General features: G+C 34.9%; 1 protein-coding gene, 1 long non-coding RNA gene and 1 pseudogene across 5 annotated transcripts; 2 read left to right on the forward strand and 1 right to left on the reverse strand.

Annotated features, from left to right (window-relative positions):
- The first annotated feature begins 441 nt into the window (after positions 1-441).
- On the forward strand, positions 442-36,247 carry LOC306661420. 2 transcript variants are annotated; one of them, XR_013763871.1, is made up of 3 exons: positions 442-626; positions 2,397-2,750; positions 35,690-36,247. It is a non-coding gene; the product is annotated as an uncharacterized lncRNA (long non-coding RNA). The 2 variants fall into 2 exon arrangements; XR_013763872.1 differs by lacking the exon at positions 35,690-36,247 and adding an exon at positions 11,240-13,778.
- Positions 36,248-50,832: 14,585 nt separating this feature from the next.
- Positions 50,833-53,048, reverse strand: LOC306661481 (histone-binding protein RBBP4-like; annotated as a pseudogene). The gene has a single exon. The product of its transcript is annotated as a histone-binding protein RBBP4-like (transcript).
- Positions 53,049-56,721: 3,673 nt separating this feature from the next.
- LRRK2 (leucine rich repeat kinase 2) lies at positions 56,722-197,663 on the forward strand. Of its 2 annotated transcripts, XM_079139252.1 has the most exons (51): positions 56,723-57,025; positions 57,289-57,374; positions 61,948-62,057; positions 64,402-64,490; positions 67,421-67,555; positions 72,096-72,230; positions 74,820-74,951; positions 81,923-82,042; positions 83,039-83,175; positions 83,269-83,348; positions 84,559-84,665; positions 88,421-88,550; positions 90,756-90,880; positions 98,161-98,267; positions 107,500-107,644; positions 107,777-107,916; positions 110,484-110,612; positions 110,688-110,858; positions 114,270-114,528; positions 117,376-117,564; positions 122,682-122,803; positions 123,968-124,037; positions 124,557-124,774; positions 126,394-126,644; positions 126,926-127,074; positions 131,059-131,152; positions 133,522-133,708; positions 134,814-134,995; positions 137,312-137,541; positions 137,968-138,095; positions 139,493-139,711; positions 142,701-142,902; positions 143,860-143,948; positions 149,302-149,489; positions 150,332-150,486; positions 151,535-151,681; positions 152,106-152,297; positions 152,923-153,069; positions 157,674-157,774; positions 163,995-164,185; positions 169,386-169,546; positions 178,626-178,796; positions 179,991-180,091; positions 181,535-181,729; positions 182,615-182,808; positions 184,046-184,118; positions 185,010-185,194; positions 192,667-192,819; positions 194,489-194,697; positions 196,421-196,492; positions 197,040-197,663. In XM_079139252.1, exons 1-51 carry the CDS (start codon positions 56,875-56,877, stop codon positions 197,159-197,161), a joined length of 7,575 nt encoding a protein of 2,524 aa, XP_078995378.1. In that variant the 5' UTR covers positions 56,723-56,874; the 3' UTR covers positions 197,162-197,663. The 2 variants fall into 2 exon arrangements, with proteins under 2 accessions (XP_078995379.1, XP_078995378.1); XM_079139253.1 differs by lacking the exons at positions 178,626-178,796; positions 179,991-180,091; positions 181,535-181,729; ... (5 more) ...; positions 196,421-196,492; positions 197,040-197,663 and adding an exon at positions 171,161-171,196 and having other exon boundaries at positions 56,722-57,025.
- The last annotated feature ends 90,695 nt before the right edge of the window (positions 197,664-288,358 follow it).

The following is a 288,358-nucleotide window of genomic DNA, read 5'->3' on the forward strand; positions in this document are numbered from 1 at the left end:
AGAAAACAAAATCTCAACTCTCAAAGCTTAGATTGTAAGTGACCTTACAAAATAGTAATTGTAAGTGACATCAAAATATTAATATATCCTGCCACCACGGTATTGGTGGTGTAAGCAGGAAATAGCCTTACATAGTATGTTGCAAAGAACAAAGTTATGTGAAACAGTTATCAGGATTTAGAGGATTTTAGGTAAGAATATTGGAAAAGTTTGGAAAATACTTGAAAGTGAGATAAATCACCTATTATTAGAATTTTAGGTTCATGTACTTCTTTTCTTTATAATAAGTAAAGGATAAAGTAAGTAAGTAATACTCTAGTGGTTTAAAAACATGTCTGCACATTAATACCCTCCCTTCAAAGGTGGAGCTTAATTTCCCTTGCTTGGAATGTGAGTTGGAATTGGTGACTGGCTCCTGCCTAACTAGACTGGGCAGGAAGCAATGGTGTGGGACTTCCCAGGTGAGGTTGTAAATGACATTGCTGATACTATGTTGTTCTTTCTTGGATTGCTTACTTGAGAGGAAGTCAGTCACCAGCTATGGCATGAAGATACTCAGGCAGCCTGTCTCACCTGGGAGGCACTGAAGTCTCCTGCCCCCAAGCCAGCAACAACTTGATGGCCAGGTGAGTCAGCCACCCTGAGAGGGAGACTTCCGGTCCAGTCAAGCCTTCAGAGCATTGGAGTCTCTGTGGCTTCTGACTGCAGCCTTGTGAAAGACCCCAACCCAGAATTGCCTGGCTGATCACCTCCCACATTTGCTGAACTTCAGAAACTGTGAGGATGAAAATGCTTGTTTTCTTAAGTCACTAAATTTTGGGATAATTCATTACACTGTAATAGATAACTGTCTACAAATTAAGGTTTATTAAATTAGGAGTGGAGGGGAAAATAAAACCAAAATTCTATTATGTAGACAGTATCTTCTAAAAGTTCATATTACTTGTTATTTCTCACATCATAATAAAATTGCTTCTTTTTTCTTTCTGAGCAAAATTGGTTAAGGAAAACCAAATTCAACTGCTAGTGAAATAAAAATATAATTTTCGCTTAAAAAGGGAAGTGTCTTATTTAGTCCTTTGTGTAAACAGGTTATATAATCTCTTCTGAGCACCTCTCCCCCACTTTTGTTAGTTTATGCTAACTTCTTTCTTTACAACTGTGAACAAATGGTACTTCTGAAAAGATTACCTTAAAAGCAATCAGAACTTGTTGCACAATGGAGAGACACTTGCCCCTTGTATGCTATACCTAATATGAAATATAATTGTCTACATGATTTGGATTTCTGTAAGCTTTCTTGCAAATAATTTTATAGGAAAAGGTAGAAGCTTGACTCAAATATCAGACTCCCCCTAAGTTACCTCCTTCCAGCTAAGAAAACTGCCTATCATAACTTGGCACATGAGGAAATATGGGAATAGGGACCCTTGCTAGCATGTGTGGTTTCCTAAAGGACTTGAGCAATGACCAGCTTCAGTTTTGCAATAAAGTGCATAAGTTTTTCTTTTAGAAGGACATTTGAAGAAGAAAGCAGTTTAAAATTTCTTTGATCTTAGAAATAGCACATACCTTTGTACGCTGTTATTTATTTATTTTCTTCAATAGACTACAGGACAAATACACTTTCCTAATTTGGATTCCCAAAAATTAAAAATGAAAAAAGTGTTCTCTGAAGAGGTTTAGGCACATACAAAAAAATTCATTGAAAGAAGCATACAAAGTCAAAAGACCAATTGCCTGAAATATTTGCAGTTAAAAAATACAAAGCAATGTTGCTTAATATTGATGGAATTTTTATCTGATTATTATTCCTTTAGCTATTTTACATGATGGTTTATATAAACACATAAGTACGTGTGTATCTCATGGGAAAAAACAAAGACAAATCAGATAGGCAAGAAAAGTACTCCTCCCAAATAAAGTGGCAACACACACACACACACACACACACACACACAAATAAAATAAAGGAAGGCTTGTTAATAGAAGCAAAAGAAACACAGGGGTGGGGGTGTAGCTCAGTGGTAGAAGCACTTGCCTAACGTAAGGCCCTGCATTCAAGCCACTCACATACACATATTTAGGAGAAATGTTGAGAGCTTAGGTGTCAAGCTAGGAGAGTAGAGAAGAAAAAGATAATGAGATATACCCATGTGCAACTGTTAGGATGGTACTCAGAAAAAGAGAACAAATTTATTTGTTCCTGGATCCAAACATATGACCAGGTCCCCCTAAAATAAGACAAGGTCTGTAAGGTAATTTTGTGCAGTGGTTACAACTATGGCTTTTAGAGCCACAATGCTTGGGCTTGAAACTTAATTCTTACTTTTATTGTTATTATTATTAATTATTATTATTATTTTGTCTCTGTGTCATTGTTTTTTCACTTGTAGAACAGAAATAATAAGAATTGGATTATCAAGGAAATGCAAATCAAAACCAGAATGAAATACTACCTCATCTTCTTTGTAAGACTGTTGTGAAAAGGACTGCAGATAATAAGTGCCAGTGAGGAAGTGGAGGAAAGGGACCCTTTGCACACTGTTGGTGAAATGTAAATTAGCACAGCCATGATGGCAACAATGGAGGCACCTCCAAAAATTAAAAACAGAGCTGCCATTTGATCCAGCAATCCCACTGAGGGTTATATATCCAAAAGAATGTGGAAGAGACACCGGCTCTCCCATGTTCATTGCAGCACCACTCACAACAGCCAAGAAATGGAAAGAACCTGTGTCCATGAACTGGTGAGTGGATGAAGAAGCTGTGGCACCTACGCACACAATGAAACAGTATCGAGACATAAAAAGGGATGACATCCTGTCATTTATAACATGGGTGGAACTGGAGATCATTATGCTTAGTGAAATAGGCCAGGCACAGAAAGTGCAGTTACACCTATGATCTCACTCATATATAGAATCTCAAAAAACTGATCTCCTAGAGGATAAGTGTGGAATAACAGTTACCAGAGGCTGGGAGAGGAAGGCGGTGGTGGAGGGGATGGGGAAGGGTTGATCAACGGGTACTAAGTTACAGTAGGAAAGAGCAAGAAGTTCTTGTGTGCTGTACACTGTAGGTTTAAATACAGGAAACAATAGCATACTGTACATTTTGAAAAGCTAGAAAAAATAATTTTGAATATTTTCACCACAAATAAATGATGAATGTTTGAGGAGATAGATATGTAGAGCCTGGTTCAAACATTACTCAATGGAGACATGTATCAAAATAACATTACCCCAATGATATGTACAATTTTAGTGTTTTTACACGTCAGTTAAAATCTTTTTTTAAAAAAGTGAATCTTCTAACATTGTCAAAAGGATGAAATGAGAGAAAATGCATAAAAGTGAACACATTGTATCTTAATATATAAGCTGTTATTTGTATGATAATATAATGATTATTAGTGTTAACACTAATAATGGTGATGATGATAATGATATTAATAATAATAACACAAGAGAAAGAGCAAAAGGAACAAAGTAGACTGCTTTTCCTGAAATAACCCATACTTGAAAACCTTGAGAGTTGTTCTCTTACAGACATGAGACTCATTGTTCAATTAAGTCTCCCTCTGGGAATTGAAGGCACAAAGACATTCCAGGGGAAGAAAAAACAGGCAAAGGCACCAGATAGACCCCTGTACTGAGAAAGAAATGGAATTAGAAAAAGAAAATAAAAGAATATTGAACTTTAATTTCTTTGATCTTAAATTCACAAACTGAAGAAGACTTTATTTTTGGATTTGCACTTCTTTCTGGGAATTTCATAATGGAGCAAGAGGTTTATTTTCAAAATTAAAGCTAAGGAAATTAGAACTCATAATGAATCTCTGGTGAGCATTTTATTTTATTTTTTTATGTTTTTTTAATTGTAAACAAATGGGGTACAACTTGTTTCTCTGGTTGTACATGAAGTAGAGGCGTACCACTTGTGTAATTATACATTTACATAGAGTAATGGTGTTTGATTCATTCTGTTATTTTTTTCCTCCCCCCACCACTCCCACCCCTCTTTTCCCTCTATACAGTCCCTCCTTCCTCCATTCTTGCCTCCCTCCCACCCCCCATAATATATCATCATCCGCTTATTAGCAAGATCATTCGTCCTTTGGTTTTTTGAGATTGACTTTTTTCACTTAGCATGATATTCTTCAATTTCATCCATTTGCCTACAAATGCCATAATTTTATTATTCTTTATGGCTGAGTAATATTCCATTGTACATATATTCATTCATCAATTGAAGGGCATCTAGGTTGGTTCCACAGAACAGTGGTTGAGTGTATTTTGAAATAGGAAATAGAAAATAAAATTTTGGCTTTGAGGGTCTCCCCTCTATAGAGTTAAATTTCAGCTCATTCTGATACATTTCAAAGTTCACTGGGGTCCACTAATGAGCTCTCCAGGGAAACACAGGGGAGAAAACATAAGTTTTGGGTAAGAAGCCAGCTCATGAGGCTCAGCTGAGGCTCAGCTGGTCTTCTGGCCTGTCACTCAGGGATAGACTTGGCTATCCGGACCGGCAAAATAAGTTAGAATAAAGTATTAGAGAGTGTCTGTTTCTGCCAACAAGCTAGATAAAACTTCCATAGAAGCTTCTTTCCCCCATTGAGGGGGAATTCAAAGGGAAGAAACACTTCTGGATTTTTTTTCCTTCTAGCCCATTCCTTAATCCTTCCTCTGTTAGTTCCTTAATGCTGAAGTGACAAAGTACCACAAACTAGGTGCCTTAAAACAGAAGTTATTATTTCACAGTTCTGGAGGCTAGAATTCCCAACTCTGGGTCTGGGTAGGGTCATGCTCTCTCGAGAAGACAGGGGAGAAATCCTTCTGTCTAGCTTTGCAATCCTAGCTATTTGTAGCTTCTGGTGCCTCCTGGCAATTGGCGTTCTTGGCTTGCAGCTACATCACACCAATCTCTGCCTCTATCTTCACATGACCTTCTGCCCTCCAAGTCTCTGTGTCCAAGTTTCTGGCTTCTCATAAGGACATAGTCATTGCATAAAGGCCATCCTGACTCAGGATGATCTCTTCTTAAACTGATTATTTCTAAATAAGATAACATTTACAGGGTTAGGACTTGAATGTAAATTTTGGAGGAATAAAATTCAACCCTCAATGCTCTTCTCTAAGCAAGAAAATGGGACTTCTGGTTATGTAGAATTTGACATTCACAATGGGTATGCATTTAATATCAGGTAGATTCTTTATGCCCTGTTTTTGAGTTTGAAGATATATCACCTTCATCATTATGGTTAGGATATGTGGTGTCCTCAAAAAGTTCATGTGTGAGGCAAAGAAAGAAGGTTTAGAGGTGAAATTATTAGATTATGAGAGCTTTAACCTAATCAGTAAATTAATCTGATGGACTAACTGGGTGGTAACTATAGGCGGGTAGAGTGTGGAGGCGGTAGGTCACTGGGGTTGTACCTTTGTGATTCATATTTTTGTCTCTGGTGATCAGAGATCTATATCTCTCTCTCCTTCCTGTTGCCATGTCCTGAGCTGCTTTCCTCCACTGTGACCTTCTTCCATGGCCTTCTGCCATGTTATTCTGCCTTACCTTGAGCCCAGAGCTATAAAGTTGGCCAGCCATGAACTGCATACTGAATTCATGAGCCAAAACAAACTTTCCCTCCTCTATGTTGTTCGTGTCAGGTATTTTGGTCAGAGCAATGAAAACGTGGACTAGAACATTCATACTTCCCACATCAGGCACAAGGGGCTCTATTGTATCACTCATTTGGCTGAGTGGCATTTATACCTGTAGGCCTACCCACTCAAGAGGAAGAACTACTATTCTGTGACTCAGTTACAATTTCTCCTGCAACTGGGTGAACAATTCAGTTTGACCTTACAGTGTAGGATCAGCTGCCTCAGTACAGAGGGAAGAGACTAGGAAGCCTCACTTTATCTTCAGATCTCACTGCATCTCCTAACACCTTTTACCAGAATGAGCAGATTTAGAGGGGTGGAAGCATGCTGGCTTAGTTTAATCAGGTGGTCCTTCCTTTCCCTGTAAGTTGCAGGACTGTGAACACCTCAGTATTCAATGCTCATAACTCACTGAAAGGAAGCGAGGGTGAATAAGGTGAAGAGTGGTTAGAAATGAAACTGGTGGGTGACCCAGGGTCCAGACATAAAAGGTGTACAACCTGGTGAGGTCGTTGTAGTTCTTTCTACATGTGATGAGAAGTTCCTGACAGATTTTGAATAAAGGGGTCATATTCTGTGATTGTGGATTTGGAGGTTCATCCTAGCATGGTGTAGAAGAGAGAATGTAAAGAGACAAGGACAAAGACAAGGAGACAGGTAGGAGGCTCTGCAAGAGTCTTGAGGAAGAGGTGAAGGTGGGAAAAAGTCAGATTCTGAAGATATGGTATTTTAAATGTAGAACAATAAGTTTGCTAATGATCAGATGGGGTGTGAGAAAGAGGCATTTTATTGACTCCATCTGTTGGATATGCTACTAAGTAAAATTGTTGCAAGTTGTCCTGGGTTGAATAGTGTCTCCCCAAATTCATGCCATGCTAGAACGTCAGAATGTGACTATTTGGGAATAGGATCTTTGTCAATGCAATCAAGTTATGATGAGGTCATTCCGGATTAGGGTGGGCCTTAATCCAGTGGCCCATGTTCTTTTAAGAGAGAAATCTGAACACAAAGATACACATGAGGGGAAGAAGATGTGAAGACAGAGACAGAGACTGAAGTGTTATGCAGCTAAAAGCCAAGAAACTATGAGAAGCAGGAAGACTGAAGGAAGGAGGCTCCCCTACAACATTTGGACAGAGCAAGGCCCTATGGATGCCTTGATATTGAACATCCAACTTCCAGAACTGAAAGAGAATATAATATATATATATATATTTTTTTTGTTTGTTTGTTTGTTTTGTTTGTTTTAAGCCACCCAGTTTGTGGTTCCTAGGATACTAAAACACTAGTTAAGGTATAGGTATTTTGTTTTAACTTTCTTTGAGTGTTATTAATATACTCTCATAACTCTCCTAAACAGTAGTTCCTCATTTTAGTTTTCTATTCATACTGTTAGAAATACCAGCGTTCTACAAAGAATCAAACACGTGCTCAGAAGTAGCTCAGCAAAGCAAACTTGACTTTAGCAGTAGAATGTGCTACTAAACAAAGTCTGGCAAGCAAGCACACTTGGTGAGCGGGTAAGCAGGGGAGGGAGTCCCCCTGTTTTTATCCCTAAAGCAGCACTGTCCCTTGCTCTGATAGGAGGAACTTGAGGTTACAATCTATGGAATTGGCTAATTTTAAAATTGGGGAGGGTAAAGGCAAGGGCTATGGTTAAAATGGTTATGATTGGATATATTCAGACCATCCTCTGAAGATTGGAACTAGGAATTTAAATAGGCCACAGGTTGTCTTTCTTACATCCGAATTTTACATTTAAGGCTAAATACTATATTCTGAAAATGGACCACTGGACTTTCTACTTCTAACAATACTTTTAATTTTTACCTGGGTCCAAATTCTGCAAAGTTAGATGTAATTTTCTCAAAGATTGTTAAATTACCCGTGACTTTGGTCTAGTATGAAAGCAAATATTATCTTTGTAATAGGAGAGATCACCCTGGAAGTTATGGTTCTATTGCTCTGAAAACCATGAACCAGGGTTTCACATTCCGTTAGGTACCCATCTTGCCCATCACCCTTGCTTCCACTGGCTTACATGTACTGGTCTTTGTTTTCATTCTTTGAACTAGCTTCATCATTTTGTTTCCCTCATGAAGCAATTGAATATTTTTAACAAATGCTCATTGTATATTTGTAGGAATCTTGTTTGTAACTTTTGGAAATTTATATTTTGATAAATATAAATTAACTAATTGCTATAAACCCTAATTTATTTTCAAACCCTAAAATATTTTCAAAAGTGTTAAGTATAAATTATAGGGAGCCATTATTTTGGACTAAAATCCTGCACCAGGCCCCAATAGACTAGGTTAAAAAGCAAAAGGAGTCACTGACATTAAGGTTTCCCATTACCAAACTGAAACTAAATTGTTTATCTGACCTTCTGAGAAATCAGGATTAGAGTGCTAGCAGCCAAATTTCCCAAATAGGCCCGTTCCATTTGGCACAATAATGAAGTTCCCCATCTTAATCCTCACATACACACACACACACACACACACACACACACACACACACACACACACAAAGGTAACCTAGTGTTAGCCAATCGATTATTTTTCTACTGTTTTTTCTTACAAGGAAAGTGACTTTGAAATGGTCCAACTGCTTTTTGTTCCGTATTTTCCCTGCCTTCATTCTTTGTCTATGAAACCAACATTTTTTTAGTTAGCCTAGCTGAGCATCTCTTTCTGAATAGAACTTGAAGCCAATGAAGAACATTAAACTAAACTGTTTTAATTTTTTCACTTAACACTAGAAATAATATACTGGGATGGAGCTCCAACTGTGCCCCAATTAAGTTCATGATACACCACACATAATATATACAGTTTACATTTTAGAAAATTAGGCTGCTCTAATGACAGGAATTTTTAAAAATGTTTAGGAACTTAGTGGATAAACAGGTAGATGACAGGTAGATTTGATTGGAGATAGTCATGGCTATCTATTCAGATAGGACGTTTTACGTGTGTCCAGTATTTTCAGACACTTGATCTCGTTGGTTCTTTATTGTCCACACTTTTGAATTCTGGAATTTGTTTTCATTTCCTGGGGGCAATCCCAGAGTCATATTTTTCAGACACAGGCAGTGTTTTTGGTCATAAATATTAACTAAACATTAGGAGGCAACTACTCTTATTAACACACTTGCTTTACAAGTAAGGAAACTGAGATATGAAAAGTTAAGTAACTCACAGCTATCAACAAGTAGTTGAGAAGCAGAAATATGAACTCAGGCCGGCTGAGGTCAGAATCACCTATGAAATCTCATCTAAACCCAGTTGATCCTCAGTGTTGGAAATAGAGTTCACTTATCCTAGATCACCAGGAGGGAAAGTTGAGGTAAAGGGGCCTTCAGTCAATTTTTCCAAGGTTAACTAGCTGCTTAGTAGTGATTTGGATAATTTTGTTAGTTCATAATAAAAAAGAAAAGCAAAAGAGAAAGGCTAAGATGTAAAGAGAGTGAGATATTTTTGTGATAATTGAGCAAAGTCTGGTAGAGAGGCAATTCAAGGGAGAGCAGAATTCTTAACTATGTTGAGTTTGCATATTGAAAAGTTGCCTCTGGTAGAGTTAAATGAGAAGTGCATCAGTAAAAGTAGAAGAAAGGGTTAACAAAGATGGAGATAAAACGAAGTGGAAAGAATAATATTGTGACAGTGCCTTTCTGGGTTGGATGGATGTTGTTTGGCAGTCCTCCATGAGCACAGCTGAGTTATTTCTGGAGAAGCTTCAGAGCAGAGACAAGGGAAAAGTCAGCTGTGTGTAATGTAATTTGGAAAACTGGGATTCATCTGTGTCTTCATAAGTTAGTTATATCTTTGCACAGCTATTTTACTATGTTAGAGGGTACATGTTTCCATGAATGGTATCGCTGATGATAAAATGCTAATTTATATAAAATTGGTAGTTTCAAAACTGCTTATTGCATAAAACATTTTACTTTGTAAGGCTAGGATTTTATTATTTTACAGATATTGCCATTAATTTTCATAAAAATCCTATAGAGTAAATATTATTGTCTCCATTTTTCAGACAAGAAAAGAAGTCAAAATACATTTTATGCCCTTAGTCATAGGAACTAGAAATGTTAGGGCTGTGATTTGTGTCCAAGTGTGTCAGAATCCAACCTCTTGTTCTTTGCATTTTATCACTATTATGGTTTGGATATGAGGTGTTCCCCAAACGCTCCTGTGTTAATGCAGAAATAGTCATAGGTTAAACAATTAGATTATGAGACCTGAAGTCTTATCAGTCCATCTTAGTTTGAAAAGACTGGGTGGTGACTGAGGAGGTGGGTCGCTGGGGACATGCCCTGGAAGGTTCATCTTTCCTATAGTCCCTTTCCCTTTCCTTTCTGACTGCTATGAATTCAGTAACTTTTCTCTGGCAGATCCTCCCACCATGATGTTCTGCTTCATCTTGGGCTCAAAGCAATGAAGTCAGTTGACCATAGACTAAACCTTTGAAATCATGAGCCAAAATAAACTTTGCTCCTCTAAGTTGTTCTTGTCAGGCATTTTGGTTAGAATGATGAAAAACTGACTAATACAATCACTTGATTCCCTTGTTAAGAAATTTTATTGTAGGTAGACGGGTAAGTAGTCCTTTGAAGGACTATAAACTTATGTTTATTAAAATCTGTGAAAAACTATACTCTTACACTGTGTGAGGAGAATAAACTAGTTCTGCTGCTTTTATCTGTTTGTTTCTCAAAGTCATAAAAACAAAGTTATTGAAATCTGAAAGCATGTCCAAAAACTTAATACAGGTTCATTGCCTTCTTTAATTGGCTTATCAAAAGCAAGAATAAAAGCCAGGTGTGGTGGTGCAGGCCTGTAATCCCAGTGACTCAGGAGGTTGAGGCAGGAGAATGGCAAGTTTGAGGGCAGCTCAGCAACTTATAGAGGCCCTAAGCAACTTAGCCAGACCCTGTCTCAGAATGAAAAATAGAAAGGGCTGGGGATGTGGCTCAGTGGTTAAGTGCCCCCTAATTCAATTCCCAGTACAAAAAACAAAAACCAAAACAAAATAAAAGAAAACAAAATTAAACAAAACCCAAGCAAGAATAACATGCCCACTGCATGTTACAGCACTATTTCAAAATATGTTGACATTTGACTGTTTCTTCAAGTTCCTGAAATTTTGTACTTTCAAACATGCATATTCTTCTCATTAAGTGGCACTTTGTTCCCATAAGGCAAATATAGAATCATTTGTTCAACAAATATTTATTGTGCACTTTTTAAGTGCTTAGCATACCATGTGTGCAATTTACTGAAAATCCTCTTACATCTTAACCATAGTTTTCTCCTGTTCAAAAGAACAATATCATGTGATTTTCAGTCTCTCATGATTGTATAGCCTTCTAGCCTCAGAATAACTTTTATGGGACGATGGTTATCTGTTAGACTATTTTTAACATGAACTTTCCTTATGAACTCCAAGCTAAATGAGTAAGAGCTTATGTGTGAAAATTTAAAAACATTTATACTCTTCAAGGTTACTTATGAAGTCCACAGAATTTTTTAAATTTTTTATTTCATTTTATTTTATTTTTACAGACTGCATTTTGATTCATTGTACATATATTTTTGACCTTGGGATGATTTCTAAAAGAAAGGATAGATGAGCTAATTTTCAGGAGTCACCTCCAATATGTAATGTTTAGACATCTAGTGAGTGATGGTGAGTGAGAAGATCTTTGTTTCAGTTTTAAAAGAAGAAAAACATATTTTCTTGAACCCTTGTTCATAAAACTTGGCTACATGATTGCAATCAAGGCAGAGAAACTTACCTTCTCCTTAACAATAGCCCAGGAATTGTTGAACTAATTTCTCTATAAGCTTCTATTCCTTTAAATATAACAGTAGATTCAATTACTAAATATACTTTAATTTTTGTTTGCTTATACTTGTCTTTTTTCCCTTTAAAATATGAATTGTTAACTCAGCTTTAGAAGTGATAAGTCTTGTCTACCCTTTTATCATTCCATTCAGCCTGGAACATGTGAGAATATTCTTACAGGGTGAATCTATGGAGGAAAACTTCCTTTTCTTCTTTTTCTTTTGGAGAGGGGTCTCTCTATGTTGCGTGGGCTGGCCTTGAACTGGTGTCCAGCTTTAGCCTCTGAATAGCTGGGGCTGCAGGTACTCACTACCACTCCCATCTTGTGAAGGGAAATTTAAAGACAAGCATGCACTCCAGGAAGGGACAGATCTACCACTTCGGTTACTTTGGAGGCTGCTATGGCTTTGCCAATAGTGAGAAGAACCTCAGAGATCCAGCAAAATTTGGAATGAAGGCTATTTCTCTTGAGGCATGTCCTTGCCACCTTTCTCTTTAGCTGTGAAGCCACCTTTTCCCATTGTTCTAGTGGCCCAAAGGTCTAATTAAGAATAAAATTTTCAGTTGAAAAGCAAAGTTATTTTGTTAATTTTTCATAGATATTTGTGTTTTTTTAAAAGTGGATATGAGAGCATGGCAAAGGAATAGTAATGGGGCAGTTTGAAGAGTAGCGTGCTTCCGGTGAAAACACATAACTTTCTACCTGATATATTGCTATACTATTTGAAGTCATCACTAATCATTAAGAACAGATGAATGGTTGAATGCACCACCAAACTGGATTGCTTCTGGCCATATGGTGGGGACTTGTTTGGTATCTAAGTTGTGCAATTTTAGGCCGTCCCTGGCTCTCATGATCTCCCACAGCAGAGAGCAGGTATAAAGGCTTTTGATTCTTCAGTTTAGAACTCTTTGTCTTTCAGAGTTTTGGATAAAAATCTAAACAATATGTATATAGTAGGGCATATAGTTATTGCTCTTTTCACCTTAGACTAAATTTCTTCATCTTTGTCTGAACTTAGTGTTGCCAATGAGAATTAATTGAATAGGCCTGAAAGGAGCTATTTATCATTTAGCAAGGGTGTCCTTGGGAAGTCACTTCCCTTTTCAGGATCTCAGTTCCCTAATTTTTAACAAGGGCATTGGGTTAGAATAATCTCTCAGTTCCTATAGGTTGCTGATGTTCCATCAAGTCTGTCCTCTCTTATCCTAGAACTTAGTGATCTGGTGAAGAAGTCTACATGTATTCTGTACATACCTGTCAATATCTTACGAACTTTATTTTTAACTTATTTCATTTTTTTCAAGCTACAGAGTCACAGATATTTGCTCATACCGAGCTACTTTACCTCCTATGTTACTTTAGTTATGAATTCTTCAACACTTTACATATTTGTTGACTCATCTTTTAAATTTATTGACCCCAAACTTCTTTTCACTGTCTTAGAGACAGGGCGCATGTTAGAGAAACGAAACAGGACTCAGTTTCACAATTTGCTTCCTTCCTGAAAAATGACTGGCATTTTATTGATTGATTTCACCAAGTAACACCCTGCATTATGTTTTCAAGACCCAGTGAAGATTCTGTCTTTGCTGAGGGATGAGTCACAGTCATTGTCTTATTAATGGAGTTTGGATTATTTTTGCCTCAATAAGTTATGCTACTTTTGTCACTAATGAACCTGACCTGGTACTTTAAGGCCTGGTTGCAGTGCCCAACCCACAAAGATTGTTCTGCTAACTCTTTAGCTCCAGTGTGCATTCTCAAGAAGAAGACAGGAGAACCAGAACTTCTTCCTCATAGTAAATGGTGCCTTTTCATTTTTCTTCTTTCTTCATGGGTGGAATATAAATCTCAGAAGGGTGCTCATGTTCTGGGATGGGACTAGGGATTTTGTGTGACCAAGCTATATCAAATTCATGATCACAGATGATCCCTATCCCTGTGATGGATTGACACTGTCATAGAAGTAAAAACAACTCACACCAGAGAGCAGGAGGGAGTACACGCATGCCCAAGTTGCTTTCACTCCTGTGCAGAGATACTTGTTGCTACCTGATGTGTATTCTGTGGTTACCCAAGCATTCCGTGGTTGTTTTGTTTGTAACTGTTTCCTCTAACTCTCTTTCAACATCATTTTGTAAGGTTTGGAAAAACAAGATGCATTTCTGTAACCTAATTTATATCCATAAAGATAACCCCCTTTTTTTTTTTGAGTAAGTGGGACATGAATTCAGAGAAAAATGTGCAAGAATAAATGCTCAATTTGGTTGGTCACATTTAGCAAAAATAATTTGGCCAAGCATTGGTTGTGAACTTTCATTAATTTAATAAATATTTATTGATCATTTAATGAATTCCATTTTTCCATTTGAACAGGCCAGTGTATTCTTTGGGGAGCTTGCAATTTATCAAGAAGAACTAATAGTAAACAAGTAAATTTTTAAAAATATTTTTGTAGTTGTGATGAAACTTTATTTTTATTTATTTATATGTGGTGTTGAGAATCAAACCCAGTGCCTCACACATTGCTAGGCCAGTACTCTACCACTGAGCCATAACCCCATCCCATAAACAAGTAAATTTCATTACATGTAAGAATATAAGAAGGAAGAGAGCTTTAAGGATTCAACATACAGAGAAAGTGGCCAGGTGTGATGGCATATGCCTGTACTCCCAGCGATTCTGGCTGAGGCAGGAGGATCTCAAGTTTGAGGCCAGCCTAGATGACTCAGCAAGACCCTCTCTCAAAATAGAAAAAATAAAAAGGGCCGGGGTTGTTTCTCAGTGGTAAAGCACCCCTAGGTTAAATCCCCAGTACTGCCAAAAATTCACAAAACCAAACAACAGAACACCACAGAAATAGAACTTTGAGGGAAGCAGCAATGGGAAACCCCTACTTACCAGGCACTTTATATGTATTTACTTCTAACATTCATGGCGACCTTGGGTTAGTTTGCTGGGGTCTTCATAACTAAATACTACTAATTGGGCAGCTTATCAATGGGGGTTTATTGTCTTTTGGTTCTGAAAGCTCAAAAAATACGTTGGCCGGTTTGGTTCCTCCCAGGGACTCTCTCCTTGTCTTGTCCTTGTCTTGTCCATGGCTGCCTCCCTGTTGTGTCCTCACATGGTCTCTCCACTGCACTTGAACATATCTGGTTCTCTCCTTGAGTCCTAATTTCCTCTTCTGATAGGCACAGCAGTCACATTAGATTAAGGCCTACCCTACCACCGTACTGATCCCATTTTAACTTAATTATCTCTTCAAGGTTTCTTTCCAAACATGGTCACACTCTGAAATATGGGGAGTGGGTTGGGCATGGGGTCAGGTAGGCATTTAACACATAAATTTTAGGGAAACAAAACTTAGCCCATAACAAATCCCAAAGGTTAAGTAGGGTTATTATCCCCACAGATAAGCTATAAGGTGGCAAAATAATTTCCCTAGGATTTGAATTCCAAGATCTATGCATTTAGCCACTATGCTCATGTTCAAGAAAACTATCAACTGAGGAAATGAGCAAAATATGGCATGAGTTCAGATGCTCTGAATTCAAGTCCCTACTTTCTAACTTATGAGTTTTCTGAAGTTAAGACTGTTAGCCACATTGAGATTTCTTTATCCTCCCCTTTCTCCAAAAAACAATTGCACTCTGAAATTTTCTGTTCTTTTCAATCTCATTTTTAAAAACCTTAATCATAGCCTATTAAGTTGGGATTTTTTGATTGTGGGCTACACTAATAGATTGTAGCCCATATTTTTTGAAACACTTCTTCAATGTAACTGTTAGAAAGAAATGTGAACTCTTCTCCATCAAAGATCCTAGCTCAGTTTTAGTATCCTACAATCTTCAGGGACCTAAAGGCACCTTATAAGAAGGAAACTACATTCTCTTAATGAAAGTAAACATAAGTAATGCAACATTTTTCTTTAATTTTTGCTCTGATTCATGCTACTTACCTGGTTTCTCCTCAAATGCCATCACACAAAGAATTAAGAGCAAAGAGGTTGAAGAGATTGTATGAAGTAAAACTGAAGACTGGAGATGTTAAATAACTTGTTTTAAGTCTATAGGAGATGGAGGTCTGTATGAACCCAGAGCCTACCCTAGTTCCATGCTGTTCTGTGAGGTTGTTGGGTCTTGCGGGGAGTGGGTTTGGTAGAATATTGGGTATGGGGTTGCCATGGTTAATGAGATGTAAGGAAAGACAGGCATTGAGACAGTTTAACTGTGACAAAAAATTGGAGAGATGGAACCAGAGGGAGTAAATGGAGTTCAGCTCATGATGTTTTTTGTTTTTAAGATGCAATTTTGTATAGCAATTAGGATCACATTCTCTTCATCCAGATGGCACTGGTTGGAATCCCAGACTACTCATTAGGTGCATGTTACATAATGTCATGATCCTTTTTCCTTTTTTACTGCTGGAGATTGAACCCAAGGCCTTTCACGTGCTAAGCACATGCTCTACCAGTGAGCTGCACCCCCACCTACCTTGTGTTGCCTTTGAGTGCTTATCTTGCAGAACATTGGTGAGGACAGAAGGGAAAAGTACTTAGTAGTAATTATTATAAAAATTCATGTGCTGAGATAAAGGAAAAGTGAAGAGGAAAATGTTGACTCTACAGGAAAAGAAATGAATCTCTTGTGCTTTCAGTAATTCCTTTCAGCCAAAGACCACCAAGAACATCCCTGTAACTAAAAATTTGGGATTTATTACTTTGACAGCAAAGGAGAATGTAAGCCTTTAAACAAGCTAAGGAATATGTCAATAAGATTCTGTTAGAAAATACTTGTAGAATTTTTACTTGTGTTAGGCAAAATTTTGGATGCGTTTTGGAGAAGGGGTCTTTGTTTTAGATTGGGTATTGTTAGGCAGTAGGTGTCATTCTCTGGTTGGATATCTAAATGGACCTTATATACTTACATAGTAGAAGAGGCTAGATCCAGGCTAATGATATACTTTGTGAAGATGCAGCAATCATTCCTATGAGCTAGGAGAAGGGAAGTTTTGGTCATTTTTGTGAACTGGACATGGTTCATGTGTTTGTTTTTAAACATAACTGTAGAGTCCTCTTCTCTGACGGTAATGTTCTGTGAAATGTTAGTTTCAACAGGAGAACACCACATCTAGCTGTGAGTCCTTGTCCAGCTCCTAACCTCACCAAGGCTTAGTTGTTTTAAGCTAGCATTTGGCTTCTCCTCTTTCTGGGCTTCTTACTCCACAAGGTTCTTGACATTCATTAATAAGTTAAAGGTTGACATATTGTAAAATGTCGAGAAGAATTTAAAATTTCAAGACATTTTTGATAGAATGCATTTTCAAATATTATAAATGTTTAATGTACTATTTTACTTGTGCTTACCAAAGCATTAATTTGGTTTTCTCAATGTAGGTTTTTGTTTTTACTTTTTTTTTTTTTTTAGATTCTTTATTAACTTTATGTAAATGTGAAGTCACATTATAACAACAATAAGTTTTTTTTCAAGTTTAGTATGCTAAGTTCACTCCTGCATATCAAAAGCTCAGTCCTGAATAAAATGAAGCCTGGACTTCAGAATTTGAGAGACTGTATAAACCCTTAAAATGTGCATGCTCTTTTTTAAGAGTTATTGGCTGAAAACAATGACAAAATCCTTCCTTTCCTTTGAAGTTGACTTCATTGGAGAGGTTCTGGATGCACATGTGAAATTTTGTGAAATAAAAGGAGCATAAAATAAGTAAATTTGTAGAAACCATTTAGTAGATGAGAGTTAAAGAGTAGGAAGATGGTACAAATTGACCTCTTCAAAAATTTAGCTTGAGCCAGGTATGGTGGTATAGGCCTGTAATCCCAGCAACTCAGGAGAACAGAGGCAGGAAGATTGCAAGTTTGAGGCCAGCCTCAGAAACTTGGTGAGATCCTGTCTCAAAATTAAAAAAAAAAAAAAAAAAGAAAAGAAAAGGGCTGGGGATGTAGCTCAGTGGTTAAGCATCCCTGGGTTCAATTCCCAGTACCACACCACACACACACACACACACACACACACACACACACACAAATTAACTTGAATATTTTGTATTCATTTCAAAAACTGAAAAATCTTGTACATTGTTTTCACTTTAAAACAATTTTCCCAGAAAATTTCATTTTTAATTTTATTTAGATTACTTATAATGAGAAAAATTCTTAGAGAAAATGTCCATATAAAATTGACATGGTTTGCACTAAGTAAAAAAAAAAAAAAAAAATGAACAAAACAGGTCATGATGGTTATTGGAGTTCAGACATAGAAGCAGTTCAAATACTGAAGCCATAATTGCCTTTAACTTGAATGTCTACTTAATAAGATCAGGCATAATAATCTGTAGGATGTTTAAGAGCTTCTATATACTTTTTAGGCTTTTTCCCAAGTCTTAGAAATAACTACTTGATATAGGCTGTCTTAGTTTGTTTGTGTTGCTCTAACATAGTACCACAGACTAAGTCATTCATGAAGTATAGAAATTTATTACTTATGGATCTGGAAACTGGAACATCCAAGATCAAGGCACCAGCAGGATTGTTAGCCAGTAAGGATTGTTCTCTACTTCCAAGATAGAGCCTCGTTGTAGCATCCTCTGGAGGGAGGAGATCTGAAGGGAAGGGAAGGCAAGAGGGGATAACTCCCTCTTATCAAGCCCTCTTATAAGGACACCTGATTCTATTCATGAGGGCAGATCCATGTGACTCAGTTACCTTCTAAAGGCCACATCTATTATTACTGTTGCATCGGGGATTAAGTTTCAGCATGAATTTTCAAGGTGTTAAAAACATTAAAATCATTGAATAGGCTTATGTTTTCTCCTGTATCTTTACAAAATACATCTTTCACACTGCTAAATTGCTAAGATTACTTATTTTGGAAAATTTATTCACTTATATCCTACATATATTTTTTGATCATTTCCTATAGGAAAAACATTGTGACAGATACTGATGGCAAATTTCATGTTTCATATTTAAAGCTTATTTATTTTGAATCTCTTGCTTCAGTTGTAGAGATAAGAAAGGAAACATACAGATGTTATTTGAAAATATTTCCTTGACAACAAAGAAGTAAATCTTTCACTGCTGTTCATGGGCAACCATATATCAGAATGATATAGTTTTTATCCTTAGATGCTTATGAGTTTATAAAAGTTTATTTTAAAATATTGCAATGCTCATACTTTATATTCTTAACTTTTCCTCCAAAGATCTTAAAATAAAACAAAAACATCACAGAAATTTTCATGCCTGAAAAGGTCTTCTGACAATGTGATGTGGAATGTTCAGGAGAGAATACGGGCCATCAGCTGCAACATAAGAAGCCTGTCAGTGCATGAGCTCACAGGGAGGTTCTAGCCAGCAAAAACTGATCTTAAAGGAGAAATGGACAGGAATCCAATAGTACTGAGGAACATCAGTACCCCATTTTCAATAATGGATATAGATCACCCAGACATAAAAACAATAAGGAAACACTGCACTTGAAGTACACCAGACCAAATGAACTGAAAGATATGTATAGAACTTTTTATTCAGTAACAGGATACAGACAAGTGCATAGAAACATTTTCAAGGATATAGCATATATAGGCCACAAAACAAGCTTTAAAAATCATTTCAAGCATATTTTCCAATGGCAGTAGTATAAAACTAGAAATCAATGACTGGAAGAAAACTGAAAACTTCACAAATATATGCAAATTAAACAACATACTTCCAAATAACCAATGGGTCACAGAATAAATCAAAAGAGAAATTTAAAACAAATTAAGACAAATAAAAATGGAAAAACAACATATAAAAATTAATGGGATCAAAAAAAGCAGCTCTAAAATGAAACTTTATAGTAATAAACATCTACATGAAGGAAAAAGAAATATCTCAATAGACAATCTAACTTTACTCCTTAAGCAACTGGAAAATGAACAAACTGATCCCAAAATTAGTAGAGTGAAGAAAACTTGCAAAGATTGGAGAAGAAATAATGAAGTAGAATCTAGAAAAACAATACAAAATATCAGTGATGCTCAACTGCTTTTTCTAAAAAAAAAAAAAAAGCAAAATTTCAAACCTTTATCTAGTTAAAAAGAGCAAACAAAACAAAAAATCAGAAAAAGAAGACTCAAATAATATCTGAAATGAGAGCTGAAACCACAGAAACATAAAAGATTATAAATGACTTTTAAGAATAATTACACACTAAGAAATTGGGTAACCTAGAACAAGAGACAAATTCCTAGAAACATGCAATCTATCAATTCTGAATCACAAAGAAGTGGAAAAATCTAAAGAGACTACTAATAAGATAGGAGATGAAAACAGTAATCAAAAATATCCTGTGGAAGAAAAGCCCAGTGCCTGATGGCAACTACACATGAGTAGTGGTCAGAGGTTTAAAAAAATACTAAGTGCAGAATAAATCCGTTAAACGAACAGCCCTGCCCCAGTGGCACCACAGGTCTGACAAGATAGCTATCATTACCCTCTCCTAGGTTGTTAGTCAGTTTTCTGCCACTGCAACTGAGATACCTAACAAGAACAACTTGGAGGAGGAAAAGTTTATTTTGGGCTCAGGGTTTCAGTGGTTCAGTTCATGGTCAGCCGACTCCATTGCTTTGGGCCTGAGATGAGGTGGAGCATTATGGCTGAAAGATGTGGTGGAGGAAGCTGTCAGCTCACAGCAGCTGGGAAGCAAAGAGAGAGAGAAGGAGGAGCCAGGGAGGTCAAGAAATATAATCCCCAAGTCATGCTCCAGTGACCCACCTCCTTCTGCCACTCCCCACCTGCCTGCAATTCATACCCAGTCATTCAAATTTAATCCAGCAAATGGATCAATCCACTGATTAGATTATGGCTATCAAAATATAATCATTTCAACTCCTGCTTCAATGCAGGAGCTTTTGGGGAACACCTCATATCCAAAACAAAACATCTGGTCTCAACTCTATCAACAATTCCTCTTAAAACACGAGAAAGATAAACTCAAGAGGTAAGAAACAAAGAGCAAGGGCAAGTGCAAGGACAAGGTTGTTCTAAGGGCCTGATTGAATTGAAATAGCTATATCCTTACCCTCACCAAGCAAGATCCTGCACAAAAAATAGAGGAGAAATTCCCAGACCTAGGAAAGTAGGACAATTAAGACCAGAGCCCACCAACCTTAAATTCTGTAAGACCAGTTCCAGTTAGGACCTGTCAACTCAGACCAAGATGACTAAGAGTTTCCCTTTGGCTATTAACTAATGTAGCCTGTCAATTCAGAACTGAGGGTGATACTTGGGCAGAACCTTCCTACAATCTCCCTCCTACTCCAATTAAAGCTGGCGATGTCTCTCTCCTCTCTAAGAAAACCCATTCTGTCCCTTGAGAGTGGCTTTTTCTCCTTCATCTTTCCTTTCTAATAAACTTGGCTATACTTTTACTTTGTTTCATGCCTTGCTTAAAATCCTGTCCTGCAAGAACACAAGAGCTGAGAACATAATGCAAATCTCCTGTAATAGCTCTACTGGTGAATTCTGTCAAACAATTAAAGAAAAATTAGTACCAATCCTTCTCGAACTCTTCCAAAAAAATCGAAGAGGAAGGAATTTCCAAACTCATTTTATGAAGCCAACATTCCTTATACCAAAGTGAGGCAAGGATACCACAAGAAAAGAAAATTACAGTCTAATATTCCTGATGTACATGGATGCAAATACTTCAGTAAAATACCAGCAAAGTGAATTCAACAGTACATTAAAGGATCATATGCCATGATCAAGTGTGGTTTCTCCTTGGTATGCAAGGATGTTTCAATATATGCAAATCAATAAATGTGAGATACTCCATTAACAGAATAAAAGACAAAAATCATTGGATCACATTAATAGAGGCAGAAAAATCATTAATAATTTAACTTCTTTTCATGATAATAATGTAGCAAATTATGTACAAGGAACATATGCACTTCAACACCACAGAGACCGTATGTTTCACAAGTCCACAACTAACATCGTACTAAATAATGAAGTGGAAAGCATTTTGCCTAAGATCAGAAACCAGTAATTTATAATATCTTGGGACACTCTTAGGACCTACTCTAATTTGAAAGTGGTTTTTTCCCCCCACATAGTTTACTACTGTTCAGAAGCACAACATTAAATATAAGTATTTTGAGCATATTTACATTAACTAAGATTTGTAAGCTTCCTCTATGCTTCATGTAATTTAGTCATCCCTTCATTTAGGTTATTTTGATACTCTCTAAGAAAATAAGAGCGATCCAAGATGGTGGACTAGAGGGCGGCTGCATTCCTTGTCACTCTGTGATTTTGGATTCAAGTAGAAGAAATACTGTTTTTCTTTGAGGCAGTTGTTGCTGCCCACCAATTCCCTATGGTTTCATCCACTGCGATCCCCTGCCCTCTGCCAGCAAATTGCCTGCATTTTGAGTGCAGATTGCTCACTGACCACCACCTATCATCCGACCTTTGGTCATTTGTCCACGTCTTGCTTGCCAACCACTGGCCTTTCACCTACCCATTGCCCACCGCACCGACTGACATCCACCCACTTATCATTTGCCATTGGCCTGCAGACTTCCGCAGGCCACCATCAGATTGCCTGCTGCCCTCTGTTGCCTGGAAGTTCATTGTAACAGTTTTAGTTTGGTTTGGTTACACATGACCACTGCCATCTTGGGACACCGGCCAGGGCCTGCAGGTTTGCTGCTGCCACCACCACCATCTGGGGGCATGGCCACCTCAGTCTGGGGACACAGGCCAGGTCCTGGAGATATATTGGGGTACCTGCAGGTCTGGTTGCACCTGAGGTCTTTCTGCTTAGTGTGGTAGTGGCTGCCATCTGGTTGCCTCTATGCAGGATCACTCCTTTGTGTGAGTACATCCCTGGTGGTCTCTCTGCAAGTTGAAAGGGCAATGAGATCTTGGGACTGTTGCAAGGCAGGGCCTGGGAAAGCTGAAGCCCAGGTTCATTGGATCACACCTGGATTTGTGTGGGCCAGTTGGGTCTGGCAAGCCTGTGGAAAGCTGGAGAGTAGGGGCAGTTCCCTGGGGGAGCACAGGTTGAAGAAAGTGGAGAAAACAGGGCTCTTTCCAATTCAGTGAGTTCTGAAGTGTGCAGGGATGGAAGGGGCCAGCTACAATGGGTGGGAAGGCTGGAAGAGGGTGCGAGGCATCTTGCTATCATTTCACCCACCCAATTGGTCCAGCAGCCACTGGACTAGAGCCAACATCAAACTTCAGACAACCCCACCTATCCACAGAGAGAGAAAACAGAAAAATTTTGAAGGTCAGCAGCAGCAATCATTCAATTTTCTGTTGAGACTTTCCTCCCTTTTTTTTTTTCCACCCTCTCTCACACATCTACCATCTTTGAACCCAAATATTTTTTGATGCATCAATTTGTTAAGGAATGGGATGTCTGAATAGTATATCACAGTTCTGTTGTATATTCTTATATTTTTACTTTTTTTTTCTTCTTTAGGTTGATATATATTTTTTTTCTCTCACCTGTCTCCCTGGATTCTCTTTCTTCTCTCATACTAATAGCCAACCTCTATTAATTCCTTCCTTGCTCTTACTATAAATTTTATCTCTCTATCATCTGTCCTTCTCCCTCATAAACATCACATCTTACATTATTTCTGTTCCCTCATTGCCCATCATTTGAAATAGTAAATCCTTTTAGCAAACTTACTGTTTATATTGTAGACAATAATTGAACACTTCTTTTCTATTTATTGCAACAAAACTGTAAATGCCTTAACAGGCATTTGGTTTAAGGTGGTATATCGCTTGCATTGGGTGCTGTTAATATTGGTCTCCCCCTTAAAGGTGAGGTACTGGAAGCCATCAGGGATAGTATGAGACTATAGCTGTTCTGCTTCAGCTCCGTACTGCTAGATGAGTAGACACACAAACAACATGAAAAACAAGGGAACAAAGTGCTTCAAACAAACCAAAATGTTCCAACAATAGAATCCATAGACAACAGTAGAATAGATGTCAGAGGAGTTTAGAAAATACATAGATTGATCTTTGAAATAAAGGATGGTATTGATGAGAAAATATAGGAAGTGAAAGATTACTTTAATAAAGAGGAAGAGATTATAAAAAGGAATCAAGCAGAAATTCACGAAATGAAGGAAGCAATAAACCAAATTAAAAATTCAATGTAAATGAATTGACCACTTGGAAGACAAAACCTCAGACAATGAGGAAAAATATATTCTCTTGAAAATAAAGTCAACCCCACAGAGATGATGGTAAGAAATCATGGATAGAACTTCCAAGAAATGTGGGATAACATGAAAAGAACAAATTAAAGCTTTATCATAATAGATGAAGGCATGGAGATACAAACCAAATGAATGAACAATCTTTTCAATGACATAATATCAGAAAACTTTCCAAATCTAAAGAAGGAAATGGAAAATCAACTACAAGAGGCTTACAGGATCACAAATGTACAAAATTACAGCAGACCCACACCAAGGCACATTATATTGAGAATTACTAACAAACAGGATAATGATAGAATCTTAAAGGTTGTGAGAAAAAAAAAAAATCAAATTACATATAGTGGAACCAATTTGGATTTCACAACCCAGACCCTCAATTCCAGGAGGTCCTGGAATAACATATAACAAGATCTGAAGGAAAATGGATGCCAACCAAGACTTTTATAGCCAGCAAAATTAAACTTCGGATTTGAAGATGAAATAAAAATCTTCTATGATAAACAAAAGTTAAAAGAATTCACAACTAGAGAGCCTGCACTGTAGAACATTCTTAGCAAAATATTCCATGAGGAGGAAATGAAAAAAAAAAGAGAGAGAAAAGAAAAGAAAATCAGCAAAGAGAGGAACCACACTAAAGGAAAGGTCAAAGGAGAAACTAAGTCAAATTAAAAGCCAAAAATAAACCAAAATTGGAATACAAATCATATTTCAATAATAACCCTGAATGTTAATGGTCTAAACTCATCAATCAAAATACATAGACTAGCAGATGGGATTAAATAAAGGCCCAACATTATGCTGTCTTCAAGAGACTCATCTCCTAGGAGGAAACACAGAAAGATGGTGAAAGGATGGGGAAAAACATATCACTCATAAGGACTGTGTAAACAAGCAGGGGTTTCCATCCTCATAATCAGACAAAGTGAACTTCAAACCATAGTTAGAAGGGACCGAGAAGGACATTTCATACTCCTTAAGGAAATCATACATCAACAAGACATAACAGTAGTAAATATATATGCCCCAAACAATGGAGTATCAAGGTACATCAAACAAACCCTTCTCAATTTTCAAGACTCAAATACCATAACAAAATAATACTGGATGACTTTAACATACCTCTCTCACCACTGGATAGATCTTCCAAACAAAAATGGAACAAAGAAACTATAGAATTAAATAATACAATCAATAATTTAGACTTAATGAACATATGTAGAGTATTATATTTAAATAATAATCAATGATTAGACTTAATGGATATATATATAGAGTATTTTATCCATCATCGAGCAAATACACTTTCTCCTCTGCAGCACATGGATCCTTCTCTAAAATAGACCATATGTTACAAAAAACACTTGGCATATACAAAAACACAAAATAGAAATACTCCCTTGCATTCTGTCATATCATAATGGAATGAAACTAGAAATCAATGATAAAATAAAAATAGAAGCTACTACAACACCTGGAAAAATAGCATGCTACTGAATGATGAATGGATAAAAGAAGAAATCAGGGAGGAAATAAAAAAATATTTAGAGGTAAATAAGAACACTAATACAACATATCAAAATCTCTGGGATACCATGAAGGCAATGCTAAGAGGAAAGTTTGTTGCATTGAGCTCATACATTTAAAGAATAAAAAAATCAACAAATAAATGACCTAACATTACATCTCAAAGCCCTTTCAAAGGACAAATCAACACCAAATCAGCAAAAGACAGGAAATAATTAAAATCAGAGCTGAAATCAATGAAATAAAAGAAACAATTGAAAAAACTGATAAAACAAAAAGTTGGTTCTTTGAAAAAATAAATAAAATTGATAAACCCTTAGCCACACTAACAAAGAGAGAGAAAACTCAAATTTGTGATGAAAAGGAAATATGACAGACACTACTGAAATACAGAAGATAATTAGAAAATATTTTGAAAATTTATACTCAAATAAAATAGAAAATCTCAAAGACATTGACAAATTTCTAGAGAAAATCTCAAAGATATCCACAAATTTCTTGAGACCTATGATCTACCCAAACTGAAGCAGGAGGACACACACAATCTAAATAGATCAATTTTAAGCAATGAAAGGGAAGATGACATCAAAAGCCTACAAACCGAGAAAAGCCTAGGACCAAATGGATTCTCGGCTGAGTTTGTAAGATCTCCAAAGAAGAATTAACACCAGTACTCCTCAAATTATTCCATGAAATAGAAAAAGAGAGAATCCTTCAAAACTCATTCTATGAAGCTATTATCACCCTGATACCAAAGCCAGACAAAGACACATCAAGAAAAGAAAATTTCAGACCAATATCCCTAATGAACTTAGATGCAAAAATTCACAATAAAATTCTAGGAAACTGCATACAAAAACATATTAAAAAGATAGTGTACCATGATCAAGTGGGGCTCATCCCTGGGATGCAAGTTGGTTCAACATACAGAAATCAATAAATGTAATTTATTTCATCGATAGACTTAAAGAATCATATGATTATCTCAATAGATGCAGAAAAAGCATTTGACAAATATAGCACCCTTCATATTCAAAACATTAGAAAAGCTAGGTATAGTAGAAACATACCTCAACATTGTAAAAGCTATCTATGCTAAGCCCAAGACCAACATCATTCTAAATGGAGAAAAATTGAAAGCATTCCCTCTAAAAATTGGAATATGACAGAGATACCTTCTTTCACCACTTCTATTCAATGTCATCCTTGAAACTTTGACCAAAGTAATCAGGCAAAAGAAATTAAAGGGATACAAATAGAAAAAGAAGGACAAACTAATCACTATTTGCTGATGACATGAGTCTATAATTAAAAGATCCAAAAAATTCCACCAGAAAACTTCTAGAACTCATAAATGAATTCAGCAAAGCAGCAGGGTATAAAATCAATACTTATAAGTCAAATATAGTTCTATCCATAAGTGATGAATCTACTGCAAAAGAAAACTACCCCATTCACAATAGCCTCAAAAAAAAAAAAAAAAAAAACCCTTCAGAATCAATCTAACAAAAGAGATGAAAGGCCTCTGTAATAAAACTACAGAACACTAAAGAAAAGACATCAAAAAAAACTTAGAGGATGGAAAGATCTCCCTTGTTCTTGGAGAGGCAGAATTAATATTATCAAAATGGCCATACTACCAAAAGTGCTATACAGATTCAATGCAATTCCAATTTATGAAACTAGAAAAAGCAATCATGAAATTCATTTGGAAAAATAAGAGACCCAGAATAACCAAGGCAATCCTTAGCAAGAAGAGTGAAGTAGGAGGTATCACAAACTAGACCTTGAACTCTACTACAGAGCAATAGTGACAAAAATAGTATGGTATTGGCACCAAAATAGACATGTAGACCAATGGTACAAAATAGAAGACACAGAGACAAATCCACATAAATACAGTTATCTCATGCTAGACAAAGGTGCCAAAAACATACATCAGAGAAAATATGCCTATTCAACAAATGGTGCTGGGAAAACTGGAAATCCATATATATCAAAATGAAATTAAACCTCTATCTCTCACCCTGCACAAAAATCAACCTAAAGTGGATCAAAGACTTAGTCACTAGAACAGAGATTCTGTGCCTAAAAAAAGAAAAAGTAGGCCCAAATCTTCATCATGTTGGCTTAGGACCTGACTTCCTTAAAAAGACTCCTAATCCACAAGAAGTAAAATTAAGAATCAATAAATGAGATGGATTTAAAGTAAGAAACTTCTTCTCAGCAAAGAGAACAATCAATAATGTGAAGGGAGAGCCTACAGATGGGAGAAAATCTTTACTACACCCACACCTCCGGAGGAGCACTAATCTCCAGGATATATAAAGAACTCAGAAAACTTAACACCAAAAAAACCACCCCCAAATAACCCAAACAATAAATGGGCTAAGGAATTGAACAGGCACTTCATGGAAGAAATGCAATTGATCAATAAACATATGAAAAATTGTTCATCATCTCTTGCAATTAGAGAAATACAAGTCACTGTTCTAAGATTTCATCTCACTCCAGTCAGAATGGCAATTATCAAAAATACAAGCAATAATAAATGTTGGTGAGGATGTGGGGGAAGATACACCCATACATCATTGGTGGAACTGCAAATTGTTGTAACACTTTGGAAAGCAGTATGGAGATTCCTCAGAAAACTTGGAATGGACCCACCATTTGACCCAGCTATCCCATTCCTCAGTTTGTACCCAAAGGACTTAAAACCAGCATACTACAGTGATGCAGCCACATCAAGGTTTATAGCAGTTCAATTCACAATAGCTAAAATATGGAACCAACCTAGATGCCCTTCAACAGATGAATGGTTAAATAAAATGTCATACATATACACAAGGAATATTACTCAACCTTAAAGAAGAATGAAATTATGGCATTTGCAGGTAAATGGATATAACTAGAGAATTTCATGCTAAGTGAAATAAGCAAATCCCAAAACACCGAAGGCTGAATGTTTTCTCTGATAAGTGGATGCTGATCCACAGTGTGGGGTGGGTAGGGAACAATGAAGGAACCTTGGATTGTGCAGAGGAGAGGGAGGAGAGAAGTGGAGCAGTGGGTAGGGAAAGATGGTAGAATGATATTCTTACCTTATATACATTTATGATTACACTACTGGTGTGACTCTGCACCATATAGGGTCAGAGGAATGAGAACTTATGCTCCATTTGTGTACAATGTGTGAAAATATGTTCTACTGTCATGTATAACCAATTAAAATAAATTTAAAATTTTTAAAGAATATATAAATATTTTGTTTAAACTAAAAATAAATGTGGATAAATAAAAAAAAAAAAAAAAAAAAGAAAACCAAAGAAAAGAAAAGCTGGGAGGTATAGCTTGTGGTAGAGCACTTGCCTCACAGATGTAAGGCCAGCTCCCTCATTACCTCCTGAAAAGGAAATTTAAAATATTCTTTTTTCTCAAAATTATTTTATTATTAAAACTTAATTAAAACTTAAAACTTATTAAAACTTAAAAAAAACCTCAATAAGCCTACCTATACCAATAACCCCAAATTAACCATTATTTAACCTTTGCCACATCTGCCTCATCCATGCCTTTTTTTCTTTTCATTCCTTGTGCTGGCGTGTAGAGCAAATAATAGGCATGCGGTCCCACCCCTATATGTGAATTTCTAAAATTACAGCTATTTCCATACACCACAGTAAGTTCTCTCCATTTTGAAAAGGCACAGATTATTTTAGAAAAGATTGCTTCAAATCTGTTTAAACTCCACACTTGGGAACAAAGTTCAGCTTAAATAATTCTTAAAGTATCATGGTTTCAAGAATCTTCCTAGTAGTTGTTAAACTATTTTTCATTTTTAGTGAATCATCAGCTTAGTAAACTTCTCTCCTTGACACGTATCACAGAGTACTTATTGAATCACTGCTTTTTGTTTTTATGTTCAAATCGCAAGCAGAAAATAGGACTTTTTGAACTGAATATCATTTGTGCTCAGCTTTTTCTTCTGAATGACTAACATGAGGAAAGATGGTTTTAAATAGCTCTTTTTGGCTCACCACAGGAAGTGTAAGGCAAAAAGTTAATTGGGTAAATAATTACAAAAAGGAAATAAAAATGGAAGTCAATGAACTACTAAGTTCTAGTATTTTAACTTGCAGAACCTATATTTTTCTCCTAAAAATTAATCTTTAGGTGTTTTCTTAATTTTACAAATTTGAAATTTACATAATTTCTTTTATGGTAAAAATTATCAGATGCACATGCTGTAGAAGAGATTTAATGAATAAAAACATGAAGGAGAGAGAAAATCAACCACAAAGGCCAATAAACCCAAATGGATAATCAATGTAAATGTTGTATAGTTACATATAGATATAAGTAATATAGTTTTATACTTTAAAATCACATATGCGGTGTTACACATACACTATCCTAACTTATATCATGATATTGGCTAACCATTTGCCATTTTTTTGGTATAATCCAATATAGTCTTTTTCTTTCTATTTACATTTTGCTAACAATATCACATATATCATTTTCAAAAATAGATTTATTAAAATATAAGTCACATATCAGACAATTTGCCTATTTAAAATGTGCAAGTCAATGATTTTTAATATACATATGAATATGTGCTACCAACATCAAGTTAATTTTAGGTCATTTTCATCACCTCAAAAAGAAACTCTGTACTCTTTAGAGACCATCACTCTGTCCACCCATTTTACTCACTCCCTACCCACTCTCCCAGCCCAACATTTTCTATTTGTTTTTTTGTGACCAGCTTCTTTCATTTAGCATGTTTTCAAGGATCATCCATTGTGCACCATACATCAGAACTTCATTCTCTTCATGAGTGAGAAGTATGCTCTTTATTACATGGATAGTCAACATTGTGTTCTTCTATTCATCAGTGATGGTGTACATGAGGTTTGATCATGAATGCCCTTCTTTTATATCTTTGTATTTCTATTACTAGTTCTTATTTGATATTAAAGTTTTAAAAGTGAAATTCCTTGAACAAAGGGTGTGAATTTTTTCAAGACTTTTAACATGAATTATTATGTATTATAAATTCTATAGAAGATGATTACCATTGCCATTGCCAGTTGCATTTGTATTTATTTATTACTTTGGAGGAGAAGGAATTTTTTCATGTTTTCAGTCAATGTTTTATGGATTTCAGTGTATTTTGCCTTGTTTTATTTTGTGAAGTCAATTTTATTCTTTACTGTTTGTAAAAAGCTCTTTGCAGAATGAGGATCTTGCCTTTTGCACTCATACTGTTGTGTCTCCACTTCTAAGCCTTGGTTCTTCTTTCATTCTTTCATTCTCAGCATAATTGCCACTTCTCCCAGCTACCCCTCCCCAGCTCCTCAGTCCAGGTTGAATGAATCCTGCTCTGGGCTGCCCTGAATCCTTAAAGTAATTGTTTAACTGACCTGCTTGCCTTCCAGGCAGGAGGACTGGAATGTCCCCCAGTGGGGTTGTGCTTTTGTGGGGACTGAATTTATATTGCTTGTCTTTAAACCTTCAATTCCTGCTTGGTGTTGGTTAAAACATAATATATTTTTTGTTGAAGAAAAGCAAGAAGGAGAAAAGGAAAGAACAGATATGAACCTTTTACCCACCGTATATTTTGCAAATATGCTTTCTCTGTCCTTTGCAAAATAAAGTTTTATTGTTTTGTTATGTATAGAATTTTTAGTTTTTAATTCGGTTAGGTATAATAATACCTTCTCCCTCTCCTTTTATTTTTTATTGTTTGCAGTGCTGGGGATTGAACACAGGGCCTCATATTTATTAGGAAAATACTCTGCTACGGAGCTATATCACTAGCCCATAATAATATCCTTTATGGTAAACTTTAACAAAATTATGCTCAGAAAACAATTCCATATTTTAATATTTTACATATATTCATCTGGAATTTATTGTGAGGTTTATTCTAATTTGAAAAATAGATAATACCATCCAGTAATTTGTTTCTTCAGAAATATTTATTTAATAATCTGTTTCTCTTCCTTTCATTCATGGTGTTCCCCGATCACTACCAACTTGTCATGTACACTGCACTCTGCCTTAGATCTGTCATATCTATTTCATTGTCTAGTAATATTTGCAACAATTGTTGATGCTTCCATCATTTTTGATTTTTCATATATTTTAATGTCAAATAGGTCTACTCTTGCATAATTTTCTTTTTAAAATTTTTTATTAGATTTACTTACAAACTTGCTTTTCTACATGAACTTTTAGAAACATCATGTTTAATTCCGCAAAAATAATGATATTTTTGTTGAAATTAAGTTAAACTTTGAAGTTAATTTGAAATGAATTATTTATTTTTATAGAGTTTTATTATATTTAATGCTTTTGTCCAGAAACCTGGAATATCCACCTATTCAAATCTCAGCATATATTACTAATTTGAAGGGTATTTTCTATCTGTATGGATGTGCATATGTGTGTTTAATAGATCCTGCACACATTTCTTGTTAGGGCAATCCCTAGGAACTCTTGTGTTTTTTTTTCCCTTATTTTTGGTATTTATTTTTGTTATTTATGCAAACTTTTTTTTCACAAACTTTTGTTATATTGCAAACTATTTTTTTCAAATATAAAGCCTATATTACAACTTTAGTGAACTCCTACTGATTCTAAAATTTTTGTAATCAGTCTCAAAAAACATCAGTTGAAAATAATAAAACTCAAATAGTTACTTTTAAAAATCTCTGTTGATCTTATGCCCTACCCAGAATTTCCAAAAGAATGCTAAGTACCAATGATTGTGCTCTTTAGACTCTGAAGTATGTCCTTGATGGTGAATTATGAGTCTCTGTGTTGCTTTAGAGCAGAGCTAAAAAGGAGGAGTCCTCAGCTCTACCACCACATCTAGAATAAGAGGTGCACAATAACAGTATATTGCATCACAAACTTGTTTAAATGAATAAGACTAATTTCTAAGCTTTCCCCATTGATTATATTCCTTGCAAATACTTTATTTTTTGTTCACAAAATTAGTTTTAAAATAATGTTCACCAGAATGTTTCATGACTATAAAAGTGGTACAGATTAGTTAAATGTTTCTAGAGTACTATGTCCACTAAAATTTAGGTAATCAGTGTTTTTTAGGATAAACTTTACAGTAAAAATATGCTATAATTGGATCTGAAATATCCCCCAATGGCTGCTCATGTGATGAAGACTCGCTCCGCAAAGCCGCAATAGTTAGAGGCAGAGCTTTGGGGAATTGATGGGATCATGAGGACTTTGACCTCATGAGTGGATGAATTCATTGAGTACTTCATAATCTGGTGGCATTACTGGGACGTGGTGTAAACTTTAGGAGACGGGACCTAATTGGAAGAAGTAGGTCACCAGAGGTGTGTGTCTTTGAAAGGGACCCATGCCCCTGTCCCCTTTCTCTCCATGTCTGTCTTTCTGCGTGTCTGTCTCTACTTCCTGACTCCATGAGGTGAGCCACTTGCTCTGCTATGAGCTTCCTGCCAAGATCTTTTGCCTTGCCACAAGCCCATAGCACTAGGGCCAAGTGACTGTGGATTGAAACCTCTGAAACCATCATCCAAAATAAGTCTTTCCTCTTCTAAAGTGATTTTCCTCAGGTATTTTTCATAACATCCCCAGAAAAACTGTGAACTTACTGGTTTTGTAGGTCTATGAATTGAAACACAGAAAACATTTACAACCATGCAGGTCTTTCCCACTGGCTGCCAAGTCACTTCACAGAAGACCATACCATGCAGTCGCTGGTAGGAGAACTACAGTGTAGTATCAATTATGTTATGAGGACCTGGTAGACAGCACCACCGGAGATTACAGAGCAGGAAATTAGACTGTATTGCACTCCGTATTATGAATCCCCAGTAGAATTCACTCAAGCTGAGAAAATTCAAATATAGTAAAGGATTAGATAAATTATTAAGCTAAATGAACACAAAAACATAGCAAATGCTACTTTCTAGATGACTATGAAATTTTTGGTAGGTAGACTTTTTAATTTTTTCCAATTTGCTTCATGCCTCTTAGGAATACAAAATTCTCCCAAATATTTGTAACTTTCTTTAAATTTTAAGTTTTAATCCAGTTGCTTGCTTTGACTGTGTATTCTACTAAATTAAAATGGGTCATTCTCCTCATTACTTTGAACATGTAGAGCATTTGTTGGAATCTTTCCAGCCCTTAGAATGGAAATTTTTAGCCATTAGTAAGGCAACACTCCTAGCATTTTAACTAGTGATCCCAAAGTTAATGTTTAGGCTGTTTTAAATGTTCCACAAGCTGATGACATGATTGGGAGAAGCCATTTAAAATATGGCCATGTCAGATTTTTCCTTTCAGGGGGCTTCATTTTTCCTAGCCTTGAGCAAACCACTAGACTGAGCTGAGCCCCACTTGCCAGGCCCTGTGCAGTTAAGCATTCTTCCTAGTCTAGTAAAGCAGTCCAACTGGTTGGTTTTTGAACACAGGCTCATTTTCAGAATTAAAATAGTAAATGCTACTGCTATAATCCTAAACTGAAAGTAGAAGTAAGTTTCCCCTTCCTCATTTCACACAGAAGTGGACCCTGGGCTGCTACAATTATGGGGATGTTTGATGTTGCGATACAAGAAGCCAATTCCTTCCAGGTGTGACTAAGAAGGCGGGGTTCTAGATGGGGACTCCCCTGGAGCAGCTCAGATTCCCAGATCTCTGCATAGCTCTGGAACAACGACTGACAGATTTCCTGAGGTTTGGACAAAGAGCAGGGCCAGAAGGACAGTGGAGCCCTTTGAACTATTTCCTTGATCCAACCTAAACCTTCCTGATTCTGTGTGATTCCAGGCAAGAATCAGTCCCAAAAGGACCAAGATTGAATTTCTTGCCATCCTGATGGAGTGGTAGTTGGAGTTAGAATTTGGTCGACTTAAAGAGCCCAAAGGACTTAAAATTAGCATACTTTACTAATGCAGCCACATCAATGTTTATAGCCACTCAATTCACAATAACTAGATTGTGGATCCAACCTAGATGCCCTTCAATTGATGAATGGATAAAGAAACTTTGTATATGTACACAATGGAATATTATTCAGCCATAAAGAAGAATAAAATTATGGCATTTGCAGGTAAATGGATGGAATTGGAGAATATCATGCTAAGTGAAATAAGCCAATCCCCAAAAACCAGACTGAATGTTTTCCCTGATAAGTGAATGATGATACATAATGGGGGTGAGGGGGTGGAGGGGTAAGAGAAGAATGGAGGAAGTTTAGATTATGAAGAGGGAAATGAAAGGGGGAGATGGTGGGGGTATGAGAGATGGTAGAATGAGACAGACATCATTACTCTATGTACATGTATGATTATATGAATGGTATGAATCTACATCGTGTACAACCATAGAAGCGAAAAGTCATACCCCATTTGTATACAATGAATCAAAATGCAGTCCATAAAAATAAAAAAAAAATTTAAAAAAAGAACATAAAGGTAGTGATAATGTTGGCTTAATTGCATGTGCCATCTGAGATTTGATGTTGCTACTAAGACTTTTCTTAGTGTCATATAAGTGTAGTGCTCATGCAATGAACTCATTCACTTAGCAAATACTTTTTGAAGGATATCTAAGAGCCAAGAATTTAGGACAGATCTGCCAGAGCTATCAGCCTAGAAGCAGAGTACAAAATCAACAGGGAATTAAATACAGTATGCCAAGGATGGTGGCAGTGAAGATAAGTGGATCAGGGGAGGTACAGGAGACATTTAACCAGACCAGAGAATGTTGCTCTAGGAGAGGACACTATACCTGGAGTACACAGGGAGTTCAAGGTGGGGAGTGGAGAAGAATTAATACAGAAAGGTCAAGAAGGTCCAGGTCACTGATGTCCTTGAAAGCAATGTTAACAGACAGGCTTTTAAGTGATTGCTCAAACTTCCATTTCTAGTATACATTTTCATCAGGTGTCTAAGGAGATTTTTTTCCTTCATTATATTTTGCCTACAAGTTGGCTATAACTATTGATTGATCAGAAAAAGCATCTTTGATTTGTAAATTTACTGAATTGTATCTTTATTTTCTCTCAGAGATGTGCTCTGCAATAAGCAGGAGGAAGAGGCTTCATGAGTTGCAAATGTTTTTAACCAGAAGAGAGCAGTTCCTAGTCTGGTCCCCACCTGAAAAGGCCTCCGTGTTGCACAGGCTTCATTTAGTTTTGTTTTGCTTCCTTTGTTGCAATATCAAACATTCCTAATTACAACAGCTCGGGTCCACTTCTGTGCGAAATGAGGAAGGGGAAACTTACTTCTACTTTCAATCTAGGTTTATATCAGTAACCTTTCATATTTTTTTTCTTGAAATGAGCGTGCCCTCAAAAACTAATCAAGTTGTCTATTTTTTCTAGATGAGGCAGGAGACTTACATCCCAGCCAGAACTACATAGGCCCAGGCAAGTTGGAGTTCAGCACTGCCAGATGGTTTGCTCAAGGGGAAGAGAAATTAAATGCTCCTAAAGTAAATATCTGATATGGTCATATTAAAAAAAGAACTTTCATCTTTGTCATCAGAGTTTGGAAAATTAAAGACAGTTTAAAGAGTAACCATGTAGTCACTACTTCAAATGCAAGAAGTCTCACCAACAGATAAATATTTTCATTTCCAAGGGTCATTCTTCATTCATTCCATATCTGCATGAATTAAGGAATCTGATTAAACTCTAGACAGACAGGAGTGAGAAAGAGTCTGGTATCATGTTTTATAATCTAGTCAATGAGGAGAGGAATAAATTGTTCCTAATGGTAGCCACAGAATACTTTGGGGGCACATATGTTATGCATTCTGGGGACTCTGGGCATGCTCAGAATAATATTAAGACCTGATGTTATCAGAGCAAGGGTGAGTGCTCCAGTGAATTGCTCTGGAGAATAGAAAAATGACTCTATGTGGATTCCTAGTCTGGTGTGGTCCACAAAATAGGGACAACATTTTGTAACATAAAATTAGCTTTTTAATAATTCAAATTTAGTAACCAATTTTTAGAATAAATCTTTTCATTATGATGTCTCTAAGTCATGAGTCAAAGACTCTTGACTGGGTTCTGATTTGCTCAGGTCCCCAAAACTATTGCATTTATAATTTGGTCCCTAGAAGCACCATATGTGGGAAGGTTCATTTTGCCTGTCTCTCTGTGATGACTTCACATGTCCCAGTCCTGGATTTCAGCTCTACTACTTACTAACATTCTAAAAATACTAAAAACAGGACAAATAGTTGCCTCATTAGGTTGTTAAAGCTTAAGCAGATTATAGTTATGTGTCACTTAACAACAGGGATACAGTCTAAGAAATCTGTCATTGGGTGATTTTTATCTCTGTGTGAGCAACACAGAGGACGAAGGGTGCATAGATTAGTGTACCTACACAGACCTAGATGGTACTACAAAGCTAGGCTATGTGGAAAAGTCCATTGCTTCAAGGCTACAAACCTATATAGAATGTTTCCATATCGAATACCATAGGCAATCATAACATGAAGACAAGTATTTGTATATCAAAACACATCTAAATATAGAAAAGCTACAGGAAAAATACAGTATAAAAGATAAGAATTGGTACACCTGTATAAGGTGATTGCCAAGAATGGAGTTTGGAGAACTAAAAGTTGCAGAAATTTGCCCTGGGTGAGAAAGTGAGTGGCAAGTAAATGACAACATTACTGTGTTGTACTGTAAACTTCATGAACACTTGGGTTGCACTAATTAATATTTTGTCTTTGATAATCCTTTAGTCTTAGTTTACCATAATTTTTTTACTTTGAAAACTTTAAAAGTTTTTTTTTTGTTCTGTTTTGTTTTGATTTGTGATACTGGGGTTGAACCCAGGGGTACTCTACCACTGAGATACAGCTCACAGCCATTTTTTTTTTTTTTTTAATTTTGAGACAGGATCTCACTGAGTTGCTGAGGTTGGACTCAATCTTACCATCCTCCTGTCTCAGCCTCCAGAGTAGGTGGGATTATAGGAATATGCCACCCTGCCTAGTGAATTTTAATTTAAAAAATTTTTGACTTTTATAATAACACTTAGCTTAAAACACAAATAAATGATACAACTGTACAAAAGTGTTTTCCTTTCTTCATGTCCATATTTTTATGCTTTATTTCTATTTTATAAATTATTAATTTTTTACTTTTAAACTTCTTTTGTTAAAAACTAAGAAACAAGGGCTGAGGGTGTGTGGCTTAGTGGTAGAGCACATGCTTAACACAGATGAGATCCTGGGTTCCATCCCGAGTACCCAGGAAACCACACAAAATTAAGAGACAGAAATCAAGATGGTGGCTTAGAGAAAAGAACCATCTTACAGCAATCCCTCAGCATTGGACCCACAAAGCAAGAGGAGAATTTCTCAGCAAGGTGGCAGTTCATGTTACAGATGTCAAAGTAGGCTCTGGACATTTATCTTTATACATCAGTTACTGACAGTAGCACTACTTCTAACTCCTCCCTCTAATAGGGACTGGAAAGTGGCTGGGATACTCCAAGATTACAGAGTAGAGCCCTTGCTGCTGAGAAATTCTTACAACTTAGCCAAACAGAAATGAATCTCACCCCACACAAAATCTAACCTCACCTGAGCCTAAACATTAACTTCAACTCATAGAAGTGGGGAGACAAAATCCCCAAAACAAAAACCAGGCTCCAAGGAGGAACAAACAGAGGGGAACTTCAGGTCCCCATTCCTTGACATCTCACATACATCAGAAACAGAGAAAATCCAGAATGAAAACAAAACTACACAATTAAGCACACACATACAAAAGAGGAAGGAGAGTTCACTTCAACTGATGCACAAGTCTAGGACTTCTGAAAACAGGAGGAAACAGGCACACAAATCTCCTCCCAAAACTCAACCCTTCAACAAAGGATGCCATAGATACAGAAGTGTATGGGATTGCAGGAAAGATTATAAAAAATGTTCAACAAACTAAAAGACATCTAAGGAATGAATTAAGAGAGCAAATGCAGCAGGTAAAAGACCACTTCAATAAGGAAATAGAAATAGTAAAAAAGAAACCAATCAGAATGGAAATGAAAGACACAATGAATCAAATTAAAAATTCAGTTGAAGCATCACCAACAGATTAGATTGCAGAGAAAAGAGAACTTCAGCCCTTGAAGATAGAACCTCAGGCCTTGAAGACAGGATATATGAATTTGAGTATATGGAATACAATAAAGGGGAAAATAATAGAATGTGATCAGAATGCACAAGAAATCTGGGACAACCTTAAGAGACTAAACCTGAGAATCACTGGGATAGAAGAGAATATGGAGATACAAGCTAAAGGTATTAAGAACAATTTCAGTGATATTGTCACAGAAAAAATTTCCCATCTCAGAAATGAGGTAGACATACACATAAATGAGGCATATAGAACCCAAAATAGACCTGACCAAAAGAGAAGTTCTCCAAGACACATCATAATCAAAATGCCTAACATAGAAAATAAGGAAAAAATATTAAAAACTGCAAGGGAGACACATTAGGTCAAAATTAGAGGCAAACCAATAAGATTTACTTCTGGTTTCTCAACACAGACACTAAAATTAAGGAGATTCTGGAATGAGATATCCCAAGCTCTAAAAACAAAACAAAAACAAACAAACAAACCCCTGCCAATTAAGATTGCTATACCTAGCAAAAAACTTTTTCATATTTGATGGGGAAATTAAAACTTTCCATGACAAAGATAAACTAGAAGAATAGAAGACAACTAAGCCAGCACTACAAAGACTCCACACACTGCACACAGAGGAACTCAAAAACAAAATGCAAAACTCTCAAATAAGTGAAGATCAATAGAAGACTAATCAGCTAAATGAGAACCAAGACAGAATTTAAATGAGAACCAAGACAGAATTAAACATAAAAAAACTCCACATGGCAGTAAACCACAAACATATCTATAATAACACTGAATATAAATGATCTCAATTCTCCAATTAAAAAACATGGACTAGAAGAATGGATCAAAAAACAAGATCCAACTATGTGGGGTTTACAAGAGACTCAGCTGAAAGGCAAATACAGAGGCTGAAGGTAAAAGGATGAAAAAAAATTATTCCAGGTAAATGAAAATTGAAAGCAAGCAAGGGTAGCTGTCCTCTTATCTGACAAAGCTGGTTTCAAGCAAAAATTAATCAGAAGAAACAAATGAAGCCATTACATCCTGGCAAAGGGAACAATCCATCAAGAAGACATAATAATACTGAATATATATGCCCCAAATGTCAATGAACCAAATGACATTAAAAAAACACTCCTTGACATTAAGTCCCAGACAGATACCAATACATTAATAGGGGGTGATTTCCACATACCTTTATCACTAATGGACAGGTCATCAAAGCATACAATCAATAAAGACATATCCAACCTAAATAATACTTTAAGTAAAATGGACTTAATAGACATTTACAAAATATTTCATCCCACAACTGCTGAATTCACTTTCTTCTCAGCAGGTCATGGAACCTTTTCCAAAATAGACCATATTCTAGTTTACAATACCAGTCTTAGCAAATAGAAAAAAAGATGATAAAATACCATGCATTCTATTGGGTTATAGTGGAATGAAACAAGAAATAAACAGCAAGAAAAATAATAGAAATCACATAAACACATGAAAATTAAAAAATACTCTTTTTACTTGTTTTTTTTTTTATTTATACAGACTGCATTTTGATTCATTGTACATAAATGGGATACAACTTTTCATTTCTATGGTTGTGCATGATGTAGATTCATACCATTCATGTAATCATACATGTACCTTGTCTTATTCCACCATCTTTCATACCCCTACCCCTTCCCCTCTCTCATTTCCCTCTACATAATCTAAAGTCCCTCCATTCTTCTCTTACCCCCCTACCCTCCCACGCCCATTAGGTATCATCACGCACTTATCATGGAAAACATTCAGCCTTTGGTTTGGGGGGCTTGGCTTTATTACTTAGCATGATATTCTCCAATTCCATTCATTTAGTTGCAAATGCCATAATTTTTTCTTCTTTATGGCTGAATAATATTCCTCTTTTAAATTAAGAACAGATCAAAGGAGAAATGAGAGAAGAAATCAAGAAATTCACAGAAGCAAATGAAAACAAAGATACAATGTATCAAAATCTTTGAGAAAGAATGAAAGCAGTAGTGAAAGGAAAACTTATTGCTTTGAGTTGAAAAGATGGGGGGATCCCAAATAAATAAGCTTTTGGTCCACTGCAAAGTCTTAGAAAAAATGAAGAAAAAAAAATGACTCCAACGTCAGTAGAAAACAAGCAATAATAGGAATCAGAGTTGAAATTAATAAAATTGAAAATAAAAAAGAACAATACACAAGATCAATGCAACAAAGAGTTGGTTCTTCAAAGAGGCATATAAGATGGATAAACCTTTAGCCAAACTAATGAAAAGAAAGAGAGAAAAGACCCAAATCAACATGATTAGAGATGAAAAAGGATATATTATCAGACATGTCAGAAATCCAAAGGATCATCGGGAACCATTTTGAAAATTAATATTCAAATAAACTACAAAATCTAGAAGACATTGACAGATTTCTAGACACAAATGACTCATCCAAACTGAAACAGGAAAATATAGAAAAACTAAACAGACCAATATCAAGTAATGTAAGTGAAACAGCAATTAAAAACTACTAACAAAGAAAAGCCCAGGACCTATGCTGTTGAGGACGTGGAGAAATAGTAACACTCTCACTCTTACATTGTTGGTGAGACTGCAGACTAGTACAATCACTCTGGAAAGCAGTGTGGAGGTTGCTCAAAAACTAGAAATGGAACCACCATATGACTCAGCTATTCTACCCCTCGATGTTTATCCAAAAGATCTAAAATTAGCATCTACAACAATAGAACTACTACAATGTTTATAGCAGCATAAATCACAATTGCCAAATTATGTAATCAATCCAGATGCCTGTCATAAATGAGTGAGTTAAAAAATGTGATATATATACACAATGGAATTTTACTCAGTCATAAAGAAGAATACAGTTATTGAATTTGCCAGTACATGGATGGAAATGGAGAAAATCATGCTATGTGAAATAAGCCAGACTCAAAAAGTCCAGGATCAAGTGTTTCTCTCATGTGTGGAAGCTATAGTAAAATAAGCAAAAGTGGGTTTGAGTTGTGTCTCAGCGATGGAGCGCTCGCCTCGCACGTGAGAGGCACCACATAAAAATAAATAAGTAAAATAAAGGTGTTGTGTCCAACTAAAATTTAAAAAAAAGAATGTCCTCATCATTCTACTTCTGAGAATTTATACAAAAGAAATAAAAGCATTTATTCAAAAAATAAGCAAAAGTTAGCAGTGGAGGAGGAGATCAGCTATCATAAAAATATAGGGAAGATGAGTAGAGTGGAAGTAGGAGAGCTAGAAAGAGGGAGGAAGGAAGAGAAAGGGAAAGAAATATGGAATAAATCCAACAGACTAGATAAGATATACCGAAGGGGATCTCACTTTTATGTATATGGAGGAGAAAAAGAAATGTAAGAGAGTAGAGGAGGGAGCATAGGGGAAGGAGGAGGGAAGGAAAAGGTGGGAATGGATTTTGAAATGGAATTCCGTGCATGTATGATTTTGTTGAAATGAACCCGATTACTATGAACAATTATGATGCTCAAATAAAATAAAAAAGTAAGAAAAACTCAAATACAAAACACACACATTAGCCCAGGCCTGCACTTGATCAGGATTGTCAGTGTAACCATCTTCCACCTCCACATCCTGTTCCACTGGAAGGTCTTCAGGGGCAATAACACACTTGGAACTCTCTACTTTGGGAATATCTCCTGAAGGACCTGCCTGAGACTGTTTTACAGTTAACTTTTAAAAAAAAGTAAGTAGAAGGAGTGCACACTAGAATACTGATAAGAAGTATTATAAATACATAAGACAGTACCACAGTTATTTTTACTATCAAGTATTACGTAGTGTACATAATTGTTTGTGTTATGCTTTTATACAACTGGCAGCACAGTAGGTTTGTTTACCATTATCAGTACAAATATATGAATAATGTTTTTATTATTATTATTATTATTATTATTTTCTGTAGAATGGGGATTGGACCCAGGGGCTCTCTACCACTGAGCTATATCCCAGCCCTTTTTATTTTTTATTTTGAGACAGGGTCTCACTAAATTGCTCAGGCTGGCTTTGAACTTGTGACCCTCCAGGCTCTGCCTCCTGAATCACTGGGATTATTAGGTATTCATCAACTACCTAATATCGAAAAAATATTAGGAATTTTCATGCTCCATTATAATCTTATTGGACCATTTGTAAATGTGGTCTGACATTGACCAAAATGTCATTATGCAGTGCAAGGCTGTATTTGTTTAAAATGTCTTGCATAAACTAGGGTCCATATGTGCTCAATGATTTTTGTCTCCCTTCAATTCCAATTGCTCATCCCCCCTTATATCTCTGACATAGTCATCTAAACTGTGCCAAGAAATCCTTATTGTCTGACAGAATTATTGCCAAAGCATGAGGGAGGTGGCTTTAAATGCTACCTAGGGTGTTTCCCTCACATCCTCAGACAAAATACAAAGAAATATCTTACCAGAGATGCAAGGTCTCTATCTTAGGGTTAGCACTCTACTTCTAAGCTCTGGTATCTCTTTGTTCTTTCTGCTATAGCAAGTGCTCTAGGCATCCAGATCTCAGTCTTTTAAGGAATTTTAACCTCTCTTTGGGATTGTTTATAGACAGTTTGTGTGTGTGTGTGTGTGTGTGTGTGTGTGTGTGTGTATGTAGAAAACATAACAATAATAAAAAAAAGGTTTAGCTTTTGTTGCCAGCAGAATTTCTCCTGCCTCTTTCATCTTTATTTCTCTTATTCTTGCCAGAGCTTTACTGTGGACATATAGTGAAGCATTTTTGTATTGTAATGATCCTCTTTGACTTGTTTTTTTAGTATTCTTTTTAGCCTTCCATCTAGAGACCTTGCTATACCATTTTTAAAGGTGCTAATTATTTCATTGAAAAAAATCCACTCTAGAGGGTTTCTACCAATTCATTATTTAAAAAAAAAATTTAACAGAGATTTGTATTTCATTTGTACTGACCTATTGGATAAATATATCCCCTGTCATTCTTTTCTGTTTATCTACATCTCAGAAAAATACAGTAATTCTGTGATGCATTACTTCTTTCTTTTAAGCAACATGATTTCACTTTAAAGGACCCTTTACCATTTATAATATTATTTCTTATAGAAAAAGTTCAATGTTTTTTGTTTACCTGTCAATTGTTCAACGATTGGATTGAGTCAGAAGAAAACCATCAACAGGCGACTGGAATAGCTGAGTATTTTTTCTATTCTGTTCCATTCTATCTCCCCTTTAAACTTTGCATGTTGGCATTTCTCATCAGAATCTGCAAGGAGAGAGGCTAATCCCACATTTTTATCACTGTCTTCCTTCTAGGTGGTGGGCAGTCATAAATATTTACTAAGTGAGAAATGAAGAAAAGAATTGGTATATAGAGAAGATGATTCTTGACTTGCCAACATATCAGGAGTTTTATGCTATTATATGTTACCAAAATTCTCCTTTTATTGCCCCTTTCTTTTGGGATTGATCTTAATGGTTGCCTATATATTATCGTGAGATTTCCCGTTCTTTTACTCTAGTTTGACTCTGATTTTGAGGATGTCCTATAACTAATACTGTACTGATTTACAATAAGAAATACAACTGCCACTTAGATTAGAATACACGTTACCCTGTATGGTTCACTTCTTTCCTGTTATGATAACAAATACAATTACCTTTTGGTACATGAAAGAATTGGTTATAGGATCCCCTGTGGATACCAAAATCTGTGGATACCTAAGATGCTTATACACAATGGCAGAGTATTTGTGTATAACCTATGCACATCCTCCTGTATACTTTAAATCATTTTTACATTACTTATAATACCTAATTCAATGTAAATACAATAAAAATAGTTGTTATACTGTCTTGTTTAGGGAACAGCAAGAAAACTAAGTCAGTATAGCATATTCAGCACAAATGTATTTTTTCTGAATATTTCTGATCCATGGTTGATCCAATGGATGCAGAACACGTGGATTTGGAGAACTGGCTACATAGTAATAATAATTAAAATTTATTATGAAAATTACAATGACGTCAACTTGTAGTTACTAGCTGCTTGGTGAACATGAAATCAGAAAAATAATTAGTCAATTTAGATGATTAGAAATCACAAGCTACCCATCATTTTCTTGCACTAATCACAAATTCAAAATTTTCTTTTTCCTAATTGTCAGCTCCAATACCACTTCCTTTCCTTAGCTCTCACTTGAATGTGCTACAGACACATAGCACCCCCAATCATAAAACTGGACTTGTTCCTTGTCTCCCTTTGCCACCCCCAGCCTTTCTCCACCTCTGGTGGTCCTTGGCTTGGTGCATGGTGCCGCCATCACTGGGTTATAAGTTTTCAGCACTGCTTTGTGTCCTCTCATCAAGTCAGTATCTAAGTTCAAACCGTCTGTGATCAAAACTCTCAAATTCATCGACTCTTTTCCAATCCTATCACCATTGCCCCTTTCAGACTCTAACATCTCTCTCCTGGATTCCTTTAGTAGCCTTCAGACACACCTTCTTTTTTTTTCTTTTTCAATTTTGTCCTTTCAGTCTTTTCCCCCACCTTATAGGAATAACCATTGTCAGAGACAGGGATTTGATCTTCTCACATCACTGTCTTAGCAAAACTCTACGGTAGCTAATCTGTCGTTCTTCAGGAAAGGCCAACATGACCCCTAACGTGACTCAGAATGCCCTTCCTGATGTGCCATGGCTCACCTTCCTGACTCCTACCCCTTTTCCAATCACTCTGAACTTCAGCTACCAGATCTACATTCCAGATCAGAGACTTTGTTATGCTATCTCTTAATACCACTGTTGGCAGTCACCCCCCAGCTGTCATCCCTTTTCAGAACTGCCTGTATTCAACGACATTCATGTGGAGTTATAAAGACCTGGTCCGGGACTCAGTCATCTCAGGACAGCTCCAAAATGCCATCTCAGCTTTCCAGCAGGGATTGATAGAGGCCTCCCATGAGACTGCCTCGCAGCCTAGCTTTTCTCTCTGTTCAACCTTGCTTCCTTTTCTTTTCTTTCATACTACCTCATAAACAGCACATAACTAAAAGCAAGAATGTATGTGCCTAATAAACCTCCTGCACACTAATCTCTGTCTCAAAATCTGCCTCCTGGAGAACCCAACTCGAAATAACTTTCTGGTTTGTATTTCTGGCTCTAGCCATTCTAAATATTGTTGAGTTTTTAGAATGTCCATCTTTCTTTCATCTTCAGACTTGTGCCAGGAACTTAGGAACATAGGAACATTTTATATTCCTTTTTAAAAAGGTCTCCTTTTCATGCATTCTTATAGTAACCTGTACTTATTCCATTGCAACACTGATTACTCAGCCCTATAACATTCCTAGATTATAAATTCTGTTAACTTTTGTTCCTCCAGTGCTTTGCACATAACACATTCTCAATAAACAATTATAAGATTCATTTGTTCATTCATTCACTCGTCTTGGTAATAGGATAGTTTTGCCAGATGATTCAAAATCCAATGATGACATACTCTCATGTCTTTTTCTACCAAAATTTATATTAATGAATGAATTCCTAGATGAGCATTCCTCAAGTTTGTCTATTGCTGTTTTTCCATTTTCATGGTTCAATATCCTTTAGATGAATACATTTGTTCTTCAGATATATGCTATTTTATTTTACCAAAATTCTCCTTTTCTTGTTCCTTTCTTTTGGACTTGAATTAAACAGTTGCCTATATTTAATCATTAAATATCGTGTCATCAGGCTTGGTACAGTTGTCTCTCTGCTAGTGACTTCAACTTATTATTTTTGGTCTTATCTGCTTTTTAAATTTTGTTCTTCAAATTTCTCAAGTTCCTATGGAGGTTGGGAGCTGCCCTCTGTAGTTCCCAGGTTCTTGCTGCCAATGACAACATGACTAGGGTGGAGGGAACAATGTCTTTTTTTTTTTTTTTTTTGCTGTGAGTTTCATGTTCATTGTTTGTTGTGAAGTAAAGTAAATACATTTTCCCCACTGTTGGTAGCAACTTATGTTGCTTTTTTAGCAGGATAGTTGCTATCACTTGGGGAAAACAACAACAACAACAACAACACTAATTCAGGGAAAAGTTGACATAATAATAAGACACAAAAACACTCTTCCCAAAGTTACTCAACATGTGAGAAACAATACCTCTTCAATGTCTGAAAAATACCTGAATCCTCTTGAAAAACACTGTCCATCCCATTCACAGCTCAGTAAGTGTGCTACAGTTGGACTCCAGAGCTCACCACTGTGCTGAATTGTTCTCAGGGGGGCTCATCTCTGTTACCCAATCTCAAGGGCACTTTTCAGTCCTTCCTGCTCTTGATGTTACCGGTAAACACTCCCCTTTCCAGTGCTTGTCTCCATTCTCTCCTTTGCCTCCTTCCACCCCTTATTAAACCTCCAAGTCTTCTCTCCCTCTTTCACCCCTTCATTCCTGGGTTCCCTCTGTTCCATCCTTCATATGCACAGTGATTCTATAAACATTTTTAGAAGAACTTTCCCTTTCTTCCATCACAGCAATTTTGTTATATTTTTTCATAATTGTGTGAATATCCATATCGCTAGGCTGTGAGTAACTTCAGGGAAGAGATTGGACTTTTAGGCCCCCCCTCACACAGAGCAGAGCCCACACCCAGTAGATCCAAGTAGTTGTTGACCCAGAAACTAAATACCCAGGAAGAGCGAGTTGTTATAGTACAAGTTTGTCTTCTTATTAATCTAAAAATTTCTCTAAACTAATTAAACTATCAAAAATTTAAATATTCTGGAAAGAAGTATGCTTCTAATAATAGGTTTAATTAAACTATCCACTTATGATAATAGAAAATAGAAGGCCAAATGTTTTCCCTGATAAGTGGATGATGATATATAATGGGAGTGGGGGGGTGGGGGGTGAGAGAAGAATGGAGGAACTTTAGATTATGTAGAGGGAAATGAGAGGGAGGGGCTATGAAAAATGGTGGAATGAGACAGACATCATTACCCATGTACATGTATGATTACACAAATGGTGTGAATCTACATCGTGTACAATCATAGAAATGAAATGATGTATCCCATTTGTGTACAATGAATCAAAATGCAGTCTGTAAAAAATTGAAAAAGTACTAAAAAAGAAAATACACCTGAATTTTCCAGAAACTCTAGTAACAGTGGCAAAAGATGATTGATAGGTATATGTTCATTTAGAAAGTAAGCATATATCTGCCTTTATTTTATAACTACATTTGATAGGGATAAGGAACTATGTCCTAAAGATATCATTTAGTTTAATAAGCCAATCTCAGGGAAGGAAATTGAGGCAAAAACAGGGAAACCATTAAGAGAAGGAAATTGAGAGGAAATGGGGTCTCATTTCCTTAAAAAGTACTCTGTGAGCACCACACCACCCTCTTTTGGAGGTGGTCCATGCGTATGCTGTCAGTTAAAAGTAAAAAGGTGGGCTTGGGTGGGACTCTAGAAACTTTCCTGGGACTTCCAAAAATACTAGAGGGTAGAAGGGGCAGGCTATTCTCTTTTCTGAGAGGAACCATCGTCTCCCTTGAGGGTATCCTCTTTTCCCCTTTCCTATTCTTCTAATAAATTCAAGACTGCTACTCTGAAAAAGAAAAGACTATCATTTAATATTGACTAGTTAAAACGATGTTTCTCAAAATGTTACTTTTTCCCTATAAAGGAATATAATAAATATTTCACCATTAATCTTATTCTTAATGTTTTACCAGTAAAGATTGAAAACCATGACTAATAATTTTATTTTATTTAATCAAAGAAATATCTCCTGATCACCTATAATGTGTCCAGAAACATCAAAGCAATGCACTATTTTGGGTGAAATAAGGATTTATTTCAGCACCAGTCTGTTTCTGATACTCTCAATCTTTACGTCCACTTTAGAAATTTTTAACTGGAGCATAAGATTGACACATAATTATGGAAGCCTTCTTTCCCAAGGAAACCAAGCATGAAGACTGCAGATACTCTGTGGTTCTAATCTCAGAGTGACTCATATTTGACTTTAATGAGAGATTATTTAAATTGATACAGGGAAAATATCATACAAGTGCAGTTATCATTTTCATCTCTAGCTCAGAAACAAGTTGCTCTCAGCATATATGAGGTGCAGATGATAAAAGGTAAGTACTGGATCTGTGTTTAGATAGCTTCACTCTGGTTTAATGAAACTCACCTAACAAAGACAAAATGATGGAAAAAGGCTGGGAGTCTGAGAATCTGCTGTCATCCAGTTCTGTTCTGCCTCTTAGGGATGACTTTGAGGAGATCATTTTTACTCCTCTAATCTTCCTTTTCCATTCATTCATTTATTTATTCATGTTAACTTTTTTAAATGGCTACTCTGTGCCCGGGACTGTTTTGGACAGTGAGAATAGAATGAAACCCAAGATGTCTTCATGGAATTTTCAGTCATCAGGGAAGTATTTCTGAGAATCAGGCTCTGTTACCTGGGTTATTGTTAGTAGGAAATGTAGACTTTTGAACTATAGTCTATGTCCGGTGGGTCCATGAGAATTCAGTTTGAATTTTTTTTAATGCCATAACATAATTTTTTTTGTACTTTTTGGCATACATTAATGTTAATGTCATTTTCAAAATACATTGTCTAATATTAAAGATTATATAATGTTCTTTACATTATTATTATTTTTTTCCTGATGCTGGGGGTCCAACTCAGGGTCTTGCACACGTTAGGCAAGTGCTCTACCACGGAGATACATGCTTATTTTTTACTATGATATAGTACATATTTTCTATGGAAAACTTAATAATACAGGAAAGTATAAATACCATGAAAATTACTTCTATCACTGAACAAGAACCATACTTACATGAGGATGTGTTATATCTTTTTAATAGTTTATTTTGTGTATATTCTTTCTTGTTGTTTTGGATCAAAATTCTGGAATCTCATGACATGCTTTTTTCTCACATATTATGAATAATTTATTATTACCTCAAAAATTTGCATATAAATTGCAAAGACTGTTAATTTATTAAGTGATTTTCAAGAGTTAATTTAATGTTTTATTTTATTATTTTAAGCACTAATGAACATAAGTTTGATCACTTTTATTATGAGCTAAGTTAGAGAAAGAATATGGATAATAATATAATGAATAATAAACAATGAACTTTAGGGAAAACGTTATAGATCCAATTGGAGCTTCCAATATATTTTTCCTAGATGCATTTTTACTTTCCTCTCACCTAACTACTAGCTAGGATTAGGTAGATATTATTCCCATGTATAATTTTTATATTTTACTGCATACATATATTCCCCTAAAGTGTATGTAACCTTGAAAATTTTATAGTTTTAGAGTGTTGGTATTATGCTGTATGTATCTCATTATAACTTTTTAAAAGCCCTGTTTTATACATCTTATTACATAATTGTGGTGGCATATAGAGTTCCAGTTCAATTTCTTTCACAGATAATGAAAGTCCATTTTATGAATATATGCAATTTCAACATTGATTGACCTATAAATGGTTTGTGTTTTCATTGTAAGAAAATAAATGATGCATTGAACATTCTTTTACAAATCTCCTATGCACATTATGAGAACTTCTCCAAGAATATCAGAGTAAAAGTATCAGGTCATGGGATACATATATCTCCAACTTTACTAGATATTGCCAAAGTGATTTTTCTGATTTATGCTTTTATCAGTACAGTAAACGTAGTAGTATAATTGCTTTACATCCCAGTTAATAATTGATATCATCAAACTTTAACTTTGAGGTTAATTTGAGGGGTGTGGAATGATACCTCACTTTGTTTTAGTTTATTTCCTTGATTACAAGAGGAGTTGAGCATCTTTTGACAGGTTTATTAGACAATCAATATTTCTTCTTCTGTAAATTACCTTTTATTTCTTTTGCTCATATGGAAACTTATGCTCTTTTCCTTTATGATTTGTGATAGTTCTCTTTATATATTCTCCTATTAATTTTTCATTTCTTGTATGCATTGCAAACTCTTTTTCCAGTCTGTGGTCATCTTTTAACCTTGTTGATGGAATCTTTTGTTTACCTAGTTCTAACTTTTTTTTTTTTTTAATGTAGAAAGGCAATTTATTCCATTATACGCACTTACACAGGCCTGCTGTTTGAAACAGGTCACCCAAAATGCAGATGGTATCAAACTAGTAGTCGAGGACCAACTCCTAAAAATAAAAGCAACTCATATCAAGGATTAATTTAATTTTAAAACATACGAGCTATCAATTCACTCTTCTCAACTTGACAGTATACCTGTGGTACAACTGTCAGGTAAAAACATACATCTTTACAGGTTGGTGGTCCCAAGTTTAAAAAAAAAAGCACAAAAACCATTTCACAGAAAGGAAAGGAATAATATGAAAAGAGCTTAAGAAATACACTAACAAGCAAAAATATATGGGGAAGGAGGTATAAGGTCATCCCCCCCCCCCCCCCCCTTTAGGTGTCAACATGGCGCTGGCCGAGCTTCTCTTCCTGATTTTACTCCTCATAACTTCTTCCCGCTGGCAAACTCGCACCCAATCTGCACTGGACACCCCGCCCAGACCCCTAGCAACAAGGCTCACCCAATCAGCCATCGCCCCGCCCCCCAGTAACAAGGCTCTTCCAATCAACTCTCACCCCGTTTCATGCCCCAACCAATTAGCCTCTTCCTGGCCCTATATAAGTGTGTGCATTTTTAAAATAAAATGGAACTTCTCCGGTGATTAGCTTTGGACTGTGGTTCTGTGCGCTTCTTTCAGGAGGAACGTGTAGTTTTGACTTAACTGTAGAAATCAAGAGGAGACTGGTCTACGTAGGAAAATGTGCATCCCGGAAAGTCAGGTGTGAAGATTTTTAGAGTAGGAATCTACATGACTTGAATTTCCCGTAATTCCTGAATTAAAATGACATCTTGATGTATTTATACTTCATGACTCAGACACTGACCTCACTTGGCTCTATTCCTTACTCGCTCTTTTACTTAAATGAGTCTGAAAAACTTGGGGATATAGCTTAAGAAGAAAAATAACCACACATAATATTCCCCTTTCTGTAGCTACTTTAGACCTGGGTTTGTTACTAGAAAACTCCTGAAGAAAATTTAAATAAGTCTGGCTTTGCTGAATAAAGTACCCCAGTTAATATTTAGAAAATATTTAGCCACTGTTTGGGCTAATAGCAATTGTTGGTGGCAGCTATAATAGAGGGATAGTTTAACAAAGTCTGTGTCTCAAAACCAGTGCTAAATCAATCTCAGGGTTGAGTCTAAAATCACAAGTGCAGACATCTAGGATCCTTGTCCTTCAGGATCCACACTTCCTTCAGGATCTTCATCATTATAGATGTTCTCTGCCATCTGCCACACTTGCATGATATTGTCTTCTGATACAGAACAAATCACCCAAAGTTCATTGGGATTCTAGGAGAAATCAGATATCTTGGCAGTGTGACCATCATGTATAACTCTGGTGGGTCATTTTCTACATCTTCTGGGGATTGTTCTCCAATTTTACTTAAATCCCAGACATTCAATCTGCGATCAGTACCACTAGAAGCAAAAATAGTCTCATTGTGAGATGACCACTGAACCTGGAATAGTTCATCCTTATGTGATTCAAAGCAATGCAACTTAAGTTTCAGATTTCTCAGATCCCACAGGGCAACAGTCTTGTCAGCTGATTCTGTGGCAAGTATAAACTCACTATAAGGGTTGAAAGAGAAGCAGTTCACTTCAGCATTGTGAGCATCTACTGAGTGGTTTGATTTGCAAGCATTGTTTGAAGGAGTATCCCAAATCATAAGTTTCTGATCATCAGCAACTGACCCAAATAGAGACTCTTTGAGCAGATGCCAGGAAACATCGTCTTCTATTGCTGTATACCCTGTAAAGATAGTCTTCACATCAACCACTTTCCTTCCTTTGGGACGGCACTGATATCCCATAGGCAGATGGCATGGTCATCTGAAGCACTAAATAAGTGTCTACTGAGATTTGGGTTCCAAGAAAGCCCATACCCTTCCTTCTGATGTCCACGGAGACGCAAGTCTGAGTTGCACTCTCCAGAAGGGTCTGGTTTAGAAGGATGTTTCATATAGTCAAAAGCAAGAACATCACTAGATGGAGTCTTTGTTGCAATGGTGCAAGGTTTCTTGGGCATATAATGGGCCCTATTTACTTCTCCTTCATTACTGATCTTGATTTCTATTTCAATTTTCCTACTAGCTGAGCCCAAACCTCCAAATTCTCCTTTCTCACTGTCATAGTGTGATGCAACAAACAGAGCATCATCATTACGGAGCTGTACGCTGCTATCACAAGGTGGTTTTGCTCATCTGATATGTGTGTCCCCAGGATAAGTCAATGAATGCTGAAATCTTTTCCTTCTGGTCTGGTTATATCTGGAAGCCACTGTACTATTAGGCTGGGCCACTCCAGAGCATGGGTCATCACAAATCATAAAGAAAAGGGGTGTTCTTTTTCCATATTTGTACTCCTCATTGATCACACGTTCTTCCACTGTGTTGTCAAAGGCTGCTTCCTTGTTGGCCATGGAGGCGGAAGAGCTGGGGCTATCCTGGGGTCTGGTGTTGTGGGAGGGGCAGGGAGCCTGCCTAGTTCTAACATTCAATGTCTCTGTATTTGAAAGTCTTTTTCTTTATGAGGTATGATTTTGGTCTTGTGTTTCCCTACCTTGAGATCAGAAAGAGAGTATCATTTTCATACAAAATGCTCAATCGATGTGGAATTTATTTTTGAATATGATATAAGGTATAATATGATTTAATGCTTTTCCCACAATCAACGGTATCAGATTCATTTATCCAGTTATCCTTTTTCTTCTCATTGATGCAAAGTGCAACACTTCTGTATGTTTAAGGGCGTGTTTCTAATCTCCCTATATCCTTTTATTAGTCATTTTGTGTAGCTGTGTCAATAATATACTGATTAATTTCTATTGTTTCATAATAAGACAATGCTTCATATGTTGTGCAAGTTGTGTCCTTTATAAGGGTACTGGGATGAAGGGATGGGTGGAGTCTGAAAGTCAAAGTCTGCTTGGTGTACCCTGGCATGGGGCTGTGTCTGCCTGGAAGGAAGGGCACTTTTTTTTTTTTTTTTTTTTTTTAATTCATACTGTACTACCCTTTATTGAACTTGATAGATAAAGGTTACTATAGGCCCCAAATTGATATCTTCTTGGACAATTCTCTCATCTTGTCTTGCTTCAAAATTGTCTGGGCCATTCTAGGCCATTTGGTCCTGTTTAAAGAAAAAGATATATGAACATTGTTGAGAATTTTATTAGTGTTGCACTTTTTTTTTAATTAGTGGAAAATTGGCATCCTTTTAATATTTAATCTGCCTGTTTATATATGTACTTATTTATGCTTCTTTACTTCTTTTTAATGTGGTTCAGTGATTTCTTCATAAAGGTTTTATAAAAATTTTGTTTGAGTTTTTTTTCTCCTTTTTGTTATTGAACTCACATACACACACAATTACTCTTTATAACTGTCTCATTGATACTTATGAGCACAGGTTTTGTGTTAAAATGAACATATTTATCTTTTACTATTCAATCACAGTGAATTTCCTGTTCAAAACCTTAATTCATTTTTTTCCTAGCATATCTGAGGAGTAATTTGTAAGAACTGTTAAATCAAGGTTACTTGTTCTTTTGTCATTTGCACTGATTCCCCCAGCCTCCCTTTATTTATTTATTTTTTAATATATTTCTAGTTGTAAATGCACACAATACTTTTATTTATTTATTTATTTGTTTGTTTGTTTTTATGCAGTGCTGAGGACTGAACCCAATGCCTCACACATACTAGGCTCTACCACTGAGCTACAACCCCAGACACTGTGATTTCACTTTTTAATTCTTGTTTCCTCATACCAAGATTAAATAACTGGTAATCTATGTGTTCTCCTTCAGGTCATTTTTATTTAACTTTTGAGGTCATCTGCAGTTTGATTTGGTGTTTGCTGTAATTAGTAATATCAGTTTTATATTTTTCTTTCCAGGAACTTAGTCGAATGTTTCAGTACTATTTTATTTCCCACTGAACACTGCCTTAATCTTGAATTTCTACCTGTAGCCTTCATTTTCATCCTTAAATACTTGAAGAGTTGATAAGCCTTGAGATTTTGATCAATTAATTAAACATTTTTGAAAGCTCAGAGGATTTCTTTGCCCTACCACTGCAGGAATTCATGGGAGGATGTTCCCAGCAGAGAAGTCACATCCCCACATTGCCTACTCACAGTGTGGCCAAGGTAGAATAGACAATAAATAGGCAACAGATGGATGAATGAATTGAAGAAAATAGGAGGCACCTTTCTACTTTGATTTATTTTACTTTGGAAGAGAGGTTTCAATTTCTTTCCAAGTAGTAACCCAGTAGACTGGGAAGGGAGAAACCGATGCAGAATAGGAAGAAAGGCATGAAAGAGAGAATTTCTAGGAATGTTTGAAATACAGATTCAATAGTCAGAAGTTGAAGCAAGTTCAGAAACCACTTAGAAAATAATATACCTTAGGTCTGATAAAGGTAATAAAGTTGAGTTTTTTCTTTTAATTATATACAGAGGAGACAATTTAATAGACTACATGAACTCATTGCTTGCTTATCTTCAACAATTATCAACTCAAAAGTCATTATTTATCCTATTTGTACCCATCTTGCCCCTTTCCCCAACACTCGATTACCTGAAAGCAAATTTTAACCATTCTGTCATTTCAAATTAACTATATTAATATGTCTCTGTAAAAGGTAAAAACTCTTTGCAACAACAAACATATTCATAATATCCAGGTTGAGTTTGAATTGGATATCTTACTAGTGTAACATATAGCTCACTCTGATTAAACTGGTAGAGTGTGAGGAACCCTCAGTCAGAAGTAAAGTGATCTTCCTGGGTTCAAGCCTGACTCTCAAAGTCCCACCTGTGTAACTCTAGTGACGCTCTTCACTTATCAACTTCAGATCTGTTTCCTCCTTAATAACAGAAGGTTACTTAGGAAAGACTTATCAATTTCAGAATTGTCATCAGCTCCAGGCTAAAGTTAACAGATATGGGGTGGGGAATCAAAAGTTTGGAAGTGCTTACTTCCAGTCTAATCCTCTTCTTTGTAAATAACCTTGAGGATAGATCATCTGAAGGAAATAGATAGATATCTTTGCCTAAGCCTTGTCTGCACTGTTCTTCCTCAGGTTTCTCTTCCTGAAAAATACATCACTCAGAGCTGGTGGGGATGTGCGCGCGCGCGCGCGCGTGTGTGTGTTGGGGATGAAGAAGCCAGGTCCTCTGGCATACTAGACAAACCATCTACCACTGAGCTCTACCCCTGGCTCCGCTTTACCTGTAGGGATCTAGATATCCTTACTCATAAGTAATTCTGATTACCAGATGAGTATTGCTTCTTCCACTTTCTCTTGGTTCGAATGGCGCTGAGAACGGATTGCTATTTGGTGTGCTCCAACTCTCAGCATCCTGCTTAGTGCAAACTAAAATTTTCAAAAGTCAATTTAGTGACCTTTTGGCAACCATAGCTTTTCGATAACAGAAACAAATTTTACTTCTTCCCTACAAATGCCACAACAATTCCAGAGAAGAATGTAGCTAGGTAAATTTCGATTGCTAAACTCTCCATCCTTTGGGGGAAATTACTCATCTCCCTATAGGGGGAGAGAATGTTTTCCTAAAAGGGGCCCGCTGGGTGGTGTCCTCTTTTCCCAACGCCCTGATTTCTATTCTTAGATCTGGAGATAGGCGGCTTTCAGTTTTTTCCTTTCCTAGTTCCTAGCCCTTAGGAGGGGCTGCAGAGGACAGACTGGCGGGTCTCTGCGGGTGGGCCCAGGGCAGGCCGCGCGCTTCCTTCCCGCCGCTGCAGGGCTCTGGGCCTGGGAATTGGCAGAGTTCGCTTAGTCAGTTTCTTTCTGCACGACTACTGGCCGCGCCGCCGCAGCTAGTGGGATCCTGTCGGAGGAGGAGGCGCGGGCCCGGGTCTGGTCCCGGCGGGCGTGGGGGTCCACGGTCACGGTCACCGTCACGGTCACCGCCGCCCGCGGGCCCACACTCCATCCGCGCCTAGGTCGCCGCCACGGTTCTGCGCGGCGCGTCACCTCGGCCGACTGGCAGGCCACTCTGCTCGTTTTGGGGCCTGGGTGGGGGAGGAGGAAGCCAGGGAGGAGGGCTCGGGAAGAGGGAGGGCAGTGCGGGGCGGGGAGCCGCTGCCTTCCTCATAAACAGGCGGGTTGGGTGCCGATGGGGCCGGCGGGTAACTCTGGCCGCGGGCAGTGAGCGGCTCTCTCCCGGGAGCAGTGGGCATTCGTGCTGGGAGGGGCGGCGGGTTTGCAGCAGGGGCCACCATGGCTAGTGGCAGCTGTCAGGGCTGCGAGGAGGACGAGGAAACTCTGAAGAAGTTGATAGTTAGGCTGAACAATGTCCAAGAAGGCAAACAGATAGAAACGCTGGTCCAAATCCTGGAAGATATGCTGGTGTTCACCTACTCCGACCATGGTAATCGTTTGCAAGGAAACTGCTCTTTTATTCTCCCCTCCACTCCACTTTTGCGAACTTTCTCCCCAAGCCTTTGGAACTGCCCAAACCTGAACTTTCCAGAGTCCCTCAATCTCCCTGCTCTTTTCCTTAGGGCAGAAAGGACCTGGGAAATCCAGGAAAATCTTGAAATCATCTGTGTTGCTTTTTTCCCCTTGTAAAAATTTAATGGGATGGTGCGGATTGTGACTTTGCCTCTTTCCCCCCACCCCCTTATTTTCCAGCCTCCAAGTTGTTTGAAGGCAAAAATTTCCACGTGCCTTTGTTGATCGTCCTGGACTCCTATATGAGAGTTGCCAGCGTGCAGCAGGTAAAAGGAGTTGTTTTCACTTTGCTCATCCCGCTTCTGTTGGGAAGACACATTTTTCTATCAATGTTTTGTATCCGGAGTTCTTTGGCATGATAAACCGCTGACAGTGATTTTAAGGTGGAAACATTGTCAAATCATTAGCCAATATTAACAGAGTTAAAGGGCCCACTACAGGTTCCCTGTCTTTCAGAGTTAACTTTGTAAAAACGACGACAGAATATGGATGGTAGTGGGAGCAGAATAAAACTAGGTTGTGGATTAGTTCTTTTATTGGCAAGATATAGTTCGTTAGTGGTTGGATCACACTATTTTAAGAATCTTCCCAATTGTAACGTGTCCTAGATATGGCACCATTGTGCATAGTTTGTAAAAGATAAATAATGAACAGTAATACAGTATAATAAGTAACTGACAAACTCATAGTTTCAGCTTGTTTTGTTTTTTCACTTGAAGACAGATTTCTAGCCTTCAGTCACAGTATACCTTGTAGTACATAAAGAAAATGATGTTTTCTAGTTCCCCTATGTGTTTAAATACATGCTTTGCAACTGTTGTCATGTAAAATGAATGTAAAAGCACAACTTTTAGAATCTGTACTATAGGATGTGCAGAAATATGCTAAATAACTTGAATATATTTTTTAAAGCAGCCCTAAGATGATAATTAAGAATGATTTACAGTTAAGACAAAATTTCTGCCTAAGGTGATAACTTCCTCTGGAGCATTTTGAGATTTGGGGAACTGAAATCGGTTTTGTCATCTGCATACTAAGTCATGCAGAGGAAGAGAAGTGGCCTTTAAACTTTGTGGAGGTGCAGTTAAAAAACCAATGTTTTTTACTATTTGTTTGAGAGGCTAAACAGATGTAAGAATTATCTCATTCTCTACATTGGTGTTTGTCCCTCTTTATTTTTATGTTGTTTATCTAGCTATATCTAGTCTGGGTGAATAATATGTTTAGCTTCTTTTATATAAGGATATTTATATGTGGAATAAATATTTTTATTTTTCTTCAACTGAAAAATATTCCCATCTATTGATTTTTCAGGCTGTTATCAAACAAAACCAAGAAAAGTTGAAGGCATGATAAGATACTTTTCTTTTTAGCACTTTAAGTCTGAATTTTGTCCATGGAATGTGAGTCACTTCTTAGGCACTGGCCTATTGTGCTTGCTGATCTCCACCCACATCATCCTTCTTACTTTGTGTTCAAGAATGTTTGATTCTGGCTGCCTCCTTTCCCAGACTTTGTGCTTGGTAGACTCACCCTTGCTTGGTACCACTAGCTCCTGGTAGGCTTTGATCTGTAAAGTCCAGAGGAGACAGTGAGAACAGACTTGAGAGGAGACAGACTTGAGAATCCCAGGGAAGCAGGAGCATACTCACTACCTAATTGTTTTCTTTTTATGGTGGAAGGAGGGGTGCTAGCTATTAACCCCAGGGCTTCCCACATGCTAAGTGTGCGTTCTACCATCAGCAACATTCCCAGCCTCCCCTAATTCCTAATTTTAGAAAATGTCCAAGACTAGGCACATTTGTCTGGAATAGTTATGAACATTACTCAAAATCCTTGCCTAGAAAGGAACAGAGGCCACACAGAAAATAAGCAACAGTCTTTCAATTTGATAATTTTAATGGAATAGAATTATGAATGAATTTCAGCATCATACATGTATACATCTGCAAAGGGCATTGTGTATATGACATCCACTTGATTCTCACTATAATGTCCCTGGAAGTCTTACTGGATATTTCACACTCATGGTGGCTCACGTGAAAGCAGGTAGCCCTTTGAAGCTTAGACAGCTTCTAACAGAGTCAGGATTCAAGTGTTTTCACTCCTTCAGAATCTCTTTCCATCCAACAGTGTACTAGGCACTGAATTCACAATCCTTTTGTGTAAACAAGTAAAAAGTACAATGTATGGTATAAGAACTGTGGTCTTGCTAGGTACAATGGCACCAATTATCATTTAATTATCACTGGTCTTCTTAAAGGGATACAGAGTGGGGTCTCTGTTTATATTTTAATACTCCCCTTGAAAGTAGTTGGTTTCCTTTAAATTGCTTCAAAATATTGGTGTAATTCGTGTAGATATCCTTTACTGCTTTATGTTTCAAAATAGCTGGATGGGCCAAATTAAAAACTCTTGATGAATATGAAGAGTTAAGTAAATTACTCTTTGGAAATAAATATTAAGATTTGTTTCCAGAAGTCATTACCAATGATATTCCAGACTCTGAATTTTTATTCTCAAGGTCTTATATTCTATTAATGTTTCTTAGTAAATGACAGTCTTTAGAGAATTGGTGGTTAGACTAGCAGCTGTGTACTTTTTTCTACCTGCTAGTCATTTTCTTTCTGCTTCTCAGTTTTACTTTTTTTGTCTACAGAGTTTCAACCTCTGAAGGAGAGCAAAATAAATGAAAGTGGCTAAACTTTTCTTTAACCCCTCAACCCTTTCCCATTGTACATAATCAGATGCTTGAGTTTATAGAATGATTATAATAAAGCAAAGCTACCAATTTAATTATATTGTAAACTATGCAGGATGGAAATCTCTCTTTGAAAGAGAAGCTCTTAGTTGAATAGATTAATGGATCTATTGTTACCTCTGCTTTGCTGCTGGAGGTTCTGTTTAATCAAAGAAGCTCGACTTAGTGATTGCAAGATCAGTTGCCTGACTCTTCTTGCTGTTGATGCCACAGCTTTACCAACCCAAACAAAACAGGTTTTCTTCTTGAGTCAGCCATACAGGTACAGACATGAGAGCATCCCTATGTGATTTTTTTTTTCCCCACTAGAAGCTCTTCAGAATGTTATTTAAAAAAAAAATTTTTTTTGAGGAGAAAAGTCTCCATGTATTTTATGAAAGCTCAAAATAGCCAGTTTCTATGACAGCTGGATTGTCAATGTCTGTTCAGCTTAGGTGGAGGAGGATGTCCTATTTAAACATAGGTAAAAATAGCTGTTAGAAATTTCTGCCTTTTAAACTAATTTGAAATTTTATAAAAGGAAAAAGTGGCAAAGTAAAGCAAATTCATGCTTAATCTGAAAAATAATATTGTGAAAAGATCTTATAAATAATATTATAGTATTGTAAAAAAATTAAGAGAATTTTTATCTCCGTGTTTATTCCTATAAGCAAGTAAGAAACTTGTGCTGCTATTTCTGATTGAATGTGTATGAATTTCTCACTTTGTCATTCAACTGGATCATTCAACTCCAGTTGTACATCCAGTCTTATCCCGTGACAGTGTCCTTCCCTGTAGCAGTCTTTTTACCACTTTGCTTCCTGCTCTCATGTCTCAACAGTTTTGGGATGTTCTTTTAAAACCTGGCTCAAGTTCTGCGTCCTCTATGTTATGTCTTTGAACAGTCCTAGCTCATAACAAGGTACTTTCAGGACTCATTATATTGGTGTTTATAACATAGCATACTTAGGTACTTTTTCTTTAATCTTAGATACTACATTTATATGCATTTTCTGGTTCTTTCCTGACCATATAAAGTACAGTTTTCTGATATAATAGAAAGAATTGAAGATAGTTTCATTTACATACAGTAGGAAGTGTGGGTTAAATTTGGGGGGCACTAGGGATTGAACCCAAGGATGCTTAACCACTTAGCCACATCCAAGCCCTTTTTAAAATTTTATTTAGAGGTAGAGTTGCTTAGGACCTTGCTAAGTTGCCAAGGCTGGCTTTAAACTCAGGATCCTCCTGCCTCAGCCTCCCTAGTCATTGGGATTACAAGCATGCACCACCGCAACTGGTTAAATATAATCTCGTTTGGAATTAATATTTTATTTTTTTCCCCAGAGGTAAAGAGCACCTTATTCAAATTGTCATATGTAAATGGACTGAGTATAAATGTATTTACAATATAACAATGAGTTCTAGTGTCATCTGGGAAGATAAAAGAGCCTTTGGCATTTGTGATATCCAGACCACTTCATAGTTTTAGACATTGTAGAAAAATGTAAAGGGGATCTGAGCAATTCTGCCTCTGCCCTGTATTACAGTCCCCTGCTTTTTTTCCCTACTGTATCAGATGTAGATTTAGTCATAGGCTAAGCCATTTCATTTTCTTCTGTTAGTCTAGCCCCATTACTTGAGAAACAGTCATTTCTGATAACCTATACTTTGCTACTAAACTTTCCAGCTATTCCTAAATCTCCATTCCAAGTCACATTATTTACCCATATAATTAAAATCCTAAATACCTGGAAGAGTTTCTGTCAGGGAGATATGTGTTAGGAACATTGCAGGATGTGAGTATAGTCATTCTTGCACTTAATTTTGATATGCCCTTTTAAGCTCTTTGCTGGTTATTTTAGTTTATTTTGTTATAATATAATGGTTGTTTGTATGCCCTTCTGGTATGACTCTTTGAATAATATGTATTCTAAATGTATGGCTTGCATTTATTTCTCAGTAAGCATTTCAAGGTGTTGTTTTAAATAGTTATTTTAAAATGATAGAATCACTATCCCACTGAGAATGAAGATTCATGTTTGAATATGTTACATTAGCATCTTTTTAAAATGTGAATATTTGTTTTTTGCTTTCAGGTGGGTTGGTCACTTCTATGCAAATTAATAGAAGTCTGTCCAGAAACAATGCAGAGCTTAATGGGACCTCAGGATATTGGAAATGATTGGGAAGTCCTTGGTGTTCACCAGTGAGTATGACAGATGCATCTATATCTTTGGCAGTCTTTTCCTAAAAATAACATTTGCAATCCAAGGCCATTCTTATAAAATCCTTCAAAATATAGGCATTTTCCTTGACTCAATGATTTGCAATTATAGAGAGCTTGAATCTCAAATCATATTGGTGGCAAAATTATAAAGTGACTATTATTTTAATAATGTAATCTACAATTATATAATCGGATGAGTTGTAGATTTTTGATGGGTATTTAAGAATTCAAACCAAAAAGAGTCTTTTACTTTTTTAATAGTGCAACTAACACAAACTACTAGTTCTTAAAAATAGGGGAACTGAAAAGTTAGTTCTATAAGTAGTAATTTGAATGTTTATGCTTTACTGTCTTTAAATAGTATATGTATATTCACATATACATACTTGGTGGGTTTAAACTATGGTTTTCAAAAGAAGAAGAAAAATCTCCTTTAGTACATGTACAGTCAAATCTTGATAGCTGTTTAACTACCTTTCTGTAGCTTTCAGCATAATCACTTATTAGTGAGACTGCTTTCTTTGCCATGATTACTTAAGAAAGAATTTTCTGAGGAAAAATTTATTTCCAGGAAAATTCTTTTTTGAAAACTTAGTTTCTCCAACATTTAAAAAGCATCTTCTGCTATTTACTTTGTTTTCTCTATACCTAATGTCACTTATCTTTACTTTAGAGAGGCAATTGTGAATATATTTTGCTTCCAAAGGTATATTGCTTGAGAAAAATATAACTTATGCAAAACTAAATTTTACACTTGTATTGTTTATCAGCATCAACAATAGATCAACACCAGATTTAAACCAATTACTGCTATGTGTTTGTTCATAGGTGAGCATATCTTATATCTAAGTACTAAGATATGAATATAGCCAGTATTGCATTTAATAATTTTTTATGCCCTCTAAAACCATATGTAAATACTTAGAGCTTATACATTTTTCCATTTTTGGTAAATATTTGTTGCTGATCTTCAGTTTCTAACATACCAGTGTGTGTTTCAGAAAAAGCATATTTATAATTAATTCATGATCTCATCTTCAAACTCATCTCTGAAATTCTGAGTCCATTATATGGCATTTAATAAGGGGTTATCCAAAATTACTATAATTAGTAATTATAACTTTAAGGGAAGATTCCCAAAGACTGGACATATTAGAAACTCATCTAGTCATATTTCAGTCAGAACAACTGTTAAGTTAAATTATATAGACTTTCTATAGGAAATATCATTGATTTACTCACTAACTCACTTGTTCATTCATTCATTTCCCTTCTTTTCATTGAGTGTTTTTAAGTCCCAACTCCAAGCCAGAAGTAAGCCAGAAAAAGATAGACACAGTGCTCCTTACAGTGGAGCCTATTTGATGATTCTCATCCAAAACTTACTATAAAACATATTTCCCCATTCGGGAGCCTTTTCCCACAAAAGATCTACAAATACTAAAGAGAAATGATTTCGATAGTGTTGAATTCAGTAATAGTGGGAATGGGACAGGGAAAGGTTGGGTGCGGAGGATAGGAGGAGTGTTGGCTGAAAATTAAAGAAAAGGATCTCTCAGTTCCTCACCTTGCTGATTGGAAATCATATGACAAGTCTTCTGAATTTCAATAAAGCTTTGAATACCACCAGCTGGGTTTCCTCCCAACAAAAGCAAAATAACACCAGGCAGATTTTATTTTGGAATTGATAATGTGGGGATTAAAATCTCATAAAATTGAACTAATTAAATACTGTTGAGAGTCTGGATTGAAATAAATTCTTTATACACACTCTAGCATCTCTTAGATCTTTCTGTATTAATGTATTAATATACTCAAGGGAATTCACACGTTTTCATCACATATAAAAATGGGCTGACCTTTTGATGTATGCAGCTTTTCATGATAGTTTGGATATGGAGTTGGCTGAAAATAGTAAACTGAATTTGAATTTTTAAAAGAAAGAAAATGAGCAGTACTTATAACTTTTCTGAGGAGACTCATAATATTTCCTGTCAAGTTTCTTTGTTTTTGTTTTTTTTTTCCCACTTTATTGAGATATAGTGGGTAGTTAAAAATTGTATGTATTTAAGGTGTACAACTTGTTGATTTATGTATGTATTGTGAAATATTCACCACAATCAAGCTAATTACATTCCTGTTTATTTGTATAAGCCTGGTTCAGGTTTGTAGGAAGAAAAAAACCAAATAAAACTTATGAACTTCACTATGGGGAATTAAATACAATGAGAATAGCAAAAATATGTGAGTAAAAAATAATACTTAAATAAGCAAACCTCTGAGTATAACCTTTCATTGTTACTGGATTTGCTTTTAATTCCAGACTGATTCTTAAAATGCTAACAGTTCATAATGCCAGTGTAAACCTGTCAACAATTGGACTGAAGGCCTTAGATCTCCTCCTAACTTCAGGTAACAGACTTACATATTTTATGTATAAAAATATTTGAAGCCATTTATTAAATGTATTTAAGTCATTAGGATCATCATATAACCTAAATATCAGTTCTTTCTAAAATTTTTGTTTCTATTTTCTCTCCTCATCTCTTTTCTTTATACAATTTTTTTTCTCAAAAATCTCATGTAGTACCTTGATTTTAAATAATACTTGATATGTCACTCCAAAATCTCTATTCCAAGCCCCAATTTGCTCTGTAAATCTGGTTCCACATTTCACATTCCCACTGGCTTGGTGGCCATTCATGCCCTGGTCATTTTTATACCCTTCTCCATACATATCTTTTATTATTTTTCTTTGGTACTGGGGATTGAACGCAGGACCTCAAGCAAGCACTATACCCTGAACTACATCCTCAGTTCTTTTATTATTTTATTTTGGGACAGAATCTCACCAAGTTGCCCAGGCTGGACTCAAACTCTCGATCCTTCTGCCTTAGGCTCCCAAGTAGCTGGGATAATAGGTGTGTGTCACACACCCAGCTTCGTATTTATCTTTCATATGTTTTCTATAATATGTTCTATGGTATACTATAAAAGCAATATTTAAAAATTATATAACGTTTCTTCTTAAGTGCTTGCTAGATGCTGGGCTCCACATATAAAGTGCTTCACTCTTTTTTAAAAACATAACCCTGGAGGTTGGTATTTTATCTCCATTTTCTAGGTGAGAAACTCTGAAGCTATGAGAGGAGAGATTGCTTTTTCCACTAAGTGGTAGAACCAGGGTCTGATTTCACATGTCAGTTTCTCTACCTGGGAAAACTTCTGCATGGAGGATAATGAACCCGAACAAAGACTTTTGATATGATGCAATTCTTGTGGTCACTGCTGTGAGGTCATTTAAATGACCTTACATGACATTTGAGGTCATGTAAGTTTCTGAGAAGAAAGTCTGCTCACAGGGACCTAATCTTTAAGCTTTGCTTAAAGTAGAGGAGAGTGTTTTAGGTCAGGAGAACCATTCCTGCAGAGTGGCAGAGGCCTGGGAGGGCAACATGAGAACCTGGTCATGTAGGTGGGGAGATGTAATGTCCTCATTAGCCCTTCTCTCAAGAAAGAGGGTAAAGACAAGGGTATGAAGGAGGAGCAATAGGAAAAGCCAGAAGATCCTTGTCATTTCACTGTAACCTTTTATTAGAATATTTAATGACATGAGCTAGCTAGTTTTAACCTTGATTTATTTTAAACTTTGTGCTTGGGAACTTAATTTTTTTGGTTCATTCTCCATTTGGTGATGGACAGGAAAATGAGGATTTATGAATGAAAAAAAATCTCCCAATGCTGGAATATATAGAAGTCAGCAGCATGCAGACAGAAAATAAGACATGTGTTTTGAAAAGATTAGTTAATTTAATTTCTCCCCTATAACATTTTGAGCTATTAGGAAATTTTATATGGGTTTTAAAGTTTATTTCAAATACTTATTAGAAGCTGATTTGTAAGTCATTTTTATTGTCTGGCCAGTAATTAATTGATTTAATAGTTATTGGGTATTTACTGTTCTTCTGTGTGCTAGATAATTTTAAGACAGATGAGGCAAAATTCCTACAACTTAGAAGTTCATGATCCATCACTGCTGTCCAATATTATATTCTGCAATGACAGAAATGTCTGCATTTTCCAATACCATAGCTATTGGCTCTATCTGGCTGGTGAACATTTGAAATAGCAGAAACTGAATCTTAATCTTATTTAACAGAAATTAATTTAAATTTGAGTTTAAATAGATATGTGTGATAGTGGCTACAGAATTGGACATCCCAGGCATATAGATTAAAGGATTTATAATAATAATTAAAGTTTAGTTGAGGAAAGTACTATAAAAAGAAATATGAAGAAAACCACCATTGAGGAGAGAGTAGCTAAACTCACTTGTAGAAGTTAAGAACGTGGACATGACCTGCCTAAATTTTAATCCATCTGTGCCTCTTATTTGTTGTTGGACCTTGGGCAGAGTTCTTGGGTTGCTTAACCTTTATGTGCCTTGGTTTTCTGATCTTTCAAATGGCCATTGATTGCACCTACCTGATGGGGTTGCAGTAGTGATTAAGTATGTATATTGAAGTGCTTCGACCAGTGACTGACATATTTGCACTGTAAAAGTGTTTACTACTGCTACTCCTATTCTAGTACTATTATTTTTACTGCCAGTATGGGTGTTATTTGTGTTATTTCTTGAATTATGGCAATAATAGTTTTGGTATAGAAGAGGACAAGAACATTTCATGCAACATGAGCAAGTGCAAAGGGATATTAAAAAGAAGCTTAGTTAAGCTTAGATAAGCAAGCAATTCAGCATATTTGGAGTTGAGACAAGGCATGGAAGGAAATGAGACTGATGAGATCCATGTAGTTGTTTTTGGGAAGGATCTTGTTTGTCATGCCAAGGAGTAAGAGAAAGCCTTAGAAAATTTCAGCAAGGAATTTGCAGAATCACATTTGTTTTAGAAATATAATGCGGGGAATAAATTAATTAGGTAGAGTTTTGGGCAGGGCAGAGCAATTAAGCAAATGTTTTTGCATTTTAGGTGAGATATGATGAGGTGTGGCACATGATAGGAGCGATGGGGTCTTGTTCAAAAAAGAGTTTTCCAGATATTTAGGAGATCACACTTGAAGGACTTAGTAATGATTTGATTAGTTGGTTAGAGAATGAAAGCAAGATATAGGATGAAAAATGGGAGTTTTCTTCCTTCGTAACTACTCCATGATGATATCACTGATGAAGACAGGGTATAGGAGTAGGCTAGGTTTGGGGTGCCCATGACAGTTCAGACAGTTAAGTGGTCTATGAAAAGGAAACATTCATGTTCCTCATGTAAAAATTAGCACCACTGTTGAAGCAGCTCTTTACTTAACGGCATTTCCTTTTCTTCAAATAGGTAAAATCACTTTGCTGATATTGGATGAAGAAAGCGATATCTTCTTGTTGATTTTTGATGCCATGCGCACATTTTCAGCCAATGATGAAGTCCAGAAACTTGGATGCAAAGCTTTACATGTGCTGTTTGAAAGAGGTATTTAAAAATGTCAAAATCTTTATTTTGAACTATATATAACTTTGTGAACCCTGGTTTATTATCCAGAGTCTTTATCAGTTTTTAAGAACTTGAGTGATGACTCATCAAAAACCCAAGTTAACCTATGTTTGATTTCATGGTTTATTTTTTTCTTTATTAGCACCCACACAATCGGTTTTTTAAAGTGAACATCCTGCCTTGCTAAACAATGAAAGAATGTCTACTATAGGAAAAGTGGGATATATTTATGATAAGAAAAGGGTACCTAAGTCATACTATTTATTAATAAATGAGTTGTCTGTCAAGGGTAAATTCTGGGGGTCTCTCAGCCACATCCCACGTGGATGAGAAAAGGGTTAACTGCTGGAGGACGATGTTGGCTATAAATTAATCAATTACCCATAAACTTATCTAATCAATAAACACACAAGAGCCAGTACTCTTTTAAAAGAGGGGGGCTTGACAGGTCTGGCCATATCAGTTCTGGCCTCTAACAACATGGAGTAGCCCAACTCTCTTTTATTTATAATCACACATGTAAAGGGCCTGGACCAGGAGGGGCTTCTTCTGTGATGAACAGGATGGGGTGGAATTAGGGAAGCCATTTTCTCAGGGAAATTAGACAGGGAACCACTTCCACATAGTGTTGTATACTTCCTGGCAATCTGGGATAGATCTCATGGCTGCTAGTTCCCAGAAGCCAGACCTCTGTATCCCATTGCTCAATCTCATCTATTCTGTTACATAAGGATGACTCCCACAATTCCCCTTTTTAAATATTTTTTTAAAATGCAAATGATGGGCAGATATTTTGAGGTCCCAGATCTTGGTTCTGAGAGCTGCTTTGAGGTCCTGGATCTTGGTTCTAAGGGTATGGCAACCTATTATCATGAGACAAAAAGAATTAGTAGCAAATGTATCATTTTAATAATATACCATTCAATTTAGGAAATATTTGATCAACCAGAAATGCACAGTCCATGAGATCAATTTTGCTTTTTGAATATCCTGAATGTGGTGATGTGATAAACTCCAGGTTATTATTATTGTTATGTCAGTTGTCCATTCGATGATTCTTAATTATCTCTTAGTCCCATTGGGAAGTATGATATTTAGTTGTAGCAACAGACATGATTACGGTCATTATGGCATTTAAGCCTTCGTTTAAATTGGAGAGCAAAAGGCTCATTATTGATATTTGTAATAGTAGTTGTTGAAGCATTTAATTTAATCTCAATCATTTTATTAATATTTAACTTTCAGGGGCCATAGTATCTTAACAGAAGGAATCATGCCTCTAGATATAATGAAATGTGGTAACAGATAGAAACCTAAAATAATACATTAAATATATAGGAACCAAATTATCATCAAATAAGAAATAACTGTTAGAATATAAATGTGAATTATTCATCTTTCTAGTGTAATATCAATCAGTTTGTTGGATTCTAATTTGGTCTTTATTAAGTTGTTACCAGCAGTGCAAAGTAATAGCCAAACAATAAGGAATGGCCCAAATTACATGGAATTTCAAAAATAAGAATGATTATATATCTAATCTTATTTTGTATTCTGAAAATAGTTTTAAATAACTAAATTATTTGCCTAGTTTCTTAGATCTTCCATTGTATTAAAAATTTAGATTAAACATGGTTGCTTGTAAATTCTTTTCAAGAAGAATTAAAAGTGAAACATATTTAGTGGCAATGTTGCCACGTTGGCCTTTCTGGCTTTGGATCTTCTAGAGAAAGATATTTTGATAAAACTGTCTTTTATCAATTTTTGAAGATCAATCCAATAACATATCCACCACTTTTAGAAATATTATGTAGTATTGGCAAGACATTTGTATATTTTATCCATTTAGGAAAGGAGCCAGATTCTACTGGAGAACAATTAAGGCAGTAAGATATTGGCAGATATTTTATAGAAATGATTGACTTTTTATGAGAAAGTCCCATTCTAATAACTGTTTGAACATATAATCCTAAGTTCCAAGGGCCAGTATGAGTGGTTGGCCTAGCTATTCCTTATGCTGTCTTTTCCTGAAGGTTACCTCTAGACAGCCAGTGTCTGTCATGGGACCAGCATATAGATAAGTTTCCATTGCAGCCAGTATAGTCAAATCCAGTCACATGGATGGATGTAATATGAATAAAACCTCCCATCCTATGAATATCATCAGTAAATATTGGGATTGATTCCCCAGACCACATCATTGGGTGTATTAGTGCCAAATGTGGGGGTTCCTCAACCATGTCCCACGAGGATGAGAAAAGAGTTAACTGCCAGAGGATGATGTTGGCTATAAATCAATTAATTACCCATAAACTTATCTGCTCAATAAACACACAAGAGATCTCCATGGCTGCTAGTTCCTGGAAGCCAGGCCTCTGTTTCCCACAGCTTAACCTGGTCTGAGTCTGCTAAATAAGGATGGCTCCCCACAGTAAATAATGGGGTTAATCAGAAATACTGCTTGTTTCTATGGTGTGAATTTAATTCCTGGACCATAAATCATACAATACTAGTAGAATTTCTTTCATTGTTTGGCAAGGCAGAATGTTCACTTTAAAAACCCAATTGTGTGGGTGTTAATAAAGAAAAAAAAAGTAAAACCATGAAACCAAGTATTGGTTAACTTGGGTTCATGATGAGTCATCACCCAAGTTCTTAAAAATTGATAAAAACTCTGGATAATAAATCAGGGTTCACAAATTGTCCCTTAGGACACAGAGCAAGGTGTATTTTATAGCGTGGCACTGAGATTGAAAACAGAGATTGTCATGCAATTTCAGAGTTGGTTGGAACTGTCCTTTAGTCCTTCCTCTGGCTTGATGAAGAAATGGGTCAGAGAAGTGAGCAACTTGCCTGAGGACACATAACTAGTTACGGCAGGGTTCAGCTATTACTGTCTTGTGAGAGTCCCTTTTGCATCATTACTGGAACCCACTGTGCCAGGGGTTCAGATTAGAATACTTTATGCAGGTCCTACTGTTAGTATCAGTTTGCCAATATCTGAATCTCTGGCAGCTCCAGAAATGGGATAGGGTGCCTGATACCGTTTACTTCCTTGTCTTATTCCAGGGGTTAAACAGCTTGTAAATAATTATAATTCAATAGAGGGGGGAAAAAGGATAAAAAATTGATTAAGGGGGAAATTATACAAAAATAAGTTTATTATTTTTCTCATAGGAGACGTGGGAAAAATTTGCCCCCCATGGGTGTCTCTGGATGAGACAATAAAGTATACACATTTTGCAAAGAACGTAAAGTGTATTTCAGTGACTTTGTCAAGAGTCAGAACAATCTGAACCTGGGACCCAGCTCTTCAGTGAGCAAACCTAGTAGAGAAGATAGTTTACTGTGAACAAGGACTGAAAGAACTTCTGTCTTCCAGGCAATCTACTATACACGTTACATCTTGCAACTATACTTTTGATAGGAACTGGAAGGATAAAGTTTGAGGTTCTGTGGTCCTACAGGGCTTGTAATCTTCAGTGCTGCAGTTTAGGAACATGTTCTTATTCACAGAGGAAGGGCTGTCATCACTCTCCCGAGTGTTAGGGGCCCTTCCATGACACGTGGAGATGGACCAGGGAATGCTAAAAAGAAAAATCAGCAATGCCACGAGTATTATGATTGTATATGTAGTGAAGAAAAATTTCAGAATTTTTCACCAAGACTCAATTAATTTAGCTAATAAAGGTAATTTTTTAAAAATTAGTTAATAAATTTAATTTTCAAAGTTTGAAAAAAAATGCTGTGGAAACTACTCAGCGAAATGAAAAGTTCCATGCTGTCTTTAATTTATTAAAAGAACCTAAGCAATTTCACATTATATTATAGGAACATATAAGAATAAAACTGAAAGAGTGTTGATCACAGAGAGCTACATTTTATAACATTTTTGTTGTGTAAATCTCAAGCTCAACAAATCAGATTTTTATACATGTTTTTGAGGTTCTGAGCTAATAGCATGACTCCAAATGGAACTCACTGACTTGATCTAAAGACTTAAATTATGAAAATTAATGATGACAATTTTTGATTTCTGATGGAAAACCATTAAGATAGAATATTTAGAAGTTTAATTACTTGTCATTTGCTTAAGTTCACATCTTTTGAACTGATGCACTTAGCTGAGCTGCCCTTCAAGAGACTACCATTAACCCCTCACTTTTAAGTAGCATAAAAATGTTCATTTCTAGTTGGCATCTTTATTGGTACTGGTTGTTTTCTCTATAGACTCTCCCAGATGAAATTGAAAATGATTTGAATTTTCTGAGAACTGATGACTATCACCCTTTGCAATTCAAAGCTTGATATAACTAATACAGGTCAAAAATAAAATTATTTTTATGCAAATAATTCTCCCATTATAAAATTCTTAGGGAGGCATCTTGCAGAAATACATTTTTACTTAAGTATATTGTATTTGTCATGCCTCATACAACTATTATGAATGTATTTTTGAGTAATTAAACTTTTATATCATCTTAAAGCTTATTCAGTATTTTTGTCCTTCATTTTTTAGTTTCTGAGGAACAACTCACTGAATTTGTTGAGAACAAAGAGTATATGATATTGTTAAATGCATTAAAAAACTTTAAGGATGAAGAGGAAATTGTGCTTCATGTACTACATTGTTTACATTCCCTAGCAATTCCTTGTAAGTAGTGTATATACATGATTTCTTTTTTGCATGTGAAAATTAATTACAGTATCTCTCCTTTCTGAATGTGTTTTGAGAATATTTTTGTTATTTAGAGTGTTGTGGATACTCAACTCATTCATTCGTTTACTCATTTAATTAGTTTTTATTTATTGAGGCTGTATTGCAGCTGGCTCTGGGCTTGGTATTGGGGAAACAGTAGTGGAAAATATGAATATACTCCTTGCCTTTTCAGGATTTAGGGTACAATGCGGGATACAGGTAAGTACCTAGGTGATTGCAGCATTATAAGGGAAGTGGTGGCAGAAGTATATAGAGTTATGAGAATAAATAGGGAGTGAGGCAAGATCTCCTGGAAGAGTCTTGAATGATGAGAGTTTTGTTAATAGGGAGGAGTGAGGTGAGGTGGGAATGCAGGCCAAGTGTCCAGGCAGTGAGCATTGTGAGTGTAAAGATTCTGGAGCAAGAGCAAGCAGACAGCATTTGAAAAGATAAAAGTAGCTCACTAAACCGTGGGTTTATGAGTGCTTGCATGCATGTGTGTTAATATGCATGCACATTCCCAATGATGTGTTTGAGTTTTGCTAATGGTGGCAGGAGAAAGACTTGGTAAGAGTCAGTGGATGAGGCTGCAGACCTGGAGTGAGGTCACGTAGGACTGAAAAGCTACATGAAGGAGTTTGAACTTTATTATAATTCTTGGTTAGCATTTTAGTGGTGCTCTGAAATTGAACCACTTCTTTCACACAAAAAAATTACAAATCCAAAGAAACTAATTTGCTGTGTATGCAACTAATGATTACTAATGGGATGAACTATGTTTCAGATTCTGTTTTGTTTTGCAAGTGCACAATAACATTTCATATTTCATGTATTATCTGTGTGGGTTTACAAGGATGTACTTATGCATTTATCTAGTAATATTTTCATTCTTGCATCTGTAAAGATTTGAGGATTAAATGAGGTAAATAAGGTGAAGAATGCAGAATAGTTCCTGGCTTGTAATATATGTTGTGAAAACACTGACAGCACTACTGCACAAGATTGATTCTATAGGTATGATGTCACATATTATAGATAACATTCCTATATATTTTCAGATATGGAAATCAGTTAGGCAGTCTGAAAAATGTGAAAATTCACTGTAGCAGGGTCAAAACCCAATGCCCTGTGAAAGCATACCATTTCTTTGTGATGTTTATAAAATCACAATGGTTTTCTCATCCACAGGAAATTAAACACTTGAAAGAGAATAAGGCTGAATAATAATAGAGAATGTCCATGCTTTCACATTTCTCCCAGTCATCTCTGCCAACAAACTGAATATATTCATCATTGTACTTTTCCTGGGCTATATTTATTCATTTATTTATTTATTTTGGGCTGGCTGGTTTTGGAATTCATTGTTTTCCACCCACATCTGACATAACTGTAGTTAAAATATGTTGATTGGTAATGCAAAGGTCAAAGAAAGAGCAGATAAGAATGAACGTATCAAGAGTTTTAAATACTTGTTCTGAATTAAAGATTTTTGCCTTTTGATCTTAGAGCAAATCACATCTGTTTGTTCTAAGACAAAAGTAGTTGATTGCTTTAAAAAGCTGTTTCTTTCCATTATTAAACATATTTAAAAATATTTGTTGTTTTTAAATGTAATTTAAACATTGAAATATATTTTTGGGAAAATAGTTTCTGTATGCTGACAAAAAAATGTTTTGCTTATAGATTCTTTTCTCAGTGAACAGTCAATATTTCTTTGTAAGATATAAATGTTTTCTCCACATAGGTTTATAATTCACTCTCTTTACTGAGTAATAGTCTTCCCAAGTAGCTTCTTTCTTTATTTCCTGTTTCTCTTGGATTTGTCCCTTCATCATACGTTTAAATGTCGTCTCCCCTCCCCCACTGCCTCCCCATCTATCCCGGAACTTTCAGGAAACTCGATTGTTCCGCCTCCTACACTGGTTGTTCTGGAATGGGGGAAGTAGATCACCTTTGCTTTTAGCTGTTCTACTATGAGACCTAATCTTGATTTTCCTTGTGTGATGTGAGGAAAAGGAACAAAGCAAAAACCATATGACAATTTCCTCATTAGAAAATAGGCCTTCAAATTCATTTGTTTGAAAACATGGCCATTTTTAGGCTTACATAAAAACATGAACTCCCCCCCCCCACATATACTTTGCCTTAACTTTAAAAATGTTTTTAAATTTTATTTGTTCTAATTAGTTTACATGACAGTAGAATGCATTTATACATTTTGATAGATCATACATAAATAGAGTGTAATCTCTCATTTTTCTGATTATACATATTGCAGGATCACATTGGTCATACCTTAAAATTTTAAGCCAAGAAATAGGACTAAAGTAATTTTCCTTAATGCGGAAGTTGAGTCCTTTATCCCCTGAATGTTAACAGTAAATAGCAGAGTAATTTTTATAGTTGTTTGATAGAACATGATATTTAAATTTGGAAATGTAGCAATTTTATTGCCATATACATATATAGTCTAAGATGTGTTTGTATGCATTGCTGAAAGGAGAAAATATTCCCCTTTGGTAATTATGATTTCTTTAAATTTAGGCAATAATGTAGAAGTCCTCATGAGTGGCAATGTCAGGTGCTACAATATTGTGGTGGAAGCCATGAAAGCATTCCCTGTTAATGAAAAAATTCAAGAAGTGAGTTGCTGTTTGCTGTATAGGCTTACATTAGGTGAGTTATGACTTAATTGATTCTCACAATTCTTATGTAAGTACCTATAGCATGTGCGTATTATATGTTGATGAATGAGCAGTATATTGACAGCTTTGGATGGACATGGTGTAAAGTAGTAAATTGTTACTTTACAAATGGCTAACATCATACTTACATGGAATTTTAAAAGAAGTGGCAAAATGTGTGGAATTAAAGAATATTCTTAACTGGGCGTGGTGGTACACACATATAATTCCAGCAGTTCAGGAGGTTGAATCAGGAACATCAAAGCCAGCCTCAGCAACAGCGAGGCACTAAGCAATTCAGTGAAACCCTGTCTCTAAATAAAATAGAAAAAAAAAAAAAAAAGAAAAGAAAAGGAAAAAAAAAAAGCCTGAAGATGTGGATCAGTGTTTGAGTGCCCCTGAGTTGAATCCCTGGAACCAAAAAAAAAAAAAAAAAAAAAAAGATTCTATAGGAGTGTTTTACTATTAGGACTATATTTAAAATACAATAATGTAACACTTGATATCTACTTATTTAGAAAATATGAAGCATAAAGCAAAGAACTCACCACCTGTCTTAAGTATTAGCATATTTACCAGGACTGAAAAATCTCCCCCCATCCTTGTTTTCTCTGTACAGCTTAATACTCTCTAGGATTTTGTATTTATCGATTTCTTTTTTGCTTTTAAATATAGTTTTATTGCATTTGCATGTTTTCCTAAGCTAAATTGTTAATGTGTTTGGTTTTTATTCCCCATCATCAAAATAGAATCATACTGCTTGTTGTTCTCTACAATTTAAAAACAAATTATACTATGCTTGTAAGAATCATAAATATTTTTCATGTAATTGCATGTAGTATTCTATTATATGAACATACCACAATTTATTTATCCATTTTTCCATCTATGGATGTTTGGATTTTTTTGTTTCTTGATACTACTAACTGCGCCGCTGTGAAAATACAAGGGCAAATATTTTTTCAGGTATTTCTTTGCTGTTGATGGTTCTTCCTACTTGGCAAAATATGAAATTATTTTTCCTCCCTCCCCTCCCCTTCCCTCCCTTCCCCTCTCCCCCTTCTCTTCCCTTCCCTTCCCTTCCCTTTGTACCAGGGATTGAAGCCAGAGGTGCTTAACCACTGAGTCACAGCCTCAGCCCTTTTTGATTTTGAGACAGGGTCTCCTTAAGTTGCTGAAATTGGCTTTGATCTTGCAGTCCTGTTTCAGCCTCCTGAGTTGCTGACATTACTGGTGTGCACAACTGCACCCGACTTTTTTATTCATTTTTCATAGGACAGTTTTTAAAAAATTGATCAACAGATTCTGGGTAGTAATGTTTTGGTTGTTGGTTACATGTATTGGAAATGTTTTCTCTTAATTTGTGGCTTATCTTTTCACCATCTTTATTGTGGTTTTGGTAGCATAGTTAAATAATCAGTTACTTTGTGACTTACCTTTTTTGTGTATCTTGTTGAAAAAAATTCTTCTTTTCTCTAAGCTAATTGAGATATTCTATATTTTCCCTAAACCTTTCTCATTAAAATACTAAAGCACTGTAATTGTTTTCTTGTGAAGTAGAAATGCCATTCCCCTTTTTTCTTGTTTCAATATGAGAGCCGTTCACCATCTCAGCACAGGGTAGTGTAGGGCTCACCCATTTCCCAGTAGTGTGGCACACTGATGTATATATGTGTTTCTGTTCCTGCTGTTGTGTTGCACTGGCTAAGGAGATCTGTGTGGACCAATACTACATGGCTTAAATTACTGTAACTCTGTAAGACCTGCCTGAATTCTGAAGAGCCAATGGGTCACATCACCACATATTCTTTTGGGGACACATATTGACTTGCTTTTCCGTAATAAAATCAACTTGGTTCTTCATTAGCTTTTAAAAATAAATGTTTGAAAATCTTCTCTGTATTTTCAGATCTGCTGGATGACTTGACTGCCCTGTCTTTGCTTCTGTTTTTCCTCTCCCCAACTTTCTTCTTGTTTTAATTTTTTTTTTTTTTTTTTTTAGTCATCAATAGTTACTTTGGGTTCTGTATCTGACAACTCTGACATGTGTTCTTGGAAGTCCAGACTCGTTACTGCTATGCACATGTCATCACACAGGTTTATTTTGTTGTATTTGTGTGATTTTCCTTGGTTGAGCTAAGTGTCTGAGCATCCTGAAGACCTAAATTGCAAATGCTCCTCCAGAAATATGTGTCTGGAACCAGAGCACAGGACTGACCAGGGAGCACATTATGGTCTGGGAGATTCTGGCTGAACCACCCTACCTTGGACAGAGTTTGAGGCCAGTCCTCCATTGCAGTGCCAGAATTCATGTTTTCCACATGTCTATTCTAGCTCACGCGTTTGCTTGCTGCTTATAGTTCTTGTTTCAAGTCCTTTTTGAAAGGACTTCCCCTCTACCTCTCCACCATCCCTTACCCCAACACACACACACCCTGGAGATTTCCTTGGTATATTTGTGAGTATAACTTTACTTTAAACAGTGGGTGGTTGGTGAATAATATGGTAGAATTATTAACTGTTGGAAATTGGTTCTGATGACCTTTTCCCAAAAGGATCACCAATAATATTTTGCACAAAATTAGGATTATTATAATAGGCATTTAGCTTTTAATCACTATGACTTTTGGGGAAAAGTCATCATTTATTTGAAAAACCTAATTTTCATGATTTCATTAAAGCAACTTAAATTTTCACTTCGGGAGCTATGATCATATCCTCTGTATAATTTAGAAATTGATTTTGACATTGGGAATACTCCTAAATAGACTGAGTTAGCAGGAATGTTTAAAGATTGAGTTCTTTTTATATGCAACCCTTCAATTTGGTATTTCCATGAAAGGCATTTATTTAATGCTATTTTATAACAAAACTATGAGATGCAATGAAGATGTCTTAATATTTGCCCACTTCTTTCATAACTTTTAAAGTAGTTTCATGTATAATTATTTTTTATTCAAGAAACAATCCTAGGAGATGGGGTGCTCCACATTTGTATATGAGCACCTGTGGTTCAGCAGGTCTCTGTCTCTTTTCTGAGATCATGTAGCCCAGTAAAGAGTGATATCAGGCTGAGATTTTTGCATCCCTTCTGTGGTTACCAGTGACTGGGAGAGTAGGAGGATTAGAGAAATGAGGAATTACAATGGCAGTATCCATCTTTTCTACAAGGCTATTCTAGTTCATGCATTTGCTTGCCACAAATGGCACTAAGTTAGATAGCAGTGAGAAGTTCTGGTGTGCTATGACTCACAGGGGGTTGATTGTAGATAATGATAATGTACTGTGCACTTCAAAAAGTTAGAGGAAATGGGTTTGGATATTTTCACCATAAGGAAATGATATATGTTTGAGGAGATAGGTTGCCTCTGATTTATTAAACATTGTTCAATATATATGTATTTTGAAATATCACATGGTACCCCATAAGTATTACAATTTCCATGTTTTAATTGTCTTAGTTAATCATAGATTTAAATTTAAAAAAATTTGGGCTGGGGATATAGCTCAGTTGGTTGAGTGCTTGCCTCTCAAGCCCAAGGCCCTGGGTTCAAATCCCCAGCACCGCAAAAAAAAAAAAAAAAAAAAAAAAAAAAAAATTCAAAAGCACTGAACAACAACAAAACTTTCCTTCTGAAATGTAATAGCCATTCACTGGCTTATCTCTTTATCAGGTGAGACTATTTATTACATATTACATTTTCATGAAGGATGTGGTTGTACAAACTGGCTGATATCTGTGAACATTTTATCCCAACTCAAAAGTTGATTTCTTAAAACTAGCTGTTACAGCAGCACACTAATGTCCAATTCTATTTCATGTTTTATAACGTTCCATGGTCAAGTTTCAACTTGCAAATGTTACCTTGAAAATGTGCGTTCACTTTAATCTCTTGAAATGAACAAGAGGAAGAAGTGGTTTGGTTTTCAAGATTAGGGAAATGGCACTTGACTCCTAAATAGGTCTATAATGGTTACAGGATGGGTTGCAGGTGGGTGGGTGTGAGGGAATTCTTACATATTGTTGGGGGGAGTGTAAATTAGTACATTTGCTATGGAAACTAGTATGGAGGGTTCTCAAGAAACTTAAAATACAGCTACTGTATGACCCAGCTATAGTACTCCCTGGTATTTATGGTATTTATTCAAAAGAATTAAAGTCAGCATACTGTAGAGTTAGATACATACCCGTATTTATCACAGCCCAATTCACAATAAGCAAGTTATGGAATCAGTCTGGGTGTCCATCACCTAGATGAATGGATAAAGAAAATGCAGTCTATGTACATCATGGAGTTTTACTTGATTATGAAGAACAAAGTGATGTCATTTGCAGGAAAATGGATGATACTAGGGACCATAATTTTGAGTGAAATAAGACAGACCCAGAAAAGTATTATGTTTTCCCTTATACATGGAAACTAGAGAGGAAAAAAGGAATACCATGAAAGTAGAAGGAACTGTAGTGCAGAGAGAGAGGGGATGGGGCAGGGGAAGCAAGAATGGGAGGGTGGGGGTGGTCTCGTGAATTGATCAGACTGTTTTTTTTTTTTTTAATTTTATGGCCATTTATTTGTTTTTTTTTTCAATTTTTTTATTGTAAACAAATGGGATACATGTTGTTTCTCTGTTTGTACATGGAGTAAAGGCGTACTATTTGTGTAATCATAAATTTACATAGGGTAATGTCGTTTGATTCATTCTGTTATTTTTTCCCTTCCCCCACCCCTCCCACCCCTCTTTTCCCTCTATACAGTCCTTCCTCCATTCTTGCCCCAATCCCTAACCGTAACTCTAACCCTAACACTAACCCCTCCCACCCCCCATTATGTGTCATCATTCACTTATCAGCAAGATCATTCTTCCTTTGGTTTTTTGAGATTGGCTTATCTCACTTAGCATGATATTCTCCAATTTCATCCATTTGCCTGCAAATGCCATAATTTTATCATTCTTTATGGCTGAGTAATATTCCATTGTATATATATACCACAGTTTCTTTACCCATTCATCAACTGAAGGGCATCAAGGTTGGTTCCACAATCTGGCTATTGTGAATTGAGCAGCTATGAACATTGATGTGGCTATATCTCTGTAGTATGCTGATTTTAAGTCCTTTGGGTATAGACCAAGGAGTGGGATAGCTGGGTCAAATTGTGGTTCCATCCCAAGTTTTCTGAGGAATCTCCACACTGCTTTCCAGAGTGGCTGCACTAATTTGCAGCCCCACCAGCAATGTATGAGTGTACCTTTCTCCCCACATCCTTGCCAACACCTGTTGTTGCTTGTATTCTTGATAATCGCCATTCTAATTGGGGTGAGATGGAATCTTAGGGTGGTTTTGATTTGCATTTCTCTTATTACTAGAGATGTTGAACATTTTTCCATATATTTGTCGATTGCTTGTAGATCTTCTGTGAAGTGTCTGTTCATTTCCTTAGCCCATTTGACAGATTGTGTTTTTACACATGTGTGAATATTCCATGATGTATCCCACCATTTTGTATAATTGAAATGCATCAATGAAAAAAATTAAAATGCTGGGTATTACATTATTGGAATTAAATAAACCAAAGAATATATCAATCATATATAATTTTTGTATTATTCTATAACTTGTTTTGAAAAATAAAAAGTCATCTAATTAATCTTTATATAAGGGTGTTTTTTGACTTTCATTTATCCCTTAAGAGATTATTTGTTTCATTTAGTAACTAGAGACTTCATTGTTCCTGATATTGTTTCCAAAGAAGCTGAATAAAACTTTAACTTTTTCTTTATGATTAAAATAAAAACATAAAGTCGATGCTTAACATTTTTTCAAATATGTAATCTAATTATGGGTCTAATATATTTAAGGTCCTTATGCAATTTTCCGTTTTTCCATTTACATTGTCTGAACATAAGTAAGGCCTGTCTTACTGGTGTTTGCTCAGACCTACACAGTTGGCCAGTGGTCAAGCAGCTGCTGGCTGTGACATGGCCATAATAACAGGGGAAAAGGACTGATGGGAACAACCCAAGTTTAGACAAACTGGTAAAAGTAGAAGAGAATCTTTCTGAAATGACTCCTCAAGGCTCCGGATCACCAAGGACTGGGGGATGTATGCTTGGTGGTGAATGTGCACTGCACACTTCAAGGAAGTACATAGGGAGGGGTTGGTGGAGAAGCTGTTCCTGGGTTGAACTGCCTTCTGATTCTGAGGTCATTGCCTGACATTTAGTTAGATCCTCATATAGGATCTTTTCCATTTCTGGCATTGTGTTTCAGGGATTATTAAATCACACTTACAGGTAAATAGGAATCCTGGTTGACTGTTAGTGAGTAAAAAACGAAACAGAAAAAGGCACATATGGAATACAACATAAATTCTGTCATCATAAGAATATATTTTTGGATATTCTGTTAAAATTCTCAGAATGGGTGAGTTAGAGGTGATGAAATAATTTATGTTCTGTTCTCGAAGATTATCATAGATGAGATCAAGTAGTATACCAATGGGTTTTCTGAGCAGTATACTTTCAGGTAATGATATTTCAGAAAAAGGATTTAATGAAGAGGGAGAGGTGTTTTTTTCTTTCTTCCTTTTTTCCTCCAAGACTTTTATCTTTTAGAAGACAGGAAAATTATTTTGTAAGATGAATATTCTATGCATTGTATAATGGACATCTTGATTTCATGTGAAGATGATGGAAAAAGTCAAAGAACACAAAGTTATTATAACAAACTTTTGTATCATTATTTTTGCTCAGTTATTTCCATTATCCAAGATAATTAAATGATCACATACAATTTTTTCAGACTTTTTCTCAATCATAGTAAACTTCCTAAAGTAAATATATTTTAATGACATTAAGATGTTCATCACTACTTACATTTATTGATGTAAATACTGTTATATTATGTAAGGCAATTGCAGTTCCATGGATGAGAATGTCCCTAATGTGTCATTTAACTTGTAGGTAATTTTTTTAATATCCTGGTATTAAATGAGGTGCACGAGTTTGTGGTGAAAGCTGTGCAGCAGTATTCAGAGAATGCAGCCTTACAGATCTCAGCACTCAGCTGCTTAGCACTTCTCAGTAAGTGACTTTAATTTTGTTTTTCTTTTTCGCTTCAGTGCTGGGAATTGAATCCAGGGCCTTGTGCATACAAGGCATGTCCACCACTGTGCTACAGCCCCACTCCTGAAAAGGAAATTCTCATGGGTGCATTTCATGTTGACTGTCCACATCAAAATGTTGATCACAATAGTACTAGGATCATATGAAGAAGAGGAAGCATTAAATGCTTTTCTGTGGGTTTTTTTTTTTTTTTTTTTTTTTTTTTTGCTTTTCTGTGTTAATGTAACTCATTTCTGATAGAGAATACTTTCAAGAGAACTAACAACTGGGAGTCTTAGTTGATACAGGGTTTGTTTACATTCTTGGTTCAGTTTTGATTAGGCAACTAATCTCAAATAATCCTCCTCTATTTCTGCTCTATTGGATTTTGTGGTAACCACTTCCTCATGTTTTTATCTATGTTTGTGAGATGGCAGTGTTCTGAGGTGTATAATATATTAAAAATCACTTTATGATTTTTTTTATTGTAAACAAATGGGGTACAACTTGTTTCTCTGTACATGAAGTGGAGGCGTACCTTTTGTATAATCATACATTTACATAGGGTAATGATGTTTGATTCATTCTGTTATTTTTTCCTCCCCCCCACCCCTCTCACCCCTCTTTTCCCTCTATACAGTCCCTCCTGCCTCCATTCTTGCCCTCCTCCCACCCCCATTATGTATCATCATCCGCTTATCAGCGAGATCATTCATCCTTTGGTTTTTTTGAGATTGGCTTATCTCACTTAGCATGATATTCTCCAATTTCATCCATTTGCCTGCAAATGACATAATTTTATTATTCTTTATGGCTGAGTAATATTTGATTTATGATTAACAAAGGCTGCCACTGAAGAACACCTCTTTCTGTTTGCAACATTTCAAAATATGGACTTCTGCTTGCTTACTCATACTGTCATTGAATTTTGTGCATATGAAAAACATACGTTATTTTTTAAACTTCTTTTTCAAGCGGAGACCATTTTCTTAAATCAAGACTTAGAGGAAAAGAATCCGGAGAATGATGAGGAGGAGGGAGAAGATAAACTGTTCTGGCTGGAAGCCTGTTATCGAGCCTTAACATGGCATAGGAAGAACAAGCATGTGCAGGTTGGGCTCTTATAAATATCACACTTATTCAAAATTGTGTTTTTCTATAATTTATATTTTGATGAATTTATTTTTTTTCCTTCCCCAATCTAGGAGGCTGCATGCTGGGCACTGAATAATCTCCTTATGTACCAAAACAGTTTACATGAGAAGATTGGAGATGAAGATGGCCAGTCAGTGGTTTTGAATTTATACTGTAGAAAATTTCAGTTATATTTTTAATCAATGCATATAAGATACCTTAACCATAACTTTCATTGTTAGAAATATTTTTGATGTGGGCATGTATGACTTATGTATTTTTGCATATTAGTGGCGGGTGTCTAGTATTTGCTCTCATGGCCTTCAATAGTTAGAGAAGGTGGTGCATATGAGAGTTATTACTGAGGGATATGGAATCAAGAGTTGTTCAGTCATTTGTGAATCATGGACGAAGGATCCTTCAGTTTTCTGGCTAATCATGTAAAAACACCATATTAATTCATCTCTGATGATAGAAGTCACAAAGCCATCTGTGACTCTTCTCACTGTGGTGACTAGTCAGCAGATTGTTGGCATCAGGATTACATTTGGTTGGAGATCCTCTCAAGCTGAGTTGCCATGTCTGTGTTGACCTGTCTTCTCCTGCGAAGGCAACTTGAAGCTGTCCCTTCTTAAGGGCTCAACAGGAGGCCATGCAAACCTCACCAGCACTTGTGCTCTTTGGCAGCTGCTTAAGCTCTGCTCTTTGCTCCGGGTTTCCGTTGTGTTTTTAAATAGATAAGACTTTGGAAACCTCCTTGTATAAAAATCCACTGCCAATAAGAATGACATGACAATGACACAGATGCTATTTAATCAAACATTTCCATTCTGAAACCAGCATGCAAATAGTTGAACAGTCTTGATTAAGGAAGATTCAAGATTCAGTTTGTAAATTTTAGTTCCTAGCACACTTATTCTTCAATATTCATAGGAAAACTTTAAAATAAATATGTTATTAAGAGAAATAGATTTATGTTCCACACTTCTAAAGTCTGCTCTGCTTCTTTACAATTTTTAAATATTCCTTTCTTGTTTGCAATGTCGTCTTTTCTCCACTTTAACTTTTTCCTCCTATCACCTCTTTATGTATCAGATTTGTTTTCTCTCTACTGCTTATCAGCTTTTGTTTTATTTTATTTATTTTTTAATGTGTTCTTTGCTTATCAGCTTTTGAAGAAACACAAATATTAATTTATTAACATTTAACAAACTATTTAACTATAATTCGTTCTTGTAAGGGGAGATGGTATAAGATATTGTTTTGTGCCCAGTTTACTTGTAGTTAGAGTTGTTAGATGATAGAATTTGAGCTCATTATTCAAAAGATTACCAATGATGTTGTGGTTGAATTTTTGCAAGGTTCCCAGCTCATAGGGAAGTGATGTTGTCCATGCTGATGCATTCTTCATCAAAAGAAGTTTTCCAGGCATCTGCAAATGCATTGTCAACTCTCTTGGAACAAAATGGTAAGAGGTGTACCATATTGTGTAATAGATGAAAATACATTTTATGGTGTGTTTTATTATAAAAGCTATACATTATGAAAAATTCAAATATGTTAATACACATATAGCTGATGTTTGGATATATTGATATGTGAGTAAAGGATAAAGAATAAAAGAAACATTTTAATGTATGTTTTTCTGGACCTTTATGTAGATACTCACCCACGACTTACACAATATATTTTATACTTTTTGCAGCAATTGAATCATGTTATACTCTTTTATAACCATATTTTATGTTTTTCTTTTTCATGGTGATAAATCTATATTCTCATTATCATTTTAATAGCTGTAGAGTTTTCCAATCTATGCCTATAGTCTATTTAAGAACCTATCTCTTATTAATAGACTCTGTTGTTTTGAATGGGAATTTTTGGAATGTATTAAAAGCACCAAAGAATTGCTTTTTCCCTTCCATTTTCCTTTATGTAGTAGTTCAGTTATTTTCTTAAGAATTAAGTTTATAGAGATGTGATAGTGTGGACAGATATTCACCATTTTAGAATCTGGTAAAATTGTCCAGTATAAAATGTTTATGCTGCAGTTTTTCTTGAAAATGGTCCTTTACATGTAATTCTTGAAAGTGTTATAGCTTTCCATGATTAAGGAGAGAAAAATGGCTCCTGTACCCTGGAAAGACTCTTTAGGTTGAAGATAATAACTCAGGCAGCTCAGATTCCTGCCCCCATAAACAGGAAATACTGCCAGAAAACCTTGGGAGAAAACTCGTCATAAAGGCTTTGGGACTTGGCAGCTCTTGCAAGATATTTTTAGAGGGAGAAAAAAAAAAAAATGGAACAAAACACTGAAAGATTAATCTGAGTCACAGAGCAGCGTAAGCACCAGCTTTTAGTAGAGAGCCTGGGTAGAGTGAAAGAAATCAAGAAACTACCTCATGCGTGTTTCTTTATACTGTTATTTAGGTCAAGCCAAGAGGAAAATCATCTCTTCTTCTTTTTCCTTCTTTCTCACCCCATCTCTCTGATGGTGTTTTAATAAAAGGCTTGCAGTGGCAAGGGCTCTGGGAGACAGACAGGCTTGCTGGCGGGGTGATGAATCAGTAGGAGTGTCGGAGAGGAAATTGCAGTTCTCGAATCTCCCGTATTCTTTTGTGCAGTTAGAGAGGCTTGGGTAGGGATTTCACTCCGGAAAATGAGGAGAGGACTTGGCTGCTTCTGTGTGCTTCTCCTTAGAGAGGAAGCAGGTTTTATACATGTAAGCACTGTCTCATCAGTGCTGTAATTCTTAACCACTTGGGGAACTCTTTTACTATGTAAACAAAGCAGCTGCGATTTTGTGAGATTTGGACTGGTTTCTTAATATGATGTCTGAGGATTAGTGAGTTTCCATCAACCTTGATGTGTTGGTTCAGAATCAGTTCTCTGCTCTTTCTGGTTCCTTCCTTTTTCATTCTTGGCCATGAGCCATGTAAAAGCTGTCCTCTTCTACTTTTGTATTGACTTGGTGTTCTGCTTTAGTAGAGCATTAAGAACTTGAACAGCTTGTTCACCAACTTCCTCAGGCAACCTCTCATGGAAAGACACTTGGGAATATTGGGAGTGTAAGACTGGACATGGTTTCATAGAAAAATGACTGAAATGTCAGTCAGAAGAACTGGCCCTTTCAAGGTCAAGACTCCAACATCTTGTGTGGCATTTTCCATATTCAATTAATTGTTACTTTTTATTGTACTCTTTCTGTGTGCTAGACAATCCATCAGGGACTTGGGACATACCATTCCACAGAAATCCTAATGGAGTTTAAGCTCTATGGAGAAGATATATAATAAGACTAACTAAAATGCAGGATGTGAGGCAGCTAAGAAAAATATGCAGCAAGGAAGATTTGACATGTTAGGAGTCAGAGGAGATGGAATTGTGCCTGGATAGCCCATGAAGAAGGAGACTGTTGAATCAAGACTTGCAGGAAGCTGCATATTGTTTTCTGTTTTGTTTCCCTTTTGAAGCAGATAATTTCCTGCTTAAATAGAGTGGATGAGTTCAAGTAGTATTCTGTAGGTGGCTGATAAATGATGTAACATGTGTAAATGTCCTATAAACGTTAAAGCGACTTTACAGTGAAGTTTCTTCTCTTGGGACACATGTTGGGTACTGTCTATGACAGTGGTTCTTAAAGTGTGGTTCATGGAGTGGCAGCATAGCCCAGGAACTTGTTTAACAATGTGAGTTCTAAGGCCCTATACAGACCTACTGAAGCATAAACTTGAGTTGGTAAACAGCAGTCTGTTATTCAACTGCCCTTCCAGAGGATTCAGATGCATACTGATATTTATGAACCACTACTCCTTGCTTAGAATCTAGGCACTTTGGAAGGGTTTATGGCGACATCTGAAGTGATCAAGCAAAGTAATCCAGTCTTTACCATATTTTAATGTGTGATTTTTCTGGATATTTTCAGAAGGTCTGAGCTTTTAGGTTTTGACAATATTTTATAATGTACATATTATTTCAATTTCTGTTGTTTTGTCATATCTTTTCTTTTCATGATTGATAACACTTTTAAAACAAAACCCAAAACTTTGTTTCCTTTTTTTTTTTTTTTTTTTTTGCCAATTCCAAAGTGTTAAATTACAGTGTTTAATGTTGGAATTGACATTTAAATGGAGGCTTCAAGATAATTGATACTTACATGAAAACTTCAAGGCAATGGATTTGTATTTAGTGAAGGAAGTTTATTTCAAAGAGGAAAATTATTATATAATATATTGTGCTATATTAGGTATTACTGCTGGAATGTATTCTCTACTGATCGTACATGTACAATCAGTTGTCAAGCAGATCTGTGTATTTCCTAAGCTTTGGTACTGCTTTGTGAAAATAAATGTAATTATTTATGCTTCATATGCTTTCTATCCCTTTGCATGGATGCATGCATAGAAATGACACATTTATGTAGTCCCCTGGGGTAATAGACAAAATAGCTCAAGGAAACCTAGCCTGATTCCACCCCTTGGCTCCCTGCCCCTCCTCCCACCAAGAACTGAGGGGATGGTTATGTCTCCTCACATCCGTGACCTATTTCCAGCTCACTATGTCTAGCGTAGTGGGTGAGTGTAAGTATGGCTATTTTCTAAAGTTATTTTCAGTATTAGAATGAAATTTGCTTTTCTTATTTTGGAGAGTCTCTTATTTAAGCACTTTTTTCTGCAAAAGCACTCCTTTGACATAGACTGGAAGTGGTGATTACATTGGAATAAGTCTACTCTGTGAATAAAAATTTTAAAATCAAAACCTTAAAACCAGCATGGTGGCACATGTCTATAATCTCAGTGAGCCAGTAAGCTGAGGCAGGAGAATCTCAAGTTCAAGTGTAGCCTTAGCAACTTAGGCCCTGTCTCAAAATAAAAAATAAAAAGTGCTGGGAATATACCTTAGTGGTGGAGCACCCTGAGTTCAATCTCCAGTACAAAACAAAACAAAACAAAACAAAAAACAAACAAAAAAAGAAAAAATTTCGCTTTAACAAATAATTAATAAATGTGTTATAAAGGAGAATGAATGGGAAATAGACATTAAGGACTTTTACGTTATGAATGAAATATCAGTTATATATGCTTTCATATTTGCTTTTCTAGGAATTTGACTGTCTTAATATTACATACCTTATTATACATAAAATATGTAATATACATACCTTATTATAAATTTATGAAAATGTGCTTTCATTTCTCTCAGTAACCTTCAATTATCTTGTAGTTAATTTTAGAAAAATTCTATTGTCAAAAGGAATATACTTGAATGTTTTGGAGTTAATGCAGAGGCATATACATTCTCCAGAAGTGGCTGAAAGTGGCTGTAAAATGCTAAATCATCTTTTTGAAGGAAGGTAAGATAGATTTATGAAATTAAGAAGAACATATAGGTAGAATGTTATTATTTCAAACATCTCCCTAAGAATGAAAGGAAAAGCATAAGACACTGTAAACAAACCTTTTGCAATATCACATCACTAATATTAGATACTTCTTTGAATATTGAAAGGAATGGCAGAGATTATGGAAATGTGCTGTTTTGTTTTTGTGCTTCATACTTGGTGTTGACTATGCTTTGAAAGATGGTAATTTTGCAACACAACTTAAAACAGTGTTTCAAATTATTACATAAAAGATGCAAAAGAAAAAATCAGGGTGCAACTTCTAATTTATTGCATTTTCATCCTTCATTTGAATGAACTTTTCTTGTCTTCCTGCTTTCATTCTGTAGCGATGGAAGCTTTTTAGTCACACCTAGATCAAGTTCAGTAACGTTAAAACTGTGTCTGATTAGTGGTACAGCAGAGAGAAGATCTTTCTCTCTGGGATGGCTGATGTGTGTGGGGGGGAACTGTTGTCTTTAAAGAATAAATGGTTTAAAACACTGAATCTGGATTACATGCAGAGATGCCCACTGCAGGAGATGCTGAGGGTCTTTTTTCATTTTATTATGCTAAAATGTATGAGATAATTTTGGTATTGTCTGAGTAAATGTCAAATGAAAAAAATCTGTATTGGAAACTGTCATATGTAAAATAAATAAATGACACAGATATTGCAGTAAAAACTGATTTGCTTGTCTTAGCCACTAATTTGAACCAACTATTTGATTGCTAAACTTCGGGTTCCTCATCGTTAAAAGGGATCATAATAACAATCTTGTAAGTTGTTTATAATGTAAGGATTAGGTAAGTTGACTTGATAAAGGGATTAAAATAATGCTTTGTGCATTTCAAGCACTCAGTAAGTCATAAGTATTATGACTACTATAATTAAATATGAATAAATGAAGTGCATACAGCTTAATGAAGTGCATACAGCTTGATAAACTGCATGTAAGAACATACATAGACTTATAATAAATGAAGTTATATTGTTTTTAACCCAAGTTCAGCTATTCTACTTATTTGTGCAAATCATATTTCATTATTTAAATGTGGCTTTTAAACACTCAAATTAAAATCTTATTGTAAATGTTGATTTTTATGGTGCTAGAACTGTACAAACCTTCATAAATGGGGCAAAAAGTTTTATAAAATAGTCACACCTCATGGTTTAGGATTATGTGGGCTCTGAGCAAGCCAATCCATATTTCGGTTTTTTCACATGGAAATGTGTACAGTTCCAGTCTTGGAGATTTTGAAGTTAACTATGACAATGTGGTGCCTCCCAAAACACTGTTTAACTGGGGAGATTGATATACAAGGGGAGGAATACATTACAGTGTGTTACGACTGCAAAGGCAGAGGTGTATAAGACAGTGGTAAGAGAGGGGGAACCCAGCTGGCATTACCAAAGGAGAGAAAGCTCCAAGGAAGGGGTGCTTTCTAAATGAGACTTCAAGGTGAAAGAGAGGAAATACATCTCAGTGACTGTGGAATCATGCAAAGTAAGGACATGGTTTGATACTCATTAGTTTCAGTTAACCTGGTATGTGCAAAGCAGAGTGCCTTATGAAAGTTCTGAGTACCTATTGAGATCTAATCAAGTGGCATTTGCTCCTTGGTAAAGAAGAAATAGTGTAACTAATTTAGTGAAGGAATAGTGTAAATACTTTAGTGAAACCAAGACTCTAATACAAACTAAAACTAATTAAGAATACCATATAAGAAGGCCAGTGCTGTTAATATGAAAGAAGCAACTTGGTATGATGGGAAAAGCTCTCAGTGTCAGACCAGACCAGGTACTGACTTGACTCTGTCACTTTGTAATCTCCAACCACCTAAGTTCTTGATCTGGAAAATAGGGGTAATAACACCTCCATTTCAGGGTTGATTACAGTGACTCATATGTAGATCAGAAGAAAAGTGTTAGTTTTACAAAACTTAATTAAAAAATCCCTGGGTTACTGTGAATTCTGCTTCTTGAGGACAGTTTTTAATTGAACACTCGTTCAATTGAATTATGTATGCTCATACCACTGAATTCAAATGCATCTTTCAGATAGTCTTTCCTGGTAAAATATATTGATTCTGTTTTTCTGCATGTGTTTCGATTTGGTGTTTGTATAATTGAATCAGATTGTACTTTTAGTAAACATGTCAATTTTATGTCTCCAGTAACACGTCCCTGGATACAATGGCAGCAGTGGTTCCCAAAATAATAACAGTTATGCAAAGTCATGAGACATCATTATCAGTGCAGCTGGAGGCACTTCGAGCTATTTTACATTTTATAGTGCCAGGTAAGTTACAAAACTGATTGTTGGAAGAGACATCGGTTTAAATGGGGTTTTGACTTTTCATGAAATACCAATCTAGGCAAAAGTTAAAGGATGATTTTCTGTCAACCCAAAATAAAAACAGGATAATGATAATGTAGAATAGTCGATTTGATTAGTTTATAAGAAAACCTCTTTATAATTCACTGTTGTTGATGCTTTTTTGTTTGTTTGTTTTGCTTTTCTGTAGTGCTGTGGATTGAACCCAGGACCTTGCACATGCTTGGCAAATGCTCTACTACTGAGGCAAATGCCTCAGAAAAATGTGGAGCTTTCTATCTCTAAGGGGCGGGGGTGTATGTTCATTTCTGATAGTTCTTTTCTATTTCTTTTTTTTTTTTTTTTTTTGGGTGTGGTTATGTGAGCTATTTATTTATTTATTTTTTATAATTTTTTTTTATTGTAAACAAATGGGATACATGTTGTTTCTCTGTTTGTACATGGCACAAAGGCATACCATTTGTGTAATCATAAATCCACACAGAGTAATGTTGTTTGATTCATTCTGTTATTTTCTCCCTTCCCCCCACCCCTCCCACCCCTCTTTACCCTCTATACAGTCCTTCCTTCCTCCATACTTGCCCCCCTCCCTAACCCTAACTCTAACCCTAACACTAACCCTTCCCTCGCCCCCATTATGTGTCATCCTCCACTTATTAGCGATATCATTCGTCCCTTGGCTCCTTGAGACTGGCTTATCTCACTCAGCATGATACTCTCCAATTTCATCCATTTGCCTGCAAATGCCACAATCTTATCATTCTTTATGGCTGAGTAATATTCCATTGTATATATATACCACAGTTTCTCTATCCACTCATCAATTGAAGGGCATCTAGGTTGGTTCCACAGTCTGGCTATTGTGAATTGAGCAGCTATGAACATTGATGTGGCTGTGTCTCTGTAGTATGCTGATTTTAACTCCTTTGGGTATAGGCCAAGGAGTGGGATAGCTGGGTCAAATGGAGGGTCCATTCCGAGTTTTCTAAGGAATCTCCACACTGCTTTCCAGAGTGGCTGCACTAATTTGCAGCCCCACCAGCAATGTAAGAGTGTACCTTTCTCCCCACATCCTCGCCAACACCTGTTGTTGCTCGTATTCTTGATAATCGCCATTCTAATTGGGGTGAGATGGAATCTTAGGGTAGTTTTGATTTGCATTTCTCTTATTACTAGAGATGTTGAACATTTTTCCATATGTTTGTTGATTGCCTGTAGATCTTCTTCTGTGAAGTATCTATTCATTTCCTTAGCCCATTTGTTGATTGGGTTATTTGTATTCTTCGTGTAGAGTTTTTTGAGTTCTTTATAGATTCTGGAGATTAGTGCTCTATCTGAAGTATGATTGGCAAAGATATTCTCCCACTCTGTAGGCTCTTTCTTCGCATTGCTGATAGTTTCCTTTGCTGAGAGAAAGCTTTTTAGTTCAGAATGTACATAATTAAAATGATCAGAGAAGCAAATGATGAGATGAAAGAGCAAATGCAAGCATTGAATGATCGCACCAATCGACAGTTAAAAGAGCAAATACAGGAAGCAAAATATCATTTCAATAAAGAGTTAGAGATATTGAAAAAAAACCAAACAGAAATCCTTGACATGAAAGAAACAATAAACCAAATTAAGAACTCCATAGAAAGCATATCCAATAGGATAGAACACCTGGAAGACAGAACCTCAGACATTGAAGACAAAATATTTAACCTTGAAAACAAAGTTGAACAAACAGAGAAGATGGTAAGAAATCATAAACAGAATCTACAAGAACTATGGGATATCATGAAAAGGCCAAATTTAAGAATTATTGGGATTGAGGAAGGCCTAGAGAAACAAGCCAAAGGAATGAACAATTTATTCAATGAAATAATATCAGAAAATTTCCCAAATCTGAAGAATGAAATGGAAAATCAAGTTCAAGAGGCTTATAGGACTCCAAATACACAAAATTACAACAGACTCACACCAAGGCACATTATAATGAAAATACCTAACATACAAAATAAAGACAGAATTTTAAAAGCTGTGAGAGAAAAGAACCAAATTACATTCAGGGGGAAACCAATACGGATATCAGCAGACTTTTCAATCCAGACCCTAAAAGCTAGAAGGGCCTGGAACAACATTTTTCAAGCCCTGAAAGAAAATGGATGCCAACCAAGAATCTTATACCCAGCAAAACTTACCTTCAAATTTCATGATGAAATAAAATCCTTCCATGATAAACAAAAGCTAAAAGAATTTACAAAAAGAAAGCCAGCATTACAAAACATTCTCAGCAAAATATTCCATGAGGAAGAGATGAAAACCAAAGCAGCAAATCAGCAAAGGGAGGAATTATCCTAAAGGAATTGTCAAATAAAGGAGGAAACAAGTTGTGTCAAAGAAATAAATAAATAAAATTTAAAAAATGAACCAAATGACCGGGAAACCAAATCATATCTCTATAATAACCCTGAATGTTAATGGCCTGAATTCATCAATCAAAAGACATAGACTGGCAGATTGGATTAAAAAGAAAGATCCAACAATATGTTGCCTGCAAGAGACTCACCTCATAGAAAAAGATACCCATAGACTAAAGGTGAAAGGATGGGGAAAAACATACCATGCACATGGACTCAGCAAAAAAGCTGGAGTATCCATCCTCATTTCCGATAGTGTGGACTTCAAGCCAAAGTTAGTCAGAAGGGATAAAGAAGGTCATTTCATACTGCTTAAGGGAAGCATGAATCAGCAAGATATAACAATCATAAACATCTATGCCCCAAACAGTGGCTCATCCATGTATGTCAAACAAATCCTTCTCAATTTCAGAAACCAAATAGACCATAACACAATAATACTAGGTGATTTTAACACGCCTCTCTCACCACTGGACAGATCTTCCAGACAAAAATTGAACAAAGAAACCATAGATCTCAATAACACAATCAATAATTTAGACTTAACGGACATTTATAGAATATACCATCCAACCAAGAGCGAATACACTTTCTTCTCAAGCAGCACATGGATCCTTCTCTAAAATAGACCATATATTATGCCACAAAGCTACTGTTAGCCAATACAAGAAGATAGAGATAATACCTTGTACTCTATCAGATCATAATGGATTGAAGTTAGAAATAAATGAAAGAGTAAAACACAGAAACTATTCCAACATCTGGAGATTAAACAATATGCTATTATATGATGAATGGATAACAGAAGATATTAGGAAGGAAATTAAAAAATTCTTAGAGGTAAATGAGAGCAAAGAAACATCATATCAAAATCTCTGGGACACTATGAAAGCAGTACTTAGAGGGAAATTTATTTCATGGAGCGCATTTAATAAAAGAAGTAAAACTCAACAAATAAACGACCTAAAGCTACAGCTCAAAGCCCTAGAAAAAGAAGAACAGACCAACACCAAAAGTAGTAGAAGACAGGAAATAGTTAAACTCAGAGCTGAAATCAATGAAATTGAAACAAAAGAAACAATACAAAAAATTGACAAAATAAATAGTTGGTTCTTCGAAAAAATAAACAAAATTGATAAACCCTTAGCCACACTAACAAAGAGAAGACGAGAGAAAACCCAAATCACTAAAATTCGGAATGAACAAGGAAATATCACAACAGACAGGACTGAAATACAAAACATAATTAGAAGCTATTTTGAAAATCTATACTCCAACAAAATAGAAAATTTCGAAGACATCAACAGGTTTCTAGAGACATATGAATTGCCTAAACTGAACGAGGAGGACATACACAATTTAAATAGACCAATTTCAAGTACTGAAATAGAAGAAGTCATCAAAAGCCTTCCAACAAAGAAAAGTCCGGGACCAGATGAGTTCTCAGCCGAGTTCTACAAAACCTTTAAAGAAGAGCTCATTCCAATACTTCTCAAAGTATTCCATAAAATAGAAGAGGAGGGAACCCTCCCAAACTCATTCTATGAAGCCAATATCACACTGATACCTAAACCAGACAGAGACTCTATTTCTCTTGCCATCATCCAAGTTCAAGCTTGGGCCTCTTTTAAAACTTTTTCTGAACTAATAGTAGCTAACTTTCATACCTCCCCTTTTGCTTTATTTTAGTCCTTCTTTTCCTTGGTGTTTGAATGAATTTTTCTGCAATGTGCCCTTGTGACTTTTACTCATTAACCTCAATGGTTTCTACCCTCTGTCCCCTTTTATCTCCTACTGACATCTGTTCTTACCTTATTTGTCCTGCCAAGCCCACTGAAATTACTATCTCCTGCATTCTTTCAGCATATATTTATTAAGTGCCTTTTATGTTCTGAAAACCGTGATGCTGTTTTGGTTCAAAAGATGAATGACAGAAAAGCATGCTGTGGTATTATAGGAGCTCAGCAATAGATGGGACATGTAAATAGTTAATTGCAAGACAGTGTGAGAGTGGCTATCACAGATAAATGTGTAAAAGATTATAAGACTATTGATGGAGGCACATATAATTTATTTTAAAAAGTAGGCTAGAGATTTTGATATTCAAAACTGAAGGGTAATTATGATAATTAAAATTGAGGGCTAGCCTGGTAGAAAGGATGAGAAGACTTTTCAAGCAAGAGAAAGTTCACATGGTGTGGGAGGAGTGAGGAGAAGGAAGAGAGGAGTGCTTGGGTATCAGTGTGGAAAAACAGAAGGAGGCCAGAAATGAAGGATGTTGCATACAAGGCTGAGAAATTTGTGCTTTTTTATGAAAGTTCAAATGTATTAAAGGTGCTTAAAAATTGCAACGTTGTTGTCATGTTTGCAATTTTTAGCAATAGCACTATGGTGTAGAGGATGATTAGCAGGGAGAGAGACTAAGTAGGGGATTTGGGTTGGAGGTTGTTGCTAGTCAAGTGGATGAAGAGGGCAGTGGAAAGACAGGATGGATTTAAAACATGGTTGGTGATTTATTTGACATGATGTTGTGACTACTAAATAGGAAATGAATCTGATAAATTTATTTATTTAGGAAAGAGAGAGTTCAGGGACATGAAAACTGTATTAAAATGTACTCATTTACCACTAATGACAATAATTATACCTAACAATATAGAGGACTTAAAAAATCAGGCATTATTTGAAGTCTCTCTCTCTCTCTCTCTCTCTCTCTGAGAGAGAGAGAGAGACTGAGAGAGAGCATATATATATATGCTCCTTAATTCTCATGGCAACCCACAAAACAGATGAGTTATTTTTGTCATCATTTTCTCCTCCTCCATAGAGGTATAGATATTTTTAAGGTCACACTATATATAATGGAGCCTGATTTCAATTTACGGAGCCTGACTCCAGAGTCGTCTGCATTGAGTTTGCGTTTGTGTAACCACGGCTGTTGAACAACTGCTGTATCTGAGGCACTGTGTTTGGAACCCTTTAGTCTGAAAGTGATGAAGTTGTGGATCCTGCCCTCATTTATTGAGCTTACAGTTCACACAACTCAAAGTACTGTTATATGGAAAGAAAACTATATCCTGAATATTAGGACCTCAAGGGACAGAACGAAGACCAGAGATGAAAGTTATGGGAATGTTCATTTGGTCATAATATTGGAAAGATGTTTGATATGTGGCAGGAGTTTTTACAATTTACCAGACCTGTTTTTAGTATTCACACCTGCTCCTGAGTATGGCAGCCTCAGAAATTAACATCATCTCTGTCACTGAAAATGAGTTTAAGGGACTTTCCTCTTTCATGGAGCTGTAGTGAATGTCAGACCCTGTTGCAATAAATTTTAAATGAAGAATCAGAGTTCCAGGAGGGTGGGTACCCTGCCTACCTTTTTCACTGTGGTATTCTCAGCATGTAGCAAAATCCCAGGCATGTAGTGGTCACTCAACTATTTATTAGGTGAAAGAAAAACTATATGCAGTCATTTATAATTTGTACTTAAAAATTAATAAAATTGAACAATTATGGTTAATTCTTTATTAATAATTATATTCAGGCTTGAGAAAATATTCTTTTTTTTTACTAATATAGTATATAACAGTTTTTTGGCTGTTTTTCAATAGTTTTGAAATAGTTTAGCTACATTGTAGCTTAATAAGATGTATGTTTTCTTTAAATAACTTTCATTGTGCAATCTTTAGAAGACTTCTAATTAAATGGCATGCTCTGTACAATCATAATCCTGACACTCAAATCTTTTTTCCACTATTACTCAGCTGTTTTTATTGTATGCTCCTTTCCATATCTCACCTTTTTATATTGTCTGAATAACACTGAGATGTTCTCAAGTTCCCCATCATTGCATGAAAATTTTCTAAAATCTTTTATTTTATTTATTTATTTATTTTTTACAGACTGCATTTTGATTCTTTGTACACAAATGGGGTACATCATTTCATTCCTATGGTTGTACTTCATACATTTGTGTAATCATACATGTACATAGGGTAATGATGCCTGTCTCATTCCATGATTTTTTATACCTCCTCATTTCCTTCTACATAATCTAAAGTTCCTCCATTCTTCTCTCACTCCCCACCCTCTCACCCCCATTATATATCATCATCCACTTATCAGGGAAAACATTTGACCTTTGGTTTTTTGGGGATTGGCTTATTTTACTTAGCATGGTATTCTCCAACTCCAACCATTTACCTGCAAATACCATAATATTCTTCTTCTTTATGGCTGAATAATATTCCATTGTGTATATATACCACAGTTTCTTTATCCATTCCTCTGTTGAAGGGCATCTAGTTTGGTTCCACAATCTAGTTATTGTGGATTGAGCTGCTATAAACATTGATGTGGCTGCATTACTGTAGTATGCTGATTTGAAGTCCTTTGGGTATAAACCGAGGAGTGAGATAACTGGGTCAAAAGGTTCGTCCATTCTAAGTTTTCTGAGGTTTCTCCATACTGCTTTTCAGAGTGGCTGCACCAATCTGCAACTCCACCAGGAATGTAAGAGTGTGCCTTTTCCCCCACATCCACGCCATCTTAACAGTCTACTCCTGCAAAAAGGAAATTGTTTACTATATAAAATTCCTCCACCATAAGTAACTTACTGTTATTTTAATTTTTATAAACATCCATATTATTGTATTTATTTTATATCCAATGATGAACTATTTTTAGAGATTCCTGAAAGCTCAGTGTTAGTTCTTTCATAAGGAATTATTTACTAGAAAAAAGCACAGCATAGGTATTGTTGGGTAAATTATGATAATTTTTAATAATCGGTGATTTGTTCAGTGTATGTATATATTTCTTTGTTCTTGCATTTAGGCATGTCAGAAGAATCCAGTGATGAATCTCAGCATAAGCTAAATATGGTTAAAAAACAGTGTTTCAAGAATGATATTCACAAACTGGTCCTAGCAGCTTTGAACAGGGTATGTTGAATGTAGATTTTCTGTCTTTATACTTTTAACTAGAATGCTAAATTTGGGAAACTAGAGGACTGTGTCAAAGTTTTCCACTCTCTGTTTATCATGATAGTAGCAAGTCATATGGTTAGTATGTAAGGTGATAATAAGGATGTGGGGGGGATGACAGATGAACACTAAGTACAGTCCAACTAAGATACATGCATTGTCAACTATGGACTTGACAAACTTCTTTTGATTGCTGGTAACAATTTGCTCAATCAGAAAGACAACCAAAGACTTCAATGTGCAGATAAATTTCATGAGTGATGCTGAGAATGAGTGATGAGAATCATGGCTGCTGATCTTGTTCTTTTCTCTCTGGCTGTTCACCTTTCTTTTATGGTCTTATGGTAAAAAGTTCAGCCTACAAAGATATTCGAGGCAAAACATTAAAATCTTCTTTGATTCCAGACTCGTTTTCATTGCTCTTTAAGGAGAGAGAATCGTTGAAGTGGTTTGGCATGCTTTGTTTCTTCCTGTTTTTAGGTATTTCCATATCAATGTACATTTGTGCTGTATGTTATGATTCGAATATCAACAAATCATGCTAAGTACAAAAAGGAGTGAAATTACATTTATATTATGCAATGCAAAATGTATTGATGGAATTAAGGTTATTTGGAAGTTTACCATAAAGATATGAGTAACAATTTAAAGAATGATTAGTGTTAATGTTATTATGACAGGAAGATAGTACTCAGAGTAATTTATGGAAAGGATTCCTTGTAGTTTGGCATACTTCGATAAATGTTGTGAATTAATTAGAGTAACCTCCAGAGAGATTGCCTTTAAAAATTCAATTTAAACTGAACTTTATATTATAATTGTCTGTGATATGTGAGTCATTTGTACTCAAACCTTAATGAGATTCTTAAATATAGCAAGAATATATGGTATAATGGGTTAAATTTAATTCAAAAATTTTTATTGAAAATAAGCATTTTCCGTATTTATAGGAAGGAACAGATTTAGGCATTGGGAAGACAAAAGTTATTTTTCTCCATGCCTTTCTGTTGGGATCTCTAATCTGACTGAGGAAATAATAACCACACTTAAAGCCATTTGGTTTGTATTAGCACTTGTAAACCATACTAGTTTGTAGACCTTTTCTAAGAACATGGAGGTGGAAGTGGTTTTATTTATGGCAAGTGTTGGTAGAAGCAAAGGCACTAGAAAAACCTTACAGATAGCTCTGATTCCAGTTAGCCAGGCTTTTCTCAGGCCATTGGGTATGCGTGTGATGTAGTAGAGGAAGTCAGGAGTCCAAGAAAACCAGTATGTACTATGATGTGGAGAAAGCTGCTCATCTCCAAGCCTTATGTTCTTTTGCTAAGTCCTAGGAGAAGTGATTGAGAACTGCTTTTTCCCCTAGTGTCAACATCTGAGTAATAATACACAGACATAGCATGTCACTCAATGATGATTGTTACTTTGGGGTGGACAGTTAAGGTCATGGGGAAATAAAAGTGATATTTTATTTCAAAAATCTCTCTCCAATATTATTCCCCTGATCCTTCACCAGGACTGAGAAAGGAGAATATAAAAGATGATAGTAAGTCATTCCTGTAGCTCTCAAATTCTGTGATTGTACGTCTCATTCTGAGTAAAAGTTACAAAGCATCAGAAGTTTAGGAACAAACATTGCAGACGTAAAGAAATGAATTATCAGTGATAAATATAAACCCAGAGAGCAGAATTTTAAATAAGATAAAATTTGAGATTAAATTATCATTTACAATGCAGAAACTAAGAAGAGTATTTATGTGAACACGTGTTTAATATATAAAATATATCAATAAAACTCAATTTGAAGCTAAAAATCTCTTTTTGGAACACTGGCCTTCCATTTAGGCCAGAGTCTTTTAGCTTTGTACACATGAAAACTTTCAGCACCTGTTCCATAGAGATCTATTTGTCCTGTGTTATTTCTGGAGAACAAAGTAGAAAATAGACTCTCAACATTTTGGCTGCATCTTTGTTTTGTACGCAGTGACCCTCCTGTTCTCTTTGTCATGGAACCAGTAAAGTAAAACCAATCGGTTGATGAAATGTCACCATTCAAAAGAGCCTGTGGGCTTTACACAAATTTCGAAGCAAAATAATCCCAGATTAAATATTGAAGACATTTGTTTCAGTTGTAAATAATGGTTAATCAAAGAAAGAATACATGTGCCAAAACAGTCACACAACAAAAAGAAATTACATGTGAGTAAAGTTAGAAAAGACTACTCTGCAGAGACTCTGAAATTCAACTCAGAGGTGCAGAAGAAGAGCTATACAATACAGCTCTTACATACAAAAAGATGTATCTTCTTTTTGATAAAAGACTTTCAAAAAATGAAAATTTATGTTTATGAATGCTTAGTAAAAACAATAATAGTATTTTCTTGAACTAAGCAAGCTAGCATAAAATTTTTATGAAACAAATGGCATGAATAACCGGGATTTTGAAAACCTGGGATATTTCATATGCCCAAACCCCAGTAGATAATCAAATTTTTGTAAAACTTTGTAAATAAAGTGTGACACTGGCATTGGAAGGAGCAGGGCAGTGGCCCACAATGATGGTTCAAGAAATTGACCAAATGAAAGTGTGCAGTTGGTACATGGTAGTCCCCAACTGCTGGAGAAAAAATAGTTCAATCACTTTTGTTAACCACTAACTCTACAGTGATTTGCGGAGAACAAAGGTAGCTGTGTTTTCCTAAAATGCATTATAGGTGAGTGGAATGAAAAGGTCTGGCAAAGGAATGTTTCTTGTTTGTGCCAAGGAACTATACATGATGATACGTACTGCCAAGACAGTAATTTGACAGTACCTGCTTTTTTTACTATTTCTATTACAAATTGTAAAGCTATGGAACAAATTTGCTGGGTTTGTCTGTTTTGACAATTATTCATTATATTTGTTAGTTTTCTCTAAATAATGACTGGGATACATTACGTACAGTTACTGTGTCAGCTGCTACCACCATTTATGATTACCCTCAAATATCCATTGGTTGAAAACCAAGGAGTCAGCCAAGTCTTATCCACTACTGTACAACATCTTGGAAAGAAGCTGACACTTCTGTTTACTTATCACTAAACAGTTTTAAGGACTGTTAAAACTTTATACTTTGGATATTTAAAAATACAATAGTAAATGCTACTAATAGTTTAACCTGTATACCAAACTGTATGAAATAATTTTGTGAAGTTTTATTTCTATAATCTATATAATTATAACTATTTTATATATATTGATAGTTTTAAATAAAAATGATTTGGAGGTTTAAAAAAAAAGAATGACATTGGCATATGCACATATGAAAAAGTTCTTGACTATAATCTATATTAATATAAATTTAAATAAGAAGTCCTTATTGAGAGAAATCTGGTTATCTCTGTTAAAATTAAAATGTACCTGTTTTCTGATCAACAGTTCTACCCAAGAATTTATAATATAGATATACTTGAACATGTACACAAAGACTTTTAGACAAGCTCATTGTGGCATTATATGTAATAAGAAGAATGTGGCAACAAGCTAAATGTTTACTTGATAATTGTTAGTGCTGCCTGGAGGATGTTTAGTCCTTTACCTTCTGGTGATTTTAGGATAGTATTTTGTAGGATAGTATTTTGGAGCATGTGACTAGTTTTGGAGCAGAAGTTGTAATTAGAGGTTATGTAATGTAATTAAACGTTTGTCATTTCTGGACCAAATATTTAATAGGTGGTGAGGCATCTTTCAGAACATTCAGGCCCTGTGACCTGCAGTGTTTGAGACAGTGTTTGCTTTGTCAGCAGAAGTTCCTGAGTGACTGCAACATGCAGAGGCAAAAGTTGAACCTATTGTTTTTTCAGCCCATGAAATTTTGGAATTTTACTACAGCTTAATTTAATCTGTCCTGATAACACAATGGCCAGCAACAGAGACTAAACAAATCAGTTATACCACTACCAAATTATATGATTCTATGTAGAGACAAAAAGCAGTGAGGTGAGATTCCTAATGTGCTGCTATGGAAAAAATCTCAAGTTTTCCATGAATCTGAATATATCCCAAACTATCATTTTTTTTCCTTCATGTATTTTAACACATTATGTGCACTTTTCAATGAAATTAAAAATGTATTTCTACTTCTTTATGTCTTCTCCTCCATTACCTTATTATTTCAGATTATGTAGTATTTGCATTTATGGCTTCAGGTTTACAAATTTTTGTACAGTTAAGTTATGGACTCTGGAGTCAGGATATCTGGACTTGGATCTGGGTCTGTCACCTACAGACTGAATTGCTACTTATGTCTCAGGTTCACTGTGTATGAAACAGATAATAAACAGTTTTTCAGTAAGGGTTATTTTGATGATTTTATGAGATATTTCATGTAAAAGTATGAGTACAATTCCTACCACATAGTATGAATTAAATAAATATAACAATGCTATTACTATTAAAGGTATTTTTTGACATCTAACTATAAAAGCTACTTTCCTATCAACTTTTGTGAAATAAATTGATTGTTTATTGGCAGCTCTACAATATTTATAGTCAGCTTAGTTCTTTCTAAGGTTGCTGTCTTCTTAATACTTCAATTATGTGTATTAAATCTTTACAAGTTGTTTCATTACAGTTTTTTCCCATTAATCTGTTTATTTTTAGATTTTTTTAAAATTTGCATTTCCTAAATATTTTAATGTGTAGAATGTTTGGTTTTATGTTTGAACTCTTGAGAAAACATTTTGGTTGGTTATAAAATGTTGGGGGTTTATTTACTAGTATTGATTATTTAAGTGGAGAAGTCTGAGATAGACTTCATTTTTTCTTACTTTTAAGTGACTTGATAGTTTTGTGTGGATATGCAAAAGATTCTTTACTTCAAATTCCAGTCACTTTATTAAGTCTTATTAATTTTAGTCTTGGAATATGAGGTCCTCATTCTAGCTGTACATCTAATCTGGAAAGTTTTCTTGAACTGAATCTTTATCTTTATACTAGGTATATAATAATATGTAGATAGACAGATGGACATCATATATATATGTGGTTATAGTTTATATATAGTTTTATATACAGTTTATATATAGTTTTAGTTACACACACACACGCACACACACACATATATATAGTTTCATTATTGCGACTCACTTCTTTGTGGACATCAGACCTCTTTTACTTTAATCTCTTAATATTTCACAGACTAATATAGGGGTCACAAATCACCAGCATTCTGTCTACTCAGTGCATACATTTTTGTTTTGTTTATTTCTATCAAGAGTAAAAACAGGATTAATAAAGGAAAAAGGAAAAAAGAAAACATCAACACAACATCAAGGAATAGTCAATTTTCCTTTCCTTGGTTATCTGCTTAGCTGGCATTGAATACAGAGGCCGGTTTGGGCATTTTCCCTTTTGAACTAGTTAACTGGCTGTTTAGAGTAACTATTTCTATTGTTTATGGATTTCCTAAACAATTTTTGGAGTTGTGGAGCATGGGTGATAGGAAGTTTCCAAGCAGTGTCTGTAAGCATTCTTCCATTGGCACCTCCAAAAATTCCACTTGAAAAACACTTAACTAAATAGAAACTGGCAAGTTAACTTCAATCCCTGGTTGGATAGTAATACAGTCAAAAAAAAAATTGCTGTTTTCAAGATTAGAGCATTAGATTGGTGAAGGAAAGTCCATTGTAGTTTGCAAATATTATACATATATGTGTATATACACACATAGATTTTTCAAAAGTTCACTAAGCTATTAAAAATCAAACATCCCTATTTTTATTTATCAGATAGTTTGAGCCTTGTCACATGTGATCATGTGATACTCTGAATTCTCTTTTTGCATAGACAAGTCACAGATTTCCTGTTACAAGTCATTAATTGTCTGTTGAACTGAATCTGAAAAGGATGGAACCTAAGGGAGCTCACCCCTGCAAAGAGCAATAGTTGAGCAGAAATTGGTTAGAGGTGAAGATATTAAAGACACAGATGGGTGCTTTATAAACATCAGTTTGACATAATTTTAGCACAAAAAATATAAGCCTATAATGTCTTTTGAGTTTAAAAGAAGAACTAGGGGGCTCAGTACAAAATGAAAATGCAGGACCTCTTGTTTGAAAATTGTTGAAGATTTCAAGGCAGTGACAGAAAAGCATTAAACCAAGGTAGAAACCTTTCAAGCATGGAGCCGTTGGTGACCACACAGGTGCACACCCTTGAAGCTCGCCTCGCCTGTCAAGCAGGAATGATGGTACCATTAATCAAACAGAAAGTTCATAATGACAATCTGGCTGAATCTGGCTTTTTTTTTTTAGAAGATGCTAATTTAACTTTGAACCTGTGATTTTAAGATGCCTGTGTCAAGCCCAAGAGCAGTGTGGGCTTAGGGCTTAAGAGAGTTATACTTGTGCCTTGAGTTATCTGCTTGGAAGTCTGTATGGTTGAATTCTTTTCATTAATACATGTAGATAATTATAGTGTGTCTACATCATAAAAATTTTGTGAGAAGTAAATGATTTAATGTATATGAAGTGCTTTACAAAGGGTCTGGCTCCTGGCAAGCGCTGCCTGAGTTTTGGCTTTGTGAGTGTGTTTGCTGCTGTGATGGATATGGCTGCTGTGATTTCATGTATGAAATTCTACTCATGAATAGAAGAAAAGAACTTAAGAACTTAGCACAGAGATTGGAATTGAAAGAGGAGACTGTACAGGAGATAGACAAATGAATGGTTTTAAAGTTTGAGAACAACTAGGGAAGAGTACTGTGTCATGGAAGTCAAGGGATGAGAAAGCTGCAATTAAAGTTGTTATTGGACTTTTTTTTCTTGAATGTTTTTAATTCAGGGTGGTTAGGACAAGCCTGATTACATGAAATTAAGGGGCAGAAAGAATGTAAAGGTAGTCGGTGTAGACTTTTCTATTAATAAGTTCAAAAAGAAGAAAAAGTAGTAGCCTGATGGAAGGGAAGATTAATTAAGGGAAACTGTCCCTCCCGTAACTCTTAAGTCTGTCATTTATGTGGAGAGTGCTTTGCCCAAGCCCTGACCTGTGGTCATTGCTCAATGTCTATTGTATGGACAGAGTTTTCTCATTTTATCCTCATAATAACCCTGTGTTATTGGGATTATTTTAGAGACCAGGACACGGAGCCATACACCAAACCATCTTTCCAATTTCACATTGTATGACTTTGAATTTCCTTATATTTCTCAAGTAACCCCTTGCCACTTCTGAGTAAAAGTTATTTCATTCCTCTTTTAATTTTATTTTTTATTTTTTGAAATAATAGGGATTGAATACAGGGGTGGTCTACTTCTGAGCTACATCCCCGAGTCCTTTTCTTTATTTTTTTTATTTTGAGGTGGAGTCCCACTAAGTTTCCTAGTGTGTTCTGGAATTTGCAATTCTTTTGCCTCAGCCTCCTGAGTAGCTGGAATTATAGGCATGTGTCACTGTCTCGCTTTCTCTCTCTTCTGCCAGTGTGCGCTCTCTCTCTCTCTCTCTCTCTCTCTCTCTTTCCCTGATGATCCACAGATGCACACCATTTAACCCCAAATTTAATTGTCTTCGAAGCTGATGAACGTTTACTACTCAGCAAAAGATAGTGGGATGCAACAGTGACAGGAAAAAATTGCTAAGAGGCAGGAGTAATAGTGTCCTGTTAAAATGGTGGAGGAGATGAGGTCTAAGCTGAGCAGTTAGGGGTGGAGAACAAGGACTCGGATGAGATATTGATGCTTCTTCCCACTCCGTTTTTTTTTTGTTTTTTTGTTTTTTTTTAAAGATGCCTGATAAAGACAATTGAAAGTCCTTGAGGGGACCAGACTGGGAAGGGATAGAAATCTGTCCATTGAGAGTAATGAGTGAGAGAAGTGGGAGGACAGAAGGTTTTGGTCAGAGAGGCTACATAGGAGCTTGAGGTCTGCCTCGAAGCTATTTCATTTCTACCCTGGACCTGTGGTGGAGGAAATCTGATCTTGGAGATGGAGATACCATGAAACTGGTATGCACACAACATCATCTACTTGAAAGCTAAAATCCCGAGAAGGATAACCATGTAACTTTTGAAATAAGAACTATAAAGTGGGCATTGACATTATGTTAGAAGTCTGGAGAGTAGTATGTCTGTGGAGAAAAGTAGAGATGACCAGTGCAAAGATTAGATATATGTCACAGACATCAAAAGAAGGGAGACATGACTGGTGATCAACCAGTGTGTTGGCTGTTTCTTCTCAGTAAGGATAGCCTGGAAAAAAGTGACACTATTAGACCAGCCATAAACAATGTCAGATCACCTGGAGGAAATTCAGATTACAGAGGCTGGAAGATGTCATGATTGAGATCCCTGGGCTTTTAAGATAGACACATTTGTACTCAAGGCTAAAGCCTGACACTAGCTATGTGACTCGGGTGCCAGTTCACCACACTTTTTTTTTTTTTTTTTTTTAATATATAGGTTTTTTTTAGTTGTTGAACCTTTATTCATTTATTTATATGTGGTGCTGAGAATCGAGGTGCCTCACACATGCTAGACAAGCACTCTACCACTGAGCCACAACCCCATCCCCTGTTCCCCACATCTTTAAAGTTTGGTGAGCTGACTTCATGAGGTTCTTGAAAAGAATAAATGAAATGAAGCTTGTAAAGCACTTAGAGTGGAGTAAATGCTCAGTGTTTTCTATGGTGAGACAGCAGTGCATTTTACAGGGTAAGTGCATAGGCTTTGGGATCAAACATCTTAGTCTGGTTTCATTTTTGCAGTTTGCACTCTGTGTGACTAAGCCCTTGTAGCCTTCTGTTTGCTTATTTCATAGTGGGAATAATCCAGGCAGATTTGATTTTTGTATAGGAGATTAGAGTCAACTTTCTGTCTTCTGGATGAAGATAGCCAGTTTTCCCAGCACTCTTTACCGAAAAATGTCTTCCTTTCTCCAAAGTGTGTTAGTAATGATATCAGTATGAATTTCATGAGATTATTGTGAGAAGAAATGTGTGTACTTAGCACAAGCACTGTCACTGAACAAGCACTTAATTGATGTTAAAATGCAAGCTCTTAATGCAAAAAATAATTAATAATATAGAGGGTTGAATTAAGGATTCTAATTTGTATTTGGATGACTTAATTTATATTTTATCAATCTACAACTGGTTTTAACTGAGATAAGTATTGAGATCTCTTTTTTGACATTCTTAAACTGCTTTTGATTTCAGTTCATTGGAAACCCTGGGATTCAGAAATGTGGCTTAAAAGTAATTTCTTCTATAGCACATTTTCCTGATGCATTGGGGATGTTATCCTTGGAAGGTGCTATTGATTCAGTGCTTCACACACTGCAGATGTATCCAGATGACCAAGGTTGGTGCATTTGAACTCAGGATTTAGAATAGATTTTTATAGGCCATTAGTGGTTGGTTGGCTATCTGTAGTTTTTTCTTCAGTTTTGAGATTTAAAACAACTAATTTTGTTATTATTTTCTCTTATTCTAGAAATTCAGTGTCTGGGTTTAAGTCTTATAGGATGCTTGATTACAAAGAAGACTTTAAGCATAGGAACGGGGCATCTGCTGGCAAAAATTCTGGTTTCCAGTTTACAACGATTTAAAGATGTTGCTGAAGTACAGATTAAAGTATGTGCATCATCTGGAAGGAATTTTGGGAACTTGTAAAGATTTCACTTTCAGGGCAGTTTGTGCAGTTCCCATTTGGCATTAAGGCGGTATTCTAGTTAATTAAAAACCATTTATCATTTTGTAGTATTTTAATTATAGAAGGCAGAGAGAATTGGATTGGCTAAAGATCTAGTGCTTCATTATTAAATCTCTGAAATTACTGTTTGTTTGCCATTTGTCTTTTCCATGAAAATGTACTAAAGAAATTAGTTAGCTGTTTTTTTTTTTTTTTTCTGCTTAGATTTTAGATAAGCACAGATTATCATTATTACAGTTTGTCACTCTGTGGTATGTAGTGGGCTACTCATCTCTGATAATTTTACTTCTTGAATTTTTCCCAACATAATATTTTAAAACATTTCTAACTAAGCAAAATTTAAAGCATGATATACAATAACTGTCTTTGTAAAGAATTTCTTCAGGAGGCTAAGGCAGGAGGATCCAGGAGTTTAGGGCCAGCCTGGACAACATAGCAAGACCCCTGATCTGCTGGGAATCTTAAAAAGAAAAGAAAGATATTGTTTCAGTTATTTTTTAATGTTAGTAAAAGAAATGGTTTCTTGAAGAGTTTCTGCCTTGTTTCTAGTATTGGTAATAAGATTGTGTATGTGTGTGTGTGTATGTGTATGTGTATATATATATACACACATGTGTATTTTATTTATTTATTTTTGGTATCAGGGATTGAACCCTGGGGTGTTCAACCACTGAGCCACATCCCCAGCCTTTTTTATATGTTACTTCGAGAAAATCTTAGGGCTTCACTAACTTGCTGATGTTGGCTTTGAACTTGTGATCCTCCTGCCTCTGCCTCCCTAGTTGATAGCATGAGTTTATATCTTTAATAAGCCACACTCAAAACATATTTTCCTCAATGACAGAATTAATCTCTTCCAGATGAAAATATCTAGGCTCTAAACTTTACACAGATATTCAATAAATGAGATAATATTTGAAACGTGTTTTAAATTATAAAGTGCTGAGTAGACAGCGTTCTCAGATTAAAAACAACAGTGCATTTTATAAATCCACTTTGTGTAAAGTACTGCACATTAGACTGATGAAAGCAAAGGCAGAAGTGATTAAAAGCAATCCAGGGAAAGAAGATGATTTTGTGTGAGTAAATTCATTACATATATTTTAGAATCTTCAGAGTAGCAGTTGTAAACTCACAACCAGGAGGCTGAATCCTGCCTACCAACATATTTCATTTGGTCAGTTCAATGTTTAAAAGTTCTTGGTTTGAATGGTGTGCCTTCTGTCTACACATCTGCATCACCAGCTTTGCAACAGCATTTGAGTTTCTGCTCTAGAGGCAGGTGAACCAAATGTCCTTTGGAAGTCCCTAAATTAGGACTACTTTATCAAATATTAGTATTTGAAGAAACTCATCCTCTCAAGAACTGATGATAATAATTTTAATACTTAGACAATCAAAATAATATGTTATAATGAGGCAATAATCTATTAAAAAGTTGACCTGATCTTTAGGATGAATTTACTCCTGCTAAATAATACTAAAGTCCAAGCTCATCTTTCCTTAAAACATCATGTGGCTGAGAGGCTGCATCATTCTTTGAGATGTTCTTGAGATGGTCCTAAATAGAATGCTGTTCTTTACAAAGAACTTGATACAAGAGAGTATACTTCAAGTTGGGAATTGTGGTACATACCTGTAATTCCAGCTACTCAGGAAGCTGAAGCAGAAGCCTAACAGGTTGAAGGCCAGCCTGGGTAACTTAGGGAGGCAAGAATCTGTCTCAAAATTTTGAAAGGACTGGAGGTGTATTTCCATTGTAGAATGCTTCCTAGCATGGACAAGTCCTGGGTTCAATCTGCAGCTCCACAAAATCAATCAATAAATGAGTGAATAAGCTGAGAGAGCCAGGGGTATAGCTTAGTGGTAGAGCGCTTGCCTACAATGTCCAAGGCCCTGAGTTCTGTCCTGTTAACAAAATAAATAAATAAAATAAAATAAAATATACATTTCAGAGTGCCTTCAGAATTTGTCTCAAATGCACACAACGTGAATCAAATCTAGGAGTGCACATTTGTCTCTAATAAAAAAAAATTTAGGAAACAACACAAAAATTTGGGAAAATGCTGGGCTCCCTAGAGAACCTAATCTCCAATCCTGTAATAAAAACAAAAAATATTCTGTTGTCCTATTTGGGACTGTAGTCCTGCTGAATCATCTCTTAGGATCTTGAATAATATCTGACTTTTGATCCAGATGGTATCATTTCTGACAGGGATCTTGAAAAGCCAAAGTGTATGGGGAGTAATTCTTTTCCTGCTTTGCTTGTGGATGGTTGGTTGGCTAGCATTTATTATCTGTGTTCCTGTTGTATTTCTCAGCTGCAAGAGTATAGGATTATTTTTATAGCATCAAGTACAACCCAGCAAATGTGTCTACTTAGTTAAGTAAACACATTAGGTATTAAGTATCATATTCAAGATCTCTGTTTTATTTAATTTTTCTTGCCCGTATTTGCTTATATTATTATTTTTGGTCATACCTTCAGGGATTTCAGACGATCTTGGCAATATTTGAATTGTCAGTATCCTTTCCCAAGCTGCTGGTGCATCATTCATTTGATTCAGTAATATTCCATCAGCTGTCTTCCAATATCATGGAACAAAAGGATCCACAGGTACCATGTTTTTTCATCTATAACCTAAGTGTTACATATTTAGCTGGCTCTAATCCTTGTTTCCATTCTTTTTAGTTTCTAAACCTCTGTTGTAAATGCTTTGCAAAATTAGCTATGGATGATGAATTAAAAAGTGTGATGCTAGAGAGAGCATGTGATCAGAATAATAGCATCATGGTTGAATGCTTGCTTCTGTTGGGAGCTGACGCCAATCAAGCAAAGGAAGCAACTTCCTTAATTTGTCAGGTAAATATTCACTTTTGTCTTTTCTGTTTTATTTGGCCCTGACACTGGGTAGCTCTTCTTTACCTCCTGTTCTTCTTTTCCTTTGTCTTACAAAAAACTGATTTATTGAGATAATTCACATATCATACAGTTCTATATAAAGTATACAGTCTGAGTGGGAGTGGTGGATCATACCTATAGTATGGGAGCTACATGGGAGACCAAGGCCTAAGAGTTCCTTGAACCTGGTAGTTTGAGGCCAACCTGGGCAACATAGTGGAACTCCATCTCTCTCTCTCTCATGCACACACACACACACACACACACACACACGAAGTATACAATCCAGTGGTTTTTAGTTCAGAGTTGTGTGACCATTATAACAATCAATTTTAGATCAATTTTAACACAAAAATGAAACTTCACAATCTTTACTAGTCATTCCTCATTTCTCTCCCTCTACCACCTATCCTCTTCTTCTTCCGACCCTCTGGACTAAGCAATAACTTAACTACTTTCTATATATATTTGCCTATTATGGAATTTTAAGATAATATTTGTTCTATATAATTGTAATTATATATCCTTGACCAACATCTCCCAACCCCTACTAACCATCCAGAATTCTGATAACTACCATTGTACACTTGATTACTATGAGATCAACTTTTTAAGGTTCCACATATGAATGAGAACATGTGTTGTCTTTCTGTGCCTGGCTTACTTCACTTAACATCATGTTCTCCAGTTTTGTTCATATTGTCTCAGATGATAGAGTTTCAGTGTTTTTTTTTTTTTTTCAATGGCTGAATAATATTCCATTGTATACATATACTGCATTTTCTTTATCTCTTGATAAGCACCTAGATTCATTCACATCCTGGATATCCTGAATACTGATTCAATAAATATGGGAATGCAAATGTCTTTTCCATTGTGTACATATGCTGCATATTCTTTATCCATTCATTTTCTATAGGCACCTAGATTGTTTTCATATCTTGGTTATTGTGAATAATGATGCAATAAACATGAAAGTGCCAATGTCTTTTCAACATACTGATTTCAACATACTGATCTGATATATTCCCAATAGTGGATTACTGGATCATATGGGAATTCTATTTTTAGTTTTCTGAGGAGGCTATGTACTGTTTTCTATAATGACTGTCCTAATTTGCATTCACACCACCAATGCACATGGTTACATTTTCTTCACATCCTTGCCAGTGTTTGTTATCTTGTCTTTTGGGTAGTAGGCATTTTTACTGGAGTAAGATGATATCTCACTGTGGCTTTGATTTGCATTTCCCTGATGCTTATTGATGCTGAGCATTTTTTCATGCACTCATAGGTCACTTGTTCATCTTCATTACATTCTATTGTTCTTCACTGTGAAATTTCCTAATTTATTGTACAACTGTTTGTGATTTGTTGTAGAGGTTTAGAGTCACAGAACTTCAGAGGTCATAATGTCCTGTAAGTGTTGTCCAGTCAGTTCTTCATTTTACTTGTTTATCTACTTTGGCTTGTGGATAAATAACTGAATGTGCATCTCTATACAACTTGTTCTCCAGATATTCTTCACACAACATACAATTCTGTTGTTACAATCAATTTTCAACCATTACCTCTCTGTTTTCACTTTCTACCTGGCGTGTTTTCCTCTGAGAGCTATGGCATGTGTCCTTGCAGCTGGTGCACTGCACACACACATCCCTTGCTCTGGCCACCCTTGAAGAATGAAATGCTGTGGTTTTTCATTCCTTCTCTCTGTCCCTTACCAAGCCATGCAAACATGTGTCTGATGGTTCTCTTCCTCCTTCAAGTTCTAATCCAAACTCTCTTTCCTAAATAAAGCCTTCCCCATATCACCAAACCTTCAAGCACCATTAATATTTACTTCTTCTGTCAGTCAGTCATAATCAATGAACATCTCCTATACATTTTGTGGATTAAATGGAAATGGAAGCCTACAGTGTTCATCTCTGTATCATTCTTTGCATATGTGTATATTCAATGAATGTTTACAAACATGCATTACTTGTATTTCAGATTTTTCTCATCTGTATAAATTTTAGGGTTCATAATAACATTTGGGAAAAATAGCATTCAGATAGCACTATGTCTATTTCTAGAAATTTAATAAAATTTTAACAAGGCAATTATGTGGTGATTTAATATACATTATTAAATAATCAGCAGGATACTATGTTTTCAGGTAACTTATTTTATAAGGCTTACTTTATTTAATTTTACACTTGCCTATGGATTCAAAACAATTTGTCAACTGTAAGATTAAGTTAGTGCTAATAAGTAATCATTACAAAAAGAAACAGAACTTGTAACTCATTTTCATGTACCATTATGTTTATGTATTAAAACCAAATAAATAATGAGATTATTTAAACAGTCAAATTTCTTTTAAGCAAACAACATTGAAATCAGTGCTTCTCTGTTATTATAATTAATTAAATTATCCCCTTCAAAAATTTAATATGCTTTTATTGAGCATCTTTTGTATGCAGATCATTGCACTAATGTTACTTGGAGATACCATAGAACTGAAAAAAAAAAAAAAAGTTGCTTTCTAATTTCTCGTTAGGGAAACCACATAATGAAAAATCACCCAAGTGGGATTCTACTACATTCCCTACAGGAAATGCTTTCTACTCTCAATTTATCAAAAATAACCCTGTATTTTATTCCTCTTTGCATATTATTTTGGACTTTGTGCACTTGGTTGTATTTTTCCTTTTGAGAACACAATCAGCTCTGTAAGACTGTGGGCATAGCTCAGAAGTGGAGTGCTTGCCTGGCACTTGTGAGTCTCTGCGCGTGATGATCCTCAGCACTAGTGAGGAGAGCTCTACATCCATGGGTTTAAATGTGTTACATTTAAAATGTATTACATTTTAAAGAATTTATCCTACTTGTCAATTTATTTGTATCTAGCAAACAACAATCATTGATTATGTATTACAGACAGATTTATTGAATTTATTTTGTGCTGATGCAGAATAAGGTAACCAAAAGCATTTTTCATTTATCAAGAGTTTGCGTGATGAAGGACTCTTCAAAGCAAATATGGAGTTAGTCCCACTAGGTTTTCTGAGGATTTGGTAATTTCATGTACTGGTAGAGAAGAACATGGAGGAATAATAATGGGCATGAAAATAAATAGAGAACTGGAACCATACTCATCAAGTCATGGTGGGGAGAGCAAGTAGGATGACTTCTTCTTCACTGTCCCTCACCCCCATGTGGCATTTTGTTTGATTGCCATTGCTCTGATATTTGTGGCACTAATCTTATTTACCCATCTATTTCAAGAATAAGTTTTTCCAATTATATTTTGTTTTAACCTAAGACCAATCTCCCAAAAGGGAAGAAGTACACGTTTTTCCTACCTTATATTGTTTTCTTTAATAGGTATGTGAGAAAGAGAGCAGTCCCAAATTGGTGGAACTGCTACTGAGCAGTGGATCCCGTGAGCAGGATGTGCGAAAAGCGCTGACCATAAGTATTGGGAAAGGTGATAGCCAGATCATCAGCTTGCTCCTGAGGAGGCTCGCTCTGGATCTGGCCAACAACAGCATTTGCCTTGGAGGATTCTGCATAGGGAAAATTGAACCTTCTTGGCTTGGTCCTTTATTTCCAGATAAGACATCTAATTTAAGGAAACAAACAAGTAAGTATTCAGATTATTTTAAATAATTCTTCTTTCCAGTAGTTTTTTTTTCCCTGCCCAGTGCTGAGGATTCAACCCAGGGTCTCACACATGCTAGGCAAAGGCTCTACCACTGAACTATGTGTCCCTTGCCCCTATGTTTAAGTTATTTATGAGACACTAAATATGTCTTTTATTTTCTTTTTCATTGGTTCTTTTTAGTTATACATGAGAGTAGAATCTATTTTGATGTAATTTTACAGTAGGATTATAAAAAGTTCTAATCCAAATTCTCTTTCCCAAATAGATTTGATATAATTATACAATAGGATCATAATATATCTTATTCTAATTAGGATCCCATTCTTGTGTATATGCATGATGGTGAGAGTCACTGTGATGTATTCATTATGTCAGATTCATTCCACTGTGTTTCCTGTTCTTATCACCCTCCCTTCTCTTCATTCCCCTTTGTCTAATTACTGAACTTGTATTAAAATACAGCAAACTAGTGGGAGTTTTCTAAGGAGTTGCTTTTTTTTTAATAGTCTTTTTTTTATTATAAAAGTAATATGTGCACAGTTAAAAATATAAAAACAGAAAAAACATAAGGAAGAAAATAAAATAATTTATCCCTTAAAAGTAATCAATGAGGACATTTCCCTATACTTTTTATACACTTACATATACATATGCATGTAAAATGTATATGCAAAACCATGCATGCATACTTTGTAATTTTCAAGTTAATATATGCTTTCTATTTCAGGTAAGGGACTTTTTAAATTTACCTTTACAAGTTGATATCTATTATATATATTATTTGTATTTTTTAACCACTTTTCTTCCACCTATCACATTTCTACCTGTTCATCTCTCTCATTTATTCACACTAAGTGTATTTTTACTACTTTTGCTCCCAGTATCCCCTAAGTTAACTTCCTCTCATGACCGCCTCCTTCCCCATGGTGGTCATACTCCATGTCTTCACCTTAGGAACTATCATGCTAATAACACACAGCTTCTTTATATTTTTATTTGCATATTCAATGCAAATGCGTTGATTTTATAGCCGATACTGCAGATTTGCCTCATCTGATTATTGACTTTTCCCCCTCACTTTCATGACTTGGCTAAGTGCTGGCAGAGGAAGCCATCCATGCATACTGTATACACCAAGGTCTCTAATCTTTTCAGTGAGCTCAGAAGTTCCAGTTGGGCTGAAATCCCCTTGTTTTCTTACGAGTTTCATATACTCCTTCTAGGCTTTTTCCAATGTTATTCTTTCTACTTCCCTCCCTTAACCTCTTCCTGCCTCAGTACCTTTGTCACTTTTTAACAAGACACTTCCACCCCTGTGAAGTCTTGGGGGAAGCTCTTCCTGCATGTTCCCATCACACCCTAATTTCACCCATATCAGTACTTATCACATTGTATAATTGTATTTTTCTTTTTACAATCTACCTTTTGGTAGATTATAAACATCACAAAATGAATGTTAAATTTGTCTGCTGTTATAAATTTAGCATGCACTTCGCACATAATAATAGATCATTTAATATTTATAATGTTGGCAAAAGTAAAGAGTTGGTAATACATGATGTTGAAAACCATCAGTGGAAACAAGCATCTACACGCTGTTGGCAAGAATTTAAATTGTCCTCTTTTGAGGACATTTGGCAATGTACATTGCTATTTCAGTGTATGTATACACATTATAAATATTTTTAATTGATACATAAAATTATACATATACGTGGTGATACATGCTTTTTTGACCCAGAAATATACCATTAGGAATCCATAATACAGAGATTCTCTGTGTGTACAAGTGAACCCGTGTAAGGATGCACATTAAAACATTGTTTATAATAGCAGAAGTTTAGGTGAAAAAATCTTAAACATTCCCTAAAAGGAACTATTCAAATAAATCATGAAGTAGAATGTTTTCATTGGCAAGTGGTCTAAGTAAAGAGCATTTGGATTCATAGCTTTAAAACATTTTTCAGCTACTACTTGACTGAGTCACATGTTGTCCATGTAATGTGAGCTATGAGAGAGTAATATTTGAAGAAATATTCTAGGCTATTGGGTAGAGCAATAAGGGCTTTGCCAACTTAATTTTTCACAGTAGAGCACAATAGAAAATGTAATGAAATTTCAAGAAGAATGTTAACTTTGAAATTCCATCAAATTTTCAGATAGAATGAATCACTCAGCAAAACTTATATGAATAGCTCTATTATTGAATCAGTATCTTCTATATTCTAGACCTTCTGCTAAGCATTTAATATGCATCATTTCACTTAGTCTTTTCTATAACCCTGTGCTGAATATGTTGTCATTTTCAGTTTCCAGATGAGGCGATGGATACTCAGAGAACTTAGTGGCATTAATAAGATTTGGACTCAAGCCTATCTGGCTTCAAAGCCCAGGCCCTTTCTTGGATCAAGTTAGTTTCATACAGATTCAATTTTGTTATATATACCAAAGCTTTGGATAAATGATTTTTAAGCAATTTAATTTGCCACCTTGTAATTATTCAATTTCACTGTGTATTGTAAAGTAACTTTAGAAGGAAGAATAGAAAATCCTCCGTGAGAATGAGGCTGAGGCAGGAGGAGCATAAGTTCAAGGTCAGCCTCAACCTGAGCAACTTAGCGGGGCCCTATGCAACTTAGCAAGACCTTGTCTTAAAAAATTAAAAAGCACTGGGGATGTATCTTAGTGGTAAAGTACTTCTAGGTTTGATAATAATCCTCCACCCCCTAAAAAAAGAATAAGAATATAAGCAACTTTGGTAAGATATATGTTCATGTTCCTGTAATTGTTGATTTCTAAGGTGTTGGTGTATTTCTTTATTTTTAGATATAGGATCTGTACTAGCGAGAATGGTGCTCAGGTATCAGACGAAAAGTACTGTGGAAGAAGGAGCAGCTTCAGGCAGTGTTGGAAATTTTTCTGAAGATGTACTTGATAAATTTGGTGAATGGACCTTTATTCCAGATTCTTCTATGGACAGTGTGTTTGGCCAAAGTGATGATCTGGATAGTGAAGGTATTTTTAGGAATCGCGGTTCCCTTTGTAGTCTACCCATACACAGTGCATTGAACAATAAGAACTGAGACTAAAACCTGATTCAATTTATCTGGAAAAACTCCAATAAAAATGCACTCATTAGCAGGAACAGTTTCATCTCCTAATTCCAGTTAAAGCAATGGCTCAGGAAGATGTGTTTCTGCATTTCCAAGAGTTATGCAGACTGATCAGCCAATGGCAACTCATAGTGACAAAACTGACTTAGGCTGTAACTACTTTCCATGTTCTCTCCTTAAGGAGATCTTTTTGTAGATCCTTAACTTTGTTAAAGATAGTGATACCAACCTTCCATGGGTATACATAGGGATTCAAGGATATGTATGTTAAGTGTCTGGACTATGCTTGGCAAATAGGAAGTGCTGAGTGAAAAAACAACAACAACAACAACAATAACAAAAACCCCTGTTTTACCTTCATAATGGTTAAAAACAATATTAATTATTTTAATAGCTTATTTGGCATAACTTTAAAAAAGTTGACATAGCAAGATACGTAATGATAGTGATTATGGCTGACATTAGCAAAAATGGGACAAGTTGTTTTTATTTAAATTAACATTATATGACTGAAAACTTTGGGTGATAAAGTATAGTTATTTGAGGAAGGAAAAAGTAAAATTTTTTGTAACATATCATGTTTCAAGTCCAAGTTTTTTAATAAATAAGTTTTCCTGGGATATTGTTTATATAAATTAAAATGCATTCTTATAAATATATATTTCATGGGCTTGGAACATTTATTCATCCATGTAATCATCACTACTATCAAGTTATTGCAGCAATTCTGTCATCCAAAAGAAATCCTTTGTATGTCTTCATGAATAATGCCCTTCTACCTTGACCAGTCACGAGCTTAGCTCCTTTCTGTTATTATAGGTTACATTAGTGTTTTGTCCAGTTTCATATAAAAGAATCATACAGCATGTACTCTTTTGTGCCTGTTTTCCAGAGTTGTATCATATTATACCCTCATCAACAATACATGAAAATTCTAATTGTTTCACTGTTGGATCAATATTTAATATTGTCAGCTAATTTAATTTTAGCCATTATAGTGGAGGTATAGTTTTAACTCATTTGATTTCATTTTCATTGCTTCAAATATCAATGATTTTCAGGATATTTTCATGTTCTTATTGGCTACTCAAATATTTTCTTTGTAAAAAGTCTGATCAATTTTTTTTTTTTTTTAATCTCTTGCTTGGGTTGTCGTCTTACTGTATTACAAGAGTTATTGTGTATTCTGGGTAAAAGTCATAGCAGGTATATGTACTGCAAATGTTTTCTCTATGTTGTATCTTGTCTTCTTATTTTATTAATCATGTTTTTTCAAAGAGATTTTAATTTTGGTGAAGTATGTTTTTCAGTGTTTTTATGGTTTGAGTTTTTCGTATTCCTTTTAAGAAATATTTTCCTAGTCTAAATTTTTGAAAAAGTTTTCCTCTTTCTTCTTTGAGGTGATAACACCCTAGTTTATAAATATGTAGTTCTATTCACCATTATAATTTGATTTTTTTGTGTAATGAACACACAACAATGAACTTATCAAGAGAATGTCAAATGAAGGGTTCACACTTTTTTTTCTTTATAGATAATCTATGTATTCCAACGTCACTTGTTGAAAATACTGTAATTCCTCATTGAATTAATGGTAACTTTGTTCAATTTAATTGCCCATATAAGTATGGTTCTATTTAAGCATGATTTATTCCATGTGATTGGCTTATATTTTTACCATTTACCAATATCTCACTTCTTGATAAGTTTTTTTTTTTTTTTTTTTATAGAAGTTCTTACAATCAGGTAGGAAAAGTCTGCTGGTGTTATTTTTTCAAAATTGTTCATGCTGCTCAAAACACTAGAAAAAATTGGGGTAGTGGGAACATTCCTTAACATTGTGAAGGCCATCTACGCTAAGCCCATGGCCAATATCATTCTAAATGGTGAAAAACTGAAAGTATTCCCCCTAAAAACTGGAACAAGGCAGGGATGCCCTCTTTCACCACTTCTATTCAACATTGTTCTTGAGACGCTAGCCAGAGCAATTAGACAAACCAAAGAAATTAAAGGGATACGAATTGGAAAAGAGGAACTCAAACTATCCCTGTTAGCTGATGACATGATTATATATTTAGAGGAACCTGGAAATTCCACCAGAAAACTCTTAGAACTCATAAGTGAATTCAGTAAAGTAGCAGATTACAAGATCAATGCTCATAAATCCAATGCATTTTTATACATAAGTGATGAATCTTCAGAAAGAGAAATTAGGAAAACTACCCCATTCACAATAGCATCGAAAAAAAATAAAATACTTGGGAATCAATCTCACAAAAGAGGTGAAAGACCTCTACAATGAGAACTACAGAACACTAAAGAAAGAAATTAAAGAAAAACTTAGAAGATGGAAAGATCTCCCATGTTCTTGGATAGGCAGAATTAATATTGTCAAAATGGCCATACTACCAAAAGTGCTATACAGATTCAGTGCAATTCCAATTAAAATCCCAATGATGTACCTTACAGAAATAGAGCAAGCAATTATGAAATTCATCTGGAAGAATAAGAAACCCAGAATAGCTAAAGCAATCCTCAGTAGAAAGAGTGAAGCAGGGGGTATCGCAATACCAGATCTTCAACTCTATTACAAAGCAATAGTAACAAAAACGGCATGGTATTGGTACCAAAATAGACAGGTAGATCAATGGTACAGAATAGATGACATGGACACAAACCCAAATAAATACAATTTTCTCATACTAGACAAAGGTGCCAAAAACATGCAATGGAGAAAAGATAGCCTCTTCAACAAATGGTGCTGGGAAAACTGGAAAACCATATGCAACAGAATGAAATTAAACCCCTATCTCTCACCCTGCACAAAACTCAACTCAAAATGGATCAAGGACCTCGGAATCAGACCAGAGACCTTGCATCTTATAGAAGAAAAAGTAGGTCCAAACCTTCAACTTGTTGGCTTAGGATCAGACTTCCTTAACAGGACTCCCATAGCACAAGAAATAAAAGCAAGAATCAACAACTGGGATAGATTCAAACTAAAAAGCTTTCTCTCAGTGAAGGAAACTATCAGTAATGTGAAGAGAGAGCCTACAGAGTGGGAGAATATCTTTGCCACTCATACTTCAGATAGAGCGCTAATTTCCAGAATGTATAAAGAACTCAAAACACTCTACACCAAGAATACAAATATTCCAATCAACAAATGGGCTGAGGAAATGAACAGACACTTCACAGAAGATGTACAAGCAATCAACAGATATATGAAAAAATGTTCAACATCTCTAGTAATAAGAGAAATGCAAATCAAAACTACCCTAAGATTTTATCTCACCCCAATTAGAATGGCGATTATCAAGAACACAAGCAACAATATGTGTTGGAGAGGATGTGGGGAAAAAGGTACACTCATACATTGCTAGTGGGGTTGCAAATTAGTGCAGCCACTCTGGAAAGCAGTATGGAGATTCCTCAGAAAACTTGGGATGGAACCACAATTTGACCCAGCTATCCCACTCCTTGGCCTATACCCAAAGGACTTAAAATCAGCATGCTACAGAGATACAGCCACATCAATGTTCATAGCTGCTCAATTCACTTTAGCCAGATTGTGGAACCAACCTAGATGCCCTTCAGTTGATGAATGGATAAAGAAACTGTGGCATATATATACAATGGAATATTACTCCGCCATGAAGAATGATAAAATGATGGCATTTGCAGGCAAATGGATGAAATTGGAGAATATCATGCTAAGTGAGATAAGCCAATCTTCAAAAAACTAAAGGACGAATGATCTCGCTGATAAGCGGATGAGGACATATAATGGGGAGTAGGAGGGGTTAGTGTTAGGGTTAGGGTTAGGTTTAGGGTTAGGGATAAGGAGGGTGGTAAGAATGGAGGAAGGAAGGACTGTATAGAGGGAAAAGAGGGGCGGGAGGGGTGGGGGGGAAGGGAAAAAAATAATAACAATGAATCAAACAACATTGCCCTATGTAAATTTATGATTTTTAATTAAAAAAAATTGTTCATGCTATTCTAGCTTTTTTGCTTTTCTATATACAATTTGAATCAATTAATTTTATGCTGTGGTTTTTATTGGGATTAATGTATATAAAGTTTTTATGTAGAATTAATTCATATATATTACTTCTATATAATATAGAATTAGAAATAATAATTATTTATATAGATGAAATCTATAAATATGTTTAGGGAAATTGATATCTAAATATGAATCTTTTCACATATGTGGCATATATTTCTATTAATTTGCCTTAAAATTTCCCTTAGCAACATTTTGTATTACATGCTTTCTAATACCATGATTTCTACTGATTTTTATTTTCTCAAAAATTCATAATTTAAGAAGAATTTCTTATCTCTTAATTTACAAAATAGTTATTGTCAACTAGGTTTGCGGGTGCAGGGCAGTGGTAGAGTGCTTTCCCAGCATGAGTAAGGTCCTAAGTTTGATCATCAATTCTGGAAAAAAAAAAAATTAAAAGGTAGATTCCAGCTAAACTTATTGTTTATTTTAATGTCAATCCACTAGAGAAACAATGAAATATGAAATGCCAAGTAGAGTTGTAAACAGGACTGATGCATGTTAAAAATTTAAAGTGTAATTTCAGGATTTAAAACCAGTTTTTAAAAACTCAAAAGAAAAAGTCACAGAAATAGTAAAATAACATTGATAAAATTTTTTGTAGAAACTTTCTCTGCTTCACATACATGTTTGTATTTTCTGTAGTATGTGTACCCCTTGTCTTATTCCTTCTGGGATTTGAACTCCTCTGAGGCTTGAATTAATTTTTTCCTGCTTATAGTTATCCAGCACTTGCTCAATATCTATCTGTGACAGTCACTCAATAGATATTTATTGATGAAGAAAAATGTGGTTGAATTTTTTAAATGAAAAGCCAACATAGTTTATCATTTGTAATTTAAAGATATTAGGAAGGGAATTGGTTATGAGATTTCCATGAGTGAAAATACATTTAATTTTATGATTGAGTTAGTTTCTTACTTTCATGTTATTTTATCATTTCACAATAGGAAGCGAAGGTTCATTACTTGTGAAAAAGAAGTCAAATTCGATTAGTGTAGGAGAATTTTACCGTGATCCTGCCCCATTGCAGCGTTGCTCACCAAATCTGCAAAGACATTCCAATTCATTGGTAAGTTAAATTGTGATTATGTTGTATGTTTGGCTACTGACAGTCTCTTGATAACTAAAATTTGTGGCAAAGCTAGGAATGATTAGTGTGGAATTCCCTAATGTATGGAAAAAAAATATATATGATAAAATGTATTAGACATAAATTATCTTCAATTCACATTTGTAGGTTTTTTAAGTGTGCAGACTCTGGATTTGTTTAGTTGTATATGTAATGATGGAGTATAATTCAATATGACTTTACCCATCCTTATTTTCGTTTTTTTTTTTTTTTTTTCCCCATGCTGGGGATTTAACTCAGGGCCTCACTCCTGGCAGATGTTCTACCACTGAGTTATATTTTTTCAATGGAGCCCAGGTCTTTTTTTTTTTAAAGGCCACCAGGTTTTTCCCTAGTGGTGTGATTTGGTCCCATGAACACTAGAACTCTCGAACTCTTAGAGTGATTTCTGAGGTATCAGAGAGGAACCTGAAGAACACTGGGCAAGATAGAGTAGCATGATTATGATGTTCATCAAAATGTGATTTTTTTGTGTGTGTATTGAGAATCATTAAAGTTTTTAGAAACCATAATTCCTGTCTGTTTAGCAACTATGGAAGGACTATGGGATATTGACATGAGAAGTTTGACAATTCTAGTTGGGAAAAGTGGGAGCTACTGTATTTTCAGGTTCACTTTGAAAGACATATGCTAACCTATGTTCTAATCTTGATCATAATTTAGTATTAAAATATGAGTTTTTTATGTTCCTCCTGGCTGTTAAGATAGGCAAAATGAATGCTTATAGCTGAATAGGTTAAATTAGGCCACAATGTTTATACATGCCAGTTCTAATTAACATAAGTAGTGTAGTTAGAAAAAGCAGTTTGGTTGGTGAAGGAAATTCTGTGTATATAGCTTTGACTCAATCTCTCTGCCTTTCAGTTTCCTTATAGTTAAAACAAAGGAGAAAGAGTAGATGCTTTTAAGGTCATTTTGAGACTGAAATGTTTTCCTTTATCATCATGATGGGTCTTGTAGTTTGTACTTTTCTGTATTTCTCCTATGATTATAAATATCACTTGTTCCATTAAAATTTCATGGTTGTTCCCATATAAAAAGGTTTCCTACTTAAAAAAAAAGCTGATTGTAATTTTATTATAAACATCATTATTTGTTTATTAGGGACCCATTTTTGATCATGAAGAATTATTGAGGCGAAAAAGAAAAATATTTTCTTCTGATGATTCACTCAGTAAGTATTTGGAAGTAATCAAAAGTAAATAGATATTTGGGCAGAACACGGTGTTTTGTTAAATTTTCTCTGATTATTTAAGTTTTCTAGTGCCAATTTCATCTCACATAAAGTTCATATATAGTCACTTAATGATTCCATAGGCTATAGAAAAATGAAACAGTTATAAATTTTAAAAACTACCTTTTATGAATGTTACTGAACTCTTAACTTTTTATGAATTTTCTGAAATTTAATAACATCCCCACAAAGGCCACTCTTCATTTTCTTCTCCAGTCTTTTTTTTAATAGCAACTGATTAATTTTTTTAAATTTTTTTATTTACTGTCTATGCCACTGGAATACAAACTCCATAGTTTGATTTTCTACTGAATCTCCAGTGCCTTGAACGGCCTGACACTAGTAGTTTCTCAGTAACCTTTTACCAAGTGAATTTAAATTGTTTTCTTACATTCCATTGTTTGTGTGTATGTGTGTGTGTGTTTTTTTTTTTTTTTTTTTTTTTTTTTTTGACAAAAGGATCATCAAAACTTCAGTCCCATATGAGGCATTCAGACAGCATTTCTTCCCTGGCTTCTGAGAGAGAATATATTACATCATTAGACCTTTCAGCAAATGAACTCAGAGATATTGATGCCCTGAGCCAGAAATGCTGTATAAGTGGCCATTTGGAGCATCTTGAAAAGCTGGAGCTTCACCAGAATGCACTCACGAGCTTCCCACAGCAGCTATGTGAAGTAAATTTAATTCATCCTTATAACTCACAGGACCTGGCAAGAGATATTGCATTGATATTTAACTCACATGGTTAAATCTTTCTAAAACAGGCTCTACTAATTATTAGACAATTCCCCCATTCTTCTGGTTTCCATGCACTTGTCCTAGTCTGTGTGGTGTTCAGAAACATCTTGGAGGGCAAGCAATGGAAATACTAGACCTGGCTGAAAAGGAGCTCCAGGTTCTGTTCTGATAATACAGGGTCAACATTACAGGCTATCAAGGATATATGTGGATTTTGCCCTCAATTATTAATTCTAATAAGATAATTTACCCTGTTTAAACTTGAGACAGTGTTGGTTGCTTACCTGGTTTACATTTCCACTGAACTGCAGTTCTCATCCTCTCATACATTTTGATTTAATGTATATTTCCCTCCTTGAACCATGAACTGCTGGAGGCAGGATCGTTTTAGGTTTGTGGCTGTCCGTCACCAATGCCTCCCAAGGCCTGACATGTGAGAGGCCCAGTAGGTATGCACTGAATTAGTTTATGGAGGAATTAATTTACATTGGGTAAACCTTCAATAATATTTGGTACATGAGCAAGTAAAAGAAGAGGAGAACTGGGTCTAAGTAAAGACAATTTGAAGAGAGCATGAGAAAATAGACATATATAGCATTCAATGACTAGCCCAACTCAGAACCTCCCTCAGAAATTCAAAATGACACCAGTGGAGGGCACTTTTTATGACTGCCTAAAGGGTCTCAGCTGTGTCTTTTTACAAGAAAATTTCCCAATTTAACCTTGAGAGTAAGTAATTAAAAATTCTTTTTTTCTGAGTAAATAAAAATTGTTGCAGCGATCTTGAAACAACTGGGGTGAAGTTATTAATAAGCCTCTATAATCACATCAAACTCTAGAATTCCTTGTGAGGTTAAATAAATTGATATAGAAAGAGGAACACAAAGATGTGATTTGTTTTGGGTATTTTAGCCCTTTGATAGTAAACCAAACCAAAGATTTTTAAAATTGACATAATATCTAAATGTTGCTATTATCATTGTAAAACTAGAAATTGCTTAAAAATAGAAACTGGAGATTGGAAATGAAATTCAGTAAATAAGAGGAAATTCTAAAATGAAATGTATATTAATATGTAACTATTAGTATTTGTATTAAAATGTGTAACATTTTCCAAAAGGTAGTATTTAAAAAGTGTATTATTTTAAATACATTTAAAATAGTATTTTAGTAGTATTTTAAAAAATGTATTCCCAGGATTGTGTTGTTTATTCATTAAATCATTAATTCAAATATTTTTGGAGGCCTATTTTGCTTCTTGCTCTTTGTAGAAGCAATTTTTTAAAAAAAAATTGAATTAAGTTCTCAACTCTGTTATTGTAAATCTGCTTTTGACAAATTAGGTGTTGTATTTTTTTCCTGGTCTTACCCTTGCTATAACAGAGATGGTTGGACCAGTAAGTATACTGAAATTCTGCTATAAATAGTGTTTTTAATTAAAAAATAAAGAATTCCTGATGGTTCTAGTTACCAGAGATATGAAGGCAGAAGTAGTAGCTAAACCTACGTTTCTCAGATGGTTCATTTTAGAATTTTAAAAATATTATCTTTTCAGACTCTGAAGTGTTTGACACATTTGGATTTGCACAGTAATAAATTTACATCATTTCCTTCTTACTTGTTGAAAATGAATTGTATTGTCAACCTTGATGTCTCTCGCAATGACATTGGACCCCTGGTAGTTTTGGATCCTGCAGTGAAGTGTCCAACTCTGAAGCAGTTTAACCTGTCATATAACCAGCTCTCTGCTGTTCCTGAGAACCTCTGGAATGTGGTGGAGAAGCTTGAACAGCTCATTTTAGAAGGGTAAGAAGGCTGTTCATTGATGATAGCAGAGTTGCCTTACGTGGAACTTTCTAGGACTTGTAAAATATGCTGACATTTCCAATGTGATGAGTTTTAAACAAAAATATAGCGAAAGATTGAGGCAATAAACATCAGTTTTTATCAGTTGTCTTATTTTCACAACTTATTTTAAAATTAATAAGTGCTTTAATGCTATTGTTTGAAGGAAAGTTGTTTTGGTTTTTTCATACTAGCTTATGAGTTTACAAAATCTAATCCTCATTTTTGTCTTTTATAACTAGAAATAAAATTTCAGGGATATGTTCTCCTATGAGACTGAAGGAACTAAAGACTTTAAACCTTAGTAAAAACCACATTTCGTCTCTACCAGAGAACTTTCTTGAGGCTTCTCCGAAAGTGGAGAGTTTCAGTGCCAGAATGAATTCTCTTGGTAAGTGTTCAGTGTGGGCTTCCTTCTTACCAGATCTTTGAAGTCTCGCAAAATGTGTCATGTATGGACATTTTAGGTAGGAATGTAAGGGTGGTGTTTAAGCTTAAATATTATGTAGGAGTTTCACAAAGTTAACAGGATGCAGATAAAAATGAATGAGATATCCAGCCATGAAAAGACATGGAAGAAATTTAAATGCATATTTAAGTGAAGGAGGCCAATCTGAAAAGATTACATACTGTTCGATGCCATGTATCAGACATTCTGGAAAAGGCAAAACTATGGGGAAAAGAAAAAAGAACAGTGGTTGCCAGGGATTCGGGGGAAGGGAGGAATCACCAGGTGCCACACGGGGGATTTTCAAGGCAGTGAAGCTACCCTGTGTGATGATATAGTAGTGGGCAAAAGTTATGTTTGCTGGTCAAAGTCCATAAAATGTACAACACAAAGAGTGAACCCTAAAGTAGACCACAGACTTTGGGTGGTCATGATGTGTCAATATTGGCTCATCAACTGTAATAAACATGCCAAACTAATGCAAGTTGTTAATAATAGGGAGAAAAGCATGTGGGGAGGTGGTGATGAGGGAAGAAGGTGTATATGGAAACTGTGCTTTCCATTAAATTTTCTGTAAACCTAAAGCTTCTCTAAAAAAGTCCTCTAAAAATGTCTATAATTAAACAATAATTAGCCCATCACTGTTGTCATAAGCAAAAAAGACAGTTACTTGACCTACAAATAATAATTACACTATGGTTCCTTTTGGTCTAAACTAAATATGCACTGACTGTCTTAGCTGGGTGAAGCATCCTCATGGGGTACTGAGTTTCCTACAGAAGTTTCTTCAGCAAGTTTTGGGGATTATAAGTGCAATTTTTATTATTGCTATTGTTTTAAGAAATAAAATTTAACAGTTTTCAAATTAGTAGTTAATGCATGTCTATTCAGTTCCTGCTCTTTGCAGAACACTACTGCAACATACAATATGATCATCATCTCTATTGAAAGTTGGAGAACATCCTAACTTCTCTCAGTGTGTCAGATGATACAGGGTATTATGTTCATTTGGAGCCTTGCTGAATGTTCTAATATTATGCAACAAAATATATTTCTGGTGATGAATAGGCATTTCCCATATTTTATTTTAATGAAGATGGTATGCTCTTGCCACTCTTGTGATTATTGCACACCCAACTCAGTAAGATAAATTCTTAATACTGTTTAATAGCAGAATACAGTTTGAGTACCTATTTCAAAATATTCTAATTTTTCAGAACTTTCAGAAACTAGTAATTACAAAAGTCATTTTAACTTTGCGGAGTATTTTCCTCCTTTTTCAAAAACTCCCTCTTATCCTCACACTATCCTGATATTGATCATGTTCTTAACCATGAGTCTGAAACTGGGTCACAGTTTTAGAGATTCCAGTTCATCATTGTTTTCTTTGGGTCTGTGACAGTGCAGCGATATAGGTGTGAGCAGTAGAGGTGGGCCTACCTCTCATGGTGGTGAGAAGTGAAGAGAGAGCAAAAGGGCTCAGGGTCCCAATAAGCCCTTGAAGGGAAAACCCTCAATGGCCTAACTTCCTTCCACAGGCCCCACTTACTGGAGGCTCCAACAACCCCCAATATTGCCATGGGCTGAGGACTGAGCCTTCAACAAATGGGCCTTTGGGAGACATTGAAAACCCAGGCTCTAACAGAACTATATAACCTTAATGGTTTGCTAAGTGGTCTTATATTTGAGAAAATGCCCACAGAAGGGCTTCTGAGTGAGACCACTAACCTTTAAAAGTAATCCCATGTGAAATGAAATTTCAGTTCTTTAATGTGGGGTATTTTCCATATAGCATCTGAAATACACAACTTTTAATTTTTGGCGGACAGTCATTTCTACTTACTCATTTTGTCACAACTACATTTTGCAAACAGGTGAGGTACAATATGTATTGCTCTGCTCCTCAGGAAAATAGCTTCTGAATATGTCCTAGAACATTTTGACCTTTGAAGATTTTTTAGATAAAATATAACCTGTATTTTAACCTTGAAAATGCTAAGAAATAATTTCTCAAGCCATTTCCACATAAATTTGTAGAACTGAAACATCTGGAGTTGAGCTTCTAGATGATATGGGTTCCTCTGTTCTGACTGCACCATTTCACAGAAGAGAAAACAGACTGTCTGATTTGCTTAGTTTTCCAAATTGTGTTTCACATGCTTTTATTCCTGGAGGTACCTTCTGTTGTATTTCCCTCTTGCAAAATCATCAATATGCTGTAATAGTGAAAACTCTGAGATACTCCACTTTGTTTTACATTATGTTTCCCAAATCTCTTAAGATCATGTGGTCAAAGAATATTTTTATTAAGTAACCTTCTTTATTTTTTCATAAAATACTTTTTTATTAGTTCATTATAGAGATATATAGTATCAGAGTTCATTTGACATAATTATGCAAAAATGGAGTAATAATTCTCATTCAGTCCCCAAAACGTTCCCTTTCCCTCACTTCCTCCATCCCCCTGTTCCCTTTCCTCTACTGATCTTTCTTCTATTTATTTATAGTTTTTTAAAATTACAGATATACACAACTGTGAAATTCAAGGGGTATATTTATATATGTTCATGGGATAATTTGGTCAATTTCTTTCTGCAATTCCTCCCCTTTCCCATTTCTTCTCCCTCCCCTCTCCAACCCCCTCCCTCTACACCACTAATCTCTCTTCTCTTTTCATGGGACCCCCTTTTTACTGCCCCCCCCTTTTTTTGTCTAGCTTCTGCATATGAGAGAAAACATTAAAAAACATTTGCTGCTGACTTATTTCACTTAGCATGATGTTCTCCATTTCCATCTATTTACCAGCAAATGCCATGATTTTGTTCTTCTTTCTGGCAGAGTAAAACTCCATTGTGTACATATATCACATTTTTTTTTTCCATTCATCTGTTGATGGGCACCTAGGCTGATTCTATAGCTTGTGCCGCTGTAAACAGTGATGTGGCTGCATCCATACAGATGCTGGTTTTAGATCTTTTGGCTATATACCAAGTGGTGGGATAGCTGAGTCATATGGTGGTTCCCTTCCTAGTTTTTTGAGGTTTCTCTATACTGCCTTCCAGCGTGGTGGTTCTAATTTGCAGTCCCACCAACAATGTATGAGTTTATCTTTTCCCCCACAACCTTGCCAATGTTTATTATTTGTAGTCTTGATAATTGTCATTCTGAGTAGAGTAAGATGAGCACTCAATGTAGAGATGTTGAACATTTTTTCATATATTGGCCATTTATATTTCTTCTTTTGATGTGTCAATTTAGTTCTTTTGGCCATTTATTAATTAGGTTATTTGGTTTTTTTTTGTATTAGATTTTTTTGAAATCTATGTATTCTGTGTATTCTATAGATAGTGTTCTATCTGAGGAGCAGGTGGCAAAGATCTCCCATTCTGTAGGCTCTATCTTCACACTCTGTTTTCCTTTGCTATGAGGAAGCTTTTCAATTTGATTTCATGTGCTTTAGGAACCATGGGAACTCTTTATGAGATGGGATCATGAATAATTTTTATCCTTGTCCTATACTGTGTATTAGCAAAGTGTTCAAATGTGTTTTGTTATAGTTACTACAGAGTAATTTGAATTACTCTATACTATATTTGATATAGTAAGATCTCAGTTCGAAATGAATATCTAATTATTTTTTACCTTACAATTGTGGCATACATGAGTTTATATTTATACAGCTGCTTAAAAGCTTTTAGACTAAAAATTCTGATCAGTATGGTGTATTGTTTTATTGTTTGGTATAAATGTTAAGGATACTACCTTACTTTATAAAGTAGATGCTTTAGTACTGTTGGTGTAAAGCAGAAACTATTAATTTTGAAATTATACCTAGATTATGTCATCCATAGCTGTTCTTAATGAATTTTATAGGAATATGGTTAAATGACTAAAATGTTCATTATCTCATTTTTATTTTTTTTTTAGCTGCTATGCCTTTCTTGCCTTCTTCTATAACAAGCTTAAAATTATCTCAAAACAAATTTACATGTATTCCAGATGCAATTTTAAACCTACCACAGTAAGTTTATTGTTATTTTAATTTTAAAACCACATGAACTAGAGCAGAACCTTTAGAAACATGGTTTTGATTTAGGCATATGAATTTAATTCACTACTAAACCTACTTGGTTTCAGGTTTTTATACGGTAAATGTTTGATTTTCACTAGACAAAATATCCAAGTCTTTAAATTTTATATTAATTTATTGGACTATTTTATAGAAACAATTTAAAATTGCTTAATTAGTTGCTGCATTATTGTATTCAAATGAGATTACGCTAGCCATCACTTTAACTTTCAAAGTTTAAATTGCTCTCAGAGGTTGATATGTTACCAAAATACTATTAATTTTGAAATGATACCTAGATTATGTTTGAGTAACATTTTTGGTGAAGTTTAGGATAATTTGTTTAGTCTAGGTTTGAGGGGGATTTGTTCATTGGAAATGAAAACTTCCTGTTAACTACGGATTCAGGCATTGATTACGTTTCAAGCGTGTTGTCATTTTAAATACTCTTGTGTCACACATCATAAACCAAATATATATGTATGCAAATATATACATATATACATACATAGGCAAATTATCCTTCTTATGATCTAACCATAGAAGGTGTCTGAAAAACATGAAATAACTTAAATTTAGTTTTGGACTGTGTCTGACACTATTCTAACTGCTCTACAACGGGCTTGTGTTTAATCTTCCTAATAATCCCATAAGATTGCTACTGTTATTATCCCTATTTTATAATCTCATTAGAGAGATGAAGTACTTTCCCAAAGTCACAGTTCTTAAACAGTGGTTGTTTCAACTTTAGACTCTCAACTCTGATATAGGAGCACATATTGAATAGAAGTGATCCTGTGTAATTAAATACAATATATTCCTAAAAATGTGTTAAAAGTCAAATATTTATGATATTTGGCTAGAAGATAACATGCCATAAAGAAGATTTCCTCCCAGGAAACTAAAACTATTATCCAGTCCCTGATTACCCTATTCCTTAGGTACATCCTCAGGCTTGGGTTTTCATCAAATTGATACATTTCTTCTGTTTTTCAAATGTACATGCACTTGGCCAGTTCAAGTTCTGGCTGAGGCTACAGAGGTAGTGCTTCAGGAAAACCCAGTGATTCTCAGCTTTGTCTCAATCGTATTGCTTGCCAGACACAAAAGTTTCATCTCTAATGTCAAATTCCTTTCCTTGTTTTCCATGCATTCTAATAAGATGATTAGGGCAAATTCTAGTAACATTTTAAAATAAGAGCACAGATGTTACTGTGCAGTCCTAAACTTTTGTCTAATAGGCTGCACTGCTCTGTGAGCTTAGAATTAATTCTTTAAGCTTCAAATATGCTGAGGGAAAGGAGTCAGTATATAGTTATAAAAGTCCAGAAGGTCTTTAGCATAGTCAAATATACTACAATCTTTGATTCTCTATTCTTCCTACACTCACACACTCATGTGACTTGTTTTTTTGTTTTTTTTTTTTTTTGCTATTTCCTGCAAACCTTCTATAGGAATGTTTTCATTCCATCATGAAAGCATTCAGTTTGCATGGAGGGCCAATTGCATGCCAAGCACCACGCTCAGAGCTGTGATTATTACTACACTGACACAAGCTGATAAGAGGCTGTGCCCACATACAATGGTAATTGACTCTAGTACTCAACCTGGGAAGAATCCACTCAGTAATGAGTGAAAACTGTCCCATATGAATGATAAGTAGAGGCTTCACATTTGTAAACTTTGTCTAAGAGGTGGAAATTTTAATGGCCATTTTTTAAGTTTTTTAAATGTGGTTTCTCATGTACCTTTACATTTGTAAAACACGGGGACTTTTCCTCATTCCAAGATTGAAGTGTTATGTACCTGAAGCAGGAATATTCAACTTCAATTTTTTTCTTTTAAAAAAACCTTTAGCTATTACACACACACACACACACACACACACACACACACACACACGGTGTACCATGTGATGTTTTAATAAGTGTATACATTGTTTAATGTTCAAATCAGGGTAAATATATCTATGTCCTCAAATGATTATTTCTTTATGGTGAAAGTATTCAAACTCCTTTCTTATAGCTCTTTTTCCAAAAAGTATATAGTACACTATTGTTATCTATAGTCACCCTACTGTGGAACAGAATCAATTTTTAATGGTTCTTACTTATTTCAGTTTCCTTCCCACTAATTCATGCCTTTTTTCCAACCCACGTATACCTCTATGTAGATACAAATTCACATAAGTGTTTATGTGTAAATAATGTTAGTTTTAAATTTATTCCTTATACTCAGTTTGGTCAAAATTATTTGTAATGTTATTCCATGTACTTTGGAAATCTTCAGTTGGTTTTCATCTGAACATTGTATTGTTTTAGCTTGCGGTCCTTAGATATGAGCAGCAATGATATTGAATATCTGCCAGGTCCTGCACACTGGAAATCTTTGAACTTAAGGGAACTCTTATTTAGCTATAATCAGATCAGCATCTTGGACTTGAGTGAGAAAGCATACACATGGTCTAGAGTAGAGAAACTACATCTTTCTCATAATAAACTGAAAGAGGTAAGAAGTCTTCTTTATTTGTTTAATATTATTGACAATTTTAAAGTATGTTTTGTAATTGACATTATGCCAACTGTCGCTTTAAAATCTGTTATTTGACCTTTCTTACTTTAGATATAATATGTGATCATACTCTGTGGTAAATAAATGTAATAATATTGCTTAACTTTCCTTAAAAATAATTTTTGTGCTGTAGTTTGAAGTTACATGAATATGTTATTATTTATGAATGTGTGTAATGATACAAGTGTCTTTGTGTTACTACATCTTTACTGTTAGCCAACTTCAGATACTGTACATTTTTCCAGGTGCCACTTAGCCATATATAGCTTGTGTTTTTTTACCAATTTTCTTTACTACATACTGATATTTCTGCTTTTGTCTACTGGCTACCTCTCACCAAAACAGATTGGCCTCCTTTGCTTTGATCTGTTTCCTTTGTTATAAATCTGCAACTGATTGTATCTGTGTCTCAGAAAATATTTTTTCTTAACAAGTCAAACCTATTGCCTATGAAAACAAAACAACGAAAAAGAGTCTTATACTAAAGATTCAGAATAACTGAATATTTTTATTTTTAGAACCTGATTTTTTGCCAACGAGTGAATGTTTTCTATTATAAATGTAATGTAGACTGCTTAAAATTTTGGAATAGGGGAAAAAAAAAACACTTCAATTAGGCTGCTATCTAAAGTATAAACATTTGGTTGTATCTTAACAACAACACATTCCATGTACATTTGTAATGAATTTTTCTTCATCATTTCTAAAGAACATAGGCAATCTGGAAGCCACAGATAATGGATTTGGATATCTATAAAAAAATCTCTTTACTTTCATTCTTGTGGGAAGATGATCTCCCCAAGGGAGACTGGGTTTTTAAGTTATAAGTAAGTTGCATAGATTGGGGCTAAGTTCTTGACATATATGTTTTTGTTTCTAAAACTTAAGACAAGGCTTTGGAGCATTTTCAAGCTCTCTTGAAAGGTTGTGCAAGTCACTGATGGAATCTTGGGGTTTTCCTCATCTCCTCTCATATCATTTCCTGCCAGCATACATCTCTTCCTCCCCACCAACAAGTTTTGCCCTTTTTTATTTCATTAAGATTCCTCCTGAGATTGGCTGTCTTGAAAATCTGACATCTCTTGATGTTAGTTACAACTTGGAACTGAGATCTTTTCCCAATGAGATGGGGAAATTAAGCAAAATATGGGATCTTCCTTTGGATGAATTGCATCTTAATTTTGATTTTAAACATATAGGATGTAAAGCCAAAGACATCATAAGGTCAGATAATTTTATTTCATTTTTTTGAAAATTAAATTTGTTTCAGATTTCCTCAGTCTGTGATTTTGTTGGCTATATATTACAATTTAGAAAAAAATGAATAGTACTATTTAACATTAATATTCTATGTGCCATTTGCGTTTAATTTAATGGATGGGTTTTTATGGTGCTACTGTCAAGGCTTTTCCTTCCTTGTAGCCAAGCTAATGTTGAAAGAATGGCTTCTCATTATCATTCCGTTCAGTAGAAATGAATTCTAGCAGAAAATAGGTATTACAATGTATTTGGTTTCTTGTTACTTATTATATAATCTAAAGAAATACAGCAGAGAATAATATCTACTCACACTGCATTTCATATAGCAAATAGTTGACATGTCTATTACAATTGATAGCATTTTTGTTATTGACATGATAGGAGATTAATAATTTTGATTTTGCCTAGGAGGATAAATAACCTATTCACCTTGGTAATTTTTGAAACTTCTTGAACTTCCCCAGTATTACTGTCGTTATACTTGAAAACTTAAAACATCTTTTTTTTTTTTTTTGGGTGCTGGGGATCGAACCCAGGGTCTTGATGCTTACAAGGCAAGCACTCTACCGACTGAGCTATCTCCCCAGCCCCTTAAAACATCTTTGATAACAGATTTTATTCTCCCTGTTGTTCTCTTTTAGCCTGTTAGTCTTATTACTACCTCCTTATAACATCCTTTATTCCCTTTTCTACAAAACTACTCCAGTTATCTTGCAGGCCTCAGCTCAATGAATACCTCTCAGTGTACCCTTAATTTGACTGTAGTACCCACCAAGGCAGCGACCAAGCTTGTGTATACTCTCTATTTGATTTCTGGTACCCAACACAGAGCCTTGTTTACAAGAAAGTTGATGAATTGGCTGGTGTTTTACACTTAACCAATACTCTATTTGCTTAAATTCTATTAAATTTATATTTAATTTTATATTTAATTCATTTAATTTATATTTATATTTAATTTATATTTATATTTAATTTTTTGTTTGTTTCTATGAAAAAGGATTTGATTTTCTGCACTCCTGAGCTTGACTTAATTGGAAAGAAAAACATTTGTAACCTTCTATGCCTAACACAACCACCCTGCATAGTTATTTACCTCAGTTTTTCTTTCTGAAATTGGAAATGACACTTACATAAGAATTAGTTCCATTCTTACTAAACATTTAGTAGAACTAGTGTCTAATGTATTATGCCATATTTTATCAAGCCACCATATAACTAAATATTTTAAAATGCATTTAACAATCTTAGAAAAGACAAAATACCTGGAAGAGTTTATAAATTGTAAGCATCATTTGCTTTTTTGACTTTTTTTTCAAATAGTGGTAAATTTGTAATTAATAAATCAGTTAAAATAATGTTGCCTTTGGTCATATCATTGGGAATCCTGGGTAGATTAGTTATTGGTGTTTATCAGTCAATATTTTCTAAAATCACTTATTTAATTTTAAACTGTAGCAACATTTTAACATAGTTTTAAATATATCTTTCTCTATCCATTATATTTTTGATAACATCTTATATCTATTATTTTAAAGGTGGTTTTGTTTGGCTTACATGTAGCACTCTAGTTTCAGTTATGTTTACTGATATTGTTACATTATTGTTTTCAGTTATTGATTATTAGGAATAACAATATATTAATATATGCTGTTAGTGTTAAAGTTTATATATACATTTATAATGTAACCAGTATGAGCTTTTTTCATATACATTATACATATGCATGCATGATATGTAAGAATATATATAGATCATATATACTATATATGAAAATATGTATACACATAAAATAAAACTAATATGAACTCATTGTCAAATTTCAGTTACAGTATGCAAATATACTCTACCTTTGTTCTGTATCATTTGGGTATTGCAAAATTTTTATACTTTACACATTTAAGATTTTAGTGGTACTATTTAAATTCAGATACTCAGGCATACGTATATACACATATATACACATAAGGATACATACATAAGTGTGTATGTGTATGAATATATTTGCATTCTAATTAGTACTGCAAACATGTTGGCATTTTCTTATGTCTGATGATAGTGATGATGCTATTATATTTTGTAATGCTACAAACATTATGAAGTACTCTGAAATCACTAACAAAAATATGCATTAATTACTAACAATTAATACATTGTTAGTAATATGAACTATGCATGCTTTTGCATACTATTATGCCAAAATATCAATGTATGAGAATCACCTAAATCCCAAGTGTATTATTAAGCAGTTTATTATTTTATTTTTTCTTCGAATAACAGGTTTCTTCAACAGCGGTTGAAAAAGGCTGTGCCTTATAACCGAATGAAACTTATGATTGTAGGAAATACTGGGAGTGGTAAAACCACGTTATTGCAGCAACTGATGAAAACCAAGAAATCAGATCTTGGAATGCAGGGAGCCACGGTTGGCATAGACGTAAAAGACTGGCCTATTCAAATAAGAGGCAAAAAGAAGAAAGACCTCATTCTAAATGTTTGGGATTTTGCAGGTATTTATTTCTCTAGATATTCATTTCTTCACTTTTATCATTTATTTACAGCAGGAATTTTAAAACTTGACTTTCTGTTCTAATACAGCAAAGAGCTGGTAGATTATGGAATTATTTCAGTCATTTCTTTGTCCTAATGTTACCCTGGTCACCAGGACCAAGAATTATATGGAAAGAAATGCTAAGAATCAGTAGGGGCTGTCCAAGTTAACTACTTGATTGGCAGTCGATACATACCCTAGAAGTTGTTCATCTCTGGTAAAATCCACTATAGCCCTCTAAATATAATCTATTGTTTTTCTCTTTTAAATGAATAATATTATGCCTCCCTCCTTTTTTAAAAAAAGAAATCTTGCCCATTACCTGGAAGATTAAAAAACAAACTAAACCTAACTAAAACAAAACCCCTCTCCAATCTTCATTTAGGTCGTGAGGAATTCTATAGCACTCATCCCCATTTCATGACCCAGCGGGCATTGTACCTTGCTGTCTATGACCTCAGCAAGGGGCAGGCTGAAGTGGATGCTATGAAGCCCTGGCTCTTCAACATAAAGGTGATCTGTTCTAGTCACTCAAAAATAGAAAATAATCCCACTTTTCTGGTCTTTGTATGAGGCAATGTATTTTAGGAAGCAGACTCTTCAAGTAAGTTTCTTGTTTTTTTTTTTTTTTTGTTGTTGTTGTTTTGTTTTTGTTTTTGTTTTTTATCCAGAAGCCCTAAATTTTGAGATGGGAAATTTTCAGTGTGAGGTCATGAGGGGGAAACAGAGTGCTCCATTTGATGAATGTTATCAGCTCCTGAATACTTTTATGCTGTAAAACTTGAAAATAAATATATTCAACTCTTTTCCATCATATTATTTTTAAATGGAAAGAGTGCACGCTCATTGAGCAATGCTCCACTGGGCTCTTCTGTGAGTGTGAAGTCCTTAGCAAGCCTGTGTCAGAGCATTTGGGCATGTAGCTTGACTGCATGCATGCTTTTTTATAATCTGGGTGATTTTTTGAAACTTCTCTTTTCTTGACTTTGTTCTAGCTTACACATAGAGTGACATGGGCAAATATTATAGTGGCAGTAATACTTGCTTAGTGACTTTTTTCCTTTCATTATAGACTACAAATTGAATGACTTTAAAATGAATTTAGGAGATAAAATTGGCAGATAAGGAAAGGAAAATATAAACCATGTTATATTACTTTGATATAGTTTGGGAATTTATTGAAAGGTTATTTTATTTAGAAGCACACTTAGCAAATAACCCATTTTAAGCATGGAATAAAAAGAAAAGAAAAACACCACTACTACTGTAATGTAGTCACCTGAAAAATGGTAAGAATTGGATTAAGAATGGACATAAAATGATTTATAAAATTTTCTTAAGTATACATTTTTTTTTCTTTGAGGTTTAAAGAAATGTCTAGGTCCATTTTGTGTTGCTGTAACAGATTACCTGAATCTGGGTAATTTATTAAGAACAGTGCTTTATTTCTTACAGTTGTGGCGGCTGGGAAGTCCAAGGTAGAGAGGGGTTGGCATCTTGTGAGGGCTTCTTCCTGTGTCATTCCCTGGCATAAGGTGGAAGGGCAAAAGGGCATAGTTGTAGGAGAGAAGGCAAGGGGAGGGAACCAAATTCATCCTTTTATTAGGAGCACTCTCCTGCAATGACAGCTGAAGTCCACTGATGAGGCAGAGCCCTCATGGCCTAATCAGTGCAAAAGGGTCCCACCTCTCCACATTGCTGGCTTGGGGGATTAAGTTTCCCACACATGTACTTTGGGGAACATATTCAAACTGTAACAGGAAGAAAAAATGGTTATTTTTTTCTTCTAATGTCTTTTAGTTTTTCATTTTCACTCAACTGCATTTCATACAAAGCAAATTTCAGCAGAAATATAGGCAGATAACAATCTGAAAGCAAACATTAGATTGTTTTCTGTCTTTTTCCTACAGGCTCGGGCTTCTTCATCCCCTGTAATTCTTGTTGGCACGCATTTGGATGTTTCTGATGAGAAACAGCGCAAAGCCTGCATAAGCAAAATCACTAAGGAGCTCTTGAATAAGCGAGGTTTCCCTGCAATACGAGATTACCACTTCGTGAATGCCACGGAAGAGTCTGATGCTTTGGCAAAACTTCGGAAAACCATCATAAATGAGAGTCTTAATTTCAAGGTAATATGGCCTATGCCTACTGCAGGCTGGTAGATAAATATAATTTATTGATTCTCATGTTATGCAACTCCCTAGAAATGTCAGAAATCTTGAGAAGAGAGCAATTATCTTAAAACTGTGGGTTTATTCATAACCCTTAGAATTATTACTTTCAACTTCATAATTACTTATTTATACCATACCTCATTTGTCATTCATAGAAATAGAAATAAAAAAGTAATTATAGGATCCTGAGAGAAACTCAGAGGATGTTTCAGGGACATTAGGAAAATATTACTAAGAGAATGCATCTGATTCCCTTTCTCTCCCAACTTCTAGTAGTGTTAATTTGATCAGAAGGATCAAATTAATTTGGGGTCTTGAGATCATCAGCCTTGTATTGGCTCCTGTTTCTCCATCTGCTCCTTTCATTTGGCGTTTCCACTTTATGCACATCTTTATCTTCCTAGTGGCTCCTTCATGTTTCTGGTCTTTGTGATTTCCATTCCAGTTTTTTCCCCTCAGTATTTTGAAACAACTCTTTCACTTACAGGTCAAGACCATTAATTTGGTTTTAAGCAGCATCTAAATGATTACTTAGTTCATACAAACTATGTTTATTTATTTTAGGACTTTTTAAAATTCCCAAAGTTCTCTTCCGGTAAGTCAAATGTTCATAAAATATAAATTGTCACCAGGGAGAATACTCTTTTTAAATACTTGCACAAGAAAGAAATCTTCCTGGGGTCCTAAGAGGAACATGGTATAGACTGTTCTGAAAAACACTGGATAGTTTAACATGACAAGTGATGAGGAATTTCATTTGGACTAAGTTGGGTTAGCTCATTAGCACTAATGATTGAGATCATGGCTTTTAGCCAGACTCCTGTTTGGCCTGGGCAGTCCCAGCATAATTATTAATAGGTCCCAGTACATTCTCAAAAGCATTCCAGTTTGGATGATAAATTATGTGGTTGCCCTGGTTATTACTCTATGTTGGCCCTTTAGATTGATTCTATTTCATTTCCACAGGTTGGGCTCCAGTTCAAAACCTAATGATCCATTTATAAATGTATTGGTGTTTGTGGTTCCCAAGGAGAGAATTTGTATGCTTGTATCTTTCAATACATGTTTATTACAGTTACTAAAAGATTTTACTGATGGTGGATTAATAGTGGCATTTAATGTAAAAGTAATGTATTTTGTCTTTGAAGATTTTTCTACTCTCTGTGTGACATAGGATTTGAGACTAGTACACTTTTAAAACAAACAAACAAACAAACAAACAAAAACACTGGTCATTGAAGAACTTTGCTGTTACTTCACATATTTTAATGATTTTCTTTTTTATCATTGCGGCTAAAACATATATCGAATTTTAGAAGACCTTTTTTTGGAGGTTGCTTTTTTTTTTGGAAAAGCCTGAATTTAGTTGAAGCAAAGTTTATAGGCAAGGTGTTTGTTCATTAAACTGGATTAATACTGCTTTTGGGCTAATAGTAAGATAAAACAGTAAGGCCACTTTTCTTCTGGCACTTATGAATGAACTTTAAAGATGACTATATATAAGGAAGAAAATAAATACCTTGAGGAATGTCGTGGCCCTGTGACCCAGCACAGTAAAATTCAACCTGTTCTGCTTTCTGTGAAACCTTTATTTCTTCCTTGGGTTAAAACATAACTTTGAACAAATAGAAGTTCTATTTCATCTTAATTTCAAAATAATAAAAAGAAAGAAGTATTGAAAGTGGAGGCTAGTACAATTCTATTTCATTTCCTGGGACAAAGGATGCATGAAAACAGTTTTTTTTAAAGATCATTTGCTGATGAACATGGAAGCCAGTGGTCATGGGTGCTGTAAATCATGTTCTTTTGTTTTTTAAATGTTTTTGTGGGTTTTTTTTATGCCTTTATTTATTTTTATGGGGTGCTGAGGATCGAACCTAGTGCCTCACACATGCTTAGGCAAGGCTCAACCACTGAACTACAACCACAGCCTCTAAATCAGATTCTTTTACACTCTAGTTACAAGTAAGAAAATAACAAGTTAAATTTTTGTGTTTACATATGCCGAATAATACCCAATTTCTATTTGTAATAAGTTTTCTTAAGACTTTAATTAGAAATTATGGTAGCCATTGTCAGCTTAAAAATATGTATAAAAATTATCAGGGATCCAGAAATGGGGAGAGTTTGCCATCTGGTGGTTATTGGAGACATTTCAGTTACTATTAGAGAATTGCATTTGTATTTAAAATTAGTTTTTCAAGGAAAAAGATTTGGAAAATATATTTATTATAGAAGCATTATAAGATACTATATCTTAAGACAACTATTTAAAAAACTTACTTTATCTATTTCTTAACTATTAAGCAGGGATTAGAGGCAGAATCATCAATGTTTAAATGATTTCTTATTTTCCCAAGTTCAAGGTTCCATGAGAAAGCATAGCTTGGGTGAGAAGATTTTATGTCTCCAGGCTTAACTATTTATATTTGCAATTTGCCAATATAACACTTTCTAAATAATAAGCATAAAATATAGCATTTTACCTCTGGTGTGTGAGTGTTTTATCTAATAAAAAGTGTCCAAAGTACTTGTAATAATTACTGATGTCTTATGCCAACATGTTTGTTTCATATAAGCCTAATGCTTTAGAAAGTAGAAAATCCTTCTGTCATGGCTAGCAATTTATCTTGTTTTTTGCCAGAAAATTTCTGGATGACTAGATAAACATTTCCATGCAAAGAGCGAATTAAAAAAAAATTGCAAATAAAATACATTTGATAGTTCTTTCCAAATGAACTTCCGTGTCCATAATTTTATTTCAATTTCATCTTCTATTTGTTATAATTTAGATTTACGTTTTACTTCAGTTTTATTCACAAATATATTTCTGAATGATATATCTATCATATTTTTATAAAAACTATTAGCACTGAATTTACCAACCATCTGACAAATACAAAATAAAATGAGTTTTTACAGCTTGTCATTTGTAATTTTATAGATTCGAGATCAGCCTGTCGTTGGGCAGCTAATTCCAGACTGCTATGTTGAACTTGAGAAAATCATTTTATCGGAGCGTAAAAATGTGCCAGTTGAATTTCCTGTAATTGACCGGAAACGATTATTACAACTAGTGAAAGAAAATCAGCTGCAGTTAGATGAAAATGAGCTTCCTCATGCAGTTCACTTCCTAAATGAATCAGGTTTGTGTGTTTGTTTGTTTCATGTTTCTTTTTTCAAGTCATGGTCATTGTAATTTATAAAAAATATGTCTGAACCTTATATAGACTATATTCACAATTTAAGAGAATGTCTATAAAATTCTTAAATAGGCCACCGATTTTTGGAGGATCATCATGTGGATAGATGTTGAATCATATATTATGTCATAAAAAATAAATTTTATAATCATTTAGGAACTCTTGAGTAGGAGTTAAAATGTGGTTTCCTGAACCCATGTGAGTGAAGCTTTGCTGTTCAGGTGATATTGAACCCTGAATTTAGCTATATCCTTTCATAGAGTCAAATGAATTTAGTGGATGTGACAGTTATTTTTATACTGCATAGGATACCTTTTACTGCTTGGTTTACCTCGGCAATTTAGAGTTGACGACTGTCTGAGATCATTCTGATCCTGATTGGCAGATATTGCTGTTTCATCACTCATTGATCTCATAGTAAAAACTCTCAAACCAACCCCAACACAATTGTTTCCTTGACCAGAATTACCTTGCTAAAAATGTGGGAGTTGATTTGTAAATCTCGAGTGTCTGAGAAACTGTTTTGGATCCCTCTATTCTGTAATATGAAAAATATCTTTCTGTTGATTGTAATCTGCTCCCTGTTCCCATTGTTATTTAATCAGATAGACTGAGATAAGTTGTGTTGTTTATCTGTATTGAAATTAAGATTAGAAAGTGAAAGAGAAAATTATGGATTTTTGTTACAAGTATATGTCCTTCAATGCATTTATCTGAAATTTGCTTACATATGGTCAATTTATATATTTCAAAAATACTTCTTTAGAGTATTGGAACTTTAGAGTTTGGGAATAGTGTACCTAGTGTCTAGTCCCAGTTGACAGGACTAGACTCTCTCTACAACTCCTCAGTATTTGTATGTTCTAGATTCTATGTTTCACTGATGAATTTTTACCACAGGAGTCCTTCTTCATTTTCAAGATCCAGCACTGCAGTTAAGTGACTTATATTTTGTGGAACCCAAGTGGCTTTGTAAAGTCATGGCGCAGGTTGGTGTCTTACATTTTGGGGATATTGGCTTTGCAGAGATCAAAAAGTCAAACAGTACCCAGAGCACTGAGCCTCATAGCATTTGTGTTCAGTTAAGGCAGAATGTTGTAAATTAAGAAAACTACATAGTACCTCACATAGAAGGCTGTTTGAAGAGTTTTGTGGAAGAGGATAAGACACCTTAAAGTTCACTTTGGTGTCTCTTGTTTCCAAGTCACAAACATCTGTCCATTGTGTTCTTTGCCACTTTTCTAGATATTGATAATATCTTCAGTTTGACTATTCACCTTGTCAATGAATAAAGACCTTGTGAAAATCCTTGAGGCAAACACATATGAGGAAATTAGGTTGATGGGCCTGTGAAACCTCTACTTTGATAACATGGAGGAGAGTTTCCACTCTTAAGTGCATGGTCCACGCTCTATATGTGTTTGAAAACTTTGGATGGTGGTGGTCTTTTATGATTGTCTTTTCTCCATTTGTACTCCATAGAGAAAATAAGTTCTCCTTCCACTTATAACTCATTACCAATGATTTTATATTAGTTATAATAATCCTTCTTTATACTTTTACCATAGAAAAATCACTCGAGTAGAACTCACAAGCTCAGAGTTTCCCAGCCTATCTGATATACTTCCTTATTGCACATTGTAGGATGATAACAGCATTTTAGGTCTGTACTTTCTGGATGCTAGATGTACCTTCCCAGTTATGACAACTAAAAATGAATCTGGACATAGCTAAATAGTGTTCTTGGGGTGCCAAATACCTGCAGCTGAGAACCATTACATGTAGCTTAATCATAAACTATAGTGAGCTCAGGGAGCATACATTGGCAATTATTTTGGTTCTTGGCAAAATTTATAGTTTTGCCAGTGGCTTGCTGAGTTCCTAAAATAATTTATATTTTTTTATTAGAAATATCTCTTCCAATTAAACCATAATGCTAATTAAGTTCCCTTAAGTAATCTTGAATACTAGCTCCAAAATTCCATCTAAGGATAAAGAGGAAGGTATTTTGAAGAAGGAAGTCAGTTGAGGCTAATTCCTGTACCATGGAACTTGAGAGTGTATTGAAACATTATTGTAATTGGCATCTAATTGTAATGTGCCAGTTTTTACTATTTTGGCATGTATTTTGAAGTTAGATTTTCATCCTTCTGTACGTGAGCCATGGCAAGTGTGATTATTCATCTATTATATGATAACAGAACCAGTAATGTGACCAGGGGCACATGCTCTAGAGTCAGCTTGACCTGTATTGAAATCTCTTCTAAATACTAGATTCTGACATTTCTTAGCATTTTAAGCCCTTGTTAGTTGTAAAATGAGGATAATAACAATAGTTTCTTCTGTATCGCCTTTCTAGTTCAGTATGAACAGTAAATATTAGCTAATTTCATATTTAATGTAATTGTATAACTTAAGGCATATTATGTTAGGAAATGAAAAAAAACATCTTTAAAACTGCGAAGATGGACTCATGTAGTTTTGGAAAGTTTTATTTTACTCCATGTATGGAGTAAAATAAAAAATATATGTAGGTAGATGCATCTTGTTCAGCAAAGGGAATTTTAAACATACCCTCCAGATATTTTTGTAGGCAGCACACCATATCTGTCAGAATGTTCGCACAGGCAGGAAAAGGCTAGAGTTGCTGCCAAAAGTGATATGTTTCCATGTGACTATGGAATATTAGAAATTGCACATGTGTAGATATTAGGGTAAACATATTTTCTACAGTAGAATAAGGAAGAGGTTTGTTTCAGAATCATCCTTTCTAAAACAAAAGCAGATTTCTACTATGAGCACAATAAAATTCCTGAAAATTCTATAGAGTAATTAAGTCAAAAATCTGTGAAAGTTCCCCACATTAACATGTTATAGTAACATGCTCACCTAAGTGAAAATTAAATCAAGAATTCAAACAGTTCAAAGTTATTTTGAAAGATATATTTAAAATGTCAGTAAAATGATAATTTAAATTTGTTATTAACTTAAAAAGTAAATACCATCATTTTTATTTATGCTGATAAATTGAAATGTAATGTCACTTTACTTAGATTTAAAGGGAAGGAAAACTATAAAAAACCACATGAAAGCAAGAGCATCTTGTCTGACACCCATCTGCAGAAATAAATAGGGCTGTTCACCTCCATGAATCATCAAGACAAGGGCAGGAATAATTTCATGGTGCAGAAGCTCTAATAAACCCACCTACCCTCTATGTGCCCTGAACTGTTAGGTCACTAAATTTATTAAAGAAGGTTCTGTCAAGGCAGGGAGAAGTTTGCAAAACTCATTTGACTGTATGATAAAAGATATGAAAGAGACCTATTAAAGAATCAGGTGGAGCATTAATAAGCATCTATGGAAATTTAATCTTGATACCAGTATGTGGGAAAAATGTAGAAAAAATTTGGAAATGTTTCTTTCCTTGAATAATGGCATAAATTAATAGGTAACCACAGTAGTTAGTAGGTTGAAGGAAGAGTAGGGGGACTTTTAAAGGTGATAAAATCAAGACAGTGTTTTAGATTTTATTGCCATGTAATAAGCCACCTCAAAATTTGGAGGCTTGAAACACCAAGAACATATTATTTCTCAGTCTTCTGTGGTTCAGCTGGGTTCAGCTAAGTGGTCCTGCACCATGTGTTGTTGGTATGGTCATTTCACTTGGCTTTATGTGTTGAGTGAGGCTGGAAAGTCTGAGAAGCTACACTCAGGCTTAGTGGGTACTGTTGCTCTCCCATGAGGCCTCTCCATGGGTGGGTTGGGCTTCCTTATGGAGTGAAACTCATAGGGGAGTTAGACAGGGTACCTGGTAGCAGGTTATCAAGAGAAATGAAGCAGAAGTTGCTAGTCCTGTTAAACTAGGCTCAGAACTGGCAAAACATCAATTCTGCTACATTCTAGTGGCCAGAGCAACCACAAACCCAGATTCAAGGGGAGGGGAAATGGACTACATTTCTTGATGGATTGAGTAGCACATGAATAAGGAAAGAAAAAATCATTGTTGTTAATCTTTGAAAGAATCGAGTACAAATATTGGTAACACTATAGATCTACTAGGAAAATCAAGTACTAGCCCTTTAAAAAAATTGTCAATAAAAACTTGCTCTTACATAAAAATATATTTGTCTAAGTAAAATAAGTAGATTAAAAAGGCTAACATATGAGGGGGGTTGCTCTGTGTTTTACAAAGATGACTTGATTTAATTGTCATGACAGCTCTTTAAATGGTGCTATTAGTGCCCACGTTGAGATAAAGAAATTGATGAACAGAGTTAGGATTTCAAACCAGGTATTTGACTTGAGTGCTTATAAAACTAACCATTGGATAAAGTGCTCCAAATCACATTTGCTCAAAATTCACTTGTTCAACAATACTCATTCAGTACTTACCATGTTCCAGATATTATTTTGGTGCTGGGAGTATAGCACTAACAAAATTGTTCATGCATAGGACTGCATTCAAATGAGAGAAAACAATAAGCAAGCATATAACATATTGTAGGTACTAAGTGCCACAAAGAAAATGTGATGTATGGTTGAAGATAGAAGATTTCCAGAGAGGGTCTTGACACTTAAAAAAACACTAAAATGGTTAAATCATTTTCCTCACTGCCTAAATTATAAGGGCAGTCTGGTACTGCATAAAGTAGCAGCATGGGAAAAGTCTAAGCTACAGTTTCTACTATGCAGAGGCCCATTGTAGATCATCATTAGATACCAGTATGTTCAATCATTCATGCATCCATTGATTCAATAAAAATTACACACACAGAATAGAAATACTGAGATGGGTGAAACAAGTCCTTGGGCTTAAGGATTCCTATTTAGTATTTCACTCAACAGCATGATAATGAAAAATAATGTATTCACCTATTTAAGAATCCCTTATTCATTCATCAATTGAAGGACATCTCAGTTGGTTCTACAAACTAGCTATTGTGAATTGAGCTGTTATGAACATTGATGTGGCTGCATCACTGTAGTATGCTGATTTTAAGTCCTTTATTGGAATATCATTCAACCATAATGAATAATAAAATTATGGCATTTGCTGGCAAATGGATGAAGTTGGAGAATGTCATGCTAAGTGAAATAGGCCAAGCCCCAAAAAACAAAGGCCTAATGTTTTCTCTGATAAGTGGATGATGATATATAATGAGACAGGGTAGCAGGGTAGGGGGAAAAGAAGAATGAAGGAACTTTGGATGGTGTAGAGGAAAATGGGATGGGAGGGGGTGGGGGCTGGAAAGATAGTAGAATGAACAGACAGTATTACCCTATGTATATGAATGATTACATGAATGGTGTGAATCTACATTGTGTACAACCATAGAAATGAAAAGTTGTACCCCATGTGTGTACAATGAATCACAATGTGGTCTGTAAAAATTAAAAAAAATTAATAAAAAAAGAATCCCTTAAACATAAATCAACTAAAAAATGAAGCATAGACCTATTTAAAAAATATATTTGGCTAAATAAAATTAGTTGAAATATTTACACAGTTGTCACGTAAAAGCCTTACTACATGCTAAAATCTGTCATATGCACTTGGCAAGCTTCACATGTGTTGTCTTATTTCATTCTCAGGGCAATCTAAAAGACAGACACTTGCATTTTCTCATTTTACAGAGAAGGAAACTGTCCCTTAAAGAAATCAAATCCTTTCTCAAGGTCATATAACTTGTAGTAGAGCCTGGATTTGAATTTGGGTTCTTCTCCACCAGATTCAGATTCATAACTGCTATGACAATGATCAAGGCTCAGGGAAAGGTCTCTGTGCTGAAATAATCTGGGTGGCTTCTTAAATAGCAGTTTCTCAAGCCTTACGCCAGACTTACTCCAGATTTTGAACATAGAATCCAGCATAATATAGTAGTAACCTAGAGAATCACTAATCTGTTCTTCTCAGTCTCTCTTCCTAGATGGAAGGCCTCTCCTACCATATGAATGTCAAGCAGGATTTCTACTGTAAGCCTGTAGTGATAAAAGTCTGGAAGATAATTTCCCTAGAAATGTATTAGTGATAAGATTGCAATACAAATATAGGGTATCAGATGCATCTGTTAATGAAGCGAGGAAAATCTCAAGGATAATTTCAGAGAATTCCAATAAATTATGATCTGAATTCACTCTCTTAAGTTGATAAATGTTTTTCAAGGGGAAATGCCCCACTGGACTTCCAGGCTGAATAGCTGCTAGAGAAATTAGGTCCTGTGTTGTACGGGACAAACGGTTCTGATTATTTTCACTGAGCAAAGAGACATGAAAAGCTTTAAATTTGAAACATTTCAGAAACTAAATCCTGGGGATGACTTATGAGTTTAAATCTTTCAGATTTTGACAGTAAAAGTGGAAGGCTGTCCAAAACATCCTAAGGGAATTATTTCACGTAGAGATGTGGAAAAATTTCTTTCAAAGAAGAGGCGATTTCCGAAGAACTACATGACACAATATTTTAAACTCCTAGAAAAATTCCAGATTGCTTTGCCAATAGGAGAAGAATATTTGCTGGTTCCAAGCAGGTGAAACAAACCTTAAAATTTTAATTTCTTGGAGATTTACCATCTATTATATTGTTTTAATTGTAAAGGTAACTTTGTTCCATAGTAGATGTACTAAGTTTCTTTTTGCTCCTTTTGTAAACTTTCTACATAAATAAAGCACATACTCTTAATTGTATCTGACACTAAAGATATAGTGTCTTATTTTATGTATGTAATTGTTATTTGGCTCATCACTGCTTAAATTATTTAAGGTAAATAGTGGAGATTATGTGTGTGTGTGTGTGTGTGTGTGTGTGTGTGTGTGTGTGTGTGTATGAATGTGTACCCTTACCTGACTAAGAGAGTTATTATATTAGAGAAGTTCTGGGGAGATTGTGAGTCTTCAACAGAATTTTAACAGAATTTTTGGCATCTCAGTGGAGACCTAAGTTCTAGCACTATGTTGTGGAAATTTTTCTTATTGTTCTATTAGCAAATGGGAAATATTATCAAGTAATGTGATGTTAAAGTGCAAATTATTTCAATTGATGGATGACAGTTCTAAATACAGAAATACACTTTTTTCTAGGACTTGTACTTTTTCTAGTTACATATAATCTTAATATTTGTCTATGCATAACTAATTGTAATAATTTATTACTATACTTAGTATTATGGAAAAAAATTCCTGAATCTATCACATCTGAGCAATGATTAAATGATCATTGAATTTTTGATGTAGGAAGAGTATATTGCAAAAGAATATTATAAGTAAAGTGCAGTTTCTTGTAATAGTTATCTTCATTGACTTTGTAGTAAAGCACTTTGGTCAACATGGTTGGGTATTTTCTGAGGCTATAATGATAGTGTACTTCTTTTAGTTTGTCAGACAACAGACCTGTGATAGAGCTTCCCCATTGTGAGAACTCAGAAATTATCATTCGACTGTATGAAATGCCTTATTTTCCAATGGGATTTTGGTCAAGATTAATCAACCGATTACTTGAAATTTCATCTTATATGCTTTCAGGAAGAGGTATGTACTTAAAGGAAACTTAATATTTAGATAAATTAAGGAGAGAAACGCTAAACATATTATGTCCTTTTCCCAGGGTTTACTTGTTTGGAAGGCAACTGGATTCAGAAATAAACTCATAAGACCCCAGAGAAGTCAATATATATATATATATGTATATATAAGCACATATAAACTCATGCAGTTTGTCTAGAAGAAAATCCCTCGGGTCCTTTACTGAAGCCTATTTGTTCTTATGTTAGGCATGTTTCCACAACTGAATTTCTTACTTTCCACACCACAGCAAATGACAAGCCATAATTTTAAAGAGTGGAATTACTAGAAGTTCTTTGTTTAAATAAACACACACACACACACACACTTGCAGAACACACACAGGTAAAGAAACAATAACAAAAAGAAAGTGAGCACTGCATACAGAGGGAGTTTGACTGGACAACTGTAACAGGTACTGGCTATTCAGGATACAGACTGTCACATCTCCATTCTGCTGCACAATTTCTGGGGAATTTACGAAAAAGAACAAAAATGGGTGTTTATAATGCTGGCTTTTTGTTCTATAATAAATATCTTAATACTCCAAGGAGAGAAATATCATTTTTTCTGGTCCAAAAATACATTTATGAAATAAATCTTATATTGCTTGGAATTAATATATAGCTAGTTAGGATGCATCAACAGTTCATAAATGACCTTAATATAGTATGAGAATCAACTTTTCAAAAATTATAATTTATGACTCTCTTTATTCATATTAATGAATATTTAATATTAATTATGTTCAACTTCTTACCAGTATGTACTTGAAATGTACCTTAAGTACTCCTCACGGCATTCAATTTATTTTATTGCAAAATTAAGAATAAAATATTTAATAAAAAATTTAATGAATATGAAGAGGACTCATTAACAACCAAACCAAACACTTTCTTTCAAAATCAATATATCTGTGTTCCTGTAACCTGTGGTGTGGCAGTAGCTTTTCTCTTTAACTTTTGAAGTAGTTAATAATTAATGAATACCTTTGGATCTTTTCACTTTCCTACAGAGCGAGCACTTCGCCCAAACAGAATGTACTGGCGACAAGGCATCTATTTGAATTGGTCTCCTGAAGCTTACTGTCTGGTAGGATCTGAAGTCTTAGACAATCACCCAGAGAGCTTCTTAAAAATTACAGTTCCTTCTTGTAGAAAAGGTAAGGAAATTAATTTGAATCTTTGAGTTGTACCCCCATAGAAATCTAAACATTAAAAGGGAGGAGAGGAGGGAAAGGGGAAGTACTGGGGACTGAATTAGAACAAATTATATTCATCCTTTTATAATTCTGTCAAAATGAAACCTATTGTTATTTATAACTAAAAAGAACCAATAGAAATAAAAAGTTGAATCATAAGCAAAAAACAAATAACAAGTGAACAAACAACCCTTTCCACAACTGGGCATGATGGCATGTACCAGTGGATACTTGGGAGGCTGAGGCTGGAAGAGTTCAAGACCAACCTTGGCATTGCGACTCTATCTTAAAAACACTCTATCCAAATCAGAACAACAACTTTCCAGTTCTTCTTGCCTAGTTTTGAGGCAGTATGGGTTGATGAGCTCTTCTATGAATTCTGTAGGCTGTATTCTTTTGGGGCAAGTTGTGGACCACATTGATTCTCTCATGGAAGAATGGTTTCCTGGGTTGCTGGAGATTGATATTTGTGGTGAAGGAGAAACTCTGTTGAAGAAATGGGCATTATATAGTTTTAATGATGGTGAAGAACATCAAAAAATCTTACTTGATGACTTGATGAAGAAAGCAGAAGAAGGTATAGTGGTATACTCATACAGCTTAAGAAAGTTTTAAAGTGAAGTGACTTTTATATGTGAAAATTATTTTTATACATGGGGATCAGTTAAAAGATACTACATTCAATTATAGTGGCAATTCAGAAAAATTTATTACCAATAACATTTTGTGTTCTATATTTTGAAAATGTTGTTTTGAGAGTTTGAATACTTGCTTTTGGAATAATGTAACCTCATCTGTGGAACAGAAGTATTAACAAATCTATATCATAGAATTGTTAAAAACAGTATAATAGAACAACACATGGACATAATTTACAACATTTTTATAATATGACAGCTACTTGATAGATGTGGCAAAAATAGAGAATAAATAACTTCCAGGTCAGAAGTCATGGAGGCTAAAGCAGTTCTGAATTCTGTTACCTAATGAATAAGTTTTTAAAATTCTAAATAGGTTTATATTAAATAAACTTGCAGATTTTATTTTTCAATTTCTCAATTTTCTAAAAAAATCTAGGATGATAAGAAAATCCAAGGGAGGGATTAGAAAGGATAGAAAATATGTAATTTTTTCTGCAAAAACAAACATGTTTCTTTAAATGTTGTTGTTCTTCTTTTTTTAACATTTTTCATAATTCTCAGGAGACCTCCTAGTAAATCCAGATCAACCACGGCTCACCATTCCAATATCTCAGATTGCTCCTGACTTGATTCTGGCTGACCTGCCTAGAAATATTATGTTAAATAATGATGAGTTGGAATTTGAGCAAGCTCCAGAGTTTCTGTTAGGTAACTATCTTCATTATTTTAAGAATAAAAATTAGGATGCAGTTTCCTCATTACAATTTAGAAAATTTCTACGTATCATAATTTTATCTTTATAGATATTTAGTAACTTTTTAGTAACTTCATACATTTCATGTAATGTTTGTTATTTGGAATGATATATTTTAATGTCATATTGTGTTACAGTTCTGGAATTTTCTTTGCCCATATTAATGTAGACTAGGGTCCAAATGAAGATGAGAGTATCATGGCAGAACAAATGGAAGCAATGAAGAGGGTTTTCAGTTAAGTGAAGTAGCCATTTCTTATCTCCCTTTGGTTCAATTCCCAGTTCCAAAGCACAGGGGGAGTATAAATAAAAGAAAAACACCTCTGTGTAGTCATCACAGCAGTTTTAATATTCATACAATAATGCTGAATTCTCTTAAAGTATTCTGAAACATTTTTTTGATTAAAAAAATCAAAAACATTAAATTGGAAACATATATTCAAGATTTTTTTTCTTTATTTTTTTGGTATGCTGAACAATCACATTTACTGGTTGGTACCATGAATTCAATCGATGATTTTCAACAGGGTGTGGTGAAAATCACTGGATTCATGTAACTCATTGAAAGAAAGTGAAATTGTAGTAATTGTATCCTTATATTCTCATTTCTATCCTATCAGATTTTGAGACCTAAAAAATGTTTTTAAACATACTCCATAAAAGAATTCATTCATAAAAGAAGTTGAATGCACTACTTTTTGAAAGTAATGATCAGCTTATGATATGTTATATCACATTGTTCTGTAGAATCATTCTGTGATTTCTTCTTTTAGAATTAAAGTTAATGTCCTTATACCTCTGTTGCTCTCATCTGCTTAGCTTTCTGCTTATCTCCTTTTTGGATATTTTAAAATTTAGTTTTAAATTAATAAATAAAAATTATGTATTGTATATATATACATATATATGTTTGTGTATACATACATACATATGTGGTTAATGTGTAAAAATTATATACATAAATATTTACATACACATATATGCACATGGTATTTGTTATATGTATACATACTGGACTGGCCAAATCAAGCCATTTAAAATATGCATTACCTTAGATATTTATAATTTTTTTAAAAGGACACCTAAAAACTACTCTATTAGCAGTTTTCAAGCACAGAATATATCATTATTAATTGTAGGGTGATATACTCAAGTTCTAAACATTCCTCAAAGTCATTGGAAAGACAAAATAATTGGATTGACTTAAAGTATATGAAGACAATAGCTTTATGTAGTCTTTGTTGTGTGTGTATACATTTACTTTTAATTAAATTACCATGGAAAGATTGTCTAAAATCTGTTAGGATGTAATATTATTAGCAAAAATTTTACAAAATGTAGGACATGACTTATAAAGCAAAACAAACTCCTTTAAACCTTTGGTGTTCACATCTATTGGGAAGTTCAGAATGAATTTAAATGCCTTGGAACTCTGGAAATGAATGTATTAGAGACCCTGAGTTAACACAAAATGCCAAATGGTCAAGGTCAAATGCTGCATCTTAACCAACGTCAGACTTGACCAGAGTCCAGGGAAACAGGCAGATACCAGACACAGGAAAAAACTATAAGGAAATCTAACAATGTTAAAACTTGTTATTTCAAGGTGGTAAGATTATACATGTATGGGAACTCTTTCTCTGAAGGTTTTCCAAGGCATTGAGCAGGATTCACCTATGTATTTCTTTGTTCTACATTGGTATGTGTATTAGATTAATGGACAAATTTTGAGTAATGCACATAGAAACATCCTATAGACTACTTTGAAGCACCTGTTTTGTCACCTTACTTACACAGATAGGAACATGTCTATGTGATTATTCTCCCTTCTTTAACTCTGTGCCCTAAAAACCCACCCATTCCATGATTCTTTATAGAAAACAGTCTAGATCAAGCTTTCTCAGTCTTTGCCCCATTGTCATTTGGAACTGGATAATTCTTTGTCCTTGAGGTCTGCCTCGTGTCTTGTAGGATGTTTAGTAGCATCCGAGTGCTCTACCGTTAGGTTAGATGTCTATGTTATCTACCCCCACCCTTCCCAATCACAGTGTCTCCAGACCTTGCCAGAGGTAGGGGGTGGGGTTGTGTACCCTTGATCTAAAATATCTATCCTTCTAAAAACACTTACATTGAAAGACTTTCAGTGTGTTTGCTCGAGAATATTTAATCCTCACCCATTTGTTGGTTGTAAGGCAGAAATGAATTTTTGGCTTCTGTTAATGTTGTCCTTCCCAGATAGTGCTAACTGTTATGCAGTAACTAATAGGATACACCTTGTAGACAGGAGTAGATGTTATAAAATGTAATTATGGGAGCTGGGGATATAGCTCAGTTGGTAGAGCGCTTGCCTCACAAGCACAAGGCCCTGGGTTCAATCCCCAGCACCGCAAAAAAAAAAAAAAAAAAAAAAAAAAAAATGTAAATATGTAGGGTCTTGTATGTGTCTGAGGAGTTTCAGGGTACATATCCTCTTTGAGGGACTGTTTTTCTGGAGAACCACTATACATTGGTACTTTGATGATGTGATTTGATGGGGTTAGAAAAATTTCCTTGCTTCCAATTTTCTTTTCTACTTAGATGTCATAAATACACAACAATAATCCTTAACCCTATTTTAATTTTTGGCCACCTCAAGGATGTGACAGTTCATGTTCCTTACTCATATTTCAGAGACCCTCAAATAGAGAAGAGCTTTAGAATTAGAAATTTCTACTCCCAACTGAAATTTCTATATATCTCCCTAGCTTGCATTTCTTCTCTCTGCCTCATTAAATAGTTTCCATATTGTTGATAGCTGTCCAGATTGAGGAAAACCAAATCTGAATGCATTATTATTTAAGTTTCCATCTCTCCTTCCCATCCTCTTCCCTTCCCTTCATTCACCCTTTTTCTTTTTTACTTTCCTATCTACTCAATCCTATTTCTGATTCCTAACTCGTAACACTTAAGCCTTCTTTTCTTTCCCTCTACAGTGCTTTCAGTATCAACAATATCAACTAATGCTTTAAAAGTCCATTATTATTGAGTCCTAGAGGAATAGGGTGGGAGGATACCCATACTGATAAGATGCAAGTAGTGCTTTTAACATGTTTGCGATCTATTAGAAATACAAGATATACGTATATGAGCAATTTATTAGTAGCAAACATTGCTTCTACGCATAAAATAATGTATGCTGTTATATGATTATTATAGATATCTAGAAAATACACTAATAGGTAGAAGGTTCCCATACATGTATAATCTTACCACCTTGAAATAACAAGTTTTAACATTGTTAGATTTCCTTATAGTTTTTTCCTGTGTTGATTCACTTATATCCATTGAATGATTATGTTTGAAAGTGCTATATGAGAACCATAAATATTGTATGAATAGGATTTAGTATATGTCAGTGGAGAGTAATGGTCCACCGGGCTGATCATGGTCAGTTTCTTAGGCCTTGGTTTCACAATAGTTTGGGGTTTTGTAGACTTGCTGAACTCAGTGGTGGAGATGATGAGGCAGCAGAACTTGTCAAGGAATGACACAGCAAGGGCAGTGATTGAAGGTACAAATCATGTTCAGGAATTTTCAGATTTTCCAATTTGTCTAGAGCAGTTGCTCTCAGTCCTGGTTGCTCATTACTGTAATTACCAGGGAAATTAAAAGCAAAAGCATCCTAATGACCAGTACCTCCTGGGACTAATTTGATTATAATCTTTAAGCCCAAACATTAGTACTTTTACAAAGCTCTTCATATGTACTATTTGGCCAGGCCCGAGGAAGAAAAGTACTGAATTTGAGCCTAGAGAATGAGACAGAATGAGAAGATCTAGAAAAGGAATTGAGGGCTGCCCTATGGATATAGGGTTGCATTTGGATATGATCTAATAGGCAATATGGAATAATTTGGTTCTGAATAGGAAAGTGATATAATCAAAGTGGAATCATAGGGCAATTAATTTTGCTGGAGAGATGAAATGAGTTAGAGCTAGTGAACTCAGGACCTACTCCCAGTCTATGCAGAAGGCTGTGAGGGCACCAAAAGAGTATGGTGGGGAAGGGAAAGGCCTGTGAATGAACCGCAAAGGGGACTCAGAGTTAGCTGTGGGGCTAAGCATGGGGCAAAGACTGCATGAAGGACTTTGTAAGAACTTTTTTTTTTAAAATCAAATATATGGAAGGTAGAATAAAAACTGGTTTGGAGAAATATGTTGAATGTTGTTTTGATGGACTGTGATTGAGATTTGGAAGAACATAACAGTGGACATCACCACAAGGTTGGGCATGTAGGAAGGATTTAGGAGGTGGCTCATGGCTATCAGTAAAACAGGTGGAATTCCTATCATTTTGGGATAAAAACATATCATTGTGAGGAATAAATAGAGAAGACTGGGACAGAATCTTTAGGTGTATCTTAGTTTGTGGAGTAGAAGGAAAAGGAATCATTGAAGGAGATTCAGTAAAACTAGTGGGTTGGGTTTTCCTTCAAATGTGGAACAGGCATAATTACAAAAGATATAATTCCATTTTTTTGCTTGGAAAGATTAAATGCTTTATATTTTCCTTCCAAAAGGTGACGGCAGTTTTGGATCTGTTTATCGAGCAGTCTATGAAGGAGAGGAAGTGGCTGTGAAGATTTTTAATAAACATACATCACTTAGGCTGTTACGACAAGTAAGAAATCCAATAATGTTATTATATTAAATCATACAATATTAGTATCCTGGAACTCTTACTTTTGGTGAAAATGAAAAATAATGACCACATTTCCCTCAAAAGTTTGAGCTTAATTATGAAATCCTACTTTATCCTTTCTGTGTGGAGTAAAAATTTTCCCTCTTGTTAAAAGACAAAGATAGCATTTTGAAAATTCTTGTTATTGTGATACTTAAGTCAGATGTACAATATTTTGTGGAAAATTCACCCTCCCTATTTTACTTTGGAAATTTGATACTCAAAAATATGCATCACATACAAGCAACCAGGCATTCCCTAGAGACTATTAGAAATGCAGAACAGAATCTTGGGACCTGTAAAGGGCATATTTTTGTCCTTGGTATTCAGCAGTAGTCAGACTTCCAGCTGCTTCTGTCTGCTTTTGGACCTGAAGGCTAGCAAACTTCTGACATCAGGTTCTGTTTTCTGCAGAATATTCATCTTTCATTTTTCTGGTCTACAGAAATAATTGATTTTTCTTTCTAGTAAGCACGGCATCTGTGTGTCCAGAGGGAGAGGGATAGTTTAAAGCAAGATTTCACATTGATAATTTGATTAGAGATCAGAAATCTTAAACCGAAACTCTAATTGATAAGCTTACCCTCTTCTGGATTTATCAGTTTTAGAAACAACCTACTGACTTGCCTATTATAAAAAAATTGGGAAAGCAGCATACTAATCCTGTCTCCTAATTATTTTCCCTGTTCCCATTGCAACTTTTTAAGTTAAAATTTGAAATTGGTTATATTAGTTTTAAGTAGAGATTATAACTTGAAGTAATTTATAAAACTTTTTTTTTTTTTTTTTTTTTTTTTTTTTTTTTTTTTTTTTTTTAGTACACCAGCTCTAGAGCATGTACTGACTCTGTGTTGAGATGAGAAAAATTATTGTTCATCTTTCTCTGCAGTTTGGTGCTAAAAACCAGTAAATACTTTTTATAGTTTTTGTTATTATTTTTGTACTTGGATTTAACCTAGAGGTAGGTGCTTTACCACTGAGCTATATCCCCAGTCCTTTGTTTAAAATTTGTAATATTTTTTTTTGAGACAAGGTCTTACTAAGTTGCTGAGGGACTTACTAATTTGCTGAGGGTGGCCTGAAGCTTGGGATCCTCCATCCTGTCTTAGCCTCTTGAGTCCCCAGTATTATACCCATTGACAGTTGATTTTTTTTTTATTTGCATAGAACCAAATCATTTTTATTATTAGACAAGGAAATGTAATCTCTAACATTTGTTGCTTCCTGGTAAGAAATAATCCAAATGTTAAATAAAATATGCTCTTTATTGTTAAGTGTTTATCATCAACTGATAAAAAATAGGACCTTATTTTAAGTTGGGTCACATTTATATCCTAATTTCTTTAAGATGTAGCTTTTTGAGTTTTCTGGTCTTTCTGGTTATCTTTTTCTTTTTAAACATATTGAGAAAACTTTCCCATCATTCCTTGAAGAGTTTCTTCATTTCTGATTATATACTTTCTATAATAGACTCTACTTCTTGAGGAAATTCCTCATTCAGCCTGTGACTTTCTATTCAATAGGAGAGAAGGAGTTCCAGGTGTTCGCACATGATTAATCTGTGATTTGTATTTCTCATCTTCCTTGATAGTTTCAGTATTTCTTGGATTCCAGGGTTCTCTCTTGGTTGAATATCTTTACTTATTATGGCAGAAAATCTTCAAGTAATTTTTTTTCAAAAAGGATGTTTTGGAGGTAAACAATTTTAGTCCTACAATATGAAAACTATTTTAATTTTGCTCTCATATTTGATGGATATGCTATCACACTTGATTTTTAGAAATCTAGGTTTGAAATGATCTTTTTTTTGTACTTCCTGTTGCTAATAAGTAGCCCGATATCATTCAAATACTTGTTCCCATATAGGTTACCTTTAATTTGAAAACTAAAAGTTTGATCTTTTGGATTTCTCTTTCCTTTATATTCTGAAACATCTTGGGTCATGTTTTTGTTTCATCTGCCTCATTTGTGAAAAATTCCTTTCTATAAATTCCCTTGTATTATTTATTATTTTCCCTTCATATATTAGTCATTGGCTAAGTTTTATTGAGTGACTACTGTGTACCAGGCTAGATAGCATGACAGCAGACACACAGTAGTAAGTTAAACCAGTTAAATGCCTGCTTTTCAGAGTCTTTACCTACTTATTTATTATCCATTATTTCTAATCTTTCCTCTTGAATTATATATTAGATGATGAGCCCCTGGGTCTCAAATTTCCTCTCAAAATTTTATCTATGATTTGTGTAAATTACTTCACTATCTAGTTCAGATTTTTACTTTATTAGAATTGCCTCATCTATAATTTAGCTTTGTACCAAGTTATCTTTTAATAATCATATTTTTAACTTCCAGCAGAACCCCTCCCCCACTTTGGTGACTCCTTTGGAGACTTTTTTTCTAAATGAGATATACTGAATAATTTCCTTTAATATCAATTAGATTTTAATTTTTTATATTACTTGTACCATTTGCCATTTTCTCTGAGGTCACTTGTTCTATGGGTTCTTCTTGATCTTGTTCTTTCCTATCGTAGGCTTTGCAAATTAGGTATTTGTGGGTGATTTTCATATCTATAAATAAAAGATTGTGTTGATAACTAAAGGACTATGTTGATTATTAACTGGAAATGGTATTCTTCGCATTTTTGTAGGCCTGTTTGCTGGAGTTACTGCTCCCTGAACAGGAAGACAGACCATGAAGTCTTGTTAACTGGTGGGCTTTGTTTACAGATGTGTTACTTAGACTATAGGGTGAGGATCCTGCAGGCCTGCGGAGGCCATAACTGCCAAAGGAAAGACGATGTTTCTCTGGGCTGGGTTTGAGCCTATTACTTTCCAGTTTAGTGCAGTGATATTTTTGTCTTCTTAATTTGTTGGGGAGTTCTAGATACTTCCTGCTGTGTCCTGCATCTTTTCTTACTCAAGAACATGCTGTAACAGGTTTCATCAGATAATCTGATAAATTACCTTTACTTTTCATCCTAAAAAATGAGAATTACAGTGGGTGCTCACTGTTGGGTTTATTTTTAGCCCAGCGGTTCTGACCAATTTCCTTCAGAATTCCTTCAATGCCTCTGGATTAGTTTTATTCTCATAGGATGACTCTCATTGTGGTGAACTGGTTCTGGGCTTCATAGTTACATATCGCAAGCACAGAAGAAAAGAGGAGTCATCTTTTGAAGTCTTATGTTTCAAAGGAACCAAAAGTGTTACACAGTAGCCCATTAAGTAAAATCTGGCAGAGTCACTGTCCTTTTCTTAAGGAGCGCTCAGGTGCAGAGCAGCACAGTGTGCTGATTAGCTGAGGTCTGTGTTACTGAGCCAAGCACTATGGCAGTGAAGATTGTATTACCTAGAAGAGTCCCACCTTTTATTTTATTTCTTCTCCTAAGGCTATAGGATTGGGGTCAGTACTCTCTATAGTCTGTGGACTGCATGGGTGAAGGTGAACTTCATCAGCAAACATCAAAGTACTCGAAGGAGGAATGAAAGGGTAATGCACAGCCCACAGTGTTAACTCTAGTGGTTCTTATTTTTGGTGCTGGGAGGATTCATTCCTTTTTTGTCTTTTTTTATTTTTTGGTACCAGGGATTGAACCCAGGGGCTCTTTATCCCTGAACCACATAACCACATCCCCAGATCCCTTTTTTATTTATTTATTTATTTATTTATTTTTTAATTTTGAGACAGGATCTTGTTACATTACTTAGAGTCTCACTAAGTTGCTGAGGCTGGCCTCAACTTGAGATCCTCTTGCCTCAACCTACCAAGCTTCTGGGATTACAGGCATGTGTCACCATACCAATTTATTCCCTTTTTTAAATTTTTCTGAATCTCCCTGACAATAGGGATGAGGGAAAAAGACCGGGTGAGAGAGGTGTAGAAGTCAATGCTAGCTCTGCCACTTTTATCAGAACTCAACTATATTTGGAATTCATTCATCTTCACTTTATTCCTTGGTTAATTAAAAAATGCTTTGTGACTCTGCAAAGTTTAAAAAATACATAGTTATAATTATTTTAGATATTCTAAATAATGAAAAAAAAATCTCATGTCTGTGGAAAATGTCCTGGGAATACTTTAATTATTAATAACACAAGTCACAGTCTAGTTCTACAAATATTATGAAATCTTTTGTATATTAAAGCTGGTCTGTGAAACAAATCTGGTACAATCCAATCCATAGGTAATTTGTTATGTAAATTGCTTTTTCAGTGTTGGTCATTAGTCTTCAATATATGTTTCAAATTTTATGGAACTCCTTTGGGGAACCACAATCAAACACTAAAAATATGTATATTATATAGGGAACTAGGTGAACCAAGGAAGTGGTAGAAGAAATAGATAAAGCAGAGCATGCGTAATGTGCTTCTTTAAACATAAAAGAAAAAGAAAACCACCTTGGTGTTTAGTGCTGCAATTTGAGGGTCCTTCTACCAGTAGTCATGAGTTCGGGAAGACCTATTATACTCTCCCTTCTTTCTCTTCATAATCAGTGAGTTGCTTTCCTAGCACAGAAAATTTAAATCAGGCTTCTCCTTGTGCCTTTGAATGTAGACAGATCTAACTTGACTTGTTCTCATCAGTTTTAACCAACTGAGCTAAACAAACATGGGGAAAAAGATTTTTATTTACTAAGCAGATGTGACTATAGTTTGAAGCTCTGTTCTTAGAAAATCCCCTCCCAGGGTATTCAGCTTTTCTTCTTTAGCTTGCAGAATTCTCCACACTTCAGTTTCCTGATAAACGCAGTTGGCACTGATACTCTGAGTCTTTGAAGCTGGTGGTTAAGAAGCAGAGCTTCTGCAGTGATCACAGTTTCCAGCATGAATCAACATAACATCACATAAGTTGTAAATTTCAACTAAATTACAGTTTCGGAATAAAGTAGAACATGTACAGTCAAGTGCTTATAGAATTCAAAAACGATACCACCATAAAAGTAACTGTAGTCTCACATGATGTGGTGTATAAGAAGGATAAATTTCTAGAAAAGGATACATTTCCACTAAATTACGGTTTTAGAGTAAAGAGGATATAAACAGTATGTTGAATATGGAATTCGAACACCATGACCTCATTAAAAAGAACATAAAGTCTCACATGGTGTGATCTAGAAAAAGAAAATTGCATCCGAATGAAGACCTCTGACCAAACTGCAGTGGTATCTCTGCTTCTCATGGCAGCTGGGGATTGCATTCCTAAAGGTGGACCAACGCAGGGCACTCAAGGAAGTGTAGTAATTGAGGTGAGATCTGAGAAGCAAGAATCCTCAGCCATGTGAAAAGTGCAGGGATTTCTAGGCAGAGGTGTTGGCAAAGCAAAGATCCTGTGGCTGGAAGGACAAATACTGGGGATTGAAGCTAATGTGTCTGAAGGGTGGTGAATGAAGAGGAGGAGAAAGGGCCTGGGAGCTGGAAGGAGGCCTGGGGCCAAATCAGGCCAGATCAGGAAGCAATGGAAGGAAATGGGATTTTAATCTAAGATTAGTGGGAAGTCATTAGGAGGGGAGGATTCCATATAATTCTGTGAAGTTAGGCATCATCCTTGTAAACTATTTTTGTCCCCTGTGACTTTTTTTTTTTTAATTTGTTCAAATTAGTTATATAGGACAGTAGAATGCACTTTGACACATCAGACATAAATGGGGTATAACTTCTCATTCTTCTGTTGTGCATGATGTAGAATCACACCAGTCGAGTGGTCATATATGCACAAAAGGGTAATAACATCCATAAACTTTTACAGTCATTAAACCAGAGATTACTGTCAGAGGTTTTAGCCTATATGCTAGTTGCAGTTGATTAGTAGTGACTTCTTGGAATCCTTGCTTGAGAAAGTTTCTGTGGCTGGCAAGAATTGAGTAGATTAAATTGATGTGACCTATTGGTATGACCACATATGTATAATGACCTTTCATGAAGTGTTCTGACAAAAGCAGAGCAAAAGGTAAAACAAAACTTAAACATTTAATTCAAATAATAGTTTTGGATTAGCAGTTTATTATTAAAAATGGTGAAAAAATATATAAAAGCTCAAATAAGAGATGAAAAACTTTTGCTATAATCTAAGCACCCAGAGAAAACCATGGTCCCAGAAGGAGACTTGGGTAGGAGCTGATGCTGTGTTACTCATTTCTGATTTTGGACTTTCACAGGAGCTGGTGGTGCTTTGTCACCTCCACCACCCTAGCTTGATATCTTTGCTGGCAGCTGGGATTCGTCCTCGGATGTTGGTGATGGAGCTAGCTTCCAAGGGTTCCTTGGATCGTCTGCTTCAGCAAGACACAGCCAGCCTCACCAGGACCCTCCAGCACAGGATTTCACTGCACGTGGCTGATGGCTTGAGGTAATTATGTCACTCATGGCAAGTGTGACCCTGAACTCACTCAAGCTCTGAGAATAGGTCTTACCAGAAACATTGTGTCCCACTAACATTTTGCAAGCAATTTTGGTTAAAACTACCATTTTCTGGAGCAAATTTTGTAATTTCATAAAATCATTGGAAGAGCACATGGAACTCGTAGCTATTGGTAGTACGGTATAAACACAGGAGTCCTGTTCTAGCTCATGATTTTAACCCCATACTGATCTGTCTCCCCTAAAAAAATGTAGGTTAGACTTTCAAGTGCCAAGGAAAGTGTCAGTTACATAATTTTAATAAGGAAAACTTCTGAACGGACCAGTGTTGATTTGTGTTGTGTTCTGAATGGACCATCTCATGTCTGAGAGGTCCACCTTGCCCTGTGACTGGACACCAGACAGAAGAAGCACTGAAGAATGGAAAATCTATGGTCTTTGGAGAAATAGAACTGGGATAAATTTGTTCCACACACTTAATAACTGCTTTTATCTTTCTGATTCCCACCCATTTCTTAATAGTCTGTAAACCTTGACTAATACTTAATGCATAAACTAATGAGGACTTTTGCAATAATTGAAAACTTTCCAATTTAAACTCTTGGTATCTTCTGCCTTTGTTCCCCATCTTCAGTCATCCAGTAGTTCTACCTTTGTTCCTTCAGTGTGTTGATCTCACACTGGATCATTTTGGACACCTTTTCAGCTCTGCTACTGAAATATATCTTCATGCAGTTCCTTCTCACAAATTCTCTCACTCCCACCTGAGTCTGAGCTGTCATCATCGCTCATTGCCTAACTGGTTCCCTGCTTTCACCTTCTTCCATTAAACAACCTGTTCTTTGCACAGCTGCCAGAGTCATTTTTCCTACATAGAATTGGATCAGGACTTTTTCTTGCTGTTAACCCTCTCCTACCACACTTCCTGGTTCCTGTGCTCAGCCTCCCCCAGGCTTCCTGAATATTCCAGATATTTTGTTTCTGCTGTTCTTTCAGCAAGGAATGTGTGATTCCCAGGCCTGTTCTTGGCTTGCTGCTCATTTCATTTATGCCTCTCCTCAGAGAGGATGTCCCCAGTGATCTGATGTCTCTGGCATATATACCACTTATTGCTGCTGAAAGTTCTTTATGTCTATTATTTATTTGGTACTAGGGATTGAACCCAGGGGCCCTTAACCATTAAGCCACATCCCCATCCTTTCTTATTTTTTATTTTGAGACAAGGGTCTTGCCAGGTTGCTTAGAGTTTTGCTAAGTTGCTGAGGCTGGCTTTGAATTCGTGATCCTCCTGCCTCAGCCTCCTGAGCTGCTGGGATTACAGGTGTGCAACATTGTGCACAGCATTCACTTTTAAAATCTGTCTTTGCCATGAGACTTTTTGTTTTGTTCACCACTTTTATGTCCTGCACCCAGATCAGTGGGACCTCAGAAAGTATGTGTTGGTGGTAGGAAGAGAGAAGGAAAGGAAAGGAAGGAAAACAGCACCTGGCATGTAGTGCCATGCAGCAGATGCAAATTTCTTTCTCTTCTGAAAGGTTGTGAATGTCCTTTTTGGACAGTGTCTAGAAATGAAAATGGAATGGATAGTAAGGAAAACATATGCCTACCCCCAAACAAAATCGAATCAGGAGAATGTAACTATTAGTAATTTAGAAGAAAAATAATAAATGTACTAAATGTAAAATGTATATTTCTCTTCCTGAAAGGGTTCAGAAACTACTAAAAACCATGCTGATTTTTAAATGTATCAGGATATGGGGATTTGGAATTGGGTTGACATACCTGCTTTTGAACACCAGGGGGAACCTCATGTTAAATTGATCCAGGCATATTCAGTTAATTCATGCTTCTGTATTTCAAAGCTGTCTCTCTTTGCTTACTTAACTAACTCCAGGCCCTTGTTTTCCCCAAATTCTTCCACACAATCCCCAAAGCGCCCATTTATAAAATGAAGACTTGCTATTTTTTATTCAACATGGTTGAAAACCCTCATCTCTATAACAACTTATTCTAGTTCTCTGCAGTAGTACTTTAAATAACAAATCCAGCAGTTTCTGATGAAGTAAATGAAATCTCAGCATATTTTCAATACTTTCCTCATTTATTCTTAGCATGATGCCAGGAAAGCTTTTTAGATTTTGTGCTGTAGGAAGCTGGTAGATTTGGGTAGTTATCAATCATCTACTAGTACTAAGTATATTTTAAAAAGTCAGTATTCTGTTATGTTATCCCTAATATATCTTAGCAAAAAGCAATAGTCACACTCCGTATTCTCTTAGACAAGCAGCTGTTTAGAGTGACATAGGAGAACTTCTTTCACCTTGTGTATCTTCTCACCTGCCATCTTGCCTTCAGCTGTTAGCTTACTTCTCTAATTTGGTCCACTCCAGTGGTCTCCTTATTGTAATTCTCAACTGCTTATGAAGATAGAGTCACCTGCATTTCCCACAATTTCCTGTGTTTTAATATTTTCAAAATTGAATTTATTCCCCTTGCTATTTCTCCCCACCATAAATCTGTGCTTTCTCTTGTACTCTGCACTTAGAAGGACAGGATCCCTCCAATCAACCTCCAAACCAATGTCCTTCCCTGCAAAAGTAAACATCCATTTGTTCACTGGGTCCTTGAAGCTATTTTACATGATCTTTTTCATCAATGTGTTTATTTTTATGCTTTTTCTGCTGTCTTGGTTCAGTATCTCCAGGAAATTACCTCAATATTTCTTCTATAATAAAACTCTAATTGTACTTGAAATTCCCTGGTGCTCCCAGTCACCTGCAAAGTGCATCCAAATTCTGTGGGATATAACATTAAAACTCTTTATTTGTGCCTCTTGCCTACCTCAGCAGCCCCCCACCATGCCACTCTTCATACTCTGCAGTATAACCAAGCTGAAGGGGTGAATTTCCACTGACATTTATTTCTCTCTCTTTATATTTGTCATCCCTCTCTTTCCACAAAGTTCCAGAGAATTCATTTTCCCTTAAGAATTTATTCACACAACATCGCTACTATGCAGTTCAACTGCTCCATGAAGAGTGAGCTTTTCTCACATGTGTTTCTTGTTCCTTCTCCTTTTAGGTCATTGTATTAGGTGTCCAACAAAGAAAGGTAGAGATTATCTTCTGCTTGCGGTTGCAAACAATTCTGTCAACTCTGCTCTGTTTACCTCTGTGGTTTTCTCCCTTTCTACTTCCTTAGCATTTGGTACTCCCACATTTCTGTAACCTGGTTGAGCACCTGTCTCCCCTAGATTGTGGTCTTCTTAAGAGACTGACTCTCAGAGATCCCTACTATGTATTTGTTAAAGGAATGAAGACCTTCTATTTTTAGAAAAATTCCATTCAGGATGAGATAAAGTTGACTTTAAATTATGAAGCTGAAGTTTCTTAACAATTCTTATGAATCTCATGATTAAAGAATGACTATGTGAATATAGAACAGTTTAGTTTAATAAAATACCTGACAATACTCATTGTCACACAGTGCATCAAGTATGGCTGAATTATTGTCAGTAAGGTAATATCTGTACTTATTATGACTTCAGAAGCTATTTTGCTATGCTATTCTATTAAAAGTTATTAAAATTGTACTTTTTAAGATTAAATTCTATAATTGAGGCTTCTAACTAACCCAGATAATCTCTTTCTCTATCTGACATTTTTTCAAATTAAACTTAATTATTTTTTTAACCTTTGGGAAGTATCTGAAAGAGACTATGTTCTATAAATATACTGAAAGAGGCATGCATTATGAAGGATTTGGATTCTATTCAATGATGTATGACTTGGCTTTAATTTTTTTATTCTTAATCTCCCAGCTTTTGTCTTCAGTAGGGCAAGAATAGCTAATGGCCTTTCAATAAGCCCTTAGTAAATTTTTCTTTCAAACCCATTACTTATTGTTAAGGTCAACTTCATTAGGACATTTATCTTATTTATCAGCCAAAAATATGTATACTGAAATGAATAGGCCTAATGTCAAGTGCCATAACTACATCCTGGAAGGGAGAGAATCTGCTGCACTAATTGATGCAATTAAATGATACATGCTTTCTAGGCCATCTTGCAATGGAAAGTTCAAGATATCACAGTCTCTCTGCTCCTAATCCTTATAACCGTGAATGGGACTAAGTAATGGAGCAAATATTTATCAATATAATCTGAACACAAACCGAAACCCACAGGCAAACAAAGAATTTAAATTTACCTCCATTAAGTTCTTTGGCAAAATGTTCTGTCAAGGCAAGTCATGGTATATCTGTGACATCAGTGGGACAAAGAAGACAGAGTTGAGGAAAACCAGAATTTTGTAGATGTCTAAGGAAAGATGGTAATAGTTACATTAGTAGTTGGGTCACCAGATGCTCTTTGACCTGCTTGAGATTGAAACTTTGTTGTGTTTTATATTGATTCCTTTTATTCTTTGCTTGAAAAGTCTGACTCTAGTGGCTATCATTGCAAGGGTCAGTCTCCCATAGAAAGGATTTAACATCCTTTGACATCGTCTTCCCCAAGACAATTTCTGTCCACTCTAACTCAGTCCAAAAGTCCTTTGTTAACCTTGATTTATAACAGAATCAGTTTACAGTGAATTATGTCTTTAAACAGAGTAAGACATTAGTAGTTAGGAAAATCTTTGATTCATTATTATTGAAAAATAAAAAAATTCTGCAAAAGATTAGGAAATATTTTAGTCAGAAAAAAATAACAATGATAAGTGTTATAATTATAAAAGCTGGAATAAACTTTTATAGTTTTAAGAAAATTAAATAAGCATTACAAGAAAATCCTAATTGACTATTTACATATTTACATTTTTAAAATAGTTAAAATATTTATTTGATCATTGAGGGAATCAGAATTCCAGTTCAGTAATTATTAAATTATGAAATAAAACCTCCAAATATTATTATTTTGCCTGAGATGGTTTTGTCTTAAAGTTTAAATCACTCACTAGCCAGGATTGATCCTTTTTTTTTTTTTTTTTTTTTTTTAACAAAGCATAACCTTGCTTTGCAATATTAGATTTGTATGTTTGGATTTCCTTCTGCAATATTTCTTTCAGGGTCAAAGCATAGAATTGTTGATGTTTTTCCTGGTGGATGGTATATATTCAAGAAAATTATGACAAAAGCTATTACAACGTAAAATTCACTTTAATAAGATTTATTGTGCATTTTCTGGCAGATATCTGCACTCAGCCATGATCATATACCGTGACTTGAAGCCCCATAACGTACTGCTTTTTACCCTGTATCCCAATGCTGCCATCATTGCGAAGATTGCCGACTATGGGATCGCTCAGTACTGCTGTAGAATGGGGATAAAAACATCAGAGGGCACACCAGGTAAGAGAAAGTTTTCTGGATGATCCTCTCTTCAAGATAGATAACCAGCATCCTTAGATGTGAGTGTGTAGGACAGTCAAAAGAAAACTGTAGCCTATCACACTGTGAAGAGATATTTAGTGCCTGAATAATAAGGATAGTTCCACTGACATTTTTATCATTGTATTTTAAAGGATAAAAAGAACAGTCAACTGATAAACTTTTCTAGGGCAAAAACTGGGTAAAAGGAGAGACTATATGATGTCAAGTTATATTTTTAAAAGTTATGTTTTTATAATCTTGAGATACTCTAGGGGTGGTAAAAAGTAACACACAAGTTTTGATCTAGGTAGGGTTGACACTAAGCTAAAACCAAATTGAGATCCACTCATTGCCTTTATAACTTTGAAACCCAAAGTTTTTATATCTTAACTAACTTGATACTTATAATATCTTTTCTCACACTTTGTGGGAATATGTATACATTTTGCTGCACAGATATAAACATGTTTGAATACAAGGGGCTGGTGCTGACGCATCTGAAACTTGGTATAATGTAGGCTATGGACATTGTTAATGATACTCTTAAATATCAAAAGGTGTACATTCCTAAACACTTCTGGTTACAAGAGTTTTGTTGGCGGCTGTGCCATGTTGACCCCGAGGAGGTTAATTGACATAAGCACCCTCAGGTGATTTATCATCCACGCACACAATGTATGAGCATGTGTTCTCACGCACTCCTAATTGTGCCTGCTCGGACATCTAGCATCTTGCTAATCTTTGCGTAAGAAGCGTGGCCCTGCTCTCCACCTCCTGGAGGTGATATAAGCGTTGGCGGAGCGAGACAGCAAAACTCAGCAGCTAACACACAGCAGCAGCTAGCAGAACTCGCAGCAGCTAGAAGAAGAAACAGCAGCTAGAAGGAATAAGGAGCACAGCAGCTAGTAGAAAGAAAAGACAGCAGAATGGCAGCTAGGAAGAAGCGGCTAGCCGATAGAAGCAGCGAGTAAGGGCAGCGGCGGAAGGCAGATCGCAGAACGGAGAACTGAGACGCATCACTAAAGCACCTTAGGTAGACGTACCCTTAGTTCACAGGATGCAGGACGCACCAGTAAGCAGCAGACCTTAAGGGAGGCGTAGCAAGTCTCTCTTCCTCTAAGCTCTAAGTAAAGCCAGTCCTTCTCTCAAGGTCCCTTTCTCTCTTAAGCAAAGTCTCTCTTTCTCTCTGATAAGCAAAGTCTCTCTCTCTCTCCTCTCAAAGCAAGTAAACCTCATTTCCTCTATCCTCTATAAACAAACAAGCAAGAAAGCAGTGCACTAAAGAGAAAGATAGAAGTAGCTCAGTTTCCAGTCCACCACCCATAAGACCCGTGCAAGTTGTTGCTGCAAACCGTGACAAATATCCACGGATTTTGTACCACAAAGAGCCAGCGACAAGTTTTGCATCAAGGCTTTGATCTGGGTTTTCCTCGATTGCACCATTCTTGATAGAAGCAAACTTTATTCTTATTATAGGTCAATTCAGGGATTTAGGGCTTCAGACACTACACTTCAGTTTTCTTTCTTTGTAATCTATAAACTGTTAATACTTCAATTCCTAAAAATAAGGTGTTTCTCTCTTTGGCCATGCAGAGTGGGAAGAGTCCTGGTTACTATAGAAAGTGAAATATGGTGAATGACATTTATTGATTTCCGGATGTTGAACCAACCTTGTATCCCTGGGATAAAACCCACTTGATTGTGGTGCACTATCTTTTTAATATATTTTTGTATGCGATTTGCTAAAATTTTGTTGAGAATTTTTGTGTCGATGTTCATTAAGGATATTGGTCTGAAATTTTCTTTCCTCAATGTGTCTCTGTCTGGTTTAGGTATCAGGGTGATATTGGCTTCATAGAATGAGTTTGGGAGGGTTCCCTCCTCTTCTATTTCATGGAATACTTTGAGGAGTATTAGAATGAGCTCTTCTTTAAAGGTTTTGTAGAACTCGGCTGAGAACCCATCTGGTCCCGGACTTTTCTTTGTTGGTAGGCTTTTGATGACCTCTTCTATTTCATTGCTTGAAATTGAGTTATTTAAGTTGTGTATGTCCTCCTTGTTCAGTTAAGGTAATTCATGTCTCTAGAAACTTGTTGATGTCTTTGAGGTTTTCTGTTTTGTTGGAGTATAGATTTTCTTTTTTTTTTTTTTATTGTAAACAAATGGGATACATGTTGTTTCTCTGTTTGTGCATGGCGTAAAGGCATACCATTTGTGTAATCATAAATTTACATAGAGCAATGTTGCTTGATTCATTCTGTTATTTTTTCCCTTCCCCCCACCCCTCCCACCCCTCTTTTCCCTCGATACAGTCCTTCCTTCCTCCATTCTTACCACCCTCCTTATCCCTAAGCCTAAACCTAACCCTAACCCTAACGCTAACCCCTCCCACCCCCCATTATATGTCCTCATCCGCTTATCAGCGATATCATTCGTCCTTTGGCTTTTTGAGATCGGCCTATCTCACTTAGCATGATATTCTCCAATTTCATCCATTTGCCTGCAAATGCCATAATTTTATCATTCTTTATGGCTGAGTAATATTCCATTGTATATATTACTTGTATATTACATTGTATATAACTGTGGCATTGTATATGCCACAGTTTCTTTATCCATTCATCAACTAAAGGGCATCTAGGTTGGTTCCACAATCTGGCTATGGTGAATTGAGCAGCTATGAACATTGATTGGCTGTATCTCTGTAGTATGCTGATTTTAAGTTCTTTGGGTATAGGCCAAGGAGTAGGATAGCTGGGTCCAATGGTGGTTCCATTCCACGCTTTCTGAGGAATCTCCATACTGCTTTCCAGAGTGGCTGCACCAATTTGCAACCCCACCAGCAATGTATGAGTGTACCTTTTTCCCCACATCAACGAAATTGAAACAAAAGAAACAATCGGAAAAATTAACAAAATAAATAGTTGGTTCTTTGAAAAAATAAACAAAATTGATAAACCCTTAGCCACACTAACAAAGAGAAAGAGGGAGAAAACTCAAATTACTAAAATTCGGAATGAACAAAGAAATATTCTTGGGTTTGATGTGTTGCCTGTTTCTATTATCCTTTTACTACTACTGTTAACTCATTCTACTGCAAAGAAAATCTATTTCATGTGCCTTCTTATACTTTCGTGTTTTGTGGTCTTACATTCTGTGTGTGCTTCCCACCCACCCTGTCTACCCCATTGGAATCCCCCTTCCATTTTCAGTTCACTTCCTCTTCTGCTCACAAGTTTATCAGAACCTCAACCTTTGGTTATCAAGAAACGGTCACAGGGCTAATGACCTGTATAGACTTCTTGTCTTTCAGATTTCCATTTGAGCAGGAAATGCAAAGCTAAGGAATTGACATCCACATTGGGGAAGACAGCTTTATCTTCTGGGAAACTGTATGTGGTTCGTTAGTTGTAAAAAGGTACAGGGGACTTGAGGTCAACTAGGCGATTGCAGCTCAGTTAAAGCACCATGCCCAAGACAGAAGAAAACACACTATGGATGATCTCACTAGGCAAAAGGTTCTAGTTTGTTTCCCTCATCCCCAACTTGTGCACTTGGATAAGGTGATGGCCCCAGATGGCCCAGTTTATAATTCCTGGTTTTATTTTTGCTCCAAATACATATTGTCTCTTGTTTTGCATAGCTCCAGTTTGAAAATAGAATGTGCATTCTCATAATCACTTCAGAGTATATATTCTGGCTTAGAGTATCTCTGGGATGTTCAATGATAATAAAAGCAATTATCATTTCTTGAGAACTTGCTGTGTTCCAGGCTCGATGCCAGGTGCATTAGAGATATCATCTCATGCCAGGTCTGAAAGTTTGCTATTATTTTCTCATTTATAAAATGAGAACATGGAGGCTTAGTAAGATTTTGTTACACAGTAAGTGGCCCAAATGATAACTCAGTATAAATGATAACCAAATCTAGAGGTATTTGTGCTCTTCACCATATGTAACTGTAATATGTACTTGAGCAGACTTAAATATTCAATCTTAGTTATTTAAAAAAGGGGGAAAAATCAGAGCTATGGAGAGCAACTATTGTCAACCACAGGTTTGGGAAAACTATTGTTGGGGATGGAATTCCACAGGCCTTGCGTACTCTCAACTAGGAAAGTGGACATAGCATGGAAAAATTGCTCATTCTTTTCTTTGACACTAAGGTGGGCTGGACTACTCAGCTCTGTCTTGCAATTCTTCCTCCTGCACCTGCCAACCCCACCTCTGTGTTCACACGGTGATAATCCTACTATTGAAGTCTTGTCCACTGAATGGGATAGTGGATCTTTCTGATCACTACTGATGTGCTTCTGGACTTGAGCTCTGCTTCTTCCTCAGTGGTCTAAGTCACAGCTAGCAGCCAAGTTCAACTAGGTTCACACTCAGGGCCTTTCATTTTCCATCTGACTTCCTGGTTTTGGTCAAACCTTTCTAAAATTCTGTAACCATGATTCTTCAAACCAAGCCAGATACTTGTTCTTGATCTCATAGAGTCTCCAATATTGACCCTTGGTGATATGAATATGGAGAAAGATCATGGCAGAAAAACCTAGACCTTGATCTCTTCTCTTCTGCCCAGGTTTCCCTCAGCTCACTTAATACATTTTTTTCTTTTCAGTTCCCTGAACTCTTCTTTATTATTATAATACTATTTTTTTTAATCTCAGCTCTAAACTCTGCCTCAAATTTTAAATAACAGTACCTGTCACTGCTGCTTCTACCATCATCTCCCTTTCCTTTCCCCCAAGTAATTCTTTCTGAGAATACAACAGTTCTCTCTCATATGATTTGTCTGTTTTTTTTTTTTTTTTTTTATATTGATCTCTTGTTACTTTTATATCTGTTAGCATGGAAACTTCTAGAGAAATGAAAGACCATATATTCATTAAGCATCTTTGTGTATTTCATAACCCTTACTGTGGCGCCTTTCCTCTGGGTGTGCATGTGAGTGGGGGTAAACTAAGTTGTTCAGAGAGGACAGTAAGAATCATAAGCCTTTCCAGTGGGTGAACAACATGCCTGGATTGTGCTTAACCCTTTGTGTGGGCTGATTATCTCATTTAATCCTGATGACCCTCTGATGTAGGTCCTATTCCTAGTCTACTAAACTAAGCACAGGGAATGTTAAAAATGTCGGTAAGGCAGTACAGAATGCAAACCCATATGGCCTAAGAGCAGAGCCCCTGAGCCAGCATCATCACAGTTCAAAGGCAGAAACAATTGAAACACAGTTCAAAGGGGTTCAAAGGCAGACACAATTCAGTAACTGACAAGTACCACACTGTGGTGTGATGCCTGTCTACATGTTGAAAGGTAAATGGGATGGATGATTTCAACTTTAAATAACTTGAAAAGTTTCAACTCTAACTCAGTCAAATGGATTTCTGGTTGAGAGTGACAGTTAATTCTGGGTCCTGTGACAATTGCAGTGTTGACTGAGATGAATACCGACTGATGGCTTCAGCTCTGTCAACATCCATGTAAATACAACGGTCTTGAGTAAATAAGATGTTCTCTAGTTACACACTTTCATCTGAGAGAGATTATGAACATGCTGTGCTCATACTTATCAGAAAGTAAAACAGAAAAAAAATATATGATTGAATATCATGTGATATATACTGAAATTTAAATAATAAGTTTCTCATTTTCTTGATCTGTGAATCTTACATTTGTTGAAATGCAGAATTCTCTGCAAAATTATTTCTAAAAATAGTTTTGAAACGAGTCATATTTTCCTAATTATTTCAACACTGTAATTGTCATACTTCTTCAAGAGAAAATGAAACTTATTTTTATTCATTTATGCATGCATTTGACAATAATTTATTGAATATTTACAAAATATCAAACTGGATCTACCACTTAATAGCTGGGAGGTGTTCATCAGTAAATTGTTAATGTAGTCAAGGACACTAGAAATTCATTGGATGAATTTAAAGTAGCATTAAAAGTGTATTATAATTTAAGTACGTACTGAATGTATAAATAATCTTATGTTCCCATAATAGGGATCATGTCAATGGAGGCATGGATTTTGAAAGGGGGAAGATAAGGTTAAAAGCATTTCCATATTGAAGTAAATATTCCATTTCATATATTCATGATTATCTTTCTTAATGTCCTCTGAATCATTGTGAAAAAAATTACAAATTTCTGAACAACTTGAAGTAAAAACTATGGTAAAAGGATATATTTAGTGGAGGAGAATTTAGAAATTGGAACAAGTAAACCCTCAAGTCTTATCCTGTTCTATGATCCTGATTCCAAATTCTAATAGTAAAATTATCAAGGAAATAAATATGCTGAACATTTTAATAGTCCTTGAATAGTTCTTTGATCTAATATTCAATTAATGTGTTAAATGAATAATAAATAATTGGACAAGATTTAAATCAGTCTCCAAAATCCTTTCTAAATTCTAAGAAGATAGGCATAAAGACAGTTAATGAGCTAGTTAATGTGTGGGTAGCTCATTTTTTTTTTTTTTTTATTGTAAACAAATGGGATACATGTTGTTTCTCTGTTTGTACATGGCGTAAAGGCATACCATTTGTGTAATCATAAATTTACATAGAGTAATGTTGTTTGATTCATTCTGTTATTTTTTCCCTTCCCCCCACCCCTCCCACCCCTCTTTACCCTCTATACAGTACTTCCTTCCTCCATACTTGCCCCCCTCCCTAACCCTAACTCTAACCCTAACACTAACCCTTCCCTCCCCCCCATTATGTGTCATCCTCCACTTATTAGCTATATCATTTGTCCTTTGGCTTTTTGAGATTGGCTTATCTCACTTAGCATGATACTCTCCAATTTCATCCATTTGCCTGCAAATGCCATAATTTTATCATTCTTTATGGCTGAGTAATATTCAGGAGATCATTATTTTTAAGGACTCTTGACTTTATTATTGATTACATTTGTGACCTTAGAAAAACAACAGCTTTTCTGAGGGGCGTGTGCCATTTGTAAAAGAAGTCTCTGTCTACTGCAGGTGGTGGTGTGCATATCATATTAAATGTTTAAGGCGTCTGTAAAATGCTATGGTGATATGAATCAAGACCTATTAGGATTTGTTTATGTCACAAGTACACTTTATCAGGGATATGTTTTAGAAGTTCTAATTAATTATACAATTCATTAACTCAGAGTATGAGGATGGTGTTATCGTTACATAGGAAAATGTCCTTATTCTCAGAAATGCATAATATATTTAATATATACTGAAATATAGTATGTTACTTAATAAAACATGTAAGTATTATCTATATTATTATTAAATTAACATATTACATAACATATTGACAGATCAGTATATTTGTATAATATATATAGAGAGAGTGGAAATGTCAATAATTAGTACATTTGATGTCTGCATCCTTCTGAATCCTTCCAGCCCAGTGAAGGACTGCTGAACCTTACCTCTTTGATGGTAGGCCAGCTATTGAATGGAACAATTTCCACATGTACTCATTTATTCCTGGAAGACTGGGAACTCATACTTTGTTGTATTTTCCTGGCTGTGTATTTAAATTACAATAAAATCATTGATGTTCATTATAAGAAAATCTGGAAGTATTAAAAAAGAAAATAAAATGTACACACTTCCAGCACATAAAAATCAGCATGATTATATCTGAACATATCTTTTCTAGTTTTTAATCTATGGACATTCCCATCAACTTTTTGTTTTGAAAATATTTACACCTACAGAAAAGTTGAAAGAATAGTACAATATATACCTCTATATTATGCATAGATTCTTTGATTATAAACAATTTACTTACTTGTTCTCTCTTGCTCTTTGTGTGTGAATATGAATCTTTGAAATTAAATTTCAGACATTTGCTGTTATTGCCAAACATATTGTTCCGTAGAATAAGAACATCCATTTACAAATCACAATTCCATTATCACAGTTAAGAAAATTAGATAATTTTTCCATACATTTGATAACATTCTGTGTATACAGAATTATATTCCACATTTTCTTTCCATTTGTGTTAATAGTGTGTTGTCTCAAGAAAAAAATATTGTTTTATTCACTGTACAGTATATATTGTTTACTGTTTTCCTTTTGTGGATGAATTTCTTTGGATTGCTGATATTTTTTACTACTATTACTAATAATGTTGAAATTACTCGTTTTTCTCTGAAGAATTTAAAAGCAATTTATCTCACATATGGAATGAAAGGTTTATTTTCTTTTAAAAGAATTTCAGGTATGAGCCTGAGATGGAGGGCTTTTATTTGTTCTAACTGTGGTTATTATTTTTATTCTTCATTCTGTAGGACATGTCCTAAGTCCTGCAAATAATGGGAGCATTGGAATTTTAGACCAGGTTATAGGGACTTTGGGTGGAGTCTGGAAAGTTCCTCACTTCTCTCTCCCTCTCTCTCTCTCTGTCTCTCTCTTTTGGTACTGGGGATTGAACTCAGGGGCACTCAACCACTAAGCCACATCCCCAGCCCTATTTTGTATTTTATTTAGAGACAGGGTCTCACTGAGTTGCTTAGTACCTCACTTTTTTTTTGCTGAGGCTGGCTTTATACTTGCAATCCTCCTACCTCAGCCTCCTGAACTGCTGGGATTATAAGCGTGTGCCACTTTTCCCAGCTCCTCATCATCTCTTTTTAAGTCACAGCTCTGGTAATAGTTTTTATTAGGAATGAGAAAAATAATACAGAATTTTTTTCCTATGAGGCTTCATTTATTTAATTATGAAATCTCTAATAATTTATATTTGAATGTTTATTCTTATTCTTCCTCAAATTATACTAATTGAAGATTGAAGAACTTATAATGGGGTTATGAGATCTTATAATAAAGATTGAAAGATCTTATTATTCTTCAAGATCAACCTTGGTGTGAAGTGTCCTGGGACAAGGCTATTCACTGATCTATTAATCTGTCTGTTTATAGAGGTGGCATGGCATGATTTACAGCTTATCTCCTTGACTCTCTTCTTTGGCACATAGCTTATGAATATGTCCCATTGAATAAGTGGGCCCAGGTTTGGGCATATTTATTGCTGTATTTGCTTGCTTTCAGGGTTTCGTGCACCTGAAGTTGCCAGAGGAAATGTCATTTATAACCAACAGGCTGACGTTTATTCATTTGGTTTGCTACTCTATGACATTTTGACAACTGGTAGTAGAATAGTAGAGGGATTGAAGTTTCCAAATGAGTTTGATGAATTAGCAATACAAGGAAAATTACCTGGTAAGTTCTATTTTATCTACAATAAAGATTTTTCCCTTGGTATCAGCCACTTCATTTCTAAGTAGTTGTATACTGAATTCATTTCATAGCTGATGATTTCTGTTTAGTGTATGAACATTTTAAAATCTTGTGATACGTTAATAAAAACCATAGGAAAAGGTAGAAGTTTTAGGTCTAAAAAATTCCAAGTGAATATTGGTGTATCTGGTATTCTATTTAGAATACTCAGGGAAGGAAAATTGCCTTTGGAACTTGATTTGGTGACTTCTAATTTTCATAGCTGCTATTTTCCCACCAGCCCACTGTGTTTTATCTTTCTTGGAGCAAAATAGTTTATATGGATGAAGGAAAGCTTGAATTATTTATAATAATAATTTTAGTAATAAATATTAATAAGAATTAGTAAATGAGTATTTAATGAGCTCCAACCTTAGTTTGAATGGTTTTTCACATGCTTTCAAGAAATCCTAGGATCTTGTCTTTCATTACTTGATCATCACTTTAGTTCCCACTACATAGTATCTTTTTATATTTATTTAGCTGTTTCTCATGTATTCAGCTTTCCTTCTCATGTAAGAAATAACTTCTGAGTGTACACAGTGGGCCAGGTAAAAGGAATACAGCATTAACTGTTCCTTTTAGGGGGCCTTTAAAGATAATGGCAAAGGATATTTATTGTTATTTTAAATAAACTTTGGATAACAGCTAGGTCATCTCCCTTATTTTAGCAGTTAGGTTTCGAGGGAATGTGTTCAGGACTCTCCACCAACCCAAAGTGTGGCATTCCTCTTATAAAAAACAATGTGCACAAACCAACTTCAGTGATATGGAAATTAAATGCTTGCTTACTTTGAGTATTAAAAAGTATTTCCATAGAAACCCAATTAGTATAGGAGCAAAAATGTTTTCAAAATCTATTTTAAACACAGGTAAGGAATGGAAATCTCTTATTTTGTTCATTTGGTATTTGTGTCTCTTTTTATACCCTAAAGATATCAAAACATCTGTTTTGATGTTTTAGTGGAGACCAAGTTACAAAATTCGCTTTAATTTTGTGACAAGTAAGTTCACAGTAAATATAGGATTAGGGAGATTAGTGTTTTCTTTTCCAATGTTTGAACTTCTCAAATATGTTGAGAGAAAATAAATTTTAATTCATTTAGTGTACTAGCATGATATTTTTTCATGTTTCAGATCCAGTTAAAGAATATGGTTGTGCCCCATGGCCTATGGTTGAGAAGTTAATTAAAAAGTGTTTGAAAGAAAATCCTCAAGAAAGGCCTACTTCTGCCCAGGTATTCCATCGAAAATTGTTATTTTGTATTTTATATATATATATATACATAAAATCTTCAAATATATGTACTCAAACACATAAGTAAACATACACATAGAGTTAAAAATAGTTATAAGGCAGAACTCCTATAATCTCCATTATCTTGGCACACACAAAAAATATTGACAACACCCCAGATGTCCCTTTATGTCTTTACCTGGTTGTGTGTGTATGTGTGTGTGTGTGTGTATAATACATATATTTATATTGTACTACATATATGTGATATAATATATATATTATACATTTCTTCTTCTGTGAAATACCTGCTCATTATTTTATCCATTTGCCTACAAATCACATAAGGACATTCTTTAAATATAGTATACTCATCCTCTTTTGATTATATATGTTCAATTATTTTTTCTGAGTTTGTGTGGTTTGCCTTTTTCTGTGTCCTTTCGAGTACCCTTAAATGAGTAGAAGAATTTCTTAATTTTAATTTGTATATATTTAGAAATTCTTTTTTATGGGCATTACATTTCAAGTTCTGTTTTCAGGAGTCCTTTCCCCCAGAGTCACAACATTTACCTATGATTTCTTTAAAAAATTTTTAGTTTTGCTTTTCGCATTTAAGTCCTTAATCCATATAGAATTTATATTTTTATCTGGGTCCCATTTCCTGTTTCCAAGTGGAAAGCCAATTTTTCCAGCTTATTTATTAGTTTCTCCTTCTTTTTCCTCATTGATCTGACATGAACATTTTTGAATTTATCAAAAATACATAGATATCTTCACACACATATTTTCTTCCATTGGTCAACTCAGCTATTTTTCCTTTAGTTTTATTATAATTTCTTTTCCTCACTTAATTTTCATATCTAGGAATGTTTTGGCTATTTTTAGGCTTAGTTCTACTTAAATCTTAAAATCACTTTGTAATTTGTTAAACCATGATCCACCCAGATCATCAAGATTAACAATCCAAACTACAGATAAGATTATACTGAAAAACAACACATAGTTTTATACTGGGCATGATATAGCCTTGTGTGTGTGTGTGTGTGTGTGTGTGTGTGTGTGTGTGTGTGTGTGTGTTTTAATTTGAAAAAAGAAAATAACAGATTAAAAGTGTCAACTGACTGGAATTTTAGTAAGAATTATTCTTCACTCATTCTATATTGCTAAACCTCTGGTCAGTTGACACTTTTGAGCTGTTCTTTTCAAATTAAAAAAAAATATATATTCCAAATATACAAAATATGTATAGTTTGAAACTGTGTATTTGTTTCAGTGTAATTTTATCTGTAGTTTGGATTATTAATCTTGATAATCTGGGAGATCACAGTTTAACAAATTCAGGTTTTGCTTGATAGAACAGTAATATTTAGTTCTGTATTTGATCTTTAAAGAGGAATTAACTCGACATGTGTGTTGTTTTATTATTTTAAAACTTTCTCAGGTCTTTGACATTTTGAATTCAGCTGATTTAATCTGTCTGATGAGACACATTTTAATACCCAAAAACATTATCGTTGAATGCATGGTCGCTACAAATCTTAACAGCAAGAATGCACGCATTTGGCTTGGCTGTGGGCACACTGACAAAGGTCAGCTCTTGTTTCTTGACTTAAACACCGAAGGACTCACCTCTGAGGTAAATCCGAATACTCTTTAAATTAGAATTCTTTTAGAACACTTCTTTTAATATAAATTAAAGCATATACCAATTACGGTTACTTTGGAAGAAATTAGACAAGGGCAAATGTAGGAGTATTATTAAATTAACTTTCTGTTAGAACACAGGAATTTGCATGAAATTAGTCTGTTTTGTTTTAAAACCAAAGTATATGTGTGCTTTTGGTCAGTGTCTCCAGAAACAGAGCCTGAGATAGGTAATCTTTTGCATGTGATTCAGGGAGAGAGAAGCTTGGAAGGAAATAGAGGAAGTCAGAAGGGACAGAAGAGGAAGGTCACCACAACTGTGGTTTCTGAGGAAGTTGAGCCTCAGCCTTTACCCACAAAGAGCTCTGGAATGTGAATAGCACCACAGAATACCTGTCACTAGCAAGGGGGCCAGTATTTCCTTAGGCATTTCTGGGCCAGCCTGTGCCCATCAGCTGCCAGCATTCTGTGGTGAAGAGACAGGTCTGAGCAGATGACAGCCACCATTTACTGAAGATAATAAGTTGTAGATAAAACTGATTAATAGATATATTTCTCGGCTTAAACAATAACCTGATATTTTGCTTATTGTCTCAAAATAAATGTTATGACTAAAATTATGCTTAAGGTTGAATGATCCTCCCATATGGTTTTGCTGATATTGAATAAATAGTTTTGGTTTCAGATACATTAGGAAGGCATAAATTGTTTGCCAGTTAACTCAAATATTGTTCAAAATTGAATAAAATTGGCATTGTTTTTAAAAGTAAATGCATAAAGATAAAGAAGTTAAGTATGTTGATGACAGCATTTTTTTGTCCTATACAAGTTTTTGTTACTTAAAGTCAAGTTAGAGAGTAACTTCTTCTGTTAACAGGAAGTAACTGATAGTAGAATACTGTGCTTGGCCCTGGTGCATCTTCCTGCGGAAAAAGAAAGCTGGATTGTGTGTGGAACTCAGGCTGGTACTCTCCTAGTCATCAATACTGAAGACGGGACGAAGAGACACACCCTTGAAAAGATGACTGATGCCGTTACCTGTTTGTATTGCAATTCCTTTTCCAAGCAAAGGTATGGTTGTGAATTTAGTTGAATGAATGAAAATTATATACCTTTTAGGTGATTTAATTGTATGCAAAATTGTTGCCATATTGCCAAAGATTGCTCATTTTCAGCCTGTTTTCATTGGTTTGCATATATTCAAGGGGATTGGGTCACAATGGAAGTTATTATTTTTCTACATGCAGATTTAGCCAAGGCTATCATAAAATGAGCCAACTGCTTCTTTAGGCTGTTACCTCAGCTGTGGCCTTATTTCTACTTCTTATGTCAATGTACCTCAGTAGGGCTTCTTGGAAGATGAATTTTATTTATATGTGTATATGTATATACATATATCAAAGAAAGAATGAATAAAATAATAATAATAATAAGCCTATTATGTGCCAGACTTAAAAATATCAGTAATATAACCACCAAATTGGAAAAAAATCTAAGAAATTAATAAGTTGTTAATAGGCAAAAATGACTAAACCCTTATCATTTATAGGGATCTTATCCCAAAGAAATTCATTTAAATGGCAAAATTTCAAGTGTGAGTCATAGGTTCACTGCTGTAATATTTGGGCAGGATGATTTCTAGGAGCCATTAAGATTATGCCCCATATACTTCTCTGGTTTGAGTCAGTACTGGAAGAAAAGTATCCGAAAAATGTGAAACAGAAGTTTTTGGTACCTGAAATACAAACTTTACTGGCAATTTTGAAGTTGAAACTATTTGGACATCATTCAAGAGAAATATCACTGGATGGTTAGACAGGCAAAGTAGACTTGATCCAAGGCAATCATGATAGGAGAGAGAGATTGAACCCAACACCACCACAAAAGGTGGGAGAGTTTTAAGCACAGGGCTGAACTACAGTTGTAGAAAAGTGTTGGAGGATGGTTAGCCATCTACTTTTGCTAATATTTCCTTATTGAAGGTAGTCCCCTACCCTCCCAAAGAGACTGGGAAATAGGGAGGCCATTTCTCTTGATGATTAAAGGGATAGCTCCTATGTCCTTGGGAAAGGTTTCCTGGGTTACAAAACTGGCAAGAGGCTGAGAAAAGATTTATATCTCAAAGGAACAGAGAAAGAATTTATAATTGCAAGTTTTCTAAAGTAAATGCTCTTAAGAAAAGGGAGGGCAGGAGACTAGTCAGCAAGAAACCTGCCTAAAAGTTTAGTCAAGCTGGGGAGAACTTTAAGGGCTTCTTTGTCAATATAAATATTCTTTTTGTAATAGCTTTGGCATTGTTTCCTTTTAGCAAGCAAAAGAATTTTCTTTTGGTGGGAACTGCTGATGGCAATTTAGTGATTTTTGAAGATAAGGCTGTTAAGGTAATGTGGAATGCATTGTACACCTAATACATTTAAAACCCTTTGTTTTATGTATCCCACCCCTTTACTATGTGATTATAAGCTCCTTGAGAATGAGGATAGTTAAGTTCTCCTTTTTATCTTCTTTATTGCTTCATAAAGTTTTGAACACAGTGATTCCTCTGAAACACTTCTGATTGTATTTTTTTTTTAATGAATGAACTAAGGATAACGTGATTGATGAGATCAGATTTGTAATGTCAAGAGTAGTATGAATGAAGCAGATAATTCCTTAGAAATATATTGTGGAATAAAACAAAGAATATTTAAGTTTTAAACCTGGCTTATGCCTTGGGGGTATAGCTTAGAAGACTGTTCTTAACATAAAGCCCTGGGTTCAGTGCACACACACACACACACACACACACACACACACATTTGAGAGAGAAAGAACAAATTTGTCTTGCCATTAACTTTTTCTTCAGCACTGAAGAAATCATTTAACTTTCTGATCTTCAAAGTTTTATTTAGTTATTAAAGCATTTATTCCTTCATCCATCCACTAATCTATGGATCCATTTGTTCTCTCAACTTCCTACCCACTCACTCCTCAATACCAAACCTTACTATGTAAAGAAACACACTGAGGCAGAGTATAAGCCCTAGGTTATTTCTTATACAGTTTTTTATGAAGTAAAGATCTTGGCTATAGGAATAATATTTTAATGCCTTTTTAATAAAGTCCTACTTTGGATATCAGATATTACTTATACTTTGAAAACTATGTCTGAATTTTTATTTCGATGTCTCCAGTCCTTTAAAATGGGAAGTAGTTTCAGAAAGCAAAAATTTTGTAGTGTTTCATTCCATAGATATTCAGTATGCTGAATGTGTTTTCTCTCTTTGTCAAAGTGTAAAGGAGCTTCTCCTTTGAAGACACTAAATATAGGGAATGTCAGCACTCCACTGATGTGTTTGAGTGAATCCGTGAATTCATCTGAAAAGAACATCATGTGGGGAGGATGTGGCACAAAGGTTTTCTCTTTTTCTAATGATTTCACTGTTCAGAAACTCATTGAGACAAGGACAAATCAACTGTAAGTTGTTTTCTTTTTATGCAACTAGTTTACCATTTATTTGTGCTTATCCTTTGCAGTCATATCAATATTATTGATAATCTAAAATGAACATTTTAAAAAGCATAATTTAGTTGTCTACTATAAAAATAAACACACATCATAGAAAATTCCAGAAAGTGGATACACATTTTAAAAATTCAACTTGTCTAATCACTTTTGGTATAATGCATAAACCCATCATTATCCTAGCATATGTACCAATTACATTTTAAACAATTTTATTATCTCAATTTCAAATTAAATGTGGAATTACAAGAGAGTCAACTCCATATTGTAATAAATCCATGAGTTTCATATGTGTGTGTGTGTGTGTGTGTGTGTGTGTGTATTATGAATATCTCTTACATATATTTATATATTCAGTTTAGGGGAATTCCACTGAGGATAAATTGTAAGAGAGACTTGTAGGATTGAAGTCATTTCTAGGTTTGTTAATTGATTATCAAAATTATAACCAAGTTAGTGATTATCAGTTTCAAACAAGAAAAAAACAAAATATGAACCTCATTCCAATTTATTGTTCCAAGTTTTATTGTAATTTAACCTGATCTGTTTGCTTCTTTTTATTGTGTTCCTTAGTGATAAGCAGTGTAGGACAGTGGTGGGCAAGAGCATAAATGAAAGTTTAAATATTACTTTGCTCTTTCTTGGTTTTATGAAGTTGGGTAAGAACCTTTTAAATCTTCAGCTGTCTCTTAGTTGAAGATCATAATACACTCTATTTCAAAGGGGTGATTGGGAGATTAAATATGAAAATTAATGTAAGGAGCTTAATGTAATGCATAGCACCCAGTAAGCTCTAAATAACTGTTAACTATTATTAAGATTATTATTAGCTTTGGGTCACAGTTTCCTATTTCAGGGACTACCCTAGTTTCCAATATCCCTATTGTTGCCCAAGATTGAAATTTGGGAGTAAATTTTGGTCACTTTCCCCCAATTCACTGACTCTCCTAATTATAATTGTCCTTCAAGTCCTTGTACTTCTCATTGTCTCCTCTGCTACTACCACGGGCCAGAGTATCTTCCATCATCTGTGGCCACATGAACAATAGCATCTTTCTATCCAGTTCTCTTTAAGATTCTTCAGTTGCATGTAGTTGTCCTTTGCATGAAGCCCACATTCCTTAAGGTAGCCTTACCAGGTCCTTCATTATTTAGTCCTTGCTTACCACTCTAGATTATATATTGAAACTTCCCAACCCTCTGTGCTTTAGCTAAACTGAAATTGTCTCATTTCTCAAAGACAGTCTTCTCCCATTGGCCTCAAGTCTTTGAGTATGGTTTTCTCTTTGGATGATTGTTATGCTCTCTGCCTATTTCAGTCCAAATGCCGCTTCCTCTAAGTGGCTATTCCTAATCCCACCCATCGGGTGCCTTCAATTTGTGCTTCCATTGCATCTGCTGTTTCCTTCTACAATAGTTATCACATTCTTATGATTGCATTTAAAAACAGTGTCTTAATATCACTAATCCTGCTGGTTCTGAATGTTGGCTGTGCCTTAGAAAACACAAGGTAACTGAAAATCATCTTGTGCCTGGGCGCTACCTCAAAGAATGACATCAGACCAATTAAGCTAGAAATGAGGTCCACTCTTTAATATTGTTTTGCTTTTCCAGTTTTCAGGTGATTCAGGGTCAAGCACATGGTCAGGGTTTAAGATACACTGTGATATAAAACCTGGTGGGTAAGGATTTTAATTTTTTGTCCTGTTCGAAAATTTGGTAACTAGCATGTGGAACTATTTGGATTCTTTTTTTTTTTTTTTTTTTTTTTTTTTTTTTTTTTTGAGAATCTAGAAAAAAATTTTACTGAAAGTTTAAAGATTGAATTTAGGGTAGATTAGTAAATAAGTATAAGAAAACATCATGGACAACCATCACAAATGGATTCTTCTCCCACACGCTCACCAATCCCACGTCTCTCTCCCTTCGTTTCTGCAGCCTTTTAGGTTCAGTGTCTGCTCAGTTTCTTCCTCGGGAACTGCAGGTTCATCATAGGCTTTGCCCACTCTTCCATCCTGGTTTACTTTGGGGGGTTGCAGGGCTGGGAATGGGGCTTCCCCTGAGCAGAACCACACAGGCACTCTGGGCTTCTCTGCTCGGGATGCCACCGGTCTGCACGCTGTCTGAGCCCAGGGGTGCTTAGCCACCGCACCAGGCAAGTGCTCCCACACTGAGCTGTACCCCAAACCCTCTGCTTCTTGCAAGTTTTCTGATAGCTTGCAAGCCTCTCTTTGTAGATTCTGCTGGTAAACACTTGAGTGTTGTAAACTGCAAGTACTTCCTTCCAGAGTGTCCTCTAACATCTTCATGTCCTTGATTTGCCATACTTTAAAAATCTGTCAGGCCCTTCCTCCAAGGGTTGTGTGCTTGGCCTAAGAAAGGTGCTTGTTACCCTAGGATTCTAAACACAGCTCTCAGGTGTCTCTAGTGCCGCTGCAGTTTGGGTTTGCGCTGTGTTTCATGAGAAGTGGGGTGCATTCTACTATGTTTTAGGTGGATGCCAATCATCCCAGTACCACTTACTAAAAAGTCCATTTTCCGCTGCTGTGAGATTCCACACAGATTTATACATGGGTCACTTTTTCTTTGTCCAGTACTAGGGATGGAACCCAGGGCCTTGCACACACAAGGCAAGTGCTCTACAACTGAGCCACCCCCCAGCCCACAAGGGTCACTTTGTGACTCATTTGTCCTATACTGTGCATGTATTTGCCACCTTCTGCCCAATACCACACAGTTTTAATTGCTAGAGTTTAAAGGAGGGAAGGACTTGTTTTTATTTTTCAAAACTATTTTTTTAATATTCTTTTTGGATGTTGATAGACCTTTATTCATTCATTTATTTTTTAATTTTTTGTTGTTGTTGTTGTTGTAGATGGTCACAATACTGTCCTTTATTTGTTTATTTTTATGTGGTGCTAAGGATGGAAGCCAGTGCCTCACACATGCTTGGCAAGCCACTGAGCCACAACCTCAGCCCTATTTTCAAAATTGCTGCACAGGCTGGGTGTGGTGGCACATGCCTGTAATCCCAGTAGCCTGGGAGACTGAGCCAGGAGGACCTTGAGTTCAAAGCTAGCCTCCACAAGAGCAAGGTGCTAAGCAACACAGTGAGACCTTGTCTCTAAATAGAATACAAAATAGGCCTGGGGATGTGGCTCAGTGGCTGAGTGCCCGAGTTCAACCCCCAGTACCCTCTCCCCCAAAAAACTGTTGTATTGCTTCTTTCTTTATAAAGTAAAAAAATTTTAATACCTTTATTTTGTTTATTTAGCTTTTTTTATATGGTGCTGGGAATTGAACCCAGTGCCTCATGCATGGAAAGCAAGAGGAGCTCTACCACTGAGCCACAACCCCAGCCCCCAAAGTAAAAATTTTAAACATATTTATTTTTAAAAATAAAAAATTAGAGTTTAACGAATATATTACCAATACTACTTTTTTTTTTTTTTTTTTTGGTGGTGCTAGGGATTGAACCCAGGTCAGTAGGTCAGTGTTCTTGCAAGGCAATCACTCTACCAACTGAGCTACATCCCCAGCCCCTTTTCCATGTTTTGAACTCCAAATAAACAGAGCCACCTGCATGCATGATTCTGTCAGTTGCTTCTTTCACTCAAGAACACGCCCATCAGACAGGTCCATCTCCGCATCCAGTATAGCAGCATTCGCACAAGCAGGTTTGCTGAGTTCAACACAAAGTGTGCGGTGAACTGAAGGCTACCTACAGTCCGTCTCCACTACCCTGGGTTCCAACCACACATTGGCATAAACCACACAGGCTTTGGTTGTTTTCAATCCCCACTTTCATTTGCCCAATTAAATGACACATGAGTAACTACATCTGCTGTCTTGTCTTGGGTGCCTGGTTGTCTCATCTGTTTGAGTGTCTCCCTGGGTCCCCTGTAGTCCACTGTGTGTTGTTCTGTTCTACCTTCCCTCCGCCTGTGGGAACATAGCTCTTTCTGGTCTTCGGTGCAGTCACAGTGTGCATGCGAAGTCAAAGTCTAGTGTTCTCAAATGGCACAGGACCGGAGGCAGCAGTGGGTGGTGCCGGACCCTGAACGGGCCCTGTGACTGACGCAGGCCTGCCATGCCCACCAGTGCTCATTCCAACCTCTCCAAAGACTTCTCTCGTTCTCACCCTCACTCCCAGTCTACTTTACATCTTCTGAGGTCGCATTCTTGCTCTTCGAGGTCTGTCCTCAGAGTTGATATGAGAGTCCAGTCCTGTGTTTGCAGTCCCTGCTGGTCACTGCTCTGGGAACCTGGCTGGCCCCTGGCCACAGACAGGACCCCTGGGGGAGAGGGCTGCCTGTGCTCTTGGGTGAGCTGCAAGTGCTGTGCCCACAGCTGCCTGCTGTCCATTTTGACCCTCAACAGGTTGTGGGTCTTCACCTCTGAGGCTCTAGAGGAAGGAGCTGGATAGGGTGGGGCAGGGTCCCCCAGGCTCCCAGGGCCCCTCTGTCAGATGGCGGCAAAATTAGGCTGTGCTAGGGCCACCTTCCAGCCACTGACCAGACTGTTGCCCAATGGCTGGCCCTATGCTCTTCACTACTCCTGTGGCCACTGCCCTCCACATCAGCATCCCAGTGGGAAGACTCGCACAGTCTCCTGTCTACAGCCCCGGCTCCTAGCACCCACCAGGGCCAACCTCGCTCCTGTGACCCTGGCTCCACGTTCACACCACACCCAAGGCAGGCCTCAGTCCCCACCGTCTGGGGGTCTGCGCTGAGAGGGAGGGACACTGGAGGTCAGGACCCACGGTGGGGAGGGAAGAAAACGCACGATGGAGAGGGGAGGAATCGGCACAGTGGGGTAGAAGCAGAACAGGGGAGGGGCCGGCACTTAGGGTTCCGAGGGACTGGGACACGGGAAACAGGCGGGCTCCGTGGGGTGCTGGAAGGGAGGGGAATACAGAGTGGTTCGGTGGGGTTCTGCGGGGGTCACAGAGAGGAAGGGCGGGGTCCTGCGGGGTCACAGAGAGGCTCTGCGGGGCCCTGTGGGGGCGGGGCTGGCCTAGCGGGGTCCCGTGGGGGCGGGGCTGGCTCTGCGGGGTCCTGTGGGGGCGGGGCTGGCTCTGCGGGGTCCCGTGGGGGCGGGGCTGGCCTTGCGGGGTCCCGTGGGGGCGGGGCTGGCCCCGCGGGACCCGAGGCGGGGGCGGGCGCACGCACCGCGGTTCCCACTATTTGGATTCTTGCATTCCCATTATCATTTACACTTATTATTTTTATTTTTTATTTTTTTGGTACTGGGGATTGACCTCAGGGGCCCTTGACTACTGAGCCACATCCTTAACTCTATTTTGTATTTTATTTAGAGACAGGGTCTCACTGATTTGCTTAGCACCTCGCTGTTGCCGAGAGACTGACTGTGAACTCTCTATTCTCCTGCCTCAGCCTCCTGAGCTGTTGGCGCCCAGCTGTCACTTACATTTTTAACCCAACTATACAAACCTGAAAACCTTTAAAGAAAAGGCCTGGAATTATTTCATTTCCTAGAGCACTTTATGGCATCATTGGTATCAATCAGCCCCTTAAAATTAAATATGAGTTGGAGGATAGATGCTTTACTAGAGGACATCCATAAATATTAGGTTCTCAAAGATAATAATCTCTCAAAAGAGATTATGAGCTAGTCTCATAAATAACTGTAAATACTTGAAACTATTGCTTTCCTCTAAAAACTGCATCTTCTGTTTCCTGGACTCTTTCCCACTAAAAAGATATCATTTCATGAGCCACAGCTACCTCATTATCTTTACCTTCTTATCACCATCAGCAAACCCTGACTGGAAGGCATGGTGTTTAGTTAAAGAAGCTGTCTTTGGAGCCAGGAGACCCCAAAGGATTTGCTTTGTCCTTAGCCTGCTACATGATAGTCATGTGACCTTGGAAAAATTCTTTAGCATTTGCAAGCTTTTTTCCCTATAATTATATTGAGATTTATCATATTGTATAAGTTTATTTTGAAGAGTCAAACAAGATAACACACACAAATATTTTGTAAATTCTAAAATTCCATGTAAGACTTTATGCTAACTGGAACTATCTTTTATTAAAATAGCTAGTACCCCAAAGAAATTAACTTAAATATTGGCTCTCTGCAAACATATCATATTTTTATTTCTCTTGGCAGAATTTTAAAAAGTGGAGAAAATAATATTTCCACACTAGGACATATTGATTATTGTTATATCCCTGTGGTCTTTTCATATTATCTTTGTGATTCAATTGCAATTTTAACTATTTTTACTTTTTTCTGGTAATTCATTGGTTCTGTTAGTTTGTTCTTCAGCAGTCCACTCTCTGTCTGGTATACGGTCAGAACAATTGATAAATTGCCTGGTGTATCAGAGGTGCTTACTTACAATAACTCTTCACTAGATTGTGGATATATAAAAAAGATATTCTTGTCCTTAAGAAATTAAACATACTTTCTAGTATGCAGGAGACACTAATAAATAAAAAAATAATTTTTCTTTCTTTTTTTGGCTGTTTTTATTTTGAGATAGGGTCCTGCTAAGGTGTCCAGGCTGGGCTCGAATACATGATCCTCTGGCCTCAGCCTCCTGAGTAGCTGGAATTACAGGTGTGCACCACCATGTTCAGCTAAAATGTTGTTTAATAAGGCCTATAAAAGTACAGCTACGCCAGTGGGAGAAGGAATGGCTACTCTCTTTTGATGGGTCAGGGAGGAATTCCAGAGGAGCTGACATTTAGGTTAAGCCTCAAAGGCTGAAGAGGAGCTTGCTATGCAGATGGGGCTTATGGTCGCCAATCTGTTTGTGAAATATGTACAATGCCACATGTCTTAGGTTGGCTGAGAGTTATTTTAAAATGCTGGGTTTTTTTCCTTTCATTTTAAGAGTGGGTAATGGGAAATAATTTACTTCCTATTTATGTTTGGACGTTGTGAAATTTTTTCTGGTAGCTTCATTAATTTATGTTTCCGCAAGAATACCTTTCCTTTCAGCCCTGAAGACAAGCCACTGAACTTATTTCAACATCTTATATTTGACAGCTCTAGGTGTAAATGTCTTGTTTTTAATTTTCCAAACATTCAGGGCAACAATGATTTAGTTGCAGCATCTAAAATTAAAGATATCATATTTCTTTTAAAACTTAAGCTGCAATATAAAATCCCATAAAGAACCAGATAGAACTAAAATTAAAACTAAAACCAGAAATAAACATTAGTTACAGGCTTTATTTATTTATTTTTGTATCAAGAGAAACCAATTTAAAGTCACCAAAAGTAGGTAAAGTAGCAAAGTAAGTTATACATTCAATTCAGGGTGATTAGAGGAGAACATGAGATAAAGGCAACAGTGTAGCTTATTTTCATAATACTGTTAGCTTTATATTCCTTAGGAACTAACATAAAGTGTTGTTATATCTTTTTTGACATTCTTTTTCCTACCCTAGGTTTTCTTATGCAGCTTACAGTGATTCTAATATCATAGCAGTGGCAGTAGACACAGCTCTCTATATTGCTAAGAAAAATAGCCCTGTTGTGGAAGTGTGGGATAAGAAAACTGAAAAACTCTGTGAACTCATAGACTGTGTACACTTTTTAAAGTAAGTTCTTTGGTTATTTTCTGCTTGTCCGAAATGTCTCTGTCCTTCAGGCTGCACAAAGGAGGGAGCTCTACTTAGTTTTCTTCCTTTTTCCTTTAAATAGAAAAATTTTGAACATGCAGAAAAAAAAAATTGTTAATGGTTGTCAGAACCATCTTTTGATAATCAGTAAATTTCATTTTGGGAAAGTAAAAGAATAGGAACATACTATATGGTATTACTAAGAATATTTGCTAAGTGAAAAAAATAGTCATTTTAAAAGTGGTCATGCTAGATTCACTACTGGGTGTACATCTAGAATTGTCACAGTACCAAATGTTTATACTTATAATTAAAATTACTTGCCCAAAGATGCTGTTATATAAAGAAAAATGTCACAAAAGAATAGAAAAATATGGAAAGGGGGAGGCTACTGAAATGATCAGTGCACTAAGGAGGGAGGATCAAGACCCACAATGACAGACTTGGTGGTCTGATTCAATAGGTAAGCTGGTGGGGAATGGGAAACAGGTGGGGAATGGGAAACAAAGCTCAGACTGCTCATCAAGAATATTTTTTGTGTGCCAACGCTGAGAAAGAGGGCCATTACCAGACCTATTTCCTAGTCACTTAATATTTTTGTTTTATTTTTACTTTTTTGTGTGGAGTTTGTTATCATCTGAAAATATTTTAGATTACACATTAGATCCATCAAAAGAGACCACACAGCTTACTTTCTTAGAATCATCTTTACAGTTTTTCTTTTGGATTGTGAGGAGGCTCAAGTTCAGAAGAGCTAACTGTTCCATTTGGTAAAGACTGACTTAATTCCTGAGGCTTCAAAATTGTTGGTATTTAAAAATTTCCAGACACTTTATTTTTGTCATGAATTAAACTATTCTTTGTCTCAGGAGAAATATTCAGTGGTTGTGTTGGTAGTTTTTATATGTAAAGGACCATCATACTTTAATTTCCTTTTAACTTTGAGACTTTTTGACAGCACTGTCAAAGCTAATTTTTCATTTATATTTGGCATGTTGTTCTATTTTTACTGGATTAGATAGCTCAGTTATTTAAAAAATAGTCTTATTTGTTTCAGAATTTCTTAAATATGAGGTGTTATTCTTTTGTCATCTTTGATAACTTATGCTTCAAGCAGAGAGATGTTTTTAATATTAGGTACTTAACAAAATTAATTTTGCACAATTTTAACAAACATAATGTACATAGTCAGCTCTCCATATTCTTGCATTTTGCATGCACAGATTGAACCCATCTAGGACCAGAAATGAAGTTAGCCCTATATAACAGTTGCATCTGTATTGAACATGTGCAGACATTTATTTTCTTGCCATGATTCCCTAAACAATACAGCATAACAACTATTATACAGCATTTACATTGGGTTAGGTATTGTAAGTAATTTATAGAGGATTTAAGTTTATGTGAGTGTAAGTAATATGCAAATACTATGTCATTTTACATAAGGAACTTGAGCATCTATGATTCTGATAGCTGCAGGGAGTGGGGAGGGGTCCCAGAACCAATCCCCCTTGATACCAAGGGATGACTGAATTGTTATGTATTCATAATTTAAAAACTTATCATGTGTACATATATATAGAGAAATCTATTTTCTCTCCTAATTGCTGATGAAAATATTAATGCATACTTTCTTTATGGTTCCTAGGGAGGTAACGGTAAAAATAAACAAGGAATCAAAGCACAAAATGTCTTATTCTGGGAGAGTGAAAACTCTTTGCCTTCAGAAGAACACTGCTCTCTGGATAGGAACTGGAGGAGGCCATGTTTTACTCCTTGATCTTTCGACTCGTCGAGTGATACGCATAATAAACAACTTTTGTGATTCTATTAGAGTCATGATGGCAGCACAGTTAGGTAAGTTTCCTTTTCATGTCTTCAAAGATTATAAAAATATGCCTTTATTTTAAAATTTAAGTTTTCACTTTCCAGTTTTGTTTGGAGTGGCTTCAGAGTTCACATAATAAGACAGGACTGGGATACAGTTTAAATAAGCCATTTAAAATATGGCGGAAATAGCTGCTCAGATGACTGAGACTGAACATTCAGTTTGGGTCTTAATTGCTTATTTCCTTTCTACCTAAGGCAAAAATGGGAAATACATAGCTTTGAGTATATTTTGTTATTTCATTCAAGAAGTTAAAGCAAATGTTTATTTTGATCATAGTCTAAGCTACCCACCCTTAATAAAGAATTCTGTTTGGTTGCTCATTTTATAAACAAATTTATATTCTTGTAGCAATATATGCTGAACTCCACAATCTACAAATATTGACAAATCATGATAAGTTTGTTCAACCTTTTATGTCTATTCTGGCTCCTATGTGAAATGTATTTTCCACATAAATATACTTCAGTGTCTTCCTTTGATTAATAAATTGATTTAGAAAGCCATAATATCATATATACAAAGTTGATCATAAAATAGCACTGTAAGTTTTAGTTCTGCAAAAGTAGAGTTTGTACAAGTTTAGTATGTCAACAATAAAATGTTTGACCATGGTGAAGAAAATAGATTCCTTTTGTAAGAAAATGTTAAAAAAAAGTGTTTCTCCTGCACCCTCTCCTGTTCATCATTTATAGATATTAGAGTTGCACAGAGGTAGATTAGATATTAATGCATACTTTCTATAAAATTCCTAGGGAACTATTAATGCTCTTGGTGATTGTTAACTACCAGGATGGGCTCACCCAAGCAGATGAGTAGGTCTCCGTGGATTATCTCCTCTCTCTTATTTGATCAATGTTGTTCTGTTATCTAATTTAGTTTGTATGTACTCTGGAACCCAAATGGTTGTTCATATTTGAAATTATAGTGATATTTCAGTAGCTTATGATTTATTTTAAAATAAAGATAAATTTAAACATAGACTACAAGGTGAATGGTGATGTGGCTTCACTGTACATAGCATTGATCATAGTCATGATTTTTTCCCCCTACTATTGTCAATATCTTCACCAGAACATAACCTGCATATGAGTTAGGTCTATGTGTTTTTGGACCTAGCTTACAGTCCAGTACATACAAGACTTTTGATGAATATTTTTCAGATAAATTAGTAAATGGCTTGAAAAGAAAATATGATATTGTGACAGAGGGTTAGTTATGCTTCTGTCCAACTCTTCATCCACCTGCTTCATATCTGTGCCTTGCAATATCAAAAGCACTGAGTGAGGGGAGGGTGGGACTGTGGGGATGGGAATGACAGTAGAATGAGGCAGACATTATTACCCTACAGACATGTATGCTTACACTACTGGTGTGACTCAGTCAGCACAATGTACAGCCAGAGGAATGAGAAGTTATGCTCCATTTGTGTATAATATGTCAAAATACATTCTGCTCTCATGTGTAACCAATTAGAACAAATTTAAAAATTAACTTAAAATAGTACTTTTATGCACATTATCCCATTTAATAGTATAATGTTGGAATTATACATAAACATTAAACCTATTTTATAGTAAGCTTTAGCTGCTTTCTTAGATTCACATAATTAAAAATTGCAACTCTACTTTTTTTTGGTAGAGTTTAATTTATTGTTTTAACAGAAAACTTCTGTATTTTGTTTTGGTAAAGGAAGCCTTAAAAATGTCATGCTGGTTTTGGGGTACAAACGGAAAACTACTGAAGGTATACAACAACAAAAAGGTAACATTTAACAGAATGCTGTATTCCAAAGAGTGCAATGATGTGATTGAGGACAACATATTGTGTTTTGTAAATTTGAAGTAAACATTACATATAAACATTAAATTTCAGCAATTTTAATTGATATTTTCTTTACAGTGTAAATAGTTTAGAAAAATTTCAATATTAAGTTTCAACAATTTAGGAGTGTTAAATATTTATTTTTCATAATAGGTAGAAAAACAGTCACTATAAAATGAGAACTAGTTCAAATTTAAAGCAAATGTGAATATTTTTTTGCTTACAACTTACCTATATGCATAAGAGGCCTAATGTTGATCAATATTGGAAAAAACTCTATTTCTTTCAGTAAATGAAATAATAGTGTAAGTGTCTATGTGCCTCTTGAAATTTGGTATTTTCTACAAGGTATTATTAACATTGTCAAAGAATAGTTTTGTAAATGGCAACAGTTTAGTACTTATGTATGAAAAATATAAATTAGCAGGAGAAAAATAATTTACAGTGGATTTTTGAAACATGATTTCATTTTTTTTTCTTTTTATAGAGATACAATCTTGCTTGTCTATTTGGGACATCAATCTTCCACATGAAGTGCAAAATTTAGAAAAGCACATTGAAGTGAGAAAAGAATTAGCAGAAAAAATGAAAAGAACGTCTGTTGAATAAGAAGGACATCAGAAGTCTTTGGTTTTAGATAGGAAAATTATCTCTTGTAAATATTTCTTTAAAAATGTTTATGTTGAAAGAAATACTTTTACCCTTTGAAACAGCTCATGTGTATATGAAGAAATGTTTATATGTTTTATTTTTAATTTAAATATATGTAAAAATAGTTACCAGTGAAAATATGTTCTAAAGAACTATTTAAAATACAGTGTTATATTTCCTATATGCCCTAATTAATTTGGGGGATTAATTAATAAATATAAAATATTTGTAGTATGAATACTAAAATTTACAATGTGATCATTTTTGTTTTGTTTTTCATACTGAAGATACATTTTATTTTAAATTCTGTGCTTAAGACAGAATTGCTAGCTGGATATGGTGGTGCACACCTCTAATCACTAATCTCTAATCTTGGTGACTTAGGAGGCTGAGGCAGAAAGATCACAAATTCCTCTTTAACCTCCATATGTAGAAAGACCCTGTTTCAAAAGAAAAAAAAAAAAAAAAAAGACACAAAAGACATGACAGTTGCTTGCTCTCTAGAAATTACCCAAGTTAGAATTAATATATTTTGAGTAGTTTCCCACATAATACTTTATTTATTGAATTGTTTTTAAATGCACTAATATACACTTATAAATAGTCCATTGAGTTTTCACTAATAAAGCTCTCTGTTGCTGATGCAAACCATATATCTTACACAATTTCTTCTAAAACAAAACTCCTTTTAAACTACTGATGAGAAAATACGACATATCAAAGTTCTCATATCCAGGAAAGACGAAGTCACTCTTTTCCTATTTTTTCAACTATGTAGATATCCTGAAATTTGTATTATTGGTGTAAATACAATGTATAATTCTTCAAGTGATATTTTTATGATTTTGTTTTTATTTTCAGTGGTAAGCCACCTCACTGCTATTTATTTCCTCATTTGCTTTGCTCTAATGCTTCCACTCATAGTTTCCTAAGATTTATGACCCTGCATATCCTACATCATTTAGATAGAAACTCTATTTTGAAAATTATATAGAATTCTACCACATCTGTGAAGACCATGGGGACAGACATGTCACTCACTCTTCAGAATGCTAAAGAAGAACTTCGGCTACATTGGGTAAAAACAGCTGCTAATCTAGTCTTCTAAATTACACCTAACTCATTTAAATGCCTTCCTGCCAAGTACACATGTAAAAATGTAATCTTTCCACCTCAGAAAAATTGCTTTTGTTAAATCCATTGGCCCTGCCCAGTATTCTTCATTTCAAATAATTCTCCGTGATAGCATAACAAGCCTATTTAATATTCCCAGGACTGACTGGCATTTTTATTATGTAAAGACTTTTTCTTTCTATTAAGAATGAAACTCTTAACCCTGAAACATTTTCCACTTTCCAAAGTGACGCATGCTTTGTTATGTAGTTAAGCACAAAAAAATGCATACATGATTGGGTCTTTTTATTCTGGTGACATTCTCTCATTGTAAGTTTGTATGTAAATGCAGTTTTTTACCAAAGACAGGTATAGAAAACATGTAAATGAACACTGTATTTAAATGGAACAATAAACATTTTAAAACATGTTTATGAATTTTAAGGCTCTGTGATTGTGTTTTATTTTCATATGGAGGTCTGTTACCCATCTCATATAAAACTTTGTATTAATCTGTGTATGGCTTAATGGCATTCTAGGAAGTTTTTTTCTTGAGAATTTATGGGACATTTAAATTCAATTTTATGTAATAAAATAGTTGACAGAATGCCAGGATAAAGTTCTGAAGATCACATTATATGCTATTTCCAAGTTCTCAGAAAAAAAATTCTGTAAGTAGAATTGTTCACACTTAAATACTGAAACAAAAATAAAACTTTAGAATAACTGATATAGACCAAAAAAATGGTCATTTTTTTAGTCTTTCCTGATTAGAACCCTATGTGCATGTGTGATTACACAAATGGCGTGATTCTACCTCCTGGACAACCAGAGAAATGAAAGTTAAACCCCATTTGTGTATAATGAATCAAAATAATAATAATAATAATAATAAAAGCTGTTAATTATTATCAAAACATAAGTATTTTAACAGATTTTATTTATTTATTTATTTTTGTAGAAATCTGAATTGTGAAAGAGAGCTTCTCTGAATCTCATTTTGGCCAGCACTCTACTGATTGTGTGCAAGCTATTTTACCTAAAATGTGACTCATTTTTCATCAGGACAGAAAAATATATTGATAAGACAGCAGATGTAACAATAAATATTGTGAACTTTCCTAAATTAAAGGTGAACATATAAATATTCAGATATTAAAGGAAGATGAAGTTCCAAACTTTTGGCACTAAGCTTCTTTATGTAATTCACCACATTAGATAGCTTAATGCCTGACTTGGAAATGGAATGTTTTTCTTGGAGACTTAGAAGTAGGAAGTACAGTAAAATCTTAAACCACACAAACTCAGCAAAACTTGGAGTCCTCATTTTCCATTCTCACCAGTTCCCAGCCAGGGTACCATATTTTCTAGTAATTCAGAATCTGGCTGCTTAAAAGTATATAGTGTCATATTTGGTTCTTTCTAAGTTTTCTAGGAATTGGGTGTGTTCCTAGCACTTTGTGTTTCAAGAAGGAGGCAGGGAGACACCTGAACCAAAGGTCTGTACCTTCTGAGTGGGTGAGCAGAGACAGGAACAAGGTGGTTCTTCCTGAGTGCCTCTCCTCATTCCCAGCCTCACATGAAATGTTCTGTTTAAAGGAGTCTTAGCTTAAGACAAACATTAGGTAGAAGGAAGGAGTACCAGTATCTGGGTCCTGGGGCTGCTGTTTGACCTCCTTGAGAACACACTATCCTATAGCATTTGGCAACTGGAAAACTGAAGTAGCTTACCTGTGTAATTCTGATTTGGACCTCACTGCATTTATCCATTTGAACACCCAAGAGGGTGTTGCTACCATTTATTTATGAAAATACCACACAATGTGATAAATGCTTCATTAGCAGTATGGAAAAGCAAAGACTGGTCAGAAAGTGGGGGATCTGGAAAGAAGACTAATAAATAAATATATACGTAAAAAATAAAGAAATAAAAGCAACAAAACAAATATTTAATCATATAATCATAGACTTTGGATGAATAGGCAGCAATAACAATCTCCATATTGAGATAAGCATTCTAGCAGAAGGATTCCTTGCACACTGTTTTAGGAGCAAAATCTTTTTCTAAAAAGCATCTTACTGAAGAAGGGAAGATGATAGGGGAATATAGAAAAGATCAAATATGTTATACACATGTACAAATATGCCAGGAAGAAACCCATTATTGTGAATAATTAATTAATTTACTAATATAAAAAATCCTGTCAAATATTGAAATTTGTAACAACTTTCCATTTCTTAAGAACTTAATTCTAATATCTATATAGGAGATACTTAAGCAATACAGATAGATGCAAGTAAAATTCATATTTATGTATAGATATGGCATTTTATGAAATAAGAAATTAAAAGGGTGTCCTGCAGGGACTCAGACCCTGAGAAACAGATTCAGGATCCAGGAAGGTGAAAGAAGATGTAGGGCACAGTTGGAATAGTAGACATACTTTAATTCAGAGGTGAGAGCAGCCGCAACCCCCTCCCCCAACCCAAATCTTTCCATGGGCTTTTTTTTATATGCAGGTCAGACAAAGAAGTTGCAGTACCAACAGTTTACATAGTTATGTACATGTTCGCAAACAGATGTTTATGACCTGGAGTCATAATTAACTTGAATAAGAGTGTTTATGACCTTGACTACATACTAAAACATAACTGGTAGGAAGTCTCAGTGAGGGAGCCTAATTATAGCCATCTTAGGCCTGCCCTACAAAGGCCAATGAAATTTGGGGGGATATTAGGATGAAAGGAAGAAAAATGCTTGAATACTAAATTGATCTTTCAGCTTAAGAAACATAAAAACAAGCTATGACCATGCCAATGATAAGGGGGTTTTCTCATCTCATTAAATAATAAAATCTGAAATAAAGTATTTTCTATCATGATAAAATAAAAAAGTATATAAAGTGGAAATGCAATTTACTTTCATAAACTTCAAAGTTACTTAAAAATAACAAGGGGGAAAAAATGGAAAAGATGTGCTGGGGATGTAGTTTGTTGGTAGAGCGCTTGCCTAGCATGCATGAGGTCCTGGGTTCAATCCCTACCACCTCAAAACAAACAAAAAAGGGAAAGTTTTCAAATTGGGAGACCTGGGTCAACATTCCTGATTCAGCATTTACGAACCAAATGAACTGGAGTATGTTGCCCAAATAGCTAGAGAAGAGCTGGTTGGGTTCCTCATCTGTAAAATGGCGAGCTGAAACTCATGTTCCAGAGGGATGAGGATAAATTGAGGCAATACATATCAAGTTACTCAGTTTTATTCCAAGCTGAGTCACATGCAAATGTCATCCCATAAGGAATTTCAATTTGGACACCAACTTCACTAAAAAGGGGCTGGGAATGTAGCTCAGTTGGTAGAGTGCATGCCTCATAAGCATAAGGCCCTGGGTTCAATCCCCAGCAAATTTTTCTAATAACTTGCCCATTATTATATGTTCTGGATCTTTGGCAGTGGCTCCTGTACACCATCATAATAAATCCACATGTGCCAAGGTGCTTTTTTTTTTTTTTTACTAATTTGTCAAACAATTAACTTGAAGCCTAAAAAGAAACCATTATCTAGGTATTAACTCCAATTATAGCTTTGTTCTTTCAGTGAAATTCATGACCAGATATGGATAGATAAATGATCTCTGCATCATTTCCAGGCCATTGCCTTTTTGTCCAATTCCATTGCCACTTGCTAATCTATTTTTCTACACTACACTGGTCTAAATTTTATGTCACTCTTTGAGACAGGGGCATTTCCTTGCATGGAAGCAAAGATGGTAGTTTCAATGATTCATTAATTTTGTTTTGTCTGAAATGACTGAATTCACAAACACATTAAGTACAACTCTGTCAGTGGTATTAACCACAGACATGTTTAATTGGCTAATATGAAGATCAGTGCAATTGATAACATTTAGTTTTTTTCTCCTCCAAGGAATTGCCTTTAACAGTTGATAGTTTATGTTCTGGGCAGGATAATACTTTTTATGCAACAAAAAAGGAATTAGATTAGTCTGTTTGTTATTGGAGGGGCAGCAGAAGACAGCAATACTGAGGTTTAAAATCACTGGTGAAAACCCTCTGTCTTAGCATAGAATTATTTTTTCTTTGTAACTTACATCATAACAAATGTGTCTTTACCTCTGCTTCCCTTTCTCCCTTTCTACAATAAGGGGTTTTGCAATTTGTCTGTTTCACATACACTGTCAGAGCTACATTTCTAACTGGACCAATATCTGTGGTACACTATTATATATGGGAATTTCACATTCAAAACCTTTTGCTAATTTCTGGACAATCCTTTTTTGGGTGCAGTAGAAACTTATAAAATAAATAGATCATTTCAGTTTTATGTATCTTCGTGTTTGAGCAAAGCTGGGAGTATCTTTGACATTCAATAAACTGTGTGTTTAGCAAAAAGGATTTTATTTCAAAAGATAAATGTAAACTTTAGCCACCCACAATAAAAAGCCTTCATGAATATATATTTAGTTCAAGAGTAAACACAAGTGGTAGTAATACGTGATGATACCATAAGTGAATTATTGGATTAAACTTTTAAGTCTATGTAATCACATTTTCACTAACTGCTCTTAATTATTTTATACATTTTGATGTTCCATAAAGATAACTAGTATGTGTCAATTATAGATAAATAAACTGTCCTTTATCCATTGAATGCTGACATTTTACTTTTTTCCTCTTCCTTTGGGGTTATTGATTTTACACAAAAGAAACTGGTTTTCTAGGTGCTATTTATTTTCTAAATGTCATCATATAAATTGGGCTACAAATTATTTAATTGTTCTTTCATATAACTTTTATTCTTTTGAGATAACTTAGGAGGAAAGAAAGGTGACATGATTTGAAACATAGAAGGGGTTTTTATAGCCTAATAATGCATTATGGAAAATGAAAGTAATATTCAATCTAAATCTCTAATTACTAGCTAGAATCCTGTATGTCAAAAACCTGTAGGAAAATCTACCGTCTGTGTCTACATGGACAGAAGAATTAATATATTTTTTTCCTCATTATTCCCTGTGGTTTGATCTTTCTTTGAATCCATGCCCTCTCAGATATAAAGGAATAGCACTACTACCATACAGTTGTTGTGAGGAACACATTCTTCTCAGATGCTCCTTATTCCCAACCCTAGAATAGCTTTTAGGTGATTTACATGTGTTGGTAAGAGGAAGGAGAGTTTTGAAGTTTGACGCTCTTGGTGAAACCAATGTTTTGCTCATTATCATTCTGCTGAGTTAACTAAGAGACTAAGGTTTCTGCGTTATAGATTCATGGTTTTTTGTGAGCAGAAAGCTATTAGCTCAGCAGCCCACCAAACCGGTACTTTAAATACTTGCTTACATTGACTTGAAGTTGGAGGAAACTGACTTTGTATTAATAAAAATAATATGGAATGAGATTGGTTTAGGTTTCATTTCTATTAACATGATAAGATTTAGGGAAGTCTAACTGCTAAATACTAGGAAGTTAGAAAAAAGGAAGGAAAAAGACTACAGCAGACATCTAAAATTGTTAAAGATCTGATAAGATGTTAAGGAATTATGAGGTCAAAATCAAAGCAAGGGTGGTTTTATGGTTTGGATCTTAAATGTGCCTCCAAAGCTCATGCATTAAAGACTCAGTCCCCAGCTGATGACACTAATTGGGAGGTGGGGTCTAGGTGGAGGAAGTAGATCACAGGGGCGTTCCTGTGAAGAGTATATTGGGATCCTGTTTCCGTTCTCTCTGTCTCACTGCTTGGTTTCTTTGAGGTGAGTGACATGCATCATAGTGTCTGACCCTATAACAAGGCTCAATGACCATGGACTGAAACCTCTGAAACTCTGTGCCAAAATAAACATTTCCTCCTTTTAACTTGTTTATCTCAAGTATTTTGTCACAGCGGCAGAAAGCTGAGTAACATTTGGGAACAAAGATGTAAGCAAAACACCAAAGCCATTGCTTTCCTGCAAGCATTTGCTGAACTTTGGGAATTTGAGCTTCAGTTTTCCCAACCTTGAAATAATCGAAGATGGAAGACAAATCCCAGCAACTTGCAAGGTCAGAACTCAAAGACGTAGGTCTTCCCAGTAGCCGGGAGCACTAAAGCAATATAACTCAGTGTAAGATCTAGAAGTAAACCTGCCTACCTTCTACCAGGAACAGCAAAACCCTGAGAAAGTCATCTGTCTGGAATTGTAGCCCCAATTCATATCTATGTTATATATATATTTTAAATCAAACTATTTAAAATTTTTTAACATATAAATTGTGCACATTAAGAGTTCAATGTGGTATTTCCATACATGCATATCCAATCAAATCTGACCTCCCTTTCCCCACTCCACCCCATTTTGCTGCAAATGACAGGATTTCATTCTTTGTGGCTGAATTATACTCTATTATGTATATATACCACATTTCTTTTATGTACTCATCTGTTGATGGACACCACCTGGGCTAATTTCATATCTCAGCTAATGTGAATAGTGCTACACAGTTGGGCAGATTTGGTATGCTAATTTCATCTTCTTTGGATATATACACAGAAGCGGGATAGCTAGCTTATGTATGGTGCACATATACTTTTGCTTTTTGAGGAAACTGCATGCTGTCTCCATAATTGCTGTACTAATTTACATTCCCACCAACAGCATGTGAGAGATCATTTTCTCCACATCCTAGCATTTCTTTTTTCTTTTTTTAATCTTTCTTGATAAAAGTCATAGCTGGGGTGAGATTTTATCTTGTAATTTTGATTTGCATTTTTGTGGTGATGAATGATAGTAAACATTTTCATTTTTTCATCAATTTGTTGGACATTTGTATTTTTTCTTTTGAGAGGAGTCTATTCAGATCATTTGCTCATCTTTTCATTGGATTACCTGTCCTATTAAGCTTTCTGAATTCCTTGTACATTCTGGGTATTAGATTTCTGTCAGATGAGTAGTTAGTAAATGTTTTGTACCATTCTCTATGTTGTCTTAACTCTTATTTCCTTTGCTTGTTTAAATTTTTAGTTTCATATAATCCCATTTGCTAATTTTTTTTCTTTGATCCAGAGAATCATTGCCTGTTCCAAAGTCTTGAAGTCTTTCACCTATACTTTCTTGCAGTGGTTTCAGAATTTCAAATCTTACACTTAGATCTTTGATCCATCTCAAGTTGTTTTTTGTATAGAGCGAGAGACAAGTTTCACTCTTCTGTGTGTGAATATCTTTATTCCAGCACAATTTATTGAAGAGGCCATCTTTCTTCAATGTATATTTTTGGCACCTTTGTCAAGAATAAGTTAGTTGTAGAAGGGTAGGTTTATTTCTGTGATCTCTATTTTATTACTTTGGTCTCTGTGTCTGTTTTTAGGCAGTATTGGTTACCAATGTTCTGCAATGTGTCTTAAAATCAGGAATCATGATGCTTCTAGTTTAGGTCTTTTTACTCAAGACTACTTTGGCTATTTGGGATCTTTTGTGCTTTCATATAAATTTTAGAAATTTTTTCCTAGTTCTGTGAAGAATGTCATTGGTATTTTTAAAATTTTTTTTATTTTTACAGACTGTTTTCCCGGATAAGTGGATGATGATATATAATGGGAGTGGGGGTGGGGGGCGGTGGGGGGGCGAGAGAAGAATGGAGAACTTTAGATTACGTAGAGGGAAATGAGAGGGAGGGGGGATATGAAAAATGGTGGAATGAGACAGACATCATGACCCTATGTACATGTATGATTACAGGAATGATATGACTACATCATGCACAACCACGGAAATGAAATTATGTACCCTATTTGTGTATAATGAATAAAAATTCAGTCTGTCATTGGTATTTTGATTGGTATTACAATAAACTGTGGATTGCACTGGGTAATATAGACATTTTACCTATTTTTTTTAAAATTAGAGCTTAATGGTTATACATAGTAGTTGGGTTCATCCTGAGAAATTCATTCATGCATGGAAATTGATTTCAGTTCATGATCCCCATTTTTCCCTTCCCCTTTTCCCTTCTGTCCTCTCCTTTCCTTCTCCTTCCTCTTCTAGACTTCCTTTCACTCATCTATTAATTTGTGTTTGATTGGTTCTCTATGTAACCTTCTCTCTCCCTTTCCTTTATTTTACTCTAGCTTCTGAATATGAAAGAAAACATTCCACCTTTGAGTTTCCAAGTTTGGCTCATTTTACTTGGCATGACATTCTCCATTTCCATCCACTTACCAGCAAATGCCATAATTTGATTCTTTTTAATAACTGAGTAGAAATTGAGTGTGTGTGTGTGTGTGTGTGTGTGTGTGTGTGTGTATCACAACTTTAATCCATCTATTGAAGGACATCTGGGTTGATTACATAATTGAGCTACTGTGAATCATGCTGCTATAAACATTGATGTGGCTGTGTTGCTGTAGTATGCTGATTTTAGATCTTTTGGGAAAATACCTAAGAGTGGGACAGCTGGTTCATATGGTGGTTCCATCCCTAGCTTTCTGAGAATCTCCAAACTGCTTTTCAGAGTGGTTGTACTAGTCTGCAATCCCACCAACAATGTACAAGTATACCTTTTCCTTCACAACCTCACCAGCATTTATTGTTGTTCATATTTTTGATCATTGCCATTCTGACTGGAGGGAGAGGGAATCAGTATAGTTTTGATTTGCATTTTTCTGATTGCTAGAGATGTTGAAAATGTTTTCATGTGTTTATTGGCTTCTTGTGTTTCTTCTATTGAGAAGTTTCTTTTTAGTTCATTAGTTCATTTTGCCCTTTTATTGATTGGGTTATTTGTATTTTACCTTATCCCATTGTTTTGGTTAAAACTTCCAGTACTGTGTCAAATAAGAGCTGTGAGAGCAGACATTCTCATCTTGCTCCTAATTTTATGGAAATATGTTTAGCTTTTCCCCCTTCAGTATGATGTTAGCTGTGGGTTTGTCATAGACAGCCTTTATTGTGTTGACATCTTATCCTTCTATACCTAATTTGTTCACAGCTTTTATGATGAAGAGTTGTTGAATTTTATCAAACGCTTTTCCTGCATCTATTAAGATGATTATTTGTATATGTTGGACCAGGTTTGCATTTGATCCAATGAAACCAATTTGATCATGGTGAATGATCATTTAGGTTTGATGTTGAATTTGATGCTAGTATTTTGTTGAGAATTTTTGCATCTGGTCCATTGAGAATATTGGCCCACAGTATTTTGTTAATGTATCCTTGGTCCTAGGGTAATGCTGGTCCCACAGGCTGAATTTGGAAGGGTTCCTTCAATTCAATTCTTCAGGCAAGTTTGTAAATAATTAGAATTAGTTCTTTAAAAGTTTGGTAAAATTCTGCTGGGTGTGGTGACATGTGCCTATAATTCCAGCAGCTTAGGAGGCTGAGGCAGGAAGCTTGCAAGTTCAAAGCCAACCTCAACAATTTAATGAGGTCCTAAGAAACTTAATGAGACCCTGTCTCAAAATAAAAAAAATTAAAGGGCTGGGGGTGTGTCTCAGTGGTTAAGTGCCACTAGGCTCAATCCCAGGTCCCCCCCCCAAAAAAAAAATTGTTAAAATTCAGCAATGAAACCATCTGGTCCTATTTTTCTTTATTGAAATAATTTATTACAGATTCAATTTCATAACTTGTTATTGGTCTATTCATGTTTTTAATGCACTCATAGTTCAATTTTGTTAGGTCATGTGTATTCAAAAATTTGTCCATTTCTTCTAGGTTTTCATATTTGTTATAATTTTTAATAATAATACCTAATGAATATTTATATGGTTGTGATATCCATTGTAATGGCTCCTCTATCATGTCTGATTTTATTTATCTTTTTTTTTTTTTTTTTGGTTAGTATGGTTATGAAGGCTGGTCAATTTTGTTTATCTTCTCAAAAACCCAGCTCTTTGCTTCACTGATCTTTTGTATATATATTTTTTAGGTTTTGTTTTATTTCTGCTCTGTTCTTTGTTATTTCTGCTACTAGTTTTGGATTTGGTTTATTGTAGCTTTTCTAAATTCTTCAGATGTGCCATTAGGTTGTTTATTTGAAAACTTTCTGTTTTTTAATACAGGCATTTATTGCTAGAACCTTCCCCTTAGATACTGCTTTGACTGTTTCCTATAAGTTCGGTATGTTGTGTTTCATTTTCACTTTTTTAAGATCTTGTTTAATTTCCATTTTGATATTTTGATGGCTCATTGTTCATTCAAAACTGTGTTCATTCTTCATGCATTTGCATAATTTCCATTAATGTTAAATTCAACTTTTATTCCATTGTGATTATGAAAGGTACATGATATAATTTCACTTCCTAAAAATTTGTTAAGACTTGTTTTGTGCTCTAGTACAGGGTCTATTTTGGAGAAAGTTCCTTGGGCTGATGAAAAGAGTATGTATCCTGTGGTTGTTGGGTGGAACAGTCTATAACTATCTATGAAGTTCATTGGGTCAATAGTATAGTTTAACTATTGTTCATTCTTGAATTTTTTTTTTTTTTTCCTTTGGTCTGGATGCTTTGTCTTTTGATAAAAGTAGGATGTTGAAATTCTCCACTATTATTGTATTAGATTCTATGTTTCCCTTTATAGAGTCTAATAATATTAAATCTAATGTTTGTTTTATAAAATTGGGTGTTCTGATATTAGGTGCACATAGATTTAAATGTTATGGTTGAATTCTGTAATCATTATGAGGTGACTTTATCTCCTGTAGTTTTTGTTTTAAAGTCCATTTTTTCCAGATGTAAGTGTTTGGTGCAGGTGATTATGTGATGTTTGATGTGTTTATTTAAGTGTCACATAAAACTTATTATAGATGGAAATATTCCAAAGACTGTTTTCAAAATTGATCCCAAAACTCTTGCTCACTTCAGGATTCCATTTGCTTCAAATATCATTTTCCATCCTTTCACTTTTAGTCTGTGTATATTTTAACTACTGAGGTGATTTTTTTGCAGATATCATATGGTTGGATTTTGTTTTTATGTCCATTCAGCCAGTCTGTATTTATTTTTAATTTTATTTTTATAGACTGCATTTTGATTCATTGTACACAAATGGAGTACAAATTTCCCTTTCTATAGTTGTGCACGATGTAGATTCACACCATGTATGTAATCATACATGTACATAGGGTAATGATGTCTGTCTCATTCCGCTATCTTTCCTTCTCCCTCCCCATTCCCCCTTATATCCCTCTACGCAATCCAAAATTCCTCCATTCTTCTCTTACCCCCCTACCTACCCTGTTACGTATGATCATCCACTTATCAGAGACAACATTTGGCCTTTGGTTTTGGGGGATTGGCTTATTTCACTTAGCATACTATTTTCCACTCCATCCATTTACCTTCAAATGCTGTAATTTTATTTTTCTTTATGGCTGAATAATATTCTATTGCGTGTATATATCACAGTTTCTTTATCCATTCATCTATTCAGAGCATCTAGGTTGGTTCCACAATCTCGTTATTGTGAATTGAGTTGCTATAAATATTGATGTGACTGCATTACTGTACTATGCTGATTTTAAGTACTTTGGGTATAAACTGAGGCATGGGATAACTGGGTCAAATTGTGGGTCCATTCCAAGTTTTCTGAGGAATCTCTATACTGCTTTCCAGAGTGGCTGCATCAATTTGCAACTTCGCAAGCAATGTATGAGTGTGACTTTTCCCCCACATCCTCGACAACACCTATTATTGCTTGTGTTCTTGATAATAACCATTGTAATTGGGGTGAGATGAAATCTTAGTGTGGTTTTGATTTATTTGCATTTCTCTAATTATTAGAGATGTTGAATTTTTTAATTGAAGAATTTAGTCCATTTTCTTTCATGGTTATTATTGCTAGTTACAATATTTGTTGATTTTATGTTAGTTTTGAATATTCCTTGTTCTTTTTCTTTTGTTCATCTGTGTGGTTTGATGTGGTTTGTTGTAATGATGAAATTTTATTTTTATTTCTAATTTCCGTATCTCCTCTTCTAGTGGAATTAGTACTCTCATATGCTTTCAAGATGATACTTATCTTTCATTTCTGAATGTAGGACTGCATTAAGAAAATTTTGTAAGGCTGGTATGATGGTCATGTATTCCCTCAGTTTTTGCTAGTTTTGGAAACACAAGCATTGTAGACACTGGTGCAGGAAAAATCAATGAACTAGAAGAAAAGTAAAAATAAAATTTTCTAGAATGCAGTATGAATAGAAAAAAATAAAAAATAGAAACCAAGTAATCAAAAGTCATTTAGAATGAATTTAAGAAGGCTAACATGTCTGAGTGAAGTTCCAGAAGAAGAGGAAAGATAGCAAAGTATATTTGAAGAGATAATGGCGAAGATAAAGCTTCAACCTTTGAAGGATACTGATCTATATTCACAAAAGAAATCCTGAGACTCAAAATAAATTAAAAGACATCTCCACATTAACACACCAAAGTAAAAATGCAGAACATCAAAGCGAAATAGACAAATACCTCTCTCAAGCATAATATTGGATGAAAAATAGAAGTGCCAAGAATTTACATAGTATGATTTCATTCATATAATATTGAAAATCAAAACAACTTGTTTACCAAGGTATATAGAGTGGGTCAGACTATAAAGCAAATAAGGTAATAAGGATTTTAACCATCAAAATTGTGGTTCTCTATTAAAAAAGGATAAAGAAGCAAGCAAGTGGGGGATTCTGGCTTTCTGGAAAATGTTTGGTGTCTTGACCTAGTTTGTGGTTACATGAATATTTGCAACATAAGAATTCCTCAAATTATGCATTTGTATTTTACATATTTATGTGTATCTTGATTGAAAATTAAACACACTAATTTTACTGAAATAAAATTGTCCTGAAAGCATTTAGTAAAACATTTCTAAGTTTTTATAGTTCTTTTCAGTTTTTGGTCTTTGATTTTCCTCAGCCTGCCAAGTAAGACATAGTTAAATACCAGGAACCGCTGCTTTTTGCCGACCGGCTGCTTCAAGCGGCTCCGGTTATGGAGGAAAACCGGGCTTCTTTCCCTTTTCGCTTACCTAAAACTGCCGCTTCTCGCGCTTACGGCTGACCAGCGGGACAGAAGACACGTAGTCTTTAGAAGTTCATGAAGCAGCTTTCCCTTTATTCAGATAACACCCTCAATATATAAGCAGTCTCATGCATAAGCAATTGTAACCAGATATGTCCATCCAATCCTGTTAAAGGTCAAGCAGTCACTCGCTGGAGCATACATGTAAAGTATATCTGTCCACGTGCTAGGCAGCTGAACTGATTATAATACAGCCAATTGTAAACACATTCTGCCTTTCTCCATGCATATTCAGAACGCCTTTGCTCTCTGCCAGTCGCCATCTTTGGATGCACATGGCGTAACCCTGGGCCCCAGTTCTGCCTGCCACAGTTAAATATATATAAATGTTCATAGGTAAGGAAATAAGGCCCTTATTTCCAGTTAACATCACTACATCATGACCTAATAATTTTAATATCCCAATTAAGAATATCCATGGAAGATAATTCTAATTTTTTTGAGCTTAAATTATTGAGTATTGAGTATGAGAGGCAAAAACAGGGTAGTAGATTTGGTGCAGATAATTATTTCATGTTTGACATGTTAATTTAAGCTTATTGTAAACACACAGATGGAAATGTTCCATAGGCAGTCTTGGATGATAATTCAAAACTCAAAAGAAACTGTAGGATCAGAGGTCAACTTGTAAGTTATTTTTTGAGAAGCCATCAGTATTGGTCTACTAGGACTGCCATAACCACTGATTGGATGACTTAAGCCAACAGAGATTTAGTTTCTCATGTTTCTGTGTTGGAAGTCTGAGCTCAAGGTGTTTTGGCACCATTAGTCCCACTGAGGGCTATGAAGAAATATTCTATTCCTAGCCTGTTTCCCTGGCTTGTAGATAGCTGTCTTCTCCCTGTATCCATCCTCTTTTTATAATACACCAGTATTTTGAATGAGGACCCACCCTAATGGCCTTATCTTAATTCAATTACCTTTCAAACAATATTATCTCCAAAAGGTATTACATTTGGGGATATAGGGATTGTAACTTTAACCTATGAATTTTGTTGTGTGGTCTGTGTTATTCTTAAAAAGAGGACAGTAAAACACCATGTCCTTAAAATCCACTTTTCTACTTCCAAGAACCTAGGTAAGAGAATAATGAAAATGTGCCTTGACAAAATGCCTGGATAAATACACTACCTCAAAGGATACTTTTCTTTCCCACATGTATTGCAGACAGGTCAACTAGTGTTATCTGCATGAACTGCTTTCTTGTGTGGAGGCCAGGATAGCCGCTCCTCTGTATACTGGTCATAGAAAGAACAAAACAAACTAAGAAAACTAGTGAATGTCCCTGCTCCTGTAGCCTAACTTATAAACCCTTTCCCCCTCTGATAACTGGCATAGAATTGGGGGCGCTGTGAAGAGAATTAAGTGCCACATGTCCAATTAGTTACCATGGGACAAAGTGCCTGGAGAGATGACAAGGCTGTTTGGTGAAGCACTATGAGGGATGGAGGTGCTATCTGTTCAGACAATTGTCAATGTCACTTCTAATTTTTTTTCCAGTAAACCTTATATCTTTCACACCATTTCTGGGTGTTTTCTTTGGTGTCTTGGTAACCTATTCCATTGCTCTGGTCTTGAAAATCCAGATAGGATCCTCATTGCAGAGAGAGAGAGAGAGAGAGAGAGAGAGAGAGAGAGAGAGAGAGAGAGAGAGAGAGAGAGAGGTAGATAGATAGTAATAGAAGATTCCTCTGGAGAGGAGAGGAGCTAGGACCCAGATCTGGTGCTCATGGGAGTGTGGGTGTCTTGTTTGTTATAGACCCCCACCTTCTTTCTTTCCTGCAGAAGTGCCTAAAGGCAGGAAAGAGTAGTCCTAGGGGATAATTGCTTATATTGGAATCTGTGGTCCTTCTTCAGATGTTCCTCAGGTGTTAGCAACAGGTTGAGTAAGGGGGAGGGGAGAATAGCTATCTGGGAGGTTAGCTGTTAGCAACTCTTTTCTTTGATATTTAGCCCTCATCTTTCTGACCCCATCATTTATTATCTATGCTGACTCCCTGTCCTTTGCCTCTGTCTCATTGACATGGGGGTACAATTCAACTTATACCACTACAGTTTGACTCATGATCAATGTATAAGACACAATGAGAAAAAAAATCTCTGGAAAACACTCATATTCAGAAGAGGTAGAAGGGGACAGAGGGGGAAAAGGAAGTCATTTAAAGAAGGCGATCAGTGGGTTAAAAAAATGGTACAATATTCAATGAGAATCTTTCTGGATTAAGTGAAGCAAATGAATTTGGTGATGAAATTATATATGAAGACCACTGATAGATTTTATAAAGTGGAGAGGATTGAAAGTGTGACTGCAACAGGTAAAGGAGTAAGTCTGATGAAGACACATAAAAATGGAAAGACAAATGAATATTAAGTAGAAGGGGAGAGTTGTAAGAAGCAGTTGCTATAATAAATATGGGGGTAATCGTGTGAGATAAATGACAGAGTGACATTCTAAATGTGCCATAAGAGGTGGAATTAAAGATGGCAGATTAGAGGAAGACTGCATTTTCAGTTGCTCTATGGCCTAGAATTTTAACAGCAGGAGTACTGCTTCTCAGCAAGATGGATGAAAGAGGAAATTCACTGAAATTCAATATTGGACAGTCTTTGAGAGACTCAGAAATCAGGGTGCATTGAACAAGAACAAAAAGAATACAATGGAGCCAAGCCAGTTGAGACAGCGGTAGAAGCGCTGGTTTGTCACAGGAAGGAGGGACACACAGAGGGAAATATAAAAGATGAATTTGGCATTGAAAAACCTGTAGAACACAAAAGTTAGCCTGAACTTAGCTGATCCAGAGGCTATACAGCCAACTGGTATTTGAAAAGTGCTATTTCTTAACTGCTAAATAGAGAGCTAAGGCAGGGAGCCATCTTGAGGAAGCCATGTTGCACCTTGCTGATTTGGGGGCCCAAGAGATCATAACGAATGTTGACCATATTGTCCTGGGAAGTGCCTACTCTGTGGCCTTGCATGTACCTAATAGAACATGAGTAAAACAGGCACAGAGAAGATTGTATCTGGGGGGGTTTCAGTCAGAAATGTGGAGGGGAGTGCAACTCACTTTCCCTTTGAGTCTGATGGCTTAAATGGATAGCTGAAGATGGTCAGGAAACTAAACAGGTGGTGTGAATACACTTGGACTAAGCCTGGTAAGACTGTGTGTTCATAGGCAGTGGAGTGTAGAATTCCTGGGAGGTTTTTGATATCTAGACTTCAAGAAGAAATCAGCATCTACTCAACACTAGGGGTGTGTTGATTTAGTCTCTCCAGAGCAGATACCACCCAACAGAGTCCCTAAAGTCTGTTTAGACCTAAGCCTCAGTTGCTGGAACACCCTACGAACTCTGTAACGGTTTCATCCTGGGAGCACATTGACCTGGTCTGTGGAGAAAAACTCCTATGGGCAGTACTTCCCATTTCATCCTATCTTCTACTGGTAAGAAAGGAAATTGAGAGATACTTTAACCAACTTCAGTTTTAGGCCTCTCCAACTAGAAGACAACACAGAAAAGGGGAAGAGTTTAACAACCCCCAGTCCTTGTGTGCACACTTTCTGTCCTCCCCCTACCTTTCTCTCAGTATATAGCCCAAGAAGAAAGGGAAAGAAGGACATTTGGGTATAGGCAGTGATCATTCATCTTTGTCGACATTTATGAGCACCTCAATGTAGACAATTCTTTCATTTTTCATTATGAATTCTTTTATCTTTTTTTTTTTTTTGGTGTACTTACTTGCTGCATTTATTGGTTCATGAGTATACACACCCATATACATGTATAAATATATACATGTGTTTTCCTTTTTTCCTAATTTTAGCACTTTTTTAAATAATTGTCCTTTTTCCTTATCTTCTGAAGGTTAGGGTTTTATTTGTTTATTTTCATTTTTTTTTGTTTCTTTTATTTCTTTTTCTCTTTTTTCCTCCCCCAGCCAAAGTCTCTTATTCTCTATCTTATTACTTACTTTGTTTATTTAAATTTATTTTTCTCCTCTTTCATTATAGCCATCACTTGCTAAATTGCTTCTGCTTTCTCTGTTCACATTTTGAACACTCTAAACTTTTCTCATAATAAATTGGTTTTTTATGATCTTTTAGAACTATTTGGTTTATATAACTCATGCCCCCACCATTCATGTTGTTGCAGATATTAGTATGGTGGATGGCATTGTTGATACCTGCTTTTTACTCTGATGCCAGATCTAGTTTACAGCTGTTTATTGTTTTGTCTTTGGGTAATGACTGACCACACCATTCCTGTTTTTGTGGTAATTAGTGTTGCAAATGTCATAGAAGGCAATGGGTATTAATTTAAATATTGTATATTGTTTTCTTTTGTTGTTGTTGTTATTTGATTCCCCCTTTTCTGTGAAGTGCTGGGACTCTACTGCGACACTACCAGTTCACAGGGTAGAGACTCTACCACTGAGCTAAACGCACTCACTTAAGCTTCAACAATATTTTAATATAAAGAATAGAAAAGACAAAATTCACAAACTAATCAGCCAGGCACCAAGTAGGAATTGGCTGTAGTGCCCTCAGTTCCCACTAATGGACATCCACTTTTATGGATAAAACAGAAAAAATTAACACAAAGGCTGTGGACACCATACCTATAAGGCATCTCCATCTGACTCACTAGAACACTTTGACAAGAAAAGGCCCACACATAAGAGTGAAGAGAAATCAATCCCAACAGATGCATAAAACTCAACACAGAAATATAAGAAATATGAAAAAATAAGGTAGCATACAGCTTCCTAAATTGAAGTAATAAAATACTAGACAACAAATTCAAAAGAATGATTATAGAGACAATGAATAAATTCCAAGAGAACACAGATAAATAATAGAATGAATTAAGGAAATCAATACAGCAAATTAATGAGAAATTCAATAAGGAGATAGAGATATTAGAAAAGAACCAAACAAAATATATTGGAAATGAATGATACAATAAATCAAATAAAATGTTCAGTTGAAAACCTCTCTAATAGAGTAGACCATACTGAAGACAGAATCTTAGCTGGAAGACAAAGTGGCTAGTCTTGAATATTTAGACATTGTTTAACAGAGGAAAATAAATATCCATGACCAAAAAAAGGTAAGAACTATGGAACAACATTAAGAGAACAAATTTAAGAATACTTGGAATCAAAGAGGGTTGTGAGATGTACACTAATATGGAAATAACAATATAAAAATGTCCAAACCTTGAGAATGAGATGAATATCCAGATATATAAGACATTCAGAATTCCAGAGAGACAAGATCAAGAAAGAACCTCTCCATGACACATTATAATTAAAATGCCTAAAACATACAGAACAAGGATAGAATTTTAAAAACCTCAAGATAAAAACATCAAGTCACATTTACAGACAAGCCAATCAGAATTACCTTTGATTTTTTAGCACAAACTCTAAAAACTAGGAGGGCCCTTAAAGAAAATAAATGCCAAAAAAGATTGTTGTATCCAGCAAATATATCCTTCAGAATTAAATAAGAAATTAAAATTTCCAAGATAAACAGAAATCAAAAGAACTTGTGACTAAGTTTGCCCTACAGAAAATTACTTAAATATCAAACACAGAAGAAATAAAAAAACAAACCCCAGTTTTACAAATGAAAAAATCTCATTTGAGTAGCTAAGCAAATGAGAAACAAGATCAAATTAAGCATTAGAAATAAATCAAAATGGCAGGAATCAATAAACATCTCTTTATAATAACATTTGAATGTAAATGGTCTCAATTCACTGATTAAAAGACACAGACTGGCAGAACATATTAGAAAACATGGCTCAGCTATGTGTTGTTTTCAAGAGACTCACCTTAAAGGCAAAGACAGCCACAGGCTGAAAATAAAACAATAAAAATTGATATACCAAGCAAATGCAGCCCCCAAACAAGAAGGAATAGCTACTCTAATACCTGACAAAGCATACTTCAAGCCAAAATTAGACAGAAAAGTCACACACATACAAAAGTCACTTTATACTGGTAAGGAAAATATTCAATAAAGTAATATAATGATAACATTTATGTTCCAAATGTTGATGCACCTGATTACATAAAACCAACACTACTTTAAAGACTCAGAACCCAGTACAATAATACTGGGTGATTTCAATACACCTATCTCACCAGTAAATAGATCATCCATGAACTCAATAAAGACTCTACATCTAAAACATATTTTAAATCAGATGGACTTAACAAACATTTATATAATACCTCATCAACAAGAACTGAATATACTTTCTTCATAGTTGCTTATAAAACCTTTTCCAATATAGACCTTTTTAGGTCATAAAGCAACTCTTAGCTAATCAAAAATATATATTTCCTTGGATCTTATCAGATCATAATAGAATGAAACTATAAACATAGGGATATTGAACAATACACTTTTGAATGAAAAATGGGTGATAGAAGAAATCAGGAGAAAATTTTTAAAAATTTTACAATCCAATGAGAACAATGACACAACATACTAGAACTTTTGGGATACAAGGAGGGTGACTCTAAGAGGACATTTATAGTTATGAATTCCTACATAACAAAATCAAAAAGATCCCAATTAAACAAAGTAGTGATAATTCCTTTGTAAGACCCTTGAAAAATAACAGCAAACCAATACCAAAGAAAATAGAAGGAAGGAAATAATTAAGATTTGAGCATATGTCAATAAAATAGAGAATAAAAAAATTAAAAAAATCAATGAAAGAGAGTTGGTTCTTTGAAAAGATAAATGAGATGGATAAACCATTAGCAAAACTAATTACAAGAAAAAGAGGACCCAAATCAATAAAATTAGAGATGAAAAAAATGAGAAATCACCGCAGACATCACAGAAATCCAGAGAATCATTAGGGACTATTTTGAAGACATATATTTCTGTACACTGGAAAACCTAGAAGAAATGGATATATTTCTAGATACACATTACCTGACAAAATTGAAATGAGAGGACAGAAAACCTAATCAGACCAATAGCTATTAATGAGATAGGAGAAGAAATAAAAAACCTTCCAAAGAAAAGAATTCCAAATGGATTCTCAGGTGAATTCTACCAGACCTTTAAAGAATAATTAATTTCAATGCTTCTCAAATTATTCCATGAACTAGAAAGAGATGGAACATTTTCAAATTCATTTTATGAAGCCATTATCACCTTCATATCACAACCAGATAAGAACACATTAAGGATAGAAAACTATAGGCCAATACCTCTGACAAACTTAGTGGTAAAAATCCTTAATAAAATGTCAGCAAATTGTATTCAACAACATATTAAGAAGATTGTATATCATGACAGAGTTGGTTTTATCCAAGTATTGCAAAGATGGTTTAACATGTGCAAATTAATAAATGTAATTCACCATATAAATAAAATTAGGACAAAAATCACAGTCATCTCAATAGAAAACTTTTGTACAAAATCTGGCACCCATTCATGTTAAAAATACTGAAGAAACTAGAGATAGAACCTACCTCAACATCATAAAGGTTATGTGTGACAAATCCAAAGTTAACATTGTATTGAAGAGGGAAAAATCTATAAATATTTTCTTTAATGTATGGAAAAGACAAAGGTATCCACTCTCTCCATGCCTATTCAACATAATCCCTGAAACTCTAGCCAGAGCAATCAGACAAAAGAAGAAATTAAAGGGATACAAATAGGAAAAGAAGTCACTGAACTACCTGTTTGTGAATGACATGATCTTACAACTGGAAAACTCAAAAATCTCCCAGAAGAATTCTAGAGCTGATACATTCAGCAAAGTAGCTAGTCACAAAATCAGCATACAAAAATAATAGCTTTCCTATGTATCAACAATGGCTCTATGAAGAAAGAAACCACTCCTATTCATAATTGCCTCAAAACAAAATGAAACAAAACCAAACCCTGGGAATAACTCTAACCAAGGAGGTGAAAGAGCTTTACAATGAACACTATAGAATGCTGAAGAGAGAAATTGAAGAAGAAATAAGAAGACAGAAAGACTTCCCATGTTCATGGATAGGCAGAATCAATATTGTTAAAATGGCCATATGACCATAAGCAATATACAGATTCAATGCAATCCCCATCAAAGACCAATTCTTCACAGAAATAGAAAAAACAGTCCTAAAATACATTTGGAAGAATAAAAGACCCAGAATAGTCAAAGCAAAATTCTAAGCCAAAAAAAGCAATGATGGAGGCATCATAATACCTGATTTCAAATTATACTACAAAGCTATGGTAACAAAAACTGCATGGTTCAGGCATAAAAATAGACACAGACCAATGGTTCGATGGAATAGAAGACACAAAGACAAACCCAAACAAATATGGTCATCTGGTCTTTGATGAAGATGCCAAAAACATAGAGAAAAGACAACCTTTTAAACAAATGGTGCTGGGAAAACTGGTTATCTCCATGTAGAATAACAGGACTAGATCCATATCTCTCACCCTGCACAAAAGTTAACTCAAAATGAATCAAAAACCTAGGAATTAGACCAGAAACTATGTATCTTCTTGATAAAATATAGGGTCAACACCACTCCAGCATAAAATCCTGAAAGCTCAGGAGATAGTACCAAGAATTAATATATGAGACGACATCACATTTTAAAGCTTATTCATAACAAAGGAAACAATTAAGAATGTGGAGAGACAACCTACAAAGTGGAAGAAAAATCTTCACTAGCTACTCTTCTGACAGGGTGAGTGTGCAGAAAATAGACAGAACTCAAATAACATTTAATAAGTGGGAAGAAGAACTAAACACACTTCTCAAAAGAAGAAATACAAATGGCAAGGAAGCATATGAAAAAATGTTAGAAAATAGAAATCAAAACTCCAGTCAGAATGATAGTCATCAAGAACACAATAATAAATGCTGGAGAGAATGTGGAGAAAAATGACCATATGCATGGCAGGATGGGATTATAAATTAGTTCAATCACTATGGAAATCATGGAGGTTCCTCAAAAGGCTAGGGATGGAACCCACTATATCACTTCTTAGTATTAATCCAAAATAATTAAAGTCAGCATACTATATTGCTACATTCTTACACGTTTGTAGCAGCACAATTCACAATAGCCAAACTATGGAACCAGGCTAGGAGTCCATTGATGGATGAATGGATAAAGAAAGTGTAGGGTACACACACACACACACACACACACACACACACACACACACACACCATGGTGTCTTATTCAGCCATAAACAATAATGAAATTATATCATTTGCAGGAAAATAGATGAAATTTATGGAAATTGGGAACATTATGTTAAATGAAATGAGAGACTCAGAAATGCAAGGGTCATATATTTTCTCTCCTATGAATGTTAGAGAAGAAAAAGGAAAAGAAAGTTGGTGGTGGGGATCTCATGGAAATGGAAGAGAGATCGTAGAGTACTGGAAAGGGACCAGGAGGAGGGAGGAGGGAAGGAAAAGGGGAAATACTGGGGAATGATAATAACCAATATTGTTACATTGGGTGCATATATAGGTTTGTAACAATGAATCCCACCATTATGTACAATCATAATGCACTAGTGAAAAATGTGAAAAAAGCACAAGAAAACATTTCAATGAAACAAATGCAGAAAGAAGATGGATATGGAGATTTCATCAGGGATATGGCTTACTATGAACCTATTTATCAAGAGAAGGACAACATTCAAATTCCTCTCATAATTGTATTCAGGGAAGTTGATGACAGTTTTAAGTACAAATACCACTATATCCTGCTCAGAAACCTGACAAATCTCACTTATTCTTTTATAAAATCACTCCCTGGAAATCCATTCCAACTTCATCATTTTCCTCTGCTTATTAAACACTACTCAAAGAAAATCTTGAGAAGTTAAATTGGAAGTAGTACATTAATGTACAAAATTACATAATCGCTATCTAATGTTAAATATTGTTTCAAATAATTTAATATTTCTTCAAAAATTTAACCATGCTTTTGTTTCTTCTATAATGAAACTTATAACAAAAATTTTCTAATTTTCAGACACTCAATTTTCAAATTTTAGATCATAATATGTGTGAAAAATTAGAACTTCTTATTCCAAAAATCCAAACAGATTCTGTTTAATATTTTCTTTATTTACTTCTGGTATAAATGTTATTACAAAAATAACCTCTTCTGCCTATACTGATGCTATTGTTCTTTCACTATTGACCTTTCCTGTGACTGTGTCATTAAGTGTACAGACACTTAAGCCACGTCCTTTTAAAGCAAGAAAGAGACATTTGACTATTGTTCTTTTTGATGGATATGCTTTTAACCCATGTGCAGCAATTGTGCAGTATGTTTTAATTATCCAGTGGTTTTTTCCAATTGATACACTATTACAAAAGAGCTAAAGGAAAATCCTTGTAAATTAGGCTACCCATTGAGAAATTCCAGAAGAAAATGAGTCTACTTCAGAAATTCTATTTATTTATTATTTTTTTTATTGTAAACAAATGGTATACATGTTGTTTCTCTGTACATGGAGTAAAGGCATACCATTTGTGTAATTATAAATTTACATCGGGTATTGTTGTTTGATTCATTCTGTTATTTTTCCCCTCCCCCCACCCCTCCCACCCCTCTGTTCTCTCTATATAGTCCTTCCTTCCTCCGTTCTTGCCCTCCTCCCTAACCCTAACCCTAACCCCAACACTAACCCCTCCCACCCCCCCATTATGTGTCATCATCTGCTTATGCTTAATGCAGCAGGGGTAGTTTTGAGTTTTACTTTATTGTATGTTTTCCTGTACCAATGATCATATGCAGTGAAATACAATTAGCTTTTTTTTTTTTTTTTTCAGTCCTGGGGATCAAACTCAGGGCCTCAAGGCAAGCACTCTACCAGCTGAGCTATCTCCCCAGCCCACAGGAATTCAATTTAATATTTGCTAATTGATAATATTAACTTATACTCACACACCCACACACATACTTTTTCTCTAATAATGATATCAATCATAGATACTTTGAAATCTGAGAAGGCAAAACACTTTCATACATAATTATTTGTTCTTTATGAAAATGAGAAAAATTCATAGAAAGGCAACAAATATAATGCATTAGCATTTTATTAGAGTTTTGACTTTTAGCTCCACTGTAAACCAGATTTTGTCTAGGATAGTTAATATTACCATGAAAAAGTTCTAGGAAACATTATTAAAGCTTTGTTATTATTTTGTAGTACTAGTCAAGTTTGACCTGATAAAATAAAAGATAGTTAACATGGCTAGAACATTTTCCCTTTGCAATAAATCATTGAGGATTAAGTCTGGGTTAGCAATTTCAAATGGTGGGAACCATTCCTTATCCAAGTGTTTCCCAGTTTTAGAAGTGTGTCTGTCAATGCATGTTTTGATATATTGAATTACTTCTCAATATAAATAGCTGCAGCAGTAAAACCTATTTATGGCTACTATTACTGACATCATGATTAAGTGCAATATATTTTTGAACTCAACAAAATTATTTACTAAATCATTCAATATTTATCGAACTTTTAGTACATGCCAAGTTCTTTTCTAGGCACTGAGATTCAGTTGTGAAGCAAATATACAAATGTTTCTGCCTAATCAAATTTACATTCTAGTACTAAAGACAGAGAATAATTAAATGCATTAAGTAGATTAAATTAAAATGTACACATTATGAAGTGCAAATGCCACTGGGAAAAATAAAGCATAAAATGAGTATAGAGAAGGAGGGATGTGGATTGAGGTTTGTAATTTAAGGTAAGTTATTTAAGAAAAGTCTCACTGAGAAGGCAGTATTTAAGCAAAAGAGGAGGGGGACTCATACTTAGGGGAGTTAGCAATTACATGAAAGCATAATTTATTTGGAAGAAATATAAAGTACTTTCAAATAATTTTGAAGTTTGGTGAAAAATATTAATATTGCCAAAGATTGTCCATCTTTTTGGACATCTATTAAAAACATATATAAATTATCCAGTGTTTAAACCCCTTTCATATAGGGAGGATTTGAGTCATTAAAGGAAAAAAACAGTAACTCTGAAAAAGTTATTTTGAAGGAAAAACTAATTATAGCATGTAGGAGTGCATAGTACCTATTTGCAAAATATGTCACCAAATCTTGTATAGTAATGATGTTAGGGGGCACATGCTATGGATGTCTTAGCAGAGAGTGTTCCAGGGAGCAGAAACAGCACAGCAAAGGAGGACTGTGGGTGGGATTCTGTGTGGAAATTGTGTCTGCACAGTCCCACAACCATAAGGAGGCTCCTGTGGTTAGAGAGGAGAAAACTGATGCAAGTAGATAGGTGAGCTTGGAGTTAGGGGCTGGTGGAGCAAGGCCTTTAGGCCATGTTGAGGTTATCGGTTTATTTGAAGTGAAATGGAAATTTCTGCAGAGTTTTGAGTAGAAGGATGCATGATATGAGTCAGTTTACATAGAAACACCCTGTACCAGGGCTTTGAGGTTAGACTGTAGTGTTTATATAGAGAGAGACCAACTGGAAGTCCATGGTGGTGATTTAGGTGAGAGTGATAGTGACATTGATGAGGGGGATTGGGGTTGAAGGGTGGTTGTGGAGACCCTGAGAAGAGGTAGAACTATATTGACTTATTTGAAGGGAGAGTTAACAGAATTCTCTAGTGGAATGAGAAGGGAGTGGATGAGAGAAAGAGTAGTGAAACAGGGCTTCAAACTTTGGAGTGAGATAACTGCAAGGTCAGGGTTGTTAACTGACATGGGAATGACACTGGGAAAAGCGAATTGTGAAAAGCGCATTGTGAAATGAGTTGGACACATTGACTTTGAACTTTTCAGTGGGCATACAAGTGAAGATGTTTAGAATAAGCCTAGAGGTTGGGGAAAGCCCAGGCTTCATATACACTTGCAAGTCTGGCGTGCAAAAATGATATTCAAATTAGTAGAATTTGAATATAATCCCAATGGAATGAAGGAGTGAACATATACAGAAAAAAAGATCAAAATTTGATCCTCAGGGCTCTTGTATTAAGTTATGGGTGTAACAGTGGTCCACTTTACCTTTTGAATATAGTTCTGAGGTTTATTTTTTAAAGGGACATGTTTTCCTTCTCCTCTTCTCCCTCTCCACCTACCTCACCTGGAGGTGGGGAACAAGATTACCCTGAGCTATCTGAGCTCCACAGGAAGGAGATAGCTATCAGAGGATCTAGGAAGGGGATATCTCCCAAATTAACAAGTGAATGTTAATACTCCATTAGGGGCCCTGGGACCCTGTCAGGGTACACCTGGAAGGTAGCCTTTGTAGAGCCCCTTTAAAATCCTGTCCCTCCTGATGAGCAGAATCACAATCTCTGGGACATGAGTCCCCCGTGCTTCTCCTTTGCTAGCAAAGCAATAAAACTTCTTTTTCCTTTTCCTCAAAACTGTCCCTGTTATTAAATTGGCATCAGGGACAAGGACCAAGTTTTTGGTTCCATGGATTAAGAAGGAATCAAAGAATAAAAAGGAGCTGCAGATGAAATAGGGGGAAAAACAAACAGGAATTGCCTAAAACAAATAAAGTGTACAAACTGTCTTCGGTGCTTTTGAGAAGTTTATGAACTGAAAACTGACCCTTGAATTCACAAAAGGAAATCCAGTGTCTTGGACAAGAGCACATTTCTTTTTGGAGTGATGGAGTGAAAACTTGATGGAGTAGATTAAGTTCCCAAGAGAATTAGAAATCAGGAGTTAGAGTCTGTGGTCACAAGTAAATCTTTCATAAAGTTTAACCATTGAAGGGAACAAAAAAAAAAATGGGAAGAGTTGGAAGAAGTTTAAAATTTTATTTTTTTAAATAACAACTTTATTGAGGTGTAATTCATACAGCATAACATTATTTCATTTATTTATTTTTAGTTAGAAAAAGTAATAGCATGCATCTATACAGTTGAGAATAATGCAAAAGAGGAGGAAAATTCTGGAATAGGTATAGAGATGAATGAATTGCTGGTGTATCATCCTGGGGTGAAATATATTATATAAATGAAAGGGTCAATTTCATATGGTGACCCAGAGTTCATCTGTATTAATTAGAAGGTAAGGCAAAATTTGTGTACAAATATTACTAGTGGGGCATATGTGGGGGAGGGAGCTCAAAATTTTTCTTTTGACAATATTTATTTTCTCAGTAAAACTGAAAGAAATGTCACTAATAGGAAGGATGGGAAAGATGTGTTAGATATCAAAGAAGAGAGGGAATATGAAATAGAAGGGCATGAAACAAAGGAAATACATTGCCTGCCTGTCTTATGAGTCATTACTTGAAGTAATGAATTTAAAAGAGATGAGTTCAAAAGACTATAAATTTTATCCAGTCATGTTCATCTGCACGGTATAGGCATGAAATAGGAAAATCAATTTAAACCATGGTTGGGGTTTTACCAAGTCAGCATAGAAAAGGTCAAGAAAATTGAGGGTTCATGAAAGGGAATATGACAATGGTTGACCACAGAAGTTAAGCCAGGCAAGAATATAATTGAGTTGCTGAGAGATGCAAGAAGAATGAAAGTATGTAGATTATAGAAATAAAACTATTAGAAGTGATCTAGAATGTACAAAGTCATTGCAAGATTTAGTATTTAAAAGTGCATTTGATTTTGTCCCCAGTGTATTTTCTTCCTGGAATCCTTCCCTGATTCTGCATATTCAAATTTTATCTACTTTTCTTGGTCCAATCAAAAAATCCTCCTTCCCATGAAACTTTCCCTAATTCTCCCAAGCTAGAAGAAATCACACCTTGCTTGGAGCTTCCATAGCATTTCGCCTAAACCCTGCTTATTGAAATCCCCTATCTTGTACACATCCTTAATTCCTCTAACAGCCTCTAAGTACTTTATGGCTCATCCTGTTCTCCTATATATTTAAACTTACTGTGAACCACATGGCAGAATAATTATGTCATAATGAAAATCTGAAAGGATGAACTCTCTGGGATCAAATCTCCTTCACAATGAAGTCAGTAACCCCAGACAGTCCCTGTAATCCCAGTGACTCCTGAGGCTGAAGAAGGAGGATAGTCAGTTCAAGGTCAGCCTCAGCAATTTAGCGAGGCCCTAAGCAACTTAGTGAGATTGCCTCAAAATAAAAACAAACAAGACTGGAGATGTGACTCAGTGGTTAAATGCTTCAGGGTTCAATTTCCTGAACCAAAAGTCAGACATAAATGGCAGTGTGAATGTGAGTCATGTCTCAATGGTCAATGTGCACTCTTAAATGTACTTTTTTTCTGTGTTGGAGAAAAATTCTTAATGTACAGTCTTTATTCATTTTTGATTATTGAAACAATCAGAGCTAAATTTCAGAAGTCAATAAAGCCAGTGTTTTACCACCCTTTCCTTTACTCTGATCTGAGAGTGAGCCTTCTGCTCTACACTGCTGTGTCTGTGTTTGCCCATCCTCCAAATCCCTGCCCAGTAGGAAAATCTTTTACTTACATTGGTGTCAGGTATAAATTTTCATGGCCTTCAGTAAGAGTACCTCCCTAAACAGCCAAATGTATTTAAAATACTTAAATCTGTTAGACTCTATTCTCTTTCAACATATTTGGTGGGGCAAGAGCATGTGTTCAAAAGATTTCCATACATATTGGTTAAACCCTCTGTGAAGGGAGACACCATTTATTTCTTTTAGATTCATTGAGAAATTTGAGTACATAAAGGGAGAGAAAAGAGGTCCATATATTTTCCACCTTTCTCAGGATTTTTCTGCTTCTCTGGAAAGAATATACTAAGGCCTATTTTCCCTTGAACTACTGGTGTTTCCTTGGTAGCAGGTAGGAGCAGATGAGAAGCAGATGGCCTCATCAAAGCTATGGATTTGGCTTCTATTTATCATGCCTGTCTGATCAGTACCAGAGACACCTTTAATTCACTCTCTCAACCCTGCTCTGCACAAATCAGGTCTTCTTCTTACATCCTAAATTGAACCTTCATTCTTCTTACACCCTAACTTTCTATGGATATATGACTTATGAATGACCTTTTCTAATTATATTTTTTGTCCTAAGACATTTTTTTCAATATTCTCATTTTCATATATTTTCTGCTTATTTGTATGTTTGGGAAGTTTGTGGTAAAAAAAAATGTGTATCATTAAAATCTTTTGAATCCTTGTGAATAATAAAGCTGTTACCTAACTGTGGTACATTTACCTAAATATGATAGTTAAATATTTCTCTAAGAAGATGACTATCAACATAAAAAAGAGTTCTTTGTTTCAAGGTACATTAATGTTCAAAATACATTTTGTTGTTAAAGGGAAGACAATTACAATATTTAATCACAGTATTTGAGTTTCTTGAGGTATTAAGTCTTCTGCAATGATTAATAGAGCACATTGGCGTATATTTGGTTTTCAATCCTGAGCTGTTTAGTTCCTGCCTTTGCTGTTTGCACAGGGCGGCAAGATGGCATGGTCCGGATTTGGTATAAGCTGGACTTTGTCCAAGAGAGAAGATGTCACAGAAATAAGACACTAAAGTGACTTGAAGGAGAATTCATCTCTGGTGTGCTGTGATATTTACCTTTGTTCTTTCATCACCAAGATTGACACACCTAGCAATGAGGAGAGACAGTGGTATGAGGGGTATAAAAGCTGTCGTGAGAGGTGCTCCAGTGGACCTGCCTCTCCACCATGACTAACTTCTCTTTCTAGGTTCCAAATCACCATCATGAAGTTGATCTTTTTGTACTTGGTGGTAGCACTTTGCATCTTCTGCAAGGGTAAGGAATTCAATTTAAAGAATCTTTTCAGTTTGATGGATCCATATTTATTTGCTTTAAAGTTGTGTTCTCTACTTCAAACACTTTTTTTTTTCTCCTTAGGATATCATTTTTTACACTTCAGAGTAGGATAATATGTAAGAAAATCTGTAGTTTCAATATACTGTTACTTGTTTTAATAAGCTTGTCTGAAAGGTATGCATGCGTGCGTGTGTGCGTGCATGCATGTGTGTGTGTGACATACAAACCTTTTCCTCCCAGTTTGTTTTCATGGCTCTAACACATATTCCAGGTTAAGACTAAAAGCCCACACTGATTGTGGCAGTTTTCACAAAGCATCAAAGCATGACTAATTAAAAAGATTGGCCCATTACTAAGACAAAATTTCATAGGAGAAAATGTTTTGTAAGCTTATACATTTAATGGATGTTTTAGACAGTCATTTAATTTGTGAAACTAACTGAAAGGCAAGACATCATTAATTTTGGCAAAATTAATAACTGAGCAAAATGAAAAAGTCTTCAGAAACAAATGCATTTCTTACCTTTTAGTTCTGTTTCTGAGAGGAGTAGAAACAGCATTATCCAAACCTCCCAGAAAAGTTTGTAAAAGAAAGGAGATGTATTTTCCATCTTAATGTCATTGTTTTCTCAATTTTGGGATGAGACACAGATACTCATTTTACTTTTCTCTGTGAAACCAGAATATAGAAGACTACAATTAAATGTTGTAAATAAGAGAAAACATTTCTATTCTTAATGTTACTAACGGGGAAATTGTCTGATGGACCATTAGAAAATGATTACCTCTAGTAATGGTGACTTTCATAATCATTGTAACTTTGCTATAGATTTTGCTTCTACTTTGCATAAAATATATTCTTTGTACTTTGTATAAATGTGTCCTATTAAGTAACAAAGCACTTAATATTTTCAAAGCCTTTATTAAACGATATTATAACAAAATAGACTTTAAAAGTATTTGTTAAAGTATATTAAATTTGCAGTACAATTGACTAATATTTTTAAAAGAAAATTCCCAGATATCCATGATAGTTCTGGGAAATTGTTGAGTTCTTTGATAGACTTTCCACAGATTTATCAAAAAATCCAAAAACTATTTATTTATAAGACTTTGGTAGGAATTAAGGAACATATCTGGGAAAAAGCTCTTTGAAGAAATTCCAGGTACTCAAAACAGACTGAATTTTTGTTGACCTTAGTCAATGAGTGAATGTTTCAAACACAGTGGCTTTCATTTTTGGTAGGTAATAGATTAGTACAATCCTGGGGACTGGAATTTAGTGAGACAGATATTTAGGCACCATATTTATAATCAATCAGAAGAAAAGTCTGTATTGTTTAACTAACCATACTGTATAAGAAAAAAGGAAAAATTTAAAAACCAGTTTTCCTGGCTAAGTGGAAAAACTTCAGCTATAAGAAATATGGATCTGACAACACACACGTGCGCACATACACAATAAATGGTCATCTTTTTATCCAGTCATTCTTTATTCTCACATGTGTAAAATTCATATAATTGACAGGTCAGAGAATATACTTCAGATCAATAGTTCTAATTGTGAAAATATATATATATATACACACTATTAACTAGCATTAATTGGTGAGTTTAATTTGTTTGGCCATGTATATTTCCAACACTGAATTGTCATTTTATAACTAGATTTTAAGTGTGTTGATAGAGAAATGCATTACCTGAATCATATAGATGACTTTTGTTAAATAAGAAAATTCCAAAGTAATAAATTTATATTGAAATATGTTATCAGATATAAAAAGCAGATTATTTATACTGAATTTTAAGGGGTAATGGAAATAAGAAGAATATCATAGTCTTAAAAATGTAATATAGAGAATTATAAAATAATCTATTATTGTTCTTTTTAAATTTTTTTTATAGATGGGGAAGCCCTATTTAGTAAACCAAAATCAGGTCAGTATCTTTTACAAATTGATTTTTACTTGGAGATATCATGGCATATTCTGAACCTACTTCTGGAACCAGAAAATGAATGCATTTTGTACCCACTGATTTTGTGACTAAGCTACTTTGTTTCCTCATTTATCCCACATGTTTGCAAACTCTTCTAGGGCAGGGTTTTAATCCATGCTGTTTGCTCTGTATTTGTAAAGCTGGGATATTGGCTGCCACAAAGCATGTACTCAGCAAGTATTTTTAAAAAAAATACATAACAAAATAACTTGGGATCATAGACACATGATTTCTTTTGCATACAAACATGTTCTGCATGAAAGTAACCAAATACTTCTCAAGGCAAACTTTCTGAAATAATCCACAGAATCTTTTTACCCAAGAAGGTAACAGACTTCTGAACACAGCTTAATGTTTTAAAGACATCAAAAAGAATGCCAGTTTTCATATTATATAATCATACAATGATGCTCTTTGTTTTTTTTTAATAATTTATTTATTTTGATTGATTATACACAAATGGGGTAAAACTTATTTCTCTGGTTGTACATGAAGTAGAGGCATACCATTTGTGTAATCATACATGTACGTGGGGAAATGATGTTTGTCACAATCTGTTATTTTTCCTTCCCCCACCCCTCCCACACCTCTTTCCTCTATACAATCCATCCTTCCTCTATTCTTGCCTCCCTCCCACCCCACATTATGTATCATCATCCGCTTATCAGCGAGATCATTCATCCTTTGGTGTTTTGGGATTGGATATCTCACTTAGCATGATATTCTCTAACTTCATCCATTTGCCTCCAAATGCCATAATTTTCTTTTTTCTTTATGGTTGAATAATATTCCACTGTGTATGTACACCACAGTTTCTTTATCCATTCATCAATTGAAGGACATCTAGTTTGGTTCCACAATCTATCTATTGTGAATTGAGCAGCTATAAACGTTGATGTGGCTGTATCACTGTAATATGCTGACTTTAAGACCTTACGGTATAGGCCAAAGAGTGGGATAGCTGGGTCAAATGGTGGTTCCATTCCAAGTTTTCTAAGGAATCTCCACACTGCTTTCCAGAGTGGCTGCACTAATTTGCAACCCCACCAGCAATGTATGAGTGTACCTTTTTCCCCACATCCTCACCAACACCTATTGTTGCTTGTGTTCTTGATAATTGCCATTCTAATTGGGTGAGATGAAATCTTAGGGTAGTTTTGATTTGCATTTCTCTTATTACTAGAGATGTTGAACATTTTTTCAAATATCTGTTGATTGCTTGTACATCTTCTTCTGTGAAGTGTCTGTTCATTTCCTTAGCCCATTTGTTGATTAGATTATTTGTATTCTTGGTGTAGAGTGTTTTGAGTTCTTTATATATTCTGGAGATTAGTGCTGTATCTGAAGTATGAGTGGCAAAGATTTTCTCCCACTCTGTAGGCTCTCTCTTCACATTGCTGATAGACAATGATGCTCTTTGGATCACTGACATTAAGAAAGTTTGCCCCTTCTGTAGAGCTGGTTTCTAAGTTTCTGTGTCTGCTTTTGAGCAACCTTTCTGTCTCCTCACTACATTTAGTATCCTAGCACTACTTCTAGGATCATTGTGTCTGCTTTTTGTTCCCAGTTCTGAATGAGGCGTAGTTTTTCTTGATGGGTAAAGTAAATAAGACAGTTCCAGTTTCCAAAATCATATCTTAGCATTGGACCATATGCCTGGAATTTTTATTTGAATAATGTGGTCAGTTAGGTTTTAGGAAATTTGTGAAATTAGAGAGAAGTATTAAAAACAGATTCAAACTAAATATGTTATCTAAGATGTTTTTGAGGTTTCTTGAATACAAAATCAACACACGACATGCTAAATTCTATTGCTGTTTTTAAATATTTTATTTCACTTTGTTACTTAGTTATTTTGGAGATCAATGTTTTGATGCATTAGTTAAAAGTATTTTTATCTCTTTGAATGTAATTTAAGTGTTTTTATGTGTAAATTATGCCTTTTTTGTAAAGGAGTTATTCTGTAAAGTTTTTAATTTAAATATACTTCTAATAGCTTCATAAGCTTGTAAATTTAAATGCCATTTACTTAAATATAGAAAAAATTCACCTTGACTCTTAATTATGTTTAAAATGCTAGTAAGTTGTATATTTGTAAAATTGGTATTCAGTTATAAAATAGAAATTTTAGCCCTTTAAATCAGATTAAATAAATTCAGTTTACTTAGTATTTTTGTCATAGAAAAATGTCTGAACTAACCTTCTGCGTTTCACCAATATAATAATAATTGATGCTCTGAAACATCTTCTAAGCCATTCAAGTATTTCTGTACTGTATTTTGCTGCATTCTAATTTGTGTACCTAGACTGTGTGTTGGATAGTCTGGAGAACTGGAGGAACCTTTCTCCTTTATCTGACTTCCTTCCAAGGTTAATGGCTAATTATATTGCCTACCTCTAGATAATACTACATATCTTGTCTGAATATTGACTTCAATGAGCATCTCTCTGTGGGAATACCTTCCAAGGGCAAGAAGTGGTTCTAATCAATATTCACTTTCTATTGGCAAATCTGATTTTTAGGGATACTGCTAATAACAGTAATTCTCTCTCTCTCTTTTTTCCTCCAGTGAAAAGTAGATCAGGTAAGTTCTTTGCTATATTTTCTTACACTGTTTACATTAAAAATCAGTAGGGTGGCCATGCTTTTCTTTGGAGAGAAGGCATATCTCTTCAGGAAAAATCCTTAAAACATTAAAGCCTAATATTCCTCATTATACCAAACAAACATAATTCAGTGTTGTTTCTGTATAATTGGGCCAAATCTTTTATCATTTAATCAGTACTTCAAAAAGGGTAAAACTGAAAATGGAAAACTTCTCTGATTATTTGCTTTTCCAAAATTTCTTAAATTTGTAAGAGACATGAGCATGTTGATATGAGGTTTCGCTTGCCTCTTTTTGTTGGCAGAACAGGCTTTTGTTTGTTTCTTTCCAAAATTAATTCATAAATGATCTATTTTGATTAAAACTGATGCTATCCCAGTAGTATTTCTGGAGCCCTTGGAATGACTGAACATTAGCACCAACTATTGTCTGTGGCTGTTGATGTTATTATTTCCTTACCAATCACCTCAAAAAGTAAGCCTCAAGAAATCAATAGGAGCCAGGTGCAGTGGCACATGCCTATAATCCCAACAACTTGGGAGACTGAGTCAGGAGGATGGGGAGTTCAAAGCCAGCCTCAGCAAAATAGAGTCACTAAGCAACTCAGTGAGACCCTGTCTCTAAATAAAATACAAAATAGGGCTGGGGATGTGGCTCAGTAGTCGAGTGCCCCTGAGTTCAATCCCTGGTAAACCCCCACCCCCCTAAAAAAAAAGAAATCAACAAGAGTGCTTTATAGAATTTTTCTTAAACCCATCAATAAGATTTTTGCTAATATCACCATAGATTCAGTTTCATTCTGGACTAATGTATACAGCAATCAAAATAGCTCAATGACTTCGGTATGATTTTCTTATAAGTCATTTTAGTTCCCTACGTCTCTTTTCAACTTAAGTGCAACAAAATGTAATTGGAAAACGTTTCCTTTGGCGTTAAATATGAGCTGAAATTGAGCAGCAGAAAGGTTGCCTCATGAAGACAGCTAAATTACCTTGTCACACTTACGGCGCGGACTCATGAAGTCCTATCTTGATGACGCAGCAGGGTTTCTCTCCCTCCAAGTATAAAAAGTTTAGTTTTGACTTTGAAAAGATGGGTGCATATGGGTCTTCCCTATTCTAGAAGCTACTTTCAGGAAATTGTAATTAGACAAAGGACACTTGAAAATCTATTCTCTGAAAATCCTCTGAAATTCTGAGGAAATAATTTATCCCTTAGTAGGAAGTAAATGGGAAAGTTTCCACCAGGTCAGAAGAAGACAAGTTTCTAGTTCATAGAGATTACTAAATCTTCACAGCTATTCTCTTCTTTCAGAGGTCTTGGAACCATTGTGAGAATACATGGATATAGTGATTCAGTCAGTCGGTGGTATATATTGTTCCAAGTGTGGCCAGAGTAACAGAACTTACACAAAATAAAATGTGGCTTTTCATAAAGTCATAGAGTCTGTTCATATTCTGAGCTAGCAATACTGTTTTCACCCAAAATCTGCTGTTCCCATTAGGTGACGGTTTACTTGGTAGCTCATCCTCTGGTGACTCAAGCAGCAAAAAGAAATCTCTTATTGACTCACTCCTTAACATTGAACTTAAAGTTCCTGGAAGAGCTGAATCCACACCTAGGAAGCTTCAGGACGCTGAGAATTCAGAGACAAAACAGAACCCAAAAGGTACTGTTAGGGAAATAAAAGCTTTCATAGGAAACAAATGCCTGTACTTTTCTTTCTTTCTTTTTCTTTTTCTTTTTTATTTCCAATTGTGTTAACATTTATTTGCAGCATCTGGTCTTACTAGTAGTAGCAACTCTAAAGACACTAATCCCAGTATCAATGAGAGTCATGAATTCTGACATTGGAGAGTTTTGGCGACAATATTGACATAATATTTTTTTATTTTAAAAATTTTCTCAGGCTTTCTGCATGGTGTTATTATCATAAAGATCCATTATTTTATGACATTTTTTTCACTGTATAAATTAATGATCTAAAATGTTTCCTGAACTGAAATTTAATATAAGATCTCTTCACTGAGGTTTCTGTATCCAGTCCCAACTCATTTTCTCTATCTGGTTCTCCTTTTAAATTGCATGCTCAATTTGCTGGATAATATTCTAAAGTAGGATCTTTAAACAGCTTATGGCCTGTGTTGCTTTTTGTCTTGAAAATCGTTACACTCTTTTAGGTGAGACATACTGTCTCTGGTTCAATCTGTTTCTCTCTATTCAACCTATCCACTTTCTCACTTACTGAGGGTTTCTCTTTTGTGATTCATACCTCTACAGAAATGGGACAGGAGTCTTGTGAGGAAACCCACTTTTGATATTTTATATTAAAATTTAATATTTGAGTTCTGATGGTCATAAATGAAAAAGGAGAAACAGCATTGATTATAGGGTTATGGTTGAAATATCTTTAGGAAGGACACAAACATTTCTTCTCTCTCTAGTTACCTATTTTAGATTGATAAAGACAGTATGACCAGTTACATAGAGGACCTTTATTTGCTCTCATTTTGTAACTCTCAGATATTTGTAATACTGAAAAAAATTGTTTTTTCATGTTCTAACACAGTGAAATTTTATCTTAAATGATCCCATTACTTCTTCATTCTTTAGATGATGTTTTTCAGATGAATGAATGCAATCTGATAATGCTTGTATTTTTGTGTGGTAGATAAACCCAGTTCAGCAGGTGGTATTGTCAACAGTGACCCTGGTGGTAAAGAATTTCATGGTACTGCTTCAAATAAAAATGAAATTGGTAGGGGTCCTTCTGGCCAAAGTGGATTTGATGTGAACGCTGGTTATGGTTCTTCTGCCAGGGAAACAGGTATTCTAAGTTGTTTCTTGGTTTTGCTTTCTACAGGAGAGAGAGGAAAAAAAAAAAAAGTTTTATGGTATTTGTATGTTTGTTTTGACTATTTCAGATTTAGTGTTAATGGAATTCATGGGAAAGAGTTGTAAACTGTGTTCGGTTCTTAAAGAATCTATGTTATCTTTGGCAGAAATCAGCAATATTTAATTATTTAATTTAGTGAAGAAGCAAGAGGATTTAAGACTTTCATTGAAAGAACTTGGATCAGGGAAGAGACCTAATTTCTGTCCCCACTCTTTCCTACTAACCCACTGTGGGCTTTATGGAAGCTATTGAAACTTGTTCCCAAGTTTTCTGTAATGGAAGAATTTTCAATTCATGTTTCTGTGTATCATTTATTACAATGCTACTTTTTTGAGCTTTATTAGTCATATTGAACCAGTCTTCTTGAAAACACAATGCCAGAATAAATTTGTAAAAGTATGCACACATAGCTTTTTATATTCAGAAATTAAAGCCAGTGAAGGAAACGAGGGTTAATAAAGTACTATTACTCTAGGTGTTTTTGAGTCAGAGCAATTTATCTTGAAAGATTTAGACATTGGTAGAAACAGAAAGGAGTTCATCCATGAGCCATGGCTGTCATGGCAACAGCTCATGAATTCTGATCCATATTCATAATATAAGAAATATAAAGAACTCTTACTTTTTGATTACTGCTCTTGAGTACATTTTAATTTTCCATTAGGTGGAGAGTATTTTGCATTTTGATTTTTGCCATTGGTGGAGAAAAGAAAGGTGAATTGAGATTTGGTTCTGATAATTTTGGCTCATGTGGAGTTAACGTTGATGGTCCTGAACTAAAAGACATTGGTGAAAATGAAATAGGAAATACTACTGTAAAATCAAATACCAGTTATCTAGATATTGTTACTTAGTTTTTGTGCATTAAAAGTAAAGAATTACAAGATGTTTAATTATTCCCTAGTGACAATGTTTTATTTCAACAGATAGCACCAGCACAAGAAGTGGGGCTAGACTTAGTAGTAGTGGCTGAAGAGATTTGGCGGTTGTTCTGGGGGCATCTGTGCAAAAGGGATTGGAAATTAGCTGCAGTAGATTTATCAGCAGTAAAACTAATCTTTGAATCAGTGGCCGGTTGGTCAGGTAGTTCAATTAATACTCATTTTTGAAATTTTAAATTAATTAGTTGGTTAAAATATTTTTCTTCTAATACCATTTAATAAACAATAATTAATTAAGATTAATTTTAATAACATTTTGATTTTTCTATGATTTGGAACCAGGTTTTCTAGTTTGGGGCTTGGAACAGGGAAGGGTGATGCTGCACTGGTTTTGGAGTTTCTGGTTTGAATTCATTTGGTGATAGTGGTATTATTAGCAAGACAGTTAAAGGAGATCAAATGGGTAGTTCTGGAGAATGTATTTCCAATAATGTAGGTATTTATTTCTAATATTTATGCATAAAAATTTCAGAATCTTAAAATGCTTTTAGTATCTCTATGACAGTCCTCTTATGTTCTGCAGGTGATACCAATTTGAGAAGTGAGAATCAATTTGGTGGTGGTAGCTCTGGAAATCTGCTATCCAATTTACTGACTTCTGTTGAGCAGGGATTTGGAATCAATAAAATTGGATTGAGTGGCAGTGCATCTGCTGGGGCCAAAGTTAAAGGCCTTGGACTTGATGCCAGTAGTGCAGGTATTCCTCCCAGCCTCTGTTACTAAGATACTCAAATGAATTTCAAATATCTATTGTTGTATGTAATAACATTTTGATTTTCCTGTTAGTAGGAAAGCAAAGCTCTCTTGATTTAAAACTTGGAGGAAATAAGGTTGGAGCTAAAATTGGTCTTGGATTATCTATTTCAAATAAATTTGGTGACGATGCCCTTAGTGATCATGGAATAAAAGGTACTGGAGAATATAGCCAGTGGTTTAGCTGTTGTTATAAAATTTCCGTATGAAAAAGAAGGTTTAATCATGGACTTATTGAAATATGTGTTGATGACAATAATTTTACATTCTGCAGGTGTTACCAGTGCAAGAAATGGGAATAATATTTTTGGAATATTAGGAAACTTGGGCTTTGGTTCTAAGAAATCTGATCAAAAGGGATTTGGAAGCAGTGGATCTGATGCTAGAGGCTCAGGTAGTCTAATTTTAGATTGAGCTTCATAAAAATCTAAGTTGATTGCAACCTTTAATCCATCATTTTAGTAACATTTTATTTCTCTGCCCAGTGGAAAAGTCCTGGTTACTTGATTTTGGACCTGGAGGAAGGAAGGGTAGAGATGTTGGTCTTGGAGTTTCTGGTTCAAACACAGTTGCTGACAATGGCCTTAGTGAAAATGGAATAAAAGGTATTAGAGAATCTAGTTCTAGTGGTGTGGTTGCTGATAGCTAATGTCTATGTATGAAAATTTCTAAATCATGAAACTTATTAAATATGTTCTGATAATAAGCTTAATATTCTGATAATAATATCAGTGTAATAAGTGGGGTGAACATATTGGAAAATTTGAATTTGGTATTGGGACATTTGGTGAAAAGGAATTTGGAGACAGGGGATTGATGGAATGGGGTGCAGCATGTGTCAGTGGGGATTGGATCCACAAGTAACAGTTCAGATGTCCATTGGTGCAGGTATTTTGCTAATTTGGATTCTTTCAGAGAAACTGAAATGGATTTCAATCTTTCATAAATAAAAAAAATAAAATTCTATTTTTCCATCAGAGGAAAAGACCTCGTTTTCTGGCATTGCAAATGAAGATGAAAAGGATAGAGTTGGTTTGAGTGATTCTAGTTCAAATCAACTCCGTGACAATGGCCCTAGCAGTGTAGACCTTGATGGAGCTAAAGTACATGGTTCTGAAGGCTCTAGATATTCCAGTATCTCCAGCACTCTAGGTACTTAAACTAATTTCTGTGCACAGAACAATTCTGAGTCATAGTATGCATTGAAAGTAATTCTTGTGACCATCATTTTGTGTTCAGCAGGTGGCTCAAGTGGAAAAAGTGGGGTTGAATATTCTGGTGTTGTCTCTGAAGATTCAGGAGTCAATCTGGGGTCATCTGATCAACAGGGATTTGGAATCAGTGGAATTGGTGGGAATGAAAAGAGTAGCGGTGCACCTTCCGGGGTTGGATACTTGAGTCCTGGACCTGATATCAGTGGCTCAGGTATCTTAACCTAGGCTGTATTCTCAAAAAATAACAACTAATTTCTTCCTTCCTTATCTTTTTTAATCACACTTTCATTTTCCATTAGGAGGCAACTCTTGGTCATCTGGTTCTGGAAGTGGTGGTGGAAGGAAGGGTGCAGCTGAGTTTGGTGCTTCTGGAGTGAACGAATTTGGTGAAACTGGCCTTAGTGGTGCAGGTACTTGTGATACTGAAAAGGATGTTGCTGGATCTGGTTCCTTGGCTTAGGCATTAGGTTTTATTTCTGATGATTACAAAGTTGGGATTGTAAAATACATTTGAAAATAGCAATAAAAATTTTGAACATTATTAATAATACTTTAAAAAGCAAGCTAGAATCCAGAAATGTTAAAGTGTATTTAGATATGAGGAGGCCAAAAACATGTGTTAGCATGGAAGTTAAACTGGTTTTGTGATTGTGAGCTTGTCAATTTTGAATTCCTTTTGTTGCATCCATGCAGAAGTGATTTGGAGTCAGCTGAAGAGGTGGGTAGAGTAGCAGCAGTTGTTTTGGGCTCAAAGTTAATATCCTGGATCTGGACTTGATGGTTTTAAGTTTTCTTTGCAGATTCATTTCTGAGATGTATAAACAAGCTTGATCCCTTTTGAAAATCTCATAAAGTTTAATTTTTAAGCTTAAGGGAAACATTAGGTTGAATTTTCTCGTTAAAATAATGTTTCTTACTGATAAGAGGTTTGTTTTGATGCTGTTAGCATATGGGAATGTCTTAGGAGTCACTAGAGGTGATGACCACATAACTGTGGATAATAGACCTTTCCTAATGAAATGAGTATTATGAAAAACATTCAGGATTAATCTTTAGAGGATTGATATCTGTTTTATGAAGTGAAATGTAATTGGCAAGAGATATGGAGTAATTTAGTAATGATTGACCTACCTCAGGATTGACTATCAATGAGTCTTTTCAAAAAAGGTTTGCTCAGCTGGGCTCAGTGGCTCATATCTATAATCCCAAATGGCCTGGGAGACTGAGGATTGCAAGTTTGAGATCAGATGCAGCAAATAAAGAGAGTCCTTACACAACTTCATGAGATCTTGTCTTAAAATAAAAAATGAAAAGGGTTGGGGATGAATCTCAGTGGTAAGTCACCTGGATTCAATCCCCAGTGCCTCCCTCACCAAAAGGAAATTTTGCTCATACAGGAATAATTATTTTATTTTTTGGTTGTTCTTAATCTTTGAAGTTAACTTTTCAGGAGAACTAACAAAATTGAAATCATTCATTATTTATGAATAAGTGATTTTGTTTAATTACAGTCAGTACAGGTGGTTAAAATGACACATTTCGAATCCCAGATTTACTGGTATTTACTCAGGTAGTCAAATTTATATTTGTTCCTGAGAAATGTATTTAGAATTAATTCTCTATTTTCTTTCTATTTTGAAGTGCTTACCAATTTGAGGTTTTTCTGCTAGTTGGATGTCAAAATATGATTGCTTTGATTTTCCACATCAGGTCTATTTTTAGTAAGTGGTGCTCTTTCTGGTAGCGTTTCCAATGGCAGTAAATCCAGTGGCTTAGCAACTGGAGTTCTGTATCTCTTGACATTCATGAAGGTGACAGTTCATGTAGATTAGTGATTTCATATTTCCAGTCTCTATGAATGAGAATTCTCTGTTCAAATGACATCTTGAAATGGAACCTAGATATCCCAAATGTAAACAATTCAAAATGGGAGCAAGTTGACTTGAAACTTGGATAGAATACCTTGAGTCCCATCTGCTCAACACTTTTCTCTTCCTGGACAAGTTTTAAGACAACTGATTTGGAATAAATTAAGCTGGTGTCACTTAATTTAGTGGTAAGTTATTTAATTTTGTTACTCCAGCAGGTGTTTGACAACACATTTTTTTCTTATACAGCTTTATGTGGTCTAAGTCAGCTAGCATTAACATTGGTTAATGTGGATCCATGATTTATCCATTAGTATGTTTACCAAGTAAAATTATATAAAGATAGTAGCCTAATTATTTTGTATTAAAATAGGTGTCACAAGCTCATCTGAATACAGCACATCTGGATCACTCAGTACTCCAGGTAATTTGACTTATGACTTTGGATTTTTAAACACACACATGCAAATACACACACACATACACCCATACACACACACATAATCATGAAATATTCTGTTGATTATTGTTTTACTAGGACTTGATACTATTACATCTCTAATATTGAACTTCTGGGTACTGCTTCTCTTTGAGTACAAATATGGGTGACCAATGAGATATTTAAAGCAATTTCATGAATGAGAGGGAATAAATTATATTTTAAGGGAATTTTAATAAAACAAAACAAATTTTCCTTTGCCACTTCAGATATATTTTCTTAACAATGCCATTATAAATAAAATTTGAGGAAGTCTATTTCTTTATTATCTGAGTGGAGATAACCTATGGTAAAGAGAAGTGCCTTAAAAGTAGACAATAAATAGCATGTGTGAAAAGTATTTTAAAATGCTATGGAAATATCTGCTTTTGTTATTGCTGTCCTCCTGTCTTAAGGTTTCAGATAAATTTACTTAGTTACAAAGAAGGGTCATTAGAAATGAAAGATTATGAGAAGCTTAATATTTCAAGGTATAGATTTGCCCTTTTGATATAGAAAAATGAAAGTTTCCACATATATACATAATTGAAATATTATTAGAAAATAGATTGAATAAAAATGTATCTTGAACTTGAGTCATCGCTTCTGATGAAAATGGGCTTGTAATTTTTGTTTTGAAGTAAATAAAAAGTTCTGTAAGACATGTAATATAATGTTAGTAACTGTACATGATCCCAATTAAGTGCGTTCTTAATTTTGAACGTACTCTGGCTGATTGTTCCCGGAGAAAAAATGAACAGCAGAGGCAACCATGTGTGTGAATTCAGCAAATCCTAGCTCTTAAAGTCAAATTACTTATTTAGGATAAAGAAATTCATTGATGGCCTTCTATTTAAAATTCTAATTTCCCATGCAGAAGTCCTAGTATCCTGTGTATTTTGAATCCATATATGTCTTTAAGTGTAAATAATATATGCATTGTGTTGAATAGAAAAAGGATCCCATATTCCAGAAGCAACTCCGAAATACTCAAAAACAAATGCAGTTATTGGTAAGTAGACATGGCTCTGATATCCATCTATATTTTTATGACCAAGTCAGTACCTAAATGAGGTCACAAAGTAACCAAACTTTGAAGCTAATTTTAACATTTCCCCATCACCTTTCTGATCATTGCATCTTTGAATGACATCATATTTATGCTGTTTATCTTAATACACACAAACATAAATACTTACTTAGATATATAACATTCATATATATACATTAATATGTATAAATACAAATAAAATATAAATAACATAATTTTTTACACTCATTCAATATAAATGACACTTCACCCATAAAAGCAAAACAAGCAAGGAAATAAATCACAACTTCCCTGCGTATATCCCTCTCCATATTAGAAACAACTTCCCTTTTTCCATGGAAAATAAGATGTTTTTATTCTTATTTTGTTTTAACCTGAATAACCAACTTTGGTAGTTCAAGAATTATTCAGTATGTTTTGCATTTTTGCAGTAATGAGAGAAAGGAACAGAACCTTTCTGTGATTTTTTAAAATTAGTACATAAATGTGATAAGAAACAACTAGAAGATACTTTAATTGTCCTAAATAATTATGGATATTCCCCTTTGAATATTTTGTAGGTGAAGCTTCTACCTGGGGATTAGGAGCATATAAAGCTTTCAATGGCCGCATCTTTTCCTTGGTGTCTTCATGCACATTCACTTTCTGCCGTCACTGTGTTGAATCTGGAGGAGATTTCAATATTGAGATCAAAAGAAATAATGAGAGTGAGATTGAGAAGATAAAAGTTTTGATTGACAGTAATGATATCTCTATTTCGGGTGATACTATTTCAGTTAATGAAGAAAGGTAAATAACAGAATTGTTGGATAAGTGTTATAGAATTATTCTGAATAACATGAGGCAAAAAGAAAGAAAAGTCAAAGGCTGAATAGGGAAGAGATGGTACTTTTCCTATTTTGATACTTGTATGTGTGTGTGTGTGTGTGTATATATATATATATATATATATATATACAATAAATTATTAGATGGAAGATGGGTATTTTGGGGATTGTGAGATAATATATTAATTCCTATAACAGTTCCTCTGCTGCTTGATTATTCTTGAGCATTCAGATTTCAGGGTAGCATGTATATGCAACAAAACTTTTAACAGAATATTTCAATTTTCATTAACGTGCTTAACATTAAATACAAAATTGCAGCTTCACCAATTAGAGATTGAAGAGATTGAAACTCTTAGACTACTATTTTAGAAAGTCATATTTGGAAGGGATAGTATCTATAAATACTTCCAGGATAAGAAAAGAAGACACACTACCCTGCTTAGAATATTGCAAATATTGCAAAAAAATACTGAACCAAAAGTTTTACTTATTTATCTTTCAAAGCACCGGAACTTGTGCCTTGAAATTTCTCCTATCAGAAGATGCCATTGTGTGTCTTTTTATGAAATGTAGAAGAAAGAAAATTAAAATTACTAGCCTGGATATTATGCTTATGACACTAAATATAGAAAAATGAATTTTCAGAAAAAATATCATACTGCCATTTTCACCTTTTATATACACCTGGATTTTACACTTTTCAGGGTAAATATACCATATGACAATAAGTTGATTCACATTAAAAAACATGGAGCGTATAATGTTCTGAATAGTCGGAGAGGAATCCTGTCTTTAATGTGGAATGGTAACGCATTCTCAGTAAGTTCACCCAGGATTTTATTATAACCTCGTGCTTTTTGTTCTTTTGTTTCAATTATAAAAACAACACTTTGTAATTAAAAAAAAAAAAAAAGAGCTAAGGATTGTTGAGAAGACTGTTTCAGTTCACTAGTCTAAGCATTATCTTACTTAGTAATCAAAATGGCTTGAAATACACATACTGTTATTAATCTAATTTAGCAGATGATGGAACTCAGAAAATGCAAGCTAAGAAAAGTTAAAGGATCTGCCAACAGACACATAGCAAGTGGTGGAGTCAGAACTCACTCCAAATTCCAGAGGCAGTTTCTTTAAAAAGGTCCCATAGTGCATCCCTAAGTAACCAGCTTACGTAGAATTGAGGAGACCCTCTTCTTTGGGTAAATTTTGGCTTGAGGTATTTTCACCATTTTATAAAAATATAAATGTAATTTTCTTTTAAAGCTTACTCTTCATAAGCAATATCCAACTTGTGGTCTTTGTGGCAACTTCAACAGTACTCCAGGTAAGATTTCAACTGGTAAAGTAAAGCCTAAAGTAATTGCTTTCATAAGGCAATTTTTTCATACTTGGATATATCCAGTAACAGTTTGCATTTACCTAAAGCATGATTAATTGTTAAAATTAAATTTTATTTTTCTGTTGTTAAATCTGTATACATATTAAAATAAAATACATATACAGTAAATACCTTGAACTAAACAATGCTTTCATTTTAAGGTCAAGATATTAGTGAACACATTGCCAATAGTAAAATTCCTGGTGATTGTCCCAGCGCAGTTAGTAAAAGCTATGAAATTTGTGAAGACGGAGTACAGGTAAGATACTGGTGTTTCATATTGTAACATATTTTAGCACTATTCTCCCTTGATTTCTTTTCTAAAAATGAATTGTAATGTGTTTTTAAGTTGTACAAACATGGAAAGAGTAAAAAGGTTACTATCTTATACTATACTATAAATTAACATGTTCAGTGTATCACATAGTTACCATTTTCTAATAATTTTGTGGCAAGAGCAACTAAAATCTATTAGTTTAGCATGAATTCCATATATAGTACAATTTTACTACCTGTAGTTCTCATGATGTATATTGTTTTTCTAGACTTCTTCATCCTATGCATGTGCTACATTGTGCCTTCTGATTTAATATCACCTTATTTCCTTTTTGCCACTGCATAACTTCTGTTTCCATCCCTCTATATATTTGATTGAATTTTTAATTGCACATGAGTGAGGTCATGTAATATATTTTTATTATTTCATATAACATAATGTCCTATAGGTTCATCCATGTGGTGGCAAAAGGCAAGATTTTGTTCTTTTTTAGAACTGAATGGAGCTCCATTTGTTTATGTGCACCATTTTCTCTATCCATTTTCTGTCATGGATGCTTACTTAGATTGTTTCCATATCTTGACTATTGTTAATACTGCTGTAATGGACATGGGAGGGCAGATAACTTTATTTGGTGGTAATTCATTTTCTTTGGACCATTTTCATTGGGTCATAATCTAATCCTATGTTTATTTCTTCAGAAACTTCCTTAGTGTTTTCCATATGGTTTTACCAGTTTACATTCCTGCCAATGATGGATAAGTTTTTCTCCACACCTTTGCCCATATTTGTTATTTTTTTGTTTTTTTAATAATAATCATCCTAATGTCTATGAGATTATATCTCATAGTGAAAATAAGTCCCTTGATGATCAATTATGTTAAGTGCTCTTTTATACACCTATTGGCTATTTTTGTGTCTTCTTTTGGAGAAATGTCTATTCAAGTTTTTTTTTTTTTTTTTTTTTTTTTTTTTTTTTTTTTTTTTTTTTTTGTGGGGTGGTAACCAGGGAATGAACTCAGGGGCACTCGACCACTGAGTCACATCCCCAGTCCTATTTTTTATTTTATATAAAGACAGGGTCTCACTGAGTTGATTAGTGCCTCACTTTTGCTGAGGCTGGCTTTGAGCTCAGGATCCTTCTGCCTTAGCCTCCCAAGCCTCTGGGACTATAGGCGTGCACCCCTGCACCTGGCCTATTCAAAATTTTGACAACTTTTTAATGGGGTTATTTTACTGTTATTGTCATATGAATTCTTTATAAATGTTGCCTATTAACTCATTATCATATTATGATTTACAAATATATTTTCTCAGTCTGTAAGCTGCCATTTCAATTTTTTGAATCTTTCCTTTGTCATATAGACACTTTTTAATTTGACATAGTCCCATTTATTTTTACTTTTGGGGCCTGAGCTTTTGGTGTGATACCTAAAATATTGCTGCCAAGACCAATGTCCAGGAATTTTTCCCTTATGTTCTGCTCTAGAAGTTTTAATCTTTCAGGTCTTATATATGGATCTTTTATCCACTTTGAGTTGATTTTTGTGTATAGTGCAAAATAAAGGTTCAATTTCATTCTTTGGCATGTGGAAATCCTGTTTTCCAAGCACTATTTTTTGAGATGATCATATTTTCCCTATTGTGTTTTCCTCGTGCTCTTGTCAAAAATTAGCCATATATGTTTGGGTTTAATTCTGGGATATCTATGTTGTTCTACTGGTATGTACACCAGTTTTGATTATTATCATTTGCCAATTTAGATGACTACCATCCTTTTATAAGCACTTGTATCGTAGTCTTATAATTTTGCAATTGCTTCCTCTTCAATGTCCCTGCAGTCTATTTTCCAGTTTTAGGCTCCCTGCAGATGATAAGATTTTTTTCAAAATATTATGATTTTTTTTTCATAAATTTCTCCATTATTATCTCTTGATGGATGTTGGCTTGATACTCTTCTTACAGTTTGGAAATCCATGAACTCTGTTCTATTCCTTTACTTTTTGATCCTGACATCCAGTCTGAATCTTCCTTCTCCATATCCTTCACCTTTTTTTTAAAAAAAGTTATGCATAGTGTGTTTGTCTACAACACTTAAAAATGCTTATTATTTGTTCTGTGAATTTTCTATACTGACACAATTCTGTTATGCTTAACTTCATAGACTGCAGATATTTCATGATTGAATAAATGTTCATATATTCCTATTTAAATCTAGAACAAAATTCTCAAGACTAAGAGATGTGTGGATGATATGGCAAGAAGACACTTTTGATTTACTGATAATGGGTGCTACACTGATAGTCATCTTATTATCTCCTAGTAAAGAAAATTAAACCATGACACTATATGAGACCATCTGCTATCTTCCTTGTGAAGCCCTCCTTGATATTTGCAAACATAATTGCTTTCTCTTTCCTCTGTTACCCTATGCCACACATTGGTTCTTATAATCAGATCCTATGATTTTCTCACATGTTGTTTTATGTGTTGTGGTGGTTGTGTTAAATAAGTGAGACATTAACTCCTGGTAGCTTAATAATGGTAGCTTAATAATGATGAGTATATAAATTTATGTTCAAAACAGAGAACATTTTCTAAGAACAACATTTTCTATGAAAAAATTTTTGGTAATCCCAGGGCATATAAAGTTATATTTCTCACTCTAACAAACCTATGCTCCTTATTTTATGCCTTACTTGGAGAATATTACCAGCCTTCCTCAGGCCTGTTTAGTGCAAATTACACATTTGTTTGATAGGAACTTTTGTATGTCTCTGAAAACATTGTTACAATATAGCACAGCTATGTGGTAGGGGACATATGTTGGAATTTGAACTATTTTTTTAGTACAATATTATATGTCTTTATTTCCTTTTACTGACATAGAAACAAATGTTATTTTCAGAGAACTCCCGTGGCTCCCATCAAGAAAGTCAGTATATTTTATAGTCTTCTATTTGCTCTTAAAATATAAGCAGATTAACAGTTAAAGGGACAATATCCTTTCTGAATTTGGTGGTATTCTATCAGTTAACAGCCCACACTCTCTGGCACTGATCAATCTCTTTTCTATTGTTCCATTTACTGAAATTCTAAGATTCATGTCCCTGTCAAAGACATTTAAGTACAAATGAATTTAAAGTCATTATACAGCCATACAAAATGCCAGAGGTGAAGTCTTCTTTTAGGAGTCCTCTTCCCTACTAAAATAAGTAAATGTTTTATTTTAATCAATGTTCAACAACCTCCTGCCCCCATCAAAGCCATGGTATATTATTTAAAACAAGAATAGTAAACTTTCATGTGTATATTTTCCTAAAAATTTATTTTATCTCCTGTTTTGCTTATGTTTTAACAAAACACCATACTTTGTTTTTTAGTATTGTAACAAAATTATTGGAGCCTACTTTGAGAAATGTGAAAAGGTTGCCACTTTATCCTATGGCTACAAGACAGTCTGCATTGATGATTACTGCCAAAATGGAGACAAAAATTCTACGTGTGACACTTATTCAGAATTGTCCCGCCTCTGTGCCTCAGATGGTCCTGGCATCTTTGAATATTGGAGAGATGATTCTGATGTCATTTGTGGTAGGTTTTTAAAAATTTATTGTAGATCATTAATAAATAAAGTTCCCACAGCACTTTAAAGTTAAGCTGTATTTCCAAGTATATTCTCAAGTGACTCTAAGCCCTAAAAGGGATCAGAGATACAGAAGTCCTATCTCTAACATGTGTTTAATAGGAAACTCATTTTTGTGATGTGACCTGCCTCAAGACACAGTGCTTTGTGTTAAGAGCTTAATTTGGAACTTCATAGATATTGGTGAAAAGTCGAGGGGAAATTGAGCAAATACACAGATAAGTGCTACGATTTTATTACAAAAGACTAATAAAACATTAATTTTATAAAATAAAGGTATACCTTACACTTTTGTTTAGATCAATCCTTATAAGTAGACTATAAATTTCAACTTAAGATGAAATAAAATTATACACAATGTATATTACCTCTCAGTTAAATATCATATCAAAATAATGTATAAGAAATTGGTATATTTTAGTTGTATTATCTTAAAAGATTAATTTTTATCTTGAAAATTAGACTCAATCCCATTTAAAAATCTGCCCGTTAACATATAATTCATTTCCTTTAATTTACACGTACACTTTTTTTCTACATATCTGCAGAAAATCAAATATGCCCAGAAAATCATATCTACAAAGAATGTGGACCTTCAAATCCTGCAACTTGTTCTAATGTGGCTCCTTTTCAAGACAGTGAATGTGTGAGCGGCTGCACCTGCCCAGAAGGTAATACACCCATGAGAGTGTGTTCACCAAAACCACTGAAAACAAAGTGACTCAGGATAGTGTTTTCTTGTTTGCAACAAGATACCCCCAAATTCAGCTTCTCCTAATATATCCTCCTAGCAAAGTACAGAGGATTAAAGAGACGTTTAAATTGAATGTATTTTCATTTTTATAGTACCCTAGGGCTCCCATATTTCACACAATATTCTCTAGTCCTATGTTGGACTCAATAGAACTGTGGTCTCTGAAGCAGTAATGCAAGCTCAGAAATTTGTCGTCTATCTTCTTGCCAGCTGAGATGAGGAGTAATTGCTTAAACGAGAAATTACCATTTTCATTGCATGTTTACACTTGAAAGAATTAGTTCAGGAGTAGCTTTACAACACACTACTGAACACTTTGCTGATGTTTATATAACTTTTAATTAACCTTATATAATGTATTCTAGGTTATCTATTGGATGATATTGGAGAGAAAGGAAAATGTGTACTGAAGGATAGTTGTCCCTGTGAATCTAATGGAAAAGTGTATCAACCAGGAGAAGTCCGAGAAGGTCCTTGTGGTTCTCAGTGGTACGTATGTGCTTTTTGTCTACATTTTATTGATGATAAAGTAATACCAATATTTTATCTAATTTGAAAAATATTCCAAAATGATCCTTAACATAAACTTCAGAAAAAAACAAAAATGTCATGGCTTTTTTTTTTTTTTTTTTTTTTTGTATGTGTGTGTGTTTAGAAAGGCTTAGTATGTTTTCTGTTATAAAATATAAGGCTGGCATGGTAGCACATGCCTATATTCCCAAGGCTCAGGAGACTGAGGCAGGATGATCACCAGTTGGCAGCCAGTCTCATAGATTAGTAAGGCCCTGTCTCAAAATAAAAAATGAAAGAGTGCTGGGGATGTGGCTCAATTGTTAACGGTAAAACACCCCTGAATTCAATCCCCAGTACCCCCTCTCTCTATATATACGTATATGTACACACACACACATATGCTTTCTGTGTATCTTTAAAATGATGCTATTCACTAACTGAAATAGTGTTTTGAATAGTAAATCACTTGATAGTCACAAATATAAAGCAAAGCGTAAGAGTTCAATTATAATAAGGAAATAATACTAATTATGTCAAGAATTTTTAATAAATTGTAAAACCATAAACAACTCAATGCTTTTCAAAGAAGTTTTATATAGACTACCTTAGTGAAGATAGTGTATTTAATCCAGTATGAATTTTAATTTGCCAAAAGTTAGTATTGATTATTTGTCTGTTAAATAAATAGTTAGTTTGAACCTTCTTTTTTCAGCTCAGCAGTAATACAATGAGTGGTGAGGTTTTCCAATACCTCATTATGGTTTTTCTCTGCAAGACTGCAAAGGACTTTTCTAGAAATAAATTGTGTCCTTGAAGGGAAATAATCTGAGTTAATAAAAAATCAGTTATTTAATACTATGATACTTTCTCTATACATAGGAAGTACTGTGTTACCATGGTAATATTAATAATTATGAATTGCAATAGCTTTGACTTATTGAGATACTAAAATAGTGCTAAGAAATGCTATGTGAACCACAGACGTAGTCCACATATATAATTTAATATATTTTAATTGATACATTTTGAAAGTAAGAACAAGTTAGAATTAATTTTAATGTTTTATATAACCAAATATATCTAAAATATTATTATTTAAATATGAAATTTAAATAAAATATAATAGTTTACAATTGTTTTTTACACTGAGTCCAAAATCTGTGTGCAATTTATATTAACAGTGGCTCTCAATTTGGATTTGCTGCATTTAAAAAGTTCACTAGCTCTGTGTCTTTATTGGACTGCAGAGTTTTATACAGCTTGTAGACAGTGTTTTGATATTAACAATGAAATGTATTCCATGTGGATGAACCCCTAAAATCCAGTATGCAAGTTTTTATATGTTTAATCCATGCGTAAGTTATTATTTTAGTCAAAAGATTGGAAGTAAATGTTTAACTTCTATTTAATTTATATTTATTTAATAAATAAAATTTCAGTATCCCTCCATAGATGAGACATTTTATGACAGCTGAGAGTTGGGTGGGAAACGATGATCTAATAAACCTTAATCATATGTCTTAGCTTAAGAGGTGATATTTTAATGTTGTGATACTTCTCCATAGAGAATACACAATTGATGACCTTTAACATAACCCTTGCATTTTTAATAGCACGTGCCAAGATGCAAAGTGGTCTTGCACTCAGGCCTTGTGTCCTGGAAGATGTAAGGTGGAAGGAAGTTTATTTACCACTTTTGATGGAAATACATACAACCATCCGGGAAACTGTCACTTCTTGGCCATCCATGTATGTAGCAGTCTAGAACACTTGAAAGAACTGATGTAGACACCAAACTGTTTCTCGGTCAATTTAAAACACAATCTTCACATTGAATTACTGTATAAAGAAACAAGAAATAAACATTCCTCTAGTTACTATTTACATATTTCAATATCTGTTTTCTGTCACATATTGAAATTGGTAGTTTTACTTGTCAATATTGAATGATTATTCCCTGTGCTTCCTGAAAATTCCTTGCTAGGGAAAAAAAAAAATGTAAAACCCTCTTCATTCAGTTAAAATCTTCTAAGTACACTGGAGAATAACTTCACTTCTTTACTTTTCTTGGTGTATGTTCTCCAGTGTTTCAAATGAAACAATCTTTACATGTCATGAAGCATTCTTCCTCTCTCATCAATATTCCTTTAAATTTATTTTTATTTTTGATAATACAGTAGTACCAGTATGAGAGAGGACTTTCCTTATGAAAAGTTTAAATAATCTCAATTCCAACAAATGGTTGATTCCATTTTTGCAGGTTATGCCTTTAGTTGATATGAGACTAGGTAATGGTATTTAATATTTCTGGTAAGAAATGAAGATCCTGAAGTGAGAGAAGTGCATGGATACCCAGTAATTTGAAAAATGTAGTTGCTGTTTAATCATAGTCTGTTTTCCAAAATAAAGCTCCCTGATTGTCTATCAGCATAATTTGTTTTTCCTTCTTTTTATACCCTTCTTTATATTCCTGAGGACTGGGGATGGGGAAAGTACAAGAGAAATATGCCAAGCGTATGAAGTATGTGCTTCTTGTATATTAGAGGTGCCTGGACTTTGAAATGAGAACAGGAAGTCAATGTTCAACACAACTTACATTTGGGTTTTAATAGTAAAATACCTCTCACTTGGAATTCAGACATTGTGGACCATCAAAAGAATAAAAAACTATGTTAATTCTAATTTCTAATAATTCCTATAAGGCACCACAATTCCCTTTGAAGAGAAGACAGAGTAAATTTGAAAGAAATAAGCGCTGACTATGAAAACCCATCAGTTGTAGACTGTACAGACAAAGCTTGTACAAGATACTTGGGCTATCTACAAAGCTCTTGGTCATTCCTGAGATAGTAGTGAAACTGAATTTCTATTTCCAGGGCAGACTGATTGTATGTAGAAACTGTGTATAGTGAAACCTCAAACTTGCATTAGGAATCAGTTGCATGGTATTAGCATACAATAAATAACATTTTAATAACTATTTTAATGAAAATTTTTTTAACAGGATAAAGACTGGTCTGTTAGTGTTGAGCTTCGTCCATGTAAAAATGGTCAGACAGGAACATGCTTAAATGGAGTTACACTTGCCTTGAATTCTGTAAGTAATTGGTTTCCTAAGACTTAGAGTAAAATCAGATAAATTATTTCACAAATTAAAATTTTTTAGTTTGAATAAGAAAGGCTTTACCATGTAAATTAAAATCATATATAAGATTTCATAGAAAACCAATTAAGTCTATGAAAGAGCTGGATAGTTCCAAGGTTCTGAACTATATTAAAATTACCACAAACTCACAATTATGTGCTAATTAAGGTATCATTAGGTGTCACTGGATTATGAGAATCTGTGGATCATTTAAGAAAAAAGACAATGGCATTTGTTTAGAACTTTGTATATCTAGAACCAATATTATGAGTGGAAAAAGAACTAAACTGGAAGGGAGGAAATTAGCTCTTATTTGGCACTTACAAACTGTTGGACTTTGGACATCCAAGTCATCTTCTTGGGGCTCAGTTTCCTCATCTACACATGGGGGAATGAAGATTCCTTTATAATCTCTACACAGAGTTGGTATGAGAAGTAATGAAGGAAAGTATGAGAAATTTTAAAAAATTCTGTATTTTAGGTATATGTAATTTAATCCCATAAAGCTAAACATATTTTATAGCACAAAATGTCAAGTTTACATATTTAATTAAAATTAATATAATAAATTAATGTAAACTAACAAATTGTTTTAAACATTAGTCTGTTTCAGTTGACAAATTCACAATCAATAGTGATGGAACAGTGACAAATGACATGATTAGAAATCAAGGGTATTACTATTCAGGTAAGTTTCATAATAGCAGTTTAAAATAAGTGCAAGTTTCATTTATTTATTTAGTTTTTAAGATATTATATAGTTCTGTTTTTTAAGAAGTCTTAAAGAATTCCAAGATATTTAAAACTATTTAAGGTTTATTATTATCAACAATTCTTTTAACAGATAAAGTACAGATTTTCAAAGAATCTACTTCATATATTCAAGTAGAAACACACTCTCATATAAAAATGCAAGTACAAATTGTTCCGGTAATGCAATTATATATTTCCATGCCACCTAACCAGTTCACAGATACTGTAGGTAAGTCCTCTGAACATATTTGTATTTCCAGGGCTCTAATATGACCATTGTTTATTAATTTGAGGTTTTCTTTCAATTAATGATTTTAAACCTAAAGCATTCCAACTGGCTTTTCATAGTAAAGACAACTTTATTTATCACAAAATATATTCCTCAGAATTTTTTCAATAATTTAAACATTTTAAAGATTTCAAATTAAGGCTTATATTTAGGTGAGATTTGATAATGTTACATGCTACTTTACTAGTATTATGTATTACTAAGATTTTGACCTATATTTGAATAAACAAAAATATTATTGATATGTATTTTTTGAAAATTTATTTTAAACACAAGTGACATTGTTGGTCTTTCTGATAGATTATATGGTTATTGCATTAGTCATCTTTTTATCTCTGGGACAAAATACCTCAGAAAAACAACTTAGAGAAGGAGAGATTTATTTTGATTCATGGTTTCAGTTCATGGTCCACTGGCTCCATTGTTTTGGGGCCTGAGAGGAGAGAGAACATCATGGTGGAAGGGCATGGTGGAAGAAAGTTGCTTAATTCATGGTAGCAAGAAAGCACAGAAAGGGAAAGAGACCATGAGGAAGGGGCTAGGGACAAGAAATACCCTCTGAGGGCATGCCCCCAGTGATGTACTTCCTCCAACTTGGCCTTACTGCCTACAGTTTCCATCACCTCCTTCTAATGCCATCCAGTTGTGAATCTTAATCGATTAAATAAACTGTTAGTGCAGTCAAGCCTCACTTCCCAAAACCCTCACCTCTAAACATTTCTGCATTGAGGACCAAGTCCTCAACATATGAGCCTTTGGGGCACACTATAGATTCAAAACATAATAATCATTTATTTCACTGAGGTTTTCTATAATAAAAATCAGGTACTATATACAGCCATACATATTTAACAGAACAAACAGAACTATGATGACAAGCCCCACAAAGAGCTATTAATTTATAAGTGGTAAAAATTTCTGAGATACACCATTACATGAGGCACTAACTTATTTACCTGTAAAAAAAAAAAAATGTAACTAATGGGTCAGAAGGATCTTGGTAAGACAGGCACATAGCCCTTGATGTGGATTATCTCTCTACACCAAAACCATGAAAATGTGCAGTCATAAGCTTTCCACTTGTAAGCATGCTGCCAACTATTTGTCAAAGGTGATAAAGCTTCAGTGACAAACAGGAAAACACAGTATACAAGGCAAATTGTATTTCAGTGCTTCAGAATTTGAAAGGGAATTTGAATGAAATCTAATGTGTCATAATATTTTACTCATATTTATAAAGACTAAACAAACATGCTTTCAGGTAGCTTGCATAGGTTTTGATATGTGCAAAGAAATGGAATGAGGATAGGCATCCAAAAACTTGAGTAGGAGAGATGTTGAACTTTGTTTCTGCTGTGATTATAACAGGACTCTGTGGTTCCTACAACAACAAAGTTGAGGATGATTTCATGTCAAGTCAAAATATATTGGAGAAGTCCTCTCAGGCATTTGCTAGTTCTTGGGAAATGATGCCCTGTCCTAAAGGAAACCCTACTTCATGTATCAGCATAGAAAAAGGTAATATTAAAACATCAAATCTGCAATTAAATATTTGGTTCTAGGATTATATGTTTATCCTGATGATAATAAATTTATCAGATAATCCTGGCTTTAGCTACTATTATGTTAGTTGATTTTTTGAGGAAAGAGCAGAACAGCAGTCTGACTGACTGAAGTGCTCCTAGAAACTCATGTTTCTTTGGGGGTTCATCTCTGTCTTCTTTTTCTTTCTTATATATATATATTTCATAGTTATAGGATAACAGGGTTAGGAGAGATTTTGAGGTAATTTAATTTTAATTTTCCTTCCTTTAATTTAATGATGGAAATGTCATTGGGTAAATGAATTAAAGCACCAAAAATGCTTTAGCCACTTGACAGAGCTGTGTCCTATTCCCTTCTGTCACTGGTATCAGTAATACCAAACCCCAAATATGTCTTAATAAAATTTATCTTGTGTTTCAGTTTACCAAAATATTTTCATTTATATTAATTCAATTTATTCCAATAAAAACTTTATTATCCTCTATAATGTAGGTGTTAATAAGGGAGCTCAGAGAGTATAATAAGGATTATAGATGAAGTTACAATGCAAATATTTTAAATTCGAGTCATGTTTTCATTGATCCTGTAGTATTATTGATACCCATGAATGCTTTCAAAGAAATGTTAAATAAAATGATAAATAAAAATATCCAAAGTTAACAAAGATTTTGTCTTTTAGTGTAAGATGTTTCTAAACATAGATCATGGTATTTTTGTATATAGTGACAACAAATTAAGTTTAGCATAGCAAAACTTTAAAACATAATTGTTTTAATAAAGACAAAACTCTTAAAATTTATGTTTTTTCTTTCAGTTAAGGAAATTATGATGTTATTGATGATAATTTTGTGTGCATTAATTTCTTTTCAGAAAAGTTTGCTGAAAGTAACTGTGCAATTCTTCTTGATTCAAGTGGGCCTTTTGCTTCCTGCCATTCTATCGTGAACCCTAAATTCTATCATGAGGTACGAGGGTTAACATTAACAACCCTTCTTGAGAAATACTTTGTTGATACCAAGAAAAACACGTAGCTCTTAAACTTTCTCTAATAATAGCGATTATCAATAGATTAAGTATATAATCGAATTCAACTTATAGATTCTATTAATTTATTCAAGTTTTAGATATATCAACTTAGAAAAAAGTAGGGCTGGAAAATAACAACAAATGAAAAAAATCTTGAATAATATTTTTTTTGTCTTTTCTAAGTTCTTTGATAAGAGGGTTACTAATTAATTTGCTTTCTAGAATATTTTTTAAAATTCCAAATATTTCAAATTCAGTTGTTTTAGGACAAAGAAATGATTATGAAATGAATTTTTATACCCAGTTTGCCTGTTCTTTTGAATAATTTTAAAATGCAATAAACTTCTTTTTTTTAATTTTAAAGGAATGCAAAAAATACACTTGCTCTTGTGAAAAGAGTCAGGATTGTCTGTGTACAATTTTAGGCAACTATGTGAAAGCTTGTGCTGAGAAGGAAACATACTTAGTAGGCTGGAGAACGGGACTATGTGGTAAGTGGGATGGTGGCTTCAAATAATGACTTCCTTCTCAGTGTCACTGCAGTCTGTGTGGATGAGTGTGTAGGAGAGAGAGAGAGAAATGGGGGGAATGGTTTAGGCACATGCACTTTCAAACCCTACCTGGTTCTTTCAAAAATGTTTCCCTCTGTTTTAAATATCATTGAGCAATCCTTGAATTTTGACATCTTGATTTGTCTTTATTTAATATATTTGTGCATAAACAAAATATAGATGCATTTTGTTCACCAGTATGCTAAAATTTAAGTCGTGTGTTATTATTTTGAAATATTATAATTTATTTTGAAAAAATTTTGTAAGCCAGAGGCTCAGCTATCATATTTATAAAAATATACTTTGTTTTAAAATATTTATCTATGATAATGACTTCACTATAATACTTGATTTACCAAAAGAATAAAACAAAAACAACAAACTTCGTAGAAACCTCTGTCTTACAGATTATACTTAACACCTCATATTCCATAGTCAGTTAATCAATAGGATTAGTTACCTACAAAATCTTATCACATCTTTTCATCTCTATTGCCACTGATTTAGTTCAAGAAACCATTTTTTTCTTTTGGCTATTGCAATGACCTCCTTTAGTATCTACCCTTGGCTTCTTCTAATTCATTTTCTATCTAGAAACCAGGGTAGTCTTGAAAGTAAAACCAAATAAAACTAAATTATCATGGAATACCCAGTGAAAATCAAATCAATGACTTATCATAGCTCTAAGGCTAACACTTTAAGAGGACCCTATGAGTTCTAAACATTGATTCTGTTCCTGGACTTAACATAGCTCTGTCTTTCTATGTGCTCTTTGAAAGAATTATCCTCTTATCTCACATAGGCTGCTCCCCATACATCGAGTTACCTTTCTCTGGGCTGCCTTCCTGCTATTCAGCTATCTACTCTGTTTCCTGAGTGCAAATTCCCAGCTCTAAACACTTAGTGCTGCTCATCTCAATTCTTCATTGCACAATCATATTGTCTTTCCAGCAGGAATGTAAGCCACATGACAGTAGTGTGTTTTCTATCCTGTTGGAGGGCTTTATCCCCAGCAGAGTTTAAATACAGTAGGAACTCAATATTGACTGAAAAAAAAGTGAGAAAAACCAACGAACAAGCACTTTTTTTTATAACTCATAAACTCAATTATGCCTCATTCACTATAATATCTATAAACATCAATTGAGGTAAAATCACTTTTTTTCTGGACATATGGATATTTATTATTTTTTTCTCTACCTACAGAACAATCTTGTCCAAGTGGTCTAGTTTTCAAATACAATGTAAAAGCCTGCAATAGTTCTTGCCGATCATTGTCAGAGAGAGATAGAAGCTGTGATGTTGAAGATATTCCAGTTGATGGATGCACTTGCCCTGATGGAACATACCAGAATAATGAAGGAAACTGTGTTCAGAAATCTCAATGTGACTGCTACATAAACGATGAGGTTGTGCAACCAGACAAAGTCATCCACATTGATGACAATACATGGTATGGAGAGTGCATATATTCTCATGACATTGAGATCAAGGAACTGAGTTCTTTTCAGAGAGTCACTTGCTAGTATGAGGTCTTTAGGCTTGCCTCATTTTTCATTTCTTATCAAAGTTAGCTGTTACTTGTTTTGTTCTGGAGGATTCACTGCATCATAGTGACCATACATAGTTTACCCTACTTTGGTTTGGTTTTAAACAGCAGTAGAAACATATCCTGGCAGTTCCTATAAATAAACAATGCAAAATGATTTCATATTCAGACAATGCTTTCTAGGGGTTTTTTAGCAGATGTCATCCATCAAACACTTGGTAAGTGCTAACCTTATGCTAAGTGCTGAAATTACAAAAAAAGAGTGAACACTGTTTTGAACTCACAAAGTCAGCAGGATGTTAAATGAAGTTTATATACTGTAAGACAGAAGTAGAAAGGACCAGCAACTACCTGAGGAGTTAAAGGACAACCTCTCACAAAAAACTGGCATTTGAGTTCTTCCAAAGGCTAAATCATTTTCCAGACAACACTGAGATGTTGAGAATTATTTCCTGTAGAGTTAACAGAACACACTCATGTAAGAAGTATTTTACATGTGGGTTGTTGCATAGGATCGGGCTAGAAACATGGCCAGACCATACTCAGGAATATAGACTGAGTTCCTGAAGAACTCAGTTTTGACTATTTGGTAATGGTTGAGGAGACTGATTTCTGCTGTTTGAAACAAAGTAATTTAACCTTATTTCTTATTCCATATGATGAAGTAGGAATTCTTTTCACCATAACTTGCAAAAAATAAGTAGCCATTTCAAGCAACTTTGGACATGGCTCCTCTCTCTCTCTCTCTCTCTCTCTCTCTCTCTCTCTCTCTCAGTTTCACAAAGCTATCATTTAGCAACAAAAGATTTTTCTTGGCCATTCCAAAGGAAAGAATAGGTATTCTTTCCATCAAAATCCACAAACCTTTGGTTGGAGTTTTGTAATACTATTTTTTTTTCCTTCTATAGTTGTTGGGGGACTCGAGAGATTAACTATTTAAAGAAATAGTTAGAATAGTTTAGAATAATAGTTTAGAATAGCACCCCAAAACTATGGTTCCTGTCACCACTACCCTATTCAAGACCCCCATTGTGCATCTTATTTTTTAATCCAAACATGACTCATGAAATTATTTATCTTGTTCTTTCTGTGTCACGGTTTTGCTTTTTGTCAGTAGTATCTGTTGACTTTTATCCATCTAGATCCAGCCAGCCTTCCCTCTGATGTCCATAGGAGTTTGCACATTCCTCTAGTACTTATAAGGGACTGTGTTTCATTCATATAATCATCCTTGGAATTTAATGTTTAAATGTATAATTTTCTTTTATTTCCAGTGTCTGTCAGGAAGGAGTTCTTCTCTGCCAAACTCCCATTGATTTAACCCTACGTAAGTGTTGAAGCCATGGTACAAGCCTAAAATATCTACTGTGGCTAAAATAAACAGATCAGTGGGCCCTTGATTAATGATGACTTTATTTATCTTGTAGAAAATTGTTCTGGAGGGGCTGAGTATGTAGACTGCAGTGATCCCAAGGCACAGAGAAGAAGTGACAAAACGTGTACCACTTGGAACATACCTTCTTTTGATGTAAGTAATATGGCATTGCACATTAGCCTTTTAGAACTCTCAGTTGTTTTAGGGCAGAAGGAAACAAAAAATTTTAAGAAAAAATAACTAAAAGGTCAAGTTTGTGTTTGTGTGTGTGTGTGTGTGTGTGTGTGTGTTATTTTGAATGGTAAAATGTTGACCTCAAATGTATATTTGGTATATTTATATATTTAAACTGATACTGATAATTTGATCTGATCATAGCACTGTCTCATGGTGTATTTATTTATTTATTTCTGTAGGAGATCTTGCCTTGCAAACGTGGGTGCTACTGTCCAGTTGGAATGGTTAGAAATTCTAAAGGGAAATGTGTCTTTCCTGATGATTGCCCATGCTCATTTGGTGAACAAGAATATGACCAAGGAAGTGTCACTTCAGTTGGCTGCAATGAATGGTGCATAATAAAGGATTACTATTTTATTTTAGATGATAGAATATATACAATGTGTTCTTAGTTTTCATGGGAGAGAAGTAGAAAAACCTTGGGCTATTTAAAAAAGCAGTGTCCAAAGGAAGTTAGAAAAAGATGTTACTTTTTTTTTAAAAATAGAAACTTTACATAACACTACCTGTAATGAGTTTCAGATGATATAATAATAACTTCAAAACTTAAGTAAAAATGAAACATTTGTTGGTGCTTCTCTACAAAAACAATATAAGTCAATAAATCCTGGCATGTTGTAATTACCACATTCATTTTTTCCCTCTTAGTACTTGTATAAAAGGGTCTTGGAACTGCACACAAAATGAATGTCAAACCACCTGCCACATCTATGGGGAAGGTCATATTAGAACTTTCGATGGGCAAAGTTATAGCTTCGATGGTCTCTGCCAGTATTCATTCCTTGAGGTAATCATGAGTGTTTTATCACAATTTTTCTATACTTAACTATTATTCTTTAGTAGATGATTTCTGGAAGATTTTATTTTCAAAAGGGGAAAAATGGAAAAAGGCCCCTTATACACTACTAGAAGCTAGTAAAATGTGACACAATGTAATGCTGATTCTAGAGGCTGGCCTAAGATTTCAGTACACTCTGCTATTAATCAAATGTGTAACTTTGGGCACATTTCTTAACCTCAAATGTCTATAGTTTTATATTTGTAAAGTGTGCACAGAAATATCCCCTACTTGAAACCAAACCAGAGTTACACATGTGAACGCTCAGAAAACTTTAGGCATTTTTATAAAGACAGTTGTAGAAGCAGTGACAACTACTATTTTATAAGTGCTTCTTTGCCAAGCACATTTACATGTTTTATTGCATAATAATTATAATACTTAAGACTATTCCTATTCTCATGATGCAGGTGAAAAAATCAAGCTTAAAGAGATTAAGTAACTTAAAGTACCAAGTAGAAAAAATCTGATTCCAGAGTTCATGCTTTTTACAATTAAACTGCTTCTTAAGTAACATCTAATGGGTGAAATTTGGATGGTTTTATATTTATATATTAGTTTTGATTGAATACCAAGTTTTATGTAAGTCACTGAGGGAGAAAAAGTTACCTTTAGATATTTACAGAACCTAGAAATAAATCAATTATTATAAACACATGATTTAAATACTTATATATCTATGATATAATTCTAATCCTTTGTGGAAGTAATGGAAAGCAGGCTGAGTCAGAGCAAGTTAACTGGACTGGACTTGGCCCAACCTGCCCACCCATAAATGCAGTTACATCATTGTGTTTTGGAAATTCCATAGTACAGTATATGGTGATTTATTGAGTTTAAGGAATTTCTCTTTAAGAAATATTTGTGTGACATCAATATTGCAGTTGAGTTCTTTGTCCCATAAAGTATTATGGTAATTTCATTCTTAAAGGATTACTGTGGTCAAGAAAACGGCACATTCCGTATTTTAACTGAAAGTGTCCCTTGCTGTGAAGATGGGCTTACCTGCTCAAGGAAAATCATAGTTGCCTTTAAGGTACAGAAAGATTTCTCTTCTTTTGCTTTTTCTCTTAGACTATGGGTATATAAATGAAATTGTTACTGTACATCTATTTTTTCATTTACAGGATCAGAATATTGTCTTGCAAGATGGTAAAGTAACAACAGTTAAAACTACAGAAAATAAAGAATGTGAACTCAGTGAAAATGCCTACTCTGTACATACTGTGGGCTTGTATTTGATTCTAAAGCTTCAGAATGGAATGAGCCTGATTTGGGACAAAAACACAAGAATGTCTGTTGTATTGGATCCACAGTGGCAAGTATGTATATTATTAACAAGTGATCAAGGGGGAATCAAGGTCATTTCTGTTACTAAAACTCACCAAAGGCAGGCATTCACAAGCGGGGAGGGGACAGGTAGGGTCCTGTTATGTAGTAAGTTATGTAGTAAGTTATATAGTCCTGTTATGTACTAAGTCCTCCACCCTTCTTCAATCTTACATGAAATGAGAAACGCAACCAATGATGAAATCTGGTAACATAGTCAGTGCAATAAACCTGAAGCAATCTAGTTTAACCATATTTGGTTGCTTGAGAAAATCACATGATATGATTTTGAGGTAGGTGTGTATTTTGAGTGAAAGGCATTCCTTGGAGCAAATATTCTAAGAACCTAAGAGTAGATGGATGAATAACTTGAAACTCACCAATATAATTGCTTTTATTCTTAATGCATTTATTCTACTTGATAATAGATCATTTTATAGTTTGATATAACTTAGACTAAATGGTAGCAAAATCTTATCCATAAATTCTGATGGTCTTCCAAAATTTGGAATTTAACATAGGTTTATGATACAGTGCATATCTCTACATCTTTATGTACCTAGTACAACTCATTTAAAAAATTCCCTTTCTGCTTAACACAGGGCAAAGTATGTGGTCTTTGTGGAAACAACAATGGGGACCTCAAGGATGATTTCACAACAAGGTACTCATCAGTTGCCACTGGAGCGCTGGAATTTGGAAATAGTTGGAAAACAAGTCAGGAATGTTCTGACACAGTAACTCAAAGTTTCCCATGTGACTCAAACCCATACTGCAAAGCCTGGGCTGTACGGAAATGTGAGATCATCAGGGACAGCACCTTCACAGACTGCCACAGCAAGGTAGCCCTGCTCTGAAAGCCATAACTTACACTGGGTTTTCTTCCAGACACTCATGCTCTGTGCTCTGCCTAGGTTGACCCCAATGCTTACTATGATGCATGCATTGAAGAAGCCTGTACATGTGACATGGAGGGAAAGTACCAGGGCTTTTGCACTGCAGTGGCGATGTATGCAGAGGCGTGCAGTGCAGCTGGAGTCTGCATCTCTTGGAGAAAGCCTAACCTCTGTCGTAAGTGAAGTCCACGTGGTGGTTCTTTGAAAATGTAGCTAGATAAAACCATTTTGTTGAACAATCTATCTGCTTCTCATATATTCTATGTTGAACCCAGAAATGCTTAAAAACATGTTAGTACATTTATTTATGGTGGAAAAAATACCTATCTTTAAAAATACACCAACTGACATAGAACTTCAATCCAATATTAGTTTCAAAAATTCTGGTGTTCACAGAGGAAAAAGTTGAATACTAATGGGAAATTCTTCATATTCAAATTCATACTGAGATGAACAATACACTGTTTACTTATCTTGTGTTCTTCTATAACCCTAAAAATTTACCTCATATGCTAATTTTGGTTGAAATCCTCACACATTTTGTTTCCTTGAAAACTTTCATAGAGCTAAGATGAACTATAAGTTGAATATAGACTGAATCTTGATATCTATGGAACTTGATAGTAGAAATTAGTCAACTCTTCACTCTAAGCAAGGCATTATGAGAGAAAACATTATAAAAGAGAAGCATCAAAAAATCCTCATTTTATTCAGTTTACAATATGCAGCATTATAGTATGTTGACATCTTCAGTTACCTCACTTAGGAGCTTTTACTCACATATTTTAAAACCTTGATTTTCCCACAGATTTATTTTTCCAAACTTAAGCTTGAATATTAAAACCATAAACTTAAGCTTATACCTAAAATATTTCCAAATGAGAAAATGAACAATTATGTTTGCTTTTCAAACCAATCTTGGTGTGATGCCAAAGGAAAGAAGTAGTTTGAATCTATTAGCTCCTTTCTTTTCTTAATGAGCTGTTTGGGCTTATGAGGCAATTTAGGTAAAGCCAAAGGAACTTGGTTAGGCAGAGTGATACACCTAAGGTCTGTTTATTGTTAATATCATCTAAAAATCCCTTTAAAAATGCTTGGAAACTGAAATTGTCAGATGATGCAGAAAAGTAATTTGATATAATTAAATTATAGCTGTCTACTGTGACTACTACAATGCACCTGGGGAATGCAGCTGGCATTATGAACCTTGTGGTACAGTGACAGCAAAAACGTGCAAGGATCGGGTCATTGGCCAGAAGTTTTCTGCAGTTCTAGAAGGTAAGACAAAATTCCAATAATATCCACAAAGGAATAAAAGCTATATTGTTCTTCTGTAACTGAAAAATCTTATTAGTTTCTCTCAATTCAGTGTCTTACATTTTGTAATTTAATGCATAGTGATTGTTCTTTATTACGACCATGTTTCTCCATTAGAAGCATTTTCTCAAGACACAAATTATCTGTTTAGTGATGGGGAAAAAGAGAAAGGGAGAGAGAACAGGGGTATGATCCTATAGTCAATCTTCATACTTTTCACTAGACAATATAATTTGATGAGAATGCAGTTTCAGAATGTGATATATAATACAAACTTGCTTCAATAGAAACCAGTTACCTGTATCTTACACTTAAGCAACATTTTATTCTTTCTTTTATTTTTAAATTTTATTTTTACAGACTGCATTTTGATTCATTGTACACAGATGAGGTACATCTTTTCATTTCTATGGTTGTACACAATGTAGATTCACACCATTCATGTAATCATACATGTACATAGAGGACTGAGACATCATTACCCAATTTTTCTTTCTCCTGCCCCCCTCCCACCTCATTTCCCTCTACACAATTCAAAGTTCCTCCATTCTTATATTTTTATATTCAAAAATTTCTTGTAATTTGCATTCTATTAACAGCATTTTAATCTTAACATTATACATCTTAGAAAGAAAGAGGCAAGAAAACAAGATGATATAAAAACTTTCCAAAAGTCACATCTGTGTTAAAGCTTAGGCTTTGATGCATTTGCAGCTCATTGTAACTTCTGTATCTTCATTTACTCTTGAAAAAGTAGATATTTGGGGCATTTCCATTTCAAGATATGTATTTACCAAAGCCTGTTATATGTTCAACACCATGTCTATCATTAAAGCAGCAAATCACTTAAAAATATTTTAGACAGCATTTTAGGAAAAAAATTGACCTGAATTTGTAAGTTTATAGGTTGATATTTCCCTGCAAAAGGATCTAAATCCTATTCATTTATATTTTTTTATTATGCATGTGATATTTTGCTATCATCTCCTTGAGCTCATGCAGTCATTCAATTAACATTACAAGTACATAATGCAGTCTGGTGACTATCAGTAAATAAAGATGAACTTCTGGTCATTTTTACATGTAGGTTGTTATGCCAAATGCCCAGAAAACGCTCCCTATCTGGATGAGAACACCATGAAATGTGTCAGTTTATCCGAGTGCAGCTGCTTCTATAATGACATCATTCCAGCAGGGGGAGTCATTGAAGATAATTGTGGAAGAACATGGTAAACTACTCTGCTCATTTCAACAAGCTATTCTGGTTTTTTTTGTTTGTTTTTGTTTTTTTTTTTTCCCATTTAGGAAAGCAAGCAAACTAACAAATTTATGTGAGTGTTTGTGTGTGTGTGTGTGTGTGTGTGTGTGATTATTTGCATGCACACATGTAAATTTTAATTTTGTCATTTAAAAACAAGAAGATTTTAGGCATAGTTTTATACCAGTTATGTTAGTTATTTTGTATTTTTTAGAAAACTAACAAATCAACAAGTGGTTTGTTAAATCTTATGCTTAACAATGCAAAAAGGATGGAAAATGCCACTTTTCAGTTATAGGGAAAAGAAGTTGTACTTCTATAAATGTAAGCATGCTTATAGGTTTTCAGACATGGAAACATAAGGATGAGGTCATACTAGGGTAGCATGCCAATCAAATAATATGTGTTGGAAACATCACAGCTTGACTGTAAACCATTCCTTCAGGTCCTAAGAACTCTTCAGCAAAATCATTAGGGATAGCAGTACATGAAAAGACAATCCATTTGAATTAATAATATGCCATTAGGGGGAAATAATTACTCTTCCCTTACTTGATTCTGTTTGATTTTCACCGGTAGACAATTTGTTGTCCTAAATTTGTGATCTGTATGTCATTAGGAGTCAAAATTTCAAACTCATTCTTTTTTTTTTTTTTTAATTTATATTTCAGCTACTGTATTGCTGGGGAGTTGGAATGCAGTGGTGAGTCATTACATTTTACTCAAATTGATTTAGGAAAGATGAGATAAGGGATTTGGGATTATTTTATACCATCAATATCAGAGAAGCAAGTACTTAATGCTTTTGACTGCTCCTCAGGGGATTGGCACAGTTCCATTTCCATGTGATAGTTCCTGGTGAGTCACTTTTCAAAACCAATGCTGCAAAGACATTTTGAATAGCTGTCAGATGGGACCTGACTGACACACTTGAGTGGTTTTTACTGATGTGTGCCCTTGCTTCTTTGTAGTCCTAGAATCAAGGGAGTGAGGCATCAGTCAAAAGAGTCTAATGGAGGGACAGAGTGGAAAGAATTTTGTATTGAAGAAAAGGCTCTATATTGGGGAACCAGTATAGAAAGGATTGAATATAGAAATAATTGAAGATTGTTCATGAGCAAAGACTATCTTAAAAATCTCAGTAAGCTTCAAAAGAATACTGGAGCTACACCATTTTTGTATTAAGAATTATAAAAAGTAAATAACAAAAAAAGAGAGACAAATGGCTTGTAGATAACTTGAGAGGTGTTTTTTCCCAAATTTTTCTATTTCTGTCAATAACAGTGAATTATGATTATTTCAGAAACTACTCCTACAAATTCAACATTCACAGGTAAAATCATCATTATATTTAAAATGTGTATTTCTGATTTTTTGTGAATAATCCTATAGAGTTTCACATGAATCTGGCAATACAAATATTCAAGGTAAATCAGGTGATATGAAAACTTTAAACTAAAATTAACAGTAGAAAATGTCAATATTATTTTATTCTATTCCTATAAATTAAGTTAGAAAAAATGATTAGAACTTACAATAAGTATTCTACGCTAATTAGTTGAATATCATCATTCAAAGATTAACATTTTTAGATAATAAATACATGATAAAATAGAAGTAATGTGATTTTATGTGAAGCAAATATTTTAAAATCATCATTACATTGGGAGGTGATTTAACAATACAAAAATAAAAAGTTAATTCCTTTTTCTTTACTTATGCGTTTGCATTAAGCCATAGAGGCATTTCATTTTGTTGATTCAAGGTAATTCTGGGCAAAATATAGTCCAACTTTAGTTTTGGGACTTTGAACTTACTGGCAGTATAAATACTCCTAGAGTTGTTGTGATACACTTATAGATTCCTGCCTTGTGTGATTTATGGAAGGATTTTATTTGCTGTTAATATTTGGAGGGGGCATGAATCCAGAGCTTGAAAGCCTTAAGATTTGATCATTTAAAGTTTGGTGACCTTCTGTAAAATGCTTTATAAATTTTAGTTACTATTGATTACTTACTAGGGACCAGGTTATCACATATCAGAGTTCTGAACTGTATTACTAAAACCACAAACAGACCTTGTATAGTTTCTGTGAGATATCAATTAAGTGGTAATAACAAAAAATAATTAGTTATTTTTAGTGGCTTTAAACAGTGTTACTTGTATTTATTTAAATGAAAATTCGTTTTGTCATTTAATCTCTATATGCAATTTCAGAATTTTTAATTCTGCTTTATGGCAACTATATTTTTAAATTAAATTTCCTACCAAAAATTATTCAGCTGATCTATTTTTATAAATATTGTCTTTACACAGTTTCCACTACAACAGCTACCTCCATTTTAAGCTCTGAAGCAGGTAATTAAAAACAAAAACTCCTATTAAATTTTTAAAAAGTGAGTTTGCAATTTAGCATTTGGCCCTTTTATCAAATTGGTGAGTCTCCATTTCTTCATTTCTTAAATGCTTATGTCAAGGAACAGGTCCACATCCAAATGTAATACAGCAAAGAATATCTTCCCTAGTGAAACATTACCCGTCCTGAAAAGAATAGTCTGCATACTATTAGGTGAAAATGGTTCTGCTAAAAATACCATGTTACCTTTTTGACAATAATTTACAAGTTCATTTAGTAACACAAAGGAATTTTCACTTTGATTGGATGGTTTATAATTAAAGTAGTGGTCATCAAAGTACAAAGGTATATGAAGTATGTAAACATTTGATACAAGAACTTAACTCTTACATTTAATCATTTATTCTAGAGATCTCTAAACATGGCTAGATAAATACTACTTTTTATTTTTTTGGGTACAAGGGATTGAACTCAGAGCCACATCCTCATCCCTATTTTGTATTTTGTTTAGAGACAGGGTCTTGCTGAGTTGCTTAGTGCCTCACTGTTCTGAGGTTGGTTTTGAACTGGTGATTCTCCTGACTGAGTCTCCTGAGCCACTGGGATTGCAGCCGCTTGCAGGCTAGATGCATACTTCTTAACCTTGTTTTTCTGTACTGTTTTAACATACATTTACAAATATTTGTCTCCTCTTTTACATAGCAATTACATTGGTTACCAGTAGCTCAAGCCCAGGTAAGCTATGACTCCAACTACAACTTCATTAGGAAATTTTTTTTAAATCTCAAATTTCCCTTTGTTGTACTGTCTTTCTAATGACGTTTTCATAGGAAGTAGATAAATTTTCTTTCATTGAAAGAATATTTTAGAGAAAGCTTTTGGGGAGAAATTATACAAAATGATGGTTTTTTGACTTTTTACCTGAAATATGTTTATTTTAAAACCTTAATTTCACATGTTGATGTCTCTTCACCTATGTGATCATATTCCCTAAAACTTTAATTCCAAGTAGATCCATTTTGTTTGTAACCACAGATGTTCTTGGAAGCATAATTTTGCTTCCAAAAAATTATTTTTTCCATTGTTTTCTCAAATTCAGCATCATCCATTCTAGGGATTACAACATCAAGCAGTGAAATGATAAGTAGGTAAAACTAAAGCTTTATAAATGGTCAATATAGTTTTTTTAACATATACCAAAATTATTTTTTATACACAAATCTAATAATCTTAGTATTAGAGTCAACATCAGTTTCATTACACTTTTGAAATACTCACATCTGAATTTTCCTTCAAGTCAACCAAACAATTCTCCCTGAGTTTACCATGATATTCTGTCTTCTGACTTAACCTTTCAATTTCGGTTTTTAATGCCTTAATGTGAATGAACAAATGAAAAAACAAAACAAAACAAAACAGAATTTGAGAAGAATGGCTAACCAACAATTGAGCACAGTGACTCTACATCTTATTTTTGTTTTTGATGTAGCCACCTAATCTTAATTTTACAATGAAAAAAAGTCAGTAATCTATACATATATACAGCTATATTTATATCTATGTATATTTGAAATATATATATATACAACTTGAAGAAATTAATCAGTGGACATTACCCTCCTAAATCCTAAAACTATTTTCAACATACCCACTTACCTAAAATTAGCCTCCACCATAGCACTATTTCTCTTTCTTCTGTTATATATTAATTTATCTAGTCTTAAATGAATAAATTCCTTGAGGTCGCAGACCTTGGCTTACCATCCTTGTATTCCCAATTGCATCTGGTGTCAAGTTATAGAACAGCATTCAATAAATATTTTTACAATGTTGAAAATTTATAACTCAGGTTTTGTATTTTGGTTCAGAATTCCTGTTGAATTCTGGATTATTGGTTAGATATTAGTTATAGTGATAAATCTTTTAACTCATACATTTTATTAGTTGAAAATAATTTTTTGTAGAACACAAAGATGTGTTGTAAAACTAGAATTACTTTTGAATTATAAATTAATATCAGAATTATGACTACTTTGTCATTCATAGTTATGTCTTATTAATTTTTTTCTATTCAAAGGGAAGATATGTATCTTAACATATCAGCCATCATAGTGTACAATATTATTTTACTAAAAGTACCCAAAACAAAATGCTTATTCTTCTTAAACTTTCTCTTACGTAGGATGTCACTAAGTCAAAGCATTGTTGTTTCTTTATATGTAGATCTTAGAAAGGCTGACACATTTCAAAAATGTTCTTTTGCATTCTATAATTGTAAATTCATTTCCCAAGGCCAAAAAAAATTATCCCAATAGTTTATTTGAATTGTTTCGTATACATTGCAGAGAATTTTTCTCTACTACCTATTACATCAGCTACAAACAATAGACTGAATTTCTAATTCCAAGCTCGATTTTGTTCCTAAGATGTGTAAGTTGGTTCAGTTTAGCTCTCCTTTAAACCATTCATTCAACTCTTAAAGGTATTGAATCTTAAAGCAATTAAAGTAATGAAATTTTCCTTGGTTGTTATTTGGTGATTCCAGAGGCACACATGAATCATGAGCAACATGGTCAACAATTTAATGTATTGTTCTAGTATGATGATGATAGCTGTATCCTATATTGCAGTAGGCTATTAGTTTAATTTTTTTCAGTTTATACACGCAGTTCCTTTTATTTACTTTGTTTTTCCAACACTTGGTTTTGAAAATAAAATTCAAACGCTCGCCATTGTAAAACAAACTTTTCTTAGAAGGTCATAGATTACTGAACAGGGTTTTTGTGTGCCTCTGATGAAATTTCAGAAGTCAAACATCTCACTAACTATAAAACCATAGACATCATATTGATTATCTTCATGATAGCATTTTACAGATTATAGATCTAATGTAGAATTGACTTATAGGAGACATTCCCAAAGAGATTTCCTCCACTGAAGTCATTTATGGCTTTTAGTGTGTTGTTTTACTGAATCCTAATGTTTTTTCTAATTTCACTGGAATTTCTGTGGCTATTTCATACTCTATAATTATAATACCAATAATTAAATGCTCTATTAGTATAGAAGTGAAAGATATAGCTAATAATAACTTGTTTACTTCATTCTAGTCATGATACTAACTACTTTTCACTTGGTACCTCACAAATCTGAATGATCCTCTGAATAAGGATTGTTATTCTCCAGTTACCCTCAATTCATTATTTCATAGGCGAAGTGATGTAAAGAGCTTAAATAATATTTCCAGGTCTAAAAGGAGCAGAATGAAAAGTTTTTGGTGTAATGGAGAAATCCAGTAATGTTTTTCTTTTCTTTACTATTTGTGAAAGGTAGAAATTGAAGTCAACATTATCTTAAAACTAGGAGATAAAAGTAATATAAAATATTCATTTTTAATTGTGTGTGTTTTAAACAAATTCAGTTAAATAATTTTAGTGTATAGAAAAAATGATTTTCAATCAAATAATAATTTCCCAGCATTTATTAATAATAGGTATGTAGCTTATCTTATTGCTGGAATAAATTATTTGCTAAATAAACTGAAACATAAAATTTTGGTTATTTATTAAATTTTAGTTTTAAAGTAATGACTAATGGTAAGACTTGATTTAATTCTTAGCTCCTCATCTATATCTCTACCTCTTTTCTGAGGCTTTTCTCATCTATTACTCAATAGATGGGAATTTGAAAATCATTCAAATAATAATTAGTTCCTCCCTAACTCTGTGACTTGAGGCTTGGATCATACCATTTGATCATCTTCGTTGATTCAATTAATGACTAATCATAAATTGTCTACTTCAATTTGCGCTGTGGACTCTTAGACTGAGTACAAAATATTTAGAATAATAGGTGACAATTCTGAATTTTAACATCTGTGAGCAATGACATGCCAGTTTCCATCTGACTGAGGAATCCTAATAAGAAAAAATGAGGATGGTAATTAGAAGAAGGTATGTAATGTGTGTAACTGGTACTTTTATTTTGAAACACTAAAAGAAAAAAGACCAAACCTACGGTTTTATTATCTTTAATTTTTCAAGTAAGAATAAAACATTTCCTTCTCAGGCACACCAACATATTTTCAAAACTTTTCTGTAAATTTACCTAATAAGTACCTTGCCAAAGTGAAAATAAAATAGTTCAGATTTCTTGCTTTTAGAACACTTTTAAAGAAATGAAGATCCTTTTGTGGAGCAATTGTCTTGACAAATTGTAGGCCTGAAAGTCACATCCTGTTTCTTTTATTGACATCAAAGTTTTAAAAGCTGAATAGCTTTGGATGGAATGTGATGAACCTATAACTGTGTAATGATTTTTGTTTTTAAATCTTTTTGTAAACCTCACTTGATCAGTGATGAGAAAAATGGATTGCATTTTCTAAGCAAATGAATGTAGTTATCATTGCTGGCAATTTGTTTTGTAAATGTAGCATGTATCAACTAAAAATATTTAGATTGAAAAGTGAAAGACTAATGTTTCCAGATATAATATAGCTAGGAAGACATTGCATTTTGATTGTATTGCCTATCTGTGAACTATGACAGATTTGTTTCTTAGACATAGAAAGCCATTTCCATCACACACACACACACACACACACACACACACACACACACACACACACACATTTGTCTCATAAATATTTCTCCTAGGGAAACAATAAAAATATATATAATATACATCTGGGAATATCTATATCAAATATATGTATCTGAGAATATACACACACATCCAGACACCTGGAAATGTGTATATATGTGTGTGTATAGACATGCTCTTTTCTATTTCTCTATATATACACTATATACACACACACATATATATATATATATATTTTTCTTTATACTAATTGCTTTCAAAGGGCTAAAATGTCCTGAGAAATACCTAATAACCATTCCAATAAGTATGTTTATTTCAGAAGAAAAATTATGCAGTTACAGGTTTTTTTCTTATTTAAATTGACTAATTGTGACACAAAGCTAATATTTACAGTATTGGACAAATATTATCTCAAATGATACAGAAAATTCTGTGAAGCAGATAGAATTATATCCCCCTATTTATAAATGACTAAATGGAAGCACAAAGAAATTATGTATCCTAGTTGATATTAAGTGGCAGAGAATTAAAATCCAGTATATATTTTTCTGGGGTTGGGGATGTTGCTCAGTGGTAGAGGGCTTGCCTGGCATGCCCCAAGACCCTGGATTCAATTGCCAGTACCAGGAAAAAAAAGAAAAAAAAAAGAGGAATAGGGCTGAATTATTTTAAATCAGTTACTGAAGTAGAACATATAATTGTAGATTATGATTTCAAATTGAGACTTGTATTAAAACATTTCTAGTGAATTTCTATTAAAATAAAAAAATTGAAAGCATGGGACACCATATATTTTAAAATAGTGTATTTTTTTTATATAATAATGTATGATAAAATGTATTTTTTCTATGCTCAATAATTATAAATCTCAGAATATTACAACTATAGATTACATACAAATTTTGTTTATATAATGAGTTTATTCTAAAATATTAGCAATCACATACATAAAATAATTGTATTAGGCTTTTTTTGGAGAGGCAACTGAGTATAGTGGAATATGGAATCAGTAAGAATTTGAAACCCCTTTCTTCTCCTTCCAAGTTTAAGTCCCTTGGACATATAGAGAATTAATTTTCTCATTTGGTAAATAATAAAAATAATGATGTTTACATTGCAATATTTGAGAAAAGTGAAAATGATAATTCAGTTTAACATAATACATAGGAATACTTGGTAGAGTCAACTTTATTAAAACTATTCACTAGGTAAATAAATTTAGAGTTTAGTAGAAAAGTTTAGTATTTTTTGGTGATTAATCAGAAACATACTGCTTCCTGAATCAAAGCCAATCATGTTTATTTTCCAGAAATAAGATATTCTACAAAAGCTATATGTTTTGCAGTACTAAGTATATTGTTTAAAAGGGGCAATGTTATGGCTCCTCCCAAACCTTGTTTCCCAGACATTTATTTTAAATAAAACATAATCTACTGAATGAAAATGGCAAAATAATTTAGGCTTATCAGAATTAAAATGATCCATAGAAGAAATCAAAAAACTTAGGTGACATGAAAAATAAATGGGTACAGTCACTTTGAAAAGCTCTCATGGTGGTATATAATACTACCTTATAATTTGTAGAACTATCGATATTTTGTCAAAGACTGCTCTATTACCATTTATTTCTTGGTGACAAGTTGATGTGGAATAATTCCAATCTTAAGTACTTCCAAACATGTTCATTTGCAAGTAATGGAAAAATCAGCTGAAATTGTAATGGTAATGGATGTCATATTTAGTGAGAATGCTAATGTTCAATCCGTTTTGGTAATTAAACCATGAAGAAAAGTAGATTCTCATATATTCCTGTTAGTAAAGGCTTATTCCTACTTTTATTGCTGTATCAACAATTTCAGACTTACATCTTCTGAAGTTCATTCGTGGGAAAAGGGATTATCATAGTAGCCCAAATGGTATGTACTCCAATCTGTGACTAGTTTAGATAACTCTTATGACCCTGATAAAAGATGGGTCTTTGAGATTGGCTTTGGAGCATGTTGCCATATTAACCATTCAATTACAAGGAAAGGCTTATATATATGTTCTCTCTCACGCAATTAGCAAAAACATTTGTGATCAGCGTGCTGCCGTCTATGGTGTGCTACCATGATCCTTTTAAATTCATGTTGATTGGAGCATATTCAGACGTGGAAATGTTGTAGATGTGATTTTATTCCATATGATAATGCTGCTTTTAATGAAATGTAATTGACTTCAATTTGAAAGTGCTTGAATTGGAATCATTGGAATTCCTCACAAGTTTAATCAACACTGGGAAGTGGAATCAAAATCTTTGTAGTATCAGTGTTTATCCTGCTTCATTTTAATCTTGGTAGTCTCTGTGGACTGTAAAAGAGTTTTTCTATGCTATCCTTGCACTCAAATCAGCAAGAAATTCAAATTCAGATATCTAAATATTGTGTACCTTAGTGAAAAATGATACCAAGATCTGAATTGGTCTGTTGGTGAATTTTGCCTGAGACTGATTTTGAGATTTCTTCTCAACTAAGCCTTGACACTGATTTTTGAGAACTCTCACATAAACATCTTCTCAAACTACTTATTAAACATTCATTTTATAAAGTAATCAGGGGAAACAGCACATTTTGTTGTTTGATATTATATTCTCCAATTTGTAGTCTAATATTTAATATTTCCATCAATATTGCAAATGCATAATTAAGAAAAAATTATAAGAGGTGATGTATGCTACATAGAAGCACAATTATGCAGAAAGCAGTACAAATGGTAGGAGGGGAACAGGTTTTAGCTGCAACTTTGTCACTAATCAACAGTGACCTTGAACAAGTCACTTAAATTTTCCGAATCCAATTCCTTACATGAAAAATGTTTTTAACACTTTGAATCCATTCACTTATTCATTCTGTGAACAAATGTTTGTCAAGCAGTTACCATATGCTAGGTACTCTGATAGGCAATGAAGATAGAAAATTGAATTAAAATACACTGGTCCCCAATTTCACAGAATCTATAGTGGGGAAGATTGGTTTCATTCAAGTAATTACAAAAACAAATGAAAACTTTTATTCATAACAAGAGCAATGGAAGGTTAATGAGGCATGTAATGTATCAAGTCAGAGAAATCAGGACAGAGTGGAGAAAAGATGACTGAGTTGAGAACTTGATCAATAAAGGTTTAACTAGAAGAAGAGGAAAAGGAACATGTTCTTGGCCCAGGAAACTGCAAGTAGCAAGTATGAAAGACTGAAAGGCCACTGTAATCGGACAAAAAACGAGGATCCCATAGATTGTATGAGCAGCTGCTACTCTCTCTCTTTTTAAAGCTACAAAACACTATAAAATGGTAAAGTGACATTATTACATTAGGTAAACAATAGATTCCCAAGGATTTTCAGTGGGTATAAAGACTGAAATAAAGAAAATAACTGATTTTTCATTATTTATCAAAGAAGTATTATATAATGGCTTATTTTAAAGCACACGGACTGCTTAACAAACTTAGAGTGAATTCCCATCACCTTCCTGGCACTGGAGAGGCAATCAGAGCACAAAGATCAAACATGACCTCTTCCTTCAGGAGTTTACTGATAATTTGCAAGTGTGGTTTATTGGTAACTTCAAATTTATTTCCCTGAAAGGGTTATAGAATAAAAACAAATCTTAAAAAATATTTCTCCTTTCCCTACAAACCCTTAAAGACTAAGTGCTAAATAAATAAATAAATAAATAAATAAATAAATCCAAGCTGCAGACATCAGAAAAATGGAGGGATTTTGAAGAATCATATGGAAAATTAGCCTCTGCCTAAGAGAGAATTCATTTTGTCATCATTATTAAGCATTTATTACATTTACTCTGCATTTAGTAGATTCAGTATATGTGTAAGTTTCTATACAAACCACACACATGCATTGGGAAGTACATCATAATGCATCACTGTTTTAAAAATGAAATAAAAGTTAACACTGAAGTCTAAAGACATCACAAACTGTATTGAGAACTATATGACAAGTATATAATCATTCTAGTATGTTTCCCTTGAAGCTAGAAAAATTTACATTGTGTCTGTTTTTCTTATCAGGAACAACTCTAGGTCAACTCACTGAACCTTTTGTTACAGGTCAGTATATTAATTCCTGTTTTTTTTTTGTTTTTTTTTTATAGGGGCTTTAAAAAACTAGCAATGTACATTACTAGTAACTTTGGGTTAATAAGAAAGAATTTATAACAGTTTGGCTTTTGAAAAAGTATTTCAAACAAAGAGTTTTCAAGGCTTTTCCCACTGACATTAACTGAATTTAACTTGTTTCTGATCAGTTTATGTTGACTGCATGTAATATGGTTTCCAGTTTTTTTCTTCTTTATCATTAACTTTCAATAGAGAATCTACAACAGTACTAAATTAGTCACATTTTTTAAAAAAGAATATAGGTTGAAAGAAAATATCTGTATAAATATTAACATATTAACTCCTTTAAGTATTTAAAAGTGGCAATTAGCCATTTCATTATAGCATTTCGTCATGGCTATTATCAGCCTTGAATAGCAGTGGTTAGGCAATAAAAGTTCTGCTTATTTTAAAGCAAAGTTATTGAGATGAATGTATTGAGAATTAACAGTACCCAATGTAGGTTGCAGAAAGATAAAATTAATAAAATTAATAAAAGGCATTAATTAAGCCAAAATCTCTGAGAATAATATTAGAATATTAGAACAAAATCATAGGGAATTCTGGGCAGAAAGTCATTGAATTCATTTGTTCTATGTACTGAAATATGAGTTTATTGAACAATTCGATCACCCATTGGTAATAATGTCCAAAGTAGACTTTAGGTGAGAAGTTCCTTTGATTTGTCTCAGGTTCTACTGGAACTTCAGTTCCCATCACCTCCACAGCTAGAAGTGAAGGCACCATAGCAGGACTGAGCACCAGCTTCACCAGTCCTGGGGTCACAGCAGGTAAGCCCAATTCAGAGCAAAGGAATACTGGCCCCAGAGGAGGAAATGGCTTGAGGCAATGCTGCTGACATAGTATTTTTCCTAATCAAATATCAGACTTAGATGATGATTCCTTATATGTAATATCTTAGTGTTTTCATATTGCTTTTTATTTTATTTATGATTACTTATTTAAAAATCTGTATCTTGTTATAATTGTATGTTCCCATGACCTTGGTAATTGGTAACACCTGTAATTTTTTTAAACTGGGTTTATTTATTCATCAATTATTAGGGTCACCAGGTGTAACCACAGCAGCTGACAATGGAAGTACAAGTGATACAGCCTTCACAACAGGTGAGATCAAGAAATGGATCAAATGTTCTATTGCACAGTGTTTTTCCACAACTAGTCCTCTGCTGCTACTGAGCAACAACTCTACCCTGAGCAGAATCTTAGAAAAATGGGTGAATAATATCTGAGCTAAGTCTATTGGAATACTTAGGGATCAACTTTTGGTTCTTATAGTGAAATACTTGAGAAAGGAGAATTTATGAAGAACACAGGTATATTTAGGTCACAGTTTTTGGAGGTTCAAAGATTCCGTGCCCACAAAGGCTCAGTGAGGTCCCTCTCAGTTATGTTACTTCATGGTAGATGGCAATGGTGGAGCCCATGCAGGAGCAAGTGAACCTGTCTTCATAACAGACAGAGTGAGGGTGGCTCAGGATTCAGGTTTCTATAACAAACTCTCAGGAGAACCACTTAAATCTCTTCCTAACATCATCATCCTTTGTTGACCTAAGGACCTACCCCCAGACTCTGCCACTAACAGGGTCCATACCATCTCCCAGTACTGCCACCCTGGGGATCAGCATCTAATATGTACACCATTGGGAACATCAAAACCATGTTCAAACCATACCAATGATATATTTCTCTGGTGCACTAAAGTTTTTGAATTAAGCTTAAACATATAATAGGTAAATTAGACAACATCAACACCCTGGTATTTATGTGCCATTGATTTCATGGGCTGAGAAACTAACAACAGTACCCAACCTGGCAAAGGCCCACCATGCAGTGTGTTAATAAGTCCTTTGGGCAGTTCTTGCTCATGAAAGAACAGAACCACTGCTCTGTCATGTCTACTCTTTCCCAAATTCATTTCCAGCTTACACTCTGCTGTAAATACCACAATAGAATGAAATTTGCAAAACTCAGGTATCACATTACTTAAGATTCTTTAATTGTTCTGGCTGCTTTGAAGATAAATCTTTTAAAACTCTTTTACACATCATTGAAAGTCTTTCTTTAGTGTGTGCTTAAAACTTCTCTTTATGCATTTATTAAATAATCCCTGGCCTTATTTAATTATTCCACATGCATTTTCTAGTAGGAATTATCTTGACTTCAATTTATGACAAATGCATTTAAAATAAGATATAGTTCACATTAAAAATAGTTAAAAGATATAATCTACATAGAGCAGCATAAAATAAGAAACTCATCATTAAACTATTGAAATTTTAGAATAAAGATCATTTAGTTTTTAGCCCCTAAAATCTGAACCAGAAACTCTTGGGTAAAAATTAAAAGTCTATCAGCTATGTATTTTTGTTTTCAGTCACCATGTACAATGTTTTGGAATAGTGCTCATTATTTTGTGCTCAGTGGGTGGCATCCCCAGGGATGAGTTTGTGGTGCTTGTTGTGATGTGAACTAAAATAGAAAGTAAGCATTTAGAGAAACAGAAATTTCACAAAATGATCTTATTTCAACAGAATAAAAGTATGTGTTTTGTGTGACTTGTTTTAATTTTTATTTCTTTGGGTACCAGGGATTGAACTCAGGGGCACTTGACTACTGAGTCACATCCCTAGCCCTATTTTGTATTTTATTTAGAGACAGGGTCTCACTGAATTCCTTAGCACTTCACTTTTACTGAGGCTGGCTTTGAACTCCTGATCCTCTTGCCTCAGCCTCCTGAGTTGCTGGGGTTTCAGGTGTGTGCCACCACATCCAGCAATGGCTTATTTTTAATAATTTCATTTCTCTATTCTAATGCTATTTTCAAAATATCAAGACAGGACAGACTGGGAACTTTATATTTGTTTTGAGTCACAGATTAAGAAATAAAGGACAGAGGATGCAGTCTAGAGCATGCCTTCTGGGTCTGATGTCAACCAATTGGGTGCCCAGGACCAACATACTTATACTCACTTCATAATTGGGAAGAATAATGTTAACTGCCTCAGAGAATTTGTACAATGCTAAATGAATTGATGGATGTCTAGGGCATTGTTAAATGGTATATATATATATTTTTTTTTAATACATATATTTTTTTTTTTTTAATAAGGAGGTACTGGAAGCCCAACTGAACCAACTCTTACTGGGAAGGCAGGCAGCACACCTGGGGAACGTAGCACTGGAGGTACAAGCCCAGGAAACTCAGGTAAGAAAGGATGTGCAATTAGTGCCTATTAAAAATGTAAAAATATCAAAATATATAGACTGTTGGATAAATGATGAAAATGTGCAAAAAAGATTGAAATTTTGACTTTATTCTCCCAATCTCCTCCTTCAGAGGAAGTAGCATATGTTGAAGCACTTCTACTGTGTTTATCAGGTACCACCAGAGTGTCCCTGGGAGCGACCTCAGGAGCAGACAGGGGCAGCACAACTGGACCATCAGGCACTGGGGCTGCCAGCACTGGAAGCCCAGCAGGTAAGATAGATCCTCCTTAGAGGATGTGGTGGGGTCCAATTCAAACTTTAAAAGATTCTAGAATGTGATAATCAGATTCAGGAAAGGTAACAATGGACAACATTGAAATGCTGCCAAGAATAAAACTAAAAAAAGTCTTAAAAACATTTTCCTCATCCCTATCCATATACTAAGGTACCATTCTTCTTCCTATTAGCAACAAGTGGAAGAGCAGATATGTCCACCACTGTCTCTGCTGGTGACAACACATCTGGAAGAACAGGTACTGAAGGAGTATAAGCAGTGTGAAAAACAGACAGTAAACATGTGAGCTTTGTGCTCAAATTTAGTCAGAGACAGGAGGATTTCCTGGGAATCCAGATCAGAAAGCAGACATCAGATATTTATTGTATACCTACTATTATGCTAGAAGCTTTGTGAAAAGTACAAAACGATTGGAAAGCGTATATTTTCTCACTTCAGTTTGCATAAAGGGAGAAATTAATACATGCAGATATAGAAGACAAAGGGTAAGCAAGACAGGACTCAAGTGGGGAAAAGATATGAATGGGATCATAAGGAATTCAAGTAGGAACAGACAAAATCATTCAATGTTTAACACTGAAGTAACTACTTGATTTCTGTGATTTCTTCTCTCTCTCTCTCTCTCTCTCTCTCTGATACCAGGGATTGAACCTAGGGGCACTTAACCACTGAGCCACATCCAGCCTTTTTTATATTTAATTTAGAGACAGGGTCTTGCTGAGTTGCTTAGGGCCTTGCCAAGTTACTGAGGCTGGCTTTAAACTTGAAATCCTTCTGCCTCAGCCTTCCCAGCTGCTGAGACTATAGGTGTACGCCACTACGCCTAGATTGATTTCTATAAATTTTTAATACAGAATGCTTTATTAGGGTTGAGGTTTTAACTCAATGGTAGCACACTTGTCTAGCACTTCTGAGGTACTGGGTTTGTCCTCAGCACCACTTAAAGATAAATAAATAAAACAAAGGTTAAAAAAGAATGCTTTATTAAAGTCAATACAAGATCAGTATTACATGATTCTCCTAATTTAGCTCTAAAAGGAACTTAAGATACAAATGAACTTTGTGGGATAGACACATCCACTTTGGTTATGGAAAAGCAATCATAAGTAGGTCACATTCCTAACAGAATCAAACTTTAGCTTTATTTAAACTGACATTTTTTTTACCTAATAAATATCAGGCACACCTGGGGCATCATCTGGAGCAACCCCTGAAGCTCGAGGTGGCAGCACCCCTGGAGAAGCAGGAGCCACAGGTTCTGGTAAGATCCACCAGTGTGGACATGAAGCCTCAATACCTCCCACCCATGCCATCCTGCACTTGGTGCTGCTTTGTGATACTAAGATCTAAGTGGGGTTAGAATAGGCCTGAGGAGAGGTGCAGGGATAGTGTTTTTCACTTTCTTTTCTTGCCAATCCCAAGTGCTCATGGTAATGTCGGAAGTTACATTTGTACTTTCCTGCCTCCCAACCTGTTATTGGTTCCAGGGACCACAGGAGTGTCTGCAGGCTCCACCACTGCCAGCCCTGGGGCCTCAGCTACACGAACTACAGTCTCTGCTACCAGCAAATCAGGTAAATTAGAGGGAGAAGTTTCTGAGTTTGCAGGGGTAAAATGGACAGTGTAAGTGCATCCCTGTTTCTTTTCTCTGGAATATGGCAAAGAATAGAAGGAACTAGTAAGAGACTGGATATAGGGAACCCAGTTCCTTACCAAAAGTATTGATAGCAATGCAATGTAGTATAGGTAGCAATGCAATGTCTGAATTAAATGATATTTCTAATATCTTGAGTAATCATGGGATCCCTGAGTATACTTTTAGAGTATAATGATACCAGGGCTCCAAACATGGAAACACTAATGCTATGAGTCTTGAGTGCAGTCATTGTTTGAAATCCTGGCTACAAATTAGAATAAAATGGAGAAAAAATTGAAACACATACCAAGTTCTTCAGATTCATTAAATCTTGATTGTTTTTCTGGCAGAGAGGCCCAAGTGTAAATATTCATGAGAACTTTATAGTTGGTTCCAATAAGCATCCTGAGTTATAAAGTACTAGGTTCCAGTATCTAACTATTAAATAAGTAAATATAAGCAAGTTTTTTTTGGCATTCAACAAATAATTGGGCATACATAGGAATTCTAATGATCATATAATATTTTATGATCAATTTTTAGAAAGAGTGAATCAGAAATAGAGAAGTGTAAATGAATAGAAAAAGATATTTTCAAAGCAGAGAGCAGCATATTTTGCTGTTCTATTTTATTAAAGATCCTAATGTATGTGTGCCATTTACTTTGAAAGGCACTACTGGATCATTAGTTGAAACATCCAGAGCCTCAGGCAGTGAACTGACATCAACTGGAGACGAGCCAGGTGAGTGGAGGAAAATGACTTTGTCAAGTGGGAGAGTCATTCATGGGAACTCTGCTTATTTTAAAGCAAAGTAGTTGAGTAAATGTATAAAGATGCAGAATTAATCAATCAAAATGGAGAAAGGTGTCGTTGTAAGAAAAATCCCTTCCCCAAAGCAGTAGGTAAATCAAAATATTGGAGAAAATAATATGGCATAATCTTAGATATGTTTGGGCAGAAATTAAGCAGAATAATTTATTCTATTAGAATAAAATTTTGTAAAAATAAATAAATTATTCTAATGGAAGAACAAGAGATAAACTATAAAGAAGGTGAGACTAAAAATGAGTCAAATACTTTATTCCAAGTGTATGTTCACACTCATCTGTTTCTACTCAGCAACAAATTACCCTCAGTACTGTTTTAGGTAAGAGGGACCAGGTACCATAGATACCTATGGATGATTTTGGGAAATATCAGAAATTAATATTTAGAGATAAGTAAAATGATAAGATGTATTATATCTCACTAAAATTTCTGAATTTCACAATATGTAAATTAATCAAACCTTTACACCATGCTGGTTACATGTCATTATTTCTATGGGGTAAGAAAATAATAAAAACCTCTAAACTGGCATTGCAGGGTTAGAACAGACTGCTAAGCCTCATGGCATTTGCTGGCTCCCCAGTTCTGTGACCTGTGTATAAGAGCTCATGTCTGTCAAAAGCTAAGATGAACGTGCTTGTCCTCATACATCTTTGTCTAAATTTTAACTATTTTTAGTTTCATCAATAAAATATTGGTATTTTTTAACCACAGATAATTTGATTTAAAACAAATAAGCTGGTGTTTCCCCCTGTACTTAAGCAACTAGTCTATAAAGAACTTCAAAAGTGTCTTCTCATTTGCATCAAATTGGTCTTGACTCTAGTTCAGGGTAAAGCATTTCCAGCTGGTCCTTGTGGTCCTTTACCTACTGAACCTTCCATTTCCAAGTGTGGTTTTCCTGTGCCAGCATCAGCATCGCAGGGCAACTTGTTACAAGAGCACATTTCAGGGACCCCATGCCTAGAAGTTGTTGGAATGGACCCCAAAAGACAGTGTACTAGCAAGTCCTTTAGACAATTTATTTTGATCTCAGTAGGGAACCACTTCACTACCATTTCTATTCTTTTCCAAGTTCCCTTCCACACTACACTTCAATGGGTACCATTCGAGAATGAAGTTCCCCATGTTCAACTATCATCACGTCACTCCACTACATAAAATCCAATTATCCTGATTGCTAATAGATAAATGAAAACTTCTTTATATACCATTAAAAGTCATTTTATTGGTGTACAAATTGGACTTTTTCTTACATAATTATTATTTAGTCCATGACCTTATGTTATTTTTCCTGTACTTATTTCCCCCTAACAATTTTCTCAACTTAAAATGTCTGACTTAAATACTTTTTTGGATAAGACATCTTTTATATAATACTATAATGGGGTGAAAGATAATCTACATCAGCAAATATTGAGACATGTTAATTCTAATGAGATTTAAACTGATAGAAACTTTAGAGTGATAGCAACTGAGCTTATATTTCCTAAATTCTGTACCAGAAGTACTTTGGGTAATGACAATCAGCTGTCTGTTGGTTAGCAGGCAGTGTGCACTGTGGCTGTAAGTGGGCTACTCAAACCTTGGTTCACAGATGGGTGCCATCAGAAGTGTCTGTTACTGGTCCATGATGTAGTAAGAACGAGAACAGACAACAAACATTTAGAAACAATGACCTTATCTTTTAGAAATAATGCCTTACATCTGTTGAATTAAAAACTCGTGTTTTGTGAATTATTAAATTATTATTCTAGATTTGTGACATTTTTCCCAAAGAATTCATCTAGCACATTTTAGAAATCTTACAAAGTAGTCTTTTACACAGAACTTAGAGAAGCAAGGGTTACAGTGCAGATTTTGGGGTTAGATTGCTTGTGTTTGGCTCCTGGATCGTCCATCCATCCAGTGTGACCAGATAATAACATTTAAGAATGTTTCCTGTATCATAGAACTTTTAGTCCTCAATTATATCTAGGATATTTTATAGATGACACTGTTTTTATTAGGAGGAACTTCAAGTCCCAAAACACAAAAATCTGGTGGGGAGGAATATAGTACACCAAAGGAACTGAGAAATACAGCTTGTAAATCCAGGAAACTCAGGTAGTCAGGGCATACACTATGAATGTCAAAGCAAGTAGGTGGTTTGATAAATGATGAAAATGTATGAGATAATTGAAATTTTGTTTTGAATCTCCCAATCTCCTCCTTCAGAGGAACTAGCATGTGTTGCAAGCACTGCTACTGTGTTTATCAGGTACAGCAGGAGAGTACCTGGGAGCAACCTCAGGAGCAGGCAGGGGTAGCACACCTGGACCATCAGGTCCTGGAGCCACTAGTGATGGGAGGCCAGCAGGTAAAACATTCCTTAGGGAATGTGGTGGAATCCAATTCAAACTTTAGCAAGATCCTACAATGTGGTAATCAGATTAAGGAAGGTAACAATGGACACCATTGAAGGAAATAATGTCAAGAATAAAACTAAAAGATGTCCTAAAAAATATTTTCCTTATCCTTATACATATACTAAGGCACCGTTCTTCTTCCCATTAGCAACAAGTAGAAGAGCAGATATGTCCACCACTGTCTCTGCTGGTGACAACACATCTGGAAGAACAGGTACTGAAGGAGTATAAGCAGTGTGAAAAACAGTGAGCTTTGTGCTCAAATTTAGTCAGAGGCAAGGTTTTCTGGGGAATCTTACTATTATTATTTAGGTGATGCAATATCTCCAGAAGATCAGAAATATATCAGCAAGTATATTTATAGTATTTAGTATATTTTTAGAGGAAATGTGGAATATAGTGAAAGAACTAACTCATCTCACCCAATGCCAATTGGGAAAGGGTGAAATTAACAACCACACAGAGAAGGGCAATAGTAAGATGGCAATCAAGATGGGAAAATGTGTCAAGTGGATCATAAGACAACTCTAGTAAATTGAGACAAGGACATTAATGTTTAACCTTGAATTATCTACATGATTATTATATTTTATTAATAAATAATAACTAAATGGAATCAGCACATTATTACAGTTACTTCATTTACTTTGAGAAAAAACTTTAGATTTCTTTGAAATCCACAGGGATGCATTATTTTAAATGAAGAGAAAAGCATATTTGAGGTCATATTCACAAGAAGATTTTCCTTTAGCTTTTCTTAAGCTCGCATTTTTTCCCAATAAACATCAGATACACTTGGAATATCATCTGGAGCAACCCCTGAGGCTCGAGGTGGTAGCACCCCTGGAGAAGCAGGCACTGGAGCTACAAGTTCAGGTGAGGTCCACCAGGTTGGATATGATGCATCAGGAGTCTTGATGTATACCCTCCTGCAGCAGATGCTGTGATTAGATTGCTGGCCTAGGAAAGTTCAAGGGATCATATGCTTCATTTTCTTTTATTCTAGAGAAACACAGATACTCATAGGGTGGCAGTAATAACATGCACCCCCACATCCACATTTTTTGTTTCCAGGGATGACAGGAGTGTCTATAGGCTCCACCACTGCCAGCCCTGGAGACTTCACTAGACCTTCCTCAACCTCTGTTAGCAGCACATTAGGTAAGTATGAGGGAGAAGTCTATGAGTTTTCAGGTATGGAGAGTAGAAGCACATCCCAATATCTATTCTCTGAAGTGTGGTAGTGTGGTGAAGAATAGAAAGAACTGCAAGAGACTGGAGATAGGGAGCTACCCAATTCCCAGCCAATACTTTGATAGGTAGCAGTTGTCCCACTGGATTAGATGGTCTTTCAACAATCTTATGCAATTTTATGGACCTTTGAATATGTTGTTAGGATATAATATCTCCAGGACTCCGAATCTGAACCTTCTGAGACTATGAGTCTGTAGTGGGGTTATGATTTGCTCTGTTAACTACAAATTAGAATTGACTATAGAAAAATTAAAAATTTTTCCTACACATACCCATTGAATGTGGAACCTTGGGAAAATGACCCATGCTTGCTTGTATTTTAAAGACTCAGTCGGTTCTACTATGCATCCTAAGTCAGAACTACTAGGTTCAAATATGTGAACATTAAAGAAGTAGATAATAAGGGATCTCATTTATAAGCAAAATAATAAACTTCACTAAATGATGTAGAGTTGTATAAGATTATGCAATCAATGTTTGGAACCATTGAAACAGAAATGGTGAAGCATATACAAATAAATGAAGGATCTTTTGAAAATAGGGAGCAACATGACTTGTACCACTTCATTAAAAACCATGATATTGTTTGTTGTTGGTTTTGAAAGGCACTACTGGACCATCAGGTGGAGAAACAACCAGAGCCCCAAGCACTGAAGTGACATCGCCTAAAGGGCATTCAGGTGAGCAGAGGATCGTGTTCAGTCCTGGTTCTAGTCAGAGTGAAGAGAGTTATACATGGGAACCCTGCTTATTTTAAAGCAAAGCAGTTGAGATGAAAGTTTAAAGACCTTGTTGACCCAATTCAAGATGCAGAAAGATGTCTTTTTAAAAAAAATAAAAGCCAGTACAATAAGTCAATCAAGATCTTCAAGAAATTAATATTAGAAAAGCATCATAGGTAACTCTGGGTTGTAAGTCATAGGATTCATTTATTCAATTTGTACCTTTTAGAGATGAATGGACAGTTAGATCACCCATGGTAATAAAGTTGAAGTAGACTTCAGGTGAAAACTTCCATTGTTGTTTTTAGCAGGCACTGCTGGAACTTCCGTTCCCATCACCTCCACAGCTGGAACTGCAGGCACCACAGTAGGACTGAGCACCAGCTTCACTAATCCTGGGGTCACAGCAGGTAAGCCCAGTTCAGAGCAAATTATACTGTTTACAACTAAGCAACTGGTGTTGAGCAATGTTGTGTAGCAAATACATTTAAAATTAAATACCAGAGTTATTACTTTTTATATGTAATTAAAAGGTAATAGCTTTGTCACCAAGTTGCTTTTGTAAGATTTTCATGTTATATGTTCCCACTGTCTGACAGATGGTAGACTCTGTGCACTAGTTATAACCAAGTGTTTAAATGTTTTTGTCCTTCATCAGGAAGAACTAGAATGTCACCAGATACAACAGCAGAAGCCAACAATAGAATAACAAGTGACAGAGTTTCAAGCAGCTTTCAAGCAAGAGTATAGATGAGTATAGATGATGCAGATCTATACTCCATACAGGCAGTCCTGAGTCTCACATCAACAAAAATTGTCCTCAGAGTACAGCCTTTACTAAAGGGGCCAAGTATAAGAGTAGTAGAGTCCTCTGCCTAGCTTACCTTCCTCCTCTAAAAACATGGTGCTCATAATGTGGTTCCTGGACCAGCAGCATTGAAATCCCGTGGGATCCTGTTAGATGGCCACACTTCTGGGTTCACCTGACTAGACTCAGAAAGTGTGGGGTGGAGCCCTGTAACTGAGTTAACAAGTGTTATAGGGAATCGATACTCAAGTTGGAGAAGAACCTCTTCAAAATTCCCACTCTTTTCCAACCTTTCTCTGAAATTACTCTCTATGAGTATCAGATCAGAATAACTTTCCCAGAGCTCAATCCATTCTCTGTCCATACATATAAAGTACTTAAATAGTTCTATTGGTTTTAAGATAAATCAAACCTTTACATAGAATTAATAGGTAATTTTGATGTATGTACAGGATTTCTCTTCATGCTATTATCAACAAATCCCTGGCCTCGTTGTGTTTTTTTCCTACACTTATTTTGCTTAGTTATTGTTTTAATTTAAAACTTATTAATAGTGTTTTGAATAAACTATTACTCACATTCAAATTACTGCATTAAATGATATGGT

This window comes from Sciurus vulgaris, assembly GCF_902686455.1.
Source record: "Sciurus vulgaris genome assembly, chromosome: 5".
Classification (NCBI taxonomy): Eukaryota; Metazoa; Chordata; class Mammalia; order Rodentia; family Sciuridae; genus Sciurus; species Sciurus vulgaris.

Coding starts and splice junctions, on each gene's coding strand:
- LRRK2 (XM_079139252.1), top strand. CDS start 56,875: ATGGCTAGTGGCAGCTGTCAGGGCTGCGAGGAGGACGAGGAAACTCTG. Junction 64,491..67,420: donor AGATCTCCTCCTAACTTCAG/GTAACAGACTTA, acceptor TTCTTCAAATAG/GTAAAATCACTTTGCTGATA. Junction 114,529..117,375: donor TAATTTAAGGAAACAAACAA/GTAAGTATTCAG, acceptor CTTTATTTTTAG/ATATAGGATCTGTACTAGCG.